Raw genomic sequence first — 258,089 nt, 5'->3', positions numbered from 1 at the left:
ACCCTAGCTGTAGCAGTCAGATCTTGAAGGCAAACATTTCAAAACAGGAGGATCGAATACTGTCACGATATTTTCACATGGCTTCACAGTTAAATCTAGCATTTCGAAAAGGTTTGACTGGGACAAGTGGGACCCTTGGGTCAATTCCTCATCTGAAAAATGCACGTTCCCATTTGGAGAGAGAAATCCAAATACTATTTTCAGCTGTAAATAGTTTTTTAAAAAAAAAGTAATCGAGAATCCCCCTCCTCTAAACATGTTACTCAAATAACATCTATTTATGCGTTCAATGTTTTGGGTTGTTGTTGTTTTTTTAATACTTTATTCATTTCATATCTTAAATCAAGTACAATAAATACATATATCCATTTAACTTTCAAATACACTTGACATCTTATAATTAATCTCATAAAATATAATAATATCCCACCTCCTTATATAATTATGAAAAATAATTTATTTTCATTATAATTAAAAAATACCCACCCCCCTCCCCCCTTACTGTCTTAAACTTTTTAATTCAATGTTCAATGTTTTAATGTTCAATAATTTATATTGAGTTTTAAAAATAAAATATACATAACAAAAACCTTACAAAGAATATCATCTCAACTCAGTTAATACATTGTAGATATATAAATTCAAAGAAATCAATTATCATCACAATACAAACACGATAAAGTACCTCCCAACACTCCCTCCTCCCTATCCCCCTCCCCCCCTCCACCCATCCCATTTCCAAATATTACTAATAAATAGTGCTTCACTTTCTAATTACAAATGCAATAAGTTCACCACAAAACCGCGTGCTCTGACTGGTAATTGCTGTAAATAAGGTTCCCAGGTCATCCAAAATTGACTCTGTTTTTTATAAGATGGGGAGGTCGCCCTGGCTTCCGTAATCATAAGAGCATGAAATGCTGCCCTCCAATGCCAAAATGAGGGTGGACTTTCTTCCAACCAATATTGTAAAATACATTTTTGACCTATAATAAAGGATTTACGAAATAATTCCCTAACCCCTTTCTTAAAAATCCTGTCCCATTGAAGAAGTAATAGCATCTGGGGGGAAGGAACCACAATTCTAGAAATAATGGATCCAAGAAAAACACAAACAGCATTCTAAAATTTCTGAATTTTGGGACATAACCAAAAACCATGACCCGATGTATTATCCATTTTTTTTTTTACATTTTATGCATATTCTTGTCTCAACACAACCAAAATGTAAAGCCTGAACAATGTTCAATGTTTTATACCGTTCTCCATGCTCAGAACAGTTTACACAAATGTATTCAGGCACTGAAGCATTTTCCCTGTCTGTCCTGGTGGGTTCACAGTCTATCCAATGGGGGGGGGGGATTAAGTGACTTGCCCAGGGTCACAAAGAGCAGGGTGCCGAAGCTGTAGTGGAGGAATGGAAATGTTCTTTGAGCCATCAATGAAATGGACCCTAGTTCTGAGGCTAGAATGGGATTCAGGCATCAGTTTATTAATTTGTCTTTTTCTTGGGATGTCCTATGTCCTGTGATTTGTTTTAGACAGCTCTGGACAGGAAGGAAGGAAGGTTTTTATTTGGGAGGGGGGGGGGGGTTGGAGGATTTACAATCTAGATTTGTACCTGAGACAACCCAGGGCTGAGTGGAACTTGTCTAAAATGACAAGAATCCGCCATGGGATTTGAACCCCTACCTTCCCTGGTTCTCAGCAAGTATTAGATTTCCGGAATTCTGCTGAGGAGGCAGCAGAGAGCAGCGGTTTGAGGTTGTCATTTCTGGATAAGGCAACAGGCAGTAAGAAACTGATCTACTCGCTAAGAAAATTTGACCACGTCACCACTGCCTACCTAGACTCACACTGGTTACCAATACAAGCGCAAATCCAATTCAAATTATGGTTCATAGACAACCCCGCGAAAGACAAAGGCGCGCACCGACAACTGAGCGCAAGACGGAGGCGCGCGCCAAAGAAAATTACAGTTTTTAGGGGCTCCGACAGGGGTTTTTGTTGGGAAGCCCCCCCAGTTTACTTAATAGAGATCGCGCCAGCGTTGTGGGGGGTTTGGGGGATTGTAACCCTCCACATTTTACTGTAAACTGAACTTTTTCCCTAAAAACAGGGAAAAAGTGAAGTTTTCAGTAAAATGTGGGGGGTTACAACCCCCCACATCCCCCACAACATGGCGCGATCTCTATTAAGTAAAGTGGGGGGGGGGTTTCCCCACACACATACCCCCTGTCGGAGCTGTAAAAACTGTAATTTTCTGTGGCACGCGCCTCCGCTCTGCGCTCAATTGTCTGCGCGAGCCTTTGTGCCGGCGCGCTTTTGACCTGACACCCAAATTATACTGTCTATTATTCAAAGCAATAAATGGCTCAGCCCCCAATTACCTAAACAACCGCCTGAACCAAAATTTTGCCGCTAGACAAAGAAGATCTAAGACTCCATTTACCTACCCCCCCACTCAAAGGCACCCAGCGTAAGAAGATGTTTGACAGTCTACTAGCGACGCAAGCAGCGAAATTGGACCACGCCATCTCCAACCTGCTGATGACAACAAGCGATTTCAAATCTTTTCGCAAAGAAATCAAAACCCATCTATTCAAAAAATTTATACAGATGTCATAACTCCAACCTGGATTCCCCTCAGTCTGACTCCCCCCATCCTCCCTTCTTCACCAGTTACCCTTCCCCTCAAAGACCAAGCTTGTCAACTGCTTCCCTAACTGCATATACAGTGGTGCCTCGCATAACGGACGCCTCGCACAGCGAACGCTGCGCACAACGAACTTCAGGTCTTGCTTCCCACAACGAACTTCGTTTCACACAACGAAGTCGCACTGGCGCTACAGCCGACACCCCGCCGAGAAGAGAAAGTGATGTCGGCAGGGAAAGAAGCACGGTATCAAGCAGCTGTGGGTCCTGCACCGCCGATGCGGCTGCATCCACTGAGAGAGCCAGCGAAACTGAATGCACATCATTCGGGCGGGAAAATGCCAACTCAACCGGCGCCATGACTACATCTTCCCCCGAAGCGTCCACATACCCTGCAGCGCATAACCCCGATGGTGTTTGCCGCTTCCCACACCGGAAACAACTTTTAACCACCTCTGCTGCCATGTTACTGCACCGAAAAAGAGAAAAAACTAACACCACAGAACATGAAAACCACCGGGCCAACCAAAAATAAGCCAAGAAAAAAAAAATGAACAGTTAAGTCCCAGTTTTTGCCGCTGAGACTCTGCCCTCTCTCACTGTAAAATTAGACTCTACTTAGTCTGTCTTTAAATTTAAAAAATGTGTGTTGTTTTAAAAAACAATTCTGTTTTTAGATGTATCTAAATAAAAATAATAACAAAAAATTTATCTTTTTTTATGTCATCTTAGCATATTTTATGCTACAGAACGAATTATTTTTTTTAACATGTATTGTTATGGGAAAACGCGTTTCACATAACGAACTTTTCGCATAACAAACTTGCTCCTGGAACCAATTAAGTTCGTTGTGTGAGGCACCACTGTATACTGAAACTGCACTATATCCTATCTGTACAGCATCCCGAATTGTATATCCACTGGAATAGACCAATCCTCCTTGCCGTATCACATTCCCTAAACTAGACTACACCATTCTTCTTGTAACTCCTCTGGAAATGTTCTGCTTCTTGTAACTCTTCTGGAAAAGTCCAGAAGTCTCTTTGTAATCATCCTGGAAATGTCCAGATGTCTCTTTTGTAATCCGCCCAGAACTGCAAGGTTGAGGCGGAATAGAAATCAGTAATGTAATGTAATGTAAAATACCAGGGGATTGATGGGTAAAGTAAGGCCACTCGAGAGCAATAAATTGGTTGATATTGGGAGTGGTAAGTCGGACAGCTGGTTCAACCTAGGAGCTGAGGTGTGCTCCCAGGGCTGGTTGGCAGAAGAAATGTGACAGTCTCTAGAAAAAGCGACTAAAGTAGGTGAGAATGACCACCAATATAAAACAAAAAAGTGTGGAAACCAACAATGTTTTTTAAAAAAAAAAACCTTCAGAAAGGACTACCCACTATTGATTGTTGATTTCTTTGAATTTATATATCTACAATGTATTAACTGAGTGGAGATGACATTCTTTGTAAGATTTATTTTTAAAACTTAATAAAAATTATTGAACATTAAACACTATCCACATTTTGTGTTTCACGGAAGAAATAAAAAAAGGTGTGTTTTTTTGGGTTTTTTTAAACATTGTTGGTTTCCACCCTTTTTGCTTGGTTTGGTTTGCCTTTAAGCCTGTGGAAACTTGGCTCATTTTTTTGTTTGTTTCGAGAATGACCAATATTTCATGCCATGAGTCCATAAGCAGTCCGCAAAAGTTACTTGTTTGAACTTTCTGTAACTTTTTTTTGTATTTTTTTCACATAAAACCGTGGGGTTTATAGACTGTTGTGTTCCAAGTTGTTTGCTCTAACAGAATTTATTGGAACTTCATTTTTTGTTGTTGTTGACTTAGCTTTTTTTTTTTTTTTCTTCTTCTTCCTAAAAGTGGTCATAAATCTCTGCCACCCCTTGTTTTGCCCTTTGGGAAGTTGTAAGTGGTGAACTTCTGCGAATCATTACCGCAGACATGTTGTTCTGTCTCTTTTCTGTCCTTCCCTTACTCTCTTTCATGCTGGGGGGGGGGGGGCTAGTATGACCATCGGGGACTCTTTGTTAAGAAGTTATGGCGTTGGGGGGTGGGGAAGAGATTTCCCGATAATTGCTTGGAAGGACGCCTTGTCCCTTCAGCTGTATGATAATCAGCAGCACCTGCCGCCCCCCACCCCTGCTGCCACCTCCCCCCACCCCCACGCATCACCGGCCGCTTTTCGTAACAAAAAAGGCCCCCGAGCCCCCTATATTTGAGAGGTTTAGTAAAAGGAAGGGGCTTAATGCGCCAACATCTGTTAAAATTACAATGCACGTTTAACCAAGTACTGACACCTCCCCCTCCTTATATGCCTAAAATAAACCATTCTTGAGTAAATACATTCTGCTCCCTCACTCCCCTGCACCCAGATCTCCTGTAAGGTCCACATCATCTCCAGCTCTGTAAGCATCCAGATCACCTTTTTTTAAAAATGATTTATATTCCACATACCCTACAGTCCTATGTGGATTACAAATTATTCAGGTACTCAAGCATTTTTTCCTTATCTGTCCTAGTGGCCTCCTACCTGGGGCACTGAGTGACTTGCCCAGGGGTCACAAGGAGCAGTGTGGGATTTGAACCCACAACACCATCAATGTAAACCTCGCAAAGGTGTAAGTTTATTGCTGTGTAGCTTAAAGCCAATCTTTTTATTATTTTTTTTTTTAATGGAGGCAACAAATACTGTAGCCAGGGTAGTTTCTGACTGCAGGCAAGTTCTGTTCCTGAAGCTGAGATTTAACTTTTTTTTTTTGTCCCGCTCCCCCATTTCCCACCAGCTCTGTCCCTTGCCGCTTTTGATTTCTTGTCATAAATCCCTTTTGCTCTGCTTGTAATCTTAAGGCTAAACAGAAGGACCGTCTCGGGAAATGGCTCTCTATTGTCTTCTGTCAGTAGTGGGATCCTGAATAGAGCTGGAATCAGCCCCAGGCTGTGCTCCGGCTTCTGCTAGGCGGCTGTGTGCCTTTGCCATCTGCTTCTGTCACCTCCCCTTCCCTTGTCAAATCCCTTTACCCATCGACTTCCCTTTTCTTCCAGATTCCCCAAAACGATGCCTCCAAGAAGCGGATGGCAATCCAGAGGAAAGAGCTCTCCTCATGGAAGACCTACCAGTCTTGAATGTAATTAATTCATTTGTTGCATTATGTCGAGTATGCTTGTCAGGGCAAACTCTTTTCATTCAGATGCATTCTCACTTTTCGGAAAGTGGGAAAATATTTTCTGGGATGCGATTTCTTAGGAAGGGATAGTACTACATAAATTGATATAACTTTGCAATACATGGTAATATGTGTCATCTTTCATTTGGGGGTGGGGGGAATAGCGGGGGTGCAGGGGTAGGATGAAATAGGTCATATAGAAATGTATATTGAAGGAATGATACATTTCATATTGTATTATAATTTCATTAATTACTTCAATACAATGTGAATAGGAGGGAGAAGGGGAGGGGGAGTGGGGGAGGGGGAAAAGGAGGCGGGGGATAGTAGGGGGTTGATATGGGTCTTATGGAAATATATTTTGGAGGAATGATAGAAATATGTCTGAAAATATCATAATTGTGAATCTATTTGAAATGAAATCTATTTGTATTATATTATATTTAATTATTTCCTTCAATAAAATATTATAAATTACATAAATTGATCTTTACTGTAGAATATGGCTGAATTCAGCTCAGATCGTCTTATCAATCCCACCCTCCTATCTCTTTAATGTCCCCCATCTGTAATAAGATCAGCACCACATAATCTGTTCTGAGTCGTCTTTACCTGCTTCCTTGCACCTTATTCCTCCTGCCCTCTTCCCCAGATTACCATTCCCAGCAGGAGTGGCATCTTTCCTCTTGGAAATAAGGCTTCTGCACCCCCCTCAAAGGAAGGGGCCAATTCATTCCGGACACTTCCCTCCCCCATTCCGGACTCACTGGGATTAGACACTTATTAGATCTGTATCAAATTGTTGTTTTTGGTTTTTTTTTTTTCCTGGGAGTGAAGGACGAAATGATGCCACGGAGGCTGAGGCTAGCTGTCGATCGAACTCAGATCTCGGATCCCCAAACTGTGAAACTAACCCAAAAGGTGAGGGGAAAAGAACTCCGAAGTTCCGATCAAGACAGCTTTTCATCTCTGGGAACAGAAGGCTTGGGGGGGGGGAAGCCTCTGAGAAAAGGATGCGAATCTCCCTCAGCTATTGATTAGGGGAGGGGGTGGGTCCTGCTGCATTTCAGAGGTTTGGTTAAGTTCTTTATTGGGGCAGTTAATGAGTTGCGCTTCTGTGCCTGCTGCCCTCACTCGCCTGTTGTTAGGGCTTTTGCCACATGGGAAGGGGGAGGAGGGGCTGGAGCCGCAATTTTCAGCTAGGGCTATATTGTAATGCCTGGGTCGCGTGCCTCAGCTGGAGCATCCCTCCTCATCCTGCCAGAAGGGTCCCTCTCCCTCCTTAATGGGGGTGAAAGAAACATCACCAATGCATACTTAGACTCTCACTGGCTACCGATAAAAGCAAGATCACAATTCAAATTCTACCGTCTACTATTCAAAGTAACCCACGGAGCTACACCAAGTTACCTAAACAACCGCCTATACCGCAACCTCACACACAGAATAAGGAAAACTCAAAGCCTATTCACCTACCCACCTCTCAATGGTACTCGACGGAAGAACCTTTACGACAACCTACGACGCAGGCAGCGAAAATTGACCCAACCGTCTCCAAACTGCTGACCAAAACAACAGACATTAAAGTGTTCCGAAAAGAAATCAAAACTCTTCTATTCAAAAAAAACACCTCCCGTCATTCTAACCTCCATCCTACACGCACACGCATACTCCTTCATAAATACCACCCCTATAGTATCTCCTAGCCAACTCTTCAAACCTTACCCCCCAAAATCATATTCAGAAACCTAAACAATCAACCTCCATCTGTAACCAGAATATTTCTTCCCTCAACGTTATGTAATAATCTTCCTAACCTGAATGTATTGCTATTCTTACCTGATATGTAAACTTGCTTCTATTCCTTTCTCTCCTCTCTTCTACCTTCCAAAGTATTTAGATCAATGCTGTCTTGTTAAAATGTTTATTTTATTTTTATTTTTCCTGTAACTCTACTTTTCACTTCTCTATTACCCTCCAGGTACTTTAGTTAGATTGTGAGCCTTCGGGACAGTAAGGGAATTTTTCAAGTACCTTTCTTATTTCTAATCTTAATGTATATTTTCTGTAAACCGCTTAGAACCTAACGGATGTAGCGGTATATAAGAAATAAATTACATATGTAAACTTGTTATGTACCTGATATATAAACTTCCTGGAAATGTCCAGTTTTCTTCCAATTTAGTAATCCGCTTAGAACCGCAAGGCACAGGCGGAATAGAAATCTCTAATGTAATGTAATGTAATGTCATCCCCCCTCCCCCCCCCACACACATACCTTTAGGGCAGAGTGCAGACTGTCCTGGGAGAGTGTGTGTTCTGTCAGCCATTGGGCATGGTATCTGGCAAACTTCCCCCCCCCCTTTGTAAAATTTAACAATTGTAGTTCCTTTCTGTCTAATTGATTTCACTGGACAACAAAGTTTTGGCTTCTTCAACACATTCGGGTGTATCTTACAGATTTTTGGCCGCCGATCACGTTTAAAATGACGTATCACGCACCGTTTTAACAAAAAAAGTACATTTTTGCAATTTCTTGTTATACTTTCTGGCTAATGCAATTAATAATAACTGATGCCAAGGTTAAGGAAGACATTTTTGTCCTCCACGGTTTAGACACTTCATCAATGACAAGAGATTTGAAGATCTGTTAGTCGGGCCAGAGAAAATCGCCTGGAAAGCATTCAAGGATGGCGTTGAGAATTTTTTTGGCAAATACAGAGCACCAAACACATATTCAGCTGCTTGACAACCTTCTTATAATATAAATAATAACTTTATTTTTTCTATACCGCCATAATCTTGCGACATCTAGGCGGTTCACAGTGAAGAGAGCTGTACAATCAGCGAATTACAGTGTACAAATAGGGAAAGATGTCACTGAGCAGTCAGTGATTATAGAGTACAGAATAGTAAGAATTATAATATTTGTATGTTACATTATACTATTTAAACCACAAAAAAACCCCTAAGGACTCAAATGGCCAATAACGTCCAGCCTAAATAACAAAAAAGAAAAAGGAATTGGCTCACAATAAGAATTTTCCCAGAAGAGAAAGATTGAAAGGAAAAAGTTTAATTAGTAATAAAACTTAATTTTAAATAATTTTAAATAATGACCACTAATACAAGGGCCCTTAATCCAGTGGACATCAGTATGAGCCGTTTGAAAGGCGCCCGGAGTATATTTAAGGCTCAGGCAGTGACTTTCTGATGACTTGCATCACCCAGACAAAAGTCTAGATAAGGACTGCCTCATACATCATGTTGTCCTTTGTTATAAGTGAAAAAAACCTCAAACATGAATAAATAAATAAATAGATACCTTTCAACCATTCACTCCTGGGATGAAACGAATAATCTCCCAAGACGTATGAAATAAAGTGTCAATGGCATAAAAAGTGCCTGTGCTGAAATTTAAAAACAGTATATCAAACAGTGAATGAAAAAAAGTGAATAAAAAGCGCCCAAGTGAAAAAATGTATATGAACAAAATAGAATAGAAAAGTAAGAAAAGTTCATCCAAGGATTCAATAAAAAAATCAATTCCTTCCTAAATCAAAATTTCGCTGAGAGTTAAAGGACTAGGAAATAATAGCACCAGTTCATGGGATGAAAAGTGTAGTTACTTACCTGTAACGTAGGTTCTCCGTGGACAGCAGGATAGTCAGCCACATATGGGTGTTGTCCCAACACCTCCCAATTTGCGGATAAGCTCTCCAATAGCTCAGAGAGATTTTTTTTTTTTTTTTTCTCTGAGCACATGCAGTGCCCGGGCCCCACTGGGCATGCCCGAGCCCTACCCATTTCCCCCTGCTTCCCCCTAATCCCCAGGATGTTCCTAGCTGTGGCCGGGTCGGCCGTATGGGGAGGCGGGTGGGTTGTGTGGCTGACTATCCTGCTGTCCACGGAGAACCTACGTTACAGGTAAGTAACTACACTTTCTCCTAGGACAAGCAGGATGAGTCAGCCACATATGGGTGACTCCCTAGCCGAGGGATGTACCGACTGGACCTATGCCTTAGCGCTTTGTGCATCCCTCGCCTGGCTGTGGAGGCCGAGCCGTGCAGGGTAATCAGGCAAAGCAGGTAAAGTTGTGGAAACAAGGTTTTAGATAAAGTGCTGTGTTAACTGAGCAATAATACTCACAGAACAATGAACTGGTCAATGACAATCAATGAACAGTGAGAAACCAACTGGTCAACAGTGACCATTCGTACTTGCATGTGAGAATTCATACTTGCCTATTCCACATTCAGTCTAGACAGGAGTGCTGGAAGACCTACTTAACTCACAGAACAGCGAAAACTGGTCAATGACAATCAATGAACAGTGAGAAAACCAACTGGTCAACGGTGACAATTCATAACTGGTCAATAGTGACAATTCGTACTTGCATATGAGAATTCATACTTGCCTATTCCACATTCAGACTAGACAGGATTGCTGGAAGACCTACTTAACTCACAGAACAGTGAAATTGGTCAATGACAATCAATGAACAGTGAGAAACCAACTGGTCAACAGTGACAAATCGTACTTGCATGTGAGAATTCATACTTGCCTATTCCACATTCAGTCTAGGAAGGAGTGCTGGAAGACCTACCTAATCAATATCTATAACACCCTACTTGAACAGTGTTTGTCAATATTTATAACCCCCTACTTGATCAGTGTTTGTCAAGGCTGTGCTAGTGGTTGCTGTCCCTCCCGGGAGGGAAGAGCCACTTCCAAGACTGCTCGGCCGAATGCATTTGGAGCGTGGAATGCTATGTCGAGGCAGTAGTGCTTGGTGAAGGTGTGCATGGAGGACCAAGTGGCTGCATCGCAGATGTCCCCTATTGGTGTGTGGTGCAGAAGTGCCGTTGTGTTGGCTATGGTTCTGCGCTGGTGGGCGTTGGCTCCCACCTACGGTTGATGCTGCGCTTTTCTATAGGTGAAGGGGATGCACTCTTATATCCAGCGCGAGCGCCTGCGTTTGGTAGCCGGAAGTCCTGGTCTGTTTTGGTCGTAGGAGACGAACAATTGAGGCTTGTCTAATCTGCTGCATAGTCAGGGCCCGCACACAGTCCAGGGGGTGTTGCTGAGGTGGCAGTGTGCCTCCCTGTGGGGAGATGTAGAGTGCCGGGAGGCACGCTGAAGCCACCTTCGACAAGAATCGGGGGTGGGTTCTGGGTACCACCCTGTTCTCATGAGGGAGTGTGTCGGTAGACACGATGGTCAGGGTTTTCCCAGCCAGGAATAAGGGATCTGCCTCCCCCAAAGGTTTGAAGGGGTCGAGGTGAGATGATGCGGCACTAAGTTGAGGTCTCATCCGGGCGGTGGTGGTCTGGCCGGTGGGTGCAGATTGGACTGTCCCTTCATGAAATTTTGTGATTACTGGATGCCTCGACACTGGTTTGCTGTCTAGGCCAGCGTGGTATGCCGTGATTGCACTTAGGTGGACCTTGATGGAAGTGGGTTTTAGGTCCCCCTGAGATAAGCTCAGTATGTACTGCAGGATGTCCGGTATGGGGCAGTTGTAGGGGTCTCGCTGCGTGTCTGTGCACTGGTAGCGGGACCTTCTCCCTTTCAACCCCGGGATCCCAGCCAACATGGATTCACCAAGGGTAGGTCATGCCAGTCCAATCTAATAAGCTTCTTTGACTGGGTAACAAGAAGACTAGACTCAGGAGAGTCCCTGGACGTCGTGTACCTGGACTTCAGCAAAGCGTTTGACAGCGTCCCACACCGCAGGCTGCTGAACAAGATGAAATCTATGGGATTAGGAGAGACTCTAACTGCATGGGTTAAAGATTGGCTTAGTGGCAGACTTCAGAGGGTGGTGGTCAACGGTACCCTTTCTAAAATGTCAGAGGTGACCAGCGGAGTGCCACAGGGTTCGGTCCTGGGCCCACTCCTCTTCAACATATTCATTAGGGATCTGACTCAAGGGCTCCAAGGCAAGGTAACCTTATTCGCTGATGACGCCAAACTATGCAATGTAGTAAACGGCTTTAATCTTCAGGATGCTATGGAGCAAGACCTGCGTACTTTAGAAAGTTGGTCCTTGATCTGGCAGCTGGGCTTCAATGCCAAGAAATGTAAGGTCATGCATCTCGGCAACGGAAATCCTTGCAGAACTTACACCCTGAATGGAGAAACTTTAGCCAGGACCACGGCAGAACGAGACTTAGGAGTAATCATCAGTGCGGACATGAAAGCATCCACTCAAGTGGAGAAGGCTGCATCTAAAGCACGGCAAATGATAGGCTGTATCAAGAGAAGCTTCGTCAACAGGAAACCTGAAGTCATGATGCCACTGTACAGAGCCATGGTGAGACCGCATCTGGAATACTGTGTTCAATTCTGGAGGCCGCATTACCGTAAGGATGTGCTCAGAGTTGAGTCGGTTCAGCGGATGGCTACCAGGATGGTCTCGGGGCTAAAGGGTCTCCCGTACGAAGAAAGACTGAGCAAATTGCGGCTCTACACTCTCGAGGAGCGTAGGGAGAGGGGAGACATGATTGAGACATTTAAGTACATCACGGGACGGGTAGAGGTGGAAGATGATATCTTTCTTCTCAGGGGACCCTCGACCACAAGAGGACATCCGCTCAAGCTCAGGGGAGGGAAGTTCCGTGGAGACACCAGGAAGTGCTTCTTCACGGAGAGAGTGATTGAGCATTGGAACGAGCTTCCAGTGCAGGTGGTCGAGGCACGCAGCATCTCAGACTTCAAGAACAAATGGGATACCTATGTGGGATCCCTACGAGGTCATGCCAAGGGATAGGGTCACTAGGACTGAATGAGCGGGTAAGTAGAGTGACAGTATAATTACAATTATTCTTTAGGGGGTCAGTAGATTTAAGAGGGTGGGTAAATGGTGTGGGCAGACTTGATGGGCTATGGCCCTTATCTGCCGTCATCTTTCTATGTTTCTATAGCGTTTTCTGGTTGAAGGTCTTCTGGCTGCCATAAGAGTGTGCTCCACGTCTTGTGGTAGGTTCATCCTCTCATCATCCATGCGGTCAGGGCTAAGGAACGCAGGTCGTGGTGGAGGGTAAGGTTCCCGCGTTGTGTAATGAGAACTGCACTGATCAGGAACGGGGAGAGGTGGGTGAACCGCTATCCCTTGCCGGAACGGGAACCATGGTTGCAGGAGCCCGAACAGGGCAATCATGATCACCGTTGCTCTGTCCTGAAGAATCTTCTGCAGGACTTAGGGTGTTCCAACTCACAGACAGACCGTCGGGGCTGAGACGGCGATGGGTTGATCTCTTTGCGCAGAAGGTCGAGTATTTTGAATTCGGTTCGGTTGCAAACAGGTCGATGCTCGGTGTGCCCCAGGTGCTGAAGATCTTCTTCATCGCCGCTGGGTTGAGACACCACTATCGGGATCCAGCTGGTGGCTGAGTCTTTCTGCCAGGTCGTTCTGCTCCCACAGGAGGTAAGTTGCCTGGATGGTGCATTGAATGGAGTTGGAGAACTCCCACATGTGGCAAGCTTCCTTGCATAGCGAGGTCGACTCTGTCCCTCCCTGTTTGTTGATATAGTGCAAGGCCACCTGGTTTTCTGTTTGGGTGAGGACTGCCCTGCCTGTTTGAAGGTTTCGAGGGCATTCCCTAAGGCCCTGAGCTCCAGTAGGTGGGTAGTCAGAGGTTGGGTACACTGGTCCCAGTGACATCTGAGGTGCCCTTTCAGGGATCACATGAGTAGTCTGGTGTGCTGCACAACAAAGACCGGAGCGTGCTGACGATGAGCTGCTGGCAGGGATGCACTGGGCCAGGGATGTCATGGCGTCGATCTGGTAGTCCCGTAGGACGGCCTTGGTCTGCGTGGTGTTGATGACTGCCCAGATGAACGATATCCCCTGGGTGGGTATCAGGTGGGATTTCATGTAGTTGATGAGGAATCCCAGTTCTTGGAGGAGGGTTATGGTGGTTGACGGGGCTGACAGCTGTCAAGATAAGATAGGACGCGCACCCCTTGAAGGCGAGGATGTGCCACTGCCACGCACTTTGTGAACGCTCTTGGAACCGTTGAGAGTCCAAGGGGCAGGACCTTGTACTGGAGGCGTCTGTCTTGGCTTTAGAAGCGACGATGCCTCCTGTGGGCTGGGTGCATGGGATACTAGCCAATACTCGGGCTGTAACAGGGCCAAGACTGTACCCAGAGAGTGCGTCTGGACCTTGTGTATGCATCTGTTGAGCTTACAGAGATCCAGTTTCTGGGCTCCTAACCTTTAGCAATCTATATAAAATATACCCCATAGTATTTATGTTGGATTGGACTGGATTTATTGATTTGATATACCACCTTATACCTAAGTTTTAAGGAGGCTCACAATTAAATAGCAATAAATAATTAAAGCAAATATACAACCCATTACAATTTACCGAGCAAAAAATAATACCCAGTAGTTACACAAAAAGCTCCGTTTTTAAAATCTTATGAAATCCAAGATAACTAGTTGAACTACTAATTTCCCTAGGCAATGAGTTCCACAAGGATAGTGCAGTATAAATAAATGCTCTGTTTCTTGTATAAGTTAATTTAATCATCAGTGTATATGTGGGTATGTACACACATAATAATAATAATAATAATAATTTTATTCTTGTATACCGCCATTCCCAGGGAGTTCTAGGCGGTTCACATCAATTAATTAAGATCAGAGATTACAAGTGAATTCACAGCATTTTATCAGAGTTACAGTGGTGCCTCGCATAACGAACGCCTCGCACAGCGAACGCTGCGCACAACGAACTTCATGTCTTGCTTCCTACAACGAACTTCGTTTCACACAACGAAGTCGCCCGAGCTGCATCCTTCCGCGCAGGCACTGCGCTTAACTGCCCTCTCTCCGCCTGGCTCCCTGTGCAGTGGCGGACCGTCGGCTCGCAGGGGCCCGGCGCCTACTGCTGATGCATTGGGGGGGGGCGGAGCTACTTTCGCCGCTTCCCCGATGCTAGAAAAAAAAAAAAATGAACAGTTAAGTCCCAGTTTTTGCCGCTGAGACTCTGCCCTCTCTCACTGTAAAATTAGACTCTACTTAGTCTGTCTTTAAATTTAAAAAATGTGATGTTTTAAAAAACAATTATGTTTTTAGATGTATCTAAATAAAAATAATAACAAAACATTTATCTTTTTTTATGTCATCTTAGCATATTTTATGCTACAGAACGAATTATTTTTTTTAACATGTATTGTTATGGGAAAACGCGTTTCACATAACGAACTTTTCGCATAACAAACTTGCTCCTGGAACCAATTAAGTTCGTTGTGTGAGGCACCACTGTACAAGCAACGATGTAGTTGAGGTTAGAAGGAATGGTAGAAGAGAGAGTCAAAGGGGAGGGGAGGAGGGGGAATAGCAGTAAGAGGGAGAGGAGGTGGTTTCGGTTCATTGCAGGACATGGGGGATTAAGGGTCTTGTTCGCGGAATAGGTGAGTTTTGAGTAATTTTCTGAAGCCGAGGTAAGTAGGGGCTTCGAGCACAATTTGGTCTAGCCATGGGTTCAGCTTAGCCGCCTGGAAGGTGATGGTTTTGTCTAGGAATCTTTTGAGATGACATAGTTTTAGATAGGGGAAGGCGAACAGCTGAATTCTGCGGGATTTCTTATTGGTGCAATTCAGAATGAAGTGTGGATTGATGTATCTTGGCGGTAAACCAAATACTGTTTTGTAGCAGAAGCAGGCGAACTTGAATAGGACTCTGGATTCGAATGGCAGCCAGTGAAGTTTGTGGTAAAAAGGGGTGATGTGTTGCCATTTGTTCAGGCCGAATATGAGGCGGATGGCGGTGTTCTGGATCATTTTTAATCTCCTGATGGTTTTCTTTGTGGAGCTCAAGTAAATGATATTGCAGTAATCCAGTATGCTGAGAATGGAGGATTGTACTAGTAGGCGGAATGAGGTGTCGTCAAAGTATTTTTTTATGGTGCGAAGTTTCCAGAGCACCGAGATGCTTTTCCTGACTGTGAGATCAGTGTGTTTCTCTAGGGATAGATGTTTGTCCAGCGTGACTCCCAGTATTTTTAAGGTTTGTTCGAGGGGAAAAACCGTTCCTTTCATTTGAATTGTAGTGTCTTTGATTTTGTCTTTGGGGATGGCCAGGAAGAATTTTGTTTTGTCAGGGTTTAGTTTTAGTCTGTAGGATAGCATCCAGAGTTCTATCTGATTGAGTATGCTTGTAATAGATATGAGTAGTTCTGGTGTGAAACTGATTAGCGGGATGACTATTGTAATGTCATCTGCATAGATGAAAAATTTGAGCTTGAGGCTTTGCAGGAGGTTTCCCAGGGAGACGAGGTAGACATTAAACAGGGTGGGGGACAGGGGGGAGCCCTGCGGAACACCACAGGAGTTATCCCAGCTATATGAGAAGGAGTCGTTCTTGAGTACCCTGTAGGATATATTTCGTAGGAACCCGTGGAACCAGTTGAGGACCTGGTCGGAGATGCCGATGTGTGCCAGGCATTCTAGGAGAATGAGGTCTAGGTCGAATGCACTGCTCAGGTCGAGTTGTAAGATCAGGGCGCTGGAGCCCTGGCTGAAGAGTGTGTGCAGGTGGTCGAGTAGGGAAGCTATAATGGTTTCGGTGCTGTGGTCCGAGCAAAGGCCCGATTGATTGTCGCTTAAGATATTGAATTTTTCCAGGTATGCGGTGAGTTCAGCATTTACCACCCCTTCTGCTATTTTGGTGAATAGCGGGATGCTTGCCATTGGTCTGTAGTTAGATGGGGCATTGGATGGTTCTTTCGCGTTTTTTATGATTGGGGTTATCATAATATGGCCCTGCTCTGGTGGGAAATTTCCTGTGGATAGTAGGAAGTTAACCCATGTCAACATATTGGCTTTGAAGTGGATCGGAGCAGTTTTCATAACGTTTGGGGGGCAGGTGTCCAGTCTGCAGAAGGAGTTGGTATATTTGTTGTAGTATTTGTTGAAGATTTGCCAATCGATAGTTGTGAATTGGTTCCAGCTTAGGTCTGTTCTGGACCCTGGGTCTGATTTAGATATGTCGGTGTCTGGGAGAATAGAAAAGAGCTCGTGGGGATTGGTCGGGGTAGGTAACGATGATCTTAGTTTTTGAATCTTAGAGTTGAAGAAATCTGCTAGGGTGTTAGCGGTTAATGTGGATTCTTCATGGTTGTTAGTGAGTGTCTCGATGTTGTATAGGTCATTAATCAGTTTAAAGAGGTTGCTACTGTTGACTGTAATGTTTCCAATTTTGTGGGAATAGAAATTTTTTCGTTTTTACTTGGTGAGGGTTTTGTAATTTTTTAGTTTAAGTCTCCAGGCAACTCTGTGCTCCTGGGTTCCGGATTTAAGCCATAATCTTTCTGATTTTCTAAGGTCCCTTTTTATCAGTAGCAGTTCTGAATCGAACCATCCCTCCAGGTTTGTAGTTCTAATTCTGCGGGTTTTTAAGGGGGCAATTTCATTTAAAATGTTTGTGCTATCTTTGATCCAGGAGGTCATAAGTTGATCCGTTTCTTCGATTTGTTTTGTGTTAATTTCATAGTGGGACCAGAATTCTACTGGGTCTATCTTTCCTCTGGTAGTGTGAGTTTTGATGTTTCTTGTTTTGCTGTTTTTTTGAGGGGTTTTGGTGGTAGCCAATAGAGAAGTTACAAAGTCTATGATCAGACCAAAGGGAGTCTGTCCAGTTGTCATGTTTCCAATAGAATTTGAGGTTGGTTGGTTCTTTGGAGGAGATGACCTTTTTGGTGGGTTTTGATTGGGGGGGGGGTGTGAAATAGCCTAGTTGGGAGATAAGTGACCAAAAATCAGATATTTCTGGCTTGTCTGTTTGCTCTAGGTGGATGTTGATATCCTCGCATAGTAGGTTGTATGGACTTGTTAAAGAGTTAGTGAGAATTCCGCGAAGTCCTCTTTGGCTAGGGTCCATTTTTTTGGTGGGATATAGAATAGAGTAATTGTTAGGGAGGAGGCCAGGGATTTTGAAGTTAGAGAGATGGCTAGTATTTCTGAGTTGGGAGAAGATTTGGTGTTAAGTACGGCGCAAGTTAACTGGTCCCTAAAGATTATTGCTAGTCCTTCTCCCCTTCCCCAGGTTCTGGCTAGGAAGAGAATCTTGAAGCCTGGGGGAAGACAGTCTTTGATGATAATATCTTTGTCTGATAGCAACCAGGTTTCTGTGAGTAGGACAAAGTCGGGGTTAGTTTCGATCAGCCAGTCTTTAATCAGAATGGATTTGTTCCTCATTGATCTAATATTTAGGTAGAAACCTAGTAGGTTCTGGTGGTTGGTGTGGTCAGTTGGAGAGTAATGCTAGTTTTTTTAATGATCTTGGTTTTTTTGAGCGAGGCTTGGTTGATTTGTGGGAGGAGGAGGGTTTGGGGGCGGACTTGTATATGAGTGGTCATGAGGAGTATGAGGTGTGAAAGTAGGTAAATTGGATTTTACCGAGCGATATAAAGAGAAGTGGACAGGGATAGGAGTTGCGTATGATGGGTCGGCTGTGCAGATCCTGTTGGTGATTAGAAAGAGCGGTAGCAGTGATGCGCATTGGTGAGAGTTTGGCCAGGCTCGTGGGGGGAAAGTGGTTGGAGTTAGGGAGTTCTCAAGGGGGATGTTATGGGGAGATAAATGGGTAGTGTGTGGGGAAATTGGGAGGTGCGTGGGAACAATATTTCTCTTGGATATACAAGTTTTTCCTTGGTTGTATAGGCTTATCCTGAATATACAGTCTTTTTTCTGGTAGTACAGGCTTAACAGTCTAAACAGGGTGGTGCGTGGGAACAATATTTCTCTTGGATATACAGGCTTATCCTAAAATATACAATCTTTTTTTCTGGTAGTATAGGCTTAACAGGTTGAAGCAATACAAACTTTTTCGTGGTTGTGCAGGCTTATCCTGAGCACACAGCTTAGTCAAAGTTGTGAGGGGCTGCAGGCTGCTACTGAGTGGTGCAAGGGTGCAGACTAATATAGATGCAAGGCTACTGGCAGCTGAACAGATGTAGGCTGCAGGCTGTTGCACCACAGATACACAGTTTCTGGCTACGGGCTGCTACCCAATTGTAAGGCTAGAGACAGTTACAAAGCTTTGTACGGCTACCTGCTGCAGAAACATATACAACCAGGGCCGGATTTTCCTATAGGCTAACTAGGCTTCAGCCTAGGGCCTCAAGTTCAAGAGGGGCCTACATTGAAATTGTTAGCAAAATTAAAATTACACTATTCTAAAAACAGTGAACACTAAAACACTGAACCGAAAATAAAGAGAAATGCTACGCTTCGGGATCGGAACCGGCTCCGGCCGCAACGGGGCGCCGACTCAGCTTCTCCCTTTCTTTTTCTCGCCCTGGGAGGAGGATCGGGGAGGGAAAGACGTCAGTCCGGAAACAGCTGGGCAAAGCCCAGCCCCGTGGGGAAAGAGGCAAAACGTGGATCCTTCAGGACAGGGCGGCCCAGACTGGCATCGGGGGGGGGGGGGTTTCAGTGGAAGGGGGATGGGAGGCAGGCAGGCTGGCATCGTAGGGGGGGTGGGGGGTTTAATGGAAGGCAGGCAGGCAGGATGGCATGGGGGGGTTCAATGGAAGGGGGATGGGAGGCAGGCGGGCATCGGAGGGGGGGGGTGAGATGAGGAAGGACGCACTGGGGGCACTATGGCCATAGGAAGGGGCAATGTTGTGTGTTATGTTTGATTAGTTATTGTTACAAGTACTATATATGGTGCTGAGAATAAATGTCCAAATAAGTGTTCTCAACTTTTTTTTATTTATTATCCATGTCACATTTTTTATAAAGGTTAGTACCAATAACAACATGTTTCATTTAACATATTGATATATATCACAGTAATGATGTATTTTATTATCCCTCATGTAAGTTACAAACTTAAAAATGGGAGGTGAAAGGGCCTCATAAGTGGAATAGCCTAGGGCCTCTTTTCATCTAAATCCGGCCCTGTATACAACACATATATATACACAGTGTCAGGAAAAATCGGGACCCCTTGCATTATTTCAAAATACTTTGCAATTGTTTAAATATTTAAGGCCTCTTTTACATAGCCACGGTAGTGACTCACAGCGCAGAAAATGCGACAAAGCCCATAAATGAATGGGCTTCATTGTATGTGCTGCAGCGGGAATCATTACTGGAGCTTCGTAAAAGAAGCCCTTAGCGTGACCTTTGAAAACACATTAGTCCAAACTTTATTAGGAAACTCCCTTAGCAAACACTTTGCACTGTATGTCTTATTTTGTCAGTAAAAATTAATTGCAACTAAAATGGATCTTAATGGCCACTTCCTGAATGACATCATTTTGGCTATCTAGGGAATTTTGTGTAAAGTACATATTACTATTATGTATTAGATAGCGAACGTCACGCCAATTTTCAAAAAAGGATCGAGAGGGGAAACGGGCAACTACAGACCTGTGAGCCTTACGTCTGTCCTTGGAAAGATGGTTGAAGCACTGATCAAGGATAGCATAGTCCGGCACCTAGATACACACGACTTGATGAAACCCAGTCAACATGGGTTCAGGAAAGGGAAATCATGTTTAACGAATTTACTTCAATTTTTTGAGACCGTGAACAAGCAAATTGATAGTGGAATGCCGGTGGACATAATATATTTGGACTTCCAGAAAGCGTTTGACAAAGTTCCACATGAAAGACTTCTCAGGAAACTACAAAGCCATGGAATAGAGGGAGATATACACAGGTGGATAGGCAAATGGCTGGAAAACAGAAAGCAGAGAGTGGGCATAAATGGGAAGTTCTCAGACTGGGAGAAAGTGACTAGTGGTGTGCCCCAGGGCTCGGTACTTGGGCCGATTCTATTTAATATATATATCAATGACCTGGAAGGCGGAATATCCAGTGAGATCATTAAGTTTGCAGACGACACAAAGCTATGCCGGGCAATCAGATCGCAGGAGGATAGCGAGGAACTCCAGAGCGACTTGTATCAGTTAGAGAAATGGGCAGAGCAATGGCAGATGAAGTTCAACGTGGAGAAATGCAAAGTAATGCATTTAGGTAGTAAGAATAAGGAACACGAGTATAGAATGTCAGGCGCAACTCTGGGTAAGAGCGAACAAGAAAAGGACCTGGGTGTACTGATAGATAGGACCCTGAAGCCGTCGGCACAATGCGCGGCAGCGGCAAAGAAAGCAAACAGAATGTTAGGCATGATAAAGAAAGGAATCACGAGTAGATCGGAGAAAGTCATAATGCCGCTTTATAGAGCAATGGTCAGACCACACTTGGAATACTGTGTCCAACATTGGTCTCCCAACCTAAAGAAGGATATAAAACTGTTAGAGAGGGTGCAGAGACGAGCAACGAAGTTAATAAGAGGTATGGAGAACTTGGAATATGAGGAACGACTCAAGAAACTAGGACTGTTCTCCCTTGAGAAGAGGAGGCTGCGAGGGGACATGATCGAGACGTTCAAAATGCTGAAAGGCATCGATAAAATAGAGCAGGAAAATAAATTATTTACATTGTCCAATACGACACGGACAAGAGGACATGGTTTGAAGCTAAGGGGGGACAAGTCCAGGACAAATGCCAGGAAGTTCTGCTTTACACAGCGAGTGGTAGACGCCTGGAATGCTCTCCCAAAGGAGGTTATTAAGGAATCCACTGTGCTAGGATTCAAAGGCAAATTAGATGCACATCTCCTTACGAGAGGCATAGAGGGATATGGGTGACTAAAACTACATCAGGTGTATACCTGACTGGGCCTCCGTGTGTGCGGATCGCCGGATCGATAGACCATGGGTCTGATCCGGAGATGGCAGTTCTTATGTTTTTATGTTCTTATTGATGGTTTATTTGAGTTTAAACCAATTGTCACACAAGCATTTACAAGATGGGAAAACCCAGACATGTCCTCTTTTTAGAGGACTTTCTGGGTGCCCGGACAGACTTTCCAAAATCCGATAGTTTGTCTGGGTTTCGGAAAGCTTCGACCTCCAGCCGTATCTGGAGGGCCTCTGAGCATGCGCAGAAGACGTAACATGCATCTGCGCACGCTCAGAGGCCTTCCAGACGCAGCCTGGAAGTCGGAGAAGAAAGATGAGGCTTTGTGGGGGCAGGGCTGGAGGAAGAACAGGGTGGGGTCATATGTCCGGGTTTCTACTTCCAAAAATCTACTTTATGTACCATGAAGATCCCTGCGCTCCACAAGGCTGATCCATCTCAGAAAAAAAGTACATTTAGAAACAATGAGGAAGGGTGGCAGGTCAAAAGCACGCATGACAATCGCGCGCGGACAAAATCGCGCAGACAACTCAGCGCAAAGACAATTGAGCGCAAGACAACATAAAGAACATAAGAACATAAGAAATGCCATCTCCGGATCAGACCTTCGGTCTATCAAGTCCGGCGATCCGCACACGCGGAGGCCCTGCCAGGTGTACACCTGTCGTAATTTATAGTCCACCATATCCTTACATGCCTCTCTTAAGGAGATATGCATCTAGTTTGCTCTTGAAGCCTAGGACGGTCGATTCCGCAATAATCTCATCTGGGAGGGCATTCCAGGTGTCAACCACTCTCTGAGTGAAGCAGAACTTCCTGACATTAGTCCTGAACCTGTCCCCCCTTAGCTTCATTACATGTCCTCTAGTCCGTGTCAAATTGGACAATGTAAATAATCTTCTCTGCTCTATTTTGTCGATTCCTTTCAGTATTTTGAAGGTCTCGATCATATCCCCACGCAGTCTCCTTTTCTCAAGGGAGAATAATCCTAGTGTTATAAGTCTGTCCTCGTATTCCAGTTTCTCCATACCCTTCACCAGTTTTGTTGCTCGTCTCTGCACCCTCTCCAGCAGTTTTATATCCTTCTTTAGGTAGGGAGACCAATGTTGGACGCAGTATTCCAAGTGTGGTCTGACAATTGCCCTATAAAGCGGCATTATAACTTTCTCCGATCTACTCGAGATTCCTTTCTTTATCATGCCCAACATTCTATTTGCCTTCTTTGCCGCTGCCGCGCATTGTGCCGACGGCTTCAGGGTCCTATCTATCAGTACACCCAGGTCCTTTTCTTGTTCACTCTTCCCCAGAGTTGCACCTGACATTGTATACTCGTATTCCTTATTCTTATTGCCTAAATGCATTACCTTGCATTTCTCCACATTGAACTTCATCTGCCATTTCTCCGCCCATGTTTCTAACCGACACAAGTCGCTCTGGAGTTTCTCTCTATCCTCCTGCGATCTGATTGCCCGGCATAGTTTTGTATCGTCTGCAAACTTGATGATCTCACTGGATGTTCCTTCCTCCAGGTCATTGATATAAATATTAAAAAGGATCGGCCCAAGTACCGAGCCCTGGGGTACACCACTAGTCACTTTCTCCCAGTCGGAGAACTTCCCATTTATGCCCACTCTCTGCTTCCTGTTATCCAGCCATTTGCCTATCCATCTTTGTATATCTCCCTCTATGCCATGGCTTTGTAGTTTCCTGAGAAGTCTTTCGTGTGGAACTTTGTCGAACGCTTTCTGGAAGTCCAAGTATATTATGTCCATCGGCTTCCCACTATCAATTTGCTCGTTCACGGTCTCAAAAAATTGGAGTAAATTCGTCAAACATGATTTCCCTTTCCTGAAACCGTGTTGACTGGGTTTCATCAAATCGTGTGCGTCCAAGTGCCGGACCATGCTATCCTTGATCAGTGCTTCAACCATCTTGCCGGGGACAGACGTAAGACTCACAGGTCTATAGTTGCCCGGTTCCCCTCTCGATCCTTTTTTGAAAGCGCAAAGACAATTGAGCGTAAGACATTTGAGCGCAAGACAATTGAGCGCAGCGACAACTCAGCGCAAGACAATTTAGCGCAAGATAACTCAGCGCAATGACAATTCAGCGCGCCACTAGAGGCTGCTTGCCCATCGAAGGACACGCGCACGTACAGCACGTGAACACGTCATCACGTCAACGCGTGTTCAGTATGATTCCCTTGACCTTGTCCGCGCGCAATTGTCTTGCGCGCAATTGTCTATGAACCATGAGGAAGAGTATATTTTCCTGGGCAGGGCCATAAGAATAGAACAAATTGCCAGTGTCTCTTCGGCAGCAGAAAGATCTGTGTCAGTTTAAGAAACTGTTGAAACATCTTTTTTTGTCAAATAAAATATGCGCCTTAAAGTGCAGTATTAATTGGATGGATTGATTTTTCAGTGCTTGTTTGGAAGTTGTTTGACTTATAAGAGTCTTAAAATGTTATTACTATTAAAAATACTTGTCTGATGTATGCAATGTTTGAACGATGTTACAGTATGTATGTAACATTGTGATCCGCTTTGAATAAATGTGGAATATAAATAATACCCAGGATGCGGGAGACGCATGTGCGTCCGAACTAAAGTGTGATCGGATACGTTACACCCTGAGGCAGCTAACTTGTGAAACGCTAGCCATCGTTGGTGTATCGATCAATGAAAGATAAGTTGGATTTTTTCATCTATCTCACAATATCTTTTAAGTCAAATTTAACGAAGCACAGTGCTCGGTTCATTTAAAGGTTTTTCAGCCAGTGAAGTGAACGCTCTACCACCGCTATTCCACCATTGTGGAGGTGGGGAGGCCCCTGTCTGAGGCGTTTTCCTCCGTTAGAAAATGGTCTTCTGGCCTGTGCTTTGTTGTTATTATTAATATACCATCTGACGTAGTGCATTCTATCATTGTGAAAGTGTTTCGTTCAATTATTGCTGGTTTTCCCAACATCTGAGGTTTTTTTTGCTATAGAATATAAATAATAAACCATCTTGCAATAACATCTGCCAATAATAGTGCATTTGGTTTTGGGTTATTTGGGAAAATGTTGGGGGGGTCCCATTTTTTTCTGAACACCTTGACGCACGTTATTTTCAGGCTGTTTGAGAGATGCAGGTGAAGAAATCCACTGGGAATGGTTGGTAGGGTCTCTTGTTTGAAAATCAACTGCATTGAAGTCACAGCACTGAATATCCCCTTCTGAGATTTTAACAAAACCCTAACCATCGGACCAACGGTCGGCTCGGGGGCCCGTTCCAGCGGGGCACCCGACACTGTCTTCGCTCCTCCCCCATTCCAGCAGGGGAGAGCCGACGGAGGAGGGCTGCAGTCCGGCCATCGGACCAACGGTCGGCTCGGGGGCCCGTTCAAGCTGGACTTCAGTTTTGACTGTTTTGATTTTATTTTCACTTCTTTTTAGTTTATGATATATTTTTTTAATCTCACTTATTGTTTTACCACTTATTTTGTTTTATTTTATCATTCAAATTTCATTTAAATTTCCCCAGAATTCTATTGCTTCAACGGTTCTCCCTCTGCATCTATTGTTATCTCCCCTCTTTTTAACCTTTCAAATTCCTTTAGATCATTGTAATCTTATTAGTATGTTTATTTTCTTATTTTTCTCCTCTATCTCTATTTTCTTTCTTTATTACTCTTCTAATTGTCATTTTTCCTGGTACTTTAGTTAGATTGTGAGCCTTCGGGACAGTAAGGGAATTTCTAAGTACCTATCTTACTTATAATTTTTATGCACCAATATATTCATTGTAACCCGTTCTGGGCTCTTTTGGGAGGACGGGCTAAAAAAATCGAATAAATAAATAAATAAAGTAAAATGGTGTGGGAGCTGTGGTAGTCCATGTTTAAAGGTAATATGTAGAAACACAACAAAACATTAAGGAGATGATATTTAATTTAGTTTAAATGGTCCTTTTACTTAGATATTTCTGGGCCAGAAACCCAGAGCCCAGCCCAGTAGTGTGCTTAGGAGTCTCCATCAAAGCTCACACCAGTCCATCTTTATTTATTTTTTGGTAATTCTTTATTTAGAAGAAAAAGAAAAACCAAAAAAATAAATCTCTCTGAGCTATTGGAGAGCTTATCCGCAAATTGGGAGCTGTTGGGACAACACCCATATGTGGCTGACTCATCCTGCTTGTCCTAGGAGAAAGAAAAACCACACTATACAAGCATCAGGTCATCAAGCAGAAACTACAACACAGAAAACATACCCCTCCCACTGGACTAACAACCCAACCCCTAGAATCCTCCCTCCCCGTAACAGCAGGCAAAACCCCCACAATCCAAATCCCCAACAATGCCCCAATACAAATAGAGCAAACCAAGAAGGCTGAACAATAAACAGAACTGTCGTGACCCCACCCCCCTGAGTCCCCCCCATCACCCCTGATCGTTCTCCAATCCCAATCCTTCCACTGCCAGGAATCTACCCCAAATATCCACATACTGTTGCCATAACCTTGCCAACAAGGCCGAGAGCCTATACCTATCACATACCCAGCCCAATTTTCCCCACATTAATTTGCAATTGGGCACAGTTGAGCTCCTCCAATAGCGAGCCACAATCAACCTAGCCGATGTGAACGCTAACCTAACCAATTTATCCTGCGTATCATCAACCCCTCCCATGGGCATCCCCAGGAACACTCCAGCCCATCTTAACCATCCCAGCCATCGAAACCCCTCCCCCAGCCCGTCCTCAACTGGATGTCCATGTACGGAACACAGGCCTTGCAAGCCTGCCCAGTACTGGCCTTAGTTCCTTCGATGTACACCCACTATTTTCTGATCCTCTGTGTTCATCCCACGCTTACTTGAACTCTGTCACTATTTAGATATGATACCTTTTTTTAATTAACCTCCCCTCCTTTACAAAGCCGCGCTAGTGTTTTTAGCGACGGCCGCGGCGGTAACAGCTCCGATGCTCATCCGAGCTGTTACCGCCACGGCCGGCGCTAAAAACGCTAGCGCGGCTTTGTAAAGGAGGCGGTAAGTTAGTATTAAGTTAGTCCAATACAAAGGTTATCAATAAAATCCATGAGATTCAAGAAGGCAGAAGCAATACATATGAAAAGTGACTTAAACAAGTTTCAAGTTTCAAGTTTATTAGCATTTTTTGAATCGCCTATCAAAATATCTAGGCGATGTACACTCTAAAAGCCACAGATAGTGGTTTCACATATATTTTTGACATAATACAGACAATTTAAAACAATTTTAGAGAACGACCATTACAATACATTTGGGGTTAAGGAATGATATAAGTAGGCAGGGAAGAAGGGGAAAGTTACATCATTTTTATATATTGATATTTACATAAAGGGAAAACACAATGGGAACAAGGGGAATTAGAAAGTACAATATTTGTGTTAAGAAGTATAAAAATTATGCGTGTTATAATATGTGTTCAAATGCATCTTGAAATAAGAAAGTTTTTAAAAATCTTTTAAATGTATGTAAATCTTTTTCTATTTTTATGTAGTTAGGTAATGAGTTCCATAATGTTGGAGCCATAACGGAGAATATTTCATTTCTTCTTATGCCAATGATTTTTAAGGAGGGGATAGATAATAAATTTGAAGTAGATGAACGTAACGAACGTACTGAGTTATATGGAATGAGCATTTTAGAAATAAATTGTGGTTCATTGAAGGTCAGTGTTTTATGTACTAAAAGTATAATTTTGAAAGTAATACGATGGGAAATGGGCAACCAGTGTGATTTAACCAACAGTGGTGTGACGTGATCATATTTTTTAGCTTTATGGATTAATTTTATTGCGGTATTTTGAATTATCTGGAGTCGTCTTTTTTCTTTCTGGGTTATATTAATGAAGAGGGAGTTGCAATAATCTAATTTAGATATGATAAGAGAATGAATGAGAATATTGATAGATTTGGAATCAAGAAAGGTAGAGATTGATCTTATAAGACGTAGTCTGTAGAAGCATGATCTAACTGTTTCACTAATATGGCTGTGAAATGATAGGTCTACATCAAGTATTACTCCAATAATTTTAAGTTGAGATACAGATTCTATAGGAATATTGTTTAGAGTAAATGGTGATGTTAGTGTTAGGTTTGCTTTCCAGATGAAAAGCATGGCCTTGGATTTTTGTATGTTTAGTGCCAGTTTGTTACAGGTTAACCAGTTTTTTATTATTTCCAGTTTTTTGTTTATGGCTTGTATTTCTTCGTCATTTTCAGGGTCAATGGGATGTATAAGTTGTATATCGTCCGCATAGGAAAAAGTTGTAAAGCCAAGTGATTGGGAAATAGTAAGAAGTGGTGATAAGAAAATGTTAAATAAGAGAGGAGATAATATTGAGCCTTGCGGTACCCCATAGGTTGTAGAATAGTTTGAGGAGAAAGCATCGTTAAATTTGACTCTGGAAGTGCGGTCAGTGTTCCACTGTTTCCCGGCTGCTTCTCTCCTTCCTGGACTGAAGTGTCCATTTGCTAGAGCTGAACAGGGGTGGTAAACAGGGACTGGAGAGGTGTTATCTAGTCATAAATTCCTGCATGTGCCTCGCAAGTGTGAAAAGTGGCCCAGGCCTCACTTGTGCCAGCACTGTGGGGAATACTTATAAAGGACACACTTTTTCACACTTGGACACATGGGGGCAGGTTCCCAGGCTTAAAACAAAGAAAGCAGTGGGTGTTTCCTAGAGGACTCATTAAGCCAGACACTTTGCCACATGTTGCCTGAAAGCTGTGGGTGAAAGGTGGGAAGGAAGGAGCTCCCTCCCCTGAAAGGGGGGGGGAGGGCGCCCCAGGCTGGACTGCTGTCGGGAGTGACGCTTGATCTCCCATCTGGGACCCTCTTACATGCCTTCCTGATCAGGAATGTTTGACCGGTTTTCTTTTTGTTTCAGAGGAATCCGGTTTTACAGTTAGAAAAAGTCACCAACTTGTTCTCAGTGTAGTGACTGGCATTTTATTCATCTGGGTGTGAAAAGACATCAGAGAGACAGAAGTGAACCACTTCAGTTAAACAGATACAGGACTGTCCTTGCTCTGAAGAGCTTACCTTTTCATTTCCTTGAACATGCTAGTCAATATCGCAGGCATTGGCATGACCTTCTCACGTGTAATAACTTATTGATGTCAATGACAAACTGCCCTTATGCATAAAGTTGATGAATTAGAGAAATGCCTTTCTCTTATTTTTCTTGATTTCTAATTTACTTATGTTTTTCTCTTATGTTAATAACAATCATGCACCATAGATTGAATTATTCATATTCAGAAGATTATGACTCCACTAGGGATACAAAAACCTCAAGCGCTCGCAGCTGTCTAATTTTAAGAACTTGGCTTTGTCAGAACTGCCTCTTGCGAGCTATCATTGTGGGGGGTTTTTTATCCCCCTATATAGACCATACTATAACTTTACTTTATTTGCTTAAATTTAACGTATTCTTCCTGAGTATTTGTCACTATGTCAAGGTCATAATATTAATCGTTATCACATAGCCACTTTTACTGAACCCAAAAGCTTTCTGTTATTTCCATGTGTTTAGCTTTCAGTTAGAATGACTAGATGTCAAAATGGTCCGAATTATGCTGGATTGTTTAGAGCAGGGGTGTCCTACCTTTTGGCTTCGCTGGGCCGCATTGGCCGAAAAAAATGTTTCTGGGGCCGCACAAACACGCGAATGCTGCAGCAAGACAGAGGAAGGAGCCAGCAAGACGGTAAACACCCGGGGGCAGCAGAGGAAAACACTGCATCACCCTCGACCGGGGCTGCACAAAAAACTTCACGGGGCCGCAGGTTGGACACCCCTGGTTTAGAGCCTGAGCTGGATTGTTTAGAGCTTGTATCCCTCCCTCCCCCACCCCTTCCATCTCTCCCGCCTACCACAAGACCGAAATACTGTACCTTGTAACAAACGGCAGCGTCGCAGCAATGTAGACAGGCTGCTTCGTGGCCTTCTCCTGCCTGGCTGCGTGTGCAATGTTGCTGATGACATCATCAGTGATGCGACAGAGGAACGCCCGGGCAGGAGAAGGCCGCGAAGCAGCCTGTCTATATTGCTGCGAAGCTGGCGCTTGTTACAAGGTACAGTATTTCAGTCTCACGATAGGTGGGAGAAATGGAAAGGGCGGGGGGGGGGCGCAGGGGGAGGGAGGGATACAAGCTGCAAGGGTGGTGCTGCACAAGGGATGGGAGGGTGGGATACAAGCTGCAAAGGTTCTGCCGCACAGGGAGATGGGAAGGAGGGCTAGAAAGACACTGCACAAGGGGATGGGTGAGAGGGGAGGAAAGATGCTGCACATGTGGGGGAGAGAAAGGAAACAGGAAGAATGGGGGTGGAGAAGAGGAAGGGAGAGATGATCATAGTACATGAAAAAACGAAGACCTACCCCGAAAATAAGACCTAGTGCCTTTTTTGGGCCCCAAATTAATATGACAGTGTCTTATTTTTTGGGAAACACGGTAGGAGTCTCTGCTTGCTGCCCTGGTGGTTTTCAGTGGCGATTCATGACTTATCTAGGGGATGTTAGGAGGTGTTGGCTGATGACTGATGGGCTTGGCAGAGGAGGAGGGGTGATACTAGCTGTAAAGATCACTCTTACTTAAAATAATAATAATGGAACTTATTTAAGAGGGAATTGGGTGGTGGGGAGATATGATTTCATAGCACCAGCCCACCAAAAACTTTCTCCTTGCACTTCTATTTATTTAATTTTCTATATTGTTCTCCCAGGGGAGCTCATGAATGGTTTACATTAATTTTTTTCAGGTACTCAAGCGTTTTCCCCTGTCTAGGGTTACCATATGGCTCCAGAAAAAGGAGGTCGGATTGAGACATCCGGGTTTTACTTCTACTAAAAGCAATGGAAGTAAGGAGGACAGATAGAGACATCTGGGCTTTACTTCTATTGAAACCAATGGAAGTAAAACCCAGATGTCTCAATCTGTCCTCCCTTTTTCTGGAGCCTTATGGTAACCTTACCACAGTCTGTCCCAGTGGGCTCACAATCTATCTAATGTACCTGGGGCAATGGGGGGATTAGTGACTTGCCCAGGGTCACAAGGAGCAGTGTGTGGAACCCACAATCCCAGGGTGCGGAGGCTGTAGCTTTAACCACTGCACCACACTATCCCCCTACTAAGAGCAGGCCACATGCATCCATGACTTGCTTTGTGGATAATGGTATGTTTTGTCTAAGAAACATGAAACATGACCACAGATAAAGGCCAAATCAGGGCAGGATTAACTCTTTGTTGGGCCCTAGGCAAACAGGTATATTGGGGCCCCTCATTGTTATTTAAATGCTCCCACAAATGGAGCCTTGCATGTTTCTGACTATAGAGGAAAACTGGCAGAGGAGGAAATGGAAATAGTAGATAAGAGGCTTTGCTCACTGGCTCCCCCTGCTGACTAGAAGGCAGTACACAGGGAGTGAGGAAGAACAGACAGATCTCTGTGGTGAACAATGGCTCTGCGCCCTCCGATTCTCTTCTCTGTGGCAGCAGCTAACGTACCAGGGCAAAATTCTGCCTTGTGATTTGAAAATGCCCCTCCTAAATATTTGGGCAAGTTAAAAAGTGATAAATCACTTGGACCAGATGGTATACATCCCAGGGTACTAAAAGAACTCAAACATGAAATTGCTGACCTGCTCTTAGTGATCTGTAACTTGTCACTAAATCATCTGTAGTACCTGAATATTGGAGGGTGGCCAATGTTATGCCAATTTTAAAAAAGGGGTCCAAGGGAGATCTGGGAAATTACAGACCAGTAAGCCTGGGCAAAAAAGTGGAAACAATTGTTAAAAATAAAATTTGTGGAACACGTAGGCAAACATGATTTAATGGGACAGAGTCAGTATGGGTTCAGTCGAGAGAGATCTTGCCTCATAATTTGCTTGACTTCTTTGAAGGTGTGAATAAACATATGGATAAAGGTGAGCTTGTTGATGTGGTGTATCTAGATTTTCAGAAAGCTTTTGACAAAGTTCCTCATGAGAGGCTCCTGAGAAAATTAAAAAGAGTCATGGGATAGGTGGCAAAGTTCAGTTGTGGATTAGGAATTGGTTCTCGGATAGAAAACAGAGGGTAGGGTTAAATGGTCATTTTTCTCAATAGAGGAGAGTAAATAATGAAGTACCGCAGGGATCTGTACTGGGACTGGTGCTATTTAACTTATTTATAATTATCTCAAAATTGGAATGATGAGTGAGGTGATTAAATTTGCAGATGACACTAAATTGTTCAAAGTTGTTAAAACGCATGCAGATTGTGAAAAATTGCAGGTGGACCTTAGGAAATTGGAAGACTGGGCGGCCAAGTGGCAGATGAAATTTAATGTGGACAAATGTGAAGTGATGCACATTGGGAAGAATAACCAAAATCATAGTTCCCAGATGCTAGGGTCCATCTTGGGGGGGGGTGCGCTCAAGAAAAAGATCTGAGTTTCATTGTAGACAATACGATGAAACCTTTCTTCCAATATATTGCGGTGGCCAAAAAAGCAAACAATATGCTAGGAATTATTTAAAAAGGGATGGTCAACAGGACTAAGAATGTTATAATGCTTCTGTATTGCTCCATGGTGCAACTTCACCTGGAGTATTACATTCAATTCTGGTCGCCTTATCTCAAGAAAGATATAGCAAAACTAGAAAAGGTTCAAAGAAGAACGACCAAGATGATAAAGAAGATTGAACTCCTCTTGTATGAGGAAAGACTAAAAAGGTTGGGGCTCTTCAGCTTGGAAAAGAGACGGCTGATGGGAGATAAGATTGAAATGAGTGGAGTAGAACAGGTACAAGTGGATCGATTTTTCGCTCCGTCAAAAATTACAAAGACTAGAGGACACTCGATGAAGTTACAGGGAAATACTCTTAAAACCAATAGGAGGAAATATTTTTTCACTCAGAGAATAGTTAAGCTCTGGAACGTGTTGCCAGAGGTTGTGGTAAGAGCAGAAAGCGTAGCTAGTTTTAAGAAAGGTTTGGACAAGTTCCTGGAGGAAAAGTTTTTGAGACAGACATGGGGGAAGCCACTGCTTGCCCTGGATTGGTAGAATGTAATGTTGCTATTCTTTAGGTTTTTGCCAGGTACTAGTGACGTGGATTGGAAACCATGAGGATGGGTTACTGGACTAGATGGACCATTGGTTTGACCCAGTAAGGCTTTTCTTGTGTTCTTTTCCCTCGGAGCAATCTCCGTTTACCACTACCCTCTGTCTCCTTCCATTTAATCAGGGGGTTTTTTTTGGTTTTTTTTTCATCTTTATTTATAAAGTTTTCACATAACAATATAAGAATACATCTTGCTACAGAAAATCAGAGAAAAAACAAAATTAAACAATAAAGGAGGAAACAAAACCTCCCTAATATAGAAAAATATGTTTCTTAAACCACTACTTACCCCCTCTTCTATTAAACTGCAATAGCAGTTTCTAGTGTGGGGCGCAGTTTAATTGGAGAGGGGGGTTAGTGGGAGAGTCAACTTTTCAAACTGAAGAAAATAAAGCTTAGGGCTCCTTTTACGAAGGTGCGCTAGCGTTTTTAGCGCAGGCACACGATTAGCGCATGCTAGCCGAAAAACTACCGCCTGCTTAAAAGTTAGGGCTTGCGTTTCTAAAGATTTTATTCTGGCGTCATAGTCATCTGATTTATTTCACAAAGCCAAAACTTTATTCCTTGACAAAACATTTTAAACAGGAGGAACAAACACAGGTCCCTCCTCAGTAGGGAATGACACGGGGAAAAATTCTGTCCCCGTCTCTGCCGTCCCCTTCACTGCCCCGTCACCGTCCCCGCTCTCCCTTTCACTGCCCCGTCCCCGTCTTCAGTGTCTTCTCCTCTCCATCCCCCCACCCCCAGCACCCTTCACGTGGTCCAGCAGCTCCCTCCCGCCAGCCAGCCGTGCATTTCAAGTTTCAAGTTTATTAAAATATTTGTTTGACCGCTTAATCTAATTTCTAAGCGGTTAACATAATAAAATTACATAAAAACAAGTGAAACAGTTACATTGAGACGTATATTAAAACAGGGAAAACACGTGACTTGCACAGACATACGGCAACAAAGGGACGGATGGGGAAGAACTACAGTTGATATAGGATAGGCAAAACATAAATGGCTAAAACAATAGGTTAGGTAAAAAATTATTAATAACAGTTAAGATTTAATTATAAACTTGGCCCTTAAAAGGGCATTTTAACCAAAAGCTTCTCGGAATAAAAATGTCTTTAATCCTGTTTTAAATTGTTTTATATCTGATTCGTTACGAAGATATATAGGCAATAAATTCCAGAGAGAAGGAGAAGTAACAGCAAAATTGTTGGTGCGTAAAGTATTAATTGATTTTAAAGAAGATATAACTAAAAGATTTTGAGAAGTTGAGCGGAGGGATTTTGACGTAACATACGGGATTAAAAGGCTATTAATAAAATCAGGTTGCTTAGTCAGTCTGGTTGTAAATGTTAAAAGTGAAATTTTATAGTTAATCCTATGTTCGATTGGCAACCAATGGGCGTTGATTAGGAGAGGGGAGACGTGATCATATTTCTTTGTCCTGCTAATGATCTTAATAGCGGTATTTTGTTTTTTGTAATGCCCTTATAAAGGGCATTACAGTAATCTAAACAGGAAATTACCAATGAGTGAATTAAAGTTTTCAGTGCGGCAGGTTCCAGTAACTTAGAGAGAACGAATCATTCTCAATCGATAGAAACATTTATTGTGGCGAAACTGGCAATTTGTATAAGGCTATGCGCTGTATGTCGCGTCGGGTTGCCTGCTAGAAAAGTCTCCTCCGATGCCACCGGAAACAGGAAGTTGCGTCAGAGGAGATTTTTCCAGCAGACAACGCGATACAACTTCAAGGCTCCGGCTGTAATACAGCTCATAGCCTTATAGAAATCGCCAGTTTCAACAAGAAAAGGTAAGGGAAAAGGAGGGAGGGAGGGAGATGCATGGCAGGCGGGAGAGAGGGAGCTGCCAGATCGAACGCTCGTTCACCGGGCGTGCTAACCATTCACCGCTCCACGGGGCGGTGAATGGCCTTGTCCCCGATCTCGCGGTGACCTTTTTTGTTTTGGTCACCGTTTTGGCGGGTTACCCGCGGCTAGCCACGGGTAACAACCACCGTGTCATTCTCTACTCCTCAGCTTTTCATTGTGCTCACCTTTCTCATTTCACTTGTCTTGTTCCTCTTTTCTCTTCATCTCATACCTGGTTATTTTCGTCCTCCTCCTTCTCCTCTTCTCTCTTCCACAGGTGGTGGACTGAGATGGACCAGTGGGGCCATGAGCAACTAGTATTCTAGCCTAAACTAGAGAGCTTGGGGCAGGGCCGGATATTCGTTTGCTTGGCCCCGACTCTCTACATTCTTTTTCTCCCCTCCCTCTCTCAATTGGTGTTACCAGACATCTGGATTTACCTGCACATGTCCTTTTTTTTGAAGGACTGTCCAGGTGTCCAGACAGTTTCCTGGTCTGGAGGGAGTGTCTCACTCTTTCCAGTCCAGCCCCTGCCCTGGAGTCAGATATAGCTATTGTGAGTCTCCCCTGTCCCCTCACCATTTTGAATTTCCAGGCAGGTAATGCATTTAACTTGGTGTGGGGCCCATTGGCATCTTTTATTGCTTCTATAGAGGTGTCATTTCTCTTTAATTTTTGTCTGATTTTCTTACACATCCAGGGTGGGAATGTATTGCTACTTTAAATAAGATTGGGTTATTGGAAGAATAATTGAATTTATATTATTGATTAAGTGAAGGGGGTGGGGGGGGGAAAAAGATTACTTTCGAATATTTGTAAATTCAAAGTGCTTTTCTTGATTTGTGATATGTTCAGATTCATGTGTATTGCACTGTTACTACTTGAAAATCAATAAAGATTTATTAAAAAAAAAAAAAAAAAGAATTTCCAGACACAATTTGCACACATAGAAACATAGAAAACATAGAAATTGACGGCAGAAAAGGGCTATAGCCCATCGAGTCTGCCCATACCAATGACCCACTCCCTGATTCTTACTCTCCTAGAGATCCCACATGAATATCCCATTTTCTCTTGAAATCTAACACGCTGCTGGCTTCAATCACCCTCTGAGGCAGCTCGTTCCAATGATCTACCACCCTTTCAGTGAAGAAGTACTTCCTCGCATCACCCTGAAATTTCCCTCCCCTGATTTTCAGCGAGTGTCCTCTGGTTACTGAGGGCCCTGTAAGACTGAAGATATCATCTTTCACCTCTATACGCCCAGTAATATACTTAAAGGTCTCAATCATGTCCCCTCTCTCTCTTCGCTCCTCCAGTGAGTACATCCGCAGTTTTTTTAACCTTTCTTCATACGTGAGTTCCCTGAGCCCCAAAACCATCCTGGTAGCCATTCGCTGAACCGACTCAATTCTCAACACATCTTTTCGGTAGTGTGGTCTCCAGAATTGAACACAATACTCGAGATGAGGTCTCACCATGGATCTGTACAGCGGCATTATGACTTCAGGTTTTCTGCTGACAAAACCCCTACGGATACAGCCCATCATTTGTCTTGCCTTGGACGATGCCTTCTCTACTTGATTGGCAGCCTTCATATCGTCGCTAATGATCACTCCTAAATCACGTTCCACCTTGGTCCTGGACAAGGTTTCACCATTTAGTGTGTAAGTTCTGTGTGGATTTTTTTTGCCTAGGTGCATTACTTTACATTTTTTAGCATTGAAGCCCAGCTGCCAAGTTGATGACCACTGTTCAAGCTGTCTTAGGTCCTGCGTCATAAAGTCAGGCACACTGCTTTTGCCAACTATGTTGCATAGTTTGGCATCGTCGGCAAACAGTGATACTTTTCCTCTAAGTCCTTGGGTCAAATCTCCTATGAATAAATTGAATAGAATCGGCCCTAAGACGGAGCCCTGAGGTACTCCACTCATCACTGCTGACGTTTTGGAGGGGGTACCGTTTACCATCACCCTTTGAAGCCTACCATCTAGCCAATCCCTTACCCATGTTGTGAATGTATCCCCTAATCCCATCGATTTTAGTTTGTTCAACAGCCTGCGGTGTGGAACGCTATCAAAAGCTTACCTGTTTGCTTTTCCATCCTTGAAGGGCTGTATCTACAAGAGATTCCTTGATAGAACATTATCATTCCAAGTAGGCAAATGGAATAAATGTTTAACCAACTTTATTTCAAACGCACCTTCCTGTCAATTAAAACCCATCTCTTTGATAAATTTCTCTGACTCCATTCCTGCCTTGATGTATCTTTAAAATACTTCCAGATAAATTTGACTAATCTTAACATGCTAATGTAATTTGAAAGTTTTTTTTTTTGTAATATACCTAAGGTGACCATACATCCCGTTTTCAACGGGACAGTCCCGTTTTGGGACCGACTGTCTCGTTGACACCTGAAAAGTCCCATTTTCTGCCACTGCCACCATTGCGATTTTTAAGCTGCGATCCTGCTGCCCTGTGCGTCCCGGCTCAAACCCGCTACCATGGCGATCCTGCTGCCCTGTGCGTCCCGGCTCAAACCCGCTACCATGGCGATCCTGCTGCCCTGTGCATCCCGGCTCAAACCCGCTACCATGGCGATCCTGCTGCCCTGTGCGTCCCAGCTCAAACCCGCTACTATGGCGATCCTGCTGCCCTGTGCGTCCCGGCTCAAATCCGCTACCATGGCGATCCTGCTGCCCTGTGCGTCCCGGCTCAAACCTGCTACCATGGCGATCTTGCCCCAGATGCTGCCGATTTGCTGCTCTGCCTCGTCCCGCCCCTTGGAGCAGCACTCTCTTCTGCAAGTGGCTGGCCCAGAATCTGTCTCTCCAACGTCAGAGTTCACGTCGGAGAGACGCTGGTGGGTCAGCCACGTGTAGGTTGGTTAGCTGGCTCGTGGTCTTCTGCCGAGCCGATCTGTGCCAGCCCATCCATCCTGTGCCAAACCACCATTGGCCATTGCAGGGAGTGCTGGGTTCTGAGGAGCAATTGAAGCTGCATGAGCACATGAACAATTGAAAGAGGACCAGCAGCAGCAGTTAAAAAAGTAAGTAAAGGCCGGGGACATGCTGGAAAGCTGAGCAGGGAGGGGCAGAAGGCCTAGATGACTTTTTTTTCATATGGTGGAAGGAGGCACTGGGGACATTAGGGACTCAGGACAGAGGCACTGGGGGGCACTATGGACATGGGAAGGAGGCACTGGGGGCACTAGGCACATGGGAAGGAGGCACTGGGGGCACTAGGGACATGGGAAGGAGGCATTGGGGGCACTATGCACATGGGAAGGAGGCACTGGGGGCACTAGGGACTCAGGACAGAAGCACTGGGGGGCACTATGGACATGGGAAGGAGGCACTGGGGGCACTAAGGACACAGGATAGGCAATGGGGGCACTATGGACATGGAAAGGAGGCATTGGGGGCACTAGGCATATGGGAAGGAGGCACTAGGGACACAGGACAGAGGCACTGGGGGGCACTATGGACATGGGAAGAAGGCACTGGGGGCACTAAGGACACAGGACAGGCACTGGGGGGCACTATGGACATGGGAAGAAGGCACTGGGGGCACTATGCACAAGGGAAGGAGGCACTGGGGGCATTAGGGACACAGGACAGAGGCACTGGGGGGCACTAAGGACATAGGCAGGAAGGAGGGAGGGAATAGAAAGGGACAATTGTTAGACCTGAGTAAAGAAAGAAAGAAATAAATGAAAGAAAGGATACACAGTAAGAAGGAAATACAACCAGAGACTCATGAAATCACCAGACAGCAAAGGTAGGAAAAATGATTTTATTTTCAATTTAGTGATCAAAACGTGTCAGTTTTGAGAATTTATATCTGCTGTCTATATTTTGCACTATATTTGTCTATTTTTCTATAGTTACTGAGGTGACATTGCATATTTTAAAGTCATTTGCCTTGACATCTTTGAAACCCCCCCAAATATAAATGATAATTAACATTTTCTCTGCGTATAGATTGCTTTTTTTTTAATTTTAAGGTTACCATTATGAATTAATATGAAGATATTATGTGTACATGAAAAATGAATGGAATAAATTGGGGCGGGGCTAGGGCAGGGTTGAGGCGAGGCTAGGGCGGGATTGGGGTGGGGCTAGGGCGGGATTGGGGGCGGGACTGACAATTAATAGATGTCCCCTTTTGATGAAAAAAATAAATGGTCACGTTATGTATACCGTCTCTTCCTCTGTAAACCACTCTGAACTGCTTGTGGTATGGTAGTATATAAAAATAAAGTTGTTATTATTACCTTTTCGGAACTGCAATTAAAAAAACTTTGGGCAACCGGGGGCATTAGCGATGTGATCCTTCTGTCGTTGGCCTGCCCCCGAAATCTTCACTCTGCACCACTTCCTGTTCCCGTGTGGGCGGGATGCTGCAGAGGCTTCCGGGGCAGGCTGATGGTAGAAAGATCATGTCACTAACACTGCCGGCTGCCGGAAAATTTTAAATTGCAGCGCCGGAGAAGGTACTGGGGACAGGGGAGACTCACAAAAGCCATACTGAACTCGAGTGGATGGGGGGGAGACCTAGAGATAGAGAGAGAGAGGTTGTGCTGGGGGGGTTAGGGGAGAGAATACACTTCTTCCTCCGTATTCGCGGTTTCAGCATTCGCGGTTTTTAGCTTGCTGGCTCCTCCCCCCAATTACATCAGCTTGCATAGAGAAATCAGCGTTTACAGACAAAATTGCTGATGTTTTGCCTCTCTTTCAGGAATGGGCCAGGTCTCCCGCCATGTTATTCGCGGCTTCACCATATTCACGATGGTTTTTAATAGAAAGCAGCAAATAACATATAAAAAAGTTATTCACGGTTTTTCAGTATTTGCGGTTCTGTTAATCCCCTATCACAGTGAATACGGAGGGAGAAGTGTAGTGGGAAGCAGGGGCGGGGTGAGGTAGGGCACTGTGTGTGAGACGGGGTGGGGCATGAGCAGGGATGTGGCAAAGTCAGGCGTCCTCTTTTTTGACTTAGCAAATATGGTAACCCTGCTCTCAATGATAGCTACACATTGCTGTGTTCATTCTCACCTTTGTACATCTAGACCAGTGGTCTCAAACACATACCCTTTGCAAGGCCACATTTTGGATTTGTAGGTACTTGGAGGGCCTCAGAAAAAATAGTTAATGTATGGAATGGAATGTGCTTCCAGAGGGCGTAATAGGGCAGAGTACAGTACTGGGGTTCAAGAAAGGATTGGACAATTTCCTGCTGGAAAAGGGGATAGAGGGGTATAGATAGAGGATTACTGCACAGGTCCTGGACTTGGACCTGTTGGGCCGCCGCGTGAGCGAATTGCTGGGCATGATGGACCTCAGGTCTGACCCAGCAGAGGCATTGCTTATGTTCTTATGTTCTTATTAAAGAAATGATAATTTTGCATGAGGTAAAACTCTTTATAGTTTATAAATCTTTCCTTTTGGCCAAGTCTTAATAATAATATTGTCATTTATAGCTAAAGACATATGATCAAGAAACTGTTTTATTTTACTTTTGTGTTTATGATAAACATACCGAGGGCCTCAAAATAGTACCTGGCGGGCCGCATGTGGCCCCCCGGGCCGCGGGTTTGAGACCACTGATCTAGACATATCTTGAGAAAGTCCGGAAGCAGCACCTCCTAACGTGCAAATGAAAAAAACACAGCACAGTTGAGTAGACTTTGCAGGAGTTTGGGGACAGGCAGTTCTGCCCAGAGAACAGAATAAATATGTCATATAGACCTGGAAGGAGTTCACTGTTGCAAAAACAGGGAATTCTGAATTCAGCAGATGGATACCCTCAACTCCTGGGTTCAGTTCTTACTGTCCCACCACCGAGCCCCTTTCTCCTTCTGACTTTTGGTGCTGATTGGAAAGCAGTGGGTTCTCACTAGCTGAGAATGGTGGTGATGGTGGTGGATTGTGTATCTCTCAGTATGTGACAGTATTAGAGCAGTGTTTGACAGGGGGATCAGTTTTGTAATGGTGACATTGGGTATAACAGCAGCCTTTGATACAATTCAACATGACTTATTGGTAGCAAGGCTGAAGGGGAGAGGGCTAGGAGGAAAGGTGCTGGGCTGGTTCCACTCGTTTCTATCAGAGAAGTACGGAAAAGGCAGAGGATGTGTCATGATGGAAGAGGATAATCTCTGGGGCGGCTCAGGAATCAGTCCTTTCGCCAATATCTATATGTTGTCATTGTGTAGGCTTCTGAGCGGTTAGGAAACTCTTATATCTTGGTATCCCAAGTCCTCTAAATTTTCTTCACACTTCTACCTCTAACCCTCTGTTGTAGTTCCTTCTTATTTCTCCTACTGTAAACCGCGTCAAGCTCTACGAACATGGAGATGATGCGGTATACAAACCTAAGGATTAGATTAGATTATATGCTGATGATACACCCTTTTTTCTTTCCAGTTAAGACCACAGATATGGCATTTGAGCTTTGGCAAATATGCTTAACATCGCTGAATAGTTGATGGCTACAAATAGGCTTCAATTGGTCATCAAGGACCCAGATTATAACCTTGTCTGGTCAGACTGAGAACAGAAAGTTCCTGGAGTGGGACTTCGGCTGCAAAGTCTGAGGAGGGTGAGGTAATGCTAGAGCTCAGGAAATCAACTCAGTCCTACAGCAAACAGGAAGCCGTGAACAAGGGGAGTCCTGCTCCAGACATTGTAACACTCAAAGAATATGTTATCAAATAGGGAACACCAATTTCTGTGGCCAGGGCACTGTTTGACCCTCCAGCAGCGCGCCCTCGCTCCTGCTTTGCAAGACAAAATCAAGGATAGTCAACCCTCAGATAACAGGTAGATGCCGTATTTGATTTGCCACCTGATATCAGGGCAGCCAGATAGGGTGATCCAGTTCAAATCTGGTTGGCGTAACAGGCATGGAGGTGCAGTTTCTATTTCGGAGAGATCAATGGGGGAAATAAACTACAACATCTTTCATGCAAACAGGGCAAAATCGGAACTGGACAAACCTGCTCAGTTGACTTGGGCTGAAATATGAATCCTGTGCTCCCAGGAGGAGGAAGGAAGAAACCTGCACGAGGAACTAGTTTCTTTAGTTCAGCAAAACAAACAGGTGCTCAAGCCAAGATGCTCATTCCATTCAGGGTCTTCTCAGATGACAATAATGCACATTCAGCTCTGGTGTCCAGCCAAAAAGCAGCACTGAGGCTCTGGTCTGGAATCAATCATGCCCAGGCCTTTCAGTTGATCTCCAGGTACTGTTTCATGGGAACGGGCATTACTGATATTTCTCAGCAAACAGTCTTAGGGGTGAGGACAGTCCTCATACAACACCGCCGGGGTAGTAAGGGGGTGCGGACGGCCCTGGGCGCCAAGTCGGTGGGGGTGCTGGCACCTCTCCGCCCTGCCATGCCACACCATGCCTCCCCCCACCCCATAGATCTGTATTATCTTCGCTAGCGTGATCAACTTCTGCCTCTTGCTTGTGCCAACCTGGTTCTTTTCTGAATCACTTCCGGGTCACGGAGCCAGGAAGTGATGTCAGGTGGAAATCCAATGCTGGCATGAGGAGTATGCTTGCGGAAGCCACTTGCACTGATGAAGATTAAGAGGTACGGGGGGGAGAGAGAGTGCTAGTGTGGAATGGGGGGTGGGTGGGTTTTGTCACTGGTTTATAGAATATTAGTGTTATGTTCTATTCCTTCATTGTCTTTCTCTAAATTTTTTTCAATATAAATTGGCCAATAAAGATACGTTTTAAATAGTAACTGTATAACAAATTTTATGGCACCATTTAAAAATGGTAAATGTTGAGTTTTGCAAGATTTGGTGACTTGGAACTGGAAAGGTAAACAAATAGCAAATGAAAGAAAGTTAAAAATAAAAATATTGATTGCACCAATGCTCAAACTTCTCGACTCTTCTTCTGCTCTATCCACCCCCTCCCCATCACCACCTGGGAGTGGATGCAGGCATTAGTACTTTTACTAAGGTGCGCTAGCCGTTTTAACGTGTCCATTATATTCTATGGATGCGTTAGCATTTAGCGTGCGCTAAAAAGGCTAGCGCATCTCAGTAAAAGAGTAAAACAGTTTTACTCTCCACCACCTGGAATGCGCTCCCGAGAGAGGTGGTGGAGAGTAAAACTGTGACTGAGTTCAAAGAAGCGTGGGATGAACACAGAAGATTTAGAATCAGAAAATAATATTAAAGATTGAACTAGGCCAGTTACTGGGCAGACTTGTACGGTCTGCGTCTATGTATGGCCGTTTGGAGGAGGATGGGCAGGGGAGGGCTTCAATGGCTGGGAGGGTGTAGATGGGCTGGAGCAAGTCTTAACAGAGATTTCGGCAGTTGGAACCCAAGCACAGTACCGGGTAAAGCTTTGGATTCTTGCCCAGAAATAGCTAAGAAGAAAAAAAAAAAAAAAAAAATTTTAATTGAATCAGGTTGGGCAGACTGGATGGACCATTCGGGTCTTTATCTGCCGTCATCTACTATGTTACTATGTTATATCTCAAGAAACATCCTAAATGATCAGTTGGGCCATCCACTCTGATTCCGGCTAACGCTATAAATTTTAATATACAAATCAACACCAGTTTGCCTCTGTTTATCATGTCTGCATTTTTCCACCACTGAAGCATGTTAAAGATGTCACAGTACTGATCTCCTCCCCCCCCCCCACACTGGGAGGTAAGTTTAGGCCTTGATTTCTCCTTTGATTCTAACAAGAACATACTTAATCCAAGTGCCAGACCCTTCGCTATGTCATTACCAAAACATTCCCCCCTCCCATCTCAGTGATGATTGTCTTTTAACTAAAACAGGGGTGTCAAAGTCCCTCCTCGAGGGCCGCAATTCCCCAATGAATATGCATTAGATCTATTAGCATACAATGAAAGCAGTGCATGCAAATAGATCTCATACATATTCATTGCTGAAATCCTGAAAACCCAACTGGATTGCGGCCCTCGAGGAGGGACTTTGACACCCCTGAACTAAAATAACTCCATGCAGGTTAAGCAATATATATTCGAAGCCCAGTGCAATTCTATCCCGGACTGCTAAGACGGTAACCAGCACGCCAGTGCATTTCACACCATTGCTATTTAGGATTGAAAAAGTGATTCCCAACCTGGTCCTGAAGGCACTGGATTGCAAATTACTGCATAGGTTACTCTCTTGTAGGAGTACTCAACATCAGGAATGTAGCCAGATGAGCAATTAAGGGTGGGCCTGAAAATTAATTTCTTTCCTGGCTTCCTCTAGTGTTCCTCCTCAGCCCCCTCCGGGGCCCTTCCCACTCAAATCGAAAGAAATAACTGAGCTGGCAGGGATCTGCAAGTTTCACCAGCCAAAGACCTCCTCCCTACACTTTGCGCAGCCAGGGGCAATGTCCCGGAGCTGGTGATACAGCCAGCCTGTGAACATACACACAAACTAAGCCTGTGCAAGGGGTAGGGTGGCAGTAGCTCAAGGACACTGCCACCAGCGGCTTAGGGTGTACATGTTCTGTCTTGAGGAGATCTTCAGCTAGCAGATCCCTTCCAACTATGCCAATCAAGCACTGATTTTAGGTGGGCTCTGGCCCACCACTGGTTATGTCACTGCTCAACACATCCATCCAGTCAGGTTTTTAAGATATCCACAATGAACATGCATGAGATAAATCTACATGCAATTTCTCTCATGTATATTCCTTGTGGATATCATGAAAGCCTGAATGGCTTAAGAACACCTGTCTTAATTGAACCTTAAGAACAGCCATATCGGGACAGGCCAAAGGTCCATCAAGCCCAGTATCCTGTTTCAACAGTGGGACCTGGCAGAAACCCAAAGTATAGCAACATTCCAGAGCTAAGATTGTGATGTCATAATGCCTCATTCCACTAATGCCTAAGAACCAACCTCATCAGTGATGTCACAATGCCTTGATTATGCTATACTTGGCTCACATAAGAACATAAGAACTGCCATACTGGGACAGACCGAAGGTCCATCAAGCCCAGTGGCCAACCCAGGTCCCAAGTACCTGGCAGAAATCCAAAGAGTAGCAACATTCCAGAGCTGAGACTGTGAAGTCATAATGCTTCATTCCACCAATGCTTAAGAGCCAACCTCATCAGTGATGTCACAATGGCTCATCATATACTTGGCTCACATAAGAACATAAGAGCTGCCATACTGGGACAGAATGAAGGTCCATCAAGCCAAGTATCCTGTTTCCAGCAGTGGCCATCCCAGGCCTCCTTTCTCTACTATCTTAGTACCACTTCACTTTGTAACAACCTGAAGAGCTACTAACACCTGTGAGAATGTTGTCCCAACATATAGATCAATGATCTTCACTAATTTTTAAGTGGGGGCCACTCTGGATCCAAATGCAGAAGAGCCACCAAATATCTTCCCCTGTGAGGAAATGAGACTACTGGCCAGAGTGTGTCAATGACATCCACCCCACCAGCCTGCCTTCAAAACCTTTTATTGGGCAAATTGTCAAAGTAGTGGGCATTTCCAAACACATTCTTTTCATCTATTGAGAAATACCTTGTCCTTCAAACAGCACTGCACAGGTACATAATCACCTTTCTCCTTCCACTTAACCCCTACCCAGAGAATTTGACTCTTCCCTTCATCCATTTCCTCCTTTCTGTCATGAATTTAAGAGAGTAGCCGGAAAAAAAAAGCAAAAAGCCAGAATATTGCTTCAAGCCATCCAGGGGCTGCCATTGGCCCCCACAAACCTTGCATTGAAGAACACTGATCTAGACCAGGCATGGGCAACTCCGGTCCTCGAGGGAGGGTTTTCAGGATTTCCACAATAAGCATTGAAAGTGGTGCATGCAAATAGATGTCATGCATATTCATTGGGAAATCCTGAAAACCCGATTGGATTCCAGCCCTCAAGGACCGGAGTTGCACATGCCTGATCTAGACTCTTAAGTCTCCATAGATTTGCTGGACAGTACCTACTTGACAACCCTGTTATTTTATGAAGAGTTTTAGCCTGTGGATACTAATCTGGCTACTAAAGGGCATGCAGTACTGTTACAGCAGGGGTTCTCAGCTTAGTCCTCAGGACACACCTAGCTAGTCAGGTTTAAGATACCCATCTAATATAACAAAAGACTAAGCCGCGCATGCGCACTCCCACCTGTGTGCGTCCGTTTTCCGTGAGATGTAGGGCACCTCAGGTAGGAGTGCGCATGCGCGCGAATCAATCTCTCCCGCCATGGCGAACTGTAGGTCTCTGGCAGCACGGTAACTGAGGACCTCGCAGTCAGTCTTCCCGGTACCCCCCTTCGGGAGGAACAGATCCCCTCCCGCCATGGTGAACAGTAGGTCTCCGGCAGCGCGGTAACTGAGGACCTCGCAGAGGCGCGTGCGGTGGCTGAAGGCGCGCGACTGTGCTCTCTCCCTGCCCGCGTCCTCGGCAGGAAACACACCTCCCGCCCTCAATTGCTGCTGCTGCCGCCGCTGATCCTCCTCTTCAGAGCAGCCTGCGATCGTGGCTGGCTTTAAAGAACCTCGCAGGCCGCTCTCCAACCTCAGTAGCACACTCCCTCTGACGCCCGGGATCGCATCAGAGGGAACGTGCTACAGAGTTGGAGAGCGGCCTGCTAGGTTCGCTAAAGCTGGCTACCACGAACGCAGGCTGCTTTGAAGAGGAGCAGGCCAGAAGACGCCGGGATGGAGGGAGGGTAAGAAGGGGTCAATACCGGGAGCCAGGGGGAGAGGGAAAGGGGGCTGCTTTGGGGGAGGGGTGTGCTGGGGATCAATACCGGGAACCAGGGGGAGAAGGAAAGGGAAAGGGGGCTGCTTTGGGGGGAGGGGTGTGCTGGGGGGAGACAGAAGGGGCCATGGAGCGATAGTGAGAGGGAAAGGGGGCTGCTTTGGGGGGGAGGTGTGCTGGGGACAGACAGCTTTGCTCTGGGGGGGGGAAGACAGAAGACGGCCATGGAGAGACAGGGAGAGGGAAAGGGAGTTGCTTTGGGGGGGAGGTGTGTGCTGGGGGCAGGCAGCTTTGCTCGGGGTGGGGAGAGACAGAAGGATACAGACAGCGCCCAAGGAGAGAGAGATTAAGAAACACAGACAGACAGACACATCTATTCTAGCACCTGCTAATGTAACGGGCTTAAAGACTAGTAATGAATAAAGTCTTTTATACCACTAGGCCAGTCGGGTTTTCAGGATAGCCCTAATGAATATGCATGGAGCAGATTTGCATGCCCAACACCTCCATTATATGCAGATCTCTCTCATGCATATTCATTAGGGCTATCCTGAAAACCCGACTGGCCTGGTGGTCCTCCAGGACAGGATTGGGAACCACTGTTCTACAATGCACATATGTATTTGTGCCTGGAGGCTGAAGCAGGAGTCCAGGGATAAGAATAGGGACAATTCCAGGTCTTACAGATAAAAATAGCCAAAAAGAAAGTAGGCACAAATCTTGGAAAGCCACTTTAACTTAGGGCAGGGGTGTCAAAGTCCCTCCTCGAGGGCCGCAATCCAGTCGGGTTTTCAGGATTTCCCCAATGAATATGCATGAGAACTATTAGCATACAATGAAAGCAGTGCATGCAAATAGATCTCATGCATATTCATTGGGGAAATCCTGAAAACCTGACTGGATTGTGGCACTCGAGGAGGGACTTTGATACCTCTGACTTAGGGCCTTAGGCAATAATGAAAGTCAAACTAGCCACATAATTTTGCCTTCATTAGCGGTGCAAACTTGTAGGATTAAAATTCCCTCTGGGGCTGGCAACAACCTTCATAAAACAATTATTGGCCCCAGTTTTCTAGCTGAGGTTTCGCCAGCAGCCTGGACAGGGGCATTCTCATCTCTTTTTGGGGGGCTGGATGTGCTGCTCCCTAGCAGCCCTCTGATTCTGCCTGTAGGATCCCACACAGAAACATTCTTAAGTATCCTCAAAACCTTAAGGTGCACAAGAGGGCGGGCTCCAATGTTAGCTATTTCCTGGGAAAAGGTAATTAACAAGCTCCAGAGCCCTAGGGAAATCTTTGGTTTGGTGCAATGTCACAGATACCATCATCTCTGGCTTTATATATCCAACTTTAGTCCATAGATTTTGTCCTCAGTGTTATTGCCATGGTCTTTAAAGACCTGGAACTTATTTATTGACATCTCTTGGAAAAGGGGTACATAAGTAGAGAGAGAAGCTTCTGAGGGAGACGAGGGGTTACACTGAACTCTTCTGTGAAGGTACCTTTTAGGATAAGGCCCTCCGTTAGTAATGCAGAGACACAGTAGTATCCTTCCGGTGCAGCCCAAGGGGCAGAAGCAGGCAGGTTGAGGTAGACATTTAATGTGGTAGCATTGCCAGTAGTATTCCATCGTCTGGGTATTTTTAACTTAGGATCTCCGGTCCAATAAGTCCAACCGGGCTGAGAGGTGCTGTTTTTAGTCCATAAGGATTGGCACTGCAGGTGTCCAACACGAGTGGTAAAGGATGGTCCGAGACGCTGTATGCAGTGTTTTGCCAGAATGGAGTTTTTCAGGGGCCAGCTGGGTGCCCGCTGTAAGTTGGGGGTGTAGTTGAAAGACGGGAGGCTGGCCAGCCGGAGCATGGAAACCTGTTTAGCCTCCCATGGCCATTTCTCTCCCATATTTGTGCCCCCGCAGACATAACAGTTTGTCAGATTTAAGGTGGCTCCTATGGCTTCAGCGAACTGTATGAAAAGGTTGCGGGTGGTGGCAGAGGGCACAAAGTCTTGTTGGTCTAGTTTCATATGTTCATAAAAGTCAGGAAACACAATGCTGTGTTGTTCAGGGATCCGGTGTCTCTCAACGAGTTTGATGTGTAAGACAGTACCAGGGTCCGTGCCCTTACCGTATATCTGTAGGCCCACAAGATAGCGAGCTTTCCGGAGGCTATCATCGAGGTTCCATTTAAACGGCTGTAGGATAGTGAAGTTAAGTGGATTACAGTTCTGGAGGCCACAGTCAGAGGTAGTCACCCCTTTGGATAATATGGCTCGGGTGGTAGGCAGTCGGGTCATACCCCAAGTAGCCCAGGATACACATCTCCAGTAGTTACAGTAGTAGTGTTCGGAAGACCCTTCACAGTGGGACGGCTTCTGTCCCGCCAGGCACATGTATTTATCATTGTGCATATATTCCCTCCTCCATGCCAGGGCACCACAACGTCCAAGGAAGGTGGGGTTTTGGTCCATGGCATGGCAAGCATCAAAGAGGACTGAGGCCGGGACATAGGGATTAGTGACCAGGGTTTGTTGAATCAGGGGGCCCTGATCCCAGACTGACCTGACCTCTATCCAAGTATCCCTATTAGTTGCTTTGGGGTCAAAACAGATCTGTGAGTCTCCATTATTACATATAGAATATTCAACCTTGTTATATATACATACAGGGGTCACTAGTTGACCCTTACACTCATAATTAGTTTGAAATCTAATAACATTTTCCGTTTTGCCCCCATTGTCCACTAGTGCCACACAAGGGGCACACCCAGGCGTGGGAGGGGTAGGGGACATGGACAATGTTGGCAAGACGCAAATCACAAGCAGTATATACACAACAGAGTTCATATTAAATATCTTGACAGATCTCTGGATCAGACGTGCGTGATTACTCTTCCAGAGTGTGGGGCAGCCGTGTGATTTTCAGTTGAAGGTCAGTAGGCCCTTTTTCACAAATATACTCAGCAGCGGGCTTCACACGGCTGTAGTGAATCCAAGACTCGTGGCGGGACAATTTGACAGCTGTGGGAGAAGCAAGTAAGACAGTGAAAGGCCCTGTCCAAAGGGGTTTCAGCGGTTCTTTCTTCCATACTTTTAGCCACACTTGATCCCCAGGTTTGTAGAGGTGAACAGGGGTTGTAATTGGTAGCGGGGCTCTAGAAATGACCCAGTTCTGTAATTTCATAATGGTCTTTCCTAGCTGCTTTATCTCTGCGTCTGTGATAGCGTTCCCTATCTGTTCAAGAGACTCAGGGTCTGGGCTGACTATCGGCGGGGGTCGGCCATACATGAGCTCAAATGGGGACAACCGATTGCGTTTACCTGGGGTACAGCGGATGCGAAATAGAACAGAAGGAATCAGTTTGGGCCATGGCAGGCGGCTTTCCTCTGCCGCTTTTCCGAGGAGGGTTTTAATAGTTCTGTTGATGCGTTCAACTTGGCCAGAGCTCTGGGGGTGATAGGCCGCATGTAATTTCCAGGTGATTTGCAGAGCCCGAGAGACAGCTTGTGTGACTTGTGATATGTAGGCGGGGCCATTATCGCTGCCAATCACTAGGGGCAGGCCATAGCGAGGGATGATGTCATGGAGTAAAGCCTTTACTATTTCCCTACTTTTCTCTGTGCGCACTGGGTAGGCCTCTGGCCACCCAGTGTGGGAATCAATGAAAACCAGGAGGTAACGGAACCCATGGGAGGGGGGCAAGTGGGTAAAATCAGTAGAGAGGACTTGCATGGGGTGTGAACCGATAGGCTGGTGACCAGGAACGGGGGACCTGACAGAAGAGGGGTTGTGTCGGAGGCAAATGACACAGCGGAGCAGGACATGGGAGATGAGTTGAGAGAGATTCGGGATATAGAAATTCTGTCGGAGAAGAGTGCGGAGAGCTGGGTTACCGGCATGAGAAAAATCGTGTGCACGTTGGACAACAGTGAGGGCCAGGAGTTGAGGGACGTACAGGAGGGGGGTGGATGTGTGAGAGGAAGGTATAGTAATCCATCCAGATGGGAGGGTGCAATGGCCAGATTGCTGCACGGCCCACTTGCGCTCGGGGTCAGTGTACTGGGGGGAAAGGGAATGAAGGAAAGGTTGAGGGGAGGAAAGGGATAACAGAAGAGGGGGTGTGGGCGGACCTTGGAGGGCCGCCTGGCGAGCCGAGCGGTCAGCCAAGGCATTACCGCGGCTGATGAAATCACGGAGGCGACGGTGGGCCCGGCAGTGCATGATAGAAACTTTGGAGGGTAGCAAGATAGCATCCAAAAGGTCCAGGATGAGTTGGTGGTGTTGGATAGGGGATCCAGAGGAGGTGAGGAAGGAACGCTGGCGCCAGAGGGCAGCGTGGGCATGAACAGCTAGAAAGGCATATTTGGAGTCAGTGTAGAGGTTGCAGGTGGAATTAGCACAGTATCGGAGGGCAGCTGTGAGGGCCACAAGTTCGGCTGCCTGGGCTGAGGGGGCAGGAGTTAGGGAACCCGAAAGGATAACTATATCTGTAGTGGTCACCGCATATCCGGAGCGACGAGTCCCGGACTCGTCCAAGAAGGAGGAGCCATCTGTGAAAAGGATATAGTCCGGGTTGGACAGTGGGCGATCAGAAAGATCAGGGCGGGAAGAGTAGACAGAATCGATAGCATGAAGACAATCATGTGACAAGGAAGAGGGGGCTGCAGTGGAGAGGAGTGACAAGGAAGAGGGGGCTGCGGTGGAAAGGAGTACAGGAAGTAGGGTGGAGGGATCAAGGGGGCTCACAAGGACGAGGGAAAGGGTGGGGTTCTCAGAGAAGAGCGCAGTATATTTCAGGAGACGCTCATTTGATAACCAGAGGTGGGCCCGATAGTCCAGGAGGGAGAGGACATCATGCGGGACATGAACCGTCAAGTGCTGACCAAAGGTAAACTTAGAGGCATGGGCTACTAAGTCAGCGGCAGCGGCTACGGCCCGGAGGCAAGGGGGCCAACCAGAGGCGACAGGGTCAAGTTGCCGGGAGAGATAGGCAGCAGGGCGTTTCCAAGAACCGAGGGTTTGCAGAAGGACTCCTGAGGCAATTCCGGACCGTTCATGACAGTATAAGTGGAAAGGTTTCTCAGGATCGGGGAGGCCCAGAGCAGGGGCCAACAGAAGTGCAGAGCGCAGGGAGTCATGGGCCTTTTGTTGGGCGGAGGTCCAAAGGAAAGGTGAGCGATCAGGCCCTTTGGTAGCCTCGTAAAGGGGTTTAGCCAGAGTGGCAAAGTCAGGTATCCAAAGACGACAGTACCCAGCTATGCCGAGGAAGGTACGGAGAGATTTACGGTCAGTCGGGGTGGGCAGAGAACACAGTGCCTCAGCCCGATCAGGTGGTAGGGAACGCTGGCCCTGTGAAATGGTGAAGCCGAGGTAGGTGACTGAGGGCAGAGAAAACTGAGCCTTCTTGAGGCTGACCCGATATCCACAGTCGTATAGGTGGAGGAGCAGGGAAAGGGTGTGTGTGTGCGCTGAAGAGAGGTCAGGGCAACATAGGAGGAGATCATCAATGTACTGGAGAAGGCAGGCAGGGGGTGGAAGGGAAAAGGAGCTGAGGTCTTGGGCTAATGCCGTACTGAACAGGGTTGGGCTGTTTTTGAAGCCCTGGGGTAATCTGGTCCAGGTTGCCTGGGTAGGGGATCGGGAAGGGTCAGGGTCCGGTCGCTCAAAGGCGAAAATGGGTTGACTGACCGGGGCCAGTCGGCAACAGAAAAAGGCATCCTTAAGGTCCAAGACCGTGAAGACAGTGGCAGAGGGTGGGATATGGGACAGGAGGGTATAGGGGTTGGGAACCAGAGGGTGGATATCAGTGGTGCGAGAGTTAACTGCACGAAGATCCTGGACAGGGCGGTAGTCAGGGGGATCTCCAGGTTTGAGAACCGGGAGGAGGGGAGTGTTCCAAGGGGATGTACAGGGACGGATAAAGCCATCTCGGGCAAGGCGATCCAAATGAACAATGATAGAGGTCAAAGCCCGTTTAGGGATATGATACTGTTTGATTGAAACTGGGGTGGCAGCAGGTTTCAGGTCAATCACAAAAGGAGGAATGTTGTGTGCCAATCCAGGAGACCCAGACTCAGCCCAAAGATCAGGAGGAACAGTAAGGAGGTAGGACGGGACAGCGGGATGAGGAGCCGGTTCCCCGGAGGGAGACTGCATGAGGGAACAGAGGCGGGAAGACAAATGCCGATCTAGGGGTTGACTAGCGAGGAGAGGATCATCAGGAATGTGCAGGGAAAATCCTCGTGTGGTTATGGAAATGGAAGCGTGCAAGGCCTGTAGAAGATCGCGGCCCAGCAAGGGGATAGGGCAGGAAGGCATATATATGAACCGGTGAGGGATAGCATGGGGGCCGAGGGAAACTGGCAACGGTTCAAGAATGGGGGCAGCGGCTTGGGATCCCGTGGCGCCGGAGACCTCAATTGTATCTGGGGAGAAACGACTGAGGGGTTTAGTGAGAACGGAGTGCTGAGCACCTGTGTCAACCATCATGGTGACTTTGTGGTTCCCTATTTGGACATCGACCAGGGGTTCAAGGGAACCTAGGGAGTAGACGGGCAGGACATGGGTCAGTCGTACTCCCGAAACCGGTCTGTCTCAGTATTCACCATCTGAATCAGGGGCAGTGTCCTGGACCATAGCGATACTAGGGAGTGGTCGGGGAGCCAGAGAGGGACCGGCACGGGGTCCAGGCCTACCGGAAGCGGCTGGGGGTCCGGATCGGGGATTAAACCGATCCTGAGAGGGTCGATTGGGACATTCATTTTTCCAGTGTCCTGATTGTTTACAGTAAGCACATTGATCTCGGGCCAGATCAGGGCGGGTTCCTGGACCCGGTGTGAACCCTGGACCAGTGGGAACAGGAGGGGGACCAACCTTATAGGGAGTGCGGAGGGCTAGGGCAAAGAGGTCTGCCTTTCGGCGGAGACAGCGATCAGCTTCCCGCCGAGCGGCAGTGTCGCGGTTCATAAAAACACGCTGAGCTATTTCTAATAGCTGGGTAGTTGTCATGCCAGCGAATCCCTCTTGCTTTTGAAGCTTACGGCGGATGTCAGGCTGGGCTTGGCTGACAAAAGAGGTATTTACCATGCGTAGATTTTCAGGGAGTTCCGGGTCAAAAGGGGTATAAGTACGATAGGCTTCGGTCAGGCGTTCAAGAAACGCAGCGGGAGATTCATCAGGTTTTTGCATGATTTCGGCTACACGAGTAACATTTATGGGTTTCCGAGAACTCTGAACTAAGCCCTGTATAATATATTTGCGATACGAGTCTAGTAAAGTCATGTGGGCAGGTTGGTCAGGTTGCCAGGAGGGATCTGTGTCAGGGAAATGTATCGTAAGCCAGTTGTCAGGATTCGGGTCCACGGAGGCTAAAGTTTGGGCATGTTTCCGGGCCTCAGAAAGGGCTCGGCGCCGTTCTTCAGTGCTCAATAGGCAGACTAAAAGTTGCTGACAGTCTGCCCAAGTGGGCAGGTGGGTCTGGAATATGGAGGTAAGGAGATCAATAGTAGCTTGAGGTTTTTCAGAGAAGGGCGGACAGTTCGTTTTCCAATTATAAATATCAGTGGTTGAAAAAGGGGTGTATACCAGATGGGTTATCGGAGGTCGGGGAAACCCTTGGTCATCCGGGAGCTGGGCGGTGAGAGTATGTCGGAGGGGAAGTATGGCAGCGGGCTTATCAGGACGATGTCGAAGACGAGATTGCAAGGGGGGGCTGCAGGATGCCTGGGGGTCAGGTTGAGGGTGGAGGGCTTGTTGGGGAGGTAAATCAGGGGATGGGGGTAAATCGGGATCCTGAATATCACGGTCACCAGGACCGACAGGAACGTTCAAATCGGGTCGAGGGGTATACGAAGGAGGGGGCGCTGAGGGTTCCAACGGATCCGGTCCACTATCTAATGGCTCAGATAAAACTGGGCAGTTTTCCTGGACCTTCCGCCGGAGGGCCATTACATGCACTAAGGTAGCTTTGTCCAATTGGGGTTTAAGCCAGGAAGGTTTTAGTCGGACCGTATCCAACCAACTATCTATATAAGGGAACTGATCAGGATGTCCCTCAGTGGGACTGGTGACACGGATATATACCTGACGTATAATATTCAAATCCAGAGTACCCTCGGGGGGCCATCCTACACCGAAAGTGGGCCATTCATATGCACAAAATTTAGTAAGGGTATATTTTGTCATTTTAGGGTCGCCATAATCGCCAGAAAAGGCGGTAGTAAAATGGTTAAGCATAATCTGAAGGGGGTCGGTGGGCTTGGTGCTGCTCTGACCCATATTATACAATCTGTATATGCACTCAACAAAAATTCCAATTTCCAGAAACCAGAATCCTATATACCTCCCCGCGCTTCACGTCGGATTAAGAAGTTACTAGACAGGAAAGGTAGAGACAGGATAGAGAAGAAATCAACTTCTCACTTACCAAGACAGGTCCGGTACCGGCACAACAAAACCAGGAGCCAGAAATCTCCACCGATTTGTTCCTTCTCGAGGTGCAATCCGTTGTCTTCGACGAGAAACCGTTCCTGGTCAACCACCAGGTTAATGCCGGCTATTACGGGTCTCGTAGAAGGCAAGGTTTGAAATCCTCCGAGGGAGACGATCGTGCCAAACAGGCTCAAGTCTGTAGATCAAGTCCCTGTTCGGCTGCGCCAAATGAAGGTACCTTTTAGGATAAGGCCCTCCGTTAGTAATGCAGAGACTTGAGCCAGAGACTGAAGAGATTTAAAAAGGCTTTTATTAAACAAGCATATATGCTGGACTTCTGAGCAGAACTGGCTGCATAAACAGAAGACCCTGAGAATTTCAAACACAAAGATTATATAGGGTCCTAACCAGTCCGAACCAGTTTAACCAGTTCTGACCAAAAGGTAGGAGCAAAGAGAAAAACAAAACCATAAATCCATCCTATAATCTATACATCAATGGCTAGCTAACATCTACATTCCTTTGCCTCCTGGCTGTACCAGGCACTAAGACAGATACATAGAACAGGCCTGCATGCATACGTGATTTCTCAGAGCAGTAAAATGGAGTCACAACTTGTTCTTTGTACTAATTATGACCCACTGATCTAAAATAAAGTTTTCTTCATCTACACCGTGACCCAGCTATGTCAGCTAGCTAGGGATCCTTCATTCTGCATGGAAGATTCTCTGGGTAGGGGTTGAGTGGAAGAAGAAAGAGGTGATAAGGGGGCTTGGCCCCTGCTTTATCTTCCCTGTGCAGTGCTGGGGAAGGGAAGGGAATATACAAGGGGTTTAGCCCCTACATGCACAGTTTTCATAGTGGCAAGCAGAAGAGAGAAGAGGCCCCTCTCCCCCAATAATAGTTCTGAGTGGTCAAATGAGAGGCAAGAGTGTCTTCTCCTACCCATCTGCAAATCAAAAGAAAAAAGACTAGGGGGGCAGATTCGCAAAAACCAAAATCTGCCTTTAACGTGCTCACTAAACCGGTTCCAGCCAGTTTAGCATGTATTTTAGCAACGGATTATTATCATCAATTATATTTTATTGAGCAACAAAAGGAAAACCAGAGAAAAGAGTACATATGACAACAGAGGCAGCTCCAGGAATCACCCAAAATCCATAAAATCCTCCCCAACCCCATCCACAGCAACGGATTATTATAACAGCTTTCCGTGGTCTTTTCCGAGTTTTCTAACAGTCTCCGACACTGCCATGCAAATGTAGTACAATGAGGTCATTGATATTAAAATGAGCACTCAGAGCGATTCTCTATAATCGCAGAGTGCTTCCCTAACCTTGTTGTGCCACATTTGCTGCCAAAATTTGCCAACAGGTCTGAGCTTACTTTCTGATCAGTATTTAAGCACTGATTAGCTCAGACACAGACAGGAAAGTAAGGCTGGACAGCTCAGACCTGTCAGAAAATTTTGCCGCCATCAAGCACCCCCCCTCCTCTATGGTGGGGCCTTAAATAACCTGAGCCAGAGCCTTAGGCCCCTCCCCAGCGCACCAGGGAGGGGAAGGCCTGCCATTTTGAAGAGGCGGGCCTGCTGGCTGGAGGGAGTAGGCATCCCTCTGATGAGCCATCATAAACAAAGTAAGAGGGGGCGGGGGTGTCAGGGGAGGGGGGATTGCATGGCAGCAGGAGTGGGCATCTCTCCTGCTGCCGATGGGGGAATTGGTTGGCAGGAGTGGGCATCTTTCCTGCTGCCATGGGGGGGGGGAGAATGTCACCATGGGGGTGTTACTTGGTGGCAGGATTGAGCATCTGTCCACTGTCGGGGGGGGGGGGGAGTATTGGGTTGCTTGACTTCGGCAACTTTTGCGGTCTATTCTGCGCATATGCTGGTCGCTATCGCTAGCGAGGGGCACATGCAAAAATAGCAAACCTTCGCTACTCTCCGCCAACCTCATTTGTATGCACAGTTTTTGGAGAATGATCTGCTCTTCTGAAATCACTACAATAACAGTTGCAACAGTGGCTCATCGCTTTTTTTTTTTTCCCCAAATTTTGAGAATCTAGCCCTAGGTGAGATCTCTGCATGAGCTGCTTTGTGCGATGCAGGAGATAAGGGGCTTCGCGTGAGAAACTTTTTCCTTGCACTGGCTGCTCGGTGGGTGAGTGGGGGTTATGGAAGATGCGTTGCCCATGTGCAGATGAAGCTGTGGTTGGTTGGAGGAAATGCGAGATGCTCTGCTTTTGTTTTCAGTGGCGATACAATGGCACAAACTGGAAAGGAAAGATGGGGACATAGTCGGATTCTCTCTTCAGTTCTTCAAGCTTTGGCCGTCTCAGAGTGCTGCTGTCTTTAGCCCTAGGATTTATACTGCTGATATGCACATGTGATGCTAAAGAGAACAGTAATACCGAAGGTTTGCTATTTTTGCATGTGCCCCTTGCTAGCGCTAGCGACCAGCATATGCGCAGAACAGACCGCAAAAGCCGCCGAAGTCAAGCAACCCAATACTCCCCCCCCCCCCCGACAGTGGACAGATGCCCAATCCTGCCACCAAGTAACACCCCCATGGTGACATTCTCCCCCCCCCCAATGGCAGCAGGAAAGATGCCCACTCCTGCCAACCAATTCCCCCATCGGCAGCAGGAGAGATGCCCACTCCTGCTGCCATGCAATCACCCCTCCCCCGACACCCCCGCCCCCTCTTACTTTGTTTATGATGGCTCATCAGAGGGATGCCTACTCCCTCCGGCCAGCAGGCCCACCTCTTCAAAATGGCAGGCCTTCCCCTCCCTGGAGAACAGTAATACCTAGAAGTTTTTAAAAATCTTTCCCACAGCAGTGATGAGATGGTAAGGAAAACGGGCCTAGTTGTGCAGTACTAACATTTGTAATCCTACCTGCGTTTCTTGGCCTCTGGCTTCTGCTCTGAATCCATCTTGAGCTTTCACTTTTGGTCCCTTGGGAGCCACCACCAAGTTAGGTTTTCAGGATACCCCGAATGAATATGCATGAGAAATCAGCCTGTTCATTATCCTGAAAAGCCAAACCGCTGGTGGCTCTCAAGCATAGAGCATGAAGAGCAAATAGCTAGAGCTTGAGAGTAGAGAATGACACGGAGACAAATTTTCCCCCATCCCCATGAGTTCTGTCGCTGTCCCTGCCCCATTCCTGTAAGCTCGGCCTTAACTGCACAAGCCTCGAGCACTTATGATTTTTAAGTGTTTGAGGCTTGTGTAGATGAGGATGGAGCTTGCATAAATGGGATAGGAAAAAAACTCACGGGAATGGAGAAAAATTTGTCCTCGTGTCATTCTCTACTTGAGATCAGACACTCATACCAGGAAGGAGGAGAAGGTGCATGCTTGTCTTGCTGCAGGCACACTTTTTGAGATTGCAAACTCTTCTGCGCAGGGACTGTCTATTATATGTTAAAATGTACAGAGCTGCATACACCTTTCAGCGCTATACAAATAATAAATAGTAGTCGTTTGAGCTCTGTGCATAGCCCAGAACCGGTGAGCTCTTTTCATCCATGTCAGCTACATCAAGCTATGTCCTGGTTACATAGTTTGGCCTATGATTTATTAAGTTCTGCTACAGTCTCAGCCCACATGTATCAATCTTTAAATACCCTGCATTAGAGAATGACACAGGGACAAAGTCTGTCCCTATCCCGTTGCCATAGGCTCTGTCCCCATCCTTGAAGCTCCATCTCCGTCCCTGCCCCGTCCGCATGAGCTCTGTCCTCCTTCCCTGCCCCATCCCCACAGACTCTGTCCTCATTTGCACAAGCCTCAAACACTTATGATTTTTTATTTATATCTTTTTATTAAATAATAAAAAGGGACAATATTCTGTACAATTGTTTATAAATCACAAATAGTACCTTCCATTTCGATCTGGTTTTGATACATCCTTCCCAAAGATTCAGTTGCCTATTTCTTTACACCGTCTGGGAAGATAATTGGATTGTCTTTCAGACAAGGGTGTAGAAGAGAACCTAAACTGTGCAGTTGATGAACAGAAAATAAATGTCTTGTTAAATGGTGGAAATGTTCCTTAAAGCCAGCAATGACGGATGAATCTGTTGCAGTAACAGTAAGATGCTTGAGCAGCTGGGCAAATGATGGAAGGACGTTGCAGATGGCGAGTCTAATCGGCAGCCAAGAATCTTGTTGCCACATCAAAGGCAGACAAGACACAAATGATGTCATTTAACAGTAGTTCATTTAAATCCAAAAGCAGCTTCTGTAGTTTTTTTTTTTAAATCACTGAATTCAGTTGCCAATGTCTAAGATGGGTTAAAGTTTTACATATCGATACTAGTCTCGAGCTTTTAGAGAATGACACGGGGACAAAATTTGTCTCTATTCCTATCCCGCACCATCCCCGCGTGTTTTATTCTCATCTCACGGCTAACCGTGGGTACCTGTCCCTGTGTCATTTTCTACCCTGCATGACACTCTAGTGATCTATTCTAAACACTCACCATCACTAAAAGAGGTGGCTTTATCGCCCTATATGTCCTGTTTATATTGCAAGCAATGGGTATCTCAAACTGTTTACTCATGACTTCTTCCCTGTGGCAATGGCAGAGGGGGGGGTGGGGTGGGAACCTGGCAAGATCAGTTCTGGAGAGGAAGTGTTCCTTAATCCTTGCCATTCTTTTGATGAATAATGAGAAAATTGTGACGGGCTCCCTTTTCCACATTACAGGCTGGAGGGAGAGCAGCTAAGTAATGAGTCATGGCCACTTTTTGCAGTCTTGGAAACACGTAGCCCTGGGGGGTGGGGGATCACGTAAGAGGCAAGCCTACCCTTCCTCAGCCATTTTACCTTCCTATAACAAACCAATTAACAATGAAACACAGACTAATATGTCATCCAGAGACAGCTGCAGGACCCTTCCAGTTAAGGCTCACCCCTCCCTCCCCCCAAATACATAATGAAAACTACCCCTCACTTATTCCCTAGGGACAGTAGGGGAGGGAGAAGGGTACAACAACAAAAGAAAGCCCCTTCTTTCCCCCGGGGCCTAAGTATATGGAGTCAGTGTTAAAAATTGCCTTTATTTATTTGAGTAGATCATACAGCAGATGCCTTCATAGTATCGTTCTTTACAAGGGACACAAATCCAAGGGCCAACATTCTCACACAAGCTTAATTAGCAGAGATTTAAAAAAAAAAAAAAAGTGTTTGTTCTCAACCTTTGCAGTGCAGAAACTCCTGTCACGCAGTGCAAACATCCTGGCTGCCTGCACACTATACAGAGAACTCAGAGGTAGTAGGGATGGGAGGAAGAGGGTACAGTCCAACAGAGATAGCTCAGGGTGGCGGTGGTGGTAGGGGACACCTCTTTTGGAGGCTCCTCCCTCTTCTTTTCCCTCCCAGGTCCTTTATGCACCGTCACGGCAACAGGAAAAACTCTCCTCTTTGTTCCAGGGCCCACGATGGGCTGTTGCCAAGCGACAGAGAGCAGGCATTAAGGTCACTGCTACAGGTTATAGAGCTGCCGTTACTACCACAGGCAGAATCTGGGGGGCGCAGCCGCTGCTGCTGTCACCATCACAGGCAGAATCCAGAGTACAGCAACTGCTGTTGCTGCCGCCTCGGGCAGCATCCAGGCCACACCACTGCTGTTGCCATTACTGCTGCTTGGATCGAGGCCAGAGGCGGCTGGTTATTGAGCCCAGGAAGAGCGGCTGATTTCGATTTTTTGGACTTGTCCGCTAGACGCTGCTGCTCCTCCTGCATCCGGGGAGGGGAGAAACATACACAAAGGTCACGTCACATGGGTGCTCAGAGTTCAAATCCCTGCACACTAACTAGCTGCTAAGTGTACATGGTTTATGTTACTGTACCACTGAAGGAATCTGGTCCTCAGAGTGACCATCTAACCATCTGAAGGCCCCCCCCCCCCCAAAGGCTGCCACCAGTACCTGTTCTAGCTGTGTCTGTCTGCGCTTAAATGTCTCCAATGGATCCTCCTCCAGTGAATAGTTCTCCAGCACAGTTCGGACATCCTCCACCCCACTGAAAGAGATTGCTGCAGGAGAAAAAGTGTGGAAATCAGAGCAAGTAAGGTCTTAGAATGGATCTGGAAACACAAAAGATACACTGTACAACAGCATAAGAGTTAGAACCTAACGGATGTAGCGGTATATAAGAAATAAATTACATTACATTACATTACATTACATACTGGAACAAACCGAAGGTCCAACAAGCTCAGCATCAAGGTACCTGGCAAGATCCCAACAGTAAAACAGATTTTTTGATGTTTATCCTAGAAATAAGAAGGGAATTTTCCCAAGTCCTTTTTGATAAGGGCTTATGGACTTTTCTTTTAGGAAATTAGCCAAACCATTTTTTAAAACCCTGTAAGCTAACTGCTTATGTTCTTAGCATAAAACCTCAAGGGGAAAGCACTGTAGGCTGTCAGGTATGTTATGACACCTTTTTCTTTTGCTTGAAACTTAAATCTAGGCCTTAGCACTTGCAGATGCTCATGGAGGGCATTCCAGGAAGTGTAGAAGAGCCCTGGTTTGTACAGAGGATCCCTGGTTGAATTCCAGGCAACGCAGGAGTACCATGATGGAAACTGCCGAGAGGAATGTACAAGGTGCAGGAACTTTTATTGAAAGACAGCAAAATAATGTTTCCAAAGGATGGCTCTTTTATACATGGAGACTGGACCCAACACGGTCTGTGTTTCAGAGAACTTCTTCAGGGGTCCGAGTTGTCCTATGCTTCAGTAATAGAGAACCATGTGGAATGCATCGATATGGGATAAAATACTTAATATACAAAATACAACTCGGACCCCTGAAGAATGAGTGTTTCTCCGAAACACGGACCGTGTTGGGTCCAGTCTCCATGTATAAGAGAGCCATCCTTTGGAAAACATTATTTTACTGTCTTTCAATAAAAGTTCCTGCACCTTGTATATTCCTCTCTGCAGTTTCTTTTTGGTGCTCTCCCATTACTGCAGATTCGTTGGATTTCTCTTTGTTTTGCTTGGAGTGCCTTGACTAGTTAGTTAGCTCTCTAGCACAGACACCTAGTACGCAAAAAGTCTATCTTACTTTTCAGGAATGCAGCAAGGTCATACAGGGCTCGGTCCTCAGAGCTGCCATTCCACTTCTTCAGCGCTAGGCCATTGAAGGGCTGCAGTTGGAAAGCCTCCTTCTTACAGTCCACAATCACCACCTTGGAAGGGTCTCTGTTCAGGCAAGAGATGTCCTATAGGAGATGGGAAGGGACCAGAAGGTGATCAGTTAGCAAGTGTCACAGCTGCCCAGAGTATGAGTACAGTACTGCATGGTTTTGATGTTAACACTTAGGTTTTTCATACTGATTTGCAGTGTATCAAATAACTGTGAAACACAAAACATGTGTGCTATAATCAGAGCTCTGTACATGTGCTAAGAATTCTGACCTGCAGAAACATGCGTGGTCTAAAAAGTTACAGCTTTGGTTAATAAGTGCATTCAATGACATATAGTCACAAGCAAGGGCCAGAGGGCAAAGTCAAGTTCCCAGATTTTCTTCCCAGCCAGACCCCTGTATACATAAAGCATGGAGGGATGGGTATTTGTGGCCGACGTCCTTTGATGCCTTTTGCCACTTTGATCAGAGCTACTATCAGAAGTAAAGCTATTTTTCCTTACCTAGGGGCACCTTTATTCCAATGAGTTCCCCTTAGGATCCTGGCCCCCTCCGTATCATACAACCCCCCCCCCCCAAAAAAAAATATATATTTTTTTAAAACAAACACTCCACAACTCTAAAGAGTTGAAGAGTAGAGGCAACAGTGCTCCCATCATATGTTTTCTCTGGCCCATGAACACTTTGCCTGGAGGACAGAGAAATATCCATCTGAATCCCGCCTATTTAAGCCGGGACATAATTTCCCTCCTTCGCTCTTCTGCTCCCTCCTCGGGACTGGTTTTTCCTGCTAATAGAGTTGACCAGGATGAAATAGTGGTATGTTGGGTTTCCTCACCTGTGTCTGCAATCCGCCTCATGGAGCATATAAGCTCTGCTGGGACAGAAAGAACCCGATACAATGTCCCCCATTTCCTCCCCCTCCTTTTTGTGCCTCAAGGTACAGAATCCCCGCTAAGAAACAGTGCTCTCTCACTATATACTACTAATTCCTATAGTGCCGCTAGACATACATGTTTAATGTACAGCACTGCGTAAGGGACAATTCCTGCTCAAAAGAGCTTACAAACGAATTAAAACGGACAAAAACAGGACAAATAGGGGTTAGGGAATGTCTTACGGAGGGAATGATAAAGCAGACATTAGTAAGAGTTAGAAATTAAAAGCATACTAGGGAAATGTTAAGGAGATATTTGACTGAAATTTTGCAAGTTTCAGAGGAAACTTTGCCTCCATTTACTTTAGTCTAAACTAAACTAAACTAAACCTTAAGTTTATATATTGCATCATCTCCACAGAAGTGGAGCTCGACACGGTTTACAGGAATTAAAAAAGAAGGGAACTACAATGGAAAGAGGAAGGGAATTGGTAAACAGAGGGGAAATGGGGGACTTAGAATAACGGAGAGGGAGGGAGTTACATTTTGGAGAAAAGCCAAGTTTTCAAATGCTTTCTGAAGTGTTGGAGGGAGTCTATTATGTACCAAATAAAGAAGGGACTCAACCTCAACCTAATATATCGGAATCAAGACCACTGAATGTTTCTGAAATTTTAGAAACATCGGATAGTGAGTCAGCAGTACCTTCTACAATGGTAGTGACTTTAGCTCTTGCAATGGATAAAGTATGGTTATTGAGACTTTTCTTCAAAAACAAACAGAAAGAGTTTCTTGGATGTAGAGTACAAGTTTTTTTCCTGATTTTTCAAGAGATACTCAAAAGCGTCGTAGAGAATTTCTACTTTTGAAATCTGGAGTCACTTCTTTGGGAGCAATGTTTTACTTGAAATATCCTTGCAAGTGCATTATTTGTTACCGTTCAGTCAAATATGTTTTTTTTTTTGGAACCCTATCAGTTAACTGCTTTTCTGGCCTCACATCGACTGGATAAAGAAGAATCATCTATAGCTCTATAATTTATTTAACTGCTCCTTAATCTCAGTTTTGTCTGTAAGAGTTTAACCTTTATAATTTTCTTTTTTATTCTCGCTTATGTAATCTTGGATCCTTTCTTGTGGACTTGAGTTGGGATAGTTGAGAGAATTTTTCTTAAGTTTATGTGATTTAATTTTAGATACAACTGTATTTCACTAACCAACTTTCTGTACAAGTGAATACTTGAAATATATTTAAATAGATGTAATAAATAAAATAAAAAAAATATTAAAAAAAAAAAAGGTGAGCTTTTAGCCTACATCTGAATACTTTCAAAAATGAAACTTGACGTATTGACTCATGCAGTCTGTTCCAGAAGTACGTGAAGTTGCGTGCATTCAGAGAAACAAGCTGGGTGGTGTTTCTGTTTGTAAATTACACCTTAAGGAAGTCCGACACTGTAGCTTTTTCCAGAGCAGCAACCCATGATGTTATACAAAGACGAGGGAGGGCGGGTGGGCGGGCGAGCAAGTATAGAACATGGAAAGGTGGCTAGCAGTCTGGGCTAAACGAATCGCTAGGAAACAATCTATCAGTAACCTGGTCTCTAAAGAAGGAAACACACAACTTCAGGCTGCCTGCTTGAGAATCCCTAAGCTCTCACTACTTTTGATGGGTTATAAACTTCAAAGATAATCCCCTGGTAAAACTACTAGTATTTAACATCATAAAAATTGCCATACTGGGACAGACCAAAGGTCCATCAAGGCCAGTCTCCTGTTTCCAAAAGTGGCCAACCCAGATCCCAAGTACCTGGCAGAAACTCAAAGAGTAGCAACATTCCAGAGCTGAGATTGTGATGTCATAATGCCTCATTCCACCAATGCCTAAGAGCCAAACTCATCAGTGATGTCACAATGGCTTCATTATCCTATACTTGGCTCACATAAGGACATAATAACCGCCATACTGGGACAGACCGAAGGTCCATCAAGTCACTTCATCCTGTTTCCAACAGTGGCCAACCTGGGTCCCAAGTACCTACCTAGATCCCAAGTAGTAAAACAGATTTTATGCTGCTTATCCTAGGAATAAGCAGTGGATTTCCCCAAGCCGTCTCAATAAGGGCCTATGGATTTCTCTTTAAGGAATTTGTCCAAACCTTTTTTAAACTCCGCTAAGCTAACTGATTTCTCCACATTCTCTGGCAACATATTCCAGAGTTTAATTACACATTGTGTGAGGAAATATTTTCTCCGGTTTTAAATCTACTACTTAGTAGCTTCATCGCATGTCCCCTAGTCCTAGTAGTTTTTGGAAAGAGTGAACAAGCGATTCACATCTACCCATTCCACTCCACTCAATATTTTATAGACCCCTGAGCCGTCTGTTCTCCAAGCTGAAGAGCCCCAGCTGCTTTAGCCTTGTCTCATAGGGAAGTCATCCCCTCTCTTTTACCATTTTTCCCCCCCAAATATTTTATTAATTTTAAGATAAATAATCAAAATATACAAATATACAACAGTTAACTACAACATGAAATCAACTAGTTGCTTATATCACAAATGATGTACATAAAATGATGTCGATTATAAGGCCATACAACTAGTGTCTCATGTCCAATACACTTAACTATAGCTGATAATATGCATGAAGGGTTTCCAACAAGCTTCAAAGAATAACTTGCATATATTAACACTGAAGTACTACATGTCAGTGATCCTAAGCACAATAAGATTGGACAGGACTCCAGATTTGGTAGAAAGAACTAGTAGAGTTATGTTTTTCAGCGATAACGTTTTTAAATTTGGTAGTTATGCATACCGTGTTCCACCATACGATAAATTCTACTTTAGATAAGTCCTTCCAACAGTGCAGGATATTTTTTAAAGCCAAAAATGGTAATATATTAAGCAAACAGGCATTGGATTCAGACAAAGAATGTGCAAGGCCCTGTTGACCAAGAATAATAATTTTAAGGTGTAGGGCAGGGGTGTCAAAGTCCCTCCTTGAGGGCCGCAATCCAGTCGGGTTTTCAGGATTTCCCCAATGAATATGCATGAGACCTATTTGCATGCACTGCTTTCAATACATATTCATTGGGGATATCCTGAAAACCCGACTGGATTGCGGCCCTCGAGGAGGGACTTTGACACCCCTGCCCTACACCTTAAAATTATTATTCTTGGTCAAATTTATGGTAAATTTTTCTTCTCTGCTCAGAGATCCTTTTGTGAGCGAGACCATCGAGTGAGCAAATGTGCCTGCTTTTAACCCTTTCAGGACCAAGGGACATATTTGTCCCATAACTTTAAAATCCTATAAATTGTGATTGGGATAGTCTACAGTTCTAAATTTGATATGTACGGATTCCATATGATACTGCCTTTATGTAAACAAACTGGTTCCGACATTCATTCATTAGCGTCGTTGCCAGATTGACGAGAAGATTCACTTGCCACACTGTCCATAAGCCAGAAGTTTGATTTTTAAAAAAAAAAATAATATTTCACAAAAAAAATCAATTTTTTGGCATCTGCAAGCCCTTTTTACCATAAAAATGTCGTCAAAACCACAAAAATTGGCCTACGATCCTTATGGTCCTGAAAGGGTTAAACGGCTCCTTTCCCAATCACTGTACAGTTTTCAAGCGTAATCAATACAAGCTAACTTAACCATTTGTACTTAGCTTTTTGGTAGGTGTTTAAAGTGAACATTCATTGCTTCTCCATTCAAGCTTTGCGTCCTCACGCATTTTGCATTTTATTACTTCATAGAACCCTATTAGCTATGTTGAATTCAATGAACTTTTCATTTGCAGTCTCTGTTTTCTCTGTTCCTTAATGTTAAGGTTGGAGTTAGGGGGTTCATAAGATACAGCAGAGTCAAGTATAACTCTGAGGACCTTAGAAGTTTTGTCTATATTTAGAGAGGTTGTAGGGACTGTTTGTAAGGCGTTATGAAACCATAGGACTTTGGTTTTTGTTGCATTTGGTTTGAGCTTATTGATTATAGTCTATGACATTGGATTTTTTTTTAAGAGGCATCATGGCATCGTGTGCATTGTGTTTGATCAGGATGATGTCATCTGCATAAAATAGTAAGCTTTTGTTGTTGAAATTAATGTGACCCAAGGAGCTCATGAAGAGGTTGTATAGTATTGGGGAGAATGGTGATTTTTGAGGGACGCTGCAGAATGCTTTCCAGTTTCTGAAGAATGTTCCATTTTCCAGACGAGGTATTTCATATTCTGTAGAAAATCTTTGAATCAGCTTACAACAGTGCCCTCAATGCCTATTTCATTTAGTTTGGTTAGAAGTAGGTGGTGGGTTGACCAAGTCAAAGGCAGCTGATATATCAAATTGGAGTAGAAATGCCTGGTGTCCCATGCTTAAAGTCTGTTTGATTTTGGTGGTTAAGGTTAATAGAAAAGAAGTTCTATGCATGTTGTGAGTGAAACTCAAACTGTGTGGGATGGAGGCAGGATAATTTTTTGATACAAGTTGACAGTTGTTTGCAGACATCGACTTCTAGAAGTTTTGTAAGTACTGTATAGGGATGGACTCATATAGCATGCTGCCACAGTCCAGGACTCTCTTAAGCAGACACAGGCTATACTTTTCAGAAAGTTAAACTTTAGCACACCAACACACACATGGGAAGTCCTTCTAATTTTCTGAAATATACTTTATTGAATAAATATGGTAAATGTACTCACAGTCAGTGAGCTAAGGGTGAAGGTGAAGATATGAGGAACAGACCTCAGAAAATAGTTAAGACAATAAAGTATTCCAAGTTCCAGAGATGAAATGCTGAATATATGTAGCAAAGTAAGGCTAAGATCCAGAATTTACACAGTTACAACCTGATATTCGAAAGGGTGGTAAAGCAAAATGTTGCAATGTGCTACAGAACACCAATATGCCTTCTACTGAACAGTTGCAAATCTCTATACAGAAACTGCACACTAGCAGAATACCTGACCTCGGTCACACATGCAAAGCACAGACAAAGCCTCATTAAATACAGAATGAGTGACCACAAACTGGAAAAGGAAATAAGCAGACACAATCTAAACTTAACTGGAAACCCCGGGAAGTCAGACTCTGCATATAAAGAAACAGAAATGCATTTCCCCATATGCATCTCTGATCTCTATGCATTTTGCACATTTCTCACAAAAGAATGAGCAGAAAGAACTCTATACAATCCCGGGAGAAACAGGAGTAATAGCAGTTAAAGTGGCAAATATTGTATCCTGCCACCTGACAAGAAATATAAACTGACCAGAAACAATATGGACCAGCACCAGGAACTGAGAAAAAAAAAAAAAAAAAAAAAATCAGCTTTGTCCTTAATTTTACTGTGATCCTTATTTTGTAAACTTTTTCTTTCCACTTTTTACTTTAATCTTTATAAATGTATTGTTTTTGTCAATACAAATAAAACTTTTATCATGCCAATGAAGTTATGGGAATTTGTAATCTCAAATGCAGCAGATCAAAAGAAGGGAGACTTCTGTTCCCCTCTTATGTCTTTGGAAACTCTAATGAAACATTTCTAACTCAAACCCCTCCCCTGTTGTTGTTGCTGCTGATAATTCTTTAAACTTTGCAGGTCTGGTACCAGTCAAACTGTGTAAAGCATCACAGCCCTTACAGAAAGCAGGGCTGATCCCCTGGGAGTGAGGGGGGGGGGTCGTACCACAATCCAACAGAGGGAGGGAAAGGGGCGGCAGATGGGAAGTGAGAAGGCAGAAGGCTGCAGACAGCCTGGCTCTATTGTGGTGTGGACAGAGGAGCTCAAATTACACAGTAGAAAAACAGCAGCAGGTCCACACTTATGGTCCCTTCCCTGGTCTTCTCTTTTTCTTCAGTCTCGCTTCAACAAAGTTCTTATCTCTCCCTTGCCAACCCATTTCCTTATCCTGTGCTGCAAACCAAGGTGAATGTGGTACACTGTGGAATCTCGGAGCACTACCCTCTAGGATCCTTATAGATACGAAATCTCTCTAGAAGTCTCTTAATAGCGTTTCCTGGTCAAACAATAACATCAAAACATAGTAGACGACAGCAGATAAAGATCCGAATGGTCCATCCAGTCTGCCCAACCTTACCCACTCTTTAAATTAAGGATTTAATTTAAAATTTTCCTTCTTAGCTATTGCTGGGTCAGAACCCAAAGCTCTGTCCAGTACTCTGCTTAGGTTCCATCTACTGAAGTCTCCATCAAAGCTCACTCTAGCCCAGGGGTAGGGAACTCCGGTCCTTGAGAGCCTTATTCCAGTCGGGTTTTCAGGATTTCCCCAATGAATATGCATTGAAAGCAGTGCATGCACATAGATCTCATGCATAGTCATTGAGGGAATCCTGAAAACCCGACTGGAATAAGGCTCTCAAGGACCGGAGTTCCCTACCCCTGGGCTAGCCCATGTAAACCATCCAAGCCATCAAAGCCCTCCCCAGTCCATCCTCAACCAAGCCGTATATGGACATAGACCATGCAAGCCTGTCCAGTACTGGCCTTACTTTTTTCTCATTCGAGATCCTCTGTGTTTATCCCATGCAGAAGAGATGGAGAAAATATTCTTAGATCTCTCATTCTTTACATTGCTTCCCTTCTGGTGTATAGGAACTTCTCTCTTAGAATTCTTGCACTTAGGTGTAGGGGTGTGTTAAGGGACACAAAAGTGCATGTGGGTGAGAACATGCAAGTGACAGGTGCATGGAGTCATCCAAGGATGCACATACCTAATTTCTCAAACCGATAATTCAGCCTCTGTATAGCCAGAGCCGATTCGTAGAACATACCTTCACATGATGTCCTTCCATGTAACGAGTGGCATCCCGGAACAGCCGATAGGAGACAAATCCATGAGGGTCCACACTATCAATGAGGGGAAACGCCGTCTATACAACAGCACACGTAAGACAAACAGGAGAAGACACACAGGTAAGTTGCATGGACAGAAAGAGATATCAACAGACCCACAAACTGTTTGGAGATAGTGTAGGATATACACATTTAATAAATAAAATAAAAAACAGAAGCAGAGGAGAAGAAAAAGTGAACGTGAGCTGCAGAAACACATACCATGCCAGTCTCCGAGGTAAAGATGACTATTTCATACAAAGGTGCAAGCTGTTGAAAGAAATTATCGATACCTGGTCGCTTCTTAAAGCGCCAACCAGTCACTAACTGAGGCAAGAAGAGAAAGAGAAAAAGAAATTCGGTCATACACTGCCTGGGCTCATGCACTGGGATTTACTGAAGTGGTGGCACGTCAAAAGCACGTCAGACATTGGTGCACCGAAATCTGCGTGCAGGACAAATGCGCGCTGCCGATTCTGCCGCTTTTACGCATTGCCATTAGCGTTCTGAGAGGGGAACCCCCCACTATACTTATAACTGCTCATGCTCTTGTGGGGGGGGGAACTCCCAAACAACGAGAGAACGGAAGTTTTCAGTGTACTGGGGGGTTCCCCCTCCCAACCCCTCCCAAACGGGAGCAAAACCAGTTCTAAGTGTACTGAGGGGAGGGAAGGGGGGGTTCCCTCTCCCACCCCCCTTAGAACGCTTAGAACTTGATCTCTCTCTTTTTTTTTTTTTTTTATCATGCAGCAGTCTGATGGCAGATCCTCCCTTCCTTCCCCCGAAGCTGACCTGCCACCGATTCCGCCTCCCGCCACTCACCCCCTGTCCACCACCACTAGCCGACTCCATTTAACCTCCCCGCTGCTGCTGCAACTCTAAAAGGGCCAGGCACGTGCAGCGATTGCACCCGCCAGTCCATAAGCCGTCCCCCGACTTCTATTCTGACGGAGAGAAGGCTTATGGGCCGGCAGCGTGCAATCACTGCACGCGCCTGGCTCTTTTGGAGTTGGGGCAGCGAGCGGAATTAAATGGAGCCGGCAGGCAGGTCGCAAGCAGGCAAGGACCAAGCAGCATTGTCTATCGAGGCCTGCAGTAATCATAGCAGCGCATTGGACCCACCCTTTAATCCGGCCCTGGATGCGCGAGAGGCTAAGAGGGAAGCCGGACACCATCACTTCCGACTGACCATCCCCCCTCACCCTCTAAAGCAGGAGTGACAGCGGCTGGCCAGCAAGAGGCAGCGCTACCGCTCCTGCTTTAGGGGGCGAGGGTGAGTAAGCGAATCGGGAGGTCGATTTTTTTTGTTTTGTTTTGAATCGATTCGAATTGATTCGCCCGCAGTGAATTGGTGAATCAATTCGAATCGTGAACCGGGCAGCACTATTCATTACAGATAATTTCACAAATTTTGAAAATTCAAATCCATATATTCAAATCCATAAATATTATCATTCCTTCAAATATTTTATTTACAAATTCAATTCACCCCTTTCACCACCCCCCTTCCCTTTTATGTTATAACATTTTATTGAAGGAAACAAGTAAATATACAATAATATAAAACAAATAGATATGCATTACGATTAAATTCACAATTATGATATTTCCTGCAGGTTTAAAGTGGGGCTGCACTGCGGGGAAGGGTGGCAGAGAGCAGGAGAGTCAGAGCGGCAAGGACTTCGGTTTCCTTTTAAAACATGCAGAGATTGGTTCCCCCCCCCCCTGAGTTTAGATGGACATAAGTAGTTAATATTCTATGGAACAGTGTTGTTTTCTGTTTTGCTTTTCCAGTTGGTAATTGTGCTTGTTATAAATAAAGAATTACAAAAAAAAAAACCACGGGCTCGCGAAAGTTTCTTCCAGCTTGTGTGGGAAGCATGCGCAGACCATCTACAGGCAAAGATGGTCTGCGCATGCGTCGGAATCGCTCCTCAGCGATCCGTGTGGTCGGTTTGGGGCGTACCTCCGATTGCAATAATTTGCATGAGTATGCTTCGTGAATCAGCTCCCTGGCCACGGATCGGATCACTCAAGGATCGGATCCGTGGGTTTAGTGAATCTAGGCCCATAAGGTTTACCACAGCCTCCATAACTTTCAACTTTAGTACTGTCTTATGTTCCTCGTTGATTATTAAGATTCCCATCTACACCCCCACTCGCACCCTCCGTTCAAAATCGGAGATACGTCTATGCACCCCCCCCCCGGAAGTTCCCTCCTCACAGAAACTGCCCGCAAACGATCCTACAGTCACTTCATTCCACACCTCTGGAACCAACTCCCTCCCCAACTCAGACAACAGAACTCATTATTAACATTCCGCAAATTGGTAAAGACCCTCCTCTTCAACTAAAGATCCCCTCTGTCTCTCCCCCCCCCTTAAGCACCCCCCAATCCTCTCTCCTACCTTCCCCCTAAATTCCAGTACAATCTTATCTTAGTCTATCCTCTGACAAACTGTACTTAAACTACACAACTACCTAATCTCACATAACTGTACTTAAACTAACTACTTATATTTGAACTCTACTCTTAAATTGCTGTATTGCCTGTACTTAAACTCACATCACAGTCTTGTAAGTCCAATCATCCAAACCTGTTGCACTTCTTATATGTCTAATTACCCTCAATTGTGTATGTTCACTTGTAGACCGTTCTGAGCTACTGGGAGGACGGGATAAAAATCTAAATAAATAAATAAATAAAGATTGTTGACTGATAGAGTAGCTTTACCTCATATTCCTAAGGCTCAATTGGCATCAACTAGAAATTGTGCATTTATTTTATTTGGTCCCAGTCTCATGGAATAGTTTACCATTAGGAGTTGAGAAAAGAGGAATCTTTAGTAAATTCCAAAAGACACTTAAAGGCTTATTATTTTCAATTAGCTTTTTCACATTCAGACGACCGAAATCCTCTGGTACAATCTGCATTGTAAAGTATACACGCACTATAATGAATATATGAACTATGTTGTTTATTTTAGACTTGTGTACATTTGCCTTTTTTCCCCCCCCTCTTTCCTTTTTTAATGGAGTTCTTTTGATTAGATTATTTTGTAAACTGCTTTGATCTTATTTGTAGCTTAAGCGGTATATAAAAAGAGTTTTAATAAACCTAAACATAATAAAGAAACATCCACAGATGCTCCAGAGCAGCGTATCACAAACTGAATGCTGCGGTGAGATTTTGGGTGTGCTGTGAGACGCCGCGGAGAGGAGCTAGCACCGGATGACTGCTTACAGGACGTGCCTCTCGCAGTCAACCAGCGCCTCTCCTTCTCTAGCACCCCCTCTACCCCACCGGCATAGTTAATAGCAGGCTCTGAACATGCATCAATGCGACGACATCACACGTGCGCACGACATCATCGCATTGATGTCCGCTCATTTCCGGATGCCCTCCAGCCGCGCCACAGCTTCAGAAAGTTGGCGGGACACTGTCCTACAGCAAGAGTGGGCAACTGTGGTGGTCCTTGAAGACCACAACCCAATCAGGCTTTCAAGATTTCTACAATGAGTATGCAAGCAGTATATGCAAACCATTGTATGCAGATGGGTTTTCAAACTTTCTGCTGTGAATTTGCACGAGACCTATCTGCGTCCAACGGAAAATTAATCTCATGAATATTCATGGTAGAAATCATGAAGGTTCATGAAGGACACAATACAGAACAGCCTTCCTTTAAGTTTCGGGGCCTTAAGGCTTCAATTGATTGATGGACCCGACAAGGGCCACGTTTCAGAGTACCCATTTGTGTCAGTGATCAATCAATTAAATCATTAACAACCAATCAAAGCCATCTAAAAAAAAAAAAAAGTAAACCAATATGAATGTAATCCAAATGGTGTATTAACCATCCATTAGCATTTGCGATACAGCAAAATCAGGATACTGCCAACTGGATCCAGATTCACATGGTGTGGCTAATCCAGTGCTGGGTTTACCCCAATGAATGCAGGGACTTCTAGTTCTGATTTCCCCACTGAATTCCCTAAGAAAAGCAAGACTGCAAGTCCCAGCATGCACTGGTGTAAACCCAGGATTACATCAACCCTGTCCAGCGAATCCGGATCCAGTCTGTAGCCTTACTTTAGAGTTATTTGGTTAGGAGAGGGAGAAGACTCTGCATATAACATTAACATAGGTACCATGTGTGCTGGGATACAGCATTGGGGACAGAACATTGTATGCCAACCGTCTTGATGTCTATCTAGCAACTGCCTATCCTTCTCACCCTTCCCAGTACAAGAATTCCATGCAAAAACAATGCAAACATATACATATACACACACCCTTCTCTCTAGTGTAGTAGCATTACATGCATTTGCCTGGAAACACAGTCTTCTACAAACGTAAGAATTGCCATACTGGTCCGTTTAGCCCAGAACTCTGGTTCCATGGACAATCCAGGTCACAAGTACTTGACAGAATACCTACCGACCACTCAGGGTGAAGCAGGATGTCAGTCAGCTCTATGACCAGAGTGTAGGGAGGCTGGTAGTAGGGTTCTTTCAAGGGATCTGGCAGGAGCTTGGGACTGGTGGGTTCAATGATCATCTGCAAAGAGAACGGGAAAGAAGGGCCCAGGTAGGGGGGCCACAGCACAATGAGAAACCAGGCAGAGGGATCCAGCAAGGGTTGTATTGGAGGGACACAGATGTAGAGCTTTCAAGTTTTGAGGCTTACCTGCCGATAATCTTTGAAGTATCTGCACGTTCGTCGGAGCTGCTGCACTATGACAGGATCTGAAACAAAAAGAAGCATTTTGATTTCTATCTTGTGAGCCACAATTAAAGTCACGTTCCGTACTGCTATATCTCTAAACCCCTGACTCGGGTGAAACAGTGGCCCCGTTGGGTTTCACAATTCAGTTTCATTGATTCATCCAGATTAAGATAAGTGCATTTTGAAAGTTACAGCTGTTTATAAAATATAAAAACAAAAAAATATATATTTTAAAATTGATTAGAAAAAGTTCAAAAAAAGTTTTAAAACTATTTAAAAACTTACAATTGTTCCCTATACCTAGAAGGTAGAGCCAATGATTGAGATTTTGTTTGATCTGGAATCTTGGTAATTTTTTACCTGATTTCAAGGTCTCTGAGGCTCCCTTCCATCTATCTAATTGATTATTAGCTGGTGCTAATTTTTGGTGTATTTTAGCTAAGAGACTTACAGGTCAAGGACCTGGAGGGCCTCCGCGGGAGCGGGCTGCTGGGCGCGATGGACCCCTGGTCTGACCCAGCAGAGGCAATACTTATGTTCTTATGAGATGGCAATCCCCCAATAAACAAATCATGCAGCTCTACAAGGAGAGAAGCAGCGTCCAACGGGAGGCCCTGGTCAAACAATATGAGCCAAATTGCATGGCAGGAGGCTCTGTTTGTGACATGAAGCACAGAGCATGACCTGAGGAAGGAGTAGCCCTACTCATGCAATGTGAGACACAGAATGAGACACTTACTGTCATGGTATGCACAAAACTAACCCAATTTGGAGACCGTGCTCCCAGAGGACACTGGAAGCACGACACTGCAGACTAGGGGAGTTGGGGTGGGGGTGAGGAATGAGGTTAAATTACAAAGTCATATTTGGTGCCTTCATATGCTGACCTCACTGCATAAGGTCTATTATTTCATCAAGGTGACCACTACAATGGATGTATAGCAAGGAGGAAAAACCTACTGGCCACATGAAGAATGGAATCACCTAGCAAGTTAGCTGAGAAAGAATACTGACAGCTGAAACATGTGTCAGAAGTGATAACAGGTAACATACCAGAGAAAGTAGATAAGTAACTGTAAAGCACAAGAGTAATGCTAAAAAAGACCCAAGAGCTCGGCACGGTTTACAAAAAAATTTAAAGAAAAAGGAAAATAAAATAAGAATTAGTAATTATATGGAGAGCAGCGAGATTTACATTTTTGAAAATAGCCACGTTTTCAGAGGTTTTCAAAATAATTGGAAAGACCCAAATTACACAGCTGGACAGGATAATTATTCCAAAGATCAGTAATTTTAAAGTAAAGCGATTTCCCTAATTTTCCGATATAGATAACACCTTTTAACGAGGGGAAAGATAATTTAAGCTTTTGGATAGATCTGGTAATATTCGCTGTCGTCAAGCTTGTCCTGTGTGTCCTCTGAGTAATTAATTTATTGGGCTACAGATTTATGTTTAATCCCAGAGGTGCTCACCAGACTAGATGACTACCACACCTGTTAGTGGATGATTTGAAGCGGTCCAGTTCCTGCAATCATTTGATGGCACAACTCCAAAATAGTGAAGCTTCTCTCAGATCACCAAGTTCAAAGGTGACTTTTGGTCTAGAGCAGGGGTCTCAAAGTCCATCCTTGAGGGCCGCAATCCAGTCGGGTTTTCAGGATTTCCCCCCCATGAATATGCATGAGATCTATTTGCATGTACTGCTTTCATTGTATGCTAATAGATCTCATGCATATTCATTGGGGAAATCCCGAAAACCTGACTGGATTGCGGCCCTAGAGGAGGGACATTGACACCCCTGGCCTAGAGTCTAGACAAAGGTAGCCTTTACTTTAATCTATTCTAGAAAATCATTAGCATACGAGTATAAATAAGAGCATTAAATATCTAGGAGGTAAAGGTGGTGTAACAATCCAACAAAAACTAAGAAAAAATATCAGGAAAATCTACCATAGAAACAGTATGGTATAAGATGCAAACTTCAACCTTTAATTCCCATGTTCTCTTACAGTTCTGGAATTATACACTGAATATGCACTAAATCTGCTGAAAAATTGGATATAGAATCAAGAAATCTCATGGGTGTGAAAAAGTTATTCTTTAGAAATTAATGTATTCAAAATCTGTACATTTCTAAACCCAGAAGGCAGTAAGGGTCTTATAGAAATAAATTTATATAAGAACAGCCATACTGGGTCAGACCAATTGTCCATCAAGCCCAGTATTCCATCTTCATGGTAGCCAATCCAGGTCACAAAAACCTGGCAAAGCCCCAAATAGTAGCAACATTCCATACTACTGACTGATCCAGGGCAAGCAGTAGCTTTTTCCCATGTCTGTATCAATAGCAGATTATGGACTTTTCCTCCAGGAACTTATTCAAACCTTTTTTAAAACCAGCTCCATTAACCACTCTTACCACAACCTCTGGCAATGCGTTCCAGAGCTTAACATTTCTCTGAGTGAAAAAATATTTTCTCCTATTGGGTTTTAAAGTATTTCCCTATAATTTAATTGAATGCCCCCTAGTCTTTGTAATTTTCGATGGAGTAAAAAAAACAAACAACCCAAACAACAACAACAAAAAATCCACTTTTACCCCGTTCTACACCACTCAGGATTTTGTAGCCTTCAATCATACCTCCCCTCAGCCGTGTCTTTTCCAAGCTGACCAGCCCTAACCTCTTTAATCTTTCCTCATACAAGAGGCGTTCCATTCCCTTTATCATCTTGGTTGCTCTTCTTTGAACCTTTTCTAGTTCTGCTGTATCTTTTATGAAATAAGACGACCAGAATTGAATGCCGTACTCAAGGTGAAGTGGCACCTTGGAGAGATACAGAGGCATTATAACATTCTTAATGTTTACCATCTCTTTTCTAACAATTCCTAGCATCTTGTTTGCTTTTTTGGCCACCACGGCACATTGGGCAGGAGGTTTCAGCATATCGTCTACAATGACACCCAGATCATTTTCTTGGGTGCTGACCTCCAAGGTGGACACTAGCATCTGGTAACTGTGATTTGGGTTATTCTTCCCAATGTGCATCATTTTGCATTTGCCCACATTAAATTTCATCTACCATTGGGTTGCCCAGTCTTCCAATTTCCTAAGGTCTGCTTGCAAATTTTCAAAGTTCAGTGTCATCTGCAAATTTAATCACCTGACTTTTCGTTCCAATTTCCAGATCGTATATAAAAGTGTTAAAATAGCACTGGTCCCAGTAGAGATCCCTGTGGCACTTCACTATTTACCCTCTCCATTGAGTAAAATGAGTATTTAACCTTACCCTCTGTTTTACGTCCGATAACCAATTCCTAATCCACAACTGAACATTGCCCCCCAACCCATGACTCTTTAATTTTCTCAGGAGCCTCACTTGAGGACCTTTGTCAAAAGCTTTTTGAAAATCTAGATACACTACATCAACCAGTTCACCTTTATCCACTTTATTCACACCTTCAAAGATGTAAACTGGTGAGGTAAGACATCTCATAAGAGCATAAGAACAGCATTACTGGGTCAGACCAACGGTCCATCAAACCCAGTAGCCTGTTCTCTGTCCCATGAAATCATTTGCCTGTGTGTTCCACAATTTTGCCCGGCCCTGAAATCAGTCTGTAATTTCCCGAATCTCCCCTGGAATCCTTTTTAAAAATCAGCATAACAATGGCCACCCTCCAATCTTTAGGGACTACAGAAGATTTTAGCGACAGGTTACAGATCATTACCTTCGTAAGTCAGACATACTTATCAAACTCAAATACTCAAAAATGTTTTGATGAATAGAGTTTTCCCATCCTTCAACTTGGACAAGCGTTCTGATGAAAGAAGAAATGAGCAAGAGACCATCTGTCTAGATTAGAAATAAAAGGGTCTAGATGAGATAGATTCTAAACTCCAAATCTATCCCCCTGTCATATCAAGGGTCTTATTCTAAACAATAATGTGAAGTGAATGTGTACACCAAAGACCACATTGCGGCTCGGCCAAATCTCTTCCAAAATTAACCCATCTGAAGACAGTATTCTCTGAGAAGGTTCGATTTTCCCTTTCTTCTTCTTTACATAGGTACAACTAAGGCATTTGTGCCCTGTATGGTAAAGCTAATTAATATCACAGTAAATACAACACTAGCCTTCTTTGTACAAATCAGCTTACAGACCCATTAAAGTTTATGGCTGCTTATCTGAATATATGGCTAATTTGTTAGAAAGACCAAACTGTCCTGGAGGACCAACAGCCAGTTGGGTTTTCGGGGTAGCCCTAATGAATATGCATGAGAGAGATTTGCATATAATGGAGGTAACAGGCATGCAACACATGCATATTCAGTAGGGCTATCCTGAAAATCTGTCTGTCTGGTGGTCCACCAGGACAGAGTTGGGAACCACTGATCTAGACATTCTCTTCGGTTACACTGGCGACCCTTCGACTACCAGATTGCACTATAAACATCTATTTAATTCCTTATTCTCATATCAAGCACACCATGCCTGAAATAATATACCTATGACTATCAGAGAGGAAGAAAATTATCTATAATTCCATATAAAGCTAAAAAGTTTGCAAATGTATAGGATTTGTTGTTTTTATTGTAAATGTACGAGGAGCCGCTGAAAAGTTCTCAGCCCAATCAACAAAGTTGGAGCAGTCTCCATCAAGGGGTATACACTTACCCCCCCCCCCCACTTTTACAAAACCACACAAGAGGGTTTTAGTGCCAGGCAGCACGCTGAATGCTCTGCGTTGCTCCGATGGTCAGAGTTCCTATGAACGCCGGAGCAGTGCAGAGCATTCAGCCTACCAGCTGGTGCTAAAAACCTCTTGCGTGATTTTGCTAAATGGGAGGTAAGTGTATAGTCCTTGATGGAGACTGGCCCAACTTTGTTGGTTGGGCTGAGAACCTTTCAGCGGCCCCTCTTATAAACAAGGATTGCATGGTTCAATTTTGACTGTAAGCCACTCTGGATCTCTTGCTGAGATCAGGCAGACAATAAGTCTCAGATCATAGAGCAGTGTATCTCAAACTATGCCAGGGCACACTAGTGTGCCTCCTGAGATTCCAAGTGTGCTGTGGCACACTGAGGAGGAAGAGAGGCGCCTGCCAGCTCACTTTCCTACGCAGTACGGCGCCAGCGCTGCACAATTCGCCAAAGGCCTGCATGTTTCCCCCTTCTCTCTAGCATCCTCCAGCTTTCCCCCCTGGCCTCCCGGTCTCACCTTTAAAGCCAATTACAGCAGCCTGCAGAGGATCGCCAGTAGGTAAAATGATTTTATTTTCAATATAGTGATTGAAATGTGTCAGTTTTGAGAATTTATATCTGCTGTGTATATTGTGTGAATATGAAAAATGAACGGAAAAAATTGCATCACAGTTAGTAAAGAGGATGGGATTTGGGACAGAGCTTGGGTGGGCCTAGGAAGGTCAGTGGTTGGGGTACTCAGTTGATATTTGGTAGACTTAGCGGGTACTTAGCTTGAAATAGTAGAGAAACACTGCTGTAGGCAGTCAGCTAGTGCCAGCAGCACCTCTCCTTCTCTCTTCCCTGCTGGCACCCCCTACTGGCGTCTCAGGGCCCATCCGAAGGGCCTCTGCACATGTGCGGACGTCGACGTGATGAGGTCAAGCATCTGCGTGATGTCATCTGCAGACTTCTGGGTGCCTCAAGCCATGGCCACTACTTTCTTGTGCCCTGGCTCAAGAAAGTTAGTTTGAGACACTGCCATAGAGTATTGAATAAAGTATCTGTAGGCCTGAAAACCACCCGTAGCCCAGATAAAAACTGTTTAAAAACTGACTTTAAAAAAAAATGTTTTTTAAAAATCAAACCTGTTGAGTGGAGAAATTTTGAACCAATTCTTTATAGCCCTTGGCAAGGATACAGGGAATACTGGAACAGCAGGATAGAGGTGCACCGGTAGAATTGCATGGAGGAAGTTTGCACAGGCCCTCCCCACCTTTCAGTATGCCAGTTATAATACAGGGTAGAACTGTGATGCTGGCTTGTGGAGGAGATGCTGATGTATCTGACAGGTTAATCATTTACCCCGCCCCCCCCCGCCCCCACCCCCAAAATCTCCCAGCAGCTTGCCTCTTGTATCTGCATATGGTCCCTAAAGCTTGAGGGTCACAGTACAGGGAGCGTGAGACTCTGAGTAAAGCCCCAGCAGCCGCACTCCTAAGTACCCCTCAGAGATTTTACTGGGTATTCATACAGAAGGTTAATCACTGGCAGCAGAGTCGGCTGCAGGGGCTGTAACTTGATGGCGGATTGTTATGGTAATGCTGGTCCAGGGCAGCTGAAGCTGTTACAGATCAGGCCTCAGCCAGGGGTGTCAGCTGCATACAGTGGAATTCTGAGACAAGCACCATACGGGACTCGGCCTGTGCCAGGCTCTCTGCCTTGGCAAAGCGCGAGGCACAGCAGAATTGACCAACTTAGACTTACTTCAAACAGTCTACACTGTGTTTTTAACACCATGCATTGTGCCATGGATGCAAGTGACCAGCCCTGCCTGGGATGCACTAGTAACAGTTTAAGTGTTTAATACATGAAGTGGTGGTGAGCCATAGAGAAACCTGAGCTCCCAACTTTCCAAGTACAGGTCGGGGAGGGGGGGGGGGGAAAGAGGTCCCATTGTCAGATTAAGTGAGAACATGAAAGCAGCAAGGACTGTTGTCCAGGCGTGAGGAGACTACATTGTCTGAGACAATGAGCTCCCAAAGCACAGGCCGGCTGTGCTGCACAGGGCAGGTGAAGACGGCCCTTGTCAGAGACTCACAGACGGACAGCAGCAGGAGCTAGCCAACCCCTCTGGTGTCCAGGGGCAACACACTTTTTTACAAATCACTAACATGGGACATATGTGTATTATTGTTCTAAGCTAGTGCCGCTGGCCTCCTGCCCTTGGTCTGAGGGGCCACCACTTGTTGTGGGAGGAGAGGGGATTGAAGGAATTGTTCCTGGGTCAGTCCTTATGGGGACGGGAGCAACAGCAGAGGGAGAGGTTAAACTATTGAAGGCACGCGACTCAATTCAGATACCGTTGCTCAAGCCTCCTCCTCCTCCCTCCCAGGATACCCCCTCTGTGCTGGAGGAGGAGGGGCAGCTGCCCCCAGGCCTTGCAGCTGTACCTAGAAAGAGTGTCACATGCAGTCTGTATCTCTCTGCATCTGCTCCAAAGCCCTCCCTGAACCATTCAGCCTAGCACATTAGAATTGCAAAGTGATTTTCTGCAGGTTTCAGTCTAATATTGCTTTTGAAGGGTATGGGAAAAGTTGAGGGGGTTAGGACGATATAAGGGGCACGCACATTCATTTATCATCCAGCTTATCCAGGGAAGAAAACTAACATTAACATATTGTTTAACTCAGTTCCTCAATGAAAAAGTCTCTCATTTGCCCGCCTCCCCCAATCCTCTGTTTCTCTGGTCTCTCTCCTTTCCTCCCATCCTCCCTAGATGCTTTGGGTGAAGAATAAAACTGGTAATTAGTGTTCCTGATTATTTCAGCACAAATAAAAGAAATTTTTAAAAAAGGGACATAGCATGATTTGGAAAACAAACAAACAAAATCCCCAAAACACAGTTGGTCAGTCTTATATAGGACTTAAAAAAAAAAAAAGGGACATAGCATGATTACGTTACATTAGGGATTTCTATTCCGCCATTACCTTGCAGTTCAAGGCGGATTACAAAAGAAATATCCAAGATGTATTACAACAAGAACTTACAAAAATAAAAAATTGGTCATTTTCAAAAAGAGTAAGAAATGGGTAAGGTTATTTGTTTGGGGTAGTTGGCTTTAGTGAGAGGTGGAGTTTGAGACTTGCAGTATTATTTCTTTTTTCAGAGTTTTCTTGAAGAGTATGGTCTTTATTTCTTTTCTAAAAGTCTTGTAGTCGAGGGATGCCGTCAGTAGATTGGCGATTTGGTTGTCTAGTTTGGCTGCTTGAGTGGCCAGGAGGCCATCATATAGTTTTTTCCGTTTGACCTCCTTAATTGGGGGGTATGAGAATGGGGTGTGAGTTTTCCTATGTCTGGTTGCGGTGTTGTGGATGAGGCGGTTATTCAGGTAGTTTGGACTGTCTCCGTATAAAGTCTTAAATAGTAGGCAGTAGCATTTAAATTGTATTCTTGCTGGGTCGGAAGCCAGTGCGATTGGAGATATGCTTCTGTAATGTGATCATGTTTCTTTAATGAGTAGAAGAGTCTTAGTGCTGTGTTTTGGATAGTTTGTAGTTGTTTTATTATGGTTGTAGGGCATGGAAGGTAGAGGATATTACAGTACAAACAAAAACCCCAAAATACAGTCGGTCAGTCTTATATAGGACTTAAAAAAAAAAAAAAAAAGAGAGAGCGCGCTTAAGCAGTACATAAGGACCTTAGAGGCTCATAATCGAAACTTAAATGTACGTCTAAAAACCCACCAAGTCAGCACTTGGATGATCTAAAAGACAGGTTGTCCAAGTGTTGATAATCAAAACAGCATTTGGATGTATCCAAGGACATTTTAGGCCTCTGTGCTCCCACAGCTGAAAGGGGCGTTTTTGGAGAAGTGGTTAGGGTGGGATGTGGGGCCCACCTAGACTTAGTCGGCCTGCAGGGATAATCGAATGTTTGACGAGACTGCCTAGGTGAAACTTAAACATTGTAAGTTTAGACAATGTAAAGACAGGTATCGAAAGTGAACAGATAACCACTACAGAGACAAAATAAAGACCCCCACACACTCTCCCCTGTTCACTGACCCCGACACATCCTCACAAAAGTTTAGAATAAAAATGTATATACCTGCCTCCGGAACATCAGCACCTGGCATAGGAAAGCCTAGTAAAGCTGCACAGAGGTAGCTTAAGTAGTCTGGGAGGTGGGCTAGTAAACAAAAAGAGGAGAACCCAGGCCCATAAGCCACTCTAACCACTACATTAATGGTGGAAAAAGTGAGCTCTGAAACACTACTGTGTTGCCATAGAGGTGCCACCTGCAGCCATAAGGGTTACTGGGGTTGTAGACAGGTGGATATAGTGGGTTCTGCGGAGCTCACCATAACCTATAAGGGAGTACTGGTGAGATGTTTATAATAATAATAATAATAATAATTTATTTTTATATACCGCGACAAAACTGATAAGAGGTATGGAAAATTTTTCATACGCTGACAGGTTAAAAATGCTGGGGCTGTTCTCCCTGGAGAAGAGGAGACTTAGAGGGGACATGATAGAAACCTTCAAAATCCTGAAGGGCATAGAGAAAGTGGACAAGGACAGATTCTTCAAACTGTGGGGAATCACAAGCACTAGGGGTCACTCGGAGAAATTGAAAGGGGACAGGTTCAGAACAAATGCTAGGAAGTTCTTTTTTACCCAGAGGGTGGTAGACGCATGGAACGCTCTTCCAGAGGTTGTGATAGGCCAGACCACAGTACAGGGATTCAAGGAAGGTTTGGATAGGTTCCTAAAGGATAAAGGGATTGAGGGGTACAGATAGAAGCAGAGGTAGGATATAAAAATGGTCAAATCACTTCACAGGTCAAAGGACCTGGTGGGCCACCGCGGGTGCGGACCACTGGGTGGGATGGACCTCTGGTCTGACCCAGTGGAGGCAACTTCTTATGTTCTTATGATAAAATACATACAATCAATAAAAATTTTACAATCAATACATACAGTCAGTAAAACATTAAAACAATTGATTAAATTGGAATATATCAATTAAGAAACAATAAAATTGAAGTACATCGGTTTAAAAAAGTTATAGTTCTAGGATACAGGCATGTCAAACAGATGGGTCTTTAATATTTTCCTAAAATCAAAATATGAAGAGGCCACATATTCAGTTTAGTGGCCTGGTAGGAAAAAATTCTGTCAAAAAACTTCTTGTATTGGCAGGTTTTTAAAGGGGGATAGTTAAATAAATTTATTCTACGTGTACTCTTGTTAAGATAATTCAACAAGAAGTGGGAAGCAAGATAGTCAGGTAATATCCCAAAAACTGCTTTGTAACAAATACAGGAGAACTTAAATAGAACTCTGGACTCTACCGGCAACCAGTGAAGTTTTTGCTAGAAAGGGGTAATAAGCTCCCATTTTTTTAGTCCAAAAATAAGCCGAACAGCAGTGTTCTGGATTAGTCTAAGATTTTTGAGTGTTTTTTTGTAAGCACCCAGGTAAACAACATTACAGTAATCTAAAATACTCAAAATAGATGACTGCATCAGTAAACAGAAAGAAGCTTCATCAAAAGAACTTCTTAACGGTGCGGAGCTTCCAGAGAACTGAAATACATTTCTTAAACAATAGATCTGTATGTTTTTCAAAAGTTAGATGTTTACCCAGCATCTTTATAGATTGTTCAATATTATATTCCAGCCTGCTCACTTGGATCGAAGTTTCTTTTATTTTTTTCGTTTGGCATTGCTAAAAAGAATTAATTTTTTTCAGTATTTCATTTTAGTTTAAACGCAGTCATCGAGAGCTCGATTTGACTTAAAATATTTGCCAAAGAATTAGTAAAATCAGATGACAGAGAAATTAAAGGGATGACAATAGTGACGTCATCTGTGTAAATATATAAGTTAAGCTTTGTGAAGTTCACAGCAGTGTCTTGAAAGGTGCCCTTCTGCTCTGTTGCCATGTTTGGGTGGCCAGTTCATCACAATGCTGGCCCCTCCCACGTCCAAAAGGTCTAGTTCTGGGCATCTGGATGATCAAATGCCTGGACGTACAGATACGATGGTTTTTTTTTTTGGGGGGGGGGGAAATTTTAGACGTACTTTTCAAGAATGGACATTTTGCCACTGCTAACTTTGGATGTCCAAATCAGACTTAGATTTTTTTTTTATTATGCCCCTCCACATGTTTTCAGGATATCCTAATGAATATGTACGATAGAGACCTGCATACACTCTATACTTTAGCCACCAACAGGTTGAATTATAACTCACTACATAATGGTGCTCAGAAAACCATCCGTTCATTGTTGCAACTAGTGCAAAACTCTGCCACTAGGGCTTTTTCATGGAGCCAGGAATAGTAGTACCCCTTGCAGGAGTACTGTATTTTCACGCATATAACGCGCGCGTTATACACGATTTTACAAACCTTGCATAACCATGCGCGTTATACAAATTTTTTTTTTTTCATTCTGATCCGGCATTCCCCCTGCGAACCGGCATCCTCCCCCCCCCCGCTCACGTCACCCCCCCTCCCCCACGATCCTACATCCCCCCCAGCACTGCAAAGATAACTCTTACCCGATTGAGCACCGGCACCAGCACCAATGCACAGGATGTGCCAGTGCCAGTGCCCGAAGATCCTCCCTCGGAGAGAGCGAGACCAGAAGGCTTTGAGCATGCGCAAATGCTCAAAGCCTAGTCCAGCCCGGCACAGGAAGAAGGAGGATCTCTCTCGCACCGCCCAGCCCAGCCCAACCCAACGAGGGAGGATCTTCAGGCACTGGCACATCCTGTGCATTGGTGCTGGTGCCCAATCGGGTAAGAGTTGTCTTTGCGGTGCTGGGGGGGATGTAGGATCGCGGGGGAGGGGGAGTGACGCGAGCGGGGGAGGGGGGAGGATGCCGGTTTGGAGTAGGCGGGAGGAGGTTTTAGCATGCGCGGTATACGCGTGTGCGCGCTATATTAAAATTTTATTACATAAATTTCTGTTCCCCACGCGCTATATACCCGTGTGCGTGTTTTACATGGGTGCGCGGTATATGAGTGAAAATACGGTAGTAGTGTCCACCACTTGCATGACGGTTTCTTGGCAGACTATTAGATTGCAATTGTCTTCCCATCATCTTTACCCCCTGGTTAAGGCCAAGTATTCATTTACTAACAAAATTTGTTGGTACTCCTTGGGTTTTGGCCAGGTACAAGTGACCTGAGAACAGGCTACTGGGCTTGATGGGACCATTGGTCTGACCCAGTAAGGCTATTCTTATGTATCTGTAAACTGTATATTGGTATTAGATCTCTAGTATGTGTCGAGTTAGGATAAAAACTTGTATTGGAAAAACCTTGCACTGTAACTATGACAAATTGTAACCTGTATATTATGTATGTTAAGCAACAAGCAAAAACCAAAAGGAATTGACCCCGAAATATCCACAAAGAAGAAAATCCAGAGAAAATCAAAAAATCTCCGTGGAGTGACGATGTTCCTAAATGGACTTTATTTGAAAGTGTCAAAGTTCCAAAGGTACACTGAAATCATCCACATAAAAATAAATCATCCACATAAGAGCCTTAAAGGACCTAGTCTGCTAGGGATACAGGACCCAACACGGTCCGCGTTTCGACAAAAAGTCTTCTTCAGGGGTCCCTGGGGGTCCTATAAAGGTGAGAACGTGGGAAACAATTGTGTGGTGACACTGCTTGTGTTTGCAACATTCTAGAGCTCAGACTGTGATGTCATAATGCCTCATTCCACCAATGCCTAAGCTCCGTCCTCATCTGCACAAATCCTAAGAAGCAAAAAACAAAAGGAACTGACCCCAAAATATCCACAAAGAAGAAAATCCAGAGAAAACCAAAAAAAAACTCTGTGGAGTGACGATGTTCCTAAATGGACTTTATTTGAAAGTGTCAAAGTTCCAAAGGTCCACTGAAATCATCCACATAAAATAATTTCATCCACATAAAAATAAATCATCCACATAAAAGCCTTAAAGCAGTGCCTCACATCCGGCTCACCACATAATTGTTTCCCACGTATTCACCTTTATAGGACCCCCAGGGACCCCTGAAGAAGACTTTTAGTCGAAACGCGGACCGTGTTGGGTCCTGTATCCCTAGCGGACTAGGTCCTTTAAGGCTCTTATGTGGATGATTTATTTTTATGTGGATGATTTCAGTGTACCTTTGGAACTTTGACACTTTCAAATAAAGTCCATTTAGGAACATCGTCACTCCACAGAGTTTTTTTGGTTTTATTATGTATGTTAACCTGTAACCCATTCTGAGCTCTTTGGGGAGAAAAGGATAGAAAATGAAATAAATAAATAAATAAAATGGATGGAGTTGGCCAAAACATAAGAATAGCCTTACTGGGTCAGATCAATTGTCCATTTAGCCCAGTAACCCATCTTCACGGAAGCCAATCCAAGTCACAAGCGCCCGGCAAAAACCCAAATAGCAGCAGCATTCCACGCCACTGATCCAGGGCAAGCGGCAGCTTCCTTCATATCTGTCTCCACAGCAGACTGTAGACTTTTCCTCCAGGAACTTACCCAACCCTTTTTTTTTAAATCAGCTACATTAACCGCTCTTACCACATCCTCTGGCAATGCGTTCCAGAGTTTAACTATTCTCAGAGTGAAAAAATATTTCCTCCTGTTGGTTTTAATAGCATTACGCTGTAAATCTCAATGTGGGATTCAAATTCAGGTTATGGTTACAGCAGGCAAGTAACCTATCGATTGATCGCATCATGAGGCTTCAAGTGATCATGTATCACCTCTATATATCCAATTTCACTTGGTAGCTATTTATTGGGATTTATTAACTGCCTTAGGAAGAGATTTACCCAAAGCAGTTTATAATACACTGAATACATAAGAACATAAGCAATGCCTCCGCTGGGTCAGACTCGAGGTCCATCGTGCCCAGCAGTCCGCTCACACGGTGGCCCAACAGGTCCAGGACCTGTGCAGTAATCCTCTATCTATACCCCTCTATCCCCTTTTCCAGCAGGAAATTGTCCAATCGTTTCTTAAACCCCAGTACCGTACTCTGCCCTATTACGTCCTCTGGAAGCGCATTCCAGGTATCCACCACACGTTGGGTAAAGAAGAACTTCCTAGCATTCGTTCTGAATCTGTCCACTTTCAACTTTTCCGAATGCCCTCTTGTTCTTTTATTTTTCAAAAGTTTGAAGAATCTGTCCCTCTCTACTCTCTCTATGCCTTTCATGATCTTGTAAGTCTTTATCATATCCCCTCTAAGTCTCCTCTTCTCCAGGGAAAAGAGACCCAGTTTCTCCAATCTCTCAGCGTATGAAAGGTTTTCCATACCTTTAATCAGACATGTCGCTCTCCTCTGAACTCTCTTGAGTAACGCCATATCCTTCTTAAGGTACGTAATCAAGTACGTATTTTTAAAGTTTTATTAAAATTTAATAAAATCGCTTATCAGGATTTCTAAGCAAATTTCATTAAAAGACTTAAGGGATTAAAAAATTACAACAGAAATAAACTAAAACTTGTACATTTTAACTAACGGGAAATGTAAGGTTAAAGGATATGAAATACAATTGTAAAAGAAATGAAGAACATTTAAGGGAAGGACAAAAGGGCCGGGAACCAGCCTACGTTTCCTACCGCAAGGTAATGGCGGATTAGAAATCACTAATGTAATGTAATGTAATAGTTGATGAACGGAGTCTGGAAATGAAGGTCATCATAGTGTAAATGCTTCTTTAAACAAATGACTTAAGTAAACCCTTAAAACGATCAAGATTTTTTTCAGTTCTCAGATTGCTGGGAAGCGAATTCCAATATGGTGGAGTGACAACAGAAAAGATGTCCTGGCGTTGGGTATCATCGTAGACAATACAATGAAACCTTCTGCCCAATGTGTGGCGGCGGCCAAAAAAGCAGAATGATGCTAGGAATTATTAAAAAAGGGATGGTTAACAAGACTACGAATGTTATAATGCCTCTGTATCGCTCCATGGTGCGACCTCACCTGGAGTATTGCGTTCAATTCTGGTCTCCTTATCTCAAGAAAGATTTAGTGGCCCTAGAAAAACTTCAAAGAAGAACAACCATAGATGGTAAATGGGATGGAACTCTTCTCGTATGAGGAAAGACTAAAACGGTTAGGACTCTGAGACGGCTGAGGGGAGATTTGATTGAAGTCTATAAAATCCTGAGTGGAGTAGAACGGGTACAAGTGGATCGATTTTTCACTCCGTCAAAAATTACAAAGACTACAGTAGGGGACACTCGAAGTTACAGGGAAATACTTTTAAAACCAAAAGGAGGAAATTATTTTCACTCAAGAGAACAGTTAAGCTCTGGAATGTGTTGCCAGAGGTTGTGGTAAGAGCGGATAGCGTAGCTGGTTTTAAGAAAGGTTTGGACAAGTTCCTGGAGGAAAAGTCCATAGTCTGTTATTGAGAAAGACATGGAGGAAGCCACTGCTTGCCCTGTATCGGTAGCATTGAATATTGCTACTCTTTGGGTTTTGGCCAGGTACTAGTGACCTGGATTGGCCACTGTGAGAACGGACCACTAGTCTGACCCAGTAAGGCTAGTCTTATGTTCTTACTAATTATTCTTAATTAGTTAGTAATCCAAGAGCAGATGATCTAAGTGTCAGGGATGGTTCATAAGGAATGAGAAGTTTATCAATGAATTGGGGGAGGGGGGGCCTTTGTTAATGTTTTAAATGTTAATAGTGAAATTTTATAAGCAATCCTATATTTCATTGGAAGCCAATGGGCCTTTTCCAACAGAGGGGTAACATTTTTCCTATCTGTCCTGGCAGGCTAACAATCTAACTATGGTACCTGGCGCATGGAGCAGGCTGGGATCAAACTCACGACCTCAGGGAGCCAAAGCAGCAGCTCTAACCACTAGGCCAGAGGTAGGCAACTCCGGTCCTCGAGAGCCACAGGCAGGTCATGTTTTCAGGATATCTGAAATAAATATGCATGAGATAGATTTGCACCTCAAGGAGGCAGTGCATGCAAATCCATCTTATACATATTCATTGTGGATATCCTGAAAACCTGACCCGCCTGTGGCTCTCGAGGACCGGAATTACCTACCCATGCACTAGGACATTCCTTCCCTCCTAGCCTCATAAGTTGCAGGACAAAATTAAAACTCCTCACTAAAGTTTTTGAGGTCATCCTGCTTTGTTACATAAAACACAGTTACTTATCGTAACAGATGTTATCCAGGGACAGCAGGCAGATATTCTCACATATAAGTGACGTCACCCATGGAGCCCTGGTACGGACACTTCAAAAGTGCATTGCCACTTTAAGATTTTAGAAAGTTCGTGATAGCTCGCACTGTGCATGCACGAGTGCCTTCCCGCCCAACATAGGCAAGCAGTCCCTCAGTTCAGTAAGCCAGCTAAGGAGCCAACCAGGGGAGATGGGTGGGTTGTGAGAATATCTGCCTGCTGTCCCTGGATAATACCTGTTACAGTAAGTAACTATGCTTTATCCCAGGACAAGCAGGCAGCATATTCTCACGTGGGTGACCTCCAAGCTAACCAGAATGGGATGGTGGGAGAGTTGGCCTTTTAGGAAAATAAATTTTGTAATACTGATTGGCCGAAGTGCCCATCCCATCTGGAAAAAGATTCCAGACAGTAATGTGAAGTGAATGTATGAACTGAGGACCATATAGTAGCTTTACAAATTTCCTTAATAGGGGTAGATCGGAGGAAAGCTACTGAAGCTGCCATAGCTCTAACTATATGGGCTGTGACACAACCTTCCAGTTGCAGCCCAGCAATAACAGAACGAGATGCATGCAGCCATCCAGTTGGATATTGTTCTCTTGGTAACCAGATGCCCCAACTTATTAGGAGCAAAGGAGACAAAAAGTTGAGGCTTTGTCCTGTTGAGATGATAAGTCAAAGCTCGTTTGCAATCAAGAGTGTGAAGTGCCGTTTCTCCTGCATGAAAATGAGGTTTAGGGAAAAAAACTGGAAGCACAATCGACTGAGATGAAATTCAGTGACAACTTTCAGCAGAAACTTAGGATGTGTATGAAGAACCACTTTGTCATGGTGAAAAACTGTAAAAGGTGGATCCACCACCAATGCTTCAAGTTCACCAACACTTCTGGTAGAAGTGAGTGCAATAAGGAAAACAACTTTCCAGGTAAGATACTTTAGATAAGCTGTAGACATTGGTTCAAATGGAGGCTTCATCGACTTAGCAAGTACCACATTAAGATCCCAGACTACCGGAGGTGGCTTGAGAGATGGTTTCACATTGAAAAGGCCCTTCATAAATCTGAAGACCAGAGGATGAGGGATTTACTCTCAACTGGTTGATGAAAAGCTGTAATAGCACTGAAATGGACCCTAATAGATGTAGACTTGAGTCCCGAGTCAGACAAATGAAGAAGGTAATCTAACAGTAGGTCAATTGAGAGGGATGTTGGATCATAGTGATTAAGAAGACACCAGGAATAAAAACAAGTCCACTTTTTCTGATAACATTGTTGAGTAGCTGGTTTCCTGGAGGCATTTATGATATTTCTAACAGACTGAGAAAGGCGAAGCCCAGCTGTAGTCAGCCCAAGAGATACCAAGCTATCAGGTGTAAAAACAGAAGGTTGGGATGTAGAAGTGCACCTTGACTCTGCATAAGAAGAGATGGAAATATCGGCAGAGGTATTGGCTCCCTGGCAGTAAGTTGAAGTAGAAGGGAGAACCAAGGCTGCCTGAGCCACCGAGGAGCTATGAGAATCATGGTGGCTGCCTCCCGCTTGACTTTGACAAGAGTCCTTAGAATGAGAGGTGTGGGTGGAAAGGCGTAGAGAAACTTGTGTGTCCAATTCAGCAGAAAAGCATTCGCCTCCAGGCGGTGAGGTGAGTAAAGTCTGAAACAGAACTCAGGCAACTTGTTGTTGTGGGGTGAGGCAAATGAGTCCACTTGAGGAGTGCCCCACTGAGCAAAGATGGGATGGAGAGCTGAAGAGTTGAGCGTCCATTCATGAGGCTGAAGAATTCTGCTGAGCTTGTTCGCCAAGCAATTCTGTTCCCTTTGAATGTAGACTGCTCTCAAGTAGATGTTTCGAGCAGTCTTCCAAAGCCAAATCTTTTGAGCTTCCTGGCAAAGAAGGAGAGATCCTGTGCATTCTTGCTTGTTTATATAGTACATCGCTACTTGATTGTCCGTGTGAGGCAAGAGGACTTGATTGATTAGGATATGCTGGAAAGCTTTGAGAGCATAATAAATTGCTCCGAGTTCCAGAAGATTGATATGGAAACTTCTGCTCTCTGGATGACCAATGACCTTGAGTTTGAAGACCATTGAGATGTGCTCCCCATGGGTAAGTTGACGCATTTCTGGTCAATACTTTTTGATGAGGAGGCAGATGAAAAAGCAGACCTCTGGAGAAATTGGATGAGATCATCCACCACTGAAACGACCGAAGAGACGATGTCACAGAAATGTATTGCGAGAGAGGATCAGTTGTGAGAATTCGCGGGAGCAAGTCAGGAAGCCACTCAGAGCCGAGCAGCAGCACCAAAGCGCGCTCCTGCTTGGTGCCGCTCAGTGGCTGAAGAAACCCGATCTCGCTGCAGCCACTGATCGACTGGGTTAGCAGCTGGGCAGGAGTGCGGAAATCTCGCTCCTACCCGCTGTACCTCTGGACCACCAGGAATCGGCAGAGGAGGTACGATGGACAGGACAGGGAGGGGGGAAGGTGCAGAGCTTGGAGGCAGCCTGCAATAATTTGGGGAGGTGGGCGCTGGCCCAAATATAAAACCAGGACCTCCATTTTTGGGACAATTTAATGGCCCAAAAATCCCGGTTTATATTCGAGTATATATGGTATTCATAAATAGAGTGGTGAAAGAGTGCACAAAATGACCTTCCCCCCCAAAGGAATTACTACTACTAATCATTTCTATAGTGTTACTAGACATATGCAACTCTGTACATTGAAACACAGAAGAGGCCGACCCTGCTCAAAAGAGCTTACAATCTAGTCAAGATGAGCAGAGTGCCTGGGGGGGAGCATGGGGAGAGAGGAGAGATGCAGAGAAAATACACTTGTAGGTCAGTAAGAAGAGTTTGAACTATTATGTGGACACAGATAAGGCGCCAATGACGTGACCTGAGAGGAGTACCGTAATGTGGTGGTGGTGGTTGTGGAAGTGGGGGAGGGGGGGAACTTAGGAGAAGTACAAAGGATCTCTAGTTTAAGGAAGGGAAAAGCTAGGTATTAAGTGAGGATCTTTAGCATTGTAGTGGTAATGAAACTAGAACTTAGTTGTCCTTTGGCCTTTCATTCTGTATTTCTTATATACATATACCCACCTCACCTTCTGCTCACAAAGAACTGCCTACAGGATGCAGACATGCCACAGGCTGTTTGTCCCCTCTCACCACTGGGAACATTACCCATGTGTCTCCTTTTAATTACAATATTAATACCAGGCTAATTAATATGGAAATGCACGAGACTCCCTGTTACATACGAAACACTGATTAATTAAGGGGATCAGTTTCAGCTGCTGCATACAGCATGTTAATAGAGAAATTATCCTCTCTCTGTCTCCCCCCTCCAAACACACATCTGTCTCTGGGCCTCCCACACACAAATTGAGGGGAGGGCTTTCTTACTACCCCATACATAGTCTCTGCCTGCCATTTCCAAGCTCAGACCAGGGGTCAGAGGTCTAGAGCTGCAGATGCTCAACACACCACAGGTTGGAAATCCTACTGCCTCCGGCACAGACCAGAATGCGTGATTAGAGTCTCTTACATCATTCATTTCATACTCACCATTGTCAAATTCGTCAGGAATCTGCAGGAGAAAGAAAGAATAGAAAGATGAGAACGTGTTTATGGGCAGGGACTGCGCTCTCTTGCATAGCTATTTCCCTAAGCGGGAGATTAAATCCCTAAACATAGATATAGTCGGACCCATATGCTGTTGCAAAGCAGCCCTGCCCACAATGCTATAGTCTGTGTCACATTGGTTTTACCAGTGACTGCAAGCTCAATGCCAACTACACCAGAGGAATGGAAAGAATCATTTTAAAAGTCATTTCTGCAAGTAAAAACAGTGCTTAACCCAGGGAAAATAAACCTTTATAAAAACTACCCACCTACATACAGGTAAAGTTCCTTGTAAGTGTCCTGTGTGTGTGTAACTTTACTTGTAGGACCAAGAGGCGATTTTGGGGTGGGGTTTTCACGTCCATGCACATAAATGCACATTTTGGAATTTAAAAAGTTATGCACTCCAAATAGCAATGTAAGTGCATGCATAGGTTTTATTTGATGGCATGCACATAATTTGGCTTGGAAAATCTGATAAGAGTACATATTATTCACTAATGCATGCAATTTTAAAATTACTACCTAAACATGTAACATTCAAAGGGACTTCTGTGGGTAAATGGGGAGTTTACTGATGGAAAAGCCTCAGCAGGTAAAAAGAAAAAAAGGAGGGGCAAGCAGAGAACACGTGGACTTTGAAAATGAATGCTCAGGATGTGCTTTCTTTCTTTAAAAAAAAAAAAAACAACCCACAACTTTATTGAAAGTAACTTGAAACAGAATACAACCCAAGTGTAAAAGACAGAGCAATGTGATAACATATTGGCACTTGCTTCAAAGCAGCTGGAAATGTATGAGCCAAAACATAAACCCTGTTCTTGTGGCTAGCTTCTTATTCAGAGACCACCCCACCCCTTTCCTGCCCCTATAATAGGGTTTCCATTTGAAAATGGGCTTGCAGGGATACCTTTCTCCATGGGCCTGTAAGCACAGCAGGCCTTCTCTAAATTGTTCCCTTAACTCTTATCTACAATACAAACCTTTAACTCCACAGCCATCACACAATAGCACATTCCCTGCCTGTGCACTGTATATTAATGTGTTAACATTACTATGATATAGCCAGAAGTGAATATCAGAGGTTAGCAAAGTTACTTTCCAGTAACAGTGGTTCTATATGGACAGGGGGATAAATGAACCACATGTAGGCGACATCATTCAATGGCTCCCAGGGGTCTCTCCGGGTACGCGTACTTAGCCCCCTCTGATGAGCCCTTAGTGTTCCAACATTGGTTGTGTGCGGTGTCCATCCAAGGAGATGGCGGCATGGTGACCAGACGATGTATAGATATGGTGCTGAAGTAAGGCAAGAAGATGGTACTGAAGCAGTTGAGAGAAGAGGTGAATTGCCGAAGACTCAATTGACCATGGCTGCTCAGCCAAGACTTCATGGAGAGTGTGTCGCCTTATCTCATTGAGCTTGTGAGGACACGTGAATGCCTTGAGGGCTGGACTGAATGAGACATGTTATGCCGAGGCCTCAGACATATACCTTGTGGGAATCAGAAGCTCTCATCAGTATCCTGCAACCTAGGCATTTCTTGAAGCCCAGCTTCTTTTCAGCCATCCTGTCTGCAGCGTATCTTCTGGAATCAGTAAGCTTGTGAAAATTCTTTCAAAAGAAAGTGGTGAATTAGAACATAAGAACATAAGAATCACCTCTGCTGAGACAGACCACAGGTCCATCATGCCCAGCAGTCTGCTCCTGCGGTGGCCCCCCAGGTCAATGACCTGTAAGTGATCTAATGCTCCAAGCATTTTGTACTGTATAGCAACCCTCTACTTGTACCCCTCAATCCCCTTATCCTTCAGGAACTCGTCCAATCCCATTTTGAAACCCAAAATCGTACTCTGCTCTACCACCTCCTCTGGAAGCGCATTCCAAGTGTCCACCACCCTCTGAATGAAGAAGAACTTCCTAGCATTTGTTCTGAATCTGTCTCCCTTCAATTTTTTTGAGTGCCCTCTAGTTTTTGTTGCCCCTGCCAGTCTGAAGAATCTGTCCCTCTCTACCTTCTCTATACCCGTCATAATCTTGTAAGTTTCTATCATATCCCCTCTAAGTCTCCGCTTTTCCAGGGAAAAGAGCCCCAGCTTCTCCAGCCTCTCAGCATAAGGAAGGTTCTCCATGCCCTTTATCATTTTTGTTGCTCTTCTCTGGACCCTCTCGAGTGTCGCCATATCCTTTTTAAGGTATTGACCAGTATTGAACGTAGTACTCCAGATGCGGTCGCACCATTGCCCTATACAGCGGAAGGATAACTTCCTTGGTTCTGGTAGTGATACCTTTTTTGATAATGCCCAACATTCTGTTCGCCTTTTTTGAGGCCGCTGCGCATTGTGCCGCTGGTTTCATTGTTTTATCCACCAAGACCCCCAAGTCCTTTTCTAGGTTGCCTTCTCCCAATATCATCCCCCCCATTGTGTAGTTGTACATCGGGATTCCTTTCCCTGTGTGCATGACTTTACATTTCTCTACATTGAAGCTCATCTGCCATTTATTTGCCCACTCACTCAGTTTGTTCAGGTCCCTTTGGAGTTCTTTACATTCCTCAACAGATCTAACCGTACCGGAGAGTTTTGTGTCATCCGCAAATTTTATAACTTCGCACTTCGCCCCTATTTCCAGGTCATTAATAAATATATTGAATAATTCAGGACAGTCAAAAAACATTTAACCATTGGAGAACCCACACACTATTCACACACCCACCAACCAAAAATGTCAAATGAAGAAAAATGTACGACAACCTACTAGCCACCAGAGCAGCAAAGCTGGACAGACAACTCACAAATCTGCTATCTTCGACCACAAAACCTTCAAAAAAGAAACAAAAACCCTACTTTTCAAAAAATACATTAAACCTAAATAACAGAACCAGACCTGCCCCAAGCTTCACCCACAATACTTTCTACTACTTAGCAAATCAAAAATGTTCAAACCACTCCTTAAGCATTTCCTAATATCATGACAATGCTCATGTAATCCACCTAATGCATTTTGCAACATCATGACAATTCTTGTGTAATCCGCATTGAACCGTAAGGTAATGGCGGAATAGAAACCACTAATGTAATATAATGTAATGTACGTAGTTTGAGGCATGTCTGCTCAGAGCCCTTTTTCTTTAATAAAAGGGGGCTGGGGGTGGGGGGTTCTCTGAGCATCTAAGAGGGCTACTCCGTTAGATAATATCCACAACATGTGGCCGACACCTTGCTTGTCCAGGAAAAGCATCAAATCCCAAGCAGTTAAGCTTAGAAGGGTTTGTAAATGTTTGATAAGATATACCGGAATTAAATATATCTTTTACATGCCTGAACATCTTCGTAGCTTTCTGGATACTAAGAAAATGCTGTAAGGGTAGCATTAATTAATGACCAGAAGTTTAAAACACATTAATCCATTTCTTTATTATATTGATCAGTATCTTCTATGAATGAGATCTCCCTATCTCTGAAATTTTGTCTCTCTCTGTACAATTGAGGTCTTCTTAAGAGTTAAAATTTTCTTTAAAAGTTCTTAATTTCAATTTGTAAAAATTAAATACTGGAAGGATTTTCCTACATTATTATGTTAATATTGGAATTTATTCTGTTACTATTCAATACTCAGATTTGCTGTAACAAGTGGATACTTGTGATTTTGTTTGAAAAAGGAAAAAAAAAAAAAAAAAAAAAAGCTTAGAAGGGTTTAAAAAAGGTTTGGATAATTTCCTAAAAGAAAAGTCTATAAGCCATTATTAAAATGTACCAGGGCAAACCCACTGCTTATTTCTAGGATAAGCAGCATAAAATCTGTTTTACTCTTCTGGGATCTTGCCAGGCACTTGGGACCTGGATTGGCCACTGCTGACTGTGAATCCAGCAGGCATAGCACCATCTGCTGGATCTTAGAGAGAGTATCTTAGCACTGGCCCCACCCAAACCAGCACCTTGGAGGTCCACAACTAGCTCCTTCCACAGTCCTCAGTAGGTGTCTTGGAATGTGGACCTCCAAAGACAGCTACCGGAGGAGGAGGGCAAATAGTGGTGTGCCACAGGGATCTGTACTGGGGCTGGTGCTATTTAACTTATTTATAAATGATCTGGAAATTGGAACTATGAGCGAGGTGATTAAATTTGCAGCCGACACAAAAATTGTTCAAAGTTGTTAAAACGCATGCGGACTGTGAAAAACTGCAGGAAGACCTTAGGAAATTGGAAAACTGGGCGGTCCAAATGGCAGATGAAATGTAATGTGGACAAATGCAAAGTGATGCACATTGGGAAGAAGAATCCAAATCATAGTTACCAGATGCTACGGGGGGGGAGGGGTCAGTGCTCAAGAAAAAGATCTGGGTGTCATCGTGGACAATACACTGAAACCTTCTGCCCAATGTGCAGTGGCAGCTGGGATGGTAGACAAGACTAAGAATGTTATAATGCCTCTGTATCGCTCAATGATGCGACTTCACCTTGAGTATTGCATTCAGTTCTGGTCTCCTTATCTCAAAAAAGATATAGTGGCATTAGAAAAGGTTCAAAGAAGAGCCACCAAGATGATAAAGGGGATGAAATTCCTCTCGTATGAGGAAAGACTAAAAAGGTTAGGGTTCTTCAGCTTGGAAAAGTGTCAGCTGAGGGGAGATATGATCGAGGTCCACAAAATCCATCCCCGTTATCATCATGGAATGCTGCTACTATTTGGGGTTTTGCCAGGTACTTGTGACTTAGATTGAAATCGGAATACTGGGCTAGATGGACCTTTGGTCTGATCCAGTAAGGCTGTTCTTATGTTCCTAGTTGTAGTTACTTTTCTCAGTCAGATTGCACTGGCATCAGTAGTCACAGTGATCACTCGCTCACTTTTCCTAATATATTCCTGCAGACAGAGCCAGGCAAATGGACAATCTCTCTGCTCGTGCCTAAAACCTTCCTAGAATCAGACCCAGCCTTAAGATTGTTCTGTCTCCTGCTCTGGGATACTTAACCCTTTCTAATTCTACAGCATGCAACAATCAGAACAGGTAAGTAAAATCATCTCAGAGCCCCCATTTGCTTCAAGCTGCAATAGTCAAAACTGGAGGACAGGAGAGAAAAAAAGCACCATGTGAGGGGATAAGGATGCACTGTATATATGTATATGAGGGGGAGAGGGGAATGCATCAATGAGAGAGAAAGAGAAGAAAAACTGTGCAAAGATGGTTATCTATTCTGTAAAATCATTGCTAAAAACTCTTTAATGTTCCATGAAACCTTGAAAAACATCCGAATTGTCTGTACAATACTGCCACCTAGTGAGAGTTCCTGTCACTATATATAATTAATATATATTAATATATATATATAATTAACCCACGACTCCAACTCCAGGTACCCAAAATTGTCTCCGACTCCGACTCCACAGCCCTGAGCAGAGCACTCCAAATATGGGCACACTAGCTCCAGGAACCTAAGAACTGATAAGAGATGCCAGGCCCCAAAGGTGGGGGCTGATGTACTGATGTACCTTTATGAAGAATGGAAAGTTCAAGAAGACATTCCTGTTCTGGGCCCCCCAGGGAAGGATAGAAGTGTGGACTGGGGATGGGATAGCTAGGCAGCAGATTTGCACCTATAGGGATGATACACGAACTGAGCTGGAGGTGGGTTGCACGAGACAAACTCACACTACAAAAATATTCAATTGAAGATTGGTGCTATGGATTAAAAATGGAATTACACTGAGGGTAAGTGCTATCGATTTAAATGATATATTTTTCAAGTTTCATGTGTTTGAATGACACCTTGGACAGTGCTAAAATGGCTCTTATATTATATATAAAAATATACAAAAATATTTTTGTTGTTGGAATATGCAGAAGCAGGAGTGTGGTTCAACATAAAATTAATTTGTGGAGATTTTTTGACCTATTAAAATGGGGGTCCATGATATTACTACTGTCAGTTGATATTACAGTGCGACTGTACCCACTGAGGTCTCCAGTGCCCATTGCTTTGAATGGCAAAGCCACAAAAAGAGCTGTATACAAGTCCCCATTCCCTTCCCTTCAGTGTTCGATACTTAAATGCTAGTGGAAGTGTACAAAAAACACAGTAACATAGTGAATAATGGCAGAATGAATGGTCCATCCAATCTGCCCATTAGTGATACAGATTATACATTCATGATTAAACTAACTTGTCTTTTTAATTTGATATTTCTGAGCAGTAGACCCTAAAGTCCACCTGGTACTGTCCTAGGTTCCAACCACTGGAGTTGCTATCCAAGCTCACTCAAGCCTATCCAACCATCCCATTATTTGCAGGATACCTACCTTAAAGTCTGGTCACTAACGTCCTCATGTTCCAAGATACTGTAGTTCCCATTGATGCCCTCCCCAGCCCACCCTACACCGAATCACCACATATGGGACAAGGACCATGCAAGTTTGCCCAGTACCCAACTTAGTTCTTTAATTTATACCATTCATTTTTTAATTGGAGATCCTCTGTGTTTATCCCAAGCCTTTTTGAATTCCATCACCGTTTTCTTCTCCACCACTTCCCTCCAGGCATCCACCACCCTCTCTGTGAAAAAGAATTTCCTAGCATTACTCCTAAATCTTCCTCCCTGCATCCTCAAGTTATGCCCTCTAGTTTTACCATTTTCCCTTCTCTGGAAAAAAATTGGTTCTATAATAATATCTTTCAAGTATTTAAACATGTTATTATATCTCCCCTGTCCCTCCTCTCCTCCAGAGTAAACATATTTAGGTCTTCCAATCTCTTCTCATGAATCTTTTGGCTCAAACCCCTTACCATTTTTGTCACCTTCCTCTGGACCGCTTCAAGTCAGATTTAGGTACAAACCAACTATTATTATATTGCGATACCATAAATAATCACCATACCTAGCACTGGATAGTCAGAGATTAATGACATTTAATTCTGGTTATTATTCATAAAAGAACCATCACTGTATACAGTACTGTACAGCAGAAAGAGCTATTTATAAAGCAATGTCAGCATACACTGCACTGTACAATCGGAGTTGTGATTATGCATAAAAAAATACTCCAGGGGAAATTCTGTCTGAAAAATGGTATTTTAGAATTTTGGAAAACTTGCATACTATTTTTCCACATAACAATAAATTATTACTCAAAGGCAGCGTATAAAAGAAAAAAAGTTGTTACAGATGCAAAATTAATCTTAATTCTTCCTTCCCTCCCCAAACACATATCAGGCTTTCCTTGCCTCCTACCCCAAGCTACATATCCAGCTTGCTTTGTCTGTCTGTCTCTTCTAATCCCTTCCCAGTAAGACCCCTCCAGTTCTCCCTTTGCAGCCCTATGGTTTGAACCCCCTACTCCCAGTTCTCTTTCTTCACCAACCATCAAGGCTCCTAACTTGCTTTTACTCTGTCTTTGCAGCTCACTCCTCCTTACTTTGCTGCATTTTGATACAGGATGAATAGATTGGAAACCAGTGCTGTTGCTCTTTCTTGCCCCTTGCAAGTTCCCGGATGTCATCTTCAGTTGGCATTCAGAAAGCGCATCCTCTTCCTCCTTACCATCTCGTCGGCCCTTCTCTCTTTTGCAAAGTTACAGCTTGGTTGGCGGATATATCCCAGGATGTTAATGCAGTTCTAACTTCATCACAGTGAAGTACATGCAGCCGAGATCATTGCATCCAGAGCTGAGCATCCTGGCTGTGTGGCAGGGGAGTGCTGGTGTTGTCTTATGAGGATTGATCAGTCTTGATTATGGCGGCAGACTAGAACATATTTATATGTTAGCTCTTTGGAGCCAGGTACCCTGTTTTTTAAAGCATATTTGCTTGCTTGGCAATCTGTTTATAATAAAGCTACAGCCAAGTTGTTGCCACTTTAATAATAATAATAATAACTTTATTCTTCTATACCGCCACAATCTTGCGACTTCTAGGCGGTTTACAATCGGGAGTGCTGGACATGCAGCGAAATACAATATGCAGATATTCAGAGGAAATACAGAGGCATTAGTATAGAATTACTATTTGCTGAGTAGAATATAAGGTGTACATTTTAGTAGATGATTTCCGACAGGACCTGTTTGGAATAACAGGCAACGAAAATTACAACAAGATGAAGATAACATATTATATATACGACAGGATGAAGATAATATATTATATTTATAACAGTGCAGTAAATTCAGGTGGATTGAGGGGAGGGGGGAGCAGTCAGTTGTTTAGGTATTTCTGGAACAGGTATATTTTTAGGCGTTTCCTAAATTCCCCGTAGGTAGTGGGTGAGAGCAGTTGGTCAAGGTCTTTGCCCCATAGGGCTGCTTGGTGAGAGAGAAGGTGTTCGTGGTGTTTTTTCATTTTGCAGCCTCTAACAGGAGGGGAAATGAATTTTGAGTGTGTGTTTCTCTTGCGTTTGTTATTAGAAAATGAGAAAAGGTCCGTTATGTACTTGGGGGTAAGGCCGTATAGTACTTTTGTGCAATTATTCAGGTGTAATGCACATGGGCAGGATTAGAATGTCACAGCTGCCTATGTTCAGAAAACAAACTAGGAGGCAAAGATTTGCCACAGAATGCATACTATGAGGGGATGCTGAAAAGTTCTCAGATCACTGATTGAACCATGTCAATGAAATGTGTGAAATTTTTAAGTGTGGAACTCCGAGCCATCATGAAGTTCCTATTCTTGCAGAAGAAAATGCCAAAGGAAATCCATGAATGCAAATGCCCATCCTATTCCACAGTGAAGAAGTGGTGTGCAAACTTTCAGCGTGGAGATTTCGAGGCTGAAGATGCAGCAAGGTCTTGGAGGCCTCAAACAATGTCAACTCCTTAAACTGTTGACCCACATCCAAGACCTGATTTTGGAAGATTGGCAATATCGGCTAAAACAATTTCTGAGATACTACAGATATCCAGATAACATGCTAGGTCAGGGGTAGGCAATTCCGGTCCTCGAGAGCCGGAGCCAGGTCAGGTTTTCAGGATATCCACAATGAATATGTACGAGATGGATTTGCATGCACTGCCTCCTTGAGATGCAAATCTATCTCATGCATGGCCGGCATACAGCACTGGACAGATAAAGCAGTGATTTACTTCCCTTATAATTGAAGTGTAGTAGTATTTGGCTCCATTAATGTGGACTAATCTGCCCGAATCGGAACAATCCGTTTTCGACTGGTTTCCAGCAGTCGCTTCTTAGGTTGATCGGCCAGCCTGGTCAGATCGGGAAATTTGTTTAGTGAATAGCGTCCCTACTTACTTTGCATGCAGTTCCCCTCATTTGCATGCGCGGATCGGATCGCAAAACAGGTTAGTGAATACTGCAGGAGGGAAACTGGGTCGCAAAGGGCTCACAAACCGATCGGTACACGATCGGTTTGCATAGCGAATGTAGCCCTTATTTAGAAAGCACCTTTAGGGCACAAATGTAGCAGTCAGGGTGTCATTTAGAATGTAGAAGGAGCGTGGCAGAGACCTCAGATTAAAGTCCCCCATATACAAAGGAGGAAGGGGGTGGCTGCTGCCATGTGGCTCTCACACAGGTGCTAAGTGTGACAAAGGATGAAAGGCAGATACATGTACCTCCTTACACCAGCAGGGAAAGCTGTCGGCTGCCCCATTAACATTCTGTCTAATAAGCAAGAACACCAAAGGGAAGAGGGGGAAAGAACTCTCCCACAGACTTCAAACAGAACCACTACCCAGGCCAGGATTAACCAATAGGCCAAGTAGGCACGGGCCTAGGGCCTGAAATGGTCAGGGAGGCCCGATGAAGGAGGGCATCAACATTGTTTTTTCCAAACGGCGATGGGCCCCTCCAGCATCGATCGGCAACGCGGCCTCCCCCCCATCGACGGAAAGTAAGATAAGCAAGCAACGCGGGTAAGAAAAGGCAACGGGAACTGTAATTGTGCAAGCGGTGCTGCTTGCCCAAAGCTTCCCTCTGACGCAGCTTCCTGTTTCCGCCTGGGCGTATGGTGGGGTGGGGCGGGGCAGGGGGCCCAGTGCACTTGTATGCCTAGGGGCCCTCGACGAATTAATCCTGCCCTGCCACTACTTGGAAAGAATGGGGAGAAAATCAGAAGCGGGGACACCAACAATGCATGCATATAGAGAGACAGACACAGAGAGAGACAGACAGACAACACAGAGAACAAGTTACCCTGAATGACAGTCACAATACTGAGTCACCAAAGGCTTAGAAAACTACACACAGTTTATGCTATAAAACCATCTGCTACTAATTTATGATCAAAAAGAATAGATATACTTAAGATCATTTCTCTATACAGTCAGAAAAGAGAACAGAGATGACAAGGAGAGACAGATGGAGGATGGCTAGTCTCTCACCAGCAGAGATAGAGCATGCTGGCAGTTCCTCACCTGGCAGGTGAGAGGAAGTGTGTGATTAGCATCTGAATCCCAAACTTTGCAAAGTGGTGAAGACTCTGGGGCTGCAGACATGTGCCTGCTTAATGTCACCTCATTAGCAGCCCCTCAATTCACAGGGAGGTGACCGGCAGTAGGTCCTCGGAACTCCACATCAAAGGCAAAAGAGCAATACGTGAAAGGAGGGAGTGGAGAAAGGAGGTGATCCTGGGGGCCATTTCCTCTACAAGACCCTGGGAAATGCTGCACTGCCACTGTCTCCTAGGTCTAAGCTTAGGGACTGAACATCAATAGCACCACGACAGCAGATAGAAACCAGCATGGTCCATCCAGTCTGCCCAGAAAGGTGGTCGGGACTGAGCTTGATGCCCCTTTCTTTTCAGTGTTATACCTGTCACTCTTAGCAGTTACCCTCTGCTTTATTGTTAAGGTTGTCCCTCTCCACCCTATCCCTTCCCAACTTTCTCTCTTTTTTTTTTTTCCAAGTGTTTTAAATGCACAAGTTGGTTGTTTTACTTGAATGGAAATGCCTTATATTGTTATTCCATCATCCAATAAAAGAATCCTCCAAGCTTATCCCACACATTTTTGAATTCCGTCACAATTTTGATTATCACCATTTCCAAGAAAAGGTACTTCCCAATTCTGCTATTCACGGCCGGCACTAAAAACCACGCTTATAGTTTTGAAAAAGGGGGGTGAAAAAGGTATGTGAGGGGGCAGAGAGGAGGTGCTGCTCTGGTGCCCCTCCCCCATGAAGACAGCGCCCGGGGGTCCCTGCACCCCCTCCCCCCACACACACACTGTTTCCCCTCTTTGTAACTTCATTTCAATGTATGTGTGTGTCACACATTCATTGAAATGAAGTTACAAAGAGGGCAAACTGAATAGCAGAATTGGGAAGTACCTTTTCATGGAAATGGTGATAATCAAAATTGTGACTGCACCCTCCCCCGCGCGATCCGGCACCCCCCCCCCCCCCGCCGCGACCTGAGGTCACCCCAACCCACCCGAACCCTCTTCTTACTTTGATGTAGCCTCCGCACCAGCACCGGCATGTGAGACTCTCAGGCCTTGAGCATGCGCACATGCTCAAGGCCCAGCACAGGAGGCAGATCTTAGGGCACCGGCACCAGCACAGGACATGCTGGTGCCGGTGCGGAGACTACATCAAAGTAAGAAGAGGGTTCGGGTGGGTTGGGAGATCTCAGGTCGCAGCGGGGGGGGGGGGGGGGAGGGGTGCCGGATGGTGGCGGGGAGGAGGGTGCCGGTTCGCGGAGGTGGCGCTCGCAAATCGAGGCGCGCTCGGTATACGAGGCACCAAGTTTGCAAATGTTTTGCTCGTCTTGCAAAACACTCGCAAACCGGTGCACTCGTAAACCGAGGTACCACTGTATTTTGTTATCTTTTAATAACAAAAATCAATAAAATATAAAGGAAAAAAAAAATGATTTTAAAATGTTAATTTTAGCTCTGTAAACCGACCAGATACTTGTTGGTGGCTGGTCTATCAAATTACAAATTGGAAACTATGAGGCAGATTATCCACTCTTAGAGATCCTTTTACTTCGCCGCGCTAGCAAGGTTAGCGTGTCGGACATTTCATCACGCGCTAACCCCCGCGGCTGGCTAAAAACTAACGCCTGCTCAAGGCAGGCGTTAGCGGCTAGCACAGCAGGCGGTTTCACGCGTTAAACCCCTACTGCGCTTTGATAAAAGGAGCCCTTAATGTTGCACAGATCACTTCTGTAACTACACAGACCGATTTATTATTATTTACCACCGACTGATTATCACCACTACCAAACCGATTATTGTTACCACACAGACCGATGTTATGGGATATGACTGCAGATAACAGATTATATAAATATCAATTCTAAATGAATTCTACATGAAAGCGATCTGAACAAAGCTCGATAATTCTATGCTGGGAGCCTCAACCCTGAAGAAATGAATTGAAACATGGCATGTCGGTGGAGGCGCTCCCTTGACTTATTAATAAGATAAGTTTGTTTCTTACTAAATGATCCGGTGAAGACAATGGCTCGTGCAATTCATATATTGGAAGCATATAAAGAAATGAACAGCCTACTGAGGATTCTACACATACAAAAATGTTTTGCATGAATTGATATTTATATAGAGGGTTATAAAAAGCAATGTTACTTACCATAACAGTTGTTATCCATGGACAGCAGGCAGCTATTCTCACTAGTGGGTGATGTCATCCGACAGAGCCCCGATACGGACGTCTCACAAGCATGTCTTGCTTGAAGAAACTTAGAAGTTTCGAGATGCCCGCACCGCGCATGCGCCAGTGCCTTCCCGCCCGATGGACCGGGCGTGTCTCCTCAGTTCAGGTAGCTAGCCGAGAAGCCAACCCAGGGGAGGTGGGTGGGACGTGAGAATAGCTGCCTGCTGTCCCTGGATAACAACTGTTACGGTAAGTAACATTGCTTTATCCCAGGACAAGCAGGCAGGTATTCTCACTAGTGGGTGACCTCCAAGCTAACCTCAATGGGATGGTGGGAGAGTTGGCAACTTAGGAGAATAAATTTTGTAATACTGTTTGGCCAAACTGTCCATCCCGTCTGGAGAAAGTATCCAGACAATAATGAGAGGTGAATGTATGAACCGAGGACCAAGTGGCAGCCTTACAAATCTCCTCAATCGGTGTCGATCAGAGGAAGGCTACAGAGGCTGCCATCGCTCTGACCCTATGGGCTGTGACCTTACAGGGAAGGGGTAATCCAGCCTGGGCATAGCAAAAAGAGATACAAGCCGCCATCCAGTTGGAAATGGTGCGCTTCGATACAGGTCGTCCCAACTTGTTCGGATCAAAGGAGACGAAAAGTTGAGGAGCAGTTCTGTGTGGTTTGGTGCGATCCAGGTAGAAAGCCAAAGCACGTTTACAGTCCAGAGTGTGAAGAGCTGATTCTCCAAGATGAGAATGAGGCTTTGGAAAAAACACAGGAAGCACTATGGATTGGTTAAGATGAAATTCAGAGACCACTTTAGGCAGGAATTTCGGATGAGTGTGGAGGACAACTTTGTCATGATGGAATACTGTGAAAGGTGGATCCGCCACTAAGGCCTGAAGCTCACTGACCCTGCGAGCAGATGTGAGGGCCACCAGAAAAACCACTTTCCAGGTGAGAAACTTAAGTAGAGCCTTGTTGAGAGGCTCAAAAGGAGGTTTCATAAGCTGAGAAAGGACAACATTGAGATCCCAAACCACTGGGGGAGGTTTGAGAGGAGGATTGACATGGAAAAGTCCTTTCATAAATCTGGAAACCACAGGATGAGCAGAGAGGGGTTTCCCTTGTAGAGGCTGATGGAAAGCCGCAATAGCACTCAGGTGGACTCGTATAGATGTAGACTTGAGACCAGAATGAGACAGGTGTAGAAGATAGTCCGATACAGAAGATAGGGAGGCTCGCTGAGGTTCCTTGGAATTGGAAACACACCATAAAGAAAATCTAGTCCATTTCTGGGAGTAGCATTGACGAGTAGCAGGCTTCCTGGAAGCCTCCAAGACATCCCTCACCGCCTGGGAAAACTGGTGAGGAGTTACATTGAGAGGAACCAAGCTGTCAGGTGGAGAGACTGCAGGTTGGGATGAAGCAGTGATCCTTAATGTTGAGTAAGTAGAGAAGGAAACACTGGAAGAAGGACCGGTTCCCTGCTGCTGAGTTGAAGTAGGAGGGAGAACCAAGGTTGCCTGGGCCACCGAGGAGCTATCAGAATCATGGTGGCCTGGTCGGATTTCAATTTGACCAGAGTCTTTTGAATGAGAGGAAATGGAGGAAAGGCATACAGAAAGCGATTCCCCCAATCCAGCAAAAAAGCATCTGCCTCGAGGCGATGAGGAGTGTAGATCCTGGAGCAAAACTGAGGCAGTTTGAAGTTGTGGGGAGCCGCAAAGAGGTCTATCTGAGGCGTCCCCCATTGAGCAAAGATCTGATGAAGGGGGTCGGAATGGAGAATCCATTCGTGAGGCTGGAGGAGACGACTCAAGTTGTCTGCCAAGACGTTGTCCTTCCCCTGAATGTAGACAGCCTTGAGGAAGGCGTTGTGGCGAACCGCCCAATCCCAGACTCTGAGAGCTTCCTGGCAGAGGGAGGACGAGCCCGTGCCCCCTTGCTTGTTTACATAATACATGGCGACCTGGTTGTCTGTGCGAATGAGGACCACCATGTCGTGAAGCAGATGTTGAAAAGCTTGAAGAGCATAGAAGATGGCTCTGAGCTCGAGAAGATTGATTTGATGGAGTCGGTCCGCACTGGTCCAGAATCCCTGAGTGCGAAGCCCATCCAGATGAGCCCCCCAGGCATAGGTCGAGGAATCTGTTGTGAGAACCTTCTGGTGAAGAGGAGTGTGAAACAGCAAACCTCTGGATAGATTCGAAGAGGTCATCCACCAAAGTAGAGACTGCCGAAGAGCAGGAGTGACTATGATGTGTCGAGTCAACGGTCCGACACCTGAGTCCATTGAGAAGCCAGGGTCCACTGAGGGATTCGGAGATGGAGCCTGGCAAAAGGTGTCACATGAACTGTAGAGGCGATGTGCCCCAGGAGGACCATCATGTGTCTCGCTGAGATGGTCTGGCGAGAAGACACAGACTGGCAGAGATGAAGAAGAGCATCCATGCGCTGAGGAGGAAGGAATGGTCGAAGCTGAATGGTGTCCAGGACCGCCCCGATGAAGGGAAGAGACTGGGTAGACTGCAGATGAGATTTGGAGAAGTTGATCTCGAAGCCCAAACTCTGCAGGAAGCAAATCGTGGCCAAGGTCGCCGAAATGACCTCTGGAGCAGATGGGGCCTTGATGAGCCAGTCGTCGAGGTAGGGAAACACCTGAAGACCCCTGTTCCGAAGTGCAGCGGCCCAGACACTTCGTGAAGACTCTGGGAGATGAGGACAGGCCGAATGGAAGTACCCGATACTGCAGATGTAGATTTCCCACCCGAAATCTGAGGAACTTGCGGGAGGCCGGATGAATGGGAATGTGAGTGTAGGCCTCCTTGAGATCCAGAGAGCATAACCAGTCGTTTCGCTCGAGGAGGGGGGTATAGAGAGGCAAGGGTCAGCATGCGAAACCTCTCCTTGACCAAGAACTTGTTGAGGACCCGAAGGTCCAGTATGGGTCGCAGGTCGCCCGTCTTCTTCGGGACGAGGAAGTACCGGGAGTAAAAACCCCGGTTGTGCTGGTCCACCGGGACCGGCTCGACGGCCCGAAGCCGGAGCAAAGCTTGAGCTTCCTGAAGAAGGAGGGCGGTCTGTGTCAAGTTGGAAGGATACTCTCTTGGAGGGTGGTCCGGAGGGACCCGATGGAATTGAAGAGAGTATCCTTCTCTTACGATGGAAAGGACCCAGAGGTCGGTGGTAATAGCCTCCCATCGATGATAAAAATGGTGGAGGCGACCCCCGATGGGAAAAACAGGAGGATGCAGAACGAGGTCGGTTATGCCCCCTGGAATAGAGTCAAAACGGCTGAGTAGCCTTCGGTGCAGCCGGCGGCTGAGGTTTCTGCTGCGCCTTTTGGGGAGGCTGTCTCTTCGCCGGTTGCCTCGCAGCAGGAGTCTGCCGTGGAGTGTAGCGCCGCTGATAAATCAAAGGCGGTCGAGAAGGTCGAGACTGCTGAGGCTTGGGCTTAGGCCGAAGGATAGATTGGAAAGACTTTTCATGATCTGAAAGTTTCTTGGTAACAGTCTCGATAGACTCGTCGAACAGATCGGCGCCCGCACAAGGCACATTGGCAAGTCTGTCTTGGAGGTTCGGATCCATGTCAATTGTTCGAAGCCATGCCAATCAACGCATGGCCACGGAACGGGCGGCAGCACGTGCCGAGAGCTCAAAGGCATCGTACGAGGACTGCATCAGCTGGAGACGTAGCTGGGAAAGGGAGGCTACCACTTCCTCGAACTCGAATCGAGCCTGTGAATCAATGTAGGGAGTAAACTTGCGGAGCACCGGCAAGAAGAACTCCAAATATGAAGAAAAAAAGAAATTATAATTGAGAACTCGAGAAGCCATCATAGAATTCTGGTAGATTCTCCTACCGAACTTATCCATCGTCCTGCCCTCTCGTCCCGGTGGTACAGAGGCATAGACCTGGGAGGGATGAGAACGCTTGAGAAAGGACTCGACCAGCAGGGATTGGTGAGAGAGTTGAGCGCCCTCAAACCCCTTGTGATGAACAATGCGATATCTTGCATCCAATTTGCTCGGGACCGCAAGAATGGAGTACGGCGTCTCAAAACATCGCATAAATGTTTGATCCAGCAATTTATGGAGAGGAAGCCGAAGAGACTCTGCAGGAGGATTAGGCAAGTGCAAGGTGTCGAGATACTCCTTAGAATACCGAGACCCAGTGTCCAAAGTCACATCCAAGTCATCAGCCATTTGCCGGAGGAAGGAAGAAAAAGACAATTGGTCTGCCAGTACCGGCCTCCGAGACGGACTGGATGAAGTGGAAGCCTCAGGATCCAGAGAGACTTGGGAGCGACAAGGAGAATAAGAGGTAGATGGTTCCTCATACTCCGGCCCCTCCGGGGGAGATAAATCAGAGGAGGAGTACCCCAGGCGTGGCAGCTTCTTCTGCGGTGAAACCTCAGAATGGCGCGAGGAGTGCCGAGATGAGTGCCTGGATCGACGCCCCTCCCGGTGTCTGGAGGGAGAGCGAGAATGGCGATACTTCGCATGGTCCCCTGAAGCTTCCAGCGAATGAATGGGACTGGAAGCGGTAGATCGAAGGGGCGGGATGGAGGCCGCCTCACGCGATGCAGCCCAGGCCTGGTACGGAGTGCGGAAGAACTCTTCCTGCAATTTACTATGCCCAGGACTTCGATTATCAATCGATGGAACAGCACCGTGTTGGCGCGGAGGCGTAATGGGCTCTAAAGGAGGCATGTCGCTAAAGGAAGCCCGCCTCGAGGGACTGGTCGCCCTTCGCCGCTCCTCCTCGTCAAGCAACGAGGTTGATCGGCGAGGAGGAGGAGGAGGAGGGGGTGGCCCGCCCCATGGGATCGGGACCGGGAGGTCACCCTGAATGGAGGCGATTAACCTGGGCCCCATAGTTTGCATGAGCTCGACAAACTGAGCTTCCAGCAGGGACCGTAGCGAAGCCAATATGGAGGGATCCGCACCGAAAGGGGGTCCTCCAGCACGGTTTTCGCGCTCCTTCGTGGTCGAGTGCTTCTGCTTGGAAGCTTTCGGCACCTTAATGACCACAGGTGGAATAGTAGAAGGTGGTACCTGAGCCGAGGAAACGGGGACAGGCACCGGCGACGAACTTGGGGCCGAAGCCGGGGTAAACGAAGCCGGCTTCAGAAGGCCCGGAGTAACAGAAGAAGTCACTGGCTTCGCATGGACAGGCGAAGCGGCCGATGAAGTCGAAGCCGAAGGTTCCTTAGCAGCTTCCATCTTGAACATCGACTCCCACAACAGACAGCGCCGCTTAAACGCCCACGCTGTTAGAGTGGAACAAGGCCGGCATGATTTCGGGAAATGTTCTGGACCAAGACACTGCAGGCAGCATCGATGTGGGTCCGTCAGCGAAATCGCGCGCTGGCACTTGCTACACTTTTTAAAACCGGTGATTGGCCGGGACATAGGCCGAAAAAGCTCCGCCGCAAGATCGAAGGAGCTGGGCCTGAGCCTGAGCCACGTGGCCGACCCGGCCGACTCGCCGGAAGAAAAATTTTTTTTTTTTTTAAAATAAAAGAAAGAAAATACACGAAAAAGAGTAAAAGAAACCCAAAATCGCGGAATTTAGAAGGCAAAAACGGGAATTCAGTCAGCGCAGAATTGAAGTAAAACTTCTCAGCTCCGCGGAAAGAAAAGAACTGAGGAGACACGCCCGGTCCATCGGGCGGGAAGGCACTGGCGCATGCGCGGTGCGGGCATCTCGAAACTTCTAAGTTTCTTCAAGCAAGACATGCTTGTGAGACGTCCGTATCGGGGCTCTGTCGGATGACATCACCCACTAGTGAGAATACCTGCCTGCTTGTCCTGGGATAATTGATGAATTACATACTATTAACTGGGCTATTATGGTTGAATTTTGATGACTATCCAGTTATATTATTAGCCTTTAGTTTACTTTAAATGCAGATAACAGATACATAAGAAATGCAGCAGGGCAGTTTACAAATAATCAGCAGGGGATTACGAGTAGATCAGCGGGTGTCCTAATGCCGCTTTACAGAGCAATGGTCAGACCACACTTGGAATACTGCATCCAACACTGGTCTCCATACCTAAAGAAGGCTATAACCCTGCTGGAGAGGGTGCAGAGGCGAGCCACGAAACTAGTAAAAGGAATGGAAAATTTGAGCTACAAAGAACGCCTTGGAAAACTGGGACTGTTCACCCTCGAAAAGAGGAGACTGCGAGGGGATATGATAGAGACTTTTAAAATACTAAAAGGATTCGACAAAATAGAGCAAGAAACATCGTTATTCACATTGTCAAATGTGACACGAACAAGAGGTCATGGACTGAAACTGAGGGGCGGCAGGTCCAGGACAAATGCCAGGAAGTTCTGTTTCGCACATCGAGTGGTGAACTCTTGGAATGCTCTCCCGGAGGAGGTTGTGACGGAGACCACCATTCTGGGATTCAAGCGCAAGTTGGATGCACACTTTATTGCAAATCACATTGAGGGATACGGGTAATCAAGGTCTCCATCAGGGAGCACCTAGCTTGGCCTCCGCGTGTGCGGGTCGCCGGACTAGATGGACCTAAGGTCTGATCCGGTGAAGGCGTTTCTTATGTTCTTATGGGTAGATCCCACTGTTGAGTGGGGAAAAATCGGAAAAGGCCAAAGACAATTCTTAGGGAAAAAGAGGAGCGAAAAGTGAGGAGATGGTGTGCTCTCAGGGGGTTGCTTTTGGAAAAGGCTTTTCTTTAATGAAAGGCGGCGGGAGAGGGGGGGCAGCAGCGGAGGATGAGGAGGCAGAATTTGGAAAGAAGAGTCGTTTGTAGGCTGTGGGAAGCTGAGATGCTCTCTTCTGCTCTGTTCTCAGATTCAGGGGGCAGCTACCTTATGCTCTCACCTGCCTTCAAACAGCCAGAGCTGATCCCACCTCCAACAGCTCTTGTCTCTTGCAAGCCCAGTGGGAGAAAGGGAAGTTTTGGTTCCTTCCTTTCCTAAATATGACCTCCTTCAGCATGAGTTTTTCCTTCTCTAACTGGTTCTAAGACATTGCTATAGTCTGGGCACACATGCATTCACTGCGCTGTTCAAATCAAGGGCATCCTGACCATTAAATAATCTGTGATAAAAGTTTGATCGCCTCCAGTATTTCAATTTCTTTTTGAGATTTTTAATTATCTGTTAGATTGTATTGTATCTTTACATTGCTATTTGTAGATTACATAGTCCTTTTGGCAATTTGCCTAATGTTTATAGTCACCAGCACTATACCAAATTTATAAATGGGATGGCATATAAAATAAGTGAATAAGAGGGGTTTGGGGGAGGGGGGTACGGGCCTGTTGGGGGGTGTTTGGGTCTCTTTGTTCCCTGAGAGGACATCAGAGTCCAGTCCTCTTTTGGGGGGAGGTGGCCCTCTTTTGACTGTTATTGGAACTGTTACAATCCTTATCTGTGTTCTGTGGTTGTGAGTTGTTATTCTCTTTACCAATAAAAAAAGTTTAATAATAATAAAATAAGTGAATATTTCAAGATGAATATACAGGTAGAAAGCCCTCGTATCCAAGCCCATGCAGTACCAAAGCTCCTCTATCCATTCTTAGCCCTCAGCTTATCAGAAAAGCCAGATCGTTAACTTGTTTCTCAAAAGGTAACATAGTAGATGACAGCAGATAAAGACCCGAATGGTCTATCCAGTCTGCCCAACCTGATTTAATTTAATTTTTTTTAAAAAAAATTTCTTCTTAGCTATTTCTGGGCAAGAATCCAAAGCTCTGCCCAGTACTGTGCTTAGGTTCCAACTACTGAAGTCTCCGTCAAAGCTCACTCCAACCCATCTACACCATCCCAGCCACTTAAGCCCTCCCCAGCCCATCCACCCCCAAATGGCCATATACAGACACAGACCGTGCAAGTCTGCCCAGTACTGGCCTTAGTTCTTCAATATTTACTATTATTTTCTGATTCTAGATCCTCTGTGTTCATCCCACGCTTTTTTGAACTCTGTCACTGTTTTCCTCTCCACCACCTCCCTCGGGACCGTATTCAAGGCATCCACCACCCTCTCCGTAAAGAAGAATTTCCTTACATTGCTCTTGAGTCTACCACCCCTCAACCTCAAATTATGTCCTCTGGTTTTACCATTTTCCTTTCTCTGGAAAAGATTTTGTTCTACGTTAATACCTTTCAAGTATTATCTCTCCTGTCCCTCCTTTCTTCTACATATTCATAGTTTTTATACATAGTCATAATTTTACTCAAAACTTGTGCTTTTTTGGCAAACCATACCCCTTTCTCCATGACCTGTGCTCTTACCTCCCCAATCTCTCAATATCTTCCTTCTTCTTTCTGCTGTCATACCACCCATACCCTATCCCAATTCTGCTGCAGCCTGCACCAGTAACCTCTAAAACCATATTCTTAAAACAGGGGTCTCCAAAGTCCCTCCTTGAGGGCCGAATCTAGTCGGGTTTTCAGAATCTCCCCAATGAATAAGCATGAGATCTATGTGCATGCATTGCTTTCAATGCATATTCATTGGGGAAATCCTGAAAAACCCGACTGGATTCAGCCCTCAAGGAGGGACTTTGGAGACCCCTGCTCTAAAATGTCCAAATCTCTCCTCCATCCCAGCAAAAGGTGACCTTGCAGAGAATTATTGTTATTCTACGCACTACTTTATTCTGCCACAAGGTGGCCCAAAGACCTTCTGCATCTTACTTTTTCAGATTTCAAGCCTATGCTTTCTCCTCAGCAAAGCAAAGCTAGCAGCAAAGGTACAGCTTAAAAACTTTTCTAAATTACCTCCATATTTGATTAAAACAGCCCTTACCTTATTCCCTTGTTCATCAACAGAATTACTACCTAGGAAAGCAAACAGGAGAGAGAGGATTGCGTTAGCACCATTGATCATATGAGCATCAGCACAGTCCTGTGACCCTGCATATCAATAAAATACTGTACACTTCTCCCTCCGAATCCGTGGGTTTAGTACCCGCAAATTCGGCTATTCGGGATTTTTTGTCCTGGACCTCCCCCTAGTTTTAAAAGGCTAAATCACTGCGTCCCGGACCTCCCCAGACTTTATCTGGTGATCTAGCGGTGTCGCGGGGCGACAGCCATTTTCCTACACTCCTGTCCCATGCAGAGCCTGAAGAGACTACAACGGGAATTCACGGCAGCCATTTTTGATGATAGCTCTGCACGGGGCAGGAACATAGGAAGATCGCTCCTGTCCTGCGGCACCGCTAGACCAAAAGGTAAGGTCTGGGGAGGTCCGGGACGCAGGAGGGCAGCGGGGGTGCATCAGAGCCGGCCCTAAAAGTTATCCACAATTTTCCATATTCGTGGGCCAGCTCTGCCCCTAACCTTTGCGGATTCGGAGGGAGAAGTATAATGCTCGGAACAGGGAACAGCCCCTCATGTTTAGTCATGAGAAAGTTTGAGAGTTGCTATAATACACCTGCCATGAAATATATCCCGTAAAAGTCTACTAGTGCTCTTTTTATTTTGGGTTGTCTTTTATGTTTATCGTAATTGAATCTCTTTCATTACAGTGTGTTTTATTTTAATCTATTTAGTTTTATAGACTTATTTACAATTAGCTTTTTTTATTTTGATAGGACTTGAATACAGTGTTTCAATCTGTATTACGCTGTATTATATTAGAATTTGAATTATATATTATAGACGAATATATTCTGTATACTGTAATTTTTTTTCTCCCTTTTCTATTTTTAATGGAGTTCCTTTCATCATTTTATTGGATTACTTTATTAACCGCTTCGATCCTATTTGGTAAATTATGCGGTATATAAAGATTTTTAATGAACAAACATTATAAGACAAATAACTACAGTGGTTAAAGCTACAGCTTCAGCACCCTGAGGTTGCAGGTTCAACCCACGCTGCTTTGTGACCCTGGGCTAGATGCACTAAAGTCAGCAATCGTCGCTAAACCTGTTTTCACAGCTTTAGCAATGATCGCTTTTACCGACCCGATGCACAAAGCGGCTCATCGTGTGTTTTTCCCCTCCATCGCCCAATTTCCGATCCAGCCATACAAATTAGCTAAAACCCCATGCAAAAAAAACCAAACAGACGTTTTCGCTATCAGAAAAAAATGGGGAGGACAGGCTATAAAAATGAATAAATAAATAAATAAAATACGATACTACGTAGAGTTTTATTCATTATGGAAACAATTAAAACATGGAGTGGGGTATTAAACAAGCAAATAAAGAGTTAAAATTTAAAAGGAACCTGAAAAAGGTGGGTTTTAGCCTAGGTTTGAATAGGGCCAGAGACGAAGTACCTTGTAAGACTTGAGGAGATATGATAGACTTACAAGATCATGAAGGGCATAGAGAGAGTAGAGAGGGACAGAAAGAGAGAGAGAAAGGGAGAGAGACAGAAATAGAGAGAGAAAGAGAGAGAGAGAGAGAGAAAGATAGAGAAAAATTGGAGAAACTGGGTCTCTTTTCCCTGGAGAAGAGGAGACTTAGAGGGGATATGATAGAGACTTACAAGATCATGAAGGGCATAGAGAGAGTAGAGAGGGACAGAAAGAGAGAGAGAAAGGGAGAAAGACAGAAAGAGAGAGAGAAAGATTGGAGAAACTGGGACTCTTTTCCCTGGAGAAGAGGAGACTTAGAGGGGATATGATAGAGACTTACAAGATCATGAAGGGCATAGAGAGAGTAGAGAGGGACAGAAAGAGAGAGAGAAAGGGAGAGAGACAGAAATAGAGAGAGAAAGAGAGAGAGAGAGAAAGAGAGAGAGAGAGAGAAAGATAGAGAAAAATTGGAGAAATTGGGTCTCTTTTCCCTGGAGAAGAGGAGACTTAGAGGGGATATGATAGAAACTTACAAGATCATGAAGGGCATAGAGAGAGTAGAGAGGGACAGATTCTGCAAACTTTCAAAAAATGAAAGAACAAGAGGGCATTTGGAAAAGTTGAAAGGGGACAGATTCAAAACGAATGCTAGGAAGTTCTTCTTTACCCAACGTGTGGTGGACACCTGGAATGCGCTTCCAGAGGACGTTATAGGGCAGAGTACGGTACTGGGGTTTAAGAAAGGATTGGACAATTTCCTGCTGGAAAAGGGGATAGAGGGGTATAGATAGAGGATCACTGCACAGGTCCTGGACCTGTTGGGCCGCTGCGTGAGCGGACTACTGGGCACGATGGACCTCAGGTCTGACCCAGCAGAGGCATTGCTTATGTTCTTAATGTGCTGAATAGCCAGGTGAAAACTGCTGAAAGTGCGGCCTAGTTAGGTGTTCTGTTGGATTCTTAACTCAGTTTTCGGTTACATGTACAGAATGTAATCACAAAAACTTATTTTAAATTGCAGGTGTTAAGTCAGCTTCAATCATATTTGACAATGTATGATTTTAAGAAAGTTGTTCAGCCTGTAGTGCTTGCTGGGCTGGATTATTGTAATCTTGCATTTCTGGGATTCCCAACAACATGATAAATGGGACAGAACTCCTCTCGTATAAGGAAAGACTAAAGAGGTTGGGGCTCTTCAGCTTGGAAAAGAGATGCATTTGGGGATTAATTAATAGGAAGGAACCGTATATGCTGGAGGAGAGAAGCTGATAGCACGGAGGGGAGAGGACCTTGGGGGTGACAGTGTCCGAAGATCTAAAGGCGAAAAAAAACAGTGTGACAAGGCAATGGCTGCTGCCAGAAGGATTCTGGGCTGTATAAAGAGAGGCGTAGTCAGTAGAAGGAAGAAGGTGTTGATGCCCCTGTACAGGTCATTGGTGAGGCCCCACTTGGAGTATTGTGTTCAGTTTTGGAGACCGTATCTGGCGAAAGACGTAAGAAGACTTGAGGCGGTCCAGAGGAGGGCGACGAAAATGATAGGAGGCTTGCGCCAGAAGACGTATGAGGAGAGACTGGAAGCCCTGAATATGTATACCCTAGAGGAAAGGAGAGACAGGGGAGATATGATTCAGACGTTCAAATACTTAAAGGGTATTAACGTAGAACAAAATCTTTTCCAGAGAAAGGAAAATGGTAAAACCAGAGGACATAATTTGAGGTTGAGGGGTGGTAGATTCAGGGGCAATGTTAGGAAATTCTACTTTACGGAGAGGGTGGTGGATGCCTGGAATGCGCTCCCGAGAGAGGTGGTGGAGAGTAAAACTGTGACTGAGTTCAAAGAAGCGTGGGATGAACACAGAAGATTTAGAATCAGAAAATAATATTAAAGATTGAACTAGGCCAGTTACTGGGCAGACTTGTACGGTCTGTGTCTGTGCATGGCCATTTGGAGGAGGATGGGCAGGGGAGGGCTTCAATGGCTGGGAGGGTGTAGATGGGCTGGAGTAAGTCTTAACAGAGATTTCGGCAGTTGGAACCCAAGCACAGTACCGGGTAAAGCTTTGGATTCTCGCCCAGAAATAGCTAAGAAGAAAGAAAAAAAAAAAAAAAAAATTTAAATTGAATCAGGTTGGGCAGACTGGATGGACCATTCGGGTCTTTATCTGCCATCATCTACTATGTTACTATGTAGATGGCCGAGGGGAGATATGATTGAAGGCTACAAAATCCTGAGAACGGGTACAAGTGGATCAAGTTTTTACTGCATCAAGATTTACAAAGACTAGGGGACACTCGAAGTTACAGAGTAATACTTTTAAAACCAATAGGAGAAAACATTTTTTCATGCAGAGAATAGTTGAGCTATGGAATGCGTTGCCAGAGGATGTGGTAAGAATGGTTAATGTAGCTGGTTTAAAAAAAAAAAGTTTAGACAAATTCCTGGAGGAAAAGTCCATAAACTGCCGTTGAGACAGACAAGGGAGAAGCCACTGTTTGTTCTGGATTGGTGGCATGAAATGCTGCTGCTATTTGGGTTTTTGCCAGGTACTTGTGACCTGGATCGGCCTCCGTGAAGATGGGATACTGGGCTAGATGGACCATTGGTCTGATCCAGTAAGGCTATTCCTATATTTGCACACATTACAGGTGGCTCAGAATTCTGTAATACAGATGCTGGATGGATCTGATAAGTCTGAACATGTTGCAGACATTATATTGCACTGTATTGGTTGAAAATGGAGTTTTTAAGTGAAATACAAGCTTCTTTGGATGGCATATTTGAGTGTTAATCACATGGCATCTAAGCATTTATGTGATTCTTTAGCACTTTATACTCTCGTGAGACAACCAAGATCTTCTACACAAGCATCTCTGACTGTCCCAGCTTTGACGAGCTTGCATTATGAGAGTATAAAGAAAAGGGTATTTTCATATGCAGGTTCCCGTAGAGTGGAACAAGTTGCCCGCGAATCTACGACACCTGAAAAACGTGCAGGAATTTAAGAAATTGTTAAAGAAACATTTGTTTTGTATTATGAAATACGGCACCAAACAATATGAAACAGATGACAAAAATCTGCTGACCCATGCTACCTGGTAAATATGTTGGGTTGTATGGGTCAGCAGATTTTTGTCATCTGTTTCATATTGTTTGGTATGTATTTTAATTGTTTTTATTGTGTATATTTACTTTTGTAATTCACTTTGGACACAGGCGGACTAGAAATAAACTAAACAAAAGACTCCATCCCACCCCCCCTTGTGCCATTCGTTTTAAAAAGAGCACAGTCAATACAAATATTTTTGCATATTTAATAGGGGGCATCGGATGTTGATTCGGAAGGCTGCTGTTCTTGGTAGGAAAATTAATGGATGCAATCAACCATATCTGCTTTCTGGGCCTGGCGAAATCGTCTCCACGGGTTAATGACCTTAGGAAAAAAAAAAAAAAAAGACATGCCCATCTTACCTTTAAACGATAACATGTTTTTCTGCAGATCTGGGAAGCTTATATTAAGTCATTGTCCCCTAGTGCTCGGTGTTTAGTTCTGAATTTGTTCTAATTTGGCTCTTCTAATTTGATTTATGGCACTCACCCTGGGTTGTTTGTGGGTATGGTATATGTGGTGGTGTATGGCTGTTGGTATGAATGTAAGGGGGGGGGAGAGACTAGGAATTTTGGGTGGGTGAGATAGATTTCTAATGTTTCTTGGGGGGAAGGAGGGGTAGAGGTTGGTACATGGCCTCTGTTTGTTAGAGAGTAGAGAATGACACGGGAAAAAAATCTGCCCCGTCACCGGACAACCGTCCTCTTCACCGCCCTGTCACCGCCGTCGCCTTCACCGCCCCGTCCCCCGTAGCATCCACCCTTCTCTTTCACCACCTCACTGCCCTTCAGCGGCCTGAGAATCTCCCTTCCTCCCCCTTAACTTCGCGGCGTAAAGAAACTTAAGGGAGGGAAGGCGCGCGGTCATGCGCAGCCTCTTCCCTCCCTCCCTCCGGCAAAATCTATCTCCCTCCCTCCCCCCTACCTTCGCGGCACTTTAGAAAATAAACTGATGCCGGCGAAGCCTGCCTGTGCCGCCCTGCAGTCGCGTGTGTGTGGGCGGAAGCTTCTCCTCTGACGCAACCGGAAGTTGCGTCAGAGGAGAAGCTTCCGACCATACAAAAGCGACTGCAGGGCGGCAGAGGCAGGCTTCGCTGGCATCAGTTTATTTTCTAAAGCGCCACAACGGTAAGGGGGAGGGAGGGGGATAGATTTCACCAGGGGTAGGGAGGTGACCACACACCTTCTCTCCCTTAACTGTGGGGACAAGGTCATTCACCACTCCACGGGGCAGTGGATGGCCTTGTCCCTGTGCCTGTAGTGAGCACTTCCCCCCCCTCCCACCGTTTCGGCGGGTTACCCGCGGCTAGCCGCAGGTAACTACCACCATGTCATTCTCTATTAGAGAGTATAAGAACACAGCTCTCTGACGTATAATTCTGCTTCATTCCATTGCTATTTGGGGGTTGGGGATGGGGGATTGTTGAGGGGGTATTCCTTCTATTTTGTATATTTTGCTATGTTGGTTTTTGCTTGATGTTATTTTCTGCTGTTGATAAACAAGATTTACTCAACGAGGGCAGCACCATCTCCATATACCAGGCTTCCCTCTCTCATCCCCAGGGTCTTACCAAACACATAGATGACTCCCACAGCGCCCCCAACTCCCATCAGAGCTGCTATCCTCAGCACCATCTTCTTTGCATACGCTGTGTTCTCTTTCTGCTTCTTCTGTTCCTCGGATCCTGATTCCTTCCTGTCTTCCCCCTTGGAAAAGGCACAAAGAGAAGAGAGACAGTAACTCAGGGCTTTTTTCCCCCCTTTCCAATGCCAGTTTTTGGAACGTACTTAATAGAACACAATCTCACAGCACTATAGGATCACTCAAATAAATGCACTTATAACGTGTGCATGCGTTTGTTTTCTCCAACATATAAAATCACAAAAGGCATTTTCAACTGCTTTTTCCCCTTTGCATTTCTCCATTCTAGTTGGAAATGACTTCATAAAGTTTATTCTGGACTTTTGAGTCCGAATCAAAATCCATTTCTAGTCCCTTTCCCTGCTCCTTATTTGCATATGAATGGAATTCACAAAGAAGGGTCTAGGGCAGGGGTAGGGAACTCCGGTCCTTGAGAGACGTACTCCAGTCGGGTTTTCATGATTTCCCCAATGAATCTGCATGAGATCTATTTGCATGCACTGCTTTCAATGCATATTCATTGGGGGAAATCCTGAAAACCCGCCTGGAATACGGCTCTCGAGGACCGGAGTTCCCTACCCCTGGTCTAGGGAAAGTGATGAAAGGAACTTCCTTGCTGTGCACTTTAAGGGCTCCTTTAATCAGGCCGCGCTAGCAGGGTTAACGCGGGCAGCTTTTCATCACGCGTTAACCCCTGCGCTGGCCAAAAACTACCACCTGCTCAAGAGGAGGCGGTAGCGGCTTAGCATGCGTTAAACCGCTAGCGTGGCTTGATAAAGAGAGTCCTAAGTTTCAAGTTTATTAAAAATTTGTTGTCCACGCAATGTCAAAAACTTCAATGTGTATGACAAGTTTAAAATTAGGACACAAACAAAACAATTTTATACAAATAAACGTACAGCATATAAACACAAATAATCACCGGTACAAAAGGAAAGGAGGGTGAATTACAATCTTTAAAGAAAACAGAGATACATTTAGGGAAAAAAACATGTGGAGGGTAATAAAAATAAACTTAAAAGCATGGCTAAGAAAGAATTTTTGGAAATTAAAGTTAGAGTTTTAGCTCTAGAGGCATCTTTTTACCTAAAATTTCCATGTAAATGTCCTGTTAAGTTACAAGACGTTGAATACGTTTTTTGGGATCCCATTCAATTGCAACAATTTTTGAGTGCTAGAGAACAGAAGTGAGTTAAACAATAAAGTGGTTTTTAGTTTCACTACTGAGGAATAAGAGGATATAAGCAGCATCATGGGGTAAAGACCTAGAACAATTGCTTTCGCCCACTACTTATGAGGAATTTAGGAAACGTCTGAAAACACACCTGTTCCTAAAGTATCTAGACAACTGATCCTCTCTTCTCTCTCCCCTCTATAGCGATTAACTTGTTCTATTGATCACTCTCTCCTCAAAAATGGATTTCCTGTCCTATTAACCCTCTTTCTTCCTCCCCTCTTAAAGTCAATCAATTTGTACCTTTGCTTAATCTTTGTAAACCGCAGAGAACTTCACGGTATTGCGGTATATAAGCTGTTATTATTATTATAATCAAGATCCAATATAGAGTAAGAAATGGCTTAGGATTCGCGAGGATGAATCGTGAATCATTTCTTTAGTTCTTTCTTTATAATTTGTCTATTTGAAATAGTATCATGCTTCCCCTTTTGTTGTGGGCTTGAAAAGGAATTGTGCATGAATGTTTGAATATTGTAAAAACTTGTGGAAGATTTCTTTTTTTCTTGGTATCATCTGATATTGTAATTATTAAATTTATAAATAAATTTTAAAAAAGCATGGCTAAGCCTAGAGGAGAAGGTAAAGGAGATTGCGACCTATACGTGAAGTCTGATTAAAATTAGGTATTAGAGCATAAGCCTTATTGATAGATGATTTATGCAATCTATGTCTCAAATGCATCCTTATACAAGTAACTTTTTAAAGAGCTTTTAAATTTTTCTAGTGAGGATTCACCACATAAGTAAATTGTTAAGTTGTTCCAGGTCTGGGGTGCTATAACCGAAAAAAAATAGTAGCTCTCCTGGTACCTATTACTTTTAAAGAGGGGATAGTCAGCAGATTAGCTGCACCTCCCCTACAACCCAGTCGATACACTGAAAATTAACACAACACCTAGGTTCTAAATAAGAAGGTACCAATACACAAATCTTTAATTCTAAGCAAATTGGACTATTGCAACATTGCACGTTTAATTACTCCCGGCAGAATTCTGCACGTGCAAAAATCACATAAACAGTCAGGTTTAAGCTGGCACTGGGGGAGGAGGAAGTGACCCGCTGCACAGTGATTCACTTCCTTCTCTACTGCACTGAATTCTGACAGCATGTGCAGAATTCTGTGTGTCCTAAGGGAGTGAGGAAGTCTGTTCAAATCTGGACAGTCCTAAGAATTTATTTACAATTGAAAATGTGGCAATTTGGTTAATCTACAATACGCACTTAAAAATCTGATAGGATAAATTTTTTTTGTTGCTCTTCACTAGCTTTCAGCGGAGATGAGAATTTTATAAATTATGTTGTTTAACGTTCAAGATCTTTATACAGAATATCTTAGTATATGTTCAGACCAAACTATTAAATCAGTATTACTATCTTGAAATCTTGTGCTAATGAAGTGGAAGAGAAGGGTACAGATAAGAGGGGCTTGCCCAAAGAGCGGGGATCACGGGGGGGGGGGGGGAGAGCATAGGGGGAGATAAGCAAGGAGAGATATTGGGGGCTTCAGAGCGAACGCACTTGTAGGTCAGCAGGAGAAGTTTAAACTGTATTCGGAAATGGACAGCGAGCCAATGAAGCGATTTGAAGAGAGGGGTAATGTGAGAATAGCGGCTCTCACGGAATACGAGTCGTGCAGCAGCATTTTGAACGGATTGAAGAGGCGAAAGACAGGCGCGCGGGAGGCCCGAGAGAAGTACGTTGCAGTAGTCTAAGCACGAGGTGACGAGAGCATGGACAAGGGTTTTGGTCATGTGTTGAGAGAGGACGGATTTTGGTAATGTTATAGAGAAGGAAGCGACAGGATTTGGCGGTCTGTTGGATCTGAGCTGAGAACGAGAGAGAGGAGTCAAAGATCACCCCAAGGTTGCGAGCCCCCCCCCCAAAAAAAAAAAAGCCCTAACTATTTATTCTCTTCTATTCACTGGTTCGTGGACACCTACTGTAATGCCTTATTTCAAAGCCTTCATCTTGCTGATCTAAAAAGACTTCAGCTGATTTCAAGTGCAAAGCTTAGAAATTATGTTACCCCTTTGCTCAAATCGGAACACTGGATACCAGTATCAGCCAGGATTCCTTTTAAAATTTTCACCCTAATACATACAATTAAAAACCAACCAACCAACCACTTTTTCCGCTTCATTTGTTAATACCTTAAAATTCCACATTGCACTTTACACATGCCAACAAAATCTTCTGATGGTACTTGAGAGGGTCCAGAGAAGAGCAACTAAGCTAATAAAGGGCATGGAGGACCTCTCATATACTGACAGACTGAAAAAGCTAGGGCTTTTCTCCCTGGAAAAGCGGAGACTTAGAGGAGACAAGATAGAAACCTTCAAGATCATGAAGGGCATAGAAAGAGTAGACAGGGACAGATTTTTCAAATTAAGAGGATCAATAAGTACAAGGGGGCACTCAGAGAAATTGAAAGGGGAGAGGTTTAGAACAAACGCTAGGAAGTTCTTTTTCACACAGAGGGTGGTGGATACATGGAACACGCTACCAGAGGATGTGATAAACAGGAGCACGCTACAGGGGTTCAAAGAAGCTTTGGATAGGTACTTCGAAGACAAAGGGATTGAGGGGTACAGATAAGAGTAGAGGTAGATTATAGGGATGGGATTAGAGGTAAGTTACAAAATTAATCAGGGACCACTATTCAGGCACTAGGCCTGATGGGCCGCCGCGGGAGCGGACCGCTGAGCAAGATGGACCTCTGGTCTGACTCAGCGGGGGCAACTTCTTATGTTCTTATGTACCATCTTTCCATCACATATATTTTGTTGACATTCATGAAGTTAAATTAATATACTGTGCAAAGCCTTAATATAAACCACATTGAGCCCTCTTTCATAGGGATGATGAGGTATATAAAACATACTATCTAAGATTTCTAATGTGTGTCTTGTTGATGTTTGAAGTAGCATAATAATGTGTGCTGTAATTTCTAATTGCCTTTGTCCAAGTTATTCTTGCGGTACAACACTTTGGGAGAAATTCTTCAAACCATGACAGATCCTAATAAGTAAACTTTACGTTGCCATTGAACAGATAATGGAATAAGAGTTACTAACATAGTCTAATCTAACCTAGGATTACTGGGTCGCACTGTGCTTAAGTTCAAGGCGACTTACAATTCAAGAGGATTACAGAGTATTTAGGAAATGTACAAGAATGAGGCAGACGTCAACATGGGTTATGTAAAGACAGACGTGGATTGCATCTCATAAAGCTGATTCGCGGTCTAAAAACATTAAGTAGGTCAGCTATAATATTAAGCTACAGTAGAATCTCAGCTAACCGGCATTCAATTAATTGGCACTCTCAACCAGCTGGAATAAAAACTGTCAGCAAAAAAAAAGTCTCCTGCACTCCTAAGACAACGTCCAAAGTAATGCTCCTGACCCAATAACCTCCTCTCAAGCCCCAGAGGCATCAGCAGCAGCCACCAATCTCCCTTCCTCCAGCTCCTGGAGCATCACGGCAGCCACCAATCTCCCTCGCTCCTTCCGTTCCTGAAGCAGCAGAGCCAGTCCTGTCAACTCCCCTCCCTCCCTCACTCGATGATGTAGCAGCAGCTGGAGAGCAGAGGAAGCAACGGTAAACAGACAGCGTCTGGCCATCTCTGGCAGGGCCTTTCCTCTGCTGCTTCAATTCTGACCCAGCAGAAGAAAGAACCTGCCGGGGCTGGCCAGAAACTGCCTCTTTACCGGCGTTTCCCCTGCTCGTCAGCTGCCGCTATAGCATCAGGCAAGCGAGCGAGGAGGGTGGTCTGGACCAGATCTGCTGCTTCAGGAATGGAGGGAAGAGGTTGTCAGGACCAGCCTTGCTACTTTGGGTAAGGGAGGGAGTGGGGGGGGGGGAGGGGGAGAAAGTGACCAAGGAAGAAGATGTTGGACCTACAAGTAGGGCTGGGGGGATGATAAGAGTGAGGTGGGAAGGGAGACCACTATTTTCACACTAACTCTCAAATAATTAGAAACCACAGTTATCTGACATCCACACAGAGGCTCTCTAATTAGAAAACAAATGGTATAAATTAAAGAACTAAGGCCAGTATTGGACAGACTGCTGTCTGCATTGGGGCTCCGTGGTTGACGTCACCCATATGTTGAAAATATCTGCCTGCTATACCTGGATAACACCTGTTATGGTAAGTAACTGTGCTGTTCAGAAGTCATAGGGCCAGTACTGGGCAGACTTGCTCGGTCTGTGTCTGTATATGGCTGTTTGGTTGAGGATGGGCTGGGGAGGGCTTCAATGGCTGGGATGGTGTAGATGGGTTGGAGTGAGCTTTGACGGAGACTTCAGTAGTTGGAACCTAAGCACAGTACCGGGCAGAGCTTTGGATTCTTGCCCAGAAATAGCTAAGAAGAAAAAATTTTTTTTTGATTGAATCAGGTTGGGCAGACTGGACGTACCATTCGGGTCTTTATCTGCCATCATCTACTATGCTACTATGTTTGTATCCCATAAATGGTGATTCACTGTAGGATGGGTTGGGGAGGGCATCAATGGGAACGCCACTAACTTAGAACATGAGGATGTTACTGGCCAGACTTTACAGTACATATCCTGCAAACAATGGGATGGTTGGATAGGCTGGAGTGAGCTTAGATAGCAACTTCAGCAGTTAGAACCTAGGACAGTACCAGGTTGGCTTTAGTATACTATCTGGTTCAGGCAGTTTTCTACTCTCAATTTGTCAAATTGTGCTATTACATCTTCCAGTTTTACTGAAATTTGTTTGTTTCTCTGAGCCACAGAAAAAAAGATCTTCTTCCCAACCATATGAATAGTGGAGCTCCAAGCTGCATCCTATATACCCGTAAGCAATGCTCCCTTACTGCCTCAAATCATCATGGCTTATATTTGATAACAATATAGTGTAAAATCTTCGCTGATTGGCCAGCACATCTTGTTCTAAACCGCCTCGAACTTTCATGGCTTTGACGGTATATAAGAATAAAATTATTATTATTATTAAAGCGAAAGCAGGACAAATATATACATCCAACCCACACAGCTCCCTACTATGTGTAGATGAAATAGAAATTTAGATTTTAGACTGTATTTGCGTTTTACAAATACAAGCTTTAGATATGCTCCAGGCCATTATAGCTGAATGCGATAACTATATATATTCTTTGTGGGTATTAGAAAACAACAGGTACGGTGGTCTGCAAAGTCCAAAATGAAAAGCAGCACAGCCAAAAAGATGGGTAAAAAGCAAGATCAATTTTATTGTGCAGACATCCAGAAATGACTGGCTAGGTGTGTCTGAGGACTGGAATGAGAACTCTTGCCCTAAACTGATGTAACTGTTAATCGTGAAGATAATAATAATAATAATAATAACTTTATTCTTGTATACCGCAATACCATGGAAGTTCAATGTGGTTAACAATAGAAGAGACTGTACATTTACAGCGATGATACATATTACAGTGTTGTTACATTTACAGAGATGTTACATAAATAGCAGTAATAAAAAGGCATATACTAGAGAAGAGACAGTACGTATATAGCGATGTTACATGTTATAGCGGTGGTAAATGGAGGCAATGAAAAGGCAGGGCAATTAGATAAAACAGAGATTGAGAAAGAGAGGCCATAGTGGCTTGGGAGGGGGGCGTAGTCAGAGGGAATGGAGGCATGTCGAGGTCAGGAGGGTGCAGGGAAGGAGGGAAGGCAGCGTTAGCGGAATTTGTCGAAGAGGTAGGTTTTTAGTGACTTCCTGAACAGGTGGTAGGGCGGGGAGTTGGAGATGAGGGCGGTAAGGCAATTGTTCCATTTGCCCGCTTGGAATGCTAGGGTTCTATCAATGAATCTCTTGTAGAGGCAGCCTTTTAGGGAGGGAAAGGTGAATAGGTGGGCGTTTTGTGTGCGAGAGGGGCCTGCTATTTCAAGGTGCTCAGACAAGTAGATTGGGGAAGATCCTGTAAGAGTTTTGAAACAGAGGCAGGCGAACTTAAAGATGATCCTTGCCTCAACTGGAAGCCAATGGAGTTTGGTGTAGTAGGGGCTAACATGGTCGTATTTTTTGAGATCATAGATGAGGCGGACGGCCGCATTTTGGACTGTTCTAAGATGTTTGATGGTATTTTTATAGGATCCCAGGTAAATAATGTTGCAGTAGTCTAATATGCTTAATACCAGAGATTGAACGAGTAGACGGAAGGCTTGGTGGTCGAAGTAGCGTTTGATGGTGCGCAGTTTCCAGAGGGTACAGAAACATTTTTTCACCTGGGCACTGGTATGGTCATCGAAGGTTAGGGTGCGGTCCAGGATGACTCCAAGGATTTTTATGGTGGGTAAGATAGGGTAATCTAGCCCATTCAATCTGAGGGAAGTGTTTGTTAATTTGTGGTTGGGACTCGCTAGGAAGATTTTGGTTTTTTCAGAGTTCAATTTTAATTTGAGTTTTGAGGTCCACAGTTCTAACTTGGAAGCACTGGGTCTGCAAACATAAGATCCATTCTGTGCTGGAAGTTCTAACACAGAATGGATCCTTGAACAGGCTAGGAGCTGTAGTCGGTAGTTCTAGCACACAGCAACACATGCTTATAGCCAATCTACAGAGCACTCTGACAGCTGTATAGCCAATCCTGGCACTGAGCAGCACAGACCTTTAGCAGCCAACAGGCAGAGTACCCTGGGAGCTGTAGACAGAAGTCCAGCACAGGCTTATCAATAACCTTAGCACAGAGCATGCTGGGAGCTGTAGTCAGCGGCCCAGCACAGGTTTACCAGTTACCATAGCACAGAGCATTCTTGGAGCTGTAATCAGCGGTCCAGCAACAGCCTACTGGTAACCCCAGAACAGAGCATGCTGGGAGCTGTAGCCAGCGGTCCAGCAAGAGCCTACTGGTAATCCCAGCACAGAGCATGCTGGGAGCTGTAGTCAGCAGTCCAGCAAGAGCCTACTGGTAACCCCAGCACAGAGCATGTTGGGAGCTGTAGTCAGCAGTCCAGCAAGAGCCTACTGGTAACCCCAGCACAGAGCATGTTGGGAGCTGTAGTCAGCAGTCCAGCAAGAGCCTACTGGTAACCCCAGCACAGAGCATGTTGGGAGCTGTAGCCAGCAGTCCAGCAAGAGCCTACTGGTAACCCCAGCACAGAGCATGTTGGGAGCTGTAGCCAGCGGTCCAGCAAGAGCCTACTGGTAACCCCAGCAGAGAGCATGCTGGGAGCTGTAGCCAGCGGTCCAGCAAGAGCCTACTGGTAACCCCAGCACAGAGCATGCTGGGAGCTGTAGACAGCGGTCCAGCAAGAGCCTACTGGTAACCCCAGCACAGAGCATGCTAGGAGCTGTAGTCAGCGGTCCAGCAAGAGCCTACTGGTAACCCCAGCACAGAGCATGCTGGGAGCTGTAGTCAGCGGTCCAGCAACAGCCTACTGGTAACCCCAGAACAGAGCATGCTGGGAGCTGTAGCCAGCGGTCCAGCAAGAGCCTACTGGTAACCCCAGCACAGAGCATGTTGGGAGCTGTAGCCAGCGGTCCAACAAGAGCCTACTGGTAACCCCAGCACAGAGCATGTTGGGAGCTGTAGTCAGGTCCAGCAAGAGCCTACTGGTAACCCCAGCACAGAGCATGCTGGGAGCTGTAGCCAGCGGTCCAGCAAGAGCCTACTGGTAACCCCAGCACAGAGCATGCTGGGAGCTGTAGTCAGCGGTCCAGCAAGAGCCTACTGGTAACCCCAGCACAGAGCATGCTGGGAGCTGTAGCCAGCGGTCCAGCAAGAGCCTACTGGTAACCCCAGCACAGAGCATGCTGGGAGCTGTAGCCAACAGTTCAGCAAGAGCCTACTGGTAACCCCAGCAACAGAGCATGCTGGGAGCTGTAGTCAGCGGTCCAGCAAGCCTACTGGTAACCCCAGCACAGAGCATGGGGAGCTGTAGCCAGCGGTCCAGCAAGAGCCTACTGGTAACCCCAGCACAGAGCATGCTGGGAGCTGTAGTCAGCGGTCCACAAGAGCCTACTGGTAACCCCAGCACAGAGCATGCTGGGAGCTGTAGCCAACGGTTCAGCAAGAGCCTACTGGTAACCCCAGCAACAGAGCATGCTGGGAGCTGTAGTCAACCAGCAAGAGCCTACTGGTAACCCCAGCAACAGAGCATGCTGGGAGCTGTAGTCAGCGGTCCAGCAAGAGCCTACTGGTAACCCCAGCAACAGAGCATGCTGGGAGCTGTAGTCAGCGGTCCAGCAAGAGCCTACTGGTAACCCCAGCAACAGAGCATGCTGGGAGCTGTAGTCAGCGGTCCAGCACAGGCCTCTCAATAACCTCAGGGCAGAGCACACTGAGAGCTTTAGTTACTTTCACGTGCCACGGTATAGTCCCACTGGCTTGTCACTCTTGGAAGCTGAATTCCGGTGACTGGACGGGAGAAGAGAGTCGCGAGGAAGCTAGTGCGGTTTCTTACCAGGCTGTCACTGTCCTGGTTTTGCCGTCCTATCGTGTCCTGCAACACGGCCTGCGTGAGACCTGTCGTCCCCTTTTCCTGGGGGGGCAGCGGCGGCTGCGACGAGTACGAGACGAAATGCCGGCACCCCGGCCCTCGGAAGGGCAACAGCTGCCTCGCCAACCGCACACACACCGGCACTACGCAAGCCGCCATCTTCTTCCTGTCGACATGGTGCCCGCCCACCAAACCAATCAGTTGCCTGGGGAGGCGGGCTTAGTGTTCCATAAACAGCTCGGCCAACCAATCTGAAGAGCGGGAAGGAGACGCTAGGGAGCTTTGGATGGTCCGCGACGGGTGGCCATATTGAATGTGGCGGGAGAAATGAAAGGGTGAAGGGCAAGAGAAGCCAGTACGGGGAGCTGATGTAGTCAGGAGCCCCCAAGTCCTTTAGCTCTCTTTTACGGACACGTTTCCGTGTCAAGGTTATCTGCCTGATCCGTATTTTAATCTTGTTTCCAGAAGAATCTGGAAATTGTTCTTTCTCTCATATACTCTTTATACCCTTTTATTTTAATCGCTTTCATGTTACCTTGACACCACGTGACAATTGTCATACCAATAAAGTTTATTGAAGCTGTGCGGCTACGATTCACGTTTTAACTAGTAGGTCTTGAATTTGGAGTGCAGAAACTCTTCTTTTCAGAACTGATAAAGGGAACAATCTCCTATATGTTAATTTAGCTTAGAGACTGGAACTCATTTTTGAAGCAGATAGATGTCTCAAAATAACCAAATGCATGTCCATTTGCTGAAAATGTCTAAATTGTGATTTTCAAAAAAGCAGAATTTAGATATTTTCCATTGAGTTTATCTTAATAGCAAAGGATTAGGAAATCTTTCAGAGATAATGGAACAGGATAACATATCATTACATTAGAGATTTCTATTCCGCCTGTGCCTTGCGGTTCTAGGCGGATTACAATATAGAAGATATCTGGGCATTTCCAATAGAATTACATTACAGGAGAAGAGTAAATTACAGGTAAATAGTAAAGAATTACAATACATTCAAGATCACAGAAGATGTTACATAACAACTGAATCAAGTTACATCGGGTAGCGAGTAACATCAAATAACTATAAGCTAAGGTGGTTACATAATGTTGATGATATAGACTATAGAGGTGTTTAGTTTGAGGATTAGACAAAGTGTTACTATATGGGTGGTGTTCCCAAAGGTGTTGATTGGGATCTCATTAGATGGTGGTTAGAGTGATGGGAGATATTTTTTGAATAGTAGTGTTTTTATTTCTTTTCGGAATTCTTTTATGTCTGTTGTTTTGATCAGTAATTTTGAGATGGTAGGGTCAATTTTAGCTGCTTGTGTCCCTAGAAGATTGTCGTAAAGTTTCTTACGTCGAGTACCATTGAGAGGTGGGTAGGTGAAAAGGTTCTGTGTTCTCCTTCTTCTGGGTGAGAGGTAGTAGTAAAAATGGTTGTTTAGGTAGCTAGGATTTAGATGTGTTTCCATCACACTGAAGTAATGAAAAGATGCTCTGACTGACCAGATGACCACGGGAAGGAATGACATCCCAGGAAATAGCTCCAGATTCTACCCCTATAGGAATGGGCAAGAAATCCATCATTCAGTTTAGGCAAAGGAACCAATATACAGTAAAACCTTGGTTTAGGAGCATAATTCGTTTCAGAAACATGCTTCTAATCCAAAACACTCATCTATCAAAGCAAATTTCCCCATAAGAAATAATGGACACTCAGATGATTTGTTCCACAGCCCAAAACCTTTAATTCAAAATACTATATGTACTTGTATTGCAAGACATTGCTCATTTAGAACAGTCACTACATTACCGTAGCATCAGAAAGAGAAGAACCATCGTCTCAGTTGTGATGTGTGTATACCGTAAGTACTCGGATTGCAAGACTTTCCTTGTTTAGAACGGTCACTATACGCTGCAGTGTCAGAGAGAGAGAAGAACCATCGGCTCAGTTGTGATATGTATATACTGTATGTATTTGTGTTGCAAGACCTTGCTTATATATCAAGTTAAAATTTAATAAAATGTTTTGTCTTGCAAAACACTTGCATACCAAGTTGCCATATATACTCAAATATAGGATGAGATTTTTGGGTCAAAAAATGGGAGTCTCATCCTATATTCAGGCCATCAACCCAACCCCCTCCCAGATGATACGGCAGGCAGGAGAGGAGGAATGCCTCCTGTCCTGGCCAACTTTTTTTTAAACACCCGCCCACGCGCTTACCTTTTGTGCCATTTTTAATCCCTGGTGGTCCAGCGATGTACGGGGCAGGAGTGATCTTTTCACACCCTGCTCCGTGCTGAGCCTCTCCATACCCAGTTCCCTTTTTGTGGCCATCAGTGCACCCGACAGGGCTGAGCTTTTCGTGCTTCCTGCTCGACCCCATGCTGCTCTCTGAATGGCCGCCGCCAGTTCTCATCCTTCGACTGCTATTCAGCTACCGGCTTCAGTTTCCTGTATCAGAAAGGCAAAATCCTTCTGTGGCTTAGGCCTCAGTTGAGCTGGGGGGTGCTGGCTGAACGGTGCCAACTTTGGGGGCAACACCTGGGCCATCCCAGGTCCCTTCCCCACCTGAATACCTGAGGAGCTTCGTTGGTTTGAAGGCTTCTTTCCCAAAAGTAAAAAAGAGCCTGTCTGGTTTTTCTGGTGGTGTTTGCTTTTCGAATTCAGGAGGAGTGTGAACAGCAGTTGTGCTGGGAATGGCAACAGAAGCGGTTAAGCGAGGTAAGGGCCGCACGCCGTCAGGGGTGGTTTCCACCGTGAGTTCAGGAGATGCGGCGGCGGTTAGTTTTACCCAGGAGTGCGTGCTGGCGCCACGGGTAAAAGCGCTGGATGAAGTGAAGATGGCACCTTCAAGAGTGGCCCCCAGCAGTGAGTGAGCTCCGTCCATCTTTTTCGGCGGGGGCGGTGAGTGCGTGGATGTCACAGGGAGAGGCGGATGGGAGAAAATTCATAGGCAGGCATGCAGCTTTTCTCTCCAGAGTTTGTCCGGTTTCTTCACAATGCTTTTTTGCTGCAGTGGACAAACCCTGAGAGGAGGGCTCAGGTGGTGGATTGGCCCAGGTATCTTTGTCCTGACCTCAGTTAGGGGTGGAGGAGGGCCAGCAAGGTGCCAAATGGCACAAGGTAGTGCAAGATGCAGAAGTTTTTCAGTCTGCTAACTCTGAGCTTTTGTTTCCCCCCTGTTTGACCCCCGGGGAGACTGATAATGAACAAGAGGTGGGAGCAGAGGTGGATGATCCCTCTGTGAGACTTTTTCATTAAGAGGAGCTAGCTGCATTTACCTCCAAAGCGCTAGTGTCTGCATATTTCTCCACCTGACTCAGGGGCGACTACGGTATCCAATCCCCTGATGGCTGGAGTGAAGAAGCCTCCTAGAGCCTTCCCGGTGCATGAGGCCATGCAGGAATTAATATCGGAGCAATGGACTGCTCCGGAGTCAGGATTCAAGGTAGCTAAAGCTATGAGGCAGTTGTATCCTGCAAGTCAGGAGGAGCTGGATAAGTTTCAGCTTCCGAAGGTGGACACGTTGATGGCAGCCATTTCTAAAAGAATCACTCTTCCAGTGGAGAGGGAAGTGGGACGTAAGGATTCACAGGACAGGAAGCTTGAGTCCACCTTGAAGGCTTCATTCAATGTGGCAGCCCTGATTCCGCAGACGGTCGTGTGCTGTTCAATGGGTCCAACGGATGTGGAGTCTGGGCTAGCATATTTAGCAGATGCCTTATATGATATGATTAAGGCCTCAGCTAAGCAGATTTCCTTGGCTGTGGTGTCTAGGAGGAGTTTATGGCTGCGGCATTGGGCAGCAGATGCGGCCTCTTAAGTTAGATTTATTTCATTTGCCATTTAAGGGTCAATTGTTGTTTGAAGACCTGGAGAGGTTAGTTAAGGAATTTGGAGACTCTAAATCTCAGAGGTTACCAGAAGATAGACCCAGGAGTTTGTCTCAGTCGCCACCCTCTAGGCCATGTTTTAGAGATACCAGGAGGTATAGCCCAGGGGGATCAACGTATAGGGCATTGTATGACACGTCCTATAATGCCAGGTCAAGGTTTGCTCAGAGGCGATCTGGGCGTCCTCCCAAGCCTTCTTCCACCCAGTCAGATGGTCCTCAGACGTCACGGTCTGTTAAGTGGCGGGTCAGGGGATACTTCTGTTGCTTGGCAGCATTTCCATTCCATCCAAGATATAAACCTGCAAGTCAGTTCTCTATCTCCACCTGCTGGTAGATGTGTGATATCCCACTTGTCTCTGGATTCATCCGCTGTGTCTAAAGGAAAGAAAGTTATCAGGTAGGATATAATTTTACCATTGTGTATTTGGGTTGTGGAATGAATCATCTGATTTCCATTATTTCTTATGGGGAAATTCACTTTGATATACGAGTGTTTTAGATTACAAGCATGTTTTCGAAACAAATTATGCTCGAAAAACCAAGGTTTTACTGTACTTCTATACAAGTATATGTACATTCATTCCCAGAGTTCATTACAATCCACAGGGTTCCTGACAAGGCCCTGTTTCACTAGCAGCTTCATCAGGGGAAACTCATCTAAGTATAGCTTCTGGTGAAAAGCCATTGAAGCAGAAGCTATATAGTACTTAGATGAGTTTCCCCTGATGAAGCTGATAGCGAGACATGGCTTTGTCGGGAACCCCCTGGATTGTAATGAACTCTGGCAGTGAACATATGTATACTTGTATAGAAACATTATCAATTGAGCTCAAGCCCCAGAATTTGGATTTCTGCTCAACAGTCTCTTTGCTGCTGTGGATTAGACATATCTGCAGATAAGTTTCTTAAAATTTTTTTTTTTGCATATGACCAAGTTTATTTAAGAAATCGAAGCTGTACCTGGATGTAAAAAGTGTTTTGGAAATTTAAGTAGATGTAAGAATATTTTGGTAATGGAGATTTTTTGACCAGGGATGTATGCCCTCTTCGGCTTTGTGGCTGAAATAGGAGTGTCTTGAAGATCTTAGTTATGTCTATATCTCTCAAGGTACTGAGGTCTTTTTCTCCATTTACAGGAATAATATAAGTGGGTACGCTGTTTGTGCTTTTTTTGGTCCTTCCTCAGGCATACATGAAATGAATGATTTTTGGTGAACTATTGTTATTGTTGCTTTCAGCTTGCGTGATCTATTATTATTTTTACATATTTTTTAGACAGGTACTAATGAAGTGTTAAGTGACTTGCCTATAGTCAACAAGGAGCTGCGGTGGGAATCGAACTCACAACCTCAGGGTAGGCACCCAGGACTTTGGAAAAGAGAGGGAGATACCTCATTCATCAGTATCATGGAAGAGAAATGTGTAGCTTAAATTTAAAATGAGTCTAAGACAAAAGATTTCACAAACATCACACCAATTTTATTCTCTGACCATGCAAAAAAAGAAAAAGGAACATATTTATAGTCAGAAGAACTGCATTGGCCAAGGGCACAAGATCAGTCCTGCTTGTTGGCAGCATACCCAGCCCATACATGGACAGAGCTCTTATTGGCAACCAAATTTACACCATGGCTGGATTTCTTCACTGTTAAAGGCTAGACACATTGCCCAACTTGCACACCATCATTTGGAAGCAAATGGAAAGGGGGTGGAGTAGCCATCTCTTCGTTAAGAAATGCTACTGCAGAACCAGAAGCAGGAACAACTGAAGATATCTGTACAGGATATATAAAAGTCTGACTTTTATTAAAACAGGGGATGAGGGCCCCTGATTTCTCTACGTTTCCAGCTTCCCCAGGAAGCGAAGGTTTAAGATCTTCAAACTTTCATCCTGCTCCATTCGCACAATGCCATCCTCGCCATCAATACTCAGGAGGATGCCAGTGGCTTCTCTGTCCTCCCCCAAAATCACCTTCACCTGAAAGAGAATAAAAGGGACAGCTCACAGACACAATTCACTCCAGGAAAGCAACAGAAAAAACAATTAACATAGCAAGGTACAAAAATGGTTTAGAAAAGCTCCTGGAGGAAAAGTTGATAAGTCTACTTGGTTAACAATGGATTAAGAAAGCTACTATTTATCCCTAAGGGGAGCAAGAAGGAAAATATCTGCTCTCTAGAATCCTACTAGTTAATTGTGATCTGGATTGGCTGCTGTCAGAGACAGGATGCTGGGATTTACTATTCTTGATATACCGCTATGACATCAGTATTTAGCGGTTTACAATACTTTCAATATCTACAATTTGGTGATCTACGTAAATTACACAATATTAAAAATCACAAAACAAATTAAATATCTACATTATTAGTGATTCCACTGGATGTTAGATCAAGAACTGTACTGTTCAATTAACAATCAGACCTTTAGTCTGACCCAGTATGACATTTACATTCTTAGATCAAATCATTTTTTATTGATAACAAACCACAACCAAACAGTCCAAAATCACACTGTAAAAACACAGAACAGATGGACCTTGTGAAAAACAGGAAACAGCTAAATGGCAGTCATGATACTTTATCAAACGTAAGGTACCCTCCCACCCTGCAGCACCTGCCCGACTCCCCCTCCACCAACCCCCAAAACCCCACAAAAGAAAAGTCGTCCCCCCATCAATTGCAGTGAAGAAAAGTAACCAAATAGAAGCAGCAGGTTAAAAAGTCCCAAGCCCAAGAACCAGTATGAAGGAAATAACTGCCCCAAATAATCCCTACCCCCCCCCAAGTATAAAGAAACCAGCAGGCACACTCGTCAGAGAGCTGTACTCTGATACTCTCCGGCAATCAGTGAGCGAAGACCCTCCCCTCTCCCCAAACAAGAAAATCTAACATCCTCCTCCAGCAAGTCCCCCCTGATATCCTTCCCCCTTGAAATAAACCAAGCATACCGCATCCATACCTCCCCACTCATACCATCAGCACTCCCCCACCCCATGATGAGTACCCAAAAACGAGAAAAGAAGAAAGAGAGAAAAAAAGAAAGAAGAAGAGTGACATTTACATTCTTATGGACAAGTTTCAAGTTTTCAAGTTTTATTAAATATTTGATGAATCGCCTATTAAAAAATTTCTAGGCGATGTACATAATCAGAGTAAAAATATTCAAGAAACTAAAATATAACAAATATTAACATATTACACTATAAATTTCATCCAAAACATACATGAGGGGTAAGGAATAGAATAAAGTTACAATGTTGGGTTAGAGAAAAGGGAAAAACAAAAGGCTAGGTTTAACTTTATCAAAACACAAAATCACTGGCTATGATGCAACACCTGAGACTCTCAACAGTAATGTGAGATATCTTATGGATAGTGACTGACTTTGGTAGGCGTAGAGACTGCAGCAGTAATGCGGGTGTCTCAGACAGTGACACTAATTGCAGTAATAAGAGATGTTCCATGCACATAGCAGGAGGCACACACTCACCTTATTGTTTTTAGTTGGTGTAATGGGCTCTAAGTGCTCACTGGAAATGCTGACAACCTTCTCACTATCCTGCAGGAAGACTGAACACATACCACCCTGAAGACAGAGAGCAAGCAGAATAAAAGTTTAGGCAATGAACATAAGAATTGCCGCTGCTGGGTCAGACCAGCAGTCCATCGTGCCCAGCAGTCTGCTCATGCGGTGGCCTCCAGGTCAAAGACCAGTGCCCTAACAGAAACTAGCCCTACCTGCGTACATTCCTGTTTAGCAGGAACTTGTCTAACTTTGTCTTGAATCCCTGGAGGGTGTTTTCCCCTATAACAGCCTCCGGAAGAGTGTTCCAGTTTTCTACTACTCTCTGGGTGAAGAACTTCCTTACGTTTGTACGGAATCTATCCCCTTTTAACTTTAGAGAGTGCCCTCTTGTTCTCTCTACCTTAGAGAGGGTGAACAACCTGTCTATCATCTACTAAGTCTATTCCCTTCATTATCTTGAATGTTTCGATCATGTCCCCTCTCAGTCTCCTCTTTTCAAATCCTATGCTCCTGTATGACATACTGAACCTTATACAGAAAGGTGGGGGCACAGGTTGTGAGGCAGCTGTAAGGCTATCCTGTTTCACCCGTGCTACTTCATCAAGAGGCGGGAGCCTCTTGGTGCCTTTGCCTTGTACGTCTTTTATTTTAATTTTTAACCCATTATTATTTACTAGTGTTTAAGCCCGTTACATTAAAGGGTGCTAGTAAAGCCTCCTTCCCTCACATGTCCCCTATTTTCAGCTCCAGCTCCAAACCCATTTTTACCCCCCAGCCCCCTTCTCCCATCTTTTCCCTTTCAGCCCCAGCCCCCTTTTCTAACCAGCAGCATTTCCCTCCCCACTCCACTTCCCTGTGCAGTAGCAGCATTTCCCTCCCCCAACCCACTTCTCTGTGCAGCAGCACCTCTTCCCTGCTCCCCCGGTCCAGCAGCACCTCTTCCCTGCTCCCCCTGTCCAGCAGCACCTCTTCCGTATTCCCCCTGCCCCTCTTCCCTGCTCCCCCTAAACAACAGCACCTCTTCCCTGCTCCCCCTGTCCCTCTTCCTTGCTCCCCCGGTCCAGCAGCACCTCTTCCCTGCTCCCCTGTCCAGCAGCACCTCTTCCCTGCTCCCCCTCACTGCCTTCCAGACTTTGTCCCACCCCCAGCCCTCCGAAGCCAGCTTGCCTGCCTGCCTGCCATCCCCCTGTGCAGTAGAACTCTCTGCTCCCCCTATTCATCAGCACCTCTTCCCTGCTCACCTGGTCCAGCAGCACCTCTTCCCTGCTCCCCCGGTCCAACAGCACCTCTTCCCTACCCCCCTCACTGCCTTCCATACTTTATCCCTCCTGCACCCTCCGAAGCCAACCTGCTTGCCAGCCATCCCCCTGTGCAGTAGAACCCTCTCCCCCCCCCACCACTATCGCCGCCGTGCAGCCGACCCCACTGACCCTCCCACCGCGAGACAACCGTCAAACCTACTGGCTCCAGCAGCGGCCGCATCACACTAAAGACGCTGCTTTGCAGCCTTCCCATGCTCTGATTTCCTCTGCTGACGTCTCTAATGATGTCATCAGAGACGCGGCAGAGGAAATCAGAGCATGGGAAGGCCACGAAGCAGTGTCTTTAGTGTGATGCGGCCGCTGCTAGAGCCGGGAGGTTTGTGTGTCTCGCGGAGGGAGGGTCAATGGGGGTTCATGTGCGCCGGGAAAGGGTGCACGGAGGGGGTGACGATGGCGGTGAACTTACAGTGAGGGAGTCGAAGCGCGCATGCACACTCTTGCCTGCCGGGGACCTACAGATCAAGGAAAACGGAACCACGCAGGTAAGAGTGCGCATGTGCGCTTAGGGTTTTATTATATTAGATTCTTGTAAACCACTTTGGCTTAACTTTTTGTTGTTGTTAAAATTGTGGTATATCAAATAAAATAACTGATACTCACCGTCACACTGCGGATGACTCCTGTCTGGCTCACTACCTGACTGTCTGAGTAGGTGTCACGAACTTTGACCTGAATATCAGTGGTTACCCATTCACTGGAGCTTTGCTCAATAGAAGACCCAGGGGTATGGGGGTTATAGCCACCTGGGGAAGGAGCGCCAGGCGTCATGGGACTATATCCCACAGGACTAGGACTTGGGCTGGCCTACAAGAGGAGAGAGAAAGAAGAGAATTTAGAATGTCTGGAAATGCTGCCAATTCTTGTGGTGTGATATAAATCTGTACACTTGGCTATCCCAGTGTTATGCAGGTCCCTCCAAGCTCTGCTCCTCTCGAGCATTATATATTCTTCCTATTGTACAGCTGTATGAGAGACAATGTGTTGTGTAGAGAGAACAACCAGAATCAAAATAGGAAAGCTAGCAAGGGGAAGGCTTGGGAATGTTCTGCAGTGCAGTATTCCTGTTACAGAGAAAACAGGCTGGCACAGAATCCTAAGCAAAACACAATTTCACACCGCAGCTGGCCCTAAAGACACTTAAGGTAACAATAATATCCCCACAGCAGCCTTGGACTGTGGTGACCCTGTTCAGGGTCCCCCTACATGAAATGACATCCACAGATACGTGAAAGCATTTAAGTCTGGATAAGTGGACTTAAGGTAAAAGGAATATACCATATTTTTACAAACCATACAAACCCCTTGTGTGCTATGTATATAAGCAAGCTATGTCGGTGTAGTTTGTCTAAGATGCACTGACTGAAAAGTTAGTGTGCTTATTTTTCAGGCTTTTCGCAAGTATCATGAACCAATAATGCCTGTAAGAACCTAAAAAGGAGAACCCATAAAAACAAATACATTAGTTTTGCAATTAATGAGTCTTAGAAAAATAAAGTAGTAAAGTGGAAGTAGTAATTAACTTGCTAGTCTCACGCACAAGGAGTGATACTGGCTGCACAGCCTCTTGGGGTACAGATTTTAAAATTCCTTGATCTCTAATGCTGGGTCGTTTCAATATTTCAGGAAAAACTTAAAAACCTATTTGTTCACCAAATTTTTAGGTAACTGACTACACTTCTCCCTCCGTAATCACGGTTTCAGCAATTGCAGTTTCGATTATTCACGGTTTTTATCATGCCAGCTTGCATAGAGAAATTGCTGATTCCAAGCATTTACAGAGAAAAATCACCGATTCCCAGCACTTTCTTCACTGTGTTTTGCCTCTCCTTCAGCAACAGGCCAGGTCTCCCACCATGTTATTCGAAGTTTCACCATATTCACGATGGTTTTTAATAGAAAACAGCGAATAACATATGAAAAAGCTATTCACGGTTTTTCTGTATTTGTGGTTCTGTTAATCCCCTATCACAGCAAATACAGAGGGAGAAGTGTATATCCATCTTGAAAGTCTCCTTACTTTTGTAAACCGCATGGATCTTTACTATTATGTGATATAGAAGTATGCTTTTATGTTATGTTATATTGTAGTAGGACATGTTTATCTATTACTCTAGATGAGAGAAATATTCAAGCACCTTTCTGACCTCACGTGCAATTTAAGTCAGTCTCCTTATCTAACTCCTGTTATTCTATTTAATCTATATGTTTAATCTTTGCTTACATTCTATGCTATTAAAATGTTTTACTGCGTATTGTGTTGACATTGTACTATACCATACTCTCGGTCAATAAAAAAGTAAGGATACATGGATGATTCCACTGGGATCTTTATTCAAATATCATTATATAGTTCTGACTCATCACAGCCAGTGTTTCGCTGCCAACAAGGCAGCTTCCTCAAGAGTCCAAGATGAGAAATGCTCAATCTTGTGCCAATGATTTTAGTCGTAAAAAGACTTGCTTAATATTACTGTATATTCATCCGCATATAGCTTACTCTTTTTATACAGACAAACATAATATAGAACAAGTCACTATATGACTAAAACCATTTTCATTTGACTGAGCATTTTTCATCTTGGACTGCTGAGGAAGGTGCCTTGTTGGCAGCGAAACACTGGCCGTGATGAGTCAGAACTATATAATGATATTTGAATAAAGATCCCAGTGGAAATATCTCTTTAACCCTACTTTCTTGATGGATTTTATTGGCATGGGGCTTTTTCCTTGGTCTTATAATGTACCATACTATGCCACTTGTATTATTTGAAAATTTTAATGCTCTATTTTAATTGTCTATTGCTTATGTTCGACTTACTCTTGCTGTACATTGCCTTGCATAAATTCATTCAAAAAAGTGGTAAATAAATTAATAAATTGGTATAGCACCTGTTATATGTATGGGTGCAATCAACCAGTTTATTTTTAGACAAGCAATTTATGTATATTGTCAACATTAACTTATTTGTGATCTGAAGAAGGGGGTTGCCTTCAAAAGCTAATCAAAAAGTGTATTAAGTTAGCCAAAAAAGGTATCACCTTTTTTCCTTCTATGTATATTGAACTTTATTGAACTTTATATGTATGGACACATTACATATGTAAAAATATGGTAAATGTACTGCTAATATACCACAAATCCTATAATTCGAAAGAAAGAATATACAAAGAGCTGGCCCTAACCTCAGCAGCTGATGAGTAACAAGCTCAATAAGCCATTGGGAAAGGCATAATATGGCAGTCACTGAATAAGTAAGTGGTACATACTTGGTAAGCCATGGGAGAAGGCGTAGGGTGGTAGCTGGCAGGCGAATGAGTGTTCTGGTAACCAACTGGACTTGGTGCCACCTGGTGGTAGCTCTGTGGACTTGGACTCGGCTGATAGGAGCCCTGGGGCGAGGGAGCAGCATATGGAGAAAACTGATCTGTGTTGTACCTGAAACAAACAAATTCATACATTGAGAGGAAAGGGCTAAAAAAAATGGAGACCCAGTCCTTGCAAGGAGGAACAGTGTAGATACTCACATGGCCGGTGTTCCTGGTGTCTGTGGGTTGTACTGAGCATTAACTGGTGGCGAGGGCACGTCAGGGTATCCTGGGGTCTGGGGATTAGGGGTTCCCCCATAACCTTGTGGCGAAGGTGAAGGCTCATCATCATATCCATAATCATATTCTTCCTCCACTCTGAGCAGGGACAGAGATAAACACAATTATGCAGTGCAACAGATGTTTTCAGAGACTGGGGGAAGCAGTTAAAGGAAATAAGTGCACTCCCTGTGATGGGAAAAAAGCCCAGCCTCAACTCAAGAGTACACACACCTGGAAGGAGTGTTTGGGTTGTTAGGGTCCCAGGCTCCACTCTGTGCTGGCGTTCGGCTCCCGTCATGAAGCGGTGTCTGGGAACCGTAGTGAGGGGTCCTGCTTCCTGCAGGAAATCATGGACATTGTTAGTCAGAGCAGGATTTGTAGTTTTTGTGGTCTCCAAAGCATGGCCTTTTCTGCTTAAGATCAGGAGGCAGGCACAGAGCTGGATTAACACTATATTGGGCCATATGCAAACATACATTTGTAGACCGCCCTACCATAGCTCCTCTCCAATTTATCTTTTCATCTCTCTTCCCCACCCCCAATACTTCAACATTCCAGACTTAGCAGGGACAATTCCAGAGCCTACTGTAGCTGTGAGTGTGAAGGCAATAACAGTATGTGAGCAATTTCCGGCAGGACACGATAATAGAGTCTTCCATCAATGGGCTCAGAAAGGGTTGTTAATTTCCAGTGGAAAAGGGCAGCGAGCTGCTGTCTATGGCAGTTATACAAGCAGAGCCACTATTTCCGGCGGGATGGGTTAATAGAGTCTTCCATCAATGGGTTCAAAAGGGGTTGTTAACATTTCGAGATTTACTGGGGCCTACAGGGGTACTATCTTTTGAACTGCTCCAGAGGAAATATGAGTTGCCTGCTTGGGACTATTTGGCTTATTATCAAATAAGACATTTTATGCAAGCTCAAGGATAGGGATCTAGATCACCTTTGGGGCAGGAACATTTAGAGAACTTGTGGTTGGTATTGCAGAAGGTCCCTCGACCTCTCTCAGTGTTGTATCGGTACTGGAGGGGTCACTAACACTCATTTCTCTTATAAGACACATTGGGAAGGGAATTTGGGACAGCGGTTTAATACTAAAAAATGGGAGCTTATGTGTGGGGAGATATATAGGGCGTCTTCTTGTGCCTTTGTTCAGGAGAATGCCTATAAGGTACTGACCCGCTGGTACTACACGCCAGAGCGATTGCATAGAATGTTTCCTCAGGTGCCTGATCAATGTTGGATGTGGTACTGTGGTGGGAGTCATTTTTGCATATATGGTGGGACTGTCTGGAATTACGCCCCTTTTGGAGGAAAGTGGTTTATACCCTCACCGCTCACCGGAGAAACCCCCCAGGGCTGTTTGCTGGGACTTGATAACAACAGGGAACATAAATGGCAAACTAAGCTTCTTCGCCTAGGCTTGACAGCAGCGAAATGTTTAATAGCGAACCATTGGAAAAGCAACTAAGCTCCAACATATGCTGACTGGCTCAATCGATGGAAATGGCTGTGGCAAAGTACTGCATTATGTATGGGTCTTACATGGAAAAAATTGGGGGATGTAATGAATGATCTTCAATTATTCTAAGTTGTTCTTTAACCATGCTTGTTGGTTAGGGTTGTGGTTAGTGAGGGGAGGGGATGGAAATGAATTATGGGATTTATCTCTGCTGTCTGGGGCGGATGGAGTATTGGAGAGTTGTTAGTCTGGGACATTATTGTTCTTTTTTGACATTCACTGCTTTATGTTTCTTGCATATTTGATGCATTTTGGTTGTAGTTACACTGTTGTGGCGCGCGCACAAGGTGGAGGTGTGATTGCGACGCTCCTCTAACCTGGGCAACAGTTTGAATCTTTGAAAGTATCTTGAGGCTTTTTTTTCTTCCCCTAAGAAGTTGAAATAGTTTTATGAAAATGGCATGTACGCGGCAAGCAAAGATTGATGCGGCTTTCGCAGTGGCAGGGATGGCAAAGCGCGTCAAACATGATCAGGTGACACCGTCTAAAGCGCCTCTTCCGGAGGAAGCAACGGAAGTACTGGATAAGAATGAAGTAATGGCAGAACTGCGAAATATGCAAAAAATGCTCTAGGATAACGTAAATAAAATCAGTGAAGTAAAGGAAGAAGTGTTAAACATAAATAGACAGATGGAAGTCACTAACCAAAGAATGTCATTATTGGAAAATAAAATGGATCAACTGGAATTGAATTCGAATCAATGTAAAGCTGATAGTCAAACTATAAAATTCTTTTTTTTTTTTTTTTTTTTTAGTTCAATATTTTTATTAAGTTTTAAGAAAAAATACAAAATGCAAGAATGGAAAAAACATTCCAAATGTAAATCCAAATACTGCCCAAGTACAAGACATAATCAAGGCAACTCAGTAACATCATCAAACATAGCACCAAGTCAAGTACAGTCTATAGTAAGCGGAACTTATAGAAAAAGCAGAGAGTCTGAAGTGTCTATAAATGAATAAAAGAAGCAAAGGGAAGGAAAAGAGAAGGGGTAAGAGCAAAAAGAAAAGGGCAAAAAAGCAGAGGGCAAGAGGAGGAGAAGGAGACAGGAGTGTCTATGAGTGCAAGCGAACATAGGAGTCTAAAAATTTCCAGGGTGAGTTACATGGCAATAAGTTCGTGGAGCGTCGAGCTATGTTTCTCTTTTCATATGCATATGATTCGAATTTGTGATACATGCTTAAAGAGTTCCACCAGAAGGTGTAATCTAATAGCGGAGATGTCTTCCAATTTTTCAAGATATGCATAAGGGCAGTCACAAACATAGTATCAATAAGTTTAGGAGGACAGTTTGAAAGAGCAAAGCATGGATGTTGAGATCGGAGAATTACAATGTCCAAGGAAATTTCAGTTGAACAGTCAGTAATGCGTTTTATGGTATCCCAAATGCGAGTCCAGAAGGAGTGAACTGGAGTGCAGTGGAAAAGCATGTGGCCAAGAGTTCCGGGTTCTTTCGCACAGTTCCAGCATATCGAGTCCTGTTTTAGGTTAGCTTTCCACATCCGAAAGGGGCGGAGCCTGACTGCCAGGGGGGCGGAGCCTGACTGCCAGGGGGCGGAGCCTGACTGCCAGGGGGCGGAGCCTGACTGCCACGGAGGTTGCACGCATGTTGTAACTGCTCTCCCACACCATACCAGATTACAGAAATAAAGTGCCTTTTGGGGAAAATATATAAAAACCGCCGCTACCGCCGTCATTGCTTCCCATCCAGCGCCGATTATGTCACCTCCGAAACCGGCGAAAACGGAGCCTGTACCACCCGCAGCACTCGGCGGTAAGAGGCCCAAACCCGACCCGAGCACGCCTGAGAAAATGGCGCCAAGGGGAGACGAGGCTTCATTTGACCTGCTCCTAAAAGAAATGCGCTCTGTTCGATCAATAGTGCAGGAGCAGGTCGAAGAAACAAAACTCCTCAGAGGGGAAATTGAAGCACTCAATTCACAATTCGTGGATGCCCGTCACCGTCTCGACGCCCTGGAAGAAAAAACGGCGGATCTACAGACCACACAAACACTGGTAAAAAATCATGACAAAATGATCACTGCCCTGCAACGAGAAATTGAAGACCTTTCTAATCGCAGCAGAAGGTCTAATCTGAGGATTATTGGATTACCTGAATCAACAGAGGGCTCTGATATGATCTCCTTTCTGTCTGACTTTCTGCCTAAAACACTGGGACTGACTTTCTCTCCTTCATTGGAGATAGAACGTGCTCACCGTGTGCCTTCCCATCTCTCTGCACATGCTTCTGCTCCTAGACCCATAGTAGCCAAGCTGCTAAGATTTCAACACGCTCTGCAGATCCTTACTGCTGCAAAAGCTAAACCTCAGCTGCTTCATCAAGGCAGAAAATTCTTCATTGTTCCAGATTTGGCTAAGTCTACAGCATTGAAGAGAAAGGCGTTTCTCTCTCACCGCCAAGAGCTCAAAGACATTGGGGCCAAATATGGTCTTATGTACCCTGCCAGAATGAAAGTAACCTACAATAATCATACTACATCATATACAGATCCGGATGAACTAGCAGCGTTCCTGGATTCTTTAAAAATGCGCTAAAGTAAAGTGATGGGTGATGCTGTTTGAATCTATTTTCCTGCTTTTCTCCCCATATTGCAGTAAATGTATTCAATTGTTTTCTCCAACAGGCACAATAATAATTTGGTATTTATATAGTATGGGTGTGGGTTTGTTAGTTGTTTCATCTGTGCTATATCTCCGTGATCACAGGAGCACCCTTGAACTGCTTTTCAAACTATAAAATTCTAACAAGATGGCAGCCGATTAAGTCACCATTTGTGCTGTCTCCCTTTGCTTTCTTTTATTTCTTTTATTTTTGGTTTGCTTTTCTGCTGTTTTTTTGTTTATTTAATTATTAATTTATTTGTGTTAATTTTTTGAATCCTCTTTAATTTTTATTCTGATTCTCATTCCATCTGTGGACTCTGAACTGACAGTTCAGATCAAACCGTTACTCTAGATCTGTCAGAAAAAACCTTGTTCTCTCCTGATGTTCCTACAACTTGGCGATCCGAGTTGTGTCTGACGGCTTGCCTTTTTTCATCTGGTGTTTTACGGCGCATTAGCGATCCAGAGATATGCCTGGCAACAGGTCCGAGGCGTTTGGCGCTGGTGCTGAGCCGGAGAGAGAATGTAGCCGAGATCTATGGATGATGGTTGAATCGCCGAAAGAAGGCAACTGCCGAAGCGGAGGTGCCGCGACCGAGGAGGCAGGCATGAATTGTAATTTCTCAGCAGCTATGCAGATCCGGATCTCCTACTGGCGACATCAGCAGGATCGGAGGACTGGAGAATGGCTTTTATTTTGCTGGAGTCTGGCAGCGTCCCACAGCCGATTTAGATCACTGTTTATAAATGTCGGTACCATCAAGGGTTGAGTGAACTGCATTACCCAGACCAAAGAGCAGAAAATTGAAGCTGGAAGATCTGTGAGCTGTTATATTTAATGAACAGTTTTCCAGAAAATTCAAGAAATGCTTCACTCTGCTTTAAAAAGTGATCCCATGGCTGTTGTGTAAAGATCGGTGATGACGGTTGCCTGACTGAATCATCTAAAGCTCCAGAGGATAACATTGATGAATGAGAGAAATGAAATCAAGTCCTTCCTGACTTTTGTTTTATAATGCATATCATATCTATTTCTTTTTATCTATTTTTATTTTTGTTTTCATTTAAAATTTTCTTAGAATTCTACTGCTTAACTGTTTTTCATTCCATTCTATACATATGACATCCTATACCTCTTCTTTTCTCCTCACTACAAATGCTTATTTTTTCCTATATTTCTATATTTGATTAATTCTTAAAACTATTTTTATATAATTAATTTCTTTCTAATACTTTATTAATTTGGTATGTATGTTCTATCTTTAATAGTTTGATATTGAAAGTTTTATGTATTCTTGTTAGGATGCTTTATATCTCATTTTCGCTATCTTTATTTTCCTATCTACTACTTACTAATTAAATTATCCTTGGTACTTTAGTTAGATTGTGAGCCTTCGGGACAGACAGGGAATTTCAAAGTACCCATTCTTTTATCTATTTATTTATCTTATTTTATTATATCTTTTATCGTATATTTAATGTATATTTCTTTGTAAACCGCTTAGAACTTAACGGATTTAGCGGTATATAAGAAATAAATAACATAACATAACATAAAAGAAATGCAGAAACAACTGGAAGACTATGAAAACAGAGGAAAAAGAAAGTATGTGAAAATTATTGGCTTAGCCGAAGGTTTGGAAGGGGGGAAAGTTATTCACTTTTTGGAAAACCTGTTACCAAAATTACTACAATTAAATTTGAAACAGCCCCTAGAAATAGAACGAGCACACAGGATTCCATATAAACGGTCAGCAAGTCAAGTAAGACCAAGGCCTTTAATTTTCAAACTTTTACGTTTCCAGCAGGCAATCGTGATATTAAACTTGGCAAAAATGGACAAAAACTTAAATTATAAGGGCTCCAAGTTATTATTTGTACCTAATTTCGCAAAAAATACGGCAAACACAAGAAAGCAGTTCCTCATGTTAAGATCTCTAATGAGAGAAAAAGGGCTTACATATGGATTATACTATCCCACAAAAATGAGTGACCAAAGGAAATAAGTCCTTATTTTTTGAAGACCCAGAAAAGTTAAAAGATTTCTTGTCAAATAACGAACCAATGTCTATGTAAAGGAATCGGATTTAATAATCTGGACAAAGTGATGTCTTTTGGTTTCTGGACATGTTATTAAAACTAGAGGAGGGACTTGAAGAACTTATGGAGGGGAAAAAAAAGAAAAGAGTATGATTTTTGGATGCAACACAAAATTAAAATACTGCTTCTCAGAGTTATGTCATAAAATACAAGGGGTTGGTCTTGAAGATGGAATGGAGCTAGCAGAGAATTCAATCCCTACTGGGTCAAGAGGAGTTAAAAAAAAAAAAAAAAAAAAAAGAAGCAGCATACTAGGAGAATTGTTATATCTTGACACAACTTTTTAATTTCTGTTAGTTGGAATATTCAGGCATTGCAAGTTTAAATGGAAGATAAGCTTCTCCAGTATGCTTTAGGTCTCTGAGATGATAACCAGACTAATATAAACAGAGGTGTAATAAGGTGTTCTAAACTATTCAAAAGACTAGGATTGAGGATTCCCTATTCAATCTCAGGGGCTGTCAAAGAATCTAAATGGAACACATTATCATCTTTTTCAAGAATCTAATTTATAGATGATTCTTTTCACCTGTTATCTCAATGGCACGATTATATTCTGTCAGGAAACACGAGATCAGTTATACAGGAGTGAGTTTTATTAGTTGGGTTTGTCACTGATACTATTTGACTTTCATTATCAAAACATTTAAGTTGATGTTGGGAAGAGATACATGGTCTCTTCATTTATTACATGAAAAGGAATTTATATGTTAATTTATTTTTTGGTTATTAATATGAATTATCATAATGGATATTGACGTACAGATATTAAAATCAGTTATGGGTAAAGATTAATTGCGACTATATGGTTAAATAACAAAAAGGTGGGGTATTAATTTCAGATATAGATATAAAGATGACCTTATATTAAATATTTAATATACTTGTTTTTGATCTGGGGGGAAGAAAAAGATATGAACTTCTAAGAAGTAATATATAAAAGGTTAAATTTTATTAATTAACTTAGACTTTTTAGGGGAATTTTAGTTGGATGATTTGCTAAGAAGTTCTTAATTTGAATATTAAAAGGTTTTAGGATGATATTTGGGAATGGAAAGATATTAATTGTGATAGTAGAAATTAAAGGGGGAATGAATGCTCTATGAACTTATTTATTCATTTTATTTTTTATATATAAAAATGATTTAATAAGAGGAGGTATAGATAGGGCTTTATGAAAATTTCTTAAAAATGAATGAGTAGGGATTTCATTGTTGTATGGGTAGGTAATAAGAGAGTATTTGATTGTAATAAATTAGAGTTTAAATTTATTAATTTTTAGAATCGACAAGGGAAGGATGTGATAAAGTTGCCTGGGGGAGAGGGTATTGTGATTACTAATCTTATGTGTGTTCCAAGGGAGGTGGGGGAGGGAAAAGAGAGGGGGGTTGTTTAATTAGGGGGATTTGGGGGAGTTTGTAAGGAAAACTTTAACTAAAAATTTTAAAAGCTGGGTGATGGTGTCTATTCATTGTAATTTAAATAATTCTAAATATTCATGTTGGATTATGTTTATGGGAATAAAAACTTATAATGGAGATTAAAATTTTTTCATTAAATGTTAATGGTCTTAACCATCAAATAAAAAGGAAAAAAATGCTGGCCTTTCTGAAGCAACAGAATGCTGACATATATTATATACAGGAGACGCACCTGTCAATGATAGAATCAAAAAAGTTAGAGGGGGGTTGGGTGAAGCAATGTTTTTCTGTCTCTGCCATTGTGAAAAAAGCTGGGTTGCCATACTAATAAACAAAAAATGTACAGCTAATTTTCAATTCATTGATGCTGATCTAATGGGTAGGTGGGTTCATGTGAAAATGAGCATGGGAAATAATATCCTGGAATTGTTTAATGTATATGCCCCAAATTCGAATCAAGATGAATTTTTTTTGAAGAGTTGCAACAATTAATACTCCCACTGGCTGCTTCTAATTTAGTAGTGGCTGGAGATTTCAATGCTGTAATGGATCCATTATTGGATAAAAAACTAAGTACAATTATGAAATCATTAGGATTAGATAATTTAGTGCAATCTTATGATTTGAAAGATATACGGCGGATACTTCATTTTGATGATCAGGAATTTCATTTTGCTCACAAGTTCATAAATCTTTTTCAAGAATAGATTATATCTTTGTCTCAAATCAAATAGTACAACAAGTGACAAAAGCTTCCACAGATCCTATCATTTTATCTGATCATGGTGGTGTATGGATTGAATTTAATTTTGATAAGCGGGATTATAGTAGGTCTGTATGGAGATTCGATAAAGCACAGTTACTTACCGTAACAGGTGTTATCCAGGGACAGCAGGCATATATTCTCACATGTGGGGTGACGTCATCTACGAAGCCCCGATGCGGAAGCATTTTCAAGCAAACTTGATTGAAGATTTAAGTTTGCTCTGCTGCTCCACGCATGCGTGCCTTCCTGCTCCACTAGGGGGCGCATCCCCTCGTGGTCTCCAGTTCATTTAACTAGCAAAGAAGCCAACCTCGGGGAGGTGGGCGGGTTGTGAGAATATATGCCTGCTGTCCCTGGATAACACCTGTTACGGTAAGTAACTGTGCTTTATCCCAGGACAAGCAGGCATGATATTCTCACATGTGGGTGACCTCCAAGCTAACTGAAAAGGGATGGAGGGAAGTTGGCAATTTAGGCAAATAGATTTCGCAAAACCGATTGGCCGAACCGGCCATCGCTCCTGGACAGAGAGTCCAGACAGTAATGGGATGTGAAAGTATGAACCGAAGACCACGTGGCAGCCTTGCAGATTTCCTCAATAGGTGTGGACCTGAGGAACGCTACGGAGGCTGCCATCGCTCGGACCTTGTGTCCCGTTACTCGACCATGCAGTGCGAGACCAGCCTGAGCGTAGCAGAAGGAGATGCAATCGGCCAACCAGTTGGACAAGGTGCGCTTGGAGACTGGGTGACCTAACCGGTTTAGGTCGAAGGACAAAAACAATTGTGGCTGTAGCTTGTGGATCCCCCGCTGCTGCATTCCGATGAGGATGGCTGCTGGAGGAAGATTCTCGGGCCTCACTTCTCTTCATGAAGTCTCTCAGTGCCCTCTTCCTTAGCTTGCGTGCACGTGGAGACATGTGCACACAATGCAAGCAACACGAAAACCTCGTGCGCCGGATTCAATCAGTGGGCGCCCAATTCATGAAGATCCAGTGTATTCATCCTTCTCCTGCATCCCAGTTGTTTCTTTAGATGATTCAGGCATCTTCAAGGTGATGAGTAGAAAAGTTGTAATGGAGAGCTGTAGAAAATCCGACCGATGGGAACGGGCGGAAACTAAAGACTGGGGATTAGGGGGAAGCAGGGGGAAATGGGTAGGACTCGGGCATGCCCAGTGGGGCCCGGGCACTGCATGTGCTCAGAGAAAAAAAAAAAAAATCTCTCTGAGCTATTGGAGAGCTTATCCGCAAATTGGGAGCTGTTGGGACAACACCCATATGTGGCTGACTCTCCTGCTTGTCCTAGGAGAACATATAGTTCTCCAGTCTCCCCCACCTGCCATGTGCTGACGTGAAACAGACCAAGGACCAGACTCACCATCATGGAGTGGCGTCTGAGAGCTATACATAGGTGTCCGGGAGCCCGAGCTGTACATAGGTGTCTGGGAACCATACATGGGAGTTCGGCCATGGGTAGAGGTCATTCCGCCTGGCCGCTTTGCGCCCCTGTGTGTTGGAGAAAAGAGTAAAAAAATCAGTTATCTACCTCTGCAAGGTACTAATTGCAACAAAGCACCCATACAGTGTGTGTCCTTGCAGACTTACAGTGTTGTGAGGCGTTGACGGTCCACTGAGATGGTCTGGCACGTGGAATGAAGCTCTACACGAGCCGTGGACTCTGTGGCATCCTTTACAACTCCAATGTAGCCTGAAAAGTACAAGAAAACCTTCGGAAAGTTACAGGAAGTTATTGAAGCTAACTCCAGAGCTTTCTCAGATCCAAAGAATACAGTGAGAGCAAGCTGAAAAGGCAGCATAGGAAAGAAAATCAACTGCACTCTCAGCCTCCTAAACCTTACCCTTATATGGTCCCTGGGATATCCGGACTGTCTGACCAATCAAATCATTGTCCCTGCGACCACGGCCCATCGAACCTCCAGTAAATCCACCTCGCTGACCTGTCAGGGACCAGACATATGCACAGTGAGTGTGAGCATACTGGACAACACCCCATAGTACTCTTGCCCTCACCCTAAGGAAGAACCTTGACACCTACTTGGTAGGCTGCACAAGGTCACTTCTCTTACAAGAGAGACCCTCTCACTTGCTCTGCCAGAATACAAGTATCTCCCAGCATCAATAAAACCTCTCTCACCTGCTACATTAATGCATGGCTCTCATTCTACTGAGACACCCCCCCCTCACCCATTCAACAGGTACATTGGTTGCCATCCTCATGAGCAAGGCCCTCCCTTACCTCCTCCACTGGGGTGTATAGGGCTGCTGATCCGTGGACTCATTGGAGCAAAGCCACCAAATGCAAAATTTGTGACATCTCGGGGCTGCAAGACAGGATCTGATTAATATTCAGACAAGTACCTCTGTACCCTCACCCCTCTCCACCCGCTAGACATTTCTCATTACCACTCACCCTACCCCCACCCTTCTTGTCCTCCAACAGACCCCTCTATATTACATCCCAGCCCTACTCATCATTTTCCTCCTGTCAAACACCTTTTTTATTACCTCCCAGCCCCATCTCACTTCCTGCCAGAAACTACCTCCCAGTCCTACCCCGCTCCTTCTGCCGTTCTGTATTACCTTTGAGCCCCCAGCCAAGACCAGATGGCGGGTTTTGCAAACAAACATTCCTCCATTCTCCACTAGCTTTTTACAGTGCAGGAAAGCAAAGCCTCGGAAAATATGGCGGATTTCTCCTTCTCTACCCTGCAAGAGAGTCACATATTTCAGGGAGGGAAACAGTCAGCACCACCCACCTTCTTCCCGAGACTCTCAGCTGAGCATGTATTGCAGCCTTAGATGATCTGGACAAAAAGGCTTTAGTGTCCTGAATCTGGCCACCAGATTCACTTTCCCATGATCCACAGTGGGTATCGCCCAAGAAACTATTAGGTTTGCAGTGGTTCAAGCTACAGCCTCAGCACCCTGAGGTGGTGGGTTCAAACCCATCCTGCTCCTTGTGACCCTGGGTAAGTCACTTAATTCTCCTCCATTGCCCTAGGTACATTAGATAGATTGTGAGCCCACCGGGACAGACAGGGAAAAATGCTTGAGTATCTCAATAAATTCATATAAACAATTCTGAGCTCCTTTGGGAGAATGGTATAGAAAACTGAATAAATAAATAAAAATCAGTTACACTCCAGTAAATTTCACTGGGGATATCTGCCTACACAATGCAACCCACTTGCTAAAGTGCTTAAAAAACCAGGATAAACAGGCCTCAGAAGCCACGGGGCAAAACGTTGCACCGGAGCTATGGAAGGGAGCTTAAGCTTAGCTACAGATCCCTCCCGACCTTCTATCATTGGCTTCAGTGCTCCTTACTTCTCTAGAGCACTGACAGTTCTTAAGTAACTTTTTCTTTATATTTTTACTTTAAAGCACTGGCTGTTGCAGAACTGGTAAATATCAGTGTAGCAAAAAATCAATAAAGCAAACTTGTTTTAGCCACTGCGCCACACTCTCCGCAGAATGGAACATCCTATAGCATGTTCCAGATAACCTCTGGTTACAGAGACAGGCAGCGTTTTCATGTGGATCAGACAAGATGGGTAACTGCCAGTGAAAGGTTAAGATAATAGCAGAACCAAACTTCTGCACGGCTTCCCCTATGTGAAATTGATAGAGGATGGCAAACCAGTCCAACTAGGTCATCTGACAGCTTCAGGCTGCCTGTGATATTGAAGGGCTATGCCCTTGCGCCCCCACCCCCCCACACACACTTAAGTTACTTCATACCGAATGGGGCCCATCAATGACTTTGACAATGTCTTTGACGTGAATATTGTTCTGCTCGGAGTCCAGTGCCACTGCAAAGCGATTGTCCTTCTTCCTGGTCACAGCTTGGTGTCGTATGGTTACCACTTTCCCGTGTATATTCAGAATCTATAGAACCAAAAGTGTTACAAATCCAGATAAATCAATTAAAACAGAAAAAGACGTCACACAGGTGTACTGCATAAAGGATAGATTGATTTATTTATTTAACAGGCTTATATACCTCCTAAAACTATTACTACCCACCTGGAAGGTTTCTCTCTCTAGACGAACAATGACACCCACTGTTTGAGGGTCCAGTTGTACCAACTCTCCCCACTCATGTTGGCCCCCCACATCCACTCCTGAGGCTGTGTCTGAGCACAGCTGAAGGTCCCGTGGGAGTACCTTCAGCTAGAGGACACCAAATGGAAAGAATAAACGACATTAAATCCAAATCATATGATCCTAAGCCAGTCAATTTCAACACTTGACCACAACCTGTAATATCCAACACGAAACTACTTCAAAATCCAATCTTACCTGAAAAACTCACCCACCACAACCCTCTAATTGCTGTTTCAGTGTGTGCATCACTTAATCAGTCTCCTAAAGCAGGCCTTCTCAACTCAGACCTCAGGGCACACCAAGACTCATCGTGTTTTCTGGATATCCACAATGAAGATGCATGAGATGTATTTGAATATCAAAGAAAAGTTGTATGCCAACCTCTCTGATGCATGTTCTCTTAAGGCTTCTGTGGCTGGTGTCATGATTGTTGCAGTTGTCTGGGTCTTGCTGCATCTGAAATCAGCTCAGATCCCGGCCAATCAGGTTTGAGCTCCCACTATATATAAAGACAAACTACAGACCTCACAGCTTAGCTCGATGGCTAAAACTTCAGTTCCACATTCAGACGTGGCAAGACCAGGACAACAGCAACAATCTATCTCATGCATATTCGCTGCTTATACCCTGAAAACCCGACGGGACTTGGTGTTCCTTGAGGACTATGTTGAGAAGCCCTGAGCTAATGAACATCAGAAATTTCCAAGCTGAACATTTGCAATCTTGCCCTGAACCTTTCCTAGCAAGCATGCATGCTGTGCCGCTATTACCTCATGCATGGTGAGGTCCGAGAACAGGATCACGAAGTTCTCCTCAACCCGTACTATTAGCCCTGTGTCTCCCTCATAGCGACCTGCGATCACTTTCACATGATCTCCCATGCGGAAGTACTTGTGCAGTTCATGGGCAGGAAACTCCAGCATATCCTACAGACAAAGGGACAGAAAGCAGTTAGGGAATCTCTCTGTGAGTGGCATGTTTGCAGTGCTATCATGGACTGATGTTCAGCCGCACCTTGAGGTCCTCATGTTTGGGCATAATAGTGATCTTGTTTCCATCCACACTCAGGACTCGGCCCTGGAGATTGATCAATTCTCCTTCACACACTTCAACATTGTCCCCGGGCTGCAAGTTGTGCTCCCGTTCTTTTCCTGTGTAAAAGAGATGAAACAACCAACGCTGAGGAAACAAGAGCCTAGCTTAATCCTACAAGCCACAGGGCAAACCCTCCTAAATAAATCACTCATTCGAAACAGGATGCCATATCCCAGCCATCAAATCCAATTGGCACAATATACAGTACTCCTGTTCGTTCTATTCATTCCAGTCAGGGAATGTTATTAGAAGTTCCCTCTGTGAGTCACAATAGGGGCCATTTGAGAGCTAAAGCTTTTTTCTGCAATTGCATCTGTGTTGTGGAACAAATGGACTCCGACGTTTGATCGTTACAAGAGATTTTGGAAAACCTTCAAAACTTGTTTCCAGTTAAAAACTTATTGGGTGGGTTCTTCCCAGAAGTGCAACATAGGGATAGCAGAAGATCCCGAGTCTTTTAGATTAGTTGGTGGGGATGTTGAAGGGAAGGTTGATCTGGCTATAAGCTAGGGAGAATGAAAAAAAATTATTGATTTTCAGGTTTTAAATATTGGGAATAAATGTTTATTATATAATCCACTTAGAAATAAGCAGAATATTTTATTTTATTTTTATTTATTGTTTTCTCAGGTACTTTAGCTAGATTGTGAGCCTTCGGGACAGCTAGGGAAATCCAAAGTACCATTTTTATTTATTTTATTTTAATGTATCTTTAATCTATCTTCATTGTAAACCACTTTGAACCTCATGGTATAGCGGTATATAAGAAATAAAATTTAAAAAAAAAAAAAAAATATATATATATATATATAAATTAATAAATCTGTTGATAAACCAAAAATATAAATTATGTATATTGTATGTTGTTCGAGTATGTTAGATGGGGCTATGGGATATGGTTGGATGGATACGTGCAAAAGGAGGGATTTTTAATGTTTTATTGGGAGAAAGGAGGTTGATGAGAGGATTAATTTCTTTTATTTGTACATCGCTTCAATCATTTTTGTTAACTTGGAAATGGTATATTAAAAAATTTTTAATAGCAATATGAGCCATTCATGTCATGCACACAAAATCAAGCATACCAAGATCCATTCAAAGCATGAAGGAGACTCCGTGAAGGCCTCCCAGCATAGTATGTGGGCACCACATGGTACCTGTGCCCTCTGTTACCACCTCCAAGTCGATTCCCTCAGGTTGATCTTCAAACTTCTCCAGCTCGGACAGAGTGGGCTTCACTCCCTCTGTGATCTATAAACAAACATTGACATGAGCTGGACTGCAGATCAGCAGTGGAAGAAACCTATTAAGAATAAGACCACTTCCGTCACACAGCAGGAAGAATGCACAGTTTTAGATTGACCACTTACAACAGCTGACATGGCAAAGCTCTTGAACAGAAAGCCTTTCCGACTATAGCGATTCCCCTCAAAAATTAGGAAATCCCCATCGGAGGTGACATCTCCACCTAGGGACCTGTGGTGGGGAAAAAAACCCACACTGCGTATTAGTCCAGGGATCCCATTCCTCTGAACGCTCCCCACCAATGGTGCTGTGATGTAGCTATTGGGGGGGGTGCTTTAGGGTCCTGGGCCTCCCATGTTGGGCTCAGGCTCTCCAACACTGACTGGCATGGCTGGAAGGAATGTTTAAGCCCTGCTAGCCAAAGCTTACCTGTTGAAGCCTAGCTCATGCAGCCTGAATAGCTGAAGTCAGCAGGCTGCTACGGCCTCTAACACCCAGCACTTCCGCGCATGCTCACTGCATATATTTGAACTAAGAATGTGCAGAAGTGTTGGGTGTTAGAGGCCAGAACAGCCTTCTGACTTCTGCTGCTCAGGTAGTGTGGGTGAGCTCCGGCAGGAAAACTTTGGCTGGGCGAGACTCGAGCACCCCGCCAACAAAGGTATGATTGGGGGGGGAGGAGGTTGGCAGCAGCTGGGATGGCAACAGCAGAAGCAGGGGGGCATGTCAACAGCAACAACAGGGGAGAGGGACAGAGAAAATGCTAAGCCCCCTTACCACCCTCCACCACCCCTCCAAAAAAAAAAAATAAAAATCAACTTCTGGCTACACCCCTGCAATGGTGCCCTGGTCATTGATCACACTGTAGTCACACATGGGTCCTTCCAGACTTTACTGCAGCTCAGGTGGGAGGCCATGAAGACTGCATGTACCTAAGACTGCAGGCACTACTCCCATCCCTTTACAACTAGCTGCTCACCGGATCTTTTCAGCATCAAAGAGCCTCTGTGGTGGTCTCTTGAACCTCTTCCGCTTTGCAAACCAGTCTTTCTATATATAGTAAACAAAGAAAAACAAGATTACCTAGCAGAAGTAAGGGGGCATATGAAGCAAGACCGTCAGCCATGGAGCGGCACCAATGCTAACAACATAGGGACACAGATGAAGGGACACAGATGAAGAGAACACTGCTCACCAGACTCATTCGGGCCTTTATCCGGTCATAATCGATCCTTGGAATCATCTTCAGTGAAATGGTGTTCTGACTTGGCTCCACATAATCCACCTACAGCAGGAAATGCAATGGTGCTGTGAGAACACAGAATATTTCCTATCTCCCTAGTTTATTTGCAAGTATCTGGGCCTCCCCCAATCTTTCCATATAGAATTAACATTGGAACCTGTACCTCAGCTCAAAAGTGGCAAAACTTTCACAGCACATTAGGTTATGTCAAACGAAAAGTCGTCAAAATGGTCCGTCCAATAATTATACACACACACACATCATAGAGGCAATTACTAGACTGACAATCTGTGCAGTTTATGGGATAAGATACCATCAAAAGAAGAGAAAAACTGTTCCATGTGACCCTGGGCAAGTCACTTAATTCCCCATTGCCCCGGGCATATTAGATAGTGTGTGAGCCTGCCAGGACAGAATGTACGCTACATAAATGCTATAAATTAATTAATGAATTAATTAAAAGCCAAGTATGCTTTAACTTTCAAGATCTGTGGTTTAGAAGTTTTTCCACATTATTAAGTTGAGCTAGCTTATAAAGTGGTTTGAACTGGTGGTATGACTGAATTTAGATTGAACCTTAATTCAGAAAAAACAAAATTCTTTGTAGCCTCGCCATATCCACTCGTCACTAAAACATCACTATGCATCAACAAACTCAGTTACCCTGTTCAACCTACAATGAAGGTTCTGGGAGTAATACTTGACCAAGACCTAACCATGAAAGACCAAGTGGACTCATTGGTTAGAAGGGGTTTCTTTACTCTCTGGAAGCATCGGTCCATCAGAGCATACTTTGACACTTCAGAATTCTGGTACAATCCCTTATACTAAGCCATCTGGACTACTTTAATATCGCCCACCTGGCAATCTCCCAGAAGAACTTGCAGAAACTACAACTGGTGCAGAATGCAGCGGTTAGGCTGATTTTTGGGTTGAAGAAGTCCGATCACATAACCCCTTCCTACCGACTCCTGCACTGGTTGCCAATGGAGGCAGTGCGAAGTTAAACTGGGATGTTTCTGCTTTAAGGCACTATACGGTTTAGCTCCTAAATATATAACTGACCTCTTCTCCTTCTCAACCAACAAACATAAGAAAAGCTCACACCCGAAGTTCGTCTCCCCACCGGTTAGAGGATGTAAATTTAAAAGACACCATCAACATCTCCAATCTTATCAAGCAGCATCATGGGGCAAAGACCTAGAAAAACTACTTAGGCATACAAATAACTAGGTTGAATTTAGGAAACACCTAAAAACATATCTTTTCTTGAATTACCTAGGCAGCTGATCCGCACAATCTCTCCCACAACAACCGCTCTCATATTCTGTTAGTCACTAACCTCCAACTATGTATAAGCTCTACTCAATTGTAGCATTCTTTTTAATCAGAACTTCACGGTCCTGCGGTATATAAACTGCTATTATTATTATTAAATTGTAATCTCATTTCATTTGCATATAGGATCTCAAAAGTAAAAATATTAAAAACTGGAACCAATGATTTCAAACTTTACTGGTCTTGGGAGAAATTTGTGATGTCATTCCAACATGTTATAAGCAAGGTAAGATTTTTGATGATTTTTTTTTTCCTCCCTACTTCTGCGTTTCATTTTTTCCCATTTTATACAAAGCTGTGCACCATTTCATGAAGCAGTAACATGGTCAAGAACAATCTATGTCCTACTTGGAGTTTCTAATATTAGGCTTAATCAATGAATTCCAATAGAAGGTCTCAACCGCAATCTATATTTTGGGGTGAAATGTCCTTAGCCACCCCTGATATACCTTCTATTTAATAATTCTTCAGACCCTCTGAAATGCCACCAAATGTTCAATTGAATTTTCATAACACTTGGCTTTATGCATCCAAATCTTCATCGGGTCACTTTATGGGAACTTATATCAACCCCTATATAAATTAGGTTAAACTTTCAACTGTTTTTCAAAGCTATTTTTGAACTTTTTTTAACAACTTTTCTTTACTAAAAAAGATATGTTGTACTTATCTTAGGTGGTGAACATCAAGGGATAAGTTTGCCAACATGTTTCACCCTTGGAGTTTTGGCAGTACCTCCATACTCATGCTAGATACAACTGTGCTTAAGGGGCTGCAGTATGCAACATGAGGTGCAGCTAGAGTATTCACATGACACCCGCAACTGTACAGCCCCTCACCCCAATACCATCAGTACAGAATATTTACTGTATACACCCATGACAGACAACACTAACATAGTCCACCCATAAAAAACAAGAGGTTGTAAGCCCTCCCTCGTATCACAGAAAAGCGGTATATAAAGAATCTAATATTACATACTATTCAACTTTTTATAAAAAGGCTTTTTGGGAGTCTATTTGGGATCAAATAAATTGTTTGTTAGAGAACCATGTAGCATTGTCATATGACACAATTTTATTTGGCATGTCTATGAGAGCTAAATGTCAAATATCTGCTAATAATAACAAGCTTTTATTGATATTAACAGGAGTTGCCATCCAACAAATAACACATAATTGGAAGGACTGTAGAAGACTGAATTATTGTTTTTGGTGGTCTTCAGTTTGTCATGTGTATAAAATGGAAAGAGCGTTATTATAATAAATTTAAGGATGTGTGGGGACCTTTATTAAATTATAGTAATGAATAAGTTACACTTTTCCCAATCTTAATACATATGTGGATTGGGTGGGGGGGGATTTTTTGCTTTTCCATTAAGAATATATAGATGATTGTCTTAAGATATTATTTTTATATGGTATATATTAGTTGTATATGAATTTGGGAGGGGGGTGGGGTTAAATCTTCTTGGTGTATGATATTGAAAATTTTTCAAGCGATGTTGTATTATATTTGGTTGATATTTACTGTACACTTGATGTAAGTTTAAAAATGAATAAAGAAATTATTAAAAAAATAATAATAATAATTTTAAAAAAAGAATCTAATATTACAGCCCCACAACCATGTCACATACTATTTGTCCCCCAGCACAGAACCGCACCTGAGCAATGTCGTCCTTGTAGATACCCCTCTTCAGGCGGACCCAGGATTTGGGCTTTAAGTTGGTCACTTCCTTCACCACCTTCAGCACATCTGTCATTTCTTTGATAGGCACCATCTGCTGATTCCAGTAGCCCATGCGTAGGTTGCCCACCCCCTCAATGGCCTGCTTCACATGAGTCTGCTTGTATGCCTCCACATAGATATAACCTTTCACATGCTCAGGGGCCACCACGGACTTAATCTGTAAAGGCTGCAAACACAAGATTAAAAAAACAGGAGACGAGATTAGAGACAGCCATGCACAGACCCAACACACAGACTTGATGCAACTCTCACTGTACTCAAGAATGACCTCTCTCAAAACAAAGAGCTATTTACCGTGTCTGTAAACTGGTAAGCAATGAATTTTCTCATCAAAGATATGACTGTGGAACGCTCCTCTCCAATCTGTGCAGGGGGAGAAAGAAACAAAGAAGTAAAAGCTGCACCCTGCCCAAGAACAGCTATGCTATCCCAGTACCACTTTGCCCCCCCACATTAGCTAAGTTGTCCAAGTATGCACCTCTGTCAAAGTGTAAACAACTACTGTCCATGGAGTACCCACCAACTCATCCCAGTTGAGCCTACAGCAGCTACAATGCCATTCACAGGTGTGACACTCTTTGTGGCTTATCCCAGCAACAAAACAGATAAGTAAACCTATTTTCAGGCTTACCTAAGAGTCAGACTCTCAGGAAAGTCAGGAATACAGTGCTCCCCTGCGAATTTGCGGTCAGCGATTCATGGTCCTGGTCATTCGCGGTATTTTCCGACTGCGAATGACCGGGCAGGAGAGGGCAGCCGGAGAGTGAAAGAAATCACTCGCGGTATGCTCTGACCGCCTCTTCCTGCACTAAAGTTGGGCCTCACCAATCAGGAGCTGCTTTGACACGCAGCTCCTGATTGGTGAGAACATAAGAACATAAGAAGTTGCCTCCACCGGGTCAGACCAGAGGCCCATCGCGCCCAGCGGTCCGCACCCGCGACGGCCCATCAGGTCCATGACCTGTCAAGTGGTTCTTGCCTCATCCTAAAAAAACCTATCACTACTTCTATCCGTATCCCTCAATCTCCTTATCCTTCAGGAATTTATCCAAACCTTCTTTGAATCCCTGTAGTGTCTTCTGCCCTAGCACAACCTCCGGTAGTGCGTTCCATGTGTCCACCACTCTCTGGGTGAAGAACTTCCTGGCATTGGTTCTAAACCTGTCCCCTTTCAGTTTCTCCGAGTGCCCCCTTGTACTTGTTGTTCCCCACAGTCTGAAGAATCTGTCCCTGTCTACCTTATCTATGCCTTTCAGGATCTTGAAAGTTTGTATCATGTTTCCTCTAAGTCTCCTCTTTTCCAGGGAGAACAGCCCCAGCTGTTCTAGCCTCTCGGCAAACGAAAGGTTTTCCATACCTCTTATCATTTTTGTCGCTCTTCTCTGGACCCCCTCAAGCATTGCCATGTCCTTCTTGAGGTATGGCGACCAATACTGGACACAGTACTCCAGATGCCCGACTTTAGTACAGGAAGAAGCGGTCGAAGCATACTGCAAATGATTTCCTTCACTCGCCGGCGCTCCGGCTGCTTTCTCCTGCTTCCATCTCCTATCTCCCCCGCTAAAAACCGTATTTACGGTTTTTCAACATTCGCGGGGTTTCCTAGAACAGAACTCCCGCGAATATCGGGGAGTACTGTATAGGGAAAAAAGCTGGGGAGTGGCATATCACACTCACAATTCTCTGCATGTGCTCACCTACCTTGCATTTCACTGTCCACAGGTTGGGGTCTCTAATTGGGGGGGGGAAAAAACAACACAAAAAGGGACATTGAGCATTTAAAAACACAAAGCAGGATATACACTGCATGAATGCTCAGATATAGTGCCCAAGCCTGGGTGCAGATTTTTAGCATGCATGGGGGTCCTTACTTGACTCCAGGCAATAACTGCTGCTGGGTGATGTCATCAGAAAGCTCATCAGATCCGCCATATATGCTGGAAGAGAGGAGATAGGGTGGGGAGAAGGAAAGAGAGAGAGAGAAAAAAATATGGAGAAGTTAGCCACGGACCAAAACTAACTCATTTCAAATACAACCCACCACCTTGTTTATCTTCTCCGAAGTGCCAAATCAGAGAAAAAGCAAGTATGCAGCAACCTCCTCATCTCACCATGTATTGCCTGCACCCACCCATCATTTGCAAAGACTCTGCACATCCTGTTTTTTGCCCCATACTTACTGTTCTCCCACGGAGGATTTGGCATATTTTTTCATGTAATATTCTCCAAGCTCCTCTTCCCTCTGGTCTCTGTGAGAGAAATAATAATAATAATAAAGCCTTGTATTAACCAACATAGTTACAAGTGTCAAATTAAAGAAGCAACACACATCAAGAAATGCACAAGAATAACCATCAACTACATCCCAACCTCCCCAAATCCCCATATGACGAGTAATTCAACAGTAACCCAGCACCCCTTATATTGCCACAAATCCCCAAAGAGTGATTCAGCAGTAACCAGCACCCCTGTCCCAGAATCCCACCCCATCTCGCCGCAAGTTGCTTTTCACAAACACGCTTTTAGGTTTTGGCCTGTAATACCTGACCACAGAGTGCTGGTGCTATCAGAAGTCAACGCATCAACTTACCTCCATAAGTTCTGAAGCCTACGGGCTCCGGACCGATCTTCGTCCAGAACAACATTGTCGATGTTAGAGGCTGCAAGAGAAGTTAAGAGGTGAAAGGTTACAGTTTGCGTGTTGAAATGACATAACAGCTTTAACTAGAAATAAATACTCCTCCACCCAAACCTCTTTCTGTCTACTAGCCAACTCTCCCATGGGCTGGACACCACTATAATCTTAGCTTAAATGAGAGCATCTACAAGATTAGTCCAGTTCTATCCTCCTTTGGCTCAATAAAAGATAGCACCTCACACCCCATGCTTTGTTAACAGCTTGCTTTTGTTAGAGGCTGCAAGAGAAGTTAAGAGGTGAAAGGTTACAGCTTGCAAGTTGAAATGACAGAACAGCTTTAACTGGAAATAAATACTCCCCCACCCAAACCTCTTTCTGTCCACTAGCCAACTCTCTCATGGCCTGGACACCACTATAATCTTAGCTTGAATGAGAGCATCTACAAGATTAGTTCAGTTCTATCCTCCTTTGGCTCAATAAAAGATAGCACCTCACACCCCATGCTTTATTAACAGCTTGCTTTCAAACATTGGTGGCAAAGTACAATTCTCAGACTTTTGCAGTAGAGGGGATTTATAGGATAAACTATACTTCATCTAGAACAGGGATCTCAAAGTCCCTCCTTGAGGGCCACAATCCAGTCGGGTTTTCAGGATTTCCCTAATGAATATGCATTGAAAGTAGTGCATGCACATAGATCTCATGCATATTCATTGGGGAAAACCTGAAAACCCGACTGGATTGCGGCCCACAAGGAGGGACTTTGAGATCCCTGATCTAGAACACCTAGTACTTCTAGAGCACCTAGTACTAGAACACCTAGAACATCTAGTACTTCATCTAGAACACCTCTGAAAGTATATATTTAAATACGACAGGGCTGTGGGTTTCCTACCACATCTCAGTGCTCAAATGGCAGTGCCTATCTCAGGGGATTCTCATCACACCCCCCTCCCTTCACCAGGGATTCTGCAGCAGTATTTGGGTCTCCGCAAGACAGTCCCTGACCTGTGGCGAAGCTACTCAGTCTCCCATAAGGGCTTAAACCCAGCCTGGATGCGAGTACGGTACTCACCTTCTATCTCTTCTGCCGGCGGGAGGTGGAGGTAGTGGGAAGACAGCATGAGCCAAACAATGTCAGCAAAATCAACCACAGGGTGATGCGGGGACAGAAAACCGAAGGAGCAAAAAATTAAAACATGGCTGAAAGCGGCATGAAGGAATGAAATGTTCCAAGCTGAAAACCAATGTATTAAAAAGTATGAGGGAAATCAGTCTCACTCACAGGGGACCAACCCTGCTGTTGATCAAGCTAAGCCCCATGTGCTCAGCTGGAAATCTCTCCCCTCCTTCAAGAGCACAAACCCTGCTCCAAGTACCTGGCCCACCTATCCACTATTTGCTCTCAGAATGAGCTGTGCCTTAAGGCATATCAAGGTCTCTATCACTGAACCAAAAAATGAGAGAGGGGGAATGGGGAGGTAGGTGTATCATGACCAGTACCAAGTTCCAAATTCCAGTAAGCAAGGGTGCTGCCCAGTGCTGGGCTCAGAATGCTGAAACTTCAGAGATTCAGAGGCACAATTTTGAGCTAGATTCTGAATCTTGTAATCTGGAGTGGTCAGGGGCAGGGCTGAATCAGTTCTCAATTTTTTGTTAGGGGGGGGGAAATCAAGGAGAAAGCCAGTAGCCAGCACTAAATCCTGTAACTTGGGGAGAGTGGAACACAATCTGTGACAGAGCTCTGAATCCAGTAAATTGAGGCAGAGAGCAATGGGATAACAGGTCAAGAACTACTGTAGCCCTGAATCCTATAATCTTTATAAATCCTATAAAGTTGGACTCTCAATCCTGTAAATCAAAGGACTTGGGCTATGGAGGAAACATCTTTGTTTTAATCTGGTTAGAGCTCTGCAACCCCAAACTTCCTCAGTGGTAAGCTCTTTTGCCGTGTGTGGTGTCTTACAAATCAGCATCCCCCTGCATCATAAATCACAAGAGGCCTTTACAAGCATCTCAGATGACATATACACAAAAATGAGAAATCAGGAGCCAAGCAGAATCATAGTAATGTCAGTACAAATCACACAGACAGAACTGTGGGTTAACACGGCACAGAAGGCAGGGGGTAGTTACCTGGGCCACACAAGGCAGAGGGCAGATACACTGGAGCACAGATATGCAATATATTTAATAATGTTATGCTCCCTGCTGACAGTTCCAGATCTCTAACTATGCATTAGAAAATTAGCTTCAAAACTAGGGTTATCAGAAGAACAATCATCACGATTTTATTATATCCGAAGGACCAGCAGATCAGTGGATCTTGTGCATACAGACAAAAATCTCTTGTGCATACAACAATAATCAAGAAACCCAGGAGAAAAACCAAGGTGGTAGAGGATGCACTACTCTGCCTCTCTCAACAGATACTTGAGCAAAGTTCCTTACTGAGTAGTCAGGAAGAGGGGGGAATCTCTTCTGTAGAGCTGAGGGGCACCCTCACTTACTTTGGTGAGTATAAAATCTCAGCCCACCTCTCTTTCTTGGTGCAACACAAAAGGTCTAGCACTCTGTGATGGTAAAGATAAAGGCAGCCTCAGATTCAGGTATAGGTCATTAACACTAAAGAACGGTGCCAAGTTCCCAAATACAAACTTGTGGAAGATGGCAACATCTGTAGAGCTATCACACTCACCAGTCATGTTTTCCAAGCCAGTTTTTGGGTCTCATCAGCGAGTGTTGCTCCTGGGTTCCAACAGTCAACCCTGTGCTATCCATAGAGCCAAGCAAATGCCACCCTCCTCCAAGCCTGAATTAGTCTGTTCTCACAATTTGTTTTTTTCAATTAATTTCTGTGCCGGACCTGCCTTGCCATTTCTCCAGAACACAAGGAGATCTAGTGGTCAAAACCAGGGCTGTGGAGTCAGAGCCGAGGAGTTGGAGACAATTTTGGGTAACTGGAGTTGGAAGTCAGAGTCGTGGGTACCAGAAACTGAGGAATCAGGGTCGAAGGATTTATCTACCGACTCCACAGCCAGGGCTGTGGAGTCAGAGTGGAGTCGGAGACAATTTTGGGTACCTGGAGTCGGAGTCGTGGGTACCAGAAACTGAGGAGTTGGCGTTGAAGGATTTATCTACCGACTCCACAGCCCTAGTCAAAACAGATGAAGCTCAGCAAGAATGCAAAGGAAGCTCCAGGTATAATGAGGACAGCATGCAAGGGATAACACTCAGCAGTACATAGCTGTGTAACAGGCCCCTGGTCTCCCTGGGTCTGGGCTAAGCTCCACTCCAGCATTCATTGTCTGACAGACTAGATAATTCATCCAAAAAGCATAAGCATTCAGCAGAATCCATCAGGAGTGATCTGCAGTTAAGGAGAAGGAGATGATAGGAAAATAGCATTTGCTTACCTTTCTCTAGAATATCCTCTGCACCATCTTCCCATTGGTCTTCATCTTCATACTCATCATCTACATCTAAAAAGGGAAAGGAACAGCGTAAAATCAGAAAATCAATGCATAGTATAACAGCTCTAGGAATTTGCAAAGGGTTAGGAACGTCTCCCGCTCTAAAATTATAGAACCCATGCCTCCAGCATGATTCCCAGAGAAAAACCAGCAGCAAAACTAGGAGACAGACATCCTTGTACAAATATCCGTAAGGACTCCTCAGAACAGCAACAAAGAGCCTCCTGAAAGAAGTACCAGCTTCATCCAAGATGAATCCTCCATGCCGTGCCTGTTTCCGAGGCCGATCTTCATCCTCTTCTTCCTCCTCTTCATCATATTCATCTTCATCTTCTTCCTCCTCTGCCTCCTCCTCTTCTTCTCCCTTCTCACTACCTGCTGCACTGGCTCGCTCTTCCTCTGCTTCCTGCAAAGAGAATAGATAAAAGTAATAAAAACAACATATCCCTCTGCAGCTATCGGAGAGAATCCAGGGGATGTGCTGCGACAGGGTACATGAGATCCCTGGACTGAAATCTAGGGCTGCACTAAGGGTCTAGTTGTCTGTGGGGTGCCTTAGTCACCTAATAGAGCAGTGTGTCTCAAACTTTTTTTTAGCTCTGGCACATTAAACGGAGTAAATGTTTTTTTGCCGTTCATTATAACTGAAATAATAAAATTGCAAAACCAACAAAAAATTAAATATGAAAGTTATTTATTTAAAGTTCTTTAAGCTATGTATGGGCAAACTAAAGCTGTTAGGATAGAATTGCTAATCAATACAATGGATGTGTTTGTTTTTGAGTGCAAATTAACTAAAAACACGGCTCGATAGCTGACCAACAAACACACATTTCATCATCCACCATCTGCAGACGTTCTCTTTTTTTCCAATTTAATTTCTGTCAGAGCTGAAAATCCAAATTCACAAGATAAGAAGATCCAAACAGTAACAAAGCTTTCATTGCTTTGTTGCTCAGGTTAGGATAACTACTGTAAAAAAATAAAAATTAATAAAACTAAAATTACTTGCCTTTAGTTTTCAAGGACCAATCACATCAAAGAATGATGCTTGTCTGGGCGGTTGTATCCTTACGCCCACAGACGCTCATAACATTGACTCCTGCATACGCAATATACATGTCATCTATTCTAGTGTATACTTATGAAGGGAATTTTTAAAAGCAAACAAATACAAAAGACTTATAACTAATAATTGTGATCAAAAAAATCACTTGGCTTTCTCTCAAGCTCTCAGATGCCTGCACTATTTGAAAGCAGCGCCATTTTTCTTCTTAATGGAAGCTAGCTGCACACTAGAATGTACGACCCCTGATGAAGCCGCTTTAAGGGCGAAACGGGTCCCATAGGGCTAGCAGCTACGTCCTTAGAACAAGAGCACCGGCTAAAGAGCAAGTTAAAAGATAAGTGCCGGACTCTTTGTTATATAGTTGCACTGTATTTGAAGCACTTTAAGATTTAATTTAAGCACATAGCATTTTCACCAAAATCTTTTAAAAAATTCTCAGCTCAATGAAAGATTCTATCTTCCTGCTTTCAAATAGTGCAGACATCTGAGAGCTTGAGAGAAAGCCAAGTAATTTTTTTGATCACAATTATTAGTTCTAAGTCTTTTGTATTTGTTTGCTTTTCAAGTTTGAAGACTTAGTCCATTGAGACATATTCAGGGAATTTTTAAAAACAAAGTAAAATTCTGGGATCTCTTGTAGCACACCCGGAATCTCTTCGGGGTGCACCACTGTGCCATGACACATAATTTGAGAGATACTAATAGAGAATAGGAGATTTTTTGCAGTTCCCTTCCTAACACAGAAAACCTCACTGTTGGCTAAGTTTGTTACAAGTGAGATGAACTATTCCCCTCCCTCCAAACTTTCCTGTAGTGACCAAGGAGCACTGGACATTCAAACTTTTCCACACTCTGTACATGCTTACTAACAGGGGAAAGCCCCTTCACATGTTCCACCCTCACAGAAAACAAAATTCAAATCGGACTATGCTGCAATCAGGGAAACTGTAGCTACCACAGTCTGACTGCTTAGATGCTCTTATGGGGGGGGGAGACGAAGGGGGGTAATGTCTCCTCTATGAACCCAATCGCTCTGAGCAGCACACGCTGGGATAAGAACTTCAGGGAATGCTTCCCAAAGTATACCTCATTCTCTACTTCCTCTGCCTCACTGCTACGCTCGCTCTCATCCTCCGAGAAGTTACTGTCTTCACTGTCTGACATCTTTGGAGCTTCTTTATACTCTGCAAAGGAAGCGGATTATTTTTTGGATGAGAAGTGTTTCTGGGAGCAGTATAATGAATAAAATTCTCTCATTAATGGCAGTGCAAAACATTTACTGATAAGACATCACACACACTAAACTACTGCTAGAATCTTGAGGTTGTTACAAGATCACAGTTACTTCCTCTCTATAAGGAAAGCTAGTTGGCAATCAACTAGAACAAAAGCTTTTTGGGTTTTTTTGCTGCTCCCTACTCAAACAGTCCACACTTATCTTATCTGGATCCATTCTTATAACAGCGGCAAAAGTATTCAAGCAGCCTGACAGAACCCTTGAGAAAGCCGGATTATTATGGCGAAACGGGTCCTGTCAGGCCAGGGCTGCCTGCTACAATTAAAGATAAGTGTGGGCTGTTCGACTGAGTATGTTTTAAATGTTTAGCATGCAACACGGACGAATTAAAGTTTTTTGCACGAAGTTAATCATGAAGAACCAAAAATTAAGAATTAAAAAATATAAAACCACAATATGATTGCGAGGTTTTTTTAGGATTGATAATAGAAATGTGGAACCTTGTAAGTCTTGGGTTAAAATCTATTCCTGACAATCAAGCAGGTTTCTGAGATCCTTTTCCTCTCAAGAGATCACTTATTGTACTGTGATTGGAGGGATTTTTTGTTTAATGCTGAAAGTTTCATATCGATTCCCCATACCATCTTATTTGGACTAGTAGCCTTGAGCTCTCCCTCTTCCCCTGTGGTATCTGGCATCGCCAATGTTACTTTCTTCCAGCTGCCTTGGATAGGAATTGTGCTGGGCCTTGAGTATTTGTGAATGCTCAAGGCCTGCCAGATCCCGCAAGCTCTCGTGGGAGCTGGCAGGCCTTGAGCATGCACAGATGCTCATGGCCCCAGCCCAGCCCAGTTCCTGTCTGTGGCAACCAGGAGAAAATAAAAGCAGCAATACCAGACAGTGTGGGGGGAAAAGGAGATGAATGCCATAAGCATGGGGGTAAGATAGGAGAGTGAGATTATAGCTGTACAGGGGAGGGGATAAATTTTGGTCACTGCAGGGGCATGGGGGAATAGGAGAGTGAGATTATGAATGTAACCAGGGGGGGGGAGGGAAAGAGGGGGGTTGAGGGAGGGGATGGGAGTAGCAAAGAAAGTGGAACACACATGGCACAAAAGAAAAAACTTAGAAAACAAATTACAATGAAAAAATTCAACCAATAACTACAAGTTAGCCATCTATTAAGCAAAAAAAGCATTAAAAGTATTATTATGCCGAATTACTGAAAAAGACCCCAAACAGATCTAGAAGCCTTTTCACTCTCACAAATACATTTTTTACAAAGTTCCCAAGGACAAGACCAACCACTTCAAACAAAATTAGATAACGAAACCTCAGTCACCTTCTTCCAAGAGAAAATAAGTAAAATACACTCCAACCTATACTTGGAGACTATATCACCACAAGATCCTAAAGTGGACAACCTCCAAATAAAGACCCCTGCACCACGAGACTTAAGTCAATTTAAGGCAATCACCTATGATGACCTAAGTAAAGCAGTAGACACACTCCATCTGTCAAACACTACTCTTGACCCATGCTCCTCCACTCTGCTCCTATCGGCAAGAGAAGAAGTCCTACAAGCCTTACTACCTCTGATCAACGAATCACTAACAGCTAGGATAGTACCTTCAAATTGGAAAACTGCCATAGTCAAACCAATCCTAAAAAACCTTTCTTAGACCCTGACCAACCAGATATCTACAGACCTGTCTCAACCTATCTTTCATATCACAAATCCTGGAAAAAGAAGTCCTGATCCAGCTGCAAGAATCCATAAACAATCAAACCACCTTCGCCAAGTACAAATCGGGCTTTAAGAAATTCCACAGCACCAAAACGGTCCTTCTTGACATAATCGATGACTGTTGAAAGCATTTAGATAAAAGAGGAAGATACCCTCCTAGCCCTACTAGATCTAAGCGCTGCATTTGAGAACATCGACTTCTCCTAAACAGAGTGGCCATAATTGGAATCAACAACTTGGCCCTTCAATAGCTCTTCTCCTTCATAAATAAAAAATCCCAGCAAATACAATGGGAATTGACTATATTGAAACCAAAACCACTCTACTATGGCGTTCCTCAAGGAGCCTTACTCTCCCTATTGCTATTTAATTTATATATCCGACCTGTCCTTAAAATAGCCATGAAGCACCAAATCCAAATTAACTCCTTCACTGATGACATCCAACTATAACATCCATTAGGAAAAAAACATAACACCCAAATCACAAAAACTCCTAAGCTGTTTAACAAAAATTAAAAAATAGATGACCATAAACAAATTATAGCTGAATGCACCCAAAAAAGAATTACTCTGGATACACAGCAAAAATTGCACCTTTCCATGACCTTCACTCTCCTAGGACATGGCCTCACTAACAACCAAGGACAAAGTTCATAGTCTCAGAGTAATACTCAACTCCAACCTCTCGCTTTCTATGTGTCCCAGGTTGTCCCAACCTCATTCTACTATCTTCGACAACTTTGGAAAATCTGAGCATACTTCACTAAAGCAGATATTGTACAACTCTTCTATGCCTATGTCTTATCAAAGGGACTATTGCAATGCACTATTTGTAGGCCTATCCAAGAGAAACCATCATTATCCCAGGACAAGCAGGCAGGTATTCTCACTAGTGGGTGATGTCATCAGACAGAGCCCCGGTACGGACGTCTCACAAGCACGTGTTGCTTGTAGAAACTTAAAGTTTCTAGATGCCCGCACCGCGCATGCGCCGGTGCCTTCCTGCCCGGAGATCCGGGCGTGTCTCCTCAGTTCTTTCTTTTCCGCGGAGCTGAGAAGTTCAACTTCATCATGCGCTAGCTGAATTCAGTTAAATTTGCCTTCCTTGTCCGCGTTTTCGCTTTCTTTTAATTACAGTTAACAGTACTTTTCTTTTTCAGTTAAAAAAAAAAAAAAAAAAAAGAAGATTATTTCCTCCGGCGGGTCGAACGGGCCGGCCACGTGGCTCAGGCCCACTGGCTTCGACCTCGCGGCGGAGATTTTCCGGCCTATGTCCCGGCCAATCACCGGGTTTAAAAAGTGCAGCAAGTGCCAACGCGCGATTTCACTCACGGACCCTCACTGGCGCTGTTTGCAGTGTTTGGGCCCTGACCACATCCCGAAATCGTGCAGGCCTTGCTCTACCCTTACGGCATGCTCATTCAAGCGGCGTTGCCTATTGTGGGAATCGATGTTCAAGATGGACGCAGCTAAGGATCCCTCAGCCTCCACTTCATCTGATACCTCCCCGGTTCGGGCGAAACCGGTATCGACCCCTCCTGCATCGAGTGTGGTGAAACCGGCATCGCTCACCCCGACACCATCCACGAGCTCGACGTCGGTGCCTGCCCCGGTCTCCTCGGTTCAGGTACCTCTTCCTTCCACAGTGCCACCAGTGGTCATCAAAGTGCCGAAAGCTACTAAGCAGAAGCACTCGGCCTCGAAGGAGCGCGATGTCCGTGCAGGAGGACCCCCTTTCGGTGCGGATCCCTCCTTATCGGCTTCGCTACGGTCCGTGCTGGAAGCTCAATTCGTTGAGCTCATGCAGACCATCGGACCCGGGCTCATCGCTGCCATACAGGGTGACCTCCCGGTACCGGTCCAAAGGGGCGGTCCGCCCCCTCCCCCTCCCCCACACCGTTCGACCTCGACAACCGACGAGGACGAACGGGGGAGGGCGGCGATGCCCACGCGGCAAGCCTCGCTTACCGATATGCCGCCATTAGAACCCATTACGCCTCCGCGCCAACATGGGACCAGACCTCCGATCGATACTCGAAGCCCTGGGCATAGTCAGGAAGAGTTCTTCCGTACTCCTTACCAGACTTGGGTAGCATCGCAAGAACCCGCATCGCAAACCCAGTTGCGATCCACCGCTTCCAGCCCTATCCACTTGGGGGCCTCGGGAGACCATGCGATGCACAGACGATCCCAATCCCCGTCCCGCCACCGAGACGGGCACCGATCGAGACACTCATCCTGGCACTCCTCACGCCATTCGGAGGTGTCACCGCAGAAAAAACTGCAACGTAGGGGATACTCCTCATCAGAGGTGTCCCCTCCGGGGGGCCCGGAGTACGAGGAGACATCGGTGCCCGATTCTCCTTGCCACTCCCCGATGTCCATGGACCTGGAGGCCTCCTCCTCCTCCAGCCCGTCCCACAGACCGACGCTGGCGGAACAATTGTCCTTCTCATCATTCCTCCGACAAATGGCGGATGATCTGGATGTGACCCTTGACACGGGCTCCCGATACTCCAAAGAGTATCTGGACACCATGCATTTACCTAACCCTCCAACGGAGTCGCTTCGGCTCCCCTTGCACAAATTACTGGACCAGACCTTCATGCAGTGCTTCGAAACACCGTATTCCATACCGGCGATACCCAGCAAACTCGATGCTCGATACCGCATCGTGCACCATAAAGGGTTTGAGGGCCCTCAACTCTCCCACCAATCCCTACTGGTCGAGTCCTCCCTTAAACGCTCTCATCCCTCCCAGGTCTACGCCTCTGTACCGCCGGGCCGAGAGGGGAGAACGATGGACAAATTTGGTAGAAAATTCTACCAAAACTCCATGATGGCGTCACGGGTGCTAAACTACAATTTCTTTTTCTCTTCCTATCTGGAGTTCTTCTTGCCGGTGCTCCGAAAGTTCACTCCGTTCATAGACAACCAAGCTCGATTCGAGTTCGAGGAAGTGGTAGCCTCCCTCTCCCAATTACGCCTCCAGCTGATGCAATCCTCCTTCGATGCATTCGAACTCTCGGCACGCGCCGCCGCAAGCGCGGTAGCTATGCGTCGCCTGGCATGGCTCCGTACAATCGATATGGATCCCAACCTCCAGGACAGACTCGCCAACGTACCATGTGCTGGAGCTGACCTGTTCGATGAGTCTATCGAAACTGTTACCAAGAAGCTGTCGGATCATGAAAAATCTTTTCAATCCATCCTGCGGCCCAAACCCAAACCTCAACAGTCTCGACCTTCCAGGCCACCCCTGATTTACCAGCGGCGTTACATGCCCAGACAAACGCCTGCTGCGAGACAGCCTGCGAAGAGACAACCCCCCCAGAAGTCTCAGCAAAAACCTCATCCACCGGCTGCACCTAAGGCTCCCCAGCCCTTTTGACGCCCCTCCCGGGAGCATAACCTCGGCCTCTCCCATAGGGGGCCGCCTCCATCTTTTTTACCATCGATGGGAGGCCATAACCACGGACCTATGGGTCCTCACCATCATAAGAGAAGGATACTCTCTTCAATTCCACCGGGTCCCCCCGGACCATCCTCCAAGAGAGTATCCTTCAAGCTCGACGCAGACCGCCCTTCTTCTTCAGGAAGTCCAAACCTTACTTCAGCTTCGGGCTGTCGAGCCGGTCCCGTCAGACCAATTGAACCGAGGGTTTTACTCCCGGTACTTCCTCGTCCCGAAGAAAACGGGCGACCTGCGACCCATTTTAGACCTTCGGGCCCTCAACAAGTTTCTGGTCAAAGAGAAGTTTCGCATGCTGACCTTGGCTTCTCTATACCCCCTCCTCGAGCAGAACGACTGGTTATGCTCCCTGGATCTCAAGGAGGCCTACACTCACATCCCCATTCACCCGGCCTCCCGAAAGTTCCTCAGATTTCGGGTGGGAAATCTGCACCTACAGTATCGAGTGCTACCATTCGGCCTATCTTCGTCCCCCAGAGTCTTCACAAAGTGCCTGGTGGTAGTGGCCGCAGCACTCCGGGACAGGAGTCTACAGGTGTTCCCATACCTCGACGACTGGCTCATCAAGGCCCCGTCAGCCCCAGAGGTCACTTCGGCGGCCTTGGCTACAACCTACTTCCTCCAAAATTTGGGCTTCGAGATCAACTTTTCCAAATCTCATCTACAACCCACCCAGTCCCTCCCCTTCATCGGAGCGGTCCTGGACACCACCCGACTCCGAGCATTCCTGCCCCTGCAACGCATGGAGTCCCTTCTTCATCTCTGCCAGGCGGTGTCTACTCGCCAAACTCTACCGGCGAGACAACTGATGGTGCTCCTGGGCCATATGGCCTCCACAGTACACGTGACACCCTTTGCCAGACTCCACCTCAGGATCCCCCAGTGGACCCTGGCATCACAGTGGAATCAGACGTCCGATCCACTATCCAAACACATCTCAGTCACACCTGCTCTTCGGCAGTCTCTACTTTGGTGGATGACCTCTTCGAATCTATCCAGAGGTTTGCTGATGCACTCTCCCCCCCATCAGAAAGTTCTCACAACCGATTCGTCGAATTATGCATGGGGGGCCCACCTGGATGGCCTCCGCACCCAAGGATTCTGGACCAGTGCGGAAAGACTACACCAAATCAATCTACTGGAACTCAGAGCCATCTTCAATGCGCTCCAAGCTTTCCAACATCTACTCCACGACATGGTAATCCTCATTCGCACAGACAATCAGGCCGCCATGTATTATATCAACAAGCAAGGAGGCACGGGCTCGGCCCTCCTTTGCCAGGAAGCTCTACGAGTCTGGGACTGGGCGGTGCGCCACAACGCCCTACTCAGAGCAGTATACATCCAGGGGGAGAACAACGTCTTAGCAGACAAACTAAGCCGTCTGCTACAACCGCACGAATGGACTCTCCATTCCAGCCCCCTTCACCAAATCTTCACGCAATGGGGGACGCCTCAGATAGACCTCTTTGCGGCTCCCCACAACTCCAAACTGCCTCAGTTTTGCTCCAGGATCTACACTCCTCATCGCCTCGAGGCAGATGCTTTTCTACTGAACTGGGGGAAACGATTTCTATATGCGTTCCCACCATTCCCGCTGATCCAGAAGACTCTGGTCAAGCTGAAACTCGAACGGGCCACCATGATTCTAATAGCTCCTCGGTGGCCCAGACAACCTTGGTTCTCCCTCCTACTTCAACTCAGCAGCAGGGAACCAGTACCACTTCCAGTGTTTCCTTCACTGCTTACTCAACATCAAGGATCACTACTTCATCCCAACCTGCAGTCTCTCCACCTGACAGCTTGGTTCCTCTCAACGTAACCCCTCACCAATTCTCACAAGAAGTGAGGGAGGTCTTGGAAGCTTCCAGGAAGCCCGCCACTCGACAATGCTACTCCCAGAAATGGACCAGATTCTCCTCATGGTGTGTTTCTAAGTCAAAGGAACCTCAGCGAGCTTCCTTATCCTCCGTGCTGGACTATCTCCTACACCTATCTCAATCTGGGCTCAAGTCCACATCCATACGAGTCCACCTGAGCGCTATTGCGGCGTTCCACCAGCCCCTACAAGGGAAACCCCTCTCGGCCCATCCAGTGGTCGCCAGATTTATGAAAGGACTCTTCCATGTTAACCCTCCTCTCAAACCACCCCCAGTAGTTTGGGACCTCAATGTAGTCCTTTCCCGTCTCATGAAGCCCCCGTTTGAACCACTCAACAGGGCCCCTCTTAAGTACCTCACCTGGAAAGTGCTTTTTCTTGTAGCCCTTACGTCCGCTCGCAGAGTCAGCGAACTCCAGGCATTGATGGCGGATCCACCATTCACAGTATTCCATCATGACAAGGTGGTCCTACGCACTCACCCGAAATTCCTGCCTAAGGTGGTCTCCGAATTTCATCTCAACCAATCCATTGTACTTCCAGTATTCTTCCCTAAGCCCCATTCTCACCACGGAGAATCGGCCCTTCACACTCTAGACTGTAAACGTGCCTTGGCTTTCTACCTGGATCGCACCAAGCCACACAGAACCACTCCTCAACTTTTTGTCTCCTTCGATCCTAACAAGTTGGGAAGACCCGTATCAAAGCGCACCATCTCTAATTGGATGGCGGCTTGTATCTCTTTCTGCTATGCCCAGGCTGGATTATCACTTCCTTGTAAGGTCACAGCCCATAAGGTCAGAGCAATGGCAGCCTCAGTAGCATTCCTCAGATCAACACCAATCGAGGAAATTTGTAAGGCTGCCACCTGGTCCTCGGTTCACACATTCACCTCACATTATTGTCTGGATACTCTCTCCAGACGGGATGGACAGTTTGGCCAAACAGTATTGAAAAATTTATTCTCTTAAGTCGCCAACTCCCCCTCCATCCCACTGAGGTTAGCTTGGAGGTCACCCACTAGTGAGAATACCTGCCTGCTTGTCCTGGGATAAAGCAATGTTACTTACCGTAACAGTTGTTATCCAGGGACAGCAGGCAGCTATTCTCACGTCCCACCCACCTCCCCTGGGTTGGCTTCTCAGGCTAGCTACCTGAACTGAGGAGACACGCCCGGATCTCCGGGCAGGAAGGCACCGGCGCATGCGCGGTGCGGGCATCTAGAAACTTTAAGTTTCTACAAGCAACACGTGCTTGTGAGACGTCCGTACCGGGGCTCTGTCTGATGACATCACCCACTAGTGAGAATAGCTGCCTGCTGTCCCTGGATAACAACTGTTACGGTAAGTAACATTGCTGTGCCTGCAATGCATACAAAATGCAGCGGTCCACCTTCTAAAATCCTCAGTGTTAGAGACCACATTACCAACATGCTGGCCTCAGTCCACTGGCTAGCCATAAACAAACGTTGCATTTTCAAAGCCCTAACCTTAGCCTACAAATCCTTCCATAGCATGATCCCGGGATACGTGCAAAACAAGCTCCCAGCTTATACACCTAATCAGCCACTTACCGTATTTTTTGCTCTATAAGACGCACTTTTTCCACCCCCAAACAGGGGGTGGAAATGTAAGTGCGTCTTATTATACGAAGATACAAATTTGTTGAGTCCATTGCCGCATCTTTTAAACCCCCTGCCGCAACCGCATATTTTTTACTCCCCGCCACGCCGCATATTTTTTTTTTTTAAACTCAGCCACCGCTGCATCTTTAAAACCCACTCGCCCATTGCCGTCGTACCTGGTGGTCCAGCGTATTTCCCAGCCAGCAGCGCACAGGTCAGAAGCACAGAGATCAGGAGCAAGCCCTCCGTGCTCCTGCCTGGGCCAATATCCAAATGGCTACAGTCAGCTCTCGTGGGACTCACGAGAACTGCCTGCAGCCATTCGGAGATCGGTGCGGGCCCAGGCCGGAGCGCGGAGGGCTTGCTCCCGATCGCTGTGCTTCTGGCCTGTGCACCACTGGTTGGGAAAGATGAGACAACTGTCTAAGGAGGGAGGAATTAAAAAGGTACCAAGGGGATATTATTAAAGGTACGGGGGATGATTAAAAAAGGTACTGGTGGTACATGGGGGGATGATTTAAGGTACTGGGGGCACGTGGGTGTATGGGGTCTGCCTGCCTGCCTGTCACTAGGCCTACCTGCCTGCCTGTCACTAGACCACTAAGCCTGCCTGCTCTGTGCCTGGCCTACCACTAGGCCACCAGAGGAGGGGGAGCCTGGCAGGGAGGGGGGACAGGGTGCAGAGCCTGGCAGGGAGAATTTGGTTCAGAATGGGTTTTTTTCTTATTTTCCTCCTCTAAATCTAGGATGCGTCTTATAGTCAGGTGCGTCTTATGGCGCAAAAAATACGGTAGATCACAAGGAGAAAGTCGCCTTATAGTTCTATCTGGCTGCTCGCTGTTACAAGAAAAAGCTAGCAGAAACTCATACTCACATTTTAGACCCAAACTCTGTAACCAAACCCTGTAATCGATCCAATCACTGGATTCACTACTGAACTCTTCTATGCAGATTAGAAACCTGGAAGAAAAAGTTCAACAACATTCTGTTAGAATGGATTCTATTGAAAAAACGGTCTCTGATGTGAAAGTTCTATCTAATCAATATTTAGAGGACAACAATTTGTTAATAAGAAAGACAGAAAATCTGGAAAACACAACTTTAAATTTGAGATTTCTTAACTTTCCTGTTTCCAGATTACAATCTCCTAGGGATTTATTTCAATTGTTTTTTACTTCTGTTTTGAAATATTCAAAAACCAACATGCCACCAGTACAGAAATTGTAGTCTGTTAATTTAGTTAAAAGTGAAGAAGTTGTGGCTGAAGAACCTGGTGTGTTGGATCTCACTGGGATTCTAGAATCATCTCAAAAGGAGATTACAGGTATTAGTAACATTTGTGTTTGTACAAGACAAAGAGGCAATTCTACGATTATTTTATAGATCTGAAAATGTTTTCTTTGCACTCAAAATTGCAGTATTTCCTGATGTTTCTAAATGGGCGCAATCCACACGTAAGAAATTTTTGGCTTTACATCAATCTGTTTTGAATTTTGGAACTATCTTTCAACTGCACTTTCCATGCAAATGTTATATTCTTCCTCAAAATAACAGATATATGTTCTGATTGACATGTCGATGAAGCCGTCTGTGCAATGTGCGGCAGCGGCGAAAAGGGCAAACAGAATGCTAGGAATGATAAAGAAGGGGATCACGAACAGATCGGAGAAGGTTATCATGCCGTTGTACCGGGCCATGGTGCGCCCTCACCTGGAGTACTGCGTCCAGCACTGGTTGCCGTACATGAAGAAGGACACAGTACTACTTGAAAGGAACAACTAAGAGAAGAGCAACTAAGATGGTTAAGGAGTTGGAGGAGCTGCCGTACAGCGAAAGATTAGAGAATCTGGGCCTCTTCTCCCTCGAACAGAGGAGATTGAGAGGGGACATGATCGAAACATTCAAGGTACTGAAGGGGATAGACTTTGTAGATAAGGACAGGTTGTTCACCCTCTCCAAGGTAGGGAGAACGAGAGGGTACTCTCTAAAGTTGAAAGGGGATAGATTCCGTACAAACGTAAGGAAGTTCTTCTTCACCCAGAGTGGTGGAAAACTGGAATGCTCTTCCGGAGTCTGTCATAGGAGAAAACACCCTCCAGGGATTCAAGACAAAGTTAGACAAGTTCCTGCTGAACAAGGACGTACGTTGGTAGGGTTAGTCTCAGTTAGGGCGCTGGTCTTTGACCAGAGGGCCGCCGCGTGAGCGGACTGCTGGGCATGATGGACCACTGGTCTGACTCAGCAGCGGCAATTCTTATGTTCTTATGAACCAGATCAATTACAATTCTTTTTGGAAGGCAAAACTGTCTTAAGGACCCCTAATAATGATGGTTAGAATTCTGGTCATTTGGAATTAGATTAACAGTTTGATCTCTATATTTCTTTATTTGAATTTTTCATGTTTAATTGCAACTTCACTTGGATTTTATTTAGGTTCCCTCTCATTATGTGGACTATATTATGTAATTAAGATGTTGTTTTTGTTTGTTTGTTTGTTTTTTTGGGGGGAGGGTTTCCAAAGGACCCAAACTGTCCTACTAGGGACACATAAATCTAACCCTAAGCCTATCAAATATGGTGTTCCTCAAGGCGCCCTTCTATTCCCCCTCCTATTCAACCTCTACATCAAACCCGTCAACGATATAGCGCAAAAATATAAAATCAAAATCCACTCTTATGCAGATGACATCCAACTGCTCCTCCCCTTAGGCGAAAACCGGCCATCCCAAATTGCTAACCTTGAACTCTGCCTCACTGACATGAAAACTTGGATGTCAAACAACAAGCTTCAACTTAACGCCTCCAAAACCGAACTCCTATGGATCAGAAACAAAAACACCAAATACCTACGACCTACACTAACATGGGATTCCACTCTACTAACGGCAGCAGATCAAGTTCGCAGCCTGGGAGTAACCCTAGACGGACACCTATCCCTATCTGCCCACATATCCCAAGTAGTCTCCACCTCCTTCTACTACCTTCGCCAACTGAAAAGGATCAAACCCTACATCTCCACACCAGACCTCGCCCAACTCCTATACGCATATGTCCTCTCCAGAATGGATTATTGTAACTCCCTATTTAATGGACTAACCAAAAATAATATCAAACGCCTCCAACGGGTCCAAAATACAGCCATCCGCCTCCTACACAACCTCAACTACCACGATTCCATCTCCCCGGCACTCCATGCTGAACACTGGCTCCCAATTAGCCAACGCTGTACTTTCAAAGCCCTGGCAATTGCCCACAAGAGAATTTATTCCACCACCCCCTCCTACATAAAATCCAAGCTTCCCATCTACAACCCCACTCGCACCCTCCGCTCAAAGTCAGAGATACGCCTACGCACCCCCCCCGGAAGATCCCTGCTCACAGAAACTGCCCACAAACGATCCTACAGCCACTTCATTCCACACCTTTGGAACCAACTCCCCCCCCAACTTAGACAACAGAACTCATTATTAACTTTCAGGAAATCGGTAAAGACCCTCCTCTTCAACTAAAGATCTCCTCTGTCTTCTCCCCCCCTTACGCCCCCCCCCACCCTCCTATCTCCTCCCCAAAACTCCAATATAACCCTCTCTTACTCTCTCCACCAACAAATTGTACCTAAACGCATATAACTTTCCTTAAACTAAACTACTGTATTTCCCCCCTCTCTCTTTCTGCTATACTCTCCCTGTATTTAATTCTCTCCAAAATCTATAAATCCAATCACTAAACCTGTTGTATTACTTATATGTCTATTTACTCTCCACTGTGTATGTTCATTTGTAGACCGTTCTGAGCTACTGGGAGGACGGGATAGAAATCCAAATAAATAAATAAATAAAGTATCCTGTATTTCTTTTTTCAAAGAGTAATCTTTGTTTTTTATTGCATTTATTTTTACATCAAACTGTTTACTTAACTCCTCTGACCAACACCTCACAACCAAGAAGCTACACAGAACCTGTAAATTCTGGAGCCAGCAGTAATCTGATGCAATGGGTCAAATACAAAATGTATCCCCAAACCAAATATCTAAACAAAAACAACTTAGCCAAACTTATGCCTCTAACCAGATATCCTCCCCCACTTATATTCTCAAACTTCCTTGTTTGTAAATTTCCATTCAATTGTATCCAGGATCACCATCTAGAAAGTCTGGTATTAACTGTAACCTGTATAGATATAAAACAAATCTAGCATTTATCAACTAGTGTCTTCTTATACCTTACCCTTACACCTTCTTCCCTACATCACTTACTCCTTGTATGGAGACCTCAATTCCTTTTGCACCATATATTATGCACCTGCAACTGTAACAGCACACCAATGATGTACCACATATGTAACTCTGTATTCTGTTCTGAGCTCTTCTGGGAGGACAGGCTATAAAACCAAATAACACTGTGAGAGGGATAGAAATGCCAGTTACCGTATTTTTCAGTCCATAAGATGCACTTTTTAAAAGGGGGTGCATCTTATGGAGCGAAGATGACACCCCCGGTACCTTTTTTAAAACACCGCCCACCCTTCCTTTTAACCCCTCCCCCCGCCCCTTAAGCCTGGTAATCCAGCGGTGTATGGGCCAGCAGGAGCGTGCAGTCTGCGCTGCTGCCTGGGCCCGCCCCGCTTTCAGAATGACTGCGTCAGTTCTTGCGTGACTAAATGTGGCAAAAGAAATCGAGCTCCTCTGGATACGGAGAGGTGAAGCTGAACTCGCCCACCTGTCAATCTCTTGGGAATCAGCCTGACGGCCAAAGAAAGTACACAGCCTAGGGGTGATCCTTGACAGCGAACTTTCACTCTCTGACCATATCTCCCAAGTAGTATCCACCTCGTTTCTACTACCTCTGGCAACTACGGAAAATCAGACAATACTTCTCAGAACTGGACTTCTCTCAATTACTCTACGCCTTCATCCTCTCAAGATGGACTACTGCAATGCGCTCCTAAAAAGCTCACAACAAAAAACCTCCATCGACTATGAGTACAAAATGCTGCCATCCAACTCCTGAAGAATCTCCACATACAAGACCTGATCGCCCCAGCATTGAGCACTGCCCACTGGCTGCCAATCGACAAACAATGTACTGTATATTCAAAAGCCTAATAATGGTCTTCAAACTCTTCCACAACATGGCAGCGGTCTAGATGGCCTTCAAACTTCTGCCCTACACCCCAAATCAACCGCTTTGCTCACAAGAAGTGATTATACACACTCTCAGGATGCACCCTCCACCTTGAGAACACCCGAAAAAGATCTTAATCACACTACCTATCCACGTAAGATCATTAGAAAATCTATTGAACTTCAGGAAAGAAATAAAAACTCACCTCTTCCTCTGACCCTCTATGAGAGTACACTAATCAAAATTCCCTGAAACTTCTAACAAAGTGCCCCAGCCCTCCACTGTCTCAAGTCACAAACCCATGTGCTTCGTCCTATGACTAACCATACTATTCGCTATCTTTGTCTTACTACTATACGCCATAATTACCATACTATGTTTTGCCATACTGTCTGCCATGCTATGTTGCATCATGCATGCATGCTAGAAATTGGATCATCAAAGGTGAAAAGAACCACAACGACAGCACTCAACTTCAAAAAAGGGAATTATGATGCCATGAGGAAAATGGTGGGAAAGAAACTCAACGGCAACACAAGGAAGATGGAGTCCGTAGAAAAAGCCTGGACCCTACTCAAGGGCACAGTGCACGAAGCACAGAACCTGTGTGTCCCCAAGTTCACGAAAGGGTGCAAAAAAAAATAGAACAAAAAACCCAGTGTGGATAACAAATGCAGTGAAAAAGGCGATAAGTGACAAGAAAGCATCATTCAAAAAATGGAAAAAGGACCAAACAAAGGACAACCAAAAGGAGCACAAAGAACACCAAAGAGAGTGTCACCGAGTGGTTAGGAAAGCAAAAAGAGAGTATGAAGAGAGACTGGCGGGGGAAGCAACAAACTTCAAATCATTCTTCAAGTACATTAAGGGGAAGCAACCAGCAAGGGAAGAAGTGGGACCCTTGGATGAAGGAGACAGAAAGGGAGTGGTAAAAGAGGAAAACGAGATAGCTGACAAGTTGAATGAGTTCTTCACATCAGTCTTCACGAGGGAGGACACAACCAACATTCCGGAACCCGAAAAGATCGTAAATGGAGATCATGATGATAAGCTGGTCCAACTAGAGGTAAGCCAAGAGGATGTCCTCAGGCAGATAGACAGGCTAAAGAGCGACAAATCGCTAGGACAGGAGGCCATTCACCCAAGGGTACTCAAGGAACTAAGGAACGAAATAGCAGAGCCACTTCGACAAATATGCAACCTATCCTTAAAAACTGGAGAGATCCTGGAAGACTGGAAAATAGCAAATGTCACGTCCATCTTCAAGAAGGGTTCAAGGGGTGACCCGGGAAACTACGGGCCGGTGAGCTTGACCTAGGTCCCGGGAAAGATGATGGAAGCGCTGGTTAAGGATAGCATCTGTGAACACATCGAAAACAATGGGCAGCTAGAGTCGAGTCAGCATGGCTTCTGCAAGGGTAGGTCATGCCTCACAAACTTATTGCACTTCTTTGAGGGGGTAAACAGCCAGGTGGATAAAGGGGAATCCATAGACATTATCTACCTTGACTTCCAAAAAGCCTTTGACAAGGTACCACACGAAAGACTGCTTAAGAAGCTATGGAACCACGGGGTGCAAGGGGAGGTCCACCAATGGATCAAAAACTGGCTGGCAGACAGGAGACAGAGGGTTGGAGTAAAGGGCCATTACTCAGACTGGCAATGGGTCACAAGTGGAGTTCCGCAGGGGTCGGTGCTGGGACCGCTCCTGTTCAATATATTTATTAACGACCTGGAGGCGGGAACAAAATGTGAGGTCATTAAATTTGCGGATGACACCAAACTATACAGCAGGGTTAAAACCACGGAAGACTGCGAAGATCTACAAAAGGATCTGACGACACTGGAAGAGTGGGCCAAAAAGTGGCAAATGAGCTTCAACATAGAGAAATGCAAGGTCATGCATGTAGGGGAAAAAAACCCGATGTTCACTTACAAAATGGGGGGATCACTGCTAGGGGTAAGTAACCTTGAAAGAGACCTGGGAGTGATGGTAGACACAACACTGAAGGCTTCGGCACAGTGCGCCACAGCCTCAAGGAAAGCAAACAAAATGTTGGGTATCATTAAGAAGGGTATCACGGCCAGGACAAAGGAAGTCATCCTGCCACTGTATCGTACAATGGTGCGCCCGCATCTGGAGTACTGTGTCCAGTACTGGTTGCCGTACCTGAGGAAGGACATGGCAGTGCTTAAGGGAGTCCAGAGAAGAGCAACTAAGCTGATAAAAGGTATGGAGAACCTCTCATATACTGACAGACTGAAAAAGCTAGGGCTGTTCTCCCTGGAGAAGCGGAGACTTAGAGGAGACATGATAGAAACCTTCAAGATCCTGAAGGGCATAGAAAAAGTAGATAGGGACAGATTTTTCAAATTATGGGGAACCACAAGTACAAGGGGGCACTCGGAGAAATTTAAAGGGGACAGGTTTAGGACAAACGCTAGGAAGTTCTTTTTCACCCATAGGGTGGTGGATACATGGAACGCGCTTCCGGAGGCTGTGATAGGCAGGAGCACGTTACAGAGCTTCAAAGAAGGTTTGGATAGGTTCCTATAGGACAAAGGGATTGAGGGGTACAGATAGAAGTAGAGGTAGGTTATAGGGATAGGAGTAGAGGTAGGTTAAAGAAATAGTCAGGGACCACTGCTCAGGCAATAGGCATGATGGGCCGCTGCGGGAGCGGACCGCTGGGCGAGATGGACCTCTGGTCTGACTCAGCGGAGGCAACTTCTTATGTTCCTGCATTACTATTTTTGCAAAATTGTGTCATACTATGTTAGCCACACTTTGTAATGCTATGTTTGCCGTACCATGCTTGCCATGCTATGTCTCACCATATCATGTTCTATCATATGTTTTTACCATGCTTTATTAACTATGTTTTGCCATCATTGTCAATGTTTGACATGCTACCTTCTACTATACTATGTCTAAGAGTGTGGCAGAGGGTTTAGAGTTACCACAGCACCCTGAGGTCGGGGGTTCAAACCCACACTGCTCCTTGCGACCCTGGGCAAGTCACTTGGTCCCCCCATTGCCCCAAGTATATTAGACAGATTGTGAGCCAGTCGGGACAAAGAGGGAAAAATGCATGAGTACCTGAATAAATCTATGTAAACCATTCTGAGCTTCCCTGGGAGAACGGTATAGAAAATTGAATAAATAAAATGTAATATACAATAATCCCTTATGTAAAAATAGATTTAGAAATGAATGTAATAATCCTTATATAAAATCCATAAATAATGTACTAGTGACAAATAACATATGAATGTGATTAATATGCACAAATTATGATTTCAAATGAAATACCGTATTACAGCAAAGCACTAAGAGATAGTTTAATAAAAAGCAAAACATAAAGGGCTCCTTTTACTAAGGTGCGCTAGCGTTTTTAGCGCATGCAGATTAGCGCGCGCTACGTGGCTAGAACTAACGCCAGCTCAATGCTGGCGTTAGCGTCTAGCGCGCGCTACTCCATGTGTTAATGCCCTAACGCAGCTTAGGGCTCCTTTTATCAAGGTGTGCTACGGAGGTTAGCGCGGACATTTCATCACGCGCTAACCCCTGCGGCAAGCCAAAAAATTAACGCCTTGTCAATGGAGGCGTTAGCGACTAGCACGGCAGGTGGTTTAATGTGCGATATTCCGCGTGTTAAACCCTTACTTACTGCGCCTTGATAAAAGGACCCCTTAGTAAAAGGAGCCCAAAATATCACTAAAGCAAAGTGTCTGCATAGGATGAGTATTGAGTGACACTACCTCCAAACAGGTGTATTCTTCTAGCCCGGGGGTCGGCAACCTGCGGCTCCAGAGCCGCATGCGGCTCTTTTCCACCTTTGCTGCGGCTCCGGTAGTGTGTCACGCAGGCATGCAGCTTAAGTCCAGCGTCGCGGCGGGAAATAGCCATGCTGAGCAGTGAGCTCAGCACATACACAGATGAAAGCCTTGCTTGCTGATTGGTCCGGCGGCCCCGCCCCGCCGTGCCGCCGGACCAATCAGCAAGCAAGGCTTTCATCTGTGTAGTGCTGAGCTCACTGCTCAGCATGGCTATTTCTCCCGCGACGCTGGACTTGTAAGGTGCCTGAAAAAGAAATCATCCTGGCCGGGGTCGGTGTCATGCTCCGGAGATCTACAGCCTTCCTATCTCCCTCTCCCTTCTACCTGCTTCCGGCCACATCCCCTGCTCCGCGGCTCTCTTCGGCAACTCAGCAGCAGCGATCGACACAAGCTTCTGACGTCGGGGCCTACCCTCTGTGAGTCCCGCTTGTTTCAACTTCCTTTTTCCACAAAGGCGGGACTCGTAGAGGGAAGGCCTCGATGTCGGCAGCTTGTCTTGATCACTGCTGCTGACGAGTTGCTGAAGAGAGCCGCGGAGCAGGGGGGTGTTGCCAGGTGCAGGTAGAAGGGAGAGGGCCAGATGCAGGACTCGTGGGTGAGGGAGGAGAAGAGAGAGAGAAAGAGAGAGGGGAGGGAAACAAAAGGAAATATTTCATACTGGGCTGGGCCGGAGTGGAGGGAGGGTAGAAAGATTCTGGCTACAGGGTGCATTAACAAAGGAAAAGGGGGGAAAGCTGAAAATGGAGATAGTGACACAAAGAAGAGAAAGGGTAAGCAGGACCTACTGAATAAGGATAGAGATACAGAGGGGACATGAAGAGGAGGTGAAATAGAGACATAGAAGTAATGCTGAAAAAGTGTGTGGGGGGAGATAAAGACATTGAAAGGGCAAATGGTGAACATGGCGTAAAGATAAGGACAGAGACAAATGAAGATTCTGAAAAAGTGGTGAGATAGGGATATAGGTGAGATGGACACAAAGAAGGGTGATGCTGGAAAATAGGTGGAATGGTAATTCTGACAGACACAGAAGGGAAATGCTGGATCAAGGAGAGATGGGGCTCAGGCTGGATGGAATGAGGAGAAATGCTTTGTTGGCCCGGAACTTCCTCTCCTACGTCAGAATTGACGTCAGGGAGCGGAATGCTGGTCAGCGCAACACTTCTGCAGGGAAAGCTTGGGACGGCGGTGGCTTGGGGGCTGTTCCCCGATTGCGGTGGCAGCAAACCGAGTGGCTTGGGGGACGGCACGGAGACAGAAAGAAGGGGGAACAGGGAGACAGAAAGAAAAAGTTGGGGGAGAGAATGAGGTCTGGAGGAGAGGAAACATACAGGAGGCTGAAAGAAAGGAAGAAAGATTGGATGTACAGTCAGAAGAAGAAAGTGCAACCAGAGACTCATGAAATCACCAAATAGCAAAGGTAGGAAAAATGATTTTATTTTCAATTTAGTGATCCTGTATATAGCATTAAGATAAGAAACAATATATGCAGCGTTAGATTTGTTTTATAATGGTTTTGCGGCTCCAAGTTTTTTTTTTCTTTTCGAAAACGGGTCCAAGTGGCTCTTTATGTCTTAAAGGTTGCAGACCCCTGTTCTAGCCAGTTATACACACTGGACAATACCATATCCAAAGGCCAGGGTCAAATTTTTATTATAGATATATTTTTTTATTGTTTCTATGTCTCTCTCTCTCTCTCTTGGTACCTTATATTTATTGATATTTTTAATCTTACAAAGTATTAGATATTTCTTCCATGATTCCAGTCTTCAAACTGAATTGGTTTTACACATACCATGACAGGAAATGAATCTCACTCATAAGCCACGGAATACTGAATATTAACTGGGTTTATTGCTAACACTAATCTTAATACTTGCATTGTACAAAAGTTTTCCATGAGGAGCTCATACGAACTAATATAAACTAGCAAACTAGGAAGGTGCATTTTCCAGATTGTCTCTCTATGAACTCTCATGATTCCAATATAGGATGTGTTGCATTTAAAAAAAACCCAACATTTTTGTCTTAAAGAGGTTTATATAACTATAGCTACAGTAGTCTCTTATTCGGGAGAGTCCCTGAATATGTTTATCGAGGTGTACAGATATACTCATAGATGTGATCAAGGGTCTACATCAGGGCTACGCAAATGGCAGATGGCAATCTTGGTTCAGGACACCTAAGCCTTCATAAGTGGACTATGGAGGTGCTGGCACCCCAAGCCCCAATTGCTACCTTCCCTACTCTCCCATTGAGAGGTTTCTTCCCAGGTTGGCTTCAGCATTAAAAGTGATGCAAAGATGTATGGGAACAGCTTTCTCTGTGTGCCACCACTGCTAGCTCTCCGATGCAGGAAGTTTACCTCAGAGGAGGTGTGACTGGCCTAGCTATTGGCGGCACACAGAGAAAGCTGGTCCCCCACATGTCTTCAGATTGCTTTCAGTGCTGACTGCAGATGGTAGAAGGTACTGAAAAGGAAGGAAGGGAGGTGGGAGGAGGAGTTGGAACTTGGGGGGTTAGGTGAGAGAAGGGTGCTGGAGTTGGAATAGAGCTGAAAAGGGAGAGAAGGAGCTAAGCTGGAATTTTGGGTTGAAAAAGGGGAATAGGAGAGAGAAGGGGCTGGAGCTGGAAAGGGAGAGAGGAAGGAAGATAGGAGAAGGGGCTGGAGCATTTACACTGGGCGTTAAGAATTGCACAGACTCCTTATTCTCCAAATTATAAAGACATGCTGAAGCTTAAGAACAGGTTTCATTGATCTCACTGAGGTATTGGACTCCTTTTACTAATATTGGAATTTTGTGAAAAGAAAAGATTATGGGGCTCATTTTCAAAGCCTTTTAGTATCTATATGCTTTGAAAATGAGCCCATATGTTTGTACACAAGCAACCAGAACTCTCAAGCAACCAGCAAAAAAAAAAAAAAAAAATCAAAGAAATATTATGACACTTTAAATAAAAATAAAAATCAATTTCTGGTGGAAATTTAAGTATAAACTTGGCACGCCACACCTGAGTATGCCCATGCTTTACCTACCACATGTCCGGCAGTTTGTCTGGAACAGTTTATGGTATGGCATAGTATGTGGTATAGTATTTATTAGTTAGGTCTATTTTTAATAGTGACTCTTAAGCAACCAGAAACTACATTTATCCGTCATCTATCAATCCCCATGGATGCCAGTTAACTAAGAGTCTACTTACTGTATTAACTGTTAAAGTTATATACTTTAGTACAGTATTTATATAAAAATACAAGAAATGATGTGCATACTGTTCACAGACATTTCTGGACCTCCAGGTGAAACATCTGAATAGCCTTCGTCTATTTTATTGACACCACTATCATTAGTCCTAATGCTAGTCCCAAGCCATGTACAAGCGGTATGACTTTTTTTTCTTCCTTTCATATTTCTACAGTAATTTGTCATCTTGCCGAGATCTGGTCTACATGCTACATAAAAGAGGTACTGTGAATTGGTAACTGGTTAAAAGATAGAAAACAGAGTGGAATTAAATTGGTAGTTTTTTTAATGGAAAAGGTTTATAATGGTTCTGTTTAACATATTTGGATACGATCTGAAAAGATATGTATTGATGTTATGGAATAATTTTGTCTCATCCACAAATTTAAATCAAGCAGGTTATGAGGCATTGGAAGAAGATTCCATGTGACTTGGGCATCTAAATGACAGATACATTTTTCATTTGTCCACATTACATTTCAACTCAATATTAGAAGTCATCAGCCAGAAGATATACTGGAGTTACTGTGGATATGTTGAAAAGGGACTAAGATTGTGGGGAATTATGTGGAGAAGAATATAGAATAAGATATATTATTACACTGTCTTTGTATTGATTTATGATGCAACTTTGAGTAATGTGTGTAATTTTCATTTGTCCACATTACATTTCAACTCAATATTAGAAGTCATCAGCCAGAAGATATACTGGAGTTACTGTGGATATGTTGAAAAGGGACTAAGAATGTGGGGAATTATGTGGAGAAGAATATAGAATAAGATATATTATTACACTGTCTTTGTATTGATTTATGATGCAACTTTGAGTAATGTGTGTAAGTCTGGAACAGCCTATCTCACAAAAATGGAGCAAAACAGACAAGAATAATCAAACTGATAAGCGGGTATTAACAGCTCCCCTATGAATAAAGTGTAAACAGGTTAAGAAGAGACGGCCGAGCCGGGATATGGTGGAGTTAACTAAATCAACAGGACACCAGAAAAGGTACTACTTGAATGAGTAAACAGTCCTTCATAACAGATTTAAAACAAATCCAAGTTGATACTTTTTCCACTCAATATATAAATAAGCTGCGGAATATGCTGTCAAAAGATGTGGTTAAAAAACGCACAGCACCGGCAGAGTTTAAAAAGGGTTTTTGACAAGTTCCTGGAGGAAACCCCCATATATATATATTTTTTTTTTTTTAGTCAAAAACTCTGGAAAGCCACCTCTAAACCCTGGGTGTGTACAACCACGAGTGGATCTACTCTCAGTGACCCTACTGATGATCTGGATCGGCCACTATCGGAGAAGAGACACGGGCTAAACGAGGCCTTTGCTCTGACCCCCAGAACGACACTCCCCCCCCATCCCCCCTCCAAGTTGTTTATGCTCTCAGAGTGGACAAAATAAATTTAGCCCATTTTCAATCGCTGCGATTTTTTACCACCGACATTGCTTCTTTTTTTTTGACAGCCCCTGCTGCGAAAGGTCTCTGCAACCAGGCTCCGAACGGCCTTAAATCGGGATGGGCTCGAGCCTGGCACGCGCAGAGCCGGTTTCGCACCCAGAGGAGACAAGAGTGATTTTCTATGCAGACGCCCCCCCCCCCCTTTCCTCCTACGCTCAAGGCGCAGCAGGGACACCTACCCACCAACGGCGAGGTCTCACGGTGTAGCCCGGTTCTTCCTGCTCACACCCCTTCCACGGGTCACCGTCTCGGGAAACTCAGCTTCCCCGCTGCCGGCTCCTGCGCAGTCCTCCTCCTCCTCCAGCACAACCCCGCACAGGATGTGCGCTCCAGGTTTCCGCTTCCGGTTTCCGCGGGAAGGGGCGTTACCGACCGTAGGTTTTCGCGAGCGTGCTGACGTCGGGAGTGACGCGATCGCCACGTAGGAAGTGGTGGGAGGAGGGGATTTGTAGTTCTGCTCCCTCTCTGGATTTCCAAAATCTAAACCTTACCCAGATCTACTAAGCATGACTACTTTACTTATAAAATATGTTAGTTAGGTGCCATCGACTTGTGCTTGAGTCCTAGCGACTTAATGAATTACAGATCTCAAAAGAAATCCGTTTTGTGCTAGTCCAGAAAGTGTAGTTACTTACCTGTAACGTAGGTTCTCCGTGGACAGCAGGGTAGTCAGCCTGCTGTCCACGGAGAACCTACGTTACAAGTAAGTAACTACACTTTAGGTGCCATCGACTTGTGCTTGAGTCCTAGCGACTTAATGAATTACAGATCTCAAAAGAAATCAGTTTTGTGCTAGTCCAGAAAGTGTAGTTACTTACCTGTAACGTAGGTTCTCCGTGGACAGCAGGGTAGTCAGCCTGCTGTCCACCGAGAACCTACGTTACAAGTAAGTAACTACACTTTAGGTGCCATCGACTTGTGCTTGAGTCCTAGCGACTTAATGAATTACAGATCTCAAAAGAAATCCGTTTTGTGCTAGTCCAGAAAGTGTAGTTACTTACCTGTAACGTAGGTTCTCCGTGGACAGCAGGGTAGTCAGCCTGCTGTCCACGGAGAACCTACGTTGCAAGTAAGTAACTACACTTTAGGTGCCATCGACTTGTGCTTGAGACCTAGCGACTTAATGAATTACAGATCTCAAAAGAAATCCGTTTTGTGCTAGTCCAGAAAGTGTAGTTACTTACCTGTAACGTAGGTTCTCTGTGGACAGCAGGGTAGTCAGCTTGCTGTCCACGGAGAACCTACGTTACAAGTAAGTAACTACACTTTAGGTGCCATCGACTTGTGCTTGAGTCCTAGCGACTTAATGAATTACAGATCTCAAAAGAAATCCGTTTTGTGCTAGTCCAGAAAGTGTAGTTACTTACCTGTAACGTAGGTTCTCCGTGGACAGCAGGGTAGTCAGCCTGCTGTCCACGGAGAACCTACGTTACAAGTAAGTAACTACACTTTAGGTGCCATCGACTTGTGCTTGAGTCCTAGCGACTTAATGAATTACAGATCTCAAAAGAAATCCGTTTTGTGCTAGTCCAGAAAGGTCCTCCAGCGTCATCTCCATGGTTGGTTTTCCAACATGTCCAGTCATCTGGTTGCGGGACGCCCTCTTCGCCTGGTTCCTTTGATCTTCCCAAACATGATGTCCTTCTCCAATGATCTTTCTCTTCTGGCGCCGTGACCAAAATAAGACAGTTGTAACTTCATCATTTGGGCTTGGAGTGACATAGCCGGTCTGATCTCTTCCAGAATCGATTTGTTAAGATTTAAAATATGAGACTCCTTAAAGCATCCTGTGAGCTTTTCAGGACTACAAACCAACTTATTGATCACCCTGATTGTGAAGCCTACAAATTATTTTTGGGTGAAGGCTGTGTTATTAGCAGAATTATGCAGAAGATAGTAACAGATACTTTACTCTGGAATGAGCTATTGTTTGGTCTTGTGAGAGGAACAGAACTTGCTGTCTTTTTTTTCAAGGCATTCAAGATGTTCCTGCTTTGTAAGGTTTCTGGGGCCCCATATACAAAGCCACTGTAAATGCACCAAAGCCTATTCAATTCCTATGAGCTTCAGTGTATTTACCATGGCAGCATCGCTACCACAGTTTTGTAAAAGGAGCCCTTGGTTAGATCTGCTTGAAGTTGGGTAATTTAGGTAAGAACTGATGTGCTAGAAATGAAGGGGCTTATATTCAGTGGATAGTGTTGTGAAAAATTTGGAAGACTGCTATAGCACTATCCGGTTAGTGTGGAGGCAGACTGGGGGCAAATTCCCTGAGTACTGCCAGTATACAGTGGCAGTACCCAGATAAATTATCCAATTAATTTGGGACAGTAAAATGTCTGTCTTAAGTTAACCCAGTAGCTATTTGTGTAAGGGAAGGATTAAAGAGAGTTCCCTATACATATGTGCCAAGTTGTGATTGACTTATGTGATGGTTTCTTGGCAATTATTACTGGGGTGGTTTTCCATTGCCTTCCCCAGTCATTTTTACCTCTCAGCTAATGCTGGGTACTCATTTGCTGACCAAAAGTGGATGGATGGCCAGAAACCAGCTAGCTGACAGTAATCCAAGGTCACAGTCACAGATATTCAGAGGTAGATAGAGGCTGGCACTATCCCCCCCATCCCCTTTTACAAAAGCCTAGCGCAGTTTTTAGCGCTGGCCGCAGCAGTAACAGCTCCAACGCTCATAGAATTCCTATGAGCGTAGGAGCTGTTACCGTCGTGGCTGGCACTAAAAAAATGCACTACGTTTTTGTAAAAGGGGTTGGGAGGTATATTTCCAACCACAGTTCAGCCTGCAGTGACCAGGGTTTTTAAAAAAAAATACTGGCCCTTAGCGGCTGTATATTGCCTCCTAAATTTTTGTGCTTTGCCACCATCTTTAACAAATCTGAAGCACACCAAAATGTCAATCTAATTTTGTGTCTCAGGCATTTCCTCTTTTCCGTGTTTAAACATCAAAATACGACATTCTCTGTTCTGCCTTTCTCTTCAGCCTGTCTTTTCTTCTCCATTAGGAACACTGGCTACTGGTTCTCAGGTTCTTCATTTGCAGCTGATTATTAAAGCTGTTCTTACAACTGCAGGTAGTTCAGCTGTGCTGTACAAAGAGATTCGTCTCATTTTTTTTACATCCAGTTTGTTCAGGGCAGGGGTAGGTAAAGCATGTATTCACTAGACTTTTTTGATGGTTGTCTCCCCTCAGGATGCAAACATGACCGGGATAAGGCAAATCTCTCTGGCAGTCATATTATCAGAAAATGTTTATTTAATATTCACTCAGCAAGGAGGATAATTTTTCAAAAAGCCTGAATAGTTGCAAGTTACAAAAGTGATTTAGATGCATACATTATGTTGATTTTGAAAGAAAAGCAGCCTGCATTATTTCACTTTGAAAAGGAGCAGTTGTGTAGCAAGGGTAGGAGGCACCCAGGGCAGTGGTGCCCCCTCCCCCCCCACCACCACGCCATACTCACGGCCTCCCTTCCCACCCCTGTACCTCTTTAAATTTTTGCCAGCGCGAGCAGCTTCTCTGGCCTGCTGCTTGTGCTGGCTTTCCCTCTGATGTCACTTCCTGGACCCGCAACTCGAAAGTGATTTCAGAGGGAGCCAAGCCAGCGCGAACAGTAGGCTAGAGTAGTTGCTCACGCTAGTGAAGATTTTAAAGAGAGGCGGGGAAGGGAGGGTGCGAGCGTGGCATGGGGGATGGAGATGTGCTAGCGGCCACTCCTTCTGCCCCCCCTTACTATGCTACTGAAAAGGAGCAATTGTAAAGTTCTAGCCTAGTGGTTATTGGAGTGGACTTAGCTCCATGGAAGCCAGAGTTCAAATCCCACTGACAACCTTGGGCAAATCACTTAACCCTCCAGCTACTTCAGTTACAAACTTAGGGCCCCTATTACAAAGCCGTGGTAATGAATCCTGGCGCGGCAAATATGACGAAGCGGCACCAGAAATTGCTACTGTGGCTTCATAAAAGGGGCCCTTAGATTGTGAGCCCTCCAGTAATAGGGAAATTCCTAGTGTTTCTGAATGTAACTCACCCTGAGCTACTATTGGAAAAAAAAAAGCCCTTTCCGTTTCCAATAAAAGCATCAAAATGCTTAGCACCTGTGATTTGTGTGGGTGACAGAAGAGAAGGGGCAAATAACATACACATACATTTCAAAACTAAGGGCTCGATATTCAGAGTGAGTTAATAGTTCAAAATACTGCAGTAAGACTACTTTATCGTCGGTCAAAGTTTGATCACGTCACTCCTCTTCTAAAAGCTGAACACATTCTGCTCATTTCATACTGTATTCCTTTCAAATACAATGTTCTTTCTTACCAGATTTCAACACCCAAATGATATTCATTCATTTAAACCAACACAGTGGGTAAAAATAGATAAAGGTCCATGTGTGGTTTAAATGAATGAATATCACAGGTGCTAAAAATTTTGATGGTTTTATTGGAAACGGAAAGGGCTTTTTTTTTACCATTTGGGTGTTGCAATTTAATTAACTGGATATTCATTTTGCATTTATTTATTTATTTCTTACCAGATACCATCAAGTGGTATTCCTTCATTCTTACTCAGCTTTTTGGTTTATTATTCTCCACAGAGAGCCCTCCGATCCTCACAACAATTGCTAACTGTCCCATCATTCAGACAACTATTTCTTGATGTCCACAAGAATTCTTTTTTCTTGGTTATAGCACCTACACTCTGGAACTCTCTACCACACTACCTTCGCAACGAAAGCTCGTTTTCAAAATTTAAGGCTCATTTAAAAGCTTTCTATTTCTTACAGGCATTCTGTTCACAGTTCGACAGAACAGATTACAATTTTTTAAAAAAGGAAACCCCTCTTTTTTGTCCTAACCTACAGCCCCCCTTTTTACTAAACTGTGATTGCGGTTATTAGTGCAGGGAGCTGCGCTGCTCCCAACGCTCATAGGAGCTCTATGAGCGTTGGGAGCAGTGCGGAGGATTCAGCGCAGCTCCCTGCGCTAATAACCGCTATCACAGTTTAGTAAAAGGGGTGAGGGTAATGCTTTATCCTTTTCCCTTTCTCCATACCCTAGATTTCATTGTGGTCTAACCTTTTCGTTCTTTCCTCATACTTCTATTGATGCTTGTAGACCTCGTCCTTGATAATGGTCTTAGTTTGTTTTCCCACCTTTTTTTATGATAGCGTAAACCGCTTATATTTTAACCCTGGTATTATATTTGCAGTATATAAAATAAATTGACCTTGAACTTTACTGGTAAGAGAGGCTCACAACTGGTTAATGCTCGGTGACCAAGGCCCAAGGGAATATTCAGAGGTATTTAATTTGGATAGCACTGTACATCTGAATTTCCCCCTAGCCGCTAAAGATCGCGTGAGTGCCAACATTTACCCTTTAACTGGTTAAAGGCCCCTTTCACAAAGCCGTGGTTGCAATTCTCCTGCAGCAAATGCACAGAAGCCCAGAGGAATTGAATGGCCTTCCATGAATTTGCAACCGTGGAATCAATACCACGGGCTTTGTAAAAGGAGCCTTAACTTAAGTGGCCAAATAGGATCGTATCAATAGCAGTCCTATCTTTGGCTGGTTTAATTTAACTGCTTAAGGGCTGAATATTGGCACTTATCTGGTTAAGTGTCATCTGTCTGCACATACTTGGTCATGGCTCAGCACTGAATCTCTGGGAAGAATTTTGGAAGCGATGGTTAGCATTTAAAAAATACTGACTGCTGCTGGCTTAATATTAACCTATAAGGTCTTGAGTCTATAAACGACATCTAAAACATAGGCGCTGAGGGGTGCGGTGTGTAGCGCATGTCAGTCATGAGTTAGGCACCGTTTATAGCAGTGTATCGCACACTGTGTGCCGCGGCACACTAGTGTGCTCCGGAAGATTCCGGATGCCAGGGAGGAGCCGCCAGCTGACTGCCCACAGGACGTGCCTCTCACGGCGAGAGGCATGTCCTGTAGGCAGTCAGCTGGCGCCTCTTCTCCCTGCGCCTTTTCTTTTTCAACACACCCCCACTGGCGTCACAGGGCCTCCACGCATGCGCAGATGTTGGCGTGATGTCATCGTATCAACATCCACGCACTTCTGGATGCCCTCAAGCCGCCGCCCCAAATTAGTGTGCCGCCGGCTCACAAAGTTTGCGAGACACTGGTTTATAGAATCACACCTAGCAGCACCTAAATTGGACTTAAGCACCAGTGGGCATCAAAACCTTCGGCGCCCCCTAGGTATGCCAGGGTTTCCGTGGCCTAAATTCCGGTGCCTACATGGCAAAACACCCACAATCTGTCCTTAACCATGCCCACTTTCTGGTAGGCTTCTTGGATTAGGCGCCTAGCTGAAAGCGGTAGGCACTTAGAAAGCAATTAGTTTTAATTTAAGCCCATTAAGCTTGTTATCGGCACCAATTAAGCTTTTAAAATAAATAAGTTAGGCGCACCAATCTAGGTGCCTATCTTTAGGTGTATTTTGCAGAATCTGTGCCTAAATGTCCATGTGCTGTTTTCCTCTCCTGCCCTAAAAAAAGACTGTAGGAACTTCTCTTTTTCCCCTGCATGATTAAAAGGTCATGTACTGTGGAATCTATGTACTGTTAGCTGCATGTGGCACGAACAAAGTTGGGTTAATTACCTTTGAATTACTCTTATAGTAGTATGTAACATGAAAAATATCCTATTCAGTGGTAACCATTCAGTTTCAAGCCTGTCCATTCAGTAAAGTTAAGGGCTCAAAACTCTCCCACCCAGCTTCAAACAAAGATTAAGCACAAATAATCGCTTTCCCCCCCCTCCCAACTCCAACATCAAAATAATATCACAGTGTACCTTTTTCTGTGCTACACAGTCTGTAAATATCTTGTTTGGAAATGTCAGGTAAGAAAAAAAAGTCAACAGCATTTACTATAAAATATGATTTACATAGAATAAAGAAAATTTATACTGCGTCATATCTTTCAAAAAGAGTAAACTAGGAAGAGTCCAATGAAGAAGATGCTGGGGTGTGCCAGTATGTAGCATGGGAATTCTCGTAACGGAGAATATCCCTTCCCAGGTATAGCGGAAACCCGAGGACGTAGCACGAGAAAGTACAAGGATCCGGGTTCAGAGTTTGGAGGGCAGCATTTGAGAAAAACGGCGTCGGGGTAACTGTAAAGGAGAGTAAGCCAGGTTGGCATGTCCTCTAAACGCTGTTCTGGATGGAGCCAATGCTGAAGGTGTCTGCCTTCTCAGGGTTTGCTGATTTCTTCATGTCGCTCCCTCGTTCTGCTTCTTGATAACCTTTATTCATCAGCGTTGTGATATGCGCAAAGAGACCCTGAACAAGAAACAATTTGGGGGACAAGAAAACAGGTGTGAAAAGGCAGTAGAACATTTTAAAGTTTAGGCACACATCATGTGGCATTGCTGGCCGCTTAGAGAGGAATTCATCAAAGGACACTGACTTAGCACATGCTAAATGCTAAGATGCCCATAAGAATATAATGGGCGACTTGGCGTTTAGGGCATGCTAAATTGATTAGTGCCACTTTATGAATTCCCCCCTTAGTTTCCACTTTTCTAGTACTGCTTTCTTTCCTGGCCTGATTTCATCTCTCCAAGGAAACTGAGCCTCACTAGCCTGGACCCTCCATTGATCTTACCCATGCCTAGGTTCACCAGATTTTGTTAAGCTGAAACCCAGCAATGTGACCCTGGCCCCGCCCTGCCCCGCACCACCCCAGCTTAGGGTTACCAGACTTTACGGAAGTAAAACCCGGACCCATGGCCATGCCTCCAGGCCCACCAATTCCGCATGGCCCCGCCCCGTTCTGCCAGAGTCACGCCCCATTATGCTCCAACCCAGCCCACAGCACTGCCCCCCCCCCCTCAACCTGTTCACTCGTTTGAAGCGGCTATTGGAGGGCATCTGCGCATGTGTGACACGATGACATCACATGCATGCATGTGACATCACATTGCCTCCCCCACATGCACAGATGCCCTCCCGACTTCGCTCCCAGCCGGAAGCTTTTCAAAACCTGGACTAAGTGCCGGGTTTAGAAAAGCTGTCCGGACATGTCCTCTAAAAAGAGGACATGTCCGGGTAAGTTTGGACGTCTGATAAGCCTACCCCAGCTCTACCCTGTTCTGCTTCAATCATACCCCATTCTGCCCCAGCCCCACCTCCCAAACCTCTTCTCGAGCTCAGAGCTATGTCTGGAGGGCCTCTGAGCAGGCACAGATGTGATGCAATGATGTTGCATGCATGTGCACATGTTCATTGTGTCACATCCACACATGTTCAGAGGCCCTCCAGATGTGGCCCCAAACTCGAAGACCCAGATGAACTGCTGCTTTTTAAAAATCCTTCTGGACACCCAGACAGTCTTCTAAAAAGAGGACATATCTTGGTAAATCCAGATGTCTGGCAATCCTACCCATGCCCTCACTTCCTTTCCCCAGAGGCACCACCCACCAATTAAAAGCTAGGTCGCTGTGGTGTGCTAAGGCCTGTTGCTGGTTCAAGTGAGTAAACCATTTCCATAGGCGAAAGAACCATCAAGAAGATGTCCTTTAAGCTGGATGCAGAGAGCAGTGTGTGGAGGACAGTGAAGACATGCTGGGCCCCAAGGCAGACACTAAGGCTTGAATCCAGCTAATCCCAAATATCCTAAAGCTCTGCCTTAGGATGTATGACACTGGCTAGACCCACTCCTTAGTTCTTAACCCAGACTTTAGGATGCACCTCAGCTTCAGCGCTTTCTCTGACGTCACTTCTGGGAGGAAGTGACGTCAGACAGAGCTCCGAAACCAACACGGGCAGCGCATTCATTGCTGCTCATGCCAAAGTTGAAAAAACACAGGGAAGGGGGGCAGGGAAGAGGGCAGGAGAGAGGCCCACCGCCCCAGGTGCCAGTCATCCTTGCTACGCCACTGACTACTACCGTGGTTCCCCGAAAATAAGACCTACCCTGAAAATAAGTCCTAGTCACCAGCAGCAACAGCGCTTCCCCCGCCGTGCACCCCCTCTTCCCGCTAACCCATCTCTCCCTCCCTTCTGACCGCGAGACAGGAATACCTTATAATAAACTGGCAGCATTGGCACTCGGCAGCAATCTACACAGGCTGCTTCGTGGCCTATCTTCTGGGCGTTCCTCTGATGATGATGTCATCAGCATTCCGAATGCTGACGCTGCCGGTTTGTTATAAGGTATTCCTGTCTTGCAGTTTAGATGGGAGGCAGAGATGGGTTAGCGGGTGGAGGAGAGGATAGAAAGATGCTACACGGGGGGGATGAGAGGAAGGGAGGGATAGAAGCTGCAAGGGTTCTGCTGCACAAGGGATGGGAGGGAGGGCTAGAAAGATACTGCACAAGGGGGATGGATGAGAGGGGAGGAAATATGCTGCACATGTGGGGGAGAGAAAGGAAATAGGAATAATTGGGGTGGAGGAGAGGAAGGGAGAGATGATCATTACATGAAAATAATAAAGCATCCCCGAAAATAAGACCTAGTGCCTTTTTTGGGCCCCAAATTAATATGATAGTATCTTATTTTCGGGGAAACACAGTACTACAGTGTATTACTATTAATTATTGCTAGAGTGCTACCAGACGAATGCAGCACTGTACAGAGTCATGAAGGGGCCAGTCCCTGCTTGAATGAGTTCACAATCTAATCAGTCAAGACAGACAAACAGGATACCAGGGTAGGGGTTACAGTTAGGGGGGGATTGTTACACTGCTAGCTAGTGTGATGAGCAGAGGGCAGCGGAGAGTAAGAACATAAGAAATGCCTGCACCGGATCAGGCCTGGGATCCATCCAGTCCGGTGGTCCGCACACACGGAGGCTCAGCCAGGCGTACCTGGGCAAATACCTTATTCATTTGTATCCCTCAATGTATCCCGCAAGAAGATGTGCGTCCAATTTTACCTTAAATCCTAAAATGGGTTATGAACTGAAGGCAATTTTGAAAAGGTGGGTGGGTTTTCAGCCTACCTTTGAACAAGAGAAGGGGCATGACATATAGACTCAGGTAGTCTATTCCAGGCATATGGGGCAGCAAGATGAATGAAATTAAGTCTGGAAATGGCAGTGGAGGAAAAGGGCAGACATTTCTTCTCCGGGTCCGCCATCCATCTTTCTCAAGTGTCTCTATCTGTCATGTCCACTGTCTCCCCTCTGGCCGGCTGGCAGCATCTGACTCCTCACGTCTGTTTATGATTTTCCCCTTACCTAATTGTTTTATGCTGTTAGCTTTTTGCTTTTTTTTATTTTTACTTTTCATATTGGGATACGAGTAGCTCTTGTGCTGACCCTATCCTTCTCTATTAGTGTTGATGATTTTCCTTCTGCTTTCTCCAATTTGCCTTCCTTTTTCATTTCCTGGATTCTTAAATTGTTTTATGTTTATGGGTTTGTTTGTTTTTTTAAAGCTTGATATACCACTCAGCCTTATCAGATTAGGGCGGTTCACAGTCTCCAAGAAACCAAGTTTAAAGAAGTTAATGAAGTCCATTAAAATAAAGGAAAGACCTAACCACATCCAGAAAGATACACATTCGAGCAACAAATGCATTCATGCTCCTATTACTTGCCAACATTCATTGTGGAATAAAAGGTGATCAATCAAGCTGAAACTATTGGTATCACACAGTTTCACTAAGGAAGCTGCTTGAGGCAGTGGTGTAGTAAGGGTCCGAAGCGCCTGGGGCGGGGCCATTCCTCCCCCGACCTCTTCTCCGTCCCCTCTCCCACCTCCACATAATCTTTCCCTGCCCCCTCCTGCCACGTGCATGCCACTTCCCTTCCCCCGTACCTCTGTAACGTTCTTGGTGCGAGCAGAAACTCCCAACCTGCTGTTGCACGGGCCCAGGAAGTAACATCAGAGGAAGAGCTGATGCTGGTGCGACAGCAGGTTGGGAATTGCTGCTCACGCAAGGAACGTTACAGAGGTACAGGGGAAGGGAAGCGGTGCGCACGTGCGGCAGTGGGGGGCAGGGAAGGAGCGGGGGAGGGGAAGAAAGGAGGATGGGTGCTTGCACCCTCACCAAGACGGTGCCCAGGACAGACCGCCCCTCTGCCCCCCCTCCTTACTACGCCACTGGCTTGAGGTGCTGGGCCACTGGAACAATTGACCCGCTTGCCTCTTAAGAACATAAGAGTTGCTATACTGGGACAGACCAAAGGTGGCCAATCCAGGTCACTAGTACCTGGTAAGATCCTAAAAGAGAAAAAAACAAACCAACAAACAGAATTTATGCCGATTTTCCTAGAAATCAGCAGTGGATTTTCTCAAGTCCTGCTTAACAATGGCTTATGGACTTTTCTTTTAAGAAAATATCCAAACCTTTTTTAAACCCTGCTAACTGAACTGCTTTCACCACCTTCTCCAGCAAAGAATTCTAGAATTTAATTACACATTGAGTGAATATTTTCTGTGGTTTGTTTTAAATTTGCTACTTTGTAGATTTCATTGCCTGCTCCCTAGTCCTACGGCCTCTTTTACAAAGCCACGCGGCAACAGCCCCGAAGCCCTTTAAATCTCTATGGGCTTTGGGGCCGTTAGCGCAGCAGGGCCGCTAGTGTTTTTGGAAAGATTACACAAGTGTTTCATGTCTATCTGTTCTATTCCATTCAGTATTTTATAGACCTTTATCATATTTCCCCCTCAACTGTCTCTTCTGCAAGCTGAAGAGCCCTATCTGTCTAATTACTTCTCTTTCTTCTTCCCCTCTTGAAGTCAGTCAATTTGTACCTTTGCTTAATCTTTTGTAAACCGCATAGAACTTCACGGTATTGCGGTATATAAGCTGTTATTATTATTATTATTATTATTATCTGCTTTAGCCTTTCCTCACAGGAAGTCATCTCACCCCCTTTATCAATTTTGTCACCTTCTCTGTACCTTTCTAATTATGCTATATCTTTTATGAGATGTGGTGACCAGAATTTCATACAGTATTTGAGGTGCAATTGCACCATGGAGCAATACATGGAGGGGCATTAAAAAAAACCAAAACGTCTAAGTCCAGTTGAACGTCCAAAGTTGGAGGTGCAACAAGAAGGCAGACAACTACACACAATTAGTAGAGGATTGAGGATATGCTCTTTCATTTCAACAGGCTTGGCTGCAACATGAGTGTTAAAGTCCATTATCTGCACAGTCACTTAGATCGCTTTGCAGAGAACCTTGGTGACTTAAGCGAAGAACAAGGTGAAAGATTTCACCGAGACATAAAAACAATGGAAGCCAGAAACCAAGGAAGATGGGATGCCCACACGATGGCAGACTATTGTTGGAGTGTGATCATCTGGTCAGTTTGGGCACCTTTGTGGCACATAGACGAGCCTTAAACAGGTCTAGTTCCAAACATATAAATTCCATCGAGGATGTCTTGCAAAATGTTTGATTATCATTGCGAGACGTCCATGTTTAACCCGCCCTTGAAACTGCCCAAAGTCCGCCCATAACACGCCTCCACTATGCCCATCCCATGCTCTGGACGTACAGAGGCTGGAACATCTTGCTAGACGTACAGAAATACCATTTTGATTATTGGCACTTCGAGGTCCTAGTGATTAGAACAGTCAAGTGCTGATTTAGGATGCTTTTTGGATGTCTATGTTTTTTGATTACAGTGGTGCCTCGCATAACGGCCGCCTCGCACAGCGAACGCTGCGCACAACGAACTTTATGTCTTGATTCGTACAACGGACTTCGTTTCACACAACGAAGTCGCCCGAGCTGCATCCTTCCGGGGTTCCTGCGGGGTTGGATCGCAGCGGGGTTGGTCGAGCCGCGAGGGTAGTCTCCTTCTCCTTACCTGCCCTGTCGCAGCACACAGCCGAACGGAAATCTTCCCGATGTCAGCGCTGACGTCGGAGGGAGGGCTTAAGCAAAGCCCTCCCTTCCTTCCGACGTCAGCGCTGACATCAGGAAGACTTCCGGTCGGCTGTGTGCGGCTGCGGCAGGGCAGGTAGGAAGAAGGCAATGGCGAACGAAAGAGGGGGGAGGGGGCGGTCCGCCCCGAAGAATGTGCACAGCTGGTCAGGTCCCCCGATCGACCGACAACAGGCCCGACCGACAAACCTCCCTGCCCTGTAGCCGCGAATCTAAATTACCTCTTACAGCAGCTTCAATAATCCAGCTGCTGTAAGAAGGTAATTTAGATTCGCGGCTACAGGACAGGGAGATTTGTCCGACCGGGCCTGTTCTGTTGTCGGTCGGGTGCAAAAGCGCCACAAAGGTGGAGGCAGGGAGGGAGGAAAGGTGGAGTGGAGAAGAAAAGACGCTTAAGGGGGGAGAAGGCCGCTGAAAGCACATGTTGGAGCAGGGGATGAGAGGGAGGGAGAGAAGGGGAAATATTGGACAAGGGCAGAAGGGATGCTAAATCATAGGGTGACAGGCAGAGAGAACAACAGGAAAAAGAGTGGAAGCAATCTTGAACCCTGAGGGTGAGGGCAGAGAGAGGTGGTGAGATGATTGATCATGGGGAGAGGGACAAAAGGGAATAGAGATGGGATAGGAAGATAGTGGAAGTAAAAGGACAGGGAGATGTATGTTTTTAGATGTATCTAAATAAAAATAATAACAAAAAATTTATCTTTTTTTATGTCATCTTAGCATATTTTATGCTACAGAACGAATTATTTTTTTTAACATGTATTGTTATGGGAAAACGCGTTTCACATAACGAACTTTTCGCATAACAAACTTGCTCCTGGAACCAATTAAGTTCGTTGTGTGAGGCACCACTGTATGAGCCTGAAAAGCATTATAATATTCTCATTTTTTTATTTCTCATTCTTTTCCTGATAATTCCTAGCATTCTATTTGCTTTCTTAGCCACTACTGCACACTGAGCAGAGGATTTCAACCTATCATCAGCAATGACACCCAGATTCTTTTCCTGGAACCTTGCATCGCCTAACAATAGTTCGGGTTCCGCTTTCCCACAGGCGTCACTTTGCACTTGCTCACATGAAACGTCATCTGCCATTTTGAGGCCCAGTCTCCTGCTCTCGCAAGATCTTCTTGCAATTTTGTCACAGTCCTCTTGTGATTTAATAACTTTGAACAACTTTGGGTCATCAGCAAATTCAGGGGTCCTTTTATTAAGGTGCGCTAAACCGATTTAGCGCACACTAAAGATTAGCGCACCCTAAGGCTTCCATTATATTCTATGGGCGATTTAGAATTTAGTACGCGCCAATCTTTAGCGAATGCTAAATCTGTTAGCACACCTTAATAAAAGAATCCCGTAATTATCTCACCACTTATTTCCTTCTCTAGATCATTGATAAATATGTTAAAAAGCAGCGGTCCCAGCACAGACTCCTGGGGAACCATAATACGAGTATCTTCTTTTCTCCTTTGAATATATTGACCATTTAACCCTACTCTCTATTTTCTCTCTTTTAACCAGTTCTTAATTCACAATAGGGCATTATCTCCTATCCCATGATTTTCTGTTTCCTCAGGAGTCCATGAGGTACTTTGTAAAATGCTTTTTGGAAATCCAGATATACAATATCCCTGAAGTTGTGGGTGCTACAAGGGTATAACTGTCTGAAGCCCTGGATGATTTCATTTTCATTTTTTTTACCCTCTTCTTGACAGGTTTACAACTGGATCCAGATTTATCTGACAGGGTTGATTTACCCCATTGCATGGAGGGACTTGTAGTTCTGATTGCCACATTGCATTCCCTAAGAAAACCAAGACTACAAGTCCCTGCCTATAACGGGACAGACCCAGGACTGGATCAGCTATCAAGTGAACCAATCTAGTTGCAACCTTATTCCGTGAGCCTGAGACCTTAAGAAAAGACTGACTTGGAGAGAGAGAGAGAGAGAGATCTCAAAGCTTCTTTTAAGTAGCATGCTGTTTAAATTTCGGTTTTAAACAGAAATACCTTCATGCCAGAGATGAGCTTTGTGTCTCAGGGTCTGTCCTGATACACTTTTACTTAGACCATTTGTTGATAAAATTTAAGAACCTTCCAGCCACCACATGTATTAATGAATATCACACCCATCTTTAGCCAATCTATTGCATATATATCTCTCTCTGTTACCGCTTACCACTGCTCCAGATGTAATGGCAGAGAGCAGAAAACCTACCTCCCAGGCTTCTTCTACTTCCAGGGTCCATCTCTCTTTCAGAAAGGGTTTAACAGCATCAATGAACTGGACACCTACATACTGAAAACAAGAAGTAAAGTCAGCTCCCATGTTCCCTAATGAGTCCCATAGTGACCTCCAGTCCAGGAATTTCCATATACCAGGAAAACTGGAAGTGAGGTGAGTGATTAGGCCGGCCGAGAACCAGGAAAGCTGGGGTTCAAATCGTGCTTGTCCCCTCCATGGGCAAATCACATCATCTTCCACTGCCTTGGGATTATAAATCCTCTCCAGCAGTAACAATGCTCACTTTACACAAATTGTAACTTGCCTTGAGCTCAGATTTGGAAAGATGAGTGATTAAAATCCATATCATTGCAGAGATGCCACGGGTGAACCATCCCAAAGAGTGAGATTTTTTTTTTTTCAGAAGATACATCCAGGGTATAAATCTAGAATGATTTAAGTTCAGCATTGCTTTGCAAATGAATCAACGCTGGCTTTTACAAAGCTGCAGCAGAGGTTTCTACCGCGGGCCGGTGAGGTAAATGCGCCGATGCTCATAGAATTTCTGGTCCATGGTAGAAATCTCTTCTGCGGCTTTGTAAAAGGAGCCCCTAGGCAGCATTAAATGATATTGACTTTTCAATGGAGCCTTTTAAAGAAATACAAAGTAGGGAGCAATGTGGGTCAAATTTTTTAGTTGAAAAATGTTATCTACCTAATAATTAAAAGTTTGTACATTGCTTTCAGAGCACATGTACCGTGTTTCCCCGAAAATAAGACAGTGTCTTATATTAATTTTGGGTCCAAAAAACACATTAGGGCTTATTTTGGGGGGGATGTCTTATTTTTTTTTCATGTACAGCAATCATCTCTCCCTTTCTCTCCTCCACCCCAATTCTTCCCCTTTCTTTTCTCCCGCCCCCCATGTGCAGCATCTTTCCTCCCCTCTCACCCATCCAGTGGTGCAGCATCTTTTTATCTCTTCCCCCTGTGCAGCAGAACCCCACCAATCCTCCCACCGTGAGACTGACATACCTCCACTCCGAGGCCTCCAGAAACATCAGCGGTGACAGCGCTCTGAACAGGCTGCTTCGTGGCCTTTCCTGCTGGGGCCTTCCCTCTGCATCAATCTTAACAAGGGCTTATTTTGGGGGTAGGGCTTATATTAGGATCATCTTTAAAAATCATGCTAGGGCTTATTTTTGGGATAGGTCTTATTTTCGGGGAAATATGGTACTTGTAGTAAAGGGAAAAGAGACAGAGCAAAGGGAAGCTGTAGGCAGGCAGGAAGGTGTGCTCAGCTTTCCTCCTACTGGTTGGCCAAAACAAAAGAGGCAGCAAACTGTGGACTCCAATGATCTAATATGATGTATTTTTTTATTTTATTGAATTTTAATAATCTCCACTTCACTGTGAGCCAGGATTTTTATCTATACAGTTGACCCCCCCCCCCCAAAATTCACAGGGGTTATGTTCTTAGATTGTCAGCAAATTTTTTTTAAAACCCCCCACGAATATTGGATGTGCATATCGTAAAAATGCAACGCTGTGACTCAGAATAAAACAAAGACTAAAACGGAAACGGACAGATACGTAAGATATAGAATGTCTACCATGGTAACTATGTTTAAATATATTTATTAAAAGTTTCGATAAAGAAATTAAAAAAAAAAAAAAAAAAAAAAAAAAGTTTCGATAAAGTGCAAAGAAAAATCACACAACAAAGCAAATCAAATACTCTTACATGTGCACAAACCAAACCTCCACCTCCACTCCCTCTTCCCCCACCTCAATAAAGTCAAAATTCAACAGTCCACCATGTGGCCGTGGCTCCCCTCACAAATTCAATAATCTGCTGTGAGCCTGAAGAGTCAGGTCCATCTAGAAATGTTCTCAGATCCGACAGAAGTGGCAACCCAGTCCCAGGTCGAGATCACCAACTTGTCTCCGTTCCAAAGAAGCATGCACAATCATTGAAGATCTCCATTGACTATAGGATGGTGGTTCCTGGGACAACCAGTTGGTCAAAATGGCTTTCTTTCCCAGAAGCACCGCCCTTGTCACAAAAGCTATTATCCCTTTCAATTTTGGCGTTGCGATGTTATAATATCCAAATAGAGCTCTGGACGTAGGGGACCAACGCCTACCCCAGAGAGAGGTGATATAGTTACCCAAGCTGTGCCAGAATTGAAGAATGCGAGGACAAGTCCAAAACATATGTCCCAAAGAAGCATGGGCCTGAGCGCACTTAGGACAGTTATGGGTAGGGGTGATTCCCATCCGAGATGCCCGTTCAGGCAAAATGTAAAGCCGCAGCTCCATCTTCAATTGTAATTCCCAATGAAGAACATTAGAGGACACCCTCCTAATATTTTTCAGCACCTGTTGCACTTGTTGGGCTGTCAAAGAACACTGTAGATCTTCCACCCAGGACGCTGCCAAAATGTCCAGATTGACAATCCCAAAGGCCCATTAAATGGAAACGAAGCGGAACCATCTGTTGAGCTGAGAGACTAAAAAGCTCAGAGAGTACTTTACGGCTGTCCTTTGTTAAGTGTTCAGCAGGTAGAGAATGAACATAATGCCGTATCTGGTAGTAAGCAAAAACATCCGCAGTTGGAAGGTCAAATGTACGGTGTAAAGTGTCGAAGGACGCCAGCCTGCCATTCTCCGAAAACAGTTGAAATAAAAATTGTAATCCTTGAACCGCCCATCGTTGAAATGTAGCGTTTTGTAGTCCAGGCAAAAAGTTAACATTGCCCTGAATGGGCAGGTACATAGAAACCACTGAGGACAGCTTAGCATTTTTACAAAGCCACTGCCACGTCCGCCGAGCAGAGGCAAAAATAGGGTAGCCTGCCACCACCCAGCGGAGTGTCGGCTCCGTAACATGTAACATATAACTGATATGATAAGGAGCCAACAAAGATAATTCCATTGGGGTAGCCGTATAATAAGAGGTGCCTCTGAACCAGTCATTGATGTGCCTCATCTGGCATACCAACGCATATCAGCTAACATTCAACAAGCCATACCCTCCCTTTTCCCTAGGCAGGCACATCCATAGAAGTGTCATGTGAGGGCGTTTACCCCCCCCCCCCCATAGAAAACGTTGTAAACCCTTAGTGAGTTGAGCATTATGGACATGAGATAGTAACAAAGGGAGCACTTGGAATCGATACAACCATTTGGGAAAAAGCACTATATTATATAATGCCACACGTCCTGCCTCTGAAAGGGAAAATGTGGACCAAATTTGTAGCTTTTGTAAAGTATCCAGCATTAAAGGGGAAATATTACTTTTATAAAGAGTCCTGAGATCTCTAGGAATCCATACCTCCAAATATTTAATGAAGGCCGGGGCACACGTAAAACGAAAGTCCCCCACCCAAGACTGTTGCAGGGCAATCGGGCTAGCCAGGGCAGTGGATTTCTGGTAATTTAGGGAGAATCCCGAATAAAATTGGAACTCATCCAATGCTTGTAAGAGATGGGGGATAGAATAATCGGGCCTCGTTAAAGTAAATAACAAGTCGTCTGCAAACGCCAAAACTTTTACGGAATGGTCCACGATTTCCACCCCCAGTATATCCCTGTCTTGGGAGACAGTTCGAAGAAGGTTCTAGATAAAAGTAGGAAAAGGGGATAGGGGACGCGGTAACTATATAAAACAAATAAAAACTATAAGCTAAATAAAAACTAAACAATCCAAAACCTTGCTAGTCAAGCGACACCACGAAAAAATCTAAAATATCAAAAATATAATGCCGTATGGATAGATGGAAACGGAATGTCTACCTTGGGAGCTATTGAATAATAATAATAATAATAACAGCTTATATACCGCAATACCGTGAAGTTCTATGCGGTTTACAGAAGATTAAGCAAAGGTAATAAATTGAATTGACTTTAAGAGGGGAGGAAGAAAGAGAATTAATAGGACAGGAAATTCATTGTTGAGGAGAGAGTGATCAAAAGGACAAGTTAATCGTTATAGAGGGGAGAGAGAAGAGAATAATGGAATAATGGAATGGGGGCCACAATCTGCATTAATTTGTACTGATTCGTATTGATTTGGATGTATTTCATGTAATAGTTTTAGGGCTCCTTTTACAAAGGCGCGCTAGCAGTTTAACGGGCGTAATACCGCACGCTAGCCACTACTGCCTCCTTTTAAGCAGGCGGTAGATTTTGGCCAGCACGGGGGTTAGCGTGATGAAAATTCACGCGCGTTAACCCCGCCAGTGCGCCTTTGTGCCTTTGTAAAAGGAGCCCTTAGTGGATATGTTTTAGAAATGTTAATTTCTTTGATGCTCTCAAGCTCTGCCGGTGACGGATCTGTGAAATGAGCTATGCCGGGAGTTGTATTAAGACCTGCACTAAAATAGGACTGTTTGCTATCAGGCTGCTTCAGAGACTTTTCCATCTCTTAGATTTGTTTTATTTTATTTTTAATTTTTTATCTTTTAATTTTTAATTTAATTTTTAATTTTAATTTTATTTTTAATTTTTTATCTTTCATTATTTCTATTTTCTATCTCTTTGATTTTTGATCTTGGAAATATATTATATGTTGTTATTATATATTTTTAGTTTATCAGGTCCTTTAGCTAGATTGTGAGCCTTCGGGACAGAAAGGGTCATTTTTCTCAAGTACCTACTTTCATTTAGCTTGATACATTGTAAACCGCTTAGGTCAGTAAAATGCAGGAGCGGTAGATCAAATCTTAAATCAACATAAACATATATAAGATAAATGAAAACTAAACAGCACCATGTTTGTCAAAAGGAAACAAGACCTTTCTGGTCAAGCGACGCCACAAGAAGATAAAGTACCTGCTACGATATCGTGATTACGGTGCCATATCAGTGTGGTGATAACAAGAAGGTAATAATATATTGCGGAGGGAAAACCGCAAATGACTGAGGCCGCAAACTCTGAACTGCAAATTTGCGGGCGTAGTCTATATTTGTAGCCACCTTCTCATACCAGTTAGTGCACACTGACCTGGACCCCTGAGGAAGGCTGTTACTAGCCGAAACACGGACCGTGTTGGGTCCGTATCCCACCACATGTCATTCACTCAGTGAAGAGGAGATTATTAAAATTCAATAAAATCAAAACAAACATCACATGAAGATCACTGGAGTCTACTACTATTTATTTTTTCTAAAGCACTGAAAGGCGTACGCAGCGCTGTACATTGTAATATACAATAGACGGTCCCTGCTCAGAACAGCGTACAGTTTTCTGCCTCGTTTGTTTTGGACTTCCATTTTCGACTGTGAAATATCTGGGCATCTTTTTGTTTGTTCCTACTGGCTGGACCAATTAGTTTTCTTGTTTAAGGCTTGCCTCTCATGAAAGTAGTGATCAAGATCAGTGAACTGGTACTTAAGATCTGATGCGTTTGGGGCAGTGGGGATTCCTTCCTTCCTTCTAAATTCCTTCCTTTTGCATTCTCACCAGGGCTGACCTCTTTCTTACTTGGTAATACTTTGGAGGGGCACTGTACTTGAAATGGCTTCTGCCCAGATCTGTTGCCAGTTGTTCCAGCTTGTCTTCCTGTGTCAGACGGGCCACACTCTTCTCAATGAAAGACATCACTCTGTGAATTGGTGTGAGAAAGAAAAGGTTGAAATAATTTAATTACCTGCTGAGTGGAGAAATATTTTCTCTGGTTTGTTTTAAATTTGCAGTTTCGTAGCTTTCATTGCATGCTCCCTAGTCCCAGTGTTTCTTTGGAAAGAGTAAACCAGCGTTTCACCTCTATCTGTTCTACTCAATTCAGTATTTTAGAGACCTCTATCATATCTCCCTTGAGCGGTCTCCTCTCCTAGCTGAAGAGCCCTAGCCACTTTAATCTGTCCTCTTAGGGAAGTTGTCCCATTCCCTTTATTATTTTGTGGTGAAGCAGCAAAGTTACTTACCTATAATGGAGGTTCTCTGTGAATAGCAAGATAATCCAGCCACATACTAGCGAGGAACGAATTTTGCTTTCCCAGAGATCCGAAGAACCTTCAGCCCCCTAGCACAGGTGTCTCAAAGTCCCTCCTTGAGGGCCGCAATCCAGTCGGGTTTTCAGGATTTCCCCAATGAATATGCATGAGATCTATGTGCACGCGCTGCTTTCAATGCAAACCCGACTGGATTGCGGCCTTCAAGGAGGGACTTTGAGATCCCTGCCCTAGCACTAACCTAGCTCACGTCCTTCCTCAGTGTGGTCCCCAGTCTTGCTAGGTTCATCCAAGAGTTCATTGAGGTGATTGTGGTGGAAGGGATTTTGTATGGCAGGGCTGCCCAACTCCGGTTCTCGAGATCTACTGGCGGGCCAGGTTTTCAGGATATCCACAATGAGCATGCATGAGAGAGATTTGCATACCAAGAAGGCAGTGCAGGCAAATCTCTCTCATGCATATTCATTGTTGATATCCTTAAAACCTGGTCTGCCAGTAGATCTCGATGACTGGACTTGGGAAGTCCTGTTGTATGGTTTACTTATCTTGCTGTCCATGGAGAATCCCTGCTGCAGGTAAGAAACCTTGCTTTTTCCTTAGACAATCTTTCCAGTGGCAGAACATTCCAACAACCTTGGCCCTAGTTATCATTATGTCTCCATACATGGATGGAGAGCCTGCTGTCTTTACCAGAGCTAATTTGTCATTTTTCCCAAATTGAATAGCTCTCTGTGTGATAATGACTGATATACAATTACAGAGCAGCTTTTCCTCAGGAATAGAATCAGAATATCCCAAAGAAGGCAGTGAAGGAGGAAGAGGCTCGATCGCCTACCTGAGGCCATGAGCCTGCAGCTGTTTGCTCATTTTCAGCTCCTGTAAATCATCAATTTCCCGAAAGAGAAAGAAAGCATCTTTGCACTCTGGATGGGTCTCAAACAATCTATGGAGAAAAGAACACAGAGGGAAGACATGGACAGAGATTTAATAGTAGGTATTCACCCTCCAAAATGTCCAACTTAGAAAGGGGTGTGTGGGTGTTTTGGATGGGATTTAGGCAGGCTATGGGCCGGGTTACACTTGGATGTTATAAGGTGATAATAGAACCTTTTGCAGGACGTCCTAGACGAAACTTAGATGTTCCAAGCTAGACCTGTTTTAGAAGTGTCTAAGAGTGACAAAATGGTACCCAAACTGATCAGATGACCAATGAAGTGATTAAATAATGACCTCCACACACTCTTCCAGTGGTCACTAACTTCCTCCCACCCCCCCAAAATATGAATGAAACAGTACATACCTGTCTCAGCAGCATCTGGTATGGGAAAGGTTAATAGAGTATCACACAGGTGTCATAAGTAGCCTGGTGGAAGGGCTAATGAGCCATAGAGAGGAGGATCCAGACCCATAAGACACTCTAACCCAGTGGTTCTTAAACCTGTCCTGGGGGACCCCCAGCCAGTCGCGTGTTCATGATATTCCTAATGAATATGCATGAGGCACATGTGACAGGCATGCAAATCAGCCTCATGCATATTCATTAGGAATATCTTGAACACGTGACTGGCTGGGGGTCCCCCAGGACAGGTTTAAGATGGTTTGTGAATTGAATACATAGAGGGCCATAATCAAAAGAAACATCTAAGTCCGATTTGTACGTAGGGCGTTAGTCGCCCAAAGGTGACAGCAGCAAAATGTCAATGCTTGGAAAGTACATCCAGATATTTTTTTTACAAAACTCATCTATCAGTACATCCATACATTTGATCGTCCAAACCGCCACTGCGTCTTTCTTTATACCATAGTCTCGACCAAAAATTTGTCCATGTCCCAAATGCCCAGAACAAGACCTTTTGGACATGGGAGGGGTCAGCATTGTGATGGACAGGTCACCCAAACATGGCAACAGAGCAGTGGGGCATCTTACAGAGCACTGCTGTGAACTTCACAAAAAGGGTGCCACATAAACATCTCACCAGAACTCCCTTATAGGTCATGGTGAGCCCCCAAAAACCCATTATACCCACCTGTCTACAATCCCAATAGCCCTTATGGCTGCAGGTGCCACCTATATAGCAGTACAGTAGGGTTTGGGGTTTGTTTGTTTTTTGTGAGCTCACATATTTCACCATGAATGCAGTGGTTAGAGTGGCTTATGGGCCTGGGTCTTCTTCTCTATGGTTCACTAGCCCACCCCCCCCAGACTACTTAAGCCACCTCTATGCAGCTCTACTAGGCTTTCATATGCCAAGTACTGATGTTCTGGAAGCAGGTATGTACGTTTTTATTCTGAACTTTGTGGGGGCCAGTGAACATGGGGTGTCTTTACTTTGTCCCTGCAGTGGTTCTCTGGTCACTTTGGATACCTTGTGGACACTTATACGTGTCTTTACATTGTCTAACTCACAACATATATGTTCCGTCTAGGCAGTCTCGTGAAACTTTCAGTGATGCCTGCAGGATGACTAAGTCTAGGTTGGCACACATCCCGCCCTAACCACTCCTCCAAAAACGCCCCTTTCAGCTCTGGGCACACAGCGGGATTCAGAGGCCTAAAAAGTCCCTGGATATGTCTAAAAAGCCGTTTCAATTATCAACACTTGGACGACCTGCCTTTTAGATTGTCCAAGTGCTGACTTTGGCGGGTTTTTAGACATAAGAACATAAGAAATGCCTGCACCGGATCAGACCTGGGGGTCCATCCAGTCCGGTGATCCGCACACGCGGAGGCTCAGCCAGGCGTACCCTGACGCATACATTAGTCACTCGTATCCCTCAATGTGTCCTGCAAGAAGATGTGCGTCCAATTTTCCCTTAAATCCTAGAATGGTAGTTTCCTCCACCATCTCTTTTGATTATGAACCCCCCACAGCGCATATGTCACCTGGACTTATCATGGTAAAACTGGAGGCAGGAATTTTCGATGGTCCACATATCAGACAACTTATAAATGACCCACCTTTCATAGCATCAAAGAATTAAATCGAATCATGTGCCTGGTCTTCATTTGTTCTTGTTGTGAAAAACTTTCTTGGCAACAAGAAGGCAGACAACTACACACAATTAGTAGAGGATATGCTCTTTCATTTCAACAGGCTTGGCTGCCACATGAATGTTAAAGTCCATTATCTGCGCAGTCACTTAGATCGCTTTGCAGAGAACCTTGGTGACTTAAGCGAAGAACAAGGTGAAATATTTGACACGGACTAGAGGACATGTAATGAAGCTAAGGGGGGACAGGTTCAGGACTAATGTCAGGAAGTTCTGCTTCACTCAGAGAGTGGTTGACACCTGGAATGCCCTCCCAGAGGAGATTATGACGGAATCGACCGTCCTAGGCTTCAAGAGCAAACTAGATGCATATCTCCTTAAGAGAGGCATATAAGGATATGGTGGACTATAAATTAAGCCAGGTGTACACCTGGCAGGGCCTCCGCGTGTGCGGATCGCCGGACTTGATGGACCGAAGGTCTGATCCAGAGAAGGCAGTTCTTATGTTCTTATGTTATGTTATTTCACCTAGACATAAAAACAATGGAAGCCAGATACCAAGGAAGATGGGATGCACACACGATGGCAGACTAGGAATCTTATGCGGGATTGCCCTGGCAGATCCCACTCTCAGAAGTCTTACAAAAGGAGCTTCTTGTGTGTTGAATGACTGGAAAGTTTGTATCACAAACTTGTGCTTTTGGTATGAAATAAGTAGATTTTCATGTTGTACACTTTTCTTTTAATTTTTAATATTTTCCTTCATGCTTAAAAGATATTAATTTAAAGACTACATTAAAATATCCAGATTTTTAATTTATAACAATTTTTATTGAAAGAATCAAGTAAGAAATACAATGAAATAATACAAAAATATATTCATTACAATAAGAATCACAATAATAATATTTCATACATATTTATATCATTCCTCCAAATTAAATTTCCATATGAACTAAACCATTCTTTTATATACCCCCCTTAATTCCATCTCTTACCCTCCTACCTTCCCCTCCAAATGAAATCCCCCACCCCGGATGAAAGCTAACAAAATTAAAGAAATAAAATAAATATCTGGAATGTAATTAGATAATCTAAGCTTCATTTTAAATCATTGATAACCAAACTTCTTATTCTTGGTGAAAGATTGATTTTTTAATGGGCAAGCAGAGTGAAAAGTGGCATATGGCACATGTTCTGTATCTGAAAAACTAAAGCTGGTGCCATTTTTGGAAACATGTCTAACATTTGAGGCACCAAAATGAGAGTTGGCCAGTGCTATTGATGCTAATTTTGCACATAAGTGTTAGACTTTCTGTTACATATACACGCTAGTGGCTTCTAGAATTGTCTTTTTAGCCTTTCTGTGCTCGTTTTCAAAGTGAACACTCTTGAGGGATGGAATTATCCAGGACAGTGCTGGGCCACCGAGGGGGGCCAATGCTGAAAACCAGTATTGGCTTTTAAAAAATGCAGTTAAAGCCGGGTTTCTGTGCTTGTTATACAGTGCCAAAAGCTCAGAGGGCTCGAGCACCAGGGTTAACATAAGCACTAAAGATGACTGCAAAGTATTTAAACGGATGATTTTGAGAGGTCAGTAAATTATCCTTCTCTGTGCACAAACAAAAGCACCGCAAAGCACACTAGAAAATGACAGCCCATAATGTAAAAAAAAAAAAAAAAAAAAATACCGCCAGTTCAGGGGGCAGCAGAGAAGGTTTTCAGAAGAAGATTACTTGTCAGTTTCTCGCATTAAACTGCTGGTTTTGACTTTTGTTTGGCAACAGAAGGAAGCCCTTGCAAGTTTAATCGCTGATAGTGAAAATGAGGGGAGGGGATTGGGAGTTGGAGGATTAAGTGACTTGCCCAGGGTCAAAAGGAGCAGTGCAGGGTTTGAATCTACAACCTCAGGGTTCTGAGGCTGTTGCTTTAACCACTGCGCTACACTCTCCTCCAGTACAATAACAGAAGTGAGTCAAGTATAGAATAATGAAGTCATTGTGACATCATTGATGAAGTTGGCTCTTAGGCATTGGTGGAATGAGGCATTATGACATCAGGGAAAGGGATTGTGACTTGTATACCGCCTTTTTGCAGTATTACAACCGCATTCAAAGTAGAGAATGACACGGTGACAAAATTCATCACCGTTCCCGTCCCCGCGGATAACTGCGGGAAATAATCCTATGTCATTTTCTAGTGTCTATTTCAACCTCAGTCCTTCTACACCAGCATTCTTCAAAGCAAAGCTTGCGGGTCAGTGGTTGTGGCCATTCATACTCTGATTCTTATGTGAGCCAAGGATAATGAAGCCATTGTGACATCACTGATGTTATTGGCTCTTAGGCACTGGTGGAATGAGGCATTATGACATCACAATATCTGCTCTGGATACCAGAGACTGTCATTCTGTAGTGTCTGTTTCAACCTCAGTCCTTCTACACCAGCATTCTTCAAAGCAAAGCTTGCGGGTCAGTGGTTGTGCCCAATTATACTCTGATTCTTCCCTCTCTCCTTAAAGAATGACATGAAGATGGTTTCCCGCGGGGACGGGAATGGTGATGAATTTTGTCACCGTGTCATTCTCTAATTCAAAGCATTTTCCCTATCTGCCTCAGTGGGCTTACAATTAGAGAATGACATGGGAATAACACAGGAACTCATTTTCCCGGCCCCACAAATTCTTTTCCTTCTCTCTGCCCCTTTCCTACAAGTTCCATCCTCATCTGCCCAAGCCTCGAACACTTTAAGATCATATGTGTTCAAGGCTTGTGCGGTTAAGGCAGAGGTTACAGGAATGGGGCAGGGACAGCGACGAGACAAATTTGTCCCAGTGTCATTCTCTACTCACAATCTATCTAATGTACCTGGGGCAATGGAGGATTAAGTCATTTGCCCAGGGTCACAGGGAGCAGCACAGGGTTTGAACCCACAACCTCAGGGTGCTGAGACTGTAGCTCTAACCACTGCACTACACTCTCCTCCAATACTATCAGAAATGAGTCAAGTATAGAACAATGAAATCATTGTGACATCACTGATGAGGCTGGCTCTTATTAGCGGAATGAGGCATTATGACATCAGAGAAAGGGATTGGGGCTTGTATACTGCCTTTTTGTAGTATTACAACCATACTCAAAGCAGTTTACATTCAGGTACTTCAAACATTTTCCCTATTTCTCCCAGTGGGTTCACAATCTATCTAAAGTCCCTGGGGCAATGGGGGATTAAGTGACTTGCCCAGGGTCACAGAAGCAGCGCAGAGGTTTGAACCCACACCACACTCTCCAGAAACAAATGTGTGTGTGAGTCCGAGCAAAACCGAAAGTGGAAGCTCACATCAGCGCCTGTTTTTCTTCACTTAAATATCAGCCTTTCAAAAATTTTAAGTGCAAATAGTGTTTGAAAGACTCATGATTAAAAACACAGAACAGCACCGATGTGTACTTGCACTTCTGGTTTTGGACATGCGCACAAGAGCTGTGCATGATGCAAAACCCTTTGGCGCATGCACCAGGCATGTTCCTCCCCTTGCTTTGTTAATGTAAATTAACTGCACATATTATGTGCATATCATTTCCTTCGAGCATTGCTTAGCTATTTTTCTGTGCTATTGTTGCATTGTGTAGGGTTACCAGATTTTACTTTAGTAAAATCTGGACCTCTAGACCCGTCCCCAGGCCTGCCCAGTTCCACCCATCCCAGCCCCTCTTCCAATCCTGACCTAGCCCCGCCCCACCCCCGCCCCCCCTCTGCCTGCTCTCGTCAGGCAGGAGGGCATCCATGCATGCACGGATGCCCTCCTGCCCGACGTGATTTAGAGGAAGCTTTTCAAAACCCGGACAAAGTGCCAGGTTTTGAAAAGCCATCCGGACCCCCGGATATGTCCGGGGAAATCCGAACGTCTGGTAACCCTAACGTTGTGGGCTTTAGTGCCTGTCTTTGAGCATCGACCCCTGATGGAGCTGCCTATGTAATTACCTTTCAGATTATTACCAGACACATTATACTGGTTTTACAGCAATTGGTCAAATCCGTTTACCGGCTACAAAAAAGTCAGAAAAGAACGCCAAAATGAAATAGGAAAGATAAATGCTTTCACTCTGAAATCAAATAAGCAGACTAAAATAGTATAATCTAATATCTGCACTTGGCCCCTTGGCTATATGATAAGTTGCATTGTAGAAAACCATTAGCGTCTTATCTATTGTATTTGAATGTTCTGACATGTGCTTATTAGGTTTTTCATAGGTATTATGCTGACATTGTACATACCGGTATTATATCTCTCTGTTAATAAGTATATTTTTTAAGTTGTTTCATGGTTGTCTTATTATTAACCCCACCCCCCACCCTTTTACAAAACCGCAAAAGCGTTTTTTTAGCGCTGGCCGGCATGCTGAATGCTTCATGCTGGTCCCGACGCTCATGTTCCTATGAGCGCCGTGTGCAGCGCAGAGCATTCAGCGCGCCGGCCAGTGCAATAAACCGCTTTCACGGTTTTGTAAAAGGGGGGGGGGGTTAAGTTTCAATTTGGTGGTCCTTTTACTGAGGCGCGCTAACCGATTTAGCGCGCACTAATTGATTAGCGCGTGCTAAATGCTAAGGCGACATAGAATATAATGGGCACCTTAGCATTTAGCACGCGCTAAACCGGTTAGAGCGCCTTAGTAAAAGAACCCCTTGCTGATTTTGAGTTTACCTCATTCATTGTATTTTATGTTTATATTTGGTCATTTTACTGTTGTTATGCTGTTAACGAAATTGTAAGTTTTCTATTGAACAGTATTTGTTGTACACTGCCTTGGGTGAATCTCTTCATAACATAAGAACATAAGCATTGCCCCTGCCGGGTCAGACCAGGGGTCCTTCGTGCCCGGCAGTCCGCTCCCGCGGCGGCCCCCCAGGTCCATGATCTACAACTTCCATACCCTTTTCGCCTAATGTCCAGTGAAGTAACCCTCTCCCTGCTATCCCCTTTGCTTCCAGGAAGTCATCCAGTCCCCTTTTGAACCCCAGAATTGTACCCTGTCTTATCACCTCTCCGGGAAGCGCGTTCCAGGTGTCTACCACCCGTTGAGTGAAGAAGAACTTCCTTGCAATCGTTTTGAATCTGTCTCCTCTCAGTTTTTCTGAATGCCCTCTTGTTTTTGTTGTCCCCGCTAGTCTAAAGAATCTGTCCCTCTCCACCCTTCATGATTTTATAAGTCTCTATCATGTCCCCTCTCAGTCTCCGCTTTTTCCAGGGTAAAGAGCCCCAGCTTGTCCAACCTGAATCCAACCAGGCATTGCTTCTGGGCAACTCAGGATCTGGAGCCCATCCAGGAACAACAGAACCCTAATGTAATTCTGAAGTGCATGGAAAGACGCCCGGGCTTCAGCATTTCGATGTCTTCACAGCTTCTTTAAAGACACATATGTGCGTTTTAAATATAGGGTTTAATATTCCGACACCTCCTCCACCAGCTCCCTGCAGAACTTGCATAAAGCAAAGGCAGCTCATTCTCCCTGGTGTCTGCAATCTGCTGTCTCTCTCCTGCCCCCTCCCCAAAGCAGATATTTAAATCAATTTAATAAAAGAAGATCATTACTGTTCAAAAGCACTGAAAGGTCACTTGGACACACAAAGTCAGAGGCGTGAAGAAATTGGCAAGGTCTGAAGCAAGGGCGGTGCTGAATAGAGTGGGGCTATTTTTAAAGCCCTGGGATAGACGGGTCCAGGTTACTTGGGAGGTTAACCCCCTCCCCCCCTTTTATGAAGCCGCGTTAGGCTTTCTTATCACCAGCTGCGGCAGTTAAAGCTCCAACGCTCATAGATGAGTGTCAGAGCTAATAACGCCACGGATGGCGATAAAAAAGCCTAACACAGCTTGGTACATGGAGCCTGAATTACTAATTTCTGATCCTGTCCTATTCCCTGCCAAAAGGTTTGCACCTCATCCTCTTGAACATTCAAGAGTGGGTGCTTGGAAAGTGTAGGTCTAAACCAGTGGTCTCCAACTCAAAGCCTTTGCAGGGCCACATTTTGGATTTGTAGGTACTTGGAGGGCCTCAGAAAAAAAATAGTTCATGTCTTATTAAAGAAATGACAATTTTGCATGAGGTAAAACTCTTTATAGTTTATAAATCTTTCCTTTTGGCTAAGTCTTAAAAATAATATTGTTATTTATAGCTAAAGAGACATATGATCAAGAAACTGTTTTATTTTACTTTTGTGATTATGATAAACATAGTACCTGGTGGGCCGAATGTGGCCCCCGGGCTGCGAGTTTCAGACCACTGACTTCCAGTAGGTTCTCTTGTGTATCTGGGCAGCAAATGATTCCTATAGTGTTTGAGCCAATGCACCAGTTTCCACCACTCCATGAGATGGATTTGCAATAAATGTTTTCCTATAAATGTTTCCTCTAAATTAGCTCTTTTAATGTTCAACATCAGACAGTCAAAATGACCAGCTTTCCTGGACAGACTTCTTATTCATACTCCACATCTAGAACCATAAGGTCGACAAATCAAAATCTTCTTACAGTTCCTACTTTAAAGATAATCAGTAAAAGGCGGAATGAAATATTTTCTGTTACAGCTCCCCAGCAATGAAATCACTTACCTATTTATCTTCATGAAGAATCAATGTTAGAATGATTTAAAAGCTCACTAAAGAGTTTCCTCTTTATAGATGCTTTCGGGAATTAGCTTAGGATAAAAAATTAAAGCTCTATTTTTTTGAAGAATAGACACTTCAAGCCAACAGGGTCCCCCTTCCTTCATGGAATGCGCTCCCGAGAGAGGTTTATAAGTTAATTACCTGAACAAATTCCTGAACAGAAAACAAAAAAAGGGTTCCACCAAAGAGATTCCACAAGGAAAACAGCAGCGCAAACACAAAAGAAACTATGGAATTGATGATCCTGTCAGAAGTAATTGCTTCTTTTTATGGGGACAGGCAACTTTTATGGGGGGGACGCTCGGAGATGGAGGGGATTCCTCGTGGGTATGGGCAGGGATGGAGGGGAATCTGAAGGGGATGGGCGGAGACCCAAGGGGATTCTGGTGGGGACAGGTGGGATTTCTGTCCCCGTGCAACTCTCTAGTCTAAACTAAACTAAACTGGCGACTAAACTGGTGAAGGGTATGGAGAAACTGGAATATGAGGATCGACTTAAAACACTGGGATTGTTCTCCCTTGAGAAGAGGAGACTGCGTGGGGATATGATCGAGACCTTCAAAATACTGAAAGGCATCGACAAAATAGAGCAGAGATTATTTACAATGTCCAATTTGACACGGACAAGAGGACATGAAATGAAGCTAAGGGGGGACAAGTTCAGGACTAATATCAGGAAGTTCTGCTTCACACAGAGAGTGGTTGACATCTGGAATACTCTCCCAGTCCTAGGCTTCAAAAGCAAACTAGATGCATATCTCCTTGAGAGAGGCATATAAAGATATGGTTGGCTATAAAATAAATTGTAAATATAAACGTTGTAAATAGTTAAAGTAGGGATTCATTCACACCAAAAAAATATATAATAACAGGTACAGGACAGTTGACAAAATCATAAATAAACGGAGAAAAATAAACCTCAATTGTGGGTCGCCGGGACTACACAAGTACCCAAAGCTCACCACCTCATCACGGGTTTATAAAAAAACTCCGTACAATTATATATTACTTTCACACTTCAACATCTCTTTAGAAGAATAGTTTTCAAAAAATTCTCAAAGGATTTGAATTTCAACGTCCATAAATTTTCTATTATTAGGTGAAACAGTCCCAAACTAACTATATTTATGGCAATCAGCTCCAGCTGTAGACAAATTCAAAACAGGGTTTAATAGCGTGGCTGTAAAACCTGCATAATAGCATATATAAGAGAGTTAAACACTCATCTGAAGGAGAATCTTCGTCCCGATAGAAAAGATCTTCTATTTCGCCTGAAAGCAGGCTACTTCAGGGGATTCATTTACACAAGGTTATCTCCACGCTCTCAGCTGCTTAGCGGGAGGCCTGCTTCGCTCAAAATGGAGGTTTATTTTTCTCCGTTTATTTATGATTTTGTCAACTGTCCTGTACCTGTTATTATATATTTTTTTGGTGTGAATGAATCCCTACTTTAACTATTTACAACGTTTATATTTACAATTTTTTCTTCACGGAATACGATTGTACCTTCATTATATTTAGTTGGCTATAAATAAACCAGGTGTATACCTGGCAGGGCCTCCGCGTGTGCGGATCGCCGGACTTGATGGACCGAAGGTCTGATCCGGAGATGGCGCTTCTTATGTTCTTATGTCTAGTCTGTAGCCTTCATTTGAACCAGCTCTATTCTGTCCATCTCCTTTAGAGCTGAAGTTATCAGAACGGAGAACGTTTTCTCTTTAGCAGACGCTTCATATAATGCAATTTGAAGTCAATTGATTTAAAACCAATATATCATCACATCTAATTTCTAATCTAATCTAATTTCCATCTTATATACCGGATCATTCCAGCAAGGACTCGAGCCGGTTAACAAAGTTTAAAAGAATATGATATAAAACAATAATGAAGGTCATTAAAAAATTTTCAATAAATTAGATCAGTCCTCAGTTAAGGATCTCTGAAAGAGATACGTTTTCAGATTTTTCCTAAAAAGTAAGAGAGATAATGACGTTCTGATAATCGAGGGAAAATCGTTCCAAACTTTTACCAAGGAATAGGCTAAGGAATGTGAGAATTTACCTAGGGGTTTAATCCCTTTAACAGAAGGGAAGAGCAATTTAAATTTATGTGTATTCCTGGTAGTGTAAAACCTAAGAGAGTTAAATGATAGAGGTAATAAAGGTGAAAAAATTACATTGGCACATTTAAATTGAATTCGCCATGGAATAAAACAGCAACGTTCTCCTGCAGCAACAGGTAACCAGCAAGCGGGGCAGAGAGGGATAAGCGGATGGGGTAGGACAAGTCTTCTGTCGCCGAATGAGCCTACCTCCAAGAAAAGCAGCTGTTTGGAAAGTCATGAAGCAAAGCAAGGACTAAATTGCATGTTGAAACTGAAGCCAAAAGATGCAATGGCAGGGTGTTTTCCTGCTATGATTTAAAGCAACTGCCTTCTTCAAATGTTATTATGTGGAGAATCTGCCAAGAGAAAATTGGCATAATTGATCTAAGATATGAGACATGTCCTGATTAATGCCTGTAAATCTTACAGATAGCGTCTCATGGTCCAAGAGAGCAGAGTCTGCCCTGAGCGTCGTGTGGATTTACAAATCTACTCCAAGGCTTGGCCCATAATTATCCATCGCAAGCTCCTACTAACAGAAACATTAACTCGTACCAAATTTGATTCCAGCTCAGCTTATGAACATTATTAGAGCTGAGCCTGAGGACACTCTGACCCACTGGAAAGAAATTGAGAAATAAAACCAAATATTTTAAATAAGAAAGCATTCATTGTGGTTTCCGAGGTAGAGCTGTATACTGCTTCAGAGGGAGAACTGGCTCTAATTTTCTGCTAAATATTAGAACCTAAGAACATAAGAGTTGCCATAGTGGGACAGACTACAGGTCCATCAACCCAGTATCCTGTTTCTAGCACTGGCTAATTCAGGAGTCCTTTTACCGATTTAGTGTGCGCCATAGAATAGCATGCGCTAAATGCTAATGCACCCATAGAATATAATGGTCGGGTTAGCATTTGGCATGTGCTAAATCAGTTAGCGCACCTTACTAAAAGGACCCTTCAGGTAATAAGTACCTGGCAAGATCCCAAATAAATACTCAAAAATATACTCAAATACAAACCCATCCAAATATAAATCAAATAACATCCCCGCCCCCCCTTTTCTAGTGGAAAAATGTTAACATGAATATAAACTGAGGGTTTATATCCCAGCATTCCTTCTCTTCCATCTTTCCTTCTCTCCCTTCTCATAGAAACATAGAAGGTGACGGCAGATAAGGGCCAAGGCCCATCAAGTCTGCCCACATCAATGACCCTCCCCTACCTCCCTTTGCGAAGAGATCCCACCTTTCGATCCCATTTAGCTTTAAAATCAGGCACACTGCTGGCCTCAATCACCTGCATCGGAAGACCATTCCATCGATCCACCACCCTCTCTGTGAAGAAGTATTTCCTGGTGTCGCCATGCAATGTCCCTCCCCTGATTTTCCATGGATGCCCTCGTGTTGACGTGGGTTCCTTGAAGAAGAAGATATCCTCCCCCACCTCTATACGACGCGTGAGGTACTTGAATGTCTCGATCATGTCCCCCCTCTCCCTGCGTTCCTCAAGGGAGTAGAGCTGCAGTTTATTCAGCCGTTCCTCATACGGGAGATCCCTGAGCCCCGTGACCATCCGTGTGGCCATTCGCTGGACCGACTCAAGTCTCAGCACATCTTTGCGGTAATGTGGCCTCCAGAATTGTACACAGTATTCCAGATGGGGTCTCACCATGGACCTATATAATGGCATTATGACTTCGGGCTTACGGCTAACGAAACTCCTTCGTATGCAACCCATGATTTGTCTGGCTTTAGATGAAGCTTTCTCCACCTGAGTTGCAGTCTTCATGTCCTCACTGATGATTACCCCTAAGTCTCGTTCCGCTACAGTTCTCTCTAGGATCTCACCATTAAGAGTGTAAGTCTTACATGGATTTTTGTTGCCAAGGTGCATGACCTTGCATTTTTTGGCATTGAAGTTTAGTTGCCAGGTCCTGGACCAATTCTCCAGTAGGAGGAGGTCGTGTGCCATACTATCGGTCTTGGATTTGTTGTCAGGTCCTGTTGTGTTCTTGTCCACTATATTGCATAATTTGGCATCATCGGCGAATAACGTTAATTTACCCTGAAGCCCTTCAGCCAAGTCCCTTATGAAGATGTTGAACAAGATTGGGCCCAAGACCGAGCCCTGCGGCACTCCACTTAACACCTCTGTCGTTTCGGAGGGGGAGCCATTCACCACCACCCTCTGAAGTCTACCTCCTAGCCAGTCCCCCACCCATGTAGTCAAGGTATCTCCCAAACCTATAGAGCTCATCTTGCTCAACAACCTGCGGTGTGGTACGCTATCGAATGCTTTGCTGAAATCTAAGTACACGACGTCCAGGGACTCCCCAATATCCAGCTTCCTCGTCACCCAGTCAAAGAAGCTGATCAGGTTGGATTGACAGGACCTCCCCTTTGTAAACCCATGTTGACGGGGATCTCGCAGATTCCCCTCGTTAAGGACCGCATCCAATTGGTGTTTGATTAGAGTTTCCATTAGTTTGCTTACTGTTGATGTGAGACTCACTGGTCTGTAGTTCGTAGCTTCCGTCCTACTTCCTTTTTTGTGGAGTGGAATGACATTTGCCGTTTTCCAGTCTAGCGGGACTTTTCCTTTGCTAAGGGAGAGATTGAAGAGTGTTGATAGTGGTTTCGCCAAGGTGTCTTTTAACTCTCTGAGTACTCTGGGGTGTATGTTGTCTGGCCCCATGGCTTTGTGAACCTTGAGTTTGGATAGTTCACTGTAGACACTATTGGGCGTTATCTCGAAGCTGCAAAACGGGTCTATCGAGCTATCCCCTGTTGGTAGTTGAGGGCCGGATCCCTGCGCCTCACGGGTGAAAACTGAGCAAAAGTATTCATTTAACAGTTTGGCCTTCCCGGAGTCCGATTCTACATAGTTCCCGTCCGGTTTCCTAAGGCGTACTATCCCTCCTGTGTTCCTGTTTCTATCACTAATATACCTAAAGAATGCTTTATCACCCTTTTTGATATTCTTTGCTAGATTCTCCTCCACCTGCAATTTGGCCACTCTGACTGCTGTTTTGACGGTTCTTGACTTGGCCAGATAGTCTTCTCTGGAGCCCTGCTTCCCTGAATGTTTGAAGGAGATGAATGCTCTCTTCTTCTCTTTTATGAGGTTGGAGACCTCCGTAGAGAACCACTGCGGTTTGTTTTTTCTTCGTCGTTTGCTTACAGATTTAATAAATCTGTTTGTTGCTTCGTGTATGGTAGTTTTCAGTGTTGACCACAATTCCTCTACATTATCAGTTTCTGCTTGGTTTTGCAGCGACTGATGGATGAATTCCCCCATGTCCTCGAAGTTGGTGTTCTTGAAGCTGAGGACCTTAGTTAATGTGTTGGGTTTGGTGAAACCTTTTCTGAGGTTAAACCATACCATGTTGTGGTCACTGGATGACAGCGTGTCTCCCACAGAGACATCTGTGACACTTTCTCCGTTGGTAAGTATTAGGTCTAGAATCGCCTGATCCCTAGTTGGCTCCAAAACCATTTGCTTGAGTCTTGCTCCCTTTATAGAGTTTAATAGCCTTTTGCTGCTGCTGGTCGCAGAGGAAAGTGTGTTCCAATTCACGTCAGGCATATTGAAGTCTCCCATCAATACTGTGTCCCCACGCAAGGTGATATTCTCTATGTCCTCGATTAATTCCATATCAAGGTCTTCCTGTTGCCTTGGAGGTCTGTATACTATGCCAAGGTACAGGCATTTGTCCTTTCCCCTGGCCATATTTACCCACAGGGATTCCCCTGTGTACCTAACATCTGTGATTCTGGTAACTTTGATGTCATCTTTGGCATATAGTGCTACCCCTCCTCCCATTTTGCCCTCCCTGTCTTGGCGGAACAAATTGTAACCCGGTATGACCATGTCCCACCTGTGGGAGTCCGTAAGCCAGGTTTCGGATATTGCCACCACATCTAGGTCAGCGCCCCTCATTTCCGTCTCCAATTCCAGAATCTTGTTGCCCAAACTGTGGGCATTGACGTACATAGCCTTCCAAATCCTAGGTTTGTTATGGCTATCTAGTGATATTCCCGATTGAGCTCCATCGGCTCCTTTGGTATTGTTTGCGATGTGTGTATTCTCCTTAGACCCTGAAACACAGTGTGAACTTACCCCGGATTCGAAAATGTCAGTATCCCCCCTGAACCCGGAAATGTGAGCACCCCCCCCAGATCCATGATTGCTATGTGTATATACCTCAGATCCTGAATGGTATTTGCAGCTTACTTCATTAGATAGGTTATTAGTGCCCGTACCCTCCCCCAACTTACCTAGTTTAAAGCCCTATGGAGTAGGCGGGCTAATCGGTGTCCAAAGACGTTCTTCCCTCTGCTGGACAGGTGCAACCCATCTGGTCCCTGTAGTCCTTGTAGTGCCTCTCCGTGGTTCAGGAACCCGAAGTTCATCTCCTTGCACCATCCTTGCAGCCAGTCGTTTGCCTTCTGGATCCGATTCTCTCTGGCTCTTCCCTTGCCTCTTACTGGAAGGATCGAGGAGAGGCAAGGGAAGAGCCAGAGAGAATCGGATCCAGAAGGCAAACGACTGGCTGCAAGGATGGTGCAAGGAGATGAACTTCGGGTTCCTGAACCACGGAGAGGCACTACAAGGACTACAGGGACCAGATGGGTTGCACCTGTCCAGCAGATACCTCCACCCTGAGGTATCCAACATTCCCCTCCCTCCCTCCCCTTGATAACTGGCATTTCTCCCATTCCCTCCCTCCCATTGTGTTCTTCCTCCTCTGCCACTGGTGTCATCAGCTCTCCGAACCAGCAGAGTGTTCACCACCTCCATCCCCCTCTGAACAGACACAGTTTGTACTTAGTTCTTCCCCTCCCCCAAATTACCCTCCTCACATAGAACCACCAGTAGGCCTCTCCAGGCCTGGCCTACTGTACCTCTCTGGTTGTCTATTGGCACAAGAGAGATCCCGTTCGCTCCTGTCCATGCCAGCTCTGTCGAAAAATGACTGCGAGATTTGACTGCCAGTTTTATCTCTTTTTTTTTTTTTTTTTTGCAACCAGAAGGAAGCTCCTGCAAAGTTCTATGTTTCTACTTTTTTTGAACCCAGATACACTAACTGCTGTTAGCACATCTTCCCGTAATGAGTTTCAGAGCTTAATTATTCTTCGAGTTAAAATAAAAATATTGCCTCCTTCAGCAGCAATTGTGACACTCAACATGTGATTTATATCATTATTTGCCCTTGCCAACTTCTTTATATAAAGCTAAGAGGAAAATAAAAACAAGAATTATCGAACATCGGAGTTGTATAATGAGAGAAATATTGACAGCACCTCTGGTTCAGCATTGGAGAGACTTTGCCCATACCATTAATGATCCTCGTTTTGTTGTATTCAGGACCTTCAAATTAAGTTGGAGAGGCAGCAACATTGACAATGTTTTATTGCAAGCAGAACAAAGAGCGATTTTTGAGCTGAATATGATCATGCCTGCTGGATTGAACTCGGAGATTGATTATCGTCCTTTTTTATAATTTATCATGAATTTTTTCATATTTAAATAGGCCTGTGATGTTTCTTTGTTTTTCTGTCTATGATAATCATTTCTTATGATAATCATTTTTAACCTTTAATTTATTGTTAGTATCACTCTCTGATTATTTTACGGTTAGACTTTTATATATTTGGGGAGCTGTTTATTACCTGCTGGGACGTCAGAAGAGACTCTACTTGCTGCCCTGTGTCTCCCGCAGCAGTGGCAGGGCTCGGTGGTGGAATCGGGCAGGCACTGCAAGAGACGGACCCCTGACGTCATTGGGTCCGTCTCTTTTGATTGCTTCAACTTTAAAACTTACTGCTGCCGCGGTTGAATTTGGGAGCTGTTTATTACCTGCTGGGACGTCGGAGAAGACTCTACTTGCTGCCCTGTGTCTCTCGCAACAGCGGCAGGGCTCGGTGGTGGAATCGGGCAGGCACTGCAAGAGACGGACCCCTGACGTCATTGAGTCCGTCTCTTTTGATTGCTTCAACTTTAAAACTTACTGCTGCCGCGGTTGCGGCCGCAGGGCATGGCCGAAGGGGCGTGCCCTAAGGGGAAGGTCCCGCCCCTTGGGAGCCCCATGGAGCAACGAGGAGCCGGGGAGCGAGAACTCAGGTTGTATAAACTTTAATCCTTTACATTATGGGGAAAAGGAAAATTAAGCCTAAGAGCTCAACACCTGCTGTTTCTAGACCAATGGATAGGCATTTGACTTTTTCCACAGAAAATCCACCACAACCTTTACTTGCTATGAACTCTCCCATGTCGGGTGCATCGATGAGTCCCCTAGAAAGGACCCCCCCCTTCACCCAGTATCTAGTGATAGCGGGAAGATCACCCCCGCTATTTCCACTGAATATGTGGTTTCTTCTGCACAATCAAGTAAATTAGTTTTCACTGACATACCTAAACCACCTGAGTTTTCAGGTGCTGTGGAAGATCAACCACTAGCAGTGGAAAAACAAGATATTACCCTTAAAGACTTGTGGTTAGGTATTTCTAGAGTTGAAGGGTTTCTCAGAGAATCAATGAAATAAACATTGGATTATTCACAGTCTGTGTCTCAAAAGTTTGTGAATGTGGATTCCAATTTAAGTTGTTTGGATAAAAGATTAAGTGTGGTAGAAACTCAAAGTAATACATTGCAAGCTGTCTCAGTATCTGCTGTTAAGGATTCTACAGTGTTATATTCTAAAATTGAAATGTTAGAAAATATGAATAGAGTGAGGAATCTCCGCTTGGTTAATTTCCCAGTAACACATTTATTATCTTCTGAAATTTTGTTAAGGAAATTTTTTAAAGAAATACTGGGATTACCCAATGCAGAGACTTTTCCAATCAATAATTATTATTATATTCCGCAAAAGAAAATACAATCCAACCAGGATGTGGACCACCTGGTCACAAATGAAATAAATTTAACAGAATTTTTGGAAGATAGTCAAGATGTGATTCAGAGTAGGTCCACTATGGTAATAACATGCATGAGTGAGATAGATAAGATGTTAATAATGAAACTTTATTTTAAAAATAGGCTGACAAAGTTTTGTGGAGATTTGGTTAGGATTTTTCCTGATGTCTCAAGAGCTATGCAACTAAGAAGGAAATAATTTTTGAAATTAAGAACAAGAGTTTTAGCTCTTGAGGCATCATTTTATCTAAAATTTCCATGTAAATGTCTTGTCAAAGTACAAGACATTGAATGTGTATTTTGGGATCCCATCCAGTTACAACAATTTTTAACGGCACAAGAACAGAAATGAGGTTTGTCGTATTAATGTTTCACTACTGAGAAAAATTGGAGGTCGTCATTGTCCCAATAATAGGGAACGGTCAAGATTCATACGAATCAGTACCAATTCTTAGTTTTCTTAATATTTCATGTTAGTATGGCTCCCCAATCTTGTGGGCTTGAAAAGGAATTTTTGTGTTATATGTATAATTAATGTAAATCTTTGTGTAAGAATCCTTTTTCTTTGTATCATTCTAATATTAAAATTGTAAATTTGTATAAATAAAAAAAAAAAGACTTTTATATATTTATATTCTTATTTTTATACTGTTATTATGTCTGTGGCTATATTCTTTACATTACAATATTCTTTGATAGTCATGTTAGTGAATATATGAATCAGATATTTATTATGATACAGTCATGCTATATTGTGCTTTATTATAAGTAAGGGTACACCTTGTAAGTCCCTATAATGTTTTTCCTTTTATTAATTTTTTTCCCCCTCAGGATGTCTCTGGTTTACATTATTATCTTCAAATTATACATCTTTCATTCTTCATCTTTTATGTTCTCATCACTCCTATTTCTATAGGTTTACCATCGTGTTCTCTTCATAGGCACATTAGTTTACTAAATAAGCCGATTAGACCTACATTCTTCCGGATAAATTCTTTGATTTGCATAGCAGTTTTAACGTTCATTCATACCATATTTATCTTTTAGACACGTCTTTTACACACGTCCACCAATCTATTGTTTTTATCTTACTTTAGACACGCCCATTAGCCCATTGCTTCCGTTTAAGCCCTAGATAGATCTCGCATTATGTTTTGTGGCTCTTTGGATATGAGTATCACGCCTCACGTGCTTCGTAGTCCTCTTTGGACACGCCCATCAAACAATCACTTTCGTCCACGGCTTGGTTGTATCTTTTTATAAATCATATTTTTTATTCACATTCCATTTCTCTTTTCATTTATATACTTATATATGTATACACATTTCCTTAGGACCCTTGAAGAAGGCAATTCTAGCTGAAACACGGACCATGTTGGGTTGATATTACCTGCGCCATTTTGGAGCATTTGCAAAGTATTATCATCATAAACTTTGACGTCAACTACCTCATATCCACAGTACTGCTTTTGGTTTTGGTTCTCCCTTGGTTTCCTGTGGTTTTCTGTTGGTGTTTTTTTTTTTGTTGTGGTCCACCGTTCTAGTACAACTTCCTGTGGGCGGGACACGGCTGAGGAAAGGGCCTGCCAGCTAGAGAGACAGCCTTTAGCACTGTCTCTGTGGCTGCAGCATTTGGGGGATCCAACAGGCGGGTAAAGGATAGTTCAGCTGTAAGCGGCCTCTACCACTGGGCAGCCCTGGGCATTTTGCTGGATTTGCTCGATGGTAGCTATGCCCTTGAATGAACAGGTTCTCCAGTGGTTGGAGGAGTGTGTGGCACAGTGGTTGGAGCTACAGCCTCAGTACCCTAAGGTTGTGGGTTCAAATCCTGGGCTGCTCCTTGTGACCCTGGGCAAGTCACTCAGTCCTTCATAGCCCTAGGTATGTTAGATAGATTGTGAACCCATCGGGACAAACAGAGAAAATGCTTCAGTACCTGATTGTAAAACCGCTTAGATAATCTCGATAGGCGGTATATAAAAACCTAATAAACTTGATATCGCCCCTGGCCTTTCCTTAGCAGCTTCTCGCCTATTATACTGTGGTGCCTTCCAGGGCTCGGTGCTCACTCCTCTATTGTTCAGCATATTTCTTAGCCTCCGGTCCACCCTGATTCAAGACATGGGCATCAGTGATTTCTACTAGACGGATAGCATTCGTTCAGTCACCTGGGTAGGCCTGAGCCACGCGGGAACACCCATTTGCTCAACTGAATTTTGGACCTGCAGAGCGGAACTGACCAGATCTCATGGCTAGGGGCTCCTTTTAGGAAGCTGTGGTAGCGTTTTTAGCTGCAGGTTAGCGCGTGCTGCCCCCCCACGCTATGCAGAAAAATTAACACCAGCTCAATGGAGGCGTTAGCATCTAGCGCAAGCGGCATTGCAGCGTGCGCTGAGGGCGCACTAAAACCGCTAGCACAGCTTAGTAAAAGGAGCCCTAGATGTTTGAAATTTTTGTCAATTAAATTGGAGATTCCCCATTAAGGTAACATTATCGTCTGCAGCGGGCAGGTGACTTTTGTACTAGCAAATGAGCTTTACTTTATTAAAATCTCTTTACCATACTGCTCTGTTGGCTTGATTTTTTTTTTCCCCGTGGAAAATCAGGGGCGGGAAACTGCACGGGGACACCAGGAAATTCTTTTTCACTGAAAGGGTGGTTGATCGCTGGAATAGTCTTCCACTTTAGGTTATTGAGCCCAGCAGCGTGCCTGATTTTAAGGCCAAATGGGATAGACACGTGGGATCTATTCACAGAGAAAGGTAGGGGAGGGTCATTGGGGTGGGCAGACTAGATGGGCCGTGGCCCTTATCTGCCGTCTATTTCTATGTTTCTATTTTCTGACTATGCATATTGCTATACGCCTTTTCTTGTAGATTGGTTTGTTATTTAGTGTATTAGTGGGCTGTAAGTTAAAATAAATATTTTCTGGCTTCCCCTTTTCCAGCTTGTTTATTTTTGGCAATGAGCTGTTTCACTTACTGGTTTACGGCATTGGATATGTGTCTTATCACACCCCAAATACATTTTTATTTTCCAGCATAAGAATTCTCAGCTGTGCGTGATCATTCTTTACTTATGCAGAAAATGTTTGACCATGGCATGCATGCCTTTGCTGAGAGGAAAATGAGATAAACCATGACCTATCCTGTATCATAAGCAGATTCGGATGAAATAACTTCTAGTGATTATTTTATCTGCACCCTGCAGAAAGGTTTTCACAGTTGTAATTGGAATACTATCACTTAATATGCATTATACATACTGAGAAGTTGGCCTCAGAATTGGATCCTGAAATTTCTACTTGTATGTAGCTAGACTGTAGTCTTATTCATTCTTTTTGGACCCACTATAGCCGGGGCAGGATTAATTCATCAAGGGCCCCTAGGCACACAAGTACACTGCCCCGCCCCACCATGCGCCCAGGCGGAAACAGGAAGCTGCGTCAGAGGGAAGCTTTGGGCAAGCAGCATCACTTGCACAATTACAGTTCCCATTGCCTTTCTTACCCATATTGCTTGCTTGTCTTACTTTCCGTCGATGGGGGGGGGGAGCCCACATTGCCGATCGATGCTGGAGGGGCCCATCGCCGTTTGGAAAAAAACAATGTCGATGCCCTCCTTCATCGGGCCCCCCTGACCATTTCGGGCCCTAGGCATGTGCCTACTTGGCCTATTGGTTCATCCTGCCCTGCCTATAGCATTTCCATTTTGAAGAAGTGGTCTAGAAATCTGAGTATTAAATACTTTTCGGAATGACCTAAAAGATAGAGAAATGGGCAGAGCAATGGCAGATGAAGTTCAACGTGGAGAAATGCAAAGTAATGCATTTAGGCAGTAAGAATAAGGAACACGAGTATAGAATGTCAGGAGCAACTCTGGGTAAGAGCGAACAAGAAAGGGACCTGGGTGTACTGATAGATAGGACCCTGAAGCCGTCGGCACAATGCGCGGCAGCGGCAAAGAAAGCGAACAGAATGTTAGGAATGATAAAGAAAGGAATCACGAGCAGATTGGAGAAAGTCATAAAGCCGCTTTATAGAGCAATGGTCAGACCACACTTGGAATACTGTGTCCAACATTGGTCTCCCAAACTAAAGAGGGATATAAAACTGCTGGAGAGGGTGCAGAGACGAGCAACGAAGCTAATAAGAGGTATGGAGAACTTGGAATATGAGGAACGACTCAAGAAACTGGGACTGTTCTCCCTTGAGAAGAGGAGGCTGCGAGGGGACATGATCGAGACGTTCAAAATGCTGAAAGGCATCGATAAAATAGAGCAGGAAAATAAATTATTTACATTGTCCAACGCGACACGGACAAGAGGACATGGTTTAAAGCTAAGGGGGGACAAGTCCAGGACAAATGTCAGGAGGTTCTGCTTTACGCAGCGAGTGGTGAACGCCTGGAATGCTCTTCCACAGGAGGTTATTAAGGAATCCACTGTGCTAGGATTCAAAGGCAAATTAGATGCACATCTCCTTATGAGAGGCATAGAGGGATATGGGTGGTAAAACTACATCAGGTGTATACCTGACTGGGCCTCCGCGTGTGCGGATCGCCGGACTCGATGGACCATGGGTCTGATCCGGAGATGGCAGTTCTTATGTTCTTATGTTCTTATGTTCTTATGACCTGAAGGTAGACAAACATATAGAAAAAGCAATGACAAAAACCAGAGGGATGAATGGCAAGCAAGAAAAAGTTGGTGATGGTACCTTTGTATAAATCTCCTGGTGAGATCCCATTTAGAGTACTGTGTACAATTCTAGAAACCATATCTTTAAAAAAGATAGAAACAGGATGGAGTTGGTCCAGAAGGGGGGGCTACTAAAATGGCCAGTGGTCTTCATCATAAAGCACATGAAGACACAGTTGAATATCTCAATACATATACTTTGGAAGAAAGGCGGGAGACATTGAAATATCTCCATGGCCTAAATGCGTAGGAGGCGAGTCTCTTGAGGGGGCATAGGATGAAGGAGAACGAGGACAGACACAGGAGGAATTTAAGAAAATACTTCTTCACGGGAAAAGTGGTGAATTTCTGGCATGACCTTCTTGTGGAGGTGGTGGATATGAAGACTGTATTTGAATTTAAGCAAGTTTGGGACACATACATAGGCTCACTAAGGAAGATGAAGATAGAGTGAAAAGACAATAGGTCTTTCTCTGACATCATCTTCACTCTCTTTGTTTCTCTCTCTAAGGCCCTCTTTTACTAAGCTGCAGTAGAGGCAGTGGAATACTGAATGGGAGAGGCGCTCCTCCCCCACCCTCATCTCTGCCTCCCCTGCTCCCCCCTGCCATACACGTGCCCCCTTCCCCCGTACCTCTAGTTGTTCACCGCCGCGAGCAACTAGTAATTCAATGTGCTCCTCATGACTCTGTCGTCTCTCCCGCCTACATCACTTCCTGTGTGCGGCACCTGGAAATGACGTTGGTGGGAGAGAGGACGCAGTTGTGAGGAGCACGTTGAAGTTCTTGTCGTTCGTGAACAACTAGAGGCACGGGGGAAGGGAAGGGGGCATGCGCGTGGTGAGGGGAGGAGTGGGAAGAGGTGGGGCGGAGAGGAGGAGGGGTGTCGGAACCCCCACCAACATGATGACCGGGGCAGACCACCCCCATCTCTTCTTCCCCCACCCCCTTACTACGCCACTGGGTAGAGGTTTCTACAGTGGCCCGGAGTGCTAAACGCTCTGATGCTCACAGAATTCCTATAAGCGTCGGAGTAGCGTTGGCGCATTTAGTACCCTGGGTCGCAGTAGAAACCTCTACCGCGGCTTAGTTAAAGAGGGCCTAATATACCCTCTCCTTTACAAAGCCGCGCTAGCGGTTTTAGCGCCGGCTGCGACGGTAACAGCTCAGACGCTCATAGGAATTCTACGAGCGTTGGAGCTGTCACCGCGATGGCCGTCGCCAAAAACGTTAGCGCGGTTTTGTAAAGGAGAGGGATAAGCTATCTATTTACCTATCTATCAGGCTTTATATATCATCTTAATGAACCAGGTTCATTCAATATGATTTTCTAGAAAAGACAAGTAAAAGCAGAATAAAACGAGGGACAAACGCAACATATACATTTCCCAAAGGGATCCCTTTCTCCTCTTCTGCTCAAACATGTGGTGCAGTTTTTAGCGCCGGCCGTAGTGGTAACAGCTCTTATGTGGTCAGCGCTAAAAACCGCACTACGCTTTTGAAAAAGGGAGGGAAAACAAATTTCATTATCATATCCAATTTATTATATCCCAAACAGCCATCGGTGTAAGGAAAAAATAGTAAGATGTCTTACAATGTAATATCTAAGTATTTCCTTTACTCATAATGAAATGGAATGCTTAATCCAACCAGCATCAGCCCTTAGAGGGAAAAGAGATTTTTTTTTAACTTCTTCAAATATAACATCAGGTTATTCTCTGTTTCCATTTCTAAATGCAACCTGTTCCAATACTCCGGTCCCGCACCACTAAAAGCTCTGGACCTCCAGGCTGCTCTCCCAAATTTCCTAACACTGGAGTCTCAAGAAAATTCCCCTGAATTGATTTAATGCAAACACGCACACGTATGTGATCCTACCTTATAAACATGATAATACCCACTCTGGCAATGTCTTGCTGGAGAATTCTCCAGGATTCTTGAATAAGCTGCTTTTGAGCTTCGGAGAGTTGCAGGGACTTAGCGGCTGTGGCTTGGAGAGCGGTGGTGCACTCTTCCTCCGGTATCCACCTGGACGTGCTTTCTTCGGCACTTCTCCTTTCATCGGGAACTGCTTTCGCGGGTTCTATGTCCAGACCTGACAGGGCACAGCCCATGCTCGCCTAACAGTGGCGACAAACCTCTGACCTGCACTGAGCCCCAGAACTCCCTGACCCAGACAACCGTGGACCGGTCAGATTAGCAGTGCTTAGGAGAGGCTTTCAAACCCAGCGACCGAACCTCAACATCTTTGGCAGGAATCAGCACGAATACAGTCCCTAGCCAAAAACAGTTCCAAAGGAGCTTTCCTTGTACCTAGAAAGTTTAAACAGAGCTAAAAGTATGAACAGCAGATCTAAATGTCAGGATCTAAGCTCTTATTAGAGCATGACAACACAGATCTGACAAGCTGTAAGCACATATCAGTGCTCCAAAAGATGCAGGGGTAAATTAGTTAAAGGAAAAGGAGGCATCCATCTCTATCTCTTCCCCTCCCTTTGGCTGGCTGTCTCTCTCCGTCTATGCCTCTTTCTCTCTCTGTCTATGCTGCTCTCTCCCTCTCTTGAGTCTGCGCTCTCTCTTTTGTTCTGTTATACTGTCTCTCTCTGCCTAGGGCTTTCACAAGCAGGTGGAAGACCCGTTCTCCATCCCCCAGGTCCTAAGGACCACTTTTTCCTCACCACCGAGAGTAAAAAAACAAACGTTTTTATTTATTTATTCGGTTTTATATCTCGTCCTGCCAGGGGAGCTCAGAACGGGTGACAAGTTTACATATGTATTAAACTGTTTTTATGCAAAGTGTTGGCAAACATGGCATGGCAGGACATTGTCTGACAGGGTTGGCAAAACAGTCGACAAAGCAGTGGTGTAGTAAGGGGAGTGCGTGGGAGGGGCAGTCCGCCCCGGGCGCGGCACCCCTCCTCTCTTCCCCGCCCCCCCCCCCCCGCTCCTCTCCTTGCCATGTGCGTGTCCCTTGCTTTCCCCCAGAACCTTTATTAGTTCCCCCGTCGCGAAGTTGCTGCCTGTGTCAGCATCGGCGTCCTTTCTCATAGAAACATAGAAGATGACGGCAGAAAAGGGCTACAGCCCATCAAGTCTGCCCACTCTGCTTACCCACCCCCTGTCTATGCCCTAATGACCCAATTTCCTTATCTTGACCCTCGTAGGGATCCCACATGGGTATCCCATTTATTCTTAAAGTCTGGCACGCTGTCTGCCTCGATCACCTGCACTGGAAGCTTGTTCCAATGATCAACCACTCTCTCTGTGAAGAAATACTTTCTGGTGTCGCCATGAAATTTTCCGCCCCTGAGTTTGAGCAGGTGCCCTCTTGTGGCTGAGGGTCCCTTGAGAAAGAAAATATCATTTTCCACTTCGACACGTCCCATGAGGTACTTAAATGTTTTGATCATGTCTCCCCTCTCCCTACGTTCCTCGAGAGTGTAGAGCTGCAATTTGTTCAGTCTCTCTTCGTACGAGAGACCCTTGAACCCCGAGACCATCCTGGTGGCCCTCCGCTGAACCGATTCAATTCTGCGCACATCTTTACTGTAATGTGGCCTCCAGAATTGCACGCAGTACTCCAGATGAGGTCTCACCATGGTCCTGTACAATGCCATTATGACTTCAGGCTTTCGGCTGACGAAACTTCTATTGATACAACCCAATATCTGCCTTGCCTTAGATGAAGCCTTCTCCACTTGATTGGCAGTTTTCATGTCTGCACTGATGATTTCTCCTAAATCTCGTTCTGCTGAAGTCCTAGTTAAAGTTTCTCTGTTCAAGAAGTGCGTCCTGCATGGATTTCTGCTTCCGAGGTGCAAGACCTTACATTTCTTAGCATTGAAGCCTAGCTGCCAGGTTGAGGACCAACTTTCCAATGTAAGCGGGTCCTGCACCATATAATTCTGAGGAGTCTGAGCAAATCAGGGCCCTCCAAATATCCACTTATGGCAGATTCAGTCATGGGGCCTAATTAACGGGGCACCATTGTCATAGAAACATAGAAACATAGAAAGATGACGGCAGATAAGGGCCATATAGCCCATCAAGTCTGCCCACACTATTTACCCACCCCCTTAAGTCTTCTGACCCCTTAAGTATAATTGTAATTATACTGTCACTCTACTGACCCGCTCATTCAAGTCCTAGTGACCCTATCCCTTGGCATGACCCCGTAGGGATCCCACATGGGTATCCCATTTGTTCTTGAAGTCTGGGATGCTGCGTGCCTCGACCACCTGCATTGGAAGCTTGTTCCAATGCTCGATCACTCTCTCCGTGAAGAAGTACTTCCTGGCGTCTCCACGAAACTTCCCTCCCCTGAGTTTGAGCGGATGTCCTCTTGTGGTCGAGGGTCCCCTGTGCGTGCAATTGTCGGGGCGAATTGTCATGCACGGATTTGTCGGTGTACCTGGGAAAAGGGAAGGGGTGGGGGGACATGTGTGTGGCAGGGGGGCCAGGGAAGAGGGCAGGGGAGGGCCACCGGGCTCTACAACAAAGCATAGCATAGCAAAACATAACATAACACAGTATAGTGAGACTTGGCATGACGAGCATTGTATGACAAAACATAGCATATTATATCAGTTACTCTTTTAATAGATGGTGGAACATTTTCTTTTTATGACACTGTCCTGTTAGTAACCAGGGATAGGCCATGTGTGATGAAATGCTGTTTGCTGACAATGGCTTACACTTATCTTAAAGACTGCACCTTGTGTACAAAACAGGTGCACTATGATGCCCAGAACTAGGCACCGGAAAAAATCAGAACCAAGCATGATTCTGTGAGGGGAACATGCCTTTTATAGAGGAATGCTGAAGCGCGGATCTTGAGCCTAATTTGGGGCACTAGACTTACACCTGGTGTACATGCTGGCACCCAAGTTAAGTGCACTGATCCAGTATTCTATAATTCCACGTGCAAATTTTCCAAAATGTCCCTGACATGTCCATGCTCCTCCCATAGCCACACCCCTTTTGAAATATGCGCTATACCTAGGAGATGCTGGGTTCTATGGTTTATAGACAACAACGCGGAAGACAAAGGCGCGCGCCGACAACTGAGCGCAAGACGGAGGCGCATGCCGAAGAAAATTACTGTTTTTAGGGGCTCCGACGGGGGGTTTTGTTGGGGAGCACCCCCAGTTTACTTACTACAAATCGCGCCGGCGTTGTGGGGGGTTTGGGGGGTTGTAACCCCCCACATTTTACTGTAAACTTAACTTTTTCCCTAAAAACAGGGAAAAAGTGAAGTACAGTAAAATTTTGGGGGTTACAACCCCCAAACCCCCCAACAATGCGGCGCAATTTGTATGAAGTAAAGTGGGGGGGTTACCCCCCACGTCCCCCCCGTCGGAGCCCTAAAAACAGTAATTTTTTTCGGTGTGCGCCTCCGCGCTGCGCTCAATTGTCTGCTCGCGCCTTTGTCCCGGCGCGCTTTTGACCTGACACCGGGTTCTATGTTTGGAGTCACTACCCAGGAAAAGGGTCTAGGTGTAGGGTTACCAGACGCCCAGATTTACCCGGATGGCTTTTCAAACCCTGCCACTTTGTCCAGGTTTTGAAAAGCTTCCAGCTCGAAAGATGGGGGAATATGACCTCATTTAAGGATGTTTGGAGCCCTTTAGAGGGTTTCGTTAAGCGGTATGAGTGACGGAATGATCGGCCTGCCAGACAAATAGGAGGTAGGGTGGGATGGGTAGATAATGGTATGTTTCTGTTACAAATTTTCTTGTGTATGTTTACATATGTTTATAATATATTTGTGCATTGAATTTCTTTGTAGAATGTAAAAATTTAATAAAGATTGAACTAAAAAAAAAAAAAGAAAAGCTTCCAGCTCAGGACTGCATTGGGAGGGCATCTGCACATACACGGATACAAAGCAGTGACATCACGCACAGGCACACATGTATGTGACGTCATGATGTCATACTTGCGCACGCGCAGATGCCCTCTCAACATGGCTCCGAGCACAAGAACAAGTTGAGGAGGCGGGGCTGGGGGGCGAGCCTGGGGCAGAACGGAGCGTGGCTGGGTGGACCTGGGAGCAGGGCCATGGGTCCAGATTTTACAATAGGTGTCATTGTTGAGGATACGTTGAAACCCTCAGCTCAATGCGAGGAGGCGGCGGCTAAAAAAGCAAACAGAAGATTAGGAATGACTAGGAAAGGAATGGAAAACAAAGATGAAAATGTTATAATGCCTTTGTATCGCTCTATGGTACGGCCGCACCTCAAATACGGTGTGCAGTTCTGGTTGCCGTATCTCAAAAAAGATATAGCGGCATTAGAAAAGGTACAGAGAAGGGTGACAAAAATGATAAAAGGCTAAAAGCTAAAGTGGCCAAGTCTCTTCAGCCTAGAGAAGAAACGGCTATAAAATACTGAGCAGAGTGGAAAAGGTAGATGTGAAACGCTTGTTCCCTCTTTCCAAAAATACTAGGACTAGGGGGCATGCAATGAAGCTACTAAGTAGTAGATTTAAAACAAACCAGAGAAAATATTTCTTCACACAATGTGTAATTAAACTCTGGAATTTGTTGCTGGAGAATGTGGTAAAATCAGTTAGCTTAACGGGGTTTAAAAAAGGTTTGGATAATTTCCTAAAAGAGAAGTCCATAGGCCAGTATTGAGATGACTTGGGGAAATCCACTGCTTATTCTTAGAATAAGCAGCATAAAACCTGTTTTATTACTTGGGATCTAGCTAGGTACTTGTGACCTAAAGTAAACTAAAACAACCTTATATACCCACGCCAGAGAGCTGCTAAAATTCTTAACTCCTTGAATTCCTTTCCTAGAAGGAAGAGAAAGTTTAAATCGATGAATGCCTCTCGCATATGAAAATCTATAAACATTCCATAGCAGAGGAACACGAGGAGCAAAGATACCATGTAAAATCTTAAAAACAATACATAAATACAAACTGAATTCTAAAATAAACCGGGAGCCAATGGAGAGAAAAGCAAAGGAGTCGCATGGTCGAATTTGCTCTTTCCATAGATCAACTTCGCGGCAGTAATCTGAATCAATTGTAGTCTTTGAAGGCAGTTCTTAGTGATGCCAAGATAAATGGCATTACAATAATCTAACCGGGATAATATAATAGATTGGACCGAAACAGAAAAATGGCGTTGATGGAAAAGAGATCTGACCTTCCTCAACATTCGTAAGCTGAGAAAACATTTCTTAACCAGAGAGTTTATTTGATCCTTAAAAGTAAGAGAAGAATCAAAAAGTATTCCCAAAATCTTAGAGGAGAACTCAATTTGTAGGGAGGCTCCAGAACCCAAAAGTACAGTGGAAGGAAGATGATCCAATTTTGGGCCTAACCACAGAAGTTTAGTTTTAGCTGCATTTAGCTTCATCTGGACGGACATAGCCCAAGTTTGAAGTTTAGAGATACAGTGATTTATTTTAAAAGTTAAATTGGTAATATTTGGATCAGTCTCAATCAGTATAAAAATGTCATCCGCTTAAGTAAAAAGCATTTCCCACGCTCACAGCTTATAAATATTCAAAGTTGTCATATAAAGATTGAACAAAATTGGGGAAAGCGGAGAGCCCTGGGGAATTCCGCAAGGAGATTGCCAGGAATTAGAAATATTACCATCAATATTAACTGAATAAGATCGGGACAATAAAAATTTAGAAAACCAAAGAACAGCCTGATTAAGACCGATATCTGAAAGTAATTGGAGCAAAATGTCATGATGTACTACATCAAATGCCGCGGACAAATCAAACTGAAGCAAAATTGAACATTTATTTTGAAGTCCTAGTTGTTGGATTTTAGAAAGAAGAGAGATCAATAAAGTTTCGGTACTAAAATTAGAACGAAACCCATATTGAAAAGGTTGAAGTAATGAAAATTTCTCCAGATAATTGGTAAGTTGACCCGTTACAATTGATTCTAACAACTTTGTCAACAATGGTATATTAGGAATTGGTCGATAATGTGAGGGGATAATGGGGTCTAGATCTGATTTTTTCAGAAGGGGAAGGAGAGTTATTTGCCCCATAGATTGGCTACTGTGGGAAACAGGATACTGGACTTGATGGACCTTTGGTCTGTACCTGTATGGCAGCTCTTATGTTCTTATGTGAGCTAAGTAAGCCATTGTGACATCACTGATGAGTTTGCCAATACAGTGGTGCCTCGCATAAAGAACGCCTCGCACAGCGAACGCTGCACACAACGAACTTCATGTCATGATTCATACAACGAACTTCGTTTCACACAACGAAGTCGCCCGAGCTTCCACGATCGCTGCCGATGTATTGCATCCTTCCGCGCAGGCACTGCAGGCAGTCGTTAGTCACTGCGCTTAACGCGTTTCACATAACGAACTTTTCGCATAACAAACTTGCTCCTGGAACGAATTAAGTTCGTTGTGTGAGGCACCACTGTATTTTTCTATCACTTCTATCACCTAACGCCAATCATCAGTTTCACTATTTATGCTTATGCGGATGATATTCAACTGCTCCAGCCCCTGAATCCACAAAAATCCGATGGATATCCAAGAGATTAACAAGAAATTAAACAAATGCAGCTCTCTTTTTTTCAATTTTATTTCTGTCAGAGTGGAAAATCCAAGTTCACAAAGATAAGACGATCCAAATTGTAACAAAGCCTTGATTGCTTTGTTGCTCAAGTTAGGATAACTACTGCATTAAAAAATAAAACTAAAATTACTTGCCATTAGTTTTCAAAGACCAAAGAATGATGGTTGTCTGGGCGGTTGTATTCTCATGCGCACAGACGCTCATAGCATTGACAGACTCTTGCATATGTGACGTACATGTATTCTATTCTAGTGTATACTTGTGAAGGGAATTTTTTAAATCTAATCTAAACCTTAAGTTTATATGCCGCATCATCTCCATGAGAATGGAGCTCGACACGGTTTACAAGAACTTAAAATAGTGGGTAGAGAAGAAGAAAAAGGATGACATGAACTTATGTGTAGAAGGGGGGAGAGAAAGGGGGGAAGGATAGAGCTACAATTTGCTGAAAAGCCAGGTTTTCAGTTGTTTGCGGAATAACTGAAGGGAGCTCAGGTTCCGCAGCGGGGTGGTGAGGTCGTTCCAAAGACCTGTGATTTTGAAGAGAAGGGATTTTCCCAGTTTGCCTGAATAGTGGATGCCGCTTGGAGAGGGGAAGGCTAGTTTAAGCCTTTGGGCAGTTCTGGAGGAGTCGGGACTGGAGGAGTTGAAAGACAGTGGGATAAGAGGAGGCAGGATGCCGTGAATGATCTTGAAAGCCAGGCAGGAACATTTGAAATGGATTCTGGAGATTATTGTGGTACACCTGGAATCTCTTCGGGGCACACAGTTTGAGAGACACCGATCTACACAATCAAGAGAGACAAACAGGATGCCGGGGTAGGGGGTCAGAGGGAATAGTTAACCTGCTAGCTATGGCGATGAGCAGAAGGGAGTAGAGTTATGAGTGGAAGGTTGTCTCAAAATGGTGGCTTTTCAGCCTACTTTTGAACAAAAGAAGGGACGGATTCAGGTAGTTTATTCCAGGCGTATAGGGCAGCGAGCTGAAAGGAACGAAAGGTGGAACTGGAAGTGGAGGAGAAGGGTACGGATAAAACATTTGTCTGAGGAACGGAGTTCTTGGGGAGGTGTGTAAGTAGAGAGAAGAGAGGAGAGATAATGAGGGGCTGCAGAACAAATACACTTTTAGGTTAGTGATAGGAGTCTGAACTGTATGCGAAGGCAGATAGGGAGCCAGTGAGTTGATCTGAGGAGAGGGGTGAAGTGAGTGAAGCAAGGTTGGCGGAAGATAAGTCGTGCAGCAGAGATTTGTACAAATTGCAGGGAGGGAGAGGCAGGTCAGCGAAAAACTACCGCCTGCTCAAGAGGAGGCGGTAGCAGCTAGCGCGTGGGGCATTTTAGCGTGCGCTATTCCGCGCGTTAAGGCCTTTGTAAAAGGAACCCTAAGGGTGAGGTTACGAGAGTGTGGACAAGGGTCTGGGTAGGGTGCTCAGAGAGGAAGGGGCGGATTTTGGTGATGTTGTAGAGGCTTTAGTAGTCTGTTGGATGTGAGTAAATGAGAGGTCGGACGACTCCAAGGTTACGAGCAGAGGAGACGGGGGCTATGGGTCCGGATTTTATTTAACTAAAATCTGGTAACCCTACCCTCACTGTGACTGTACCAAATGCGCTGAGTTCTGACAAGGAGAGACAGCGAAACTTCTCTCTCATCTATTAGTCAAAAAACTGCGGCCAAATCTGTTCTCCTTAGAAGAACCACAAGGCCTCTTGCTTTTGCAGTGATGCTGCCTTGCGATGCTCAAGGAGCCCACGATTCTATAATGTAAGGAGGGAGGAGAGGGGAAGGGCAAGTGGGCTACTCTTTAGAGCAGAGGTGTCCAACCTTTTGGCTTCCCTGGGCCGCATTGACCGAAAAAAATGTTTCTGGGGCTGCACAAATGCGCAAACGCTGCAGCAAGACAGAGGAGGGAGCCGGCAAGACGGTAAACAGCCAGGGGCAGCAGAGGAAAACAATGCATCGCCCTTGACCGGGGCCACACAAAATCCTTCACGGGGCCGCAGGTTGGACACTTCTGCTATGGAGAGTGACACGTTAACTGTTATCGCAGCAATGGGGAAAAGTTTTAAAAATTACCCAGAAATACCACAGCAATGGTAGACCACTCTGTGATAGTGGTGCGGGAATCGGAACTGTTGGAAACAGGAGATTGGGCTTGATGGACCACTGTCTGTTCCTATATTCTTATGATTGATATCGTGTTAATCCCATGGTAATGGGGATAATCAGTATGGGTCCTCCCTGGGCCTAACTTAACAACCCTGGTGGCCTAGTGGCCTCTTCAGGGGCAGGAAAGAACCCCACTCTTTCCTGACCGCTGCTGCTGTCTTAGATCCATGTAGTTCTATTGAGTGAGAGGTGCACAATGCCTGCATTGTTGCCAGTTGTGTAACCAGATCCAGCATTTTGGATGGACCACCCTCTCATATATATACAAAAAAAAATAATATTTGTTTACTCCCCTTTCTCCTCCATGGCAGCCTGCCTTCTGCCCTCCTACTTCTCAAGACCATTCCTCCCCAGTATGCCTTACATACATCCTCAACACCTGCAATGACTCATTTTTGCTGCTGGAACTGGCCCCAAAGGCTACAATCCCACCCTCACTAATTTCATGTCCTGCTTCCTGTCTGGTGGCACCAGTCAGAAGGAAGCCTTCTAGGTCGGTAGCAAAAATGAACCCCTGCAGGTGTCGGGGATACATGAAAGGTATACTGAGAAGGGATGGGCTTGAGAGATAGAAGGGCAGATGTTGGGATGCTGCCGAGGACAGAAGGGAGAGGGTAGTGTGGTGCCACTGCTGGGTGGGCCTGAACCACAAATGGGTGGGTCTGTGCCTACCCATAGCTATGTCACTGATTGTTGTATTGGTCTCAGAGACCTTTGCTAGCACCGTGAGGGTATTTATGGAGTAGAGGTGGTCCATGAAGGATTGTGGAGGATCAAAAGAGGAAATGATAGGGGTTTGGTGGTGGAACTGGAAGGGATAAAGGAGAAGGAAGGATGGAGAAGTCCTGGTGAGAATCAGATGAACAGGGTAGAGATTTAAGTAGTTTTTGCATCACCAGTCTTTTGGCCCATCAGTTTCCCCTACAGTCATACATCATAATCTGGCATCAAACAGAACCACCTGATGAATAAAAAAAAATTTATATTGAAAGTTATAAAGTAATCATTTTCATCACTGGATGAAAAAAGAGTGACTTCCTTTACCAGGGCAGGGAAGAGGGCAATTCAGAGAGCTATGTTAAGTGTTAGCATAAGGATGGTGTATTCATGCTTTTTGCCATCTGGGTGGTTCAGTTCACCTGTCCCATTTCTTCCTTCTCGTGGGCAGAAACAGATGCCATCCCAAGCAATTGGCAGATTTTCTGCTGATGGTGGGTTAGGGGTGAATTCCTGAACTGTTCTGAAAGGAATCCATCTGCCACCACCACAGCTTTCTGGGTAGAGAGTTTTAAATAAACATATTATTAAAAAAAAAAAAAAAGAATTATGTTTGTTAGTGTGAGCGGAAAGATTTTCTTCCGTAGTTGTGCAGCTTTGTACAAATACCTCACAAGGAATCCCACGCGCAGTAATATTTCTGTAAAAAAGAGGACCTTTAAAGGGTTCATAGACAACAACGCGGAAGACAAAGGCGCGCGCCGACAACTGAGCGCAAGATGGAGGCGCGCGCCAAAGAAAATTACTGTTTTTAGGGGCTCTGACGGGGGGTTTTGTTGGGGAGTACCCCCAATTTACTTAATACAAATTGCGCCGGCGTTGTGGGGGGTTTGTAACCCCCCCCATTTTACTGTAAACTTAACTTTTTCCCTAAAAACAGGGAAAAAGTAAAGTTTTCAGTAAAATGGGGGGGGGGGTTACAACCCCCCAAAGCCCCCAGAATGCGGCGCTATCTGTATTAAGTAAAATGGGGGGGGGGTTCCTAAAAACAGTAATTTTCTTCGGTGCGCGCCTCCGCGCTGCGCTCAATTGTCTGCTCGCACCTTTGTCCCGGCGCGCTTTTGACCTGATACCCCTTTAAACTGCTGGTAGGTGTCATCTAGTCCTACTGCACTGGGTTTTCCCCCCCCCACTCCTTTTAAGTATAATATTCTTTCACATCAGATTGTCTTCCATCTTTCTTATTTATCTTTTTGGTTCTATATTCTCCTCAGAGAACTCTTCGATCATCAAATCAACAGTTGTTGACTCTTCCTTCATTTAGGCAATTATTTTTTGATGTTCATAGAAATTCTTCATTTTCAGTCCTGGCTCCTACCCTTTGGAATTCTTTGCCTCTCTACCTTCGTACAGAAAATTAATTTCAGACATTTAGGGCCGGATTTTGTATAGGACATCCAGTCTCAGAAGCCGCCTAAGCGGCTTTTGAGAATTGCACACAGGAGTCCTATAGAGAATCGCGAAGTCCGCCTAATAACCCAATTCTCTAATCGGCATCCACGTTACAGGCACCGGAGAATCGGGTTGCCGCTGAGCTTATAGCGGCAAGGGATCTCCCTGCTGCAGTGTTTAGCGGCAACCCATCCCCTCCCCGCAAAGCAGGAAGTAGGAGGGGCCATAGGAGGGGCCTTAGATACCTGGGCCAACCGGAATCTTAGATCCCATTCGCAGTGCATTCTGGGATGCACTGGGAGTGGCCTAATATTACCATGGGGGGTGGCCTAAGGGATCTTAGCTCAGGGTTTGTTGAATTCCATTTCTGTTTTTATCTCCTGGAAGATCGCGTCCTAATCAATCAGTTGTTCAGACATATTTGCTGTTTTCCCCATACAGAGCTAAGACATGACCATGTTTCCACTTTTTTCTAAATTGACTATATTTTCTCTTGTAAACACTGAATAACTTTCCAGCTCTGGCGGGAAGATAAGGCATATGTCAATGTACTGTCCCTGCTATGGAAATATGGCCCACTTAAGCAGGGTTATCATATAGCTCCAGAAAAAGGAGGATATATTGAGACATCTGGGTTTTACTTCCATTGAATGCAATGGAATAAGGAGGTTAGACTGAGACATCTGGGTTTGACTTCCATTGAAAGCAATGGAAGTAAAACCTGGATGTTTCAATCTATCCTCCTTTTTCTGGAGCCATATGGTAACCCTAGGTTCACAGCCACAATCTCCTCAGTCTACTAGCCTCTGCTCTATGGATAGGAACACAGAGAGCACCATTCTGTTGGCCGACTATACACATAGCTTTCCATTTCCCCAATAAAATAGCAATATCCTTTTTTGAATATTGGAATGATGGGGTCCCCAATGTACTTTGAGCCTTGTAAGCCTTTATCATTTGGCATGAAAGGAACGAATGGATATCTAATTGCCTTTTACACATTTCTAGATAGGTTAATGAGTGACAGTATTAATTGCTCATGGGGATGCCACTAAACCGGCACAGAAAGGTACTAGCCTTTGGGTCCCGAGTTTTGAGTCACTCCGTGACCATTCTGATAAATGGCAACAATTTCTGGGGACTGTGCATGCAACGTGCATGCAAAGTTGACCATGTCTGAATCTCCAGACAGAGCAAGGACAGTTCACTAACATATCCACAACATCTCTACCCAATCCAACACCTGGAGCTGCTAGCCATTTTGAGTCACTGTCCAGAAGAGCTCCCAGTTCAGGTGTGCTGAGAGTTTCAAGCAGGAAGAAGCTGGAAAGAAAACCTGATCTTAGAAAGTGCAGGTGATCTGGGAAAAGATGTTTCAATCTTTTGGGGTTAGGGCAAGTATTTAGGGTCCCAGGAAAGTTCTAACTCTGGTCATCTAGACAGGGATTTTCAACCCAGTCCTCAGAACACACTCAGGTTTTCAGGAAATTCACAATGGATGTACACAAGATAAACTTGCATGTCTATTATATGCAAATTTATCTCATGCATATTCATTGTGGGTATCCTGAATATCTTACTGGCTAGGTGTATCCCAGACTAGGGGCTCCTTTTACGAAGGTGCGCTAGCGTTTTTAGCACACGCAGGATATTGCCGTACGATACACAGCTAGAACTAATGCCAGATCAATGCTGGCATTAAGGTCTAGCGCACGCGGCAATTCAGCGCACGCTATTCCGTGCGTTAATGCCCTAACGCAGCTTAGTAAAAGGAGCCCTAGGTGTAAATTCCCAATCCTTGAGATCCTCTAACAGGCTAGGTTTTCAGAATACCCTTCATGAATATGCATGAGACATTTGCACGCCTAGTACTTTCATTGTATGCAAATCTTTCTCATGCATATTTATTAGGACAGTGCTTTTCATTCCAGTCCTTAGAGCTAGTATATTTGACACTTCCAGAGATTCTTTTCAATTGAAAGAGACATGCGCATTTACGCCACGTAGGTATTTAAACATCTCTCTAGAAAAATAATGATAATAACAATATATAAATCAATTTCAATCAAAACGATGTTATTAGCCAAGTGGTGGAAATGCCCACTGAAAAACTATTTCATTACAGTGGAGAAAAAGCCTCAACTTTATTTCATATGCAGACGGCAACCCAATGAGTTTTTCAGCCGTTCTTATTCTGTATCATGGGCAAAAAACCTCCACTGCTTCTCAAAAATGTAATCTTTCGAAACGGGAACATATCCCACCACTGTGCACAGGGAACAAGTAAAAGAACCTAGGGAAAAGTTTCACTTATCTTCACAGCTGTTAGCAAAGCCAGGATCGCGATCCGACGCAGTGATCTTCCTGTAGTAACATATTACAGCATTGAAGTGAAGATAAGGAATCGATGCCCAAATCCAACAAGGCTCTTGTTTCACCAATGAATGGCTGCTTCAGGGAGTTCCCTCCTATTCCGCCCACCATTTGGCTCTACTATATCGCCTGATTTATAGCTCCGTGTCCCATGACGTCATTTCCACCGGAAACTCACTATTGGGTTCTTTGTTGCTCTTCATCTATCGGGAACCGCCACCTCGAAGGGTTTCGGCACTCAAACACACTGCCGGCACGTGCCCTCCTGAAGTGGCATCGCCACGCGCATCCTAGACACCATTTCCACCACTTGGCTAATAACATTGTTTTGATTGAAATTGATTTAAACATCTCTACTCCATCTTGTTTATATCTTTTTGAAGATGCGGCCTCCAGAATTGTACACAATATTCTAAATGAATCAGACTCTGCAAACAATGTCCTCTAATACTGTGCAAAATATAGTACAGTAGTAGATATAAATTTGCAAAAAACTCACAAGTAACAATCATCACTTCACAAATAGAAATAAAACAAAAAAATGGAACATAAGAAAATGCCATTTTATTGGCCTAATACCCTTTTCAATTAGCTTTGAGAAGCCTTAGCCAAAATCTCCTTCCTCAGGTCAGTACAGTATACTGCTGTTATGGTATCCTGTCCTGACCTAAGGAAGGGGGTTTTGGTATCCAAAAGTTAATAGTCCAATAAAAAGATTACCTTATTTCCATTTTCTATTTCTAAAAACTTATCAATAGAACTACAATACTAATTATTCTAAAACAAAAAAAAAATCGTTTTTCTACCTTTTTTATTTGCTGCTTTAATCATCTTCTCTTCACTCTTTTCTTTCCATTGTCCATCCTTCCATACAGCATTTGCCCTCTCTCTGTGCCCCTTTCATCCTCTGCCTGCCCTCTCTGTCTCTCTCTCTCTCTCTGCCCTTTCCATCCATGGTCCGCCCTCACTCTCTCTTCCATCCGCAGTCCACCCTATCTCTTCCATCTCTGTCCTCTTCCATATGACATCATCCTATGCCTCTTCTCACCTTTATACATGATTCATTACAGCTTCATCCATCTCCATTTTTCTCTGTCTCTACCCCTTCCCCATTCTCTGACATTTCTCTCTTTTCCTTCCTTCCTACCCCACCCCACGGACTGGCATCTGTCTTCTTCCCTTCCATGCCCTGGCATCACCCCCATCTCCTTCCTTTCTGTCTCTCCCTCCACACTCTGACATCTCCTCTCCTTCCAGCTCCAAGTGTCCCCTCCCTCCTTTCCCCCTGGTCTGGCATCTGTCTCCTTCCATTCCCCCATGCCTGGCATCTCTCCCTCCCCATTCATAGTCTAGTATCTCCTTTCCTTCCTTCCTTTCCCTCCCTCCCTTCTCCATGGTCTGACATCTCCCTCTCTCCTCTCTTGTCTTCCTTCTCCCCCCCCAACTTCTCTCCTCCTCCCCTTCCCCCCAATGGGTACCTCTCTCCATCCCTCCCTCTCTCTCTGTCACCCTGTCAACAGTGCAGATTTCACAACTCACTGCTCTTGCCAGCATCAGGCCTTCCTTTCTGCCAGTTCTACCTACTTCCTGCTTCCGTGAAGGCAGGACCCGGCAGAGATGAAGATCCGACGCAGACAGAGCAGCCACTGCTGGAAGAGGAAGACGTTTCTAACCTTGCTGGCCCTCGGAGCACTCCCTTATGGGCTGCACCCGGGGCAGATCACCCTCTCCTGGTACGCAACTGCTTAGGGTACACCCAGCCAGTCAGGTTTTCAGAATACCCCAAATGAATATGCATGAGATAAATTTCTATTCACTACTTCCATTCTATAGAAATCTATCTCATGCATATTCGTAGAAACCATCGCTCATACATGTTAGGAGCGTCACTCACAACTGTTGTTCATAAAATCAGCAAAGTAGTAAGCAGTTTAAGGTAATGTAACAGAAATTTTGCAGCTCATGGCAAAAAAGTCCTTTGCTCGTGAAGAAAAATTTTTGCTCACGTCAAGTCAGTCCTTAGAGGAACCATTGATTGTGGGTATCCTGAAAACTGACTGACTAGGTATTTCCAAGGACTGGGTTAAGAATAGAAAGCAGGCCAAAGGGAACGGACTACATTGACGCAGCAGAAAATTATCCCATTATAGGACGTAAGCTGACAGACGCAGACCATGGGAATGCGTGACAAGACCACTGGGAAGCCAGGAGGTTTTATACAGCAATTAAGGCACTGTTGAAAGGATGGGAAAAGATAAAATACAGATAAGAAAATCATAGCATTTATTTATGAAATGCATTAAAAAAAAATCAATCTTGATAAAACATCAAAATAACAAAACAGAATATAAGAATAAAGGAAGTTCTATACACATAAAACCATTGAAAGCTAGGCATAACCAAATAAAAAATAGCTAAATATATAGAGAATGTATTTACAAGAAGAGGAAAGAGAGAAAACCTCTCTGGCTTTTAATTTAACAAACATTGTACAGTATAAATAACAGAATTAAGTAACAAATGTTGCTCCCTCCTTCCCGTCAGAGCGAGCCTTTGGAAGAGTGTGCCCTGGAAGTGCAAATTTTGGAACACGTAACCATCGTTACACAGGTTTGGGTACAGCAAGGCTCTGCTTCCTGTTACTTTGATGTATTTTCAGAAAGACATCCTCTTTCCTAGTATCTACAATGAAGCTCCTGCTCCTGGTCTATAACGGGTCAAATTCCATGTTGGAAGTTTCTGTGAGATTCCTGTACCTTCACTATGTGAGGTTTGTTGGTTTTTGTGCATTTTTATTTTTTTTTTGGGGGGGGGGGTATTCCCTGGGCCTCTTGAGTGTAGAACTTCCTGGAGCAACTAGATCAGATCGTGGTAGAATTATCTTCCAGCTCGCTTGCCACCTAGCTGCTTTGCTTGTAACATTTGGGAGTCCAGAAGGCAAGCTATTTGGAACATTCCTAGTTGTTCACACACATTGACATAACCAGGATGGATTTTTGGTAGGACCTGAGGTTAAGCTGGGTGGGTTTTAGGCAACTTGGAAGTTAACACTACCTCTGTTTCACCTCTCATTTGCTTGTGCCATTGCCTGTGTTTGGGTGGCTTAATACTAAATTGGGAAGGGTGTGCCCTGGAAGTGCAAATTTTGGAACACGTAACCATCGTTACACAGGTTTGGGTACAGCAAGGCTCTGCTTTCTGTTACTTTGATGTATTTTCAGAAAGACATCCTCTTTCCTAGTATCTACAATGAAGCTCCTGCTCCTGGTCTATAACGGGTCAAATTCCATGTTGGAAGTTTCTGTGGGAAGCATGACCCACCCAGGCCCATCCATGGCTATGCACCTGGTCTTTAATGGGGTGCAGTGATCTGTGCACCATGTTTATCTATGAAAAGGACAACTTTCCAGATGCTGTGAGGACCTAAGATTTCCAGTTATTTTTAATTTTTAGTCATAGCTTAGCCGGCTACACCGTGGCTGAAAATCATCCCAAAGTTATTGTTACCCCCAGATTGCACTTTTGATCCTGAAAACAATTCTTGACATCCCCCCAACCCCCCCTCACCCCTGAGAGCCTCCAAAGATTACAAATTCCACCCCCCCACCAAGCATTCACCAATGTCTCTCCTCCTACACCAATCTCTCTCCACCCCCAATATCTTCTCTGTAACATTCTTCCCACTTCCTTCCCTGGGCCAGAACTAGCACCCACTTCTCCCCTCCCACCATTGATAATTTCATTGGCAAAATCTCATCGACAAACCCCCCTCCCAACCTCTAAGATCAGCCCCACATATTCAGTTCTGATGCTAGGATAGAGTCCAGCACTGAACATCTAGATTTTAAATTAACCAGCAATTATATGCATCGGTTGCCTGAATCAAATTAAGCTGGCATTCTAATGCATAACTGGACCGCAAACCCACATAAAGATATATGGATAAATTATTCATGTATCTTCAAGCAAATTTTTGGCTTGGATTCCTATTAGATTTATTAGAACCAAATGAAATGTTGGTTAAATTAGGTTTTGATCTACAGAAATCTTAGACTAGTGGCCTCGAAGCCAATAAAGATTTAAAGGGCTTTGGGGCTGTTGCTGCGTGATTTTGTGAAACAGGCCCAAGGTGGTTGCTCAAAACACTGATCTTTTCTTTTCTTTAATGTATTGCCTATTATTCTATATTGCTGCATGTTGGATATTTATTTCTAATTGTATAGTATATGTATTATATCTAATTGTGTTTATGTCCCTGCCGGATACTCCATGGGGACTTTCCATTTGAAAGTTAGTTTGAAGGTCCTCAGGTAGGAACAAGTTTGAAAATTGCCCTCACATGGCTATTTATTGTATTAACAAGATCCCAAAAGAGTAAAATAGATTTTCTGCAGCTTATTCTAGGAATAGGCAGTGAATTTTCCCAAGGCCATCTTAATAATGGCTTATGGACTTTTAGGAAATTTAGCCAAACCTTTTTAAAACGCTGTTAAGCTAACTGCTCTCACTACATTCTTTGGCAACAAATTCGAGTTTAATTACATGTCGAGTGAAAAAATATTTTCTCTTCTTTGTTTTAAATTTACTACTTGGCACATCCTTCAGACTGCAAGAGCCGCCGCGTCCGACAGGCTCTGCGCTGCCGCGCGAATGCGCACTCCTACAGCTCACGGAAAACAGGAGCACGCAGGTGGGAGTGCGCATGCACGCTTAGGGCTTTATTATA

At 44.5% G+C, this 258,089-nt stretch overlaps 3 protein-coding genes across 7 annotated transcripts; all 3 read right to left on the bottom strand.

Moving 5' to 3' along the window:
- Positions 1-60,221: 60,221 nt before the first annotated feature.
- Positions 60,222-131,478, bottom strand: TIMM50 (translocase of inner mitochondrial membrane 50). Its single transcript, XM_033953536.1, is given in 12 exon segments — positions 60,222-60,427; positions 60,429-60,470; positions 60,662-60,768; positions 61,808-61,964; positions 69,573-69,671; positions 69,856-69,960; positions 74,075-74,194; positions 74,324-74,382; positions 93,853-93,874; positions 115,273-115,304; positions 121,453-121,588; positions 131,184-131,478. Coding segments are annotated over 12 exon segments (1,134 nt in total). The 5' UTR covers positions 131,379-131,478; the 3' UTR covers positions 60,222-60,367.
- A 5,105-nt stretch (positions 131,479-136,583) lies between these two features.
- SUPT5H (SPT5 homolog, DSIF elongation factor subunit) lies at positions 136,584-193,973 on the bottom strand. Of its 4 annotated transcripts, none has more exons than XM_033954812.1 (31): positions 193,806-193,972; positions 180,818-180,903; positions 171,069-171,166; positions 169,151-169,319; positions 168,857-168,922; positions 166,516-166,527; positions 165,393-165,462; positions 164,983-165,051; positions 164,674-164,739; positions 164,504-164,534; positions 163,097-163,165; positions 162,717-162,968; positions 159,665-159,754; positions 159,449-159,519; positions 158,595-158,700; positions 158,382-158,475; positions 157,144-157,280; positions 156,900-157,055; positions 156,049-156,195; positions 155,764-155,910; positions 154,603-154,728; positions 154,259-154,343; positions 153,861-153,959; positions 153,607-153,709; positions 153,380-153,507; positions 143,797-143,902; positions 143,503-143,661; positions 143,245-143,413; positions 140,578-140,781; positions 138,620-138,715; positions 136,584-137,104 (listed from the first exon to the last, which is right to left on the bottom strand). In XM_033954812.1, exons 3-31 carry the CDS (start codon positions 171,144-171,146, stop codon positions 136,964-136,966), a joined length of 3,246 nt encoding a protein of 1,081 aa, XP_033810703.1. In that variant the 5' UTR covers positions 171,147-171,166; positions 180,818-180,903; positions 193,806-193,972; the 3' UTR covers positions 136,584-136,963. The 4 variants fall into 4 exon arrangements, with proteins under 4 accessions (XP_033810703.1, XP_033810704.1, XP_033810706.1 ...); XM_033954813.1 differs by having other exon boundaries at positions 193,810-193,972; XM_033954815.1 differs by lacking the exon at positions 166,516-166,527 and having other exon boundaries at positions 193,806-193,973.
- A 6,606-nt stretch (positions 193,974-200,579) lies between these two features.
- LOC117366126 (cytoglobin-1-like) lies at positions 200,580-240,837 on the bottom strand. Of its 2 annotated transcripts, none has more exons than XM_033957258.1 (5): positions 239,961-240,837; positions 215,540-215,647; positions 214,235-214,355; positions 208,741-208,821; positions 200,580-200,950 (listed from the first exon to the last, which is right to left on the bottom strand). In XM_033957258.1, the coding sequence occupies exons 1-5, from the start codon at positions 240,194-240,196 to the stop codon at positions 200,816-200,818; spliced, it is 681 nt and encodes a 226-aa protein (XP_033813149.1). In that variant the 5' UTR covers positions 240,197-240,837; the 3' UTR covers positions 200,580-200,815. The 2 variants fall into 2 exon arrangements, with proteins under 2 accessions (XP_033813149.1, XP_033813150.1); XM_033957259.1 differs by having other exon boundaries at positions 239,984-240,837.
- Between the last annotated feature and the right edge of the window lie 17,252 nt (positions 240,838-258,089).

This window comes from Geotrypetes seraphini, chromosome 8 (assembly GCF_902459505.1).
Source record: "Geotrypetes seraphini chromosome 8, aGeoSer1.1, whole genome shotgun sequence".
In the NCBI taxonomy this organism is placed as follows: Eukaryota; Metazoa; Chordata; class Amphibia; order Gymnophiona; family Dermophiidae; genus Geotrypetes; species Geotrypetes seraphini.
The sequence above is the reverse complement of the archived record's forward strand: the minus strand, read 5'-3'. Positions and strand labels throughout refer to the sequence as shown.

Bases quoted from the DNA above. Each gene is read 5' to 3' on its own strand.
- SUPT5H (XM_033954812.1), bottom strand. From the start codon at position 171,146: ATGTCAGACAGTGAAGACAGTAACTTCTCGGAGGATGAGAGCGAGCGT. The intron at 154,729-155,763 runs GTATGAAGTAAC...ACTCTCTTGCAG, and splicing joins TCATTGATGGGCCCCATTCG to GGTAGAGAAGGAGAAATCCG. The intron at 143,662-143,796 runs GTGTGTGTACTC...GTCCCTGCTCAG, and splicing joins AACCCAAACACTCCTTCCAG to AGTGGAGGAAGAATATGATT.
- LOC117366126 (XM_033957258.1), bottom strand. From the start codon at position 240,196: ATGGGCTGTGCCCTGTCAGGTCTGGACATAGAACCCGCGAAAGCAGTT. The intron at 214,356-215,539 runs GTAGGCGATCGA...ACCAATTCACAG, and splicing joins CTGCAGGCTCATGGCCTCAG to AGTGATGTCTTTCATTGAGA. The intron at 200,951-208,740 runs GTAGGTTTTCTG...TTTCTTGTTCAG, and splicing joins AAGTAGAAGAAGCCTGGGAG to GGTCTCTTTGCGCATATCAC.